Source organism: Sarcophilus harrisii, chromosome 6 (genome assembly GCF_902635505.1).
Source record: "Sarcophilus harrisii chromosome 6, mSarHar1.11, whole genome shotgun sequence".
NCBI lineage: Eukaryota > Metazoa > Chordata > Mammalia > Dasyuromorphia > Dasyuridae > Sarcophilus > Sarcophilus harrisii.
This window is the reverse complement of record NC_045431.1, coordinates 167097665-167386022: the sequence shown is the minus strand read 5'-3', so window position 1 is coordinate 167386022 and position 288358 is coordinate 167097665. Positions and strand designations below refer to the sequence as shown.

At 34.7% G+C, this 288358-nt stretch overlaps 1 protein-coding gene across 2 annotated transcripts; it reads left to right on the top strand.

Moving 5' to 3' along the window:
• The first annotated feature begins 49717 nt into the window (after positions 1-49717).
• On the top strand, positions 49718-272714 carry FAT4 (FAT atypical cadherin 4). Of its 2 annotated transcripts, none has more exons than XM_023505628.2 (17): positions 49718-56258; positions 145168-145299; positions 153818-154079; positions 158428-158778; positions 170439-171361; positions 172967-173141; positions 195411-195591; positions 207217-207467; positions 208033-212382; positions 239073-239177; positions 240753-241060; positions 247807-247892; positions 249882-250061; positions 252986-253110; positions 254976-255193; positions 261429-261690; positions 270522-272714. In XM_023505628.2, the coding sequence occupies exons 1-17, from the start codon at positions 51090-51092 to the stop codon at positions 272384-272386; spliced, it is 14943 nt and encodes a 4980-aa protein (XP_023361396.1). In that variant the 5' UTR covers positions 49718-51089; the 3' UTR covers positions 272387-272714. The 2 variants fall into 2 exon arrangements, with proteins under 2 accessions (XP_023361396.1, XP_012407342.1); XM_012551888.3 differs by having other exon boundaries at positions 270519-272714.
• Positions 272715-288358: the final 15644 nt, after the last annotated feature.

Genomic DNA, 288358 nt, shown 5'->3' with positions numbered 1-288358 from the left:
TACTAGACAATTTAAGGAATTTCCCCTTGGGTGAGATCTAAGAGTATCTTTGTTGGGCTCCCAGTAGGAGAGCTCCTTCACTCTGTATTGTCTGGTATACATTATGCTATTTGCACTTCCTCTGATGCATTCTTTGCTATCAACAAGAATAAATGAGTTTCTTTCTACTTGCTATATGTGTTCACTGTGGAACTGGAAAAGAAGTAAAGTCTTGGCTATAGAACTTGAAGTCTTCTTCCTTTTCTCATTAATGAACATCGATCAGGAATTTAGCTTGAACTTGAAAAAAAATTCCTTAGATTAGCAATATTTGAGTGAGCAAATAAATAAATATAATTCTAGTTAGTCCTCCTCTTTTTCTGAGGAGAGCAGAATTACAATCTTCAACCCCAAACTCCTACTTCCCTTCCTAGCAGGAATTAAAGTTTCTCTTGAAGAAACATGGAGGAATAAGAGGCTAGAGATGTGTATCTCTATGCTATGTGGAGAGGACAGCTTCACTACAGTTCATTAAAAAGATGGTTGATCAATATCTAGAACAGGAAACAGTTATTTCAAAGAGACACTGTGATTTTATTAAGTATATATTTTGACATTAATTTTTAATATAAAAGAATAGGATAAAAGAATACTATATAGTTTACTAGATTTCATGAAATCTTCTGATAGTTACCCATACTACATTTGTGTGTGTGTATGTGTGTGTGTGTAAAGATGAAGATATATGTTCCACATGATAGCATAAATATATTCAGAACAAGTTAGATCCAAAGCATACTCATTAATGATTTCCAAACAATGCAACAAGAAGCATGTAGTAGAGTCCTCCAATGAACTGTGCTTTCAGCAATATACCAGAGAGGGTCTTTATCAAAGAAAATAATCAAAGTCTCTGGAAGAGAACCTCTTCCCTTTCCAAGATTCTCATGATATTACATCTATTCTAAGATGTTACCTCAACTCCCATTCATTTTGAGGAGCTAGGTCCCAATTGTTTGACTACTATACCTTCTTTGGTCACCAAAAATCGTTCTTAGAGCTTAGGGTGCTCACAAAAAGGCAGCTACAAAAGGTAACATAGTAGATAGAGCCCTACTCCTGCTGTCAGGAAGACTGAGTTCAAATCTGGCTTCAGAAACTTAGTGACTGTATGATCCAAGATAAGTCACAACCCTATTTTTCTCAATTTCTTCATTTGTCAAGGAGTTGGAAATGGCAAAACATTCTAATACCTTTACCAAGAAAACAGCAAATAGGGTCATGAAAAGTCAGATATAGCTGAAAATAACTGAATAATAACAGCATTCACAAGCCCTACCAATTTGTCCTAAGGTTATCAGTAGAGAATCAATTTAATCATCTAGTCTTAAGTAGTTTTTAGAAAGGTATATTGACTAAGGTTGTATAGTGGGTATAAAATATTCCTACAAAAGTTTGTGGCAAACTCTGCCATCACTACATACAGAGAAGTGCGAGAGAAAGTGGGCAACTTGACAAAGGGGCAATAGATCCTGACATTTGGGGGGCAAGCTTTCTTAATAGGTCTAATCTATCTTCTTGTACATCACTATCTGGTCTGTTGGCTATCAGCGTATCAAGAAACACCTGTAGGACATTAATGGGAAGATAGAAAGTCAAAAATATCTTTTTGTTTTGAAACTTGCATGATCTTTCTCTGACCATAATGAGGAAGGCCAAGTCTAAAGTTGAGTCCTCTCCTTCTCTCTCAAGCAATACTTCCATAGGGCTTTTTAATGGAATGTAAACTCAATTCAATCTGGAATATCTCAAGTTTTCAACTAGTTTCATATTTTATAAATTTCCCCCCGGGCATGACCCAATTTTCCTCATACTATCCTAATCTTAACATAATTCCTATATGTCACTCCAGTTCTAAGGATTTTATGAACCTAATCTAAATTCTAAAATTGAGACTGGTGTATCTTTTAAGTTAAGTGGGATAGAGTGATGATGAAGTTATTCAATCACCTTGTACTACCGTTATACAAGTGTACATCTCACTACTTATAACTTGCCTGATATTTATTATTATCAGACCTTTGAACAGGATTATTCTTATTGTTACATCTTTCAAAGATCCCAAATAATTGTCATGTACTGAATAGAGTGCTTGGCCCCAAATCAGAAAAACCTAAGTTCAAATGTGCATTTAGACATTTAACTAACTGTATGATCCTTAGCAAGTCATTTAACTTCTGCTTCAGTTTCCTCAAATGCAAAATAAACATGTACCTGTAAAGGGTTGTAGGGAGGATCAGATGAGATGATATTTAAAAAAAAAGAGATTAGCACAGTACCAGGCACATAGTAAGTAGGTGCTTATTAATAATATTAATGTCAATAATGATAAATGCTTATTCCCTTCCTTCTTCATGTATAGGTGTGACCCTTCTTGCCATAAAAGGCTTTGGGGCTATAATTCTTTCTTGAAAATCATTTTTTAAAAAATAAATAAACAAGCACAACAATATTTTACAGTATATTTTTTCTATCCTTCAGTTAATCATGAAATGGCAAACTTGTAACCTATGGTTGAATATCACTTGCAAAAGCTTTCTTATTCTCCATTAATGTCAACATTCAGAATGCCCTTTTTGACGTATACATGATTATAATAATGATTTTGTATCTTGAGAAAATTAAAACATGGATCATTGAATAGAGACAATATCAATATGACCAAGAATGCTTACCACAATTTTGGCATTTTCTTTTCTTCAGATTAATGTTATATTGACCCTTCAATGTCTTTGCAGACTTTGGATCCTCATTTTTTTCTCACAGTTATCAAATCATGCTCATAAAATATCAATAAACATATTTTTCCTTTTCTTAGAAATCCATTCCTTACCCAGTTGCTAAAATAATCTTCCTGAAAGCCTAACAATATTATTTGCCTGGTTAAAAATTCTTAGTTGTTCCTATTGCCTAAAATGATAAAATACTAGTTCTTAAGACTTCCTTTCCATAAAATTTTCCCCCTTATACACTCTGAGGATCTTACTTCTCTATACAAACTCTATATATCAGCCAACTCACTATTCTCTAGCTTTATCATTCCATTTTTCCTCTCCATGTTTTTGAATACTCTATGACTGAACTGTATTTCCTCTTAAACTTTGCTTCTTATAAATCTGTCTCTTTTAAAGCTAAGCTCAGATATTTCATCTTCTAAGAAAACTTTCCCATTTATTTTAGTTGTGAAGACACTGCTCCTTTCTGTTTCTCCTTATTTCTCTGTCTCTGTCTCTCAATCTCTATCTCTCTCTGATTCTTTTTTTTTCATCTCACTGTGTGTGTGTGTCTCTCTCTCTGTCTTCCTCTCTCACTGTCTCTCTGTCTCTCTCTTTCTTTCTGTCTCTGTCTCATTCCCCCTCTCCTGTCTTTTATTTACTTATCTTTTTAAATATTGTATCCTTCTATAGAATTTTAACTCATTGAGAGAAATTAAGTTTTTCAGGATACTTTCTTTGTACTTTGCAGTTAGCCATTATACAATCAATTAGAATTATTAGGCACTACTACAAATATAAGACACAGTGCTACATGTTGATACATAATAGATTTTTGATAATTTCTTAAATTAAGTTTAAGGTTTTTTTCTACTTCTTAAATAAATTTCTCTTGAGATGATATTTTTCTTCCAAAACAATCTGCATAGCATTAATCAAATATAGTGTGCTTGTTTCTTTTTGTTGTTGTTGTTGTTGTTTTTAATTCTTTGTCATTATATTACATTGGCTCACAAGGAAAGGCTCTTGGAGTCTTTCAGAATGAAACCATTTAAAAAGAAAAAACTCAGAATATTCTGCATTTCTCTTACTATCTTAGAATTCTTTAAAGCATCAAAGGCACTATGCTTCTTCTAACTTAGGAACTGCTTCCTAAGGAATTTGTAGAAGAACCAAGACAAAAGCAAAAAAACTAAGCAGTGTGACTTCATATTTAGCTGAATTCTGCCACCGTGTGGCTTTTTTTAAAAACTACATAAAATGAGTTGTCAAATTCTAAGTGAAAAGTATCTAATTTCTAAAGCAGAAAAAAATGCTTCTAATGCTCTTAAAATTGCATTTAAAAATAATATAGATACCAAATAGGAATAGAGATTGGTCACATGAGTTCATTGATATGAGGCTCTCAGGGTAAGGAAATTATCTCTATTATAGTTTATTAACTATAACATTAACTTAAAGCAGGAGTTCTTAACTTTTGCATCTGTCTTGAACCCCTTTGGTAGTCTGGCAAATACTTTTATAGAATAATGTATTTTAATTCATAAAATAAAATGCATCGTTTATATAGGAAACAAAAAAATCAACCTTTTTTTTCTCACCCAGGTTTATGGACCCAATGAAATCTATTAGTGGACACTAAGTTAGGAACCTCTGTCTTAGACATATTTATTTGTAGAACCCTATGAGGCTAAGTGACTTGCTCAGAGTGACACAGTGTTAGAAGCAGGGCTGAACTCAAGTCTTTTTGGCTGTAAGGGTAACTGTCTATACTTTATGTTATACTGCCTCTCCTATAGGGATAACTTCAAAAGTTGTGTGAACACAAGCAGAGAAGTACATTAATTTTTTACCAAGTGAGCAGAAAAATAAATGTCGATACATATATATATATATATATATATATATATATATTTCATACATATCTGTGTATCTATCTATTGCTTTCTAAAGATATAATATGAAGAAGTACTGAGCACAGGGACATGATACCTCATCTGTGTTCTATGGCAAATGCTACATAATGCCGTATTACATACTACATAAAGTTCAACTTTAATCAATGAGCTCTTAAATCACCTATGCTAGAAACTGCGAATATAAAAACAAAAATGAAAGAGCATCTATCTTCAAAAAGCTTTCATTCTATTGCATTAAAATGTCTGTTACTATGTTTTCCTGAGTCTGCATCAACAAGATGAGGCCACGGAGAAAAGGACACATTAATAGTAAATTGATTGTCTCTTATGTGACTGGCAAGTTAATGAAGTAGTTGCCTCCTACAAAGCATGCAGCTAATAATTTAATTAAAACAAAACATGCACCCCACATTAGATGATCATTGCAAAATATACAAGATAATAATCTCCTGCACAAAATGTTGTTGTTCACTCCTGTTCGAGTGGACCATAGCATGCCAGGTCCTTCTATCCAATGCTATCTCTCAAAGTTTGTCCAAGTTCATATTCTTTGTTTCCATGACACTATCATGCTCTGTCATCTTCTTTTTCCTTTTGCTTCAATTTTTCTTTGAAAAAAATTTCCTGCACAAATGAAAAAACTTATTATTGGAGAACTTTAGTACTTAGAGTTCCTATCCAGCACCTCTACCACTATATATCTTGCAGGTATAGTGATCACAAAATAATTTAAAGACTTCATGTCAAGGTATCATAGGATATATCTCCTCTTGTCATGAAGTCAGACCTTGAGAAAGTAGCTTAAACAATCCAATCATCTTCTTCCAACCACCTGTTGCTCAGCCTGAACTCATTGTCCACAATTTCTAATTTTCTTAATTCCATCCACTTTAAAATCCTCTCTGCAAAATCCCAAGTCTATAACTCCCTATCCCTTCCACTATACTCTTAGGAATATGAGGTCCATAATTAATATACTCCTTTCAACTGAAATCTTTTCCTTCCTTAATCCTTCAATCTCACTGGTACTCACTAATACCTGGCTGCTTTCTGACTTCCCATCCCACATCACCAACTACGTTTTATACATATTATATCATTTTAATCATCTTAAACTCAACATATCCAAAGCAAGACTCATTATCTTTCCCAAAAAATTCTTCCCCTTCTATGTTTATCTGAATATTGAATTACTTCTTGTCTGGATTATGTATATATGCATGAATGTATGAAAGCATGTATATACGTCTATATCATAGATTAATGAACAAATGAGTGAAAAATTTACTGCTTACTAAGTTTTAAGCACGGTGCCAATGGCTATGTTGTCAAATGAAAAAAAGGAGGAAATGTCTGATCTGAAAGTACAAACAAAAAAACCCTTTAACTCAAAGAACTGCAATCTAAGGTAAAGAACTTAAACACTAAACAACACAAAATAGAAAGTTTAGCTGAAGGACAGATGGAAAGTCTGATGAGGCTTGTATTGCAGTTAGGAGATTAGCAAGGGACACAAATCCTTAGTTTACAATGGTGGATTAAGTAAGAATGCCAGGTTTCTGTCAAGTATAGAAGCAGATAGATGATATATATATATGATGAAATGTCAATGTAAATAGAAAGGCCTGATGGTACACTATCTCACTGAAATGAATAATGAGTGACTCCATATTATTCAAGCCATGTGAACACTTGATCAATAGAAAAATCTTGTTATAATTGAACTTGCAATCCTATAATTAAATTTGCAAGTCCCTTGTAACTCCTTTCAATGTTCTTATAATACTTTAATTTTCCACTCCTATATGATCCCAGGAAAATATTAGCATATTTATGTAGGGCACTGCTATTATGGAAAACATGAAGAGATAAGCCTTGAACAATTGCAATACTAGATATCTGCATGTGTGTGTGTGTGTGTATGTGTGTGTTGTATATGTGTATGTGTGTGTGCATGAAAGAGAGAGAGACAAAGAGAGAGTGAGAGAATGTGAGACATATACAGAGAGAGATGACAGAGACAAAGAAACAGAAGTAGAGAGACAAAGGCAGAGGAAGGAGGGAGAGAGGAGAGACATAATCAGAGATATAAGGAATTTATTGAAAACTTACAATGTGTCAAGAAGTGGGTTAAGCATTTAGAATATAAGTCAGCAATATAGTCTCTGCCCTCAAGGATTTTATGTTTTAATGACAAAGACAACAATTAAAAGAAATTCATAATCTGAGAAAGAGGAGGGGACATGTGCAATATCATGGCCTATTAGTGATATAGGATCCTACTTCCAGGAAATATAAAACCTATTTTAACTATCAGAATCTGGCATCCTAGGGGCAGGGTTCAAGTTTCAAATGATGAGGAACATAGAAAGAGAGTATGGAAGACTGACCTCCCAAAGTGGAAAATAAAAATAATCAAAAATAAACAAAAAATAAAAATATATAAAAATATTACAAAATAAAGCCTCAAATGACAAAATGTCTCGCAAAAGTGTACAGATATAAGTTTAAATTAAATAAGTATGAGACTAAAGATAGAGAGATTAAACAGAATACAATGAACCACCATCATGGCTAGCACAACACACACAAAGGCATACACATACAAGTTAATCAATATATATTGTAGAACAGAATTGCAGAGTGGGAGGATGAATAAATATGGAGAGGAGGAAGGAGAGAGAGATGAAAATTAGTGTTGAATTCCTATCAACTCCTTGGATGGATAGTGAAGAAAGTAGTGGTTGAGACATGGCACTGTGGATGAGGTGTCAAGGTTAATACTTGACAAACAGATAAAATCTAAAATTAATTAGGAGGAACTATTATACATACCTATGTGCAAATAACAACCAAAAGAAGTTGGAGATTAAAAAAAGATTATTATATATATATGTGTACATATATTAATATATACATCAATCACAACTTTGCACAGTAAAAGAAATAGAAATTTGAATCTAAATATAGAAAAGGAAGTTGAACAAACTGTTAAGGGATTTTTAGGATGGGATGGAAGTGGGGTGAGAACTTTGATATAGATAGAAAAAAAAGTTATCAAATTTCTATAAAAACAATTTTACAAATCTATTTACAAGTTATTTTCAGAAAGTGAGAATGAAAAAAGTTGACCGAAATCTTCTATGCTATATATACAACTCTATTATCTAAACCAGTATAGGATATTATCTAAACCAGAATAGGATAACAAATTTAGTTATAGATAGATATCATTAATAATTATTATTTTTTAAATTGAAATAAAATCCTGCCTCCCCTATGAAAATACAACAGTAATTTGCTAAAAATTCATTATACTAAACATGTAAAATTGGTTCAACATTATTCATATTAAAATTAAAGTACATAAAACTTTGTGACTATATCAATGAATAAAGGGAAGAAATAAATTTTTAGAAAATATATGTGCTTATGCTAAATAATCTAAAAGACATAATCATAGAAACATCTTTTTAAAATATGACAAACTATATCTCTAAATCCAAAATCAAGCATTATATGCAATGGAGAAACATTAGTAGTTTTCCTAACAAACACAGGAATAAAGCAAGTATATTCTTTTTACCCAATACTATTTGACATAGTTCTAGAAATGCTAGCAATAGATAAGAGTTAGGCAAAAAGGAAATAAAGCTCTTAACATTTAGTAATGCCATTATGTTTTAAAACTCAAAGAAAACAACACTGACTTTGTGAAAGTGGTAGGTTACAAAATGAAAACATATAAATCAATACTAGTTTTATATAGCAATAACAAAATCCTGGAGGCAACAATAACAAAAGAGAGGAACCATTCAAAATAATGAAAAAGGTATAAGGTATGTCCGTTAATATAACAAAGGAATACTTACAGAATCACAGAATTCTCTAAAAGAGGCTAATAACAAATAATAAGTTATTCAGTCTATAAACTGAAACCATGTCAATATAATAAAAATGACAATACTTCTGAAATTTATTTACATATTTAGTGCTATGCCACTCACATAATAATATGTTTATTAGGAGGAATAGAAGATCTAGAATATCAAGAGAAAGTATATTTTACAATTGGAATGAAGGGAAAAGGCCTCTCTATCTCTATATCTCTCTGCAGATATTTCTGAGAAAACTGGACTTTGGCAGAAATTAGTTTTAGACCAAATCTTATATCCTGTGATGGGAGTAATATAACCTCTTCACCCTTCCTCCTTTGTCACTCTCTCATTCTGTCTTTGACTCTGTCTGTCTTTCTGTCTCTGTCTCTGTCCCTGTCCCTGACCCTGTCTCTGTCCCTGTCCCTGTCCCTGTGTCTGTCTCTGTCTTTGTGTCCCTTACCCTCTCTCTCTCTCTCACACAATATTCAAACATTCAAATTAGACTTAAAAAAAAAAGATGTCAAATTGCTTCTTTCTTGAGATTTAATTAACTGATGGAATTAAAAGCTTAAACTTTTAACTTTACCTCCTGTTCAATTGAATACAAAATACCCCTCAGGAGCTGTAGCAGTTCTCTGAGGCCTGGCTGTCAGACTACTATGGGCCAGGGAGAGACTTAAAAGGTATTCAATAAATATCCTTGTTGAACATCTTTGCCCTGCTATGACTAAGTAAATCTCTTTTACTAACTGTTGAATGACTTAACAAATGTATCAGTTCATTCCCATATCAGGGTGTAGCATTTTTCTGAGACAGTTCAAACCCAAAACATACCCCAGATAACATTAAACTCAAAATGAATATTTGATCTGAAGAAATAATGTTGCTTACATGGAATTGAAAAGCTTTTTTTTTTAAATGAACAAAAAGAATGCTTCCAAGAAGATAAGTAGTCAACTGGGGAAAAAATTCAATATATCATCTTTTTCTGGCAAGTCTTCAATCCAAGAAATACAGTTAACTAACAGAAAGATATATCATAACATCAAAAATTACATTGCCCCAATAGACAAATAGCCAAGGTATACAAACAGATCTACAAAAGAATTGTATGATATAACCTATCACATAAATGAGTATTCCAAATCATTAAAAATAAGAAAAACAACTCAAAGCAATTTCTACATTTCACTTCACAACACATCCAACAAATTGACAAAGATGACAAAAGAAGAAAAGCTTCAGTATTAGAGGTCCTCTAGAAGGATCAGCACAGAAATTCATTGTTGTGAAGCATTTCCATTCTGGAAATACATTTTGGAATTATGCACAGAAAATTACTAAATGTATATTCTTCGTATCAGAGATATCATTACGAGGCATATACCTTTTAAGACCCCCATATAAATGACATCAAGACCCCATATAAAACAAAAATATTTTTAACATCACCTTTTGTAGTGGTAAGAAACTAAAAATAAAGTAAATGTTTACCTACTATCAACAGGAGAATGGTTCAACAATCAGGGGGATTTGAACATATTAAAATATTTATATTCTTTAATAACTGACATATTATAAATGTAAAAAAGTATGGCAGTAATTAGTTGAACTGATATTGACTGAAATAAGCATGAATAGGAAAAGAAAATTTATGGTGAATTCAAAAATGTGAAAAGAACATTCACAACAATAAAACAATAGAAACAATGCTATTTAATTGTAATGAGACTCTGGCTTCATAGAAGAGATGTAAGATATCACTTCTACTCTATGAGGAAAAGAAGTATGAGTATATAAAAGAATAGGACTAGAGACATGTAGTTTTATTGGTTTAAGAAAAAATTTTCTGAAGAAAAAACTCCCTTCACTAATGCAGGACAGAAAATTCTCTGAAATTTATAGTCTTAGAAATTTGCCTAGAGCCCCAAGTGGTAAAGTGCTATCGCTCAGAGTAATATAATCAATATTTGTGAAAGTTGTAACCTAGACATAAATCTTCATGACCTCAAGATCAAGTTTATCTATTAAGCTGTGCTGAAAATTCATTAGTTTGGAATATTGTTTTTATTTTTAGGTTTTCCTTTTTATCCCCACTCCAAATTTATGAGTTAGCTTTGCAGAAATGCTTTGATTCCTCCCCTTTTTATCATAGTTTTCAAATATTGCTCTGTGGGAAGGAAGAAAAAAACATTGAAAAATAGAGGGTATGCTAAATTTTTTGGTGCAGTTTTATTTTTAAAAGTTCAGCTCTTAAAAGTTTGAAATTGCAGTAAGACTTTTAAGTACAGACTGTATAAAAGATGTAAAATCATGTTACCGATTCACATCTTTTCTAAAATATTACTAAAATATATTTGAAAGAGCTTTCAAAAACAACAAAATAGTTGTCTGTTAAAATAGCAAAGGGGTATTATGCATAATGCAATAAAGTGGGAACTACTCAATTATATAACACTAAGTGAATAATCAAATATGTTCAGCTAGTGAATCAAATAATATGTATTTATTAAGCACCTGCTATGTGCTTATCATTGTACTGAATTCTGGAAATTCAAAAAAAGACAAGGTCATGATCTACTGCTGGGAGACAACATTCAGATAATTATATATAATTATATACAAAATACAGGATAACTTTTTTTTTAAGTAAACAGAGGGAAGGCACTAGAATTAAGAGGGACTGGAAAAGACTTTTTGTAGAAGGTAGGCTTTTGGCTGGAAATTAAAGGAAGCCACAGAAGTCAGTAAGTGAAAAAGAGTAGGGAGAGTACTCCATACATTAAAGACAACTAGCTAAAATTCAGCTAGGTGGTGTAGTGGATAGAACTCTTAGTCTGGAATGAGGAACTTTTGAGCTCAAGTTTAGACTCAGGCAATTACTACTTGTGTGACCCTGGACAAGTCACTCAACTCTTCAACTTATTTTACAGATGAAAAAATTGAGGCACACAGGGATAAGTGACTTATTTAGGATCCTACAACTATTTCTGAAACTATATTTGAAGTTGTCTTTTGACTCCAAAATCAGTGTTCTATTCATTTTGCCACCTAGCTGAAAATAGATTGCCTAGTAGTATTAAGGTCTCAGTTGAGATTGTGCAACATAAATATGTAGTAGACTTAGCACACTTTTGTGATTTTTCTCCCCTTTTACTCTTCATCACAAGTATAGGAATAAAAGCAGCAGATGGTGGGAGTGATACGAGTCAGGACAACATTAGTGATATAAGAGAGTCAAAAGAAAAGGAAAATTATTTAATTATATTATTATTAATTAAATCATCTACAATTATTTAAGTTTTAGGAATACTTACATCACAGATTAGACATCACAGATATAAATGCAAAAGTGACACACTTTCTCAAGAAGTTTATATTTTTTAATTTTATTTGGAAAAAAAAACAAACAATAAGAAAAAAAGAAAAACAGAAAAGGAATATAAAACAAACAAAAGAAAGAGTGCATTATCATGTGCCAGCAGAATATCAGGGGAGGATTCAAAATATATAACAACAAATTATCAGATCAAGACAGAATATATATGTATATATATATATACATATATATATTAGTAGAACAAATTATATTCATCAATATCCATTTTTTTCTTTACTTCCTTGTGAATTGTTCTCTGTGTACTCTGCTGTGTACTTTATTTACTTTATTCCTTTTTTCTCCCTTTCATCATCCCAGCACTCCCAAGCAGGCTATAGTTAAGAAAAGATATATTTAGGTATACATATGTAAATACACAAACAAACACATAGACAAACTCCTCCCCCCACACACATATTTTTCCTTTCCCTGCTGACTTTGCTTTAGTTGTTCCCCTTAATTTTGCCTTGCTATAACTTAACCTCCTCCCATCCATGAATACTCCTTTGTCTTTTTCCTGCACCCTTTGCTTCCCTATCTACCCATCTTTCCCCACTTGTTTCTTTATAGATTTTGGAGGGTGTTATACTTTTCATGATATATATGTAGTGTTGCCTATCAAACCCATTCCTGATGTGAATATGTTTTAAGAATTTCAAGCACTCCTTTCCCCTCTAATGCTTCTGTGTCTACTCTCCCTCTGCACCTCTTTCATATAATATAATTACTATTTTTACCTTAACTCTGCCAATCTTTCTTTTGATCTACCTTATTGTTGATGTGAATCTTAAGCATACAGTATACATTTCCCATTAAAAGAAACATAACTCATTTGCCCATGTTGAGTTCCTTGAAATTGATTTCTGAAATTGGCTCTTGTATGTTAAATTTTCTATTAAGTTCAGGTATGATTGATAAAAACTATAGAAAATCTGCAAGTTCATTAAATGTCCATTTTTTCTCATTCAGCATTATGGATAATTTTTTAATATGATATTTTTGATTGCAGGCCTAGTTCTTTTGATAGTCAGTATATATGACTTCAGGACCTGTGATCTTTTATTGTGGCTGCTGATAAGTCCTGTACAATTTGATTGTAGCTCCAGCGTGTTTGAATTATTTTTTTCTTGTTGCAAAATTTTCTCTTTGATCTGGGGTTTCAAAATATGGCAATAAGATTCATGTGTATTTTCCACAAAGTATTTCATTGAGGTGGTGATCGATGGATTTTTTTCTATTCCTACTTCATATTCTATCACTCCAGGACAATTTTCTTGGATTATTTCCTGCATAACTGTGTCAAGGTTCTCTTTTTGGTCGCAACTTTCAGTCCAATTATTCTTATATTTTCTCTTCTTGATCTGTCCTCCAGATCTGTCATTTTTCTTATGTTTCACATTCTATTCTATTTTCTCATTCTTTATAATCTGTATTGTTATTTGGTCTCTCATCCTTCACTGATTTCCCCTTGCTCAGTTCTAATTTTCAAATAAGTTTTTTTCATTCTTGAGATCCCTTTTCTAGTTGATTAACTTTTTTTTTTAAAAAAAAAAATTCTTGTTTTTCTTGATTGGTTTTTATTTTGTTTTTAAAATTTTTTCTTCAATGTCTCTCATTTAATTTTAAAATTCCTTTTTGTCTTCTGCAAATTCTCTCTGGGCAGGGAGCCATTTCATGTTACATGCTCCATCCTCATGTTAGAGGATATTTTTACTTCAGTATCCTCTTTTGAAGATGAACCCCAGTTTCCCCTGTTCCCGTATTAAGTTCCTATGATGGGTTCTTTGCTGTTTTTTTTTTTAATAAGAGGCATTAGTATAAGCATCTCTAATCCTGGGGTATGGGGAGATGGTGGCCTCTGGCTTCTCTTCAACTCTACATTGTGACAAGGAATCCCAAACCAAGAGCTCCAGCCTCCTGAAAGTGCCAGCAGCCAGCAGCTTCCCTGCCCCACCTCCAGTCTCTGCATTCACTGGGTACTGGTTCTTTCCTTCCCAAGGCCTTGGCTCTGCAGCACAGATGAATCTGGTGTTCCTAAACAGTAGAGGTTCCTTCACGTCTTCTCAGACTCAGACCCCTAGACTCCACAAACAATCTGAGAAGTGAAAGTCTCTGTGGTTCCTGCTGAGTCTCCAGTCACACCCAACTCATCCTAGGGCTCCCTACTTTGTGTTTCTGCTGTAGTTAGCAGGGAAGTGTTTTTACTTCTCATGGGTTAATCCTGGCCTGGGGTCTTTCTTCAGATCTTGTTGGGTTGCACCAGAAGGATCCCTGTTCTGCCCCCAAACTTCTTGATTTTTCAATAGTATTATGTTTGCTCTGAGGTGCAAATTTGTTCTATTTGTGGGGGAAATCTGGAGAGCTTGAAATTTAACAATCTACTCTGCCATCTTCCCAAAATCCTTCCCCCTGTTTATATTTTTAATGAATTTTATTAATAATTATCATTTTAATCTCATTACATTCCTCAATATATCCTTCCTTCTATTCCTCCCAGGGAGTCATGTGTTATAACAAAAATAAATAAATAAATAGGAAAAAGAGCATATCCCAAGCTTTTCCATTTTTGTCACCATTTTGCAAAAGTCTAGCATTATCTACAGTGTTCTACTCATATAGACCTTCATCTCTGCCAAAAAGAGAAGGAAGTGATTTTTTTCATTTGAGGTCAGAATTGTTCACTATAATCTTGCAACATTCCATTTCAGTTATTCTGTTCTTTTTATTTCCATTCACATTGTGTTAATCTTTGGAATTGATTGAATAACATGGGAGATGCTGGCCCAGGACTGCCCAGTATGGCATGCCCTCATCAAACAAGGTGCTGGGCTAAATGCTTCAAAGCAGAATTGAAGTAGCTCAAAAAATGACATGCATATATTCAGAGAATCCATGGCACAGCATTCTGAATTCCTACTGGTCTGACCAGCTACAATTGGGTGAACTGTAACTTGACTCTAACATAGTGATGTCATTTTGGTCCTCATAGAGAATATTGGACAACAACTAATAAAATCATTGTATATATAGTTTTCCTGGGTCTACTTACTTCATTTATGTATTCATCAATTTTTATGGCACAATAACATTCCATAGTTTTCATGGACCAAAACTTCTTTTGTGAATCCCTAGTTGATGGATATCTCCTTGATTTCCAGAAGAGTTTACATTTTTCTGGTATGTTTTAATGGAATTGTACTATATTTGTACAGTGAAATACTGAAATGCAATTAAAACCAAAAAGCATGATTAACATAAAGACAACTGCAAAGACATTTAAGATGCAAAAACAAAAAAAAGAAAGAAAATAAAGAAACCAGAACAAAAAAAACCCACCAACTCTAGCCATATAAATTGGAAAACAATTGAAAATGGACAGAAGATCTTGATGAACAGTTAAAGCAAGAGACAAAAATATTTCTAACATTTTGTGGGATGAAATTTTAACATTGAAATGAATTTCAACTTAAATGCTTCATTTAAAACTGTTAATTCTTTCTTCCTCCTGTCTGGGATTTTATGACATTGTTCTCTCCTGGATTTCATCTTACCTGAGTGATTAATCATTCCTTCTCATTCTCCTTTCCTTATTTCCATTCATACCAAGTCTTCTATTGAATCGCTTTTCCCTGTACTCTGTCTTGGGCTCTTTTCTCTCTCTAAACTCCCTCTCTTGGTAATCTCATCAATTCTTATTACATTATTTAATCATTTTATGAAGATGATTCAGATATTTAAATGTCAGGTTGTGGAGGGAGGATTTAGTTCAGTTTTATACAATACTTGAAGCAATGGACACACAAAAAGGAGTATACACATCATAATAAAGTAGACAACAGTGCTACACAGTCATTGCTTTATTTTTATTTTTTTAATTTATTCATTTTAAACTTAAACAGAAAGTGAGAAAAAACGTTGTCATGTACATAGCAGAACATAAAGGGAATTTAATATAAAACAAATTTTCATTTCAAGAAAACTTATATAATAAGTACTATACTTTGTTTTCCTAGGTACCCAGATTTTCTTTGCTTCCTTTTGAGTTTTCTTTTATTCTCTGCTATTTCCTCTCTGTTTATTTCCTCCCCACCCTAACCTACAATTAAACAAGTATACATAAACACATACAATACATATATATACACACACATATGTATATATACATATATATACATATTTATCTCCAAACACACACATACATATGTGTGTATACATATATATCTATCTATATATGCATAGCATCTTCTTCCATAGTCTATCTTTTCACATTTTTCAGAACCAACCAACTCATCATTTTCTATGCCATAGCAATATTCCAACACAATTATATTATTCCTGAAAGATTGTCTATAAATGTTTTTCCTCCACTTTTTTTTACATTTCTTCCATTTTTGATATATTGATTTTATTTATACAAGCAAATTTTAATTAAAAATAATTGAAACTATCCTTTTTATATTTTAATAATGCTCTCACCTTTTAATGTAGTTTAAGGTCTAATACTGCTGAATCTCCTTCCTTTACATTTTCCTCCTCCCCCAGTTTCTTTGAAACTCCTGACCTTTTGTTCCAAATGATCTTTTTTATTCTTTTTCTAACTCAGTAAGATTTTTTTAAAGCAACTTAATTGGGATGGCATTTAATAAATAGATCAGTTAGGTAAAAATGCCATTTAAAAATTATAATTTCTTTAGTTACCCATGAATCATAAATAGTACTCCAGTTATCTAGATATGATCCTATGTATTAAAAAAAAGTGTTATATTTATGTTCATATAGTTCCTATCTGTTTTGACAGGTATACTCTCAAATATACTTCCTACTCATTTTAAATGGTTTGAAAGAATATTAAATAATATTGCTGCCATTGTAGTTTCCCTATTTTTCTCTTTTGGTTAAGTCTATTTTAACTTTAATTTTGTCTGAGATCATGATTACTATCTACTTTTTTTTTTTTTTTACGTAATACTCTACTACTTTCCTTTATTTTATTTTTGTGTGTATCTCTCATTTTTATTATGTTTCCTCAAAGCAAGATTTTATTGAATTCAACTTTTTAAATTGACCATTTCTTTTTTATGGGTAAATTCATCACATTCACATTCTAAACTATCATTATTTGTTATATATTTTCCTTCTTCCTGTTTTTTCTTATCCTTCTCACCCTATTAACCCTATGTTACCTAGTACTTTGAACTGCTATCGCTTACTGTACTTTTTTGTTATCCTCTCCCCTCCCCTTGTCCACTTTTTTTTGAATGTAGAAGATTCTTATAACTAATATATACATACACACACATATATACATTTATATATATATATATATACATATGTTGTTTTCTTTTTAATCCACTCCTGATGAAAAACCTCTTCCCTTACTAGCTTCTTCTATATCAATTCTTTCTGTTGTGTCATTTCTATGAGACAAATACTCCTTTTTTATCTCTTTCTATACAGTTTATTTTCTTAGAAGTACTCTATCATATACAATGTAGCCCAAGCCTCTCTTGCAAACTATCCAAATAATGATAACAGGCATAAAAGTACTGATAACATTTTCACATACAAAGAAGTAAACAATTTGGCTTTATTGAGTTCCTTATAATTTGCTTTAATATTTATTTCATATTTCTCCTGGACCTAATGAGTCAAAATTTTCCACTAAATTCTGCTATTTTTTTAGAAATATCTGAACATTGTAGTTTAAAATCTGTTACTGCTAGACTACCTTCTTTCACTGTTTTTCCTTTTGATTTCTCTTGGTATATTTCTTATTTTTTTGTCCTTTTGTTCCTCTAGATTAATTTTTCTATTTTTTTCTAGCTCTATAAAAATGTTTTTTTTTTTTTCTGAAAAGTTTTGGTACGTCGATTGGTATGACATTATATAAGTTAATTAATTTAAATAGAATTGTCATTTTTATTATATTAGCTTGGTCTACCCATACACAATGAGTATTTCCCAATTGTTTAGATTTGTTTTTATTTGTGTGAAGTGTATTGTAATTGTATTCATATACTTCCTGGCTTTGTCTTGTCAAGTAGACTTTCAGGTATTTTTATATTATCTACATGTACTTTATTTTATTTTATTTATTAAAGCTTTTTATTTTTAAAACATATGCATAGATAATTTTCAAAATTGACCCTTGCAAAACAATGTGTCCCAAATTTTTCACTCTCTTTCCCCATTCCCTCCCTAGACAGCAAATAATCCACTATAGTTTAAACATGTGAAATTCCTCTATACATATTTCAACAAATATCATGCTGTGCAAGAAAAATCAGATGAGAAAGGAAAAAAATGAGAAAGAATATAAAATACAAGCAAACATCAACCAAAAAAAAGTGAAAATATTATGTTGGGTCCACATTCAGTTCCTACTGTCCTTTCTCTGGTTGCGCATGTCTTTCTTCATCACAAGACCATTGGAACTGGCCTTAATCACCTCACAGTTGAAAAGAATCATGTCCGTCAGAATTGATCATTGTATAATATTGCTGTTGCCATGTACAAGATGTCCTGATTCTGCTCACTTTACTTAGCATCAGTTCATGTAAGTTTCTCCAAGCCTTTCTGAAATTATTTGCTGATTGTTTCTTATATAATAAAAATATTCCATAAGATTCATATACCATAACTTATTCAGACATTTTCCAACTGAAGGGTATACACTCAGTTTCCAGTTTCTTGTCACTACAAAAAAGGGCTGCTACAAACAGTTTTGCATACCACATGTATTTTAAATGAAATTTTTCTTGGTATTCCTCCTTGCTAGTCTTTATCGGTAATTTATAGAAATGCTGATTTAAATGTGTTTTTTAAAATATTCTTCAATGTTGCTAAAATTGTTAATTCTTTCGACTAGATTTTTAGCTAATTCTCTAAGAATTTTCTAAGTATATCATCCTATCATATGGAAAGAGTGATAGTTTTGTTTCCTAATTGCCTATTTAGTTCCTTCAATTTATTTCCCTTGTCTTATTGCTATAGGTAGGATCTGTAGTACAATATTGAATAATAATGGTGATAATGGACATCCTCGCTTCAGCCTAATCATATTAGGAATATTATAGATTTTTGTTGTTTTTTGATGCAAAAAATGGAAAGAAAATACTTGCAAGAAGACAATAACAATGTATCAGAAAGATCATCCAAAATGACTAAGTCAAATTTATATCAGGAATTCAAGTCTGGTTCAATATTAGGAACATCATAAGTCCAATTTACCATATTGAAAACAGAAACAAGAAAAATCATAGGATTTTGTTAATAAATTCAAAAAAGGTTTTGCAACATACAATATCTATTCTTATTAAAATCACTGGAAAATATCAGAATAAGCATAGTTTTTCTTAAAAATAATAAATAGTATCCTTTTAACACCAAGAGCATGCATTATGTCTAGTAGAGATAAATTAAAATCCTTCCCAATAAAGTGAAGAGTAAAGCAAGGAATTTCTTTATCATCATTCTTTTTTAGCACTGGGCTAGATATACCAGTGGATAGAATGTCAAGGCTGGAGATAGGAAAACTCACCATGTTTGCAGTTTCCTCATTTGTAAAATGAGCTAGAGAAGAAATTGGTAAAACATTCCAGTATCTTTGACAAGGAAACCCAAATAGGGATCACAAAGAATTGGACACATGAAACAACTGAACATCATTAGGTATATTTGTTCTAGATATGACAGGAAAATGAAATTGAATGAATAAGAATAATCAATGAATACACAAAACTGATATTCTTGTAAATGACAAGATTTAGAGCATCTTAGAGATATTGGGTTTTTTTTTTTTTTGTAGACTGTGATTTGACAAAAATTGCTTGGAAAATTGGAAAGCAATATGACAGAAACTCTGCATAGACCAACATCTCACCTACATGGGCAAAAAATATATTGATAATTCTTTTTTGTTTGTTTGTTTGTTTGTTTTATTTTTGTGGCAGAAATGAATTGGAAACTGAAGGAATCAATTCAGGAAAGGCCAAAACCATTTAAATTAAGATTATAATGAAATACTATTATAATATAAGAATTGATGGGCACAATGGTTTCAGAAAAAAAATCAGGCAAGATTTATATCAGCTGATGCAAAGTCCACTGAGTAGAACCAAGAAAACAATATACACAAAAAAACCAATATTGTAATGATGTTCAATTTTGAAAGACAAAGGTAATCTGATCAATACCACAATACAGTCTTTGTACTGAAGACAATCCCCAAAGATCTCTATGATGAAAATTTTACCCAATTCATGATAAAAAACTGGCAAATTATAAATTCAATTTGAATTGTATATATACATATATATATTTACTTTCTTTACTTTTTCTTGTTTATTTTTTACAAAAAATGATAAAATGGAAAAATATGCTTTCTTTGCATGATTTGACATATGTAATGGAAATCATTGACATATATAATGAAAACCATCTTCCTTGTCTTCTCAATATGTGGAAGAAAGATTAGGAAGATGGAGAGAATTTAAAATTCAAATTGAAAAAAAATAATAAATATTTAAAAATAGATAAAAAGAAAGCACATTCCATCAAGTATACAAACTATAATTTCAATATTGCATAAAGTGATTTCAAAAATTTAAAAAAAATCTACTAATCTCTTAGATCTCCTAATATATGAGCACATACGAAGAAACTTTCATCTAAAAATAATCTGATCACTATTTTTATTTTTAAAAAATTGCACTAGTATTTGCAATATGGTTGGTAATATCAATCTTGTGTCCTGGGTTGGCGATAATAAAAACAGCAAAATTAATCTAAAGGCACAAAATTTTAAGAATCTCAAGAAAAATGATATTTTTAAAAGTGGAAAGCAAAGGGGTTTAGATTTGTAGTATCTTAAATTTTATTAAAAAGTAGTAGTACTCATCAAAACTATTAATTAGATAATTACTAAAAGTAAGATAGGTGGTACAAATTAAGGTTTCAACATACATAAATGAACAAAAGCAGCATAGTTTTTGATAAAACTAAAATTACTAAGTCCTAGAATAAGTACTTGATATTTGACAAAATCTTTGGAAAAAATAACATCTTGACAAAGATTTCACACTGTATAATACAATGAGCTTCAAATGGGTATATGATTCAGTGGAGTGAGGTGGTGCAAGTGATAGAGTGCTAAGTGCTAACCTTACCTTACATTTTACAGAATGAAAAAATAATGAGGCCATTCATTGAGAATTCCATATTCTCCTCTCCTCTTCATCTCACATCACCCAGATTTCTTCTACCACTATCTTCTCCTTTACCTCTGTTGCACTAGAAAAGGTAGCTCTTTTCCTTATGAAAGGAACCTCTTCTACTCACACAAAAGATCTCATTCTATCTTATTTCCTCCAGTAGATTACCTCATCTATGAACCCCATTCTTTCATTTATCATCCATTTCTATCTATCTAATAAATCCTTCCAGGACAAAATGAGATACTTTTAAAGGTCTTAGCATAATGCCTACCCCATAGTAGACATTTAATAAATATGCATTCCCTTCCCTTTTTTTCCCTATTGCATCTAAACATTCCCATTTCTCTCTTGACCTCAAAAAACAAAATATAATAAAACAGATACACACACACACTCCAAAAAATAAAATCCACAAACAAGCAAACAAAAAAAAAAAACTCACTTGATCCTTCCATCTTCACTAACTGGTCTCATATCTCTTCTGCCCTTTGTGGCTAAATTCCTTGGGAAAACTGTCTATAATAGGTGCCTCTTCTCATCAGCTTCTCAGATTATTTATTTCACTCTTTATCACTTTCAGGATTAAATATAAAAGGTTCTCTTTTACATTCACTACTCGTTAAATTTAAAGTTCCCTCCACTTTCAGTCTTCTTACACCATATACTTCAATTCAGTAGCACTGATCTTGCTTCTCAATAAATGAGACATTTCATCTTTCAGCTCTCAGCATTTTCTCTGACTGTCCTCCCTGCCTGGAATGTTCACCTTTTCTGCTTACAATTACAAGCTTCTGTGATTTCTTTCAACTCACAACTAAAATCTCTTTTACAGGAAGCCTTTCACAAAACCTATAAATTTTAATAACTTTCCTCTATAAATTATTTCCCAGTTATCTAGTACATAGCTTGTTTGTGCATATTAGTTTTTATATGAACTCCCTATGAGCTTGTAAGCTTTTTTAGGAAAAGGATTGTCTTTTGGCTTTCTTTGTATCCCAAGCACTTAACAAGGTACCTGGTACATAGTAGGTACTTAATAAATGTCTATTGATTGACTGACTTTTCCTATTAAGCTAGAAAAAAAAATCAGTGGCATGATTTGTATGTATGACCATACAAAAGGCAAGTGGATTGATCGCTATCAAAACCAGAAATCATGGACTTATTTTCAGTGAATAATGGTACCAAAATTTTGGTTCATCCTTGGAGAAGTATATCCCTTTCTTACTAGATATGCTTACAAGGATTTAATTTCACATACAACAACTTATCTGGGTAAAGAAGGCCTGTTCTCAATCAAATACAAAACATGAAATAAACTGGAGGTTGAACATCCTATGAGGTTATCTCTTTTAAAACCTATACTGACAATAAAATTTTTGGTTGATAGGAAACAGGTTTAGACAGCTTTATTTGACCATTTAATGATTTTGTAATACTAATAAATATTATCATGTTTTAAATAAAGCATTTTTGGTAAAAACTAATTAATTTCTATTTTATGTCTAATGAGTAGATGTATGATAAACTCTAGAATTTCTTTCATATTGAATTATTTATAAGAGAAGAAAGGCAAGTGATCTAGGAACACAGAAAAGATTGGGAACCATTGTGCTAGCAACAGGAAATATGTCAGTATTTAAAAATCTCTGAGGGAATAAATGAGGGGAGATTATTCTATTGGTCCAAGGGGCAAAGATTTTTCTGTCTTTACTATTTAATAAGACTTAGTTTTTTTACTGGCTGAAATACAACACCAAAGTTCACATGCATTGTTGCTAACAGATGGGCATGATAAAGATGAATGGGGGCTAGGTGGGTTGAAAAACATTGAACTTGACTCCTTGGTCTACATTTTTTTCCTGGCTCAATATTTTTTTACAGCTAAGCTAGAGAGGAGTTTAGGAATGTGTGAGATTGTCACAACCCCTAAATGAGATAGTTATCTGTAAGAGAAAACTTTGGTTATTTGGATTAAACATAGAAGTCAAAAAATGAAAAAGCTGAATGTTAGCCTGAGGCAGTCTGCCCAGGTTTTGCTAGCTGGATGAAACTATAACTAAAGAGCTATTTAGGAAGGTTTGGCTGGTGCCAAAGAGATGAGACCAGAAGATAGTAGCTGGGGTTGGGAACTCACTGCAGAGACAGGCTAAGTCAAGAGGAGCAAAATGGCCAGTAGAGATACTCTGTCTAAAAAGAGGAGTAGTGAAATCCCAGCTTCAGAAGACATCTGGGTTTATGTATCCTCACAGTGGAATATGGGCCTCCATATGGATCCTTAATGCACGATCTCTATACATACTTTCCTTTCCAATGGCATAATTATTGGAGGATTTGATTGATGGGATATCAGAAATGAACTTCTTTTCTAAAAGAAGGATATCTTCCTTTGCTAAAATCTCTCCATAACCAAAACCTTTTGGTTGCTTGCTGTGTGCTCTTGCAAATAAATGGAAGTGATGGCAAAGCACAGCTCCATGCCATAGTGGATAGAGCTATGAATTTCTTTTAGGAAGGTCTAGGTTAAAAGCCTCTCTTTTAGATACTTACCAGTTATTTGATTCTGAGTATGTCTCTTACCCTTTCTTAATTTCAGTGTTCTAAAAAGTAATTAAGAAAATACATATTTCTTAGATTTGTTGTGAGGATCAAATGAGATAACATGAACCATAACTTAATGCATTGTGAAAATTCTAACTATTAGTGCTGTTATTGGTTCTGTTGTTGAGGATATAACTTTGAACCAAGAAGAGCAAGTCCCTCAATTTGCTTTAAAAAGAATAATTTTGATTTCTTTCTCTGAGGTGGTAGATAAAGTTTGAGCCCCAGAAACTCAGAAAGCCTGAGTTTAAATCTGACCTCAGACACTTAATAGCTGTGTGACCCTAGGCAAGCCACAAATGTCTTGTCTGCCTCAGTTTCCTCAGCTATGAAATGGGGATAATAATAATACTTACATCCTGTTTTGAGGATCAAATGAGAAAATATTTATAAAAAGTTGAGCATAGTGCCTGACTCAGAGTAATGATAAGGCTTAATAAGTTCTTGTTCCCTCTCTTTGAAACATGTAGCTGGGGACTCGGGCTGTCTTTCCTTTAGACTTCTTACAAGGAATGGGGGGTGGGAGGGAGAGGGCTTTATTTCCTCTTCCCTTACCAGGCATTAATGGTGAATTCTTACAAGAATGGGGATATGCTCACATTTCTCCTCCAACACTGCTACCATCCCTACTCCATCCTTCATTATCTACTCTTTGGACTATTGCAATAGTGGCTCATGGGTCTGTTTACCTCAAGTCTCTCCCCACTCCAAATCATCCTTCAATTGACTATCAAATTAATTTTCCTAAAGCACAAATAGGACTATTTCAGCACTCTATTAATTAAACTAGAGTAGCTGCCTATCACCTCCAGGATCAAATACAAAAGTCTCTGTTCTTCAAAGAATTTAATAACCTAGTCCTTTCCTCCCTGTCTAGTCTTCTTATGCCTAACTCCTCATCATATACTATGGTTATAAACATGATAAATAGTAAATAAGAAATGAAGGCCCCAGATTTAGGTTTCATAAAAGATTCCTATAAAAGGTGAGATTTTACCTGGAGTCTAAGGAAGTCAAGGAAGGCAGGAAGTAGAGATGAGAAGGGAGCTCATTCCAGACTTGGGGAACAGCCAGAGAAAATGTCAGGAACCAAGAGATAAAGTCTTGTTCCTGGAACAGAAAAAAATCAGTATCACTAGATTGAATCTTTTATGAAACCTAAATCTAGGGTTTCATGTTCTTATTTCCTATTTATCCTCTTTATAACTTGTTTGTACATATCAGCTTATTTGTTATTTCCATCATACTGTGAGCTCTTAAGTATAGAGACTGGATATCTCTTTGTCTATTATTTATCTATCTACTTATCCATCTATCTATCTTTCTAATCTACTTATCTATTTTCTTAGCTCAATGCTTGCCATATTTATTAAACATGTTTATTAATTGACTGACCTTATGCATTCCCACAAGAACATATGATTCTTGCCTGGATGATTCGAGAACTAAGTCTCAAGACCAAAATAAACCCTTAAGATATATAATTTAAGGCCTTAGAGGGCTATTTAATTTTTTCCCTCAATTTTATTATCACATTCCTCAAGTAGAATTATGATTCTTAAAACATCCTGTCTTCAAGGTCAGTTACTTTAGTAACCACTTGCTCTTTTAGCAGTTTTATCTTTTGATTTTCTAAATCAACATTTCCCTTATTAGATCTTTTGGGGTCCTCATTCTGTGTTGTGCCTCATACATCTTTTCTTATAGCACAATAGTATTCCATCATAACCACATAACACAGTTATTTCAGCCATTCCCACTTGACGGACATCCCCTGAAATTCTAATTCTTTACCTCCAGAAAAAGCTGTTGTAAATACTTTTGTGTGTGTGTGTGTATATATATATATATATATATATATATATATATATATATATATATATACTCTTTCCCTTTTTGTCTCTTTTGGGATACAGACTGACCTAGTCATGGCAATGCTAGATTAAAGGATATCATGGTTCTCCAAATTGCTCTATAGAGTATTTGAATCAATTCATAACCCTTTTCATCCCCCAGAATTTGTCATTTTTTCATTCTTGACTTTGATTATTTCTTAATTTTTCATAAAGTCATTAGCTTACATTTGCTCAACTCTAATTTTTAAATAACAATTATCTTCATTGAACTTTATGCCTCTTTTTCCATTTGGCCAATTCTATTTTTTAAGGAATTTTTTTTTGTCTTCAGTGAATTTTTGTACCTGTCTTTTATTTAGCCAATTCTTCTCATTTTGAAGGAGATAATAAAATATTTTGGACTTTAAAACTTGGCAATTCTTGTGGTGATTACCCTACTGAAATGAAGGCTGCTTCAGAGACCTCCAGAAAACCAACGAGAACATTACATTTTGGCGTCCAAATGTGTGACTAAGGACCTACATCTGTGACCAAGAAATTAGGGTAAGTACAAAAACAGACAAGAAGGAAACTTTGTTAAGGGTTAAAGTAGTGTTTCAGCTGAAATGGGACAAATGTTTAGAAAACAGCCTTCTTTTCCACCTCAAGGAAAATGTGTCAAAAGCATAGTTAAACTCATTAAAAAGCCAAGGTTTGATTGTAATCTGGAAGTAGATCATTGTACTCTTTGAAATATTAAAACACATGTCTCCTTGGTTTTCTAAGGAAAAAGAATTAGATCCAGAGTGGAAATTAGTAGGAGAGTAACTCTGTGAATATCAAATGATAATGGTCCTGATTCAATTCCTAAAGAAACATTCTATACATATAACTTAATACAAATGGCTTTAAGCAATTATATAAGTGTTAGAATAAGAAAAAAAAAAGAACGAACAGGAGAGAGAGGATACTGAAAAACTAGATGAAAAGGAAAGGAGTTAAGCACAATTCTGATGAAATTAAGGAGTATGATGCTTCACAGCAGGAGCCATTAGGGTATTTCCCATCTCATGACCCTTCCCCCTCAATTAACTCTTCATGGGTGGAGGGAGAAGGAGGAGGGGGAGGGGCAGTAACACAATCAGCATCATTTATGAAGCACCTTATGACAATATTACAAAAGACACTAGTTAAAGCTAAAAAAGAAAATCAGGATATATCTGACTTAATAGAAGCATACCTTGTTATTGAAGAGTTTGACTCTTCAGGTCAACAAAGGAAAAAATACACTCCTTTTGATCTGGAAATTACCAAAGATTTAAAAAAGGGTTGCACTCTTTGTGGGGCTACATTGTCTTATGTTAAGATGGTATTAGAGAATTTGGCTTATGAAATTTTAACTCCTAGTCATTGGACAAAAATTCGAGTGGTTTTCGGAGTATAGTGAACTATGTAGAATACAAACTAAATCTGCTAATTGCCCAACAATCAGGAGAGAAGCAATCAGATGGGAGAAAGGGATTACAAACTGGGGAGAGAATACAGGGTTTTTAACCCAACAGAAGGGCAGTGTGCAATGCAAGCAGCTCCAATATAATCTCCAGGTGATGTGGAGAGATCCAGAATGTGGCAATGGAAGGGACCAGATAGGTTAACTGCTTGAGGGAAAGGGTTTGTTTGTATCTCTACAGATGGAGAAGGAATCAGATGGGGTGCCAATGAGCACCTTGAGAAAAATAGAAAAAGAGAACAACCTAGAAACAAAGGAGAAGACCTAAGAAACATCTGACATTGAAAGAGCAGACAACTCTGAGATACCACTACACACCTGTCAGATTGGCTAGAATGACAGAGAAAGCTAATGGTGAATGTTGGAGGGGATGTGGAAAAACAGGGACACTAATACACTGTTGGTAAAATTGTGACTACATCCAGCCATTCTGGAGAGCAATTTGGAACAATGCTCAAAAAGTTATCAAACTGTGCATACCCTTTGATCCAGCAGTGCTACTACTGGGGTTATACCCCAAAGAGATACTAAAGAAGGAAAAAGGGACCTGTATTGCCAAAATGTTTGTGGCAGCCCTTTTTGTAGTGGCTAGAAACTGAAAATGAATGGATGCCCATCAATTGGAGAATGGTTGGGTAAATTGTGGTATATGAATGTTATGGAATATTATTGTTCTGTAAGAAATGACCAGCAGGATGAATACAGAGAGGCTTGGAGAGACTTACATGAACTGATGCTAAGTGAAATGAGAAGAACCAGGAGATCATTATACCCTTCAACAATGATACTGTATGAGGATGTATTCTGATGGAAGTGGATTTCTTAGATAAAGAGAAAATCTAACTCAGTTTCAATTGATCAAGGATGGACAGAAGCAGCTACACCCAAAGAAAGAACACTGGGAAATGAATGTAAACTGTTTGCATTTTTGGTTTTTCTTCCCGGGTTATTTTTACTTTCTGAATCCAATTCTTCCTGTACAACAAGAGAACTATTCGGTTCTGCACACATATATTGTATCTAGGATATATTGTGACATATTTAACATGTATAGAACTGCTTGCCATCTGGGGGAGGGGGTGGAGGGAGAGAGGGGAAAAGTCGGAACAGAAGTGAGTGCAAGGGATAATGTTGTAAAAAATTACCCAGGCATGAGTTCTTTCAATAAAAAGTTATAATTGTGAAAAAAATAAAAAAAAAATCTGATAATTCAAAAAAAAAAAATTGTTACAGAACTTCAAAACCCACAGGAATCATCAGATTGCCTGAGATCAAAAATTGTTGATAAGACTTTTGCAGAACTTCAGAATTAGCAGGAATCACTGGATTCTCTGAGACATAAGACTGATACAGGACTTCAAAACATGCAGGAATCATTGGATTCCCTGAGATGAAAAATTGTTGCTAATACTGTTGCAGAGCTTCAAAATCTGCAGAAATCATTGGATTCCTTGGGACATGATGAGACTATTGCAGGACTTCAAAACTTGTAGGAATTATTGGATTCTCTGACACATGAAATAATGGATAATAGATTGGTTTTGGACTATTTCTAGGACTTATGGACATGTATAATTCCTCATGTTGATTCATGTTGTATTTTTGTAATATCTTCCATGTTGATAGATTTATGTATACCTATTTCAAGTGAGACCCTTCAGAAACCTGCTAATCTGGCTTGATTCCCCATTTCCTTTGGTGTTTTCATCTCCCTTCCTGAGCTGTCTGGGAGGACATGATCACCTCCTTTTTTAGTGTTCTCACCCTCTTTCCTGAGAAGTCAGGAAAGGCTTGATCACTTCCTTTTTGGGGAATTAGGGATGGTATGACCACCTATGTTCTAAACAAAAGAAAGCAGGAGATGTCATGGTCCAGAACTCTGTACTTGAAACAAGGATTCTTACAAGATGTTGAGTTGGTAGAATTGATAATACAATGGTTATCTAGTTTAGCATGGTGATTAATAATTCTCTAGTACATGTACTTAGTACTTAATACTTAATATAGTTCTATAAGATTCACACCTATGATAATGTAACTATAATAGAGCACATAAGCTAGAACTCAGAGACAAATTCATTCATCCCATCTCATACCACCCTGGTGGCAGGCTTCCTCCTTCGCTTCTCCATTAAAACCAAGACTTCTGAAGGACCTACAGAAAGCTAGCTGAAGCCCCAGGCAAGGAGACAAGATTTTGAAGGAGATAATAAAGGATTTGAACTTTAACACCTAGCTGCACTTGTGGTGATTATCCTACTGAAATGAAAGCTGGTCCAGAGACACCCAGAAAACCACTAAGAACATTAATTACAGAACTTCATTCTGTTCTCTTTCTGTACATAAGATAGTCTGGGCAAGACAGTCTATGAGGGTTAGTCTACACTCCTGACAATTCTCCTTGTGATATATGCAATCCAGTTCAAGAAATAGCCTAATCATTTTGCTTAGACAGAGCCCTGTAGGCTCTATCTCACCACTAGGGGTCAGGACAATACAACTGCAGACTCACATTCTTGACAAGAGAGGCTTTTGTTCTCCCTTTTCCAATCTCAGGCTATAAATTTCTTTGTCTTGCCCTAGTCTGTAGGCAGGATGTATATTTGTGACTTCATCCTCCCAGGGTTTTGTTTTCTGCCTAGACTTTTGTTTCAGAAGTTTCTTCTTTGTTCCTTTGCATGACCCTGGGATCACAAAAAGCATTTATTTTCATTTCATCTAGAATTTACTGCTTATTTTTCACTTCAGTGCTTCTTAATAAATAAATAAGTAAACAAATTAATGCATAAATGAATCATACTTTTTAGAGTAGCTGAAGAAAGCTAGACTTTTTGGCTTCTTTTTGCTCAGACATCTTGAATACTGTCTAATGTAATACCTGATTAATGAACTCTAACTTCACTTTGAGATTTTACTTATTCTTTTCTCTTACTATCTTTCTCCTTTTCTCTCTCTCCCCCCCCCCCCTCCCCTTTCATCTCTCTCTCTCTCTCTCTCTCTCTCTCTCTCTCTCTCTCTCTCTTCTTCCCCCTCTTTTATCTCTCTCTCCCTCTCTCTCTGAACCCAACTCTGGAGCCACATTTTTTCAAACTTTCTACCCTAAAGTTTTGATCCTTCACTTTTAAATGCCCTATTACCTGCTTCTGTCTTCTCTTCTCATTTTTTGGTCAACCCCTTTCCCACTCAAGTATATCTCTTCAATATTGGGCTTTGAAGTGTCTTCACCCTACTAGATCCTCCCCCTATTGCCTCCAGCCACAGGCACAGAGATTTCATCCTCCACCATCTTTCTAATTCCTTCATATGATTATATAGAATCAGGATTTACCATCTTTTAAAAAAGAAATAGATTAGTCTGAGTCTTTGTATTACAGGATTCCTGACCTCCGGATCCTAAATCAAAAAGAAACTTGTGTTTTGTTTTGTTTTGTTTTGTTTTTTTGTTTTGTTTTGCTTTTTCAGCTCATTCCTACAGGGTGTGAAGATTCCTCCTAAGGGGGAGGCATTGATATGGGTAAGTGACCTCCTAAGATTTTTGACTGTGTATTCTGATCAGTAAAACATTTTTCATCATGAATTCCCAATATATTTTCATTATCACCAATATTTTAGATTTATCTTCCTAAATTCAAATCTGGTGTTAGACATTGATTAGCTATGTGATCCTGGGCAATTGACTTACACTGTTACCTTAGTTTTCTTATCTGTAAAAAGAAATGGCAAAGCAATCCAGTATCTTTGCCAAGAAAACCCAAAATATGTTCACAAAGAGTTGGATATAATTGAAACAAGAATGACAACAAAAAGAACCTCTGAATTAGAAAAAAACACTACAAGGTTGTCTAGTTCTATACTTGTTTGACCAAGAATTCCCTTTTTAATGATGTACAAATTTTACCCTATCTGACACTAGCTCTGATTACTTTGGGAAAGCACTAACATGATAGAATTTAGAGCTGGAAGAGAATACAGTAATCAAAATAATGTCTTTTTTATTAATCTCATTGATTATTTCATATTAGTAGTATTGACATATTATTTTATTGATGAAGTTTAAAGAAATGATTTGACTTATACCCTATGCAAGCAGTAAAGACAGTAACACAAATACAAAACAATTTCCTTATCTGTGAAATGGAGATAATATCTGAACTACCTTTCCAGAAGGGTTATTGTAAATAAAAAGGAATTTGTAAATTTAAATGAGTATAAAGAGTATCTTGAAAGTCTTGGGGTAACTTGAAGTATTAATATATTAAGGCTTAAAACAATCAAAACTAATAAAATTTCACTAGGATTTTGAGACACCTTTTATTGAAATGCAGCATATAATTGTGAAGAGTTTTACAGTTGCTTTGAAGTCATAGGGCCTGGGTCCAAGTGCTAGAAAATTATTTATAATTTTTAAAGAAGACATCTAGCTTTGTATTGCTACTTCCCAATATATCTTCTATTCCAGAGTGGTTACACTAAAAATAGAATTCTTAGAGTCTAATAGTTTTTCCTAAGCTATTTTTAATGATGAAACCTGCTTTTCTATTTATTGAAATCTGATAACAGAGACTTACCTTGATGGTCATCAATCACTACTGAAATGAAGTAATTGGAGTACATTTCAAATTAGCAAGAATAACAGAACATACAAGTGTAGGGGAGATTTTTCTTTGCATAAATGATGTTTCTGGTATTGATCTTGAAGGAGAGCCAGAATTTAATGAGAAAATACACTGGGCCTATGCAATGATACAAGGAACCAAAACAGAATTTTGTTTTAATGGGTCCATACTGGATACTGTCCAAGAGAGTTTGGTTACTAAAAGTACCAGAAGAAACTCACTTTAGCAATCTTAACTATAACATCATCCAGCATCACATAATGTGACATTATAATGAGACTCTTAGAGTCCTTCCTTCTAATTTTTTTTCCCTTGCTGTTCCTTCCATGCGTCTCCCCCTAAAAGAAAACAGGAGACCACCAACATTTCCTGTCTGTGTAAACATTTTTTTGCTTTAATAATTTATAGATGCCTTTTGCATTTTAACTGCCTTAAGCCACCAATTACCTTCATCATAGGAAATCTCCCTTTTAAAAAGAAAAATAGTTAAGCAAAAAAAAAAAAAAATGTATGCAACATTTAACATACATGCTCCAGCACCTCTTTAATGAAAAAAGTGAAATGAAAGCAGCTAGTGGTAAAGTATATAGAGCACTGGCTCTGCAGTAAGGAGGAGTTGAGCTCAAATAGGATCTCAGACACTTATTGTGTCACCATTAGTATAAATGTCCCAGTAAGACATTTAACCTGGACTTCCACTCCTCCCTCAAAAAAAAGGGATGTGGAAGAAACTCATGATTGGTCCTCTGAACTGATCATAGCAATTCATCCAAATATTGGTGTTATTTTTTAATATATTATTTTATGTGGTACTATGTATCACATTTTTGTTTTTCTGCTTTTTAATTTTTTTCATTATGAATCAATTTTATAATTTCATCATGTTTTTTCTGCTTTTTAAAAATCATTCATTATGTCTTACAATTCAATTTCCACTGTATTCATTTCTAAGAAATTGTTCAATCATTCTCTAACAAAAATATAAGCTATTAAAGCTTAAAACTTCACTAAGACTTTTGGGACATTCTGCATAAAATGAAACCTATTGTAATTGTGATGAGGCTTAGATTTGATTTGGAGTTTACAGGGCTGAGGTCCATATTCCAGTTCTGCCATATAATAGCAGTATGACTCTGAGCAAGTCACTTACCTTTATGGGCCTCATTTTCCTAATTTGTAAAATGAGACATATGGAATCCCATTGATGAGCCTCCATTTTGTTTCCAGGTTTTGGTTACTTCCTTGAAAAAAAGAAAAAGTTCTTTTTATAATTTAATATTCAAGGACTCTTAACTTTTTGACATTGATCTCCTCAGGGCATTTGTCTAGTTTTAGGATTACTGGATCTAAAGTTATGAACAATTTAACATTTCTTTTTCTCATAAACCCTCTTTTGTTTTCTAGAAAACCAAAATCTCCACCAACATTAATTATTTTTGTCTTTTATCACTTTTGCCATTTTCAAAGGCATGAGGTGGAATCTCAGAAATATCTTCATTTGAATTTTGCATTCCATTAAACATATGTTATATAATTATATATAAGTATGTGCATGTGCATGTGTGTGTATGTATGTGGGTTGTATTACATGGGCTTTTGGTTTTTTTCCTTTAAAAAAAAACGTTTTTCATGTTTTTTGCCAAATTGTCTATTGAAAAATGGCTCTTAATATTATTCATGTAACTATATATCATTAAGTGAATAGTAATTAAATTTAGTTTAGAAATGTGCCTCATCTCCAATTTATGGATTAATTTGCTACATTATAGCAAATTTTAGTATTTTTTTCTCTTTTGATAAGTTCATTAAAAGGAAAGGTAGGAGGATTTGCAAGATATATATTTTCACTGTATTTATATGTCACATAAATAAATGTCATGTATAATTCATAACCCCCAAAATAATAATTATTTAAAGCTTCCTGTACTTTCAAACAATACAGAAATTATAAAGAGTATTATATATATATTGAAAGTGTTAAACATAAAGTTCCCCATCTTCAGCCACAACCAGATTATACAAAATTGGGAAATATTTATAAAAACAAATAAAACCATAATAGAACATAAATAATGTTAGTATGTAGTTTTTCTAAGCCAATATAGCACAAGCAGAGATTCTTATGGTTTGACACCACTGATCAGGTACATCCATCATTATTCTCTCTGACTAAGCCTAATGTAAAAGCAATACATCTGATTGATCAGAACATTGAAAATATAAAATTTTGACTTGTCAAAAATAAAATATAAAAATTTTATTTATGTGTCAGGCACATAGTAAATATTTGATATATGTTTATTGAGTTGAACTGAATTAAGCACAATGCTTCGATATGTAAAAACAATGGAAACTTTTTCAATAAAATCAATACTTTTTTATCTCTAAAATTGACTAGTTTATATTTCCAATGACAGTTGATTTTTTTTTCTTCTTGTCTGCCTTAAACTGGCAAGTCTCCCTCCATTGTTAGAAGTGAACTGCCAGTCTGATTAATTGATTTTCTGGGAGCCAAGCCAAGAATATTTAAAGCCTCACAGCTTTGTGTTGTTGGTCAACTTCATACCAACACTTGAAATTTTAAGGACTTGTATTCAAACCCAGGCCCAGTCTGCATTGTGGAAATTGACTTTAAAATATTACCACAATATTCCAAAGGGCTTCCCTGGTCAAGTGGTTTCCAACCTTTTAAAGAACTTCAGGGTACTCATTTATTTTTAAAGGGAAAGTGTGTGAGATCACAGACTTGCTAATCTGCTACCAATGACTATAGGATGTTTAGCATTTCCAACTTAGTGTAATTTTTTGCTCAAATTTCCTCCTCCTAGGTTCACAAGCCTCCTCTACAACACAGCCTCTTTAGTCCTTCTCTCAAAACTAAAACACTCTTATTTGTCCAATATGGTAAATACTAGATTAGGAAAAGTTGTGAGCCATATGGTATAGTGCCATTGTGGGTCACCCTAAAACTGCTATCCATGCCTCTCTGGTACTGCCAGCAGCTGGCACAGAGCATATGTGACCCCTAGGGTTTTAGGCCATCTGTTCTTCCATTCTTTTCAGTCAAATTGGAACATAACACCAAAAACTATTCAAATTCTGACAGAGAGAGCACAAGATTCAAACCCAGGACTTCTGATTCTAAATAAAAAAGATATAAATATATATGTTTATATATACATATATACACACACATAGATGTATATAGATATACACACATAGATATGTAGATATAGATATGTATATATATGTAGATAGATTGATATATGTGTATACATATACATATACATACACATCGATAGCTATAGATACAGATATAGATTATATATATTCAAATTGTGACCTTCTTGGAATAATAATCAAATACTTTGTTTTTTAGCTTGTTTTGGTTAAAAAAAAAAAAAAAAACTCCCTTTAATGCAGGGGAATAGCTAACTTGAAATGAAGGTTTGAGGGGTTGTTTTTGTTGGCAGGAGTAAATTAGGTGTGCTAATTTCATCTGTCATGTAGAAATAATTGCCCTTAGACAAATACAAACTTAATCTCTTTCTAAAACATCCAGTTGCTGTCTTAGTCAAAAATTTGATGATAATGAAAGGAATGAAAAGAGATCTGCCCTGGAAATGACTAAAATAGAGTTGAGATAGTGTGATATATTCATGTGACATTGTTTCCCGGATTCCTTCCCAGCTCACACTAGCAAGTCAGTTTCCTGGAGACTAGCTGAATACTTCTGTCAAAGTCTAACAGTAACCCTAAGGTGTTCAGATGGTTTCTAATATTATTACTTACGCGCTCCCACAATTGTGTTTCACACTGATTTGCTGATTAATTTTAATTACCCAACAAGCCAGAGTAAATTATCTTTTAGAAATGGATATTTACTAAAGTGAAGTTATAAGAAATCTCACTAAACATCTTCCAAACCTAAGCCATAGTCTCTGACAAGTACATAAAAATTCCAATGGAAAGTTAACACAGAGAGACTTCATGTTAAAAAAGATGGAAATTCACACTTCCTCATTATTAGAAGTCCCTGTTTCCCTTTAGGTAATCCTTACAAAGCTTCCTTGGTGTGTCTATACCTCCCTAATGGGCACTAAGAATCAAGGGCTTTGTAAAGTTTGAAGCTTCATTTTTCTTCACATGTCTAATTTGTCCTCTATCAACTCCCATTTAAGTATATTATTTATTACTGTTCCCCCTCTCCAATGATATTCAATGTGGAGAGAGAAGAGGAATATAACACTTCCTTTGAGCTCACTCTTCCCATCCCCCCAACCACCTTAATGCCCTCTGTTACAAGCTCAAGGGATCTACCTCCTGAAAACTGGTCCTGAAACTTGAATCCCTAAGCATTTGCTGGAATACTTCTATAGAATCATATGCATAGATTGAAATGTGTGTCCAATTCTGTCAACCAATTTTAGTACATTTTGTAATTTAATTTTATCCAAACACTTAAAGAACTACATTTTCCCAGCTTGATGAACTATACTATTAATTCCTTTGATTCAACATCTAGAAACTGTTTTCAAATATTTTATGTGTTTGACTGACTGATCTTTAACTCCAAGAAGCACACTTAATTGATTAAGGTATCAATGTATTGGTTTTGGGCTGTGAATTAACAATTCTTTTATAAAACATCTCTATGATTGAACAAAATGGATGGATCAGATTTTCTTCACTCCTCTCCAATCTTATGTTTTCACCAATTCACTGGACATGGTAATTTCTTAAGAAGACTCATAGGTATCAACTATCCAGATAAAAATGCAACACTGTGGAAATAAATCACTACTAAAACTGAAAGCTTTTATTCTCCCCTTTATTTAAAGTACAGACCTTAGTTTTTGCTTCTTTCATTCTTGTCTTTGTTTCCTTAGTGCCTGGCATATAATAACTAACTTTAATAAATACTTGTTAATTGATTGATTAATGAAATATACATATATTGGAAATAGAAGAGGGAGTGTGTGGTGTATTGGCCAGGTTGTTAAACTTGGAGTCAGTAAGAAAACAATAAGAAAGTTAAGTGCACTTAGAGACAGATAGTTTTGGAAGTGACACAATTATAAGGTCATTGAGGAATTTATTTACAATTCAAAAAGGTGAAAAAAATCAAATCTTGGGGAAAATCACATTTATTGTTTATACATATATATGCAGATAGTGACAAAAAATACATTGATAATTAGATTCTTTTGCCTCTTTTGACTTCTCTACAAAAATTCTAGAGATAGCTCTATATGCATAAAATTAATCTTTTATAAGAGTATGAAAAGGGAAGAAGCAGGCTTTCAGAAATGTTATTCTATAGAAAACCAAATTTTTCTAATCAAAAGATGTAGGAAATATAAGCTGTATTGTGCCTGTTGACTTTATGATCAAAATAATTGATTCAGTAAAGGAAAACATTGTTTAAGAACTCTTCTCTAAGATACAACATTGACGATCACTTTATTCAATGATAATCTGAATACAAATGTAAAACAATATATAAAACAGAGAGAAAATAGTTGTGCTCTTGAGATCACAAGGTTCTTTAAAATTTTAAGTTAAATTTAAAATTAAAAAATAAAATTTAAGTATTTATGAGTATGCATACATATGCACATATATACACAAATTTGTGAAAGTATATGTGTATATATGTATATAAATCAATTTTACCTAAAAATATTTGATTTTCCTTCTTTTTGGATTTTGACATTTTTAAAAGGAAAAAAACATATTTTATAGGTATATTTTAAAAATTTATGAATTTCTATTTATTTGTCACAAAATATATACTATTTGGCCAACGCTGTTCCTGACTTTCATCAATATCACATAGCAAATTTCTTGTGTTATATTATTCTTTGAAAAGAGGAAAGACTTCAATGTATTTATATTGGAAAATGTATCACATCAGGGAAATATAAAAATTCTCAAAATCCTTTGAATGATATAGCTTAATATCAAAAATAATCCAACAAATTTATATTTTAAGAACTGGTTTTGCTGATCTTTCAGCAGATGATCCATCATGATGTTATTCTTCACTACTGAAAGCAATTCATCTTTCTCTAAATGTCATATAATTCTGCATATTATTCCCCAAGCATGATATCTATTATATACATATGAACTACTTCATCAATGGAGCTCTGCATTAATTGACTAAAATTTTCCTTTCATTAGTTCAAATTATAATCTATGTTTTTTTCATGTTATGCCACTTTTGTCACTGTCCTTGCATAGTTTCTCTGCCAAGAATTGACCCAATATTCTAGAAGTCTTCTTTGTGGCCCAATTTCAAAGGGACCAATAGCACACTCTGACTGTGCTCCACCATTATACTTCATTCATTACCACATAGCTTGACTACTTCCTTTCTTGATATACATTATGATAAATTTTATGTCATTTCTTCAGCTATTGGAAATATGTTACAGTTTTAGTTATGCTTACCATGTACCTCTCCACTGTCCTTTGGATCACTTATAATTTAAAAATCTTGTATAACAGAGTATTAACATTCTCAGCCATATACCTTTGCTTGGGAAAACTGTTGAAAATAAGGGGCTTTGGACAAGAGTCTTTTATAAGGTTTCTTCAGAGATCAACATCATATTCTGTCTAGGAAAAAATGAAGAAATAAAAGCATCCTTTGGTCAGACTATGATATTACGATCAAAAGTTACTGCCGGGTACAAAGTCTCACTTGTTCAACACAAATTTTTCCAAGTTACATATCATCTCTAAGATACATTATAAATAAATAAGAAAATCTGGAGTATAAAGGAATTTAAATGGTCATAAAGAAATATCAAGTGGTTAGAAATGTATTACCTACTTAAGAAATGTACTACATTTTTGGATGGCTTGATTGTGGGTTTCTGTTTTATTGATTTGAAATCTACTTTCCTAGTGTATATCTGCATTGAGACAGAGATCTAAAAATGGTGATCATATTAGAGGGTGGGTGAGATTTTCATATCAAAGAATCAATTTCTTTGAAAAAAGGTTGTACCTCCCTGGGCAATGTCCCATTTGAGAAGAGATTTATTAGTTTCAAAGATCAGCAAGTATACAAAGTGGTAGACTATTTTATTATTGTTGGCCATTCATTTTCCAGAGGTGTCCAACTCTTCATGATCCCATTTAAAGTTTCTTTGACAAAGATACAAAAGTAGTTTATAATTTCCTTTTCCTGCTCTTTTTACAGAGGAGGTAACTGAAGCAATCAGTTAAGTGACTTATCCATGACTACACAGTAAGTATCTGAGATAAGATTTGAATGTAGGAGGATTCAGATTGTCCCCATAAATAAACTTAAGAATGAAAACTTATCATGACAATGGATGGAGGACCTGACTAGGCTCTATGATTTGGAACCCAGAGCAATCCCTCTTATACATCAATCCATCTAACATTGCTACCTTCCTGAAATGATATTTCTAAGAATGAATATGATTAGATATCATGGAGGTTGGGATGAAATCAGCAAAGATAGTAACATAGAGAAGGGAGAAGAGGAGAGCTCAAATCTGACTCAGAAACTTAATTGTTCATAAAGGATTTAGAGAAAATAAATAAAGAATAATTAAGTGCACAATCTATGAATGAAAAAATAAAAATCAGAATAGACTTGAAAAGAAGACTAATAATGAAGGGGAAAAAGCTGTGGAAGCATGACTTAAGGCTTATTTTAATTGAACATCTGGAGGAATGACCTAACTGCAAATACCTAGGAGTAGACTAGTTATTGCTATCATGAAGAAACTATTGGGAAACATGTTGCTATGGTAGAAAATGCCAACTTTTGGCAAGGTAATGGAAAAGTTACTGAATTTTCCATACTTATTCCTAAAATATTACAATTTTGTCATTGTACAATATCTTCATCAATTTCCTAACTGCATTTTCCCCATTTCACTATTGTACTTCAACACTTTCCTCCCAACTAAACCCCATTTCTCTTTCAACTTTATACCACTCTCAATTTATCCTTGCCTTTTTAATCCAGTTGTAGAAGTATAAAATTGATATTCCACACATTCTTTAAATTGGCCATTTGTCTGTCTATGATCTAATTTTCCTTATGTGTCCACCAATAATAAAAGTATATTGGTCAAGTCAGAAAAAATGAAGAGTATAATTTAATTTTTTACTCAAAGGAAAACTATTTATAAAAGGGCACAAAGAAAGAAACTTTTAAAAAGAGACAAAGGGATAGAGGCAGGAAAGGTTTTAAAATATTTGATTTATTGGGCCAGAAAAGAGAAAGGTGAAGGACAAGGAGAAAAAGAGGGGAAAGGGAGAGGCGGGGGAGTGAGAGTGAGAATGACAGAGGGAGGGAGAAGGAGAAAAGAGGGAAAGAGCAAAAGGGAAAGGGAAAGAGAGAGGAAGGAGAGAAAAGAGGGAGAGGGAAAGGGAGAGAGAAGAATAGAGAAAGGAGGAGGGAGAGGAAGGAAGATTCAAAGGGAGAAGGGGAGAGGAGGGAGAATGGGAAAGAAAGAGTGGAGAGGGAGAAATAAAGGGAGAGGGAGAAGAAAGGAGAGGGAGAAGGAGGGAAAGGAAAAGGAAGAACATAGGTAGGTAAATGTGAAAAAAAGGAAAAATCTAAGTAAATTTAAAGAATTTGCAGTGGGTCAAATTAAGAATTAAGGAGAAAAACTTTAAAATAAACTAAAGTAAGAAAAACTAATAGAAACAATTTATTGACATAAAAGAAAGATGAAGATCACAAAAATAGAAATACATAGAGTAATGCAATCTTAATCATAAATTAAAATGTCAATGGATTTAACAATAGAATAAAACAAAAGAGATTAGAAGAGTGGAATAAAACAAAAACATTCTACTATATTTTAAAAACACACATTACAAAAGCAAACATAAACAGTGAGACAGTGAAACAAAATTTATTATGGCTTGGGTAGTTTCATCAATTGGGAGTTAACATATTACTATTAGACAAAGCAAAAATAAATATTCACAATATCAAGAGAAAAGATAGTCTGCTTAAAATCATAGATGATTAGTCAATATGAATACTAAACATATATGTAGAAAACAGCATAACATATTCATAAAGTCTTTACAGAATTGGCACCTCCAAAAATTGTAAAAAAAATAAAAAATAAAAATGAAGAACAACTTTTTCATAACTTTCACTTTTGGTAAACAGAATAAATGTATATGCTTCAACAAAAATACTATATGAGGATCAATTCTGATGGAAGTGGCTACCTTCAGCAATAAGAGGATACAAATCAGTTCCAATTATCACTAATGAACAAAACCACCTACACCCAGAGAAAGAACACTGGGAAATGAGTGTGGATCACAACTTAGCATTTCTACTCTTTCTGTTATTGTTTGCTTGCAATTTTGTTTTTCTTCTCAAGTTATTTTTACTTTCCACATCTAATTTTTCCTGTGCAGCAAGATAACTGTATAAATATGTGTGTATATATATATATATATATATATATATATATATATAATGTATTTAACATATACATTAACATTTTTAACATGTATGGGGCTACATGCCATATAGGGGACGGGATGGAGGGAAGGAGGAGAAAAGTTGGAATAGAAGTTTTTGTGGGGTCAATGTTGAAAAATTACTCATGTATATGTTTTGTCAAAAAAACTATAATGAAAAAAATAACTAAATTCTAAGAGCTAGTTCTTTAATTGTATTATTGATGCTTTAGTTTTGTTTTATTTTAATGGATATCAGAATACAGATTTTTTAAAGTAAATTATTAAATTCTGACATTTCAAAAAACCCCAGAATAAATGTAACCTTTGCTCAATATGCTAATCCTTCAAATGTTTGAAGACAATAATCATGCCCTCCTCAAGTTTTCTCTTTTATGTCTTTTCCTACTTCAAGAGATCAATAATTAAAAATTTTAATTTATGAAGGGACCCTAAAGACCATCCAATCTCAGTTATACTGGAAAATAAATTCTTTCTCCAACATACCCAACAAGTGCTAATTAGTCTTCACTTGAAAACTCCTAATAATGAACTTGGTTGGTATCTTCTAAGGAAATGTACTACAATCCATAATATTCCATTTTTATATTTATTATTCATTTATTCATAGCTTTTGTTTTGTCACTGGACTTTGATTACTCTGGAAGAGAGAGAAAGAGAGAGAGAGAGAGAGAGAGAGAGAGAGAGAGAGAGAGAGGGGCAAATGACTTTATACAACTCTGCCTCATTTAAATCCAATTCATTTGTAAGTCAAGACATCACCTGATGATGTCATTCATTAGTCCTCTTGGAAAATCAAGGGCAAACAACAATTCATTAATTCATTCATTTCTTTGTGTCTTTATTCATTCCTTCCATCCTTTCTTTATTTGTTTGAGATTAGGACATTCTGACTGAGCTAATTTGGAAGTACAGTGGCCAGTCATGGGCCTGAGCTCAATGTTATTTGATATGTAAGATTTAACTGACTCTGTTTTTCTGACCTGGGGCTGTTTGCCTATTCTTAGACATCCTGGTGACTGTCAGCTCCCACTGGCTCACTACATTGATGTTGGACTTGGTGTGGATGTTTGAAAGGTTTTAGCCCACTGTACCTCAGACCTTTCAAACTCAAGTAATCAACTAACATGACTGGCTAATGTATTCCATAATCCTCAGATGATATGGGATAGTTTCCTCCTCCGCCTTCTCCGCCTTTAACTGGTCAGTCTATTGAATCTAATTTTATCAAGTTGTAGAAACACATTGTGTACATTTTAATATTTTGACTGAAGACACAGAAATGTTGTCCTTACACCAATCTACTTGCCTTTGAGTTCTTTCAATTGTAGGTAATTAGGTACCTCTAAATGTCGAATGATTAATACACTTCAGAAATAATGACAGATTCTAGTTTGGCATGTCATGATTACACAAGTGAGTTTTGAGGAAGACCACATATGTCAACAAAATGGCCGGCTGTCACGAACACTGCCTGTCTCTGCCAGTTCCTCTAAATCACACTTTACTCCTGCTCATTTGTGGCACATGCCCCATTATGCCAGAGCCTAGTCTTCCATTTGGCAATAGCAATTTCCATTCCAGTGGGTTTGATCCCATTCCCCCAAGGACTGGATAATGAAGCATTTTCGAGTAAACTACTCATTTTATTCCTAGCGTTAAGTGCAATGTTAAAAAAGAAGATGCTGGTTTCCATCATGTAGTTCAACGTTTATTTACACACACTGGTGGTTTTCTTAAATCTTTGGAAACTGAATGCTTGCAGGAGAAAAATGGATGATGAACATAACCTAACACAGTCATGAATACAAGAAAATTATCTGAATATACTCATCTTTCAGTACCCTAAAGTAACCAAAGCAGACCATTGAATACTCCCATAAAATCCTTGGGGACCTTCTTTTGCCCATGGGGTACTTTTAGTTCAACTGACAGTTCATTAGATGCATTGTGTTAATTTACACAAATGTTGAAAAGGACAAGAGAATGTAACTGAAGCCACAGAATGATTATATTAGAATACATTTCTCAGATTTCCTCTCCAAAACTTATCTCAGACACTGGCTGGGTGATCATGAACAAGTCACTCATTACCCTTATGCCTCAGTTTTCTCATTTGTAAACTGATGTTAATAATAGAATCCATCTCCCAGCATTGTTATAGGGATCAATTAGATAATAGCTATCATCTATCTATCTATCTATCTATCTCTGTCTATATCTATAGCTATGTAAAACTATTGTCAAACATTAAAATGCTATATAAATGATAGCTGTTACTATTGTTGTTGATATTATTTTTCTTTCCTTTATTAAATAGCTAATATTGGGACTGAGATAGGGAATATGGTCTGAACCTGTAATTTCCAGATAAAGACATTTCTTCATGAATGCAATTAAACATCTGAGAGCTGACCAAAATACACAAGAGATTAAATGATTTGCTTAGGGTTACCTAGCTTGTAGGTGATAGATCAAAATTTTAATACAGATCTTCTTGGCTCCATATCCAACTCTTTATTCATTATATCATATCGGGACTGAGAGAAACAATCAATGGCAATAGAACAAAGTGAGTGAAAGGCAGCAGCAAGAGCACAGATAAAGTAATGATAGATACTTAGGACATGATCTTTATTTCAATACTTCTGGTGGAGTTTAGTAGTTTGTTAAAAGACTCAGAAAAGATGGATAGTGAGAGGTAATCCAGGTTAATGACAAATTGCAGAGGAGCTTTGTAAGGCCCATCCTGTTTAGAGAAAGGCATGAGTTGGTACATAAAGGTAAATAGCGTGAAGTCCCATGAAGGTGGCTCAAAATAGCAAGGTCAAAGGTACAGGACTAGGTCCTTGATTTGGGCTTTTTCTAATAGTATATGGAAGCTGGGCTAGCTCGCTGAAAAACTGGAAAAGTGGGAGTTTTATTATTGGCATGCTTTCACTTCCCTTTTCAATGCCATTCTTATTCTTCAGTATTTCTTGCCTTTTTGGCAAGAAACTGATCTTCATCTATCACTGTGTAGATTAATATATATGGTCATAAATGATTTTAGTAGGCTCCAGGATTGCTGAGAAAGTTATATTCCCGCCTTTAATACCTGTCCCATCTGTTCATTGTCTGAAATTCCAACCAGGGGCCTCAGCTCTTCAGTTTATCAATGTTTATCATGCTACAAATACTGTAAATCAAAGTTTATTATTCTGTAAATGCTCCTGAAAGTGATGATATGATCTTTTGTTATTCATACTAAGGTCTAAATGATTTTGTGAATGCTTGTTTGGATTTTTTTGCTAAGCAATCTGGGTTAAGTTACTTGCTAGGGCTCACACTAGACTGAAGCTGAATTTCAATTAGGTCCTTCCTGATCCCAGGGCTGGTGCTCTGCCCACTGTCCTGCCTAGCTGCTTTGGTGGTAACATTTCTCAGGAGAAGATACTGACCAACTGAAGTTGGTGTGAAGGAAGATAGCAAATTTTCTTGGACTAGAAAGACAGTATGGTACAGTGGGTAGAGAGTTTGGACTTTGATTCAGAAAGACAATTTCAGATTTTGCCTCTGACATATTGCCTTTGTAATCCTAGGCTAATCATTTAACTTCTCAGTGTTCTAGGCCAATAGTTCTCAAAGTATTATCTGGAGACCTTTAGGGTCTTCACATGGTCCCTGATGCCCTTTAAGGAAATCTGTAAAGTCAAAACAATTTTCTTAATGATATTTTAAAAAATAATTTGTAATACAGTAAATGTCACTAGATATAACCAGAATTGTACCAGTAGACATTGTAAGCAAAATCATTTAACCAGTAGACAATTGTACCAGTAGACATAGGGACTGACTGCCTTGGGGGGAAAATGTATGTGTGATATATTATTAAGTTAATTATAATTATTAACATTTTTTCAATCACTTTCTTGTCTAGACAATTAACAAAACAAATCAATCCCTGATTTTTCATGCTTGCCAATTTCTGAATTGTAAATGTTCATACTGACAATTTAACAATTAGATCTCATGCTAGATTCAGCACACACTTTGATACAACCCTCAAAAAGAAAAGTGTTTTGTGGAGCTCTCAAAACATTTTAGGCATGTAAAGGGCTTCTGAGACCAAAAAGTTTCCTCTAGGCAACTCTCCAAGAAAATAAGTTGCAGAGAAGTTGCTGACCTGAATTGTTAGAGGGTGTTCTATCTCTTGGGAGTTCCTCATTTAAATGAAATCACAGGTGCAGTCTTTATTCCAGTTCCTTGAGCTATGTAAATGAAATATTTTCCTCTGAGTCCTGCTCCAATGCTCCAACGAACTTATCATTGTGGAATTGATTTGAGTAGTCCTAACTTCTGATGTCCAATTAGTCAAATTAATAAGCATTTATTGAATGACTAATATATATATATATATATATATATATATATATACCAGCAATTTTTAGGTGCTGCTGATCGAATGTTGATCAACATATCAACAATCTGATCAAATATGTTGATCAAATGAAATAATACTTGCCCTGAAGGTGCTTATGTTCTATCACAGAAGATGACACATATGTAAATATGTATATATCAGGAAATTTTTGGAAGGGAAGGAGATACTAGAAACTGGAGAAATCACCAAGTAGATGGTATTGCTTAGGCATATTATTGAATTATATTCATTATAATTATATATATATATATGTATATATATATACATATATATATATAAGATTATAAGGGTTAGAGTTCAAAAACAATCAAAACAAAAACAAAGATAGGAACTGGAATGACATGGAAAGTTAATATCAATGGATCACAAAACCCCAAGAATAATTACTATATACAAAGGTGTGTCAAGCATATTGTCCATGGGTCATATGTATAACACAATATTCCCAAATGCGGTCTGAACCAGATTAAAATGTAATTGGGTATTGAACAAATGGTGTCATTTTTTTGTTGATAATTTGATTCATAATTTTTTAAAAAAAGTGTAACTGGGAAATATTTAACAAAATAAATAAATATGCAATGACATGCATTTATTTGAGGAAATCAATATGGTTGAAAATAATATGTTTTAAAACTAAACCAATAGGTGGCCCTCAGGAATAATTACATATGAATTAATGGACCTATTTCTATTTGCCTTCCACATCACTGGTGTCCGGTATAATAAAGTTGGAAAATTTGAAGATAATCTTGGTTTTGTAATACTTAAGTTTGATGAGTCTATAGGATATATTGGAATATCGTAATATTCAAGAGGTAATTAGAAATATGCAACTACGGCTCAGGGAATAGATTAGGGCTAAATATATAGATTTGGGGATCATCTAGCAAACCTGTGGCATTGAAAAGCAAGGTAGACTAAGATATCAATCATTTCCTGAGCCAGAGGACCTGAATGGAAATGTGTTCCCCACTTTCTTCCTGTGAATGGGAGTTCCTGGGCAGCTTAACTCAATTTTAGTTGTGTTGATTTTACCTTTAAAAATAACTTATCCCCCTCCCTTATGAGGCATATGGTATGTCTTTTTGTCTCCAGGAAAAGGAAAGTCCTTTTTTTCACTCCCAGCTTGTGGTTATTTTCAATTCCTGCTTTTAAATTAAAGCTACCTGAAAGAGGGGAGGGGGTTCTCTCTTCTTTCTCCTGCAATTAATCATGGCTCATCCAGCAGGTGGAAATTTGAAGCATGGTTGAGAGAGAAGCACACTCTCAACACAAGCATAGATACACAAACACTCACAGGAGGTTAGTTAGGGATAAATTTCAAGAGTGGAACCTCTGGCAGTAAGGGTGCTTATAGACTCAAAAAAGATCTTCAAGTGTCAATCAGAGATGCAAAAATACTTGGAGTTAGTTAAGTGAACTTCCCAGGGAAAACTGAGTGAGAACTATATTAAAAGCAGAAGGAAACTGAAGACTTGAAAGATTCAAGTTGTGATTTGGCTTGGCCATGTGTCCCTCACCACCTGTGTATTCTATGTGCACCCTTTCTTCACGAACACTGTATTTGTGGGAAGGTCTTTGCTGTCCTGATTTACAGAGAAATGTTTCCTGGCTGCTTTTCTTACTATGTCATCTTATTAAGTGCCTTTGTTAAAGAATTAATTGTATCTGTTGACAGACCATTAGTGGGAACCATACCTTTGATGACATTTGACTACAGTTTTAGGAGGGGGTATCAATAGTGTACCCCTTTGAGCAGACACTATTGTGAACCCAAACTGAGACTGGACTCAAGTTCAAATTGTGAGAAATAATTTGGAGCTAGACTATTTACAATAATAATAATAATACAACTATAAAACATACTTTTTCATAATGGTCTTCTGAGAAAGGCTCTTTTATTAATCTCCATTTTATGGATGAGGAAACTAAGCTACAGAGAAATTAAACAACATGCTTAGGGTCATATTAGACATCAAACTAGATGACCCAATGGAAAGAGCACCAGCCCTGGAGTCGGGAGGACCTGAGTTCAAATCTGGATTACTAATATTTGATCATGAACAAATCACTTAAGCCCAACTCCCTCTCCCCTCTTCCTGATCCTGAAATAATCCCTTTAACTCAGGACCTCTCTGATTTTCAATACAGTGTTTTCTTTCTCTCATTACATTTACTCATCTTATTTCTGCTGCTAGGGTTAAAAGAATATAGATTTAGGTCTAGAAGGAGATTATTTATTCTAAACACTCATGTTCTATAAATAAAAATGAGGCTCTACATTGTAACAGATCACAAAGATAGAAAATTGATAGCTAGGTGGTACAGTGTACTGAACATTGAATGAATTTCATTAAAAATTAATTGAATGAAGAATGAATGAGGCTTTTCCCTACCCTTTGATTTGTAGTTATCTCCCTTACTTCACATTATCTTTTTATTCTTATCTGTTTATGTGTCTTTTTCCTCCAGGAAAATACAAATGGCTGTGTGTGTGGTTTTTGTCTTTGTATCTATAAATTCTAACCCTATGCCTTGAAAGTAATAGTTGGTGCTTAATAAATTCTTGTCCAATTAGATTGCACTGAAGTAGTACTTAGCCCTTTCTGTGACTAAAAAAGAGGCTCTAATCAAAGAGAAGTCCCTGGAGGTGAACTCCTTGTGATCTCTTTTCCCCCCTGTGCCAAGGCAGTAAAAAGAGATGATCTCTGCAACTACAGTCTTCCTGCTTCAATCTTTTAAGGCGGATTAGACGATTGTGACTGCAGCTGCAAGACTAAGAAAGGACACCAGAGGGCAGTATTTATCCATGACTGGGACGAAGATGTCCACAGGAGTTTAATGTGGCAGAAATGGTTGGCCTAATCCGTATTTTAAAATATTTTTTTTTTTCTTAAAGGAAAAGAAAAACTAATCCGATTCAAAACCACGTGATTCTGACACATGTCTTAGTTATTCTTAATGGGACAATAGAGTAGTATGTTACCTCTAAGACTTGAATAATGTCCATTTAATCTTCATAGAGCAATAAGATATATTTATGGTTTTAATATTATCTATTCTCTTTCTGTTTCTCTGTCTCCTGTCTTTGTATGCTTTTCTCTTTCCCTCTTTAGTCTCTCCTTTTCTCTGCCTCAGTACTCTATTTCTCTCTCTCTCTCTCTCTCTCTCTCTTCACCCACTCCTCCCCATCCCCCTCTCCGCCACCAACAAACCAATCTAGTACACTGAGATTGTTTCCATTGTGAGAGGTCAGGACGGAAGCCAAATCATTACACCAAGCTGGTCAGTAACAGGAAAATCTCCCTCCAAAGGATTTTCATTGTTATGCTTGTTTGAAATACCAAGCTTTGCCTCCCCACCCCTGGGGTTCCTCCCATTGGGCAAAGAACACGATCTTTCCGAGTCCAGACTGTGGGAGTTCATTTATACAAATCTGACAGCTAGCAAACCGGAGACACAGTTGGGACTTCGTGCCCTTCCTGCAGAGTAAGCCTGCTTTTGAAGGCGCAGGTAAGCAGCACTCTGGACAGCGCTGGGCGGCCCCAGGTGACCTGGTAGGTGACAGATACCTGGAGTTTCACGGTATCAGGGATGTTGGACAGCAACTTCCCTGTCCTGATCAGGAAACGGATAGGAAACAGTTAACGCATATTTGCAGGGAGTATTCCCAGATGAGCTTTGCTTAATTCCCCCTCCCACCCCCACCATAACCCCCTTGCCTTTTTTTTTCTTTCTCCCCTTGAATAATGATCATTTGAGCATCTTAATGCCCCCTCCCCTTATCCCAAGCACTAAACTTATTTCTCAGCAAAACTGACCCACCCCCCTCTTCTCGCCGGCAAGCCCTTTTTGTTGCTCCAACGCCTGCCAAGAGTTGACAAAAAAAAAAAAAAAAAAAAATCAGGCAGAAAGAAAAGAAATCACCCCCTGTCTTCTCTCCGCCTCCTGTGACTCCCACCCCTCCCTACAGATTCTCTGATGAACGTGCAAGCTCTCCAATCGGCAACCCCAGGCAGGAATGTGAGGCGGGACTAAAGTTAGGGTCGGTCCAATGGGACTGGATCAGGGTGGGCAGGGGAGCTGGCCCGAAGCAAGAGCAGCAGAGAGAAGTGAAGAGCGCTGATCAATGAGGGGCGAGCGAGCAAAGTTTGTGTAGCTCTCTCTCTCCTCTCTTTCTTGGTGCCCGTGCCCGTGTCTGTCACTCTTTTTCCCTCCTCGGCGTTGGTGTGCATGCACCGTGAGTGTGCCTGTGTACGTGTGTAAGTGTGTAAGTGTAACAGAGGGAGAGAGGGGGGCAACCCCGGGGTACCAAAGAGAGCCCTGCAGAAAGAGGTGGGAGCGACCGCCGCCGAGCTGACAGCCGCCCTGTGCGCCTAGCCAGAGTTGCCGGAGCGGGATCTGGGCAGAGGCAGGCAAAACCAGACCCTAGAGCCACCGGATTACAAAACGCAACTAACTGACCCCTGGAGGATCAGTCCACCTCTCCCAGCCAGGGAGCCCGAGGCCAAGGCGGCGGTGGAGCTACCCCGGCCCTCCCTGGGCATGGTGAAGGAAGGGCTCGAGGGGAGCCAGCCCCAGTTTCGGCCCTACTCCGCCCAGATTGTGAGGAAAGAGGGACGTGCGCTCTCCCTGGAGGAACAAGTGATGGGCGCACAGACGCCCCAGCCCAGGTGAAACACTGAAACAAAAAAATGCCGCTGGCTCCGGGCCATAGAGCCCCAAGAGAGTCGGCGGCGCCGTGGGTGACTGAGCCGAGCCGGGAGCCCGGAGCTAGGACCCGGGCCAAGGAAGCCTAGAACGCCGCGTTGGAGCTGTTGCTGCCAGAAAGCTCGGCTCCCTCCTCCTCCTCCTCCTCCTCCCAGCTTTCGGGGGCAGCATCCCGGGACCTGCTTTGGGGAAGTTGGACTAGAGGAGAGGCGATTAACGTCTGTCTAATGCTCATTCGTTTTTCCTCCACCTCCTTCTCCTCTCCTTTGGAAGCGTGAAACTTGAAGCTTTAGAGAGGGCGGACTACATTCAGAGTCTCCTCCAATACTGTGAGTACAGACATCTTCCCCCGATTCCCCGCTCATCCAGGGACCGCAGACTCTTTGGATTAAAAACAAAAGGGAAAGGGGAAAAGCAAGGCAGCCAACTAGAGGGCTTAAGGAACTTTCTTGGGGCTTACCAGGACCCAGTCGTGCCCCGCGGTATGCCCCAGTTTCCCTCACGTCTCCTCTTCAACTACAATATGTACGGGACTGTCTCTCCCGATCCCTTGAGCTTTTTGCAGATGGGGTTTGCTTTTCCCGGATTTACAGAGCCTTAAGAGCGATTGCCTGACTCCTCAGAACTAGTGGTTGGATTTACTATTGTTTATTGTCATTGTTTTTAGGGGAGGAGGTAGTGATTTCCATTCCTGTGGGTCTGTTTTCTTTGGCCCTCGGTGGACAGCCACCATCGTGGTCATCAACATGCCCCTGTGCGCCCCCGGGACTCGGGGCCGCTGGGGGTTCTTGCTCCCTACCTTACCTCCGCTTGCCCCCCTCGTTCTAGGGCTGTTGTGGGCGCTGCCAGGCCAGGCTGCGGGGAGCGCCGGCACGGAGCAGCGTCAGGTTTTCCAGGTGCTGGAGGAACAACCTCCTGGCACTTTGGTGGGCACCATTCAGACGCGGCCAGGTTTTACCTACCGGCTGAGTGAAAGCCACGCCTTGTTCACCATCAACTCCAGCACCGGGGCTCTGCATACCACGGCCACCATTGACCGCGAAAGCCTACCCAGCGACGTGATAAACCTAGTGGTTCTGTCCAGCGCTCCCACCTACCCCACGGAGGTGCGAGTGTTGGTGCGGGACCTTAATGACAACGCGCCAGTCTTCCCCGAGCCTTCCATCGTGGTCACCTTTAAGGAGGATAGCAGCAGCGGACGCCAGGTCATCTTGGACACTGCCACCGATGCAGACATCGGTTCCAATGGTGTAGACCACCGTTCCTATCGAATCGTGGGCGGCAACGAAGCCGGACGCTTCCGCCTCGATATCACCCTCAACCCGAGCGGCGAGGGGGCCTTCCTGCATCTAGTGTCCAGGGGCGGCCTGGACCGCGAGGCCACCGCCTACTACCAGCTGCTGGTGGAGGTGGAAGACAAGGGAGAACCCAAGCGGCGGGGCTATCTTCAAGTGAACGTGACGGTACAAGACATCAACGACAACCCCCCAGTGTTCGGGAGCTCCCACTACCAGGCTGGAGTACCTGAGGATGCGGCCGTGGGCTCCAGTGTGCTGCAAGTCTCTGCGGCTGATGCCGACGAAGGCACCAACGCAGATATCCGCTACCAGCTGCAGGAGGACGGAGGTCCCTTCCACATGGATCCCGAGACAGGGCTCATCACCGTGCGGGAGCCCCTGGATTACGAGGCCAGGCGCCAGTACTCGCTCACTCTGCAGGCACACGACCGGGGCGTGCCGTCGCTTACTGGTCGAGCGGAGGCGCTCATCCAGCTACTGGACGTGAACGACAACGATCCAGTGGTCAAGTTCCGCTATTTCCCCGCCACGTCGCGCTTTGCCTCAGTGGACGAGAATGCGCAGGTAGGCACAGTCGTGGCCCTGCTGACGGTCACGGACGCTGATTCCCCTGCGGCCAATGGCAACATTTCGGTGCAGATCCTGGGCGGCAACGAGCAACGCCACTTTGAGGTGCAGCGAAGCAAGGTGCCCAATCTGAGCCTCATCAAGGTGGCCAGTGCCTTGGACCGGGAACGCATCCCTTCCTACAACCTGACGGTCTCCGTGTCAGACAATCATGGGGCGCCCCCCGGGGCAGTGGCTCGTTCCTCCGTCGCCAGCCTTGTGATCTTTGTTAATGATATCAATGACCATCCTCCTGTCTTCTCCCAGTTGGTCTATCGGGTGAACCTAAGTGAAGAAGCTCCCCCTGGCAGTTATGTGAGCGGGGTTTCTGCCACAGATGGTGACTCAGGGCTCAATGCAAACCTTCGCTATAGCATCATCTCTGGCAATGAGCTGGACTGGTTTCACATCAGTGACCACAGTGGTCTGGTGACAACTGCGGCTGCTGGTGGCCTGGACAGAGAACGAGCCTCCCAGGTGGTCTTGAACATTAGTGCCAGGGATCAGGGTGTCCACCCCAAAGTATCCTATGCACAGCTGATAGTTACTGTCCTGGATGTGAATGATGAAAAGCCAGTATTCAGCCAGGAAGCAGGCTATGAAGTGTCTGTGGCTGAGAATGCCCCTGCAGGGACAGATTTGTTGGTCATAGAGGCATCAGATGGGGACCTAGGCGACAATGGAACTGTTCGATTCTCCTTCCAGGAGGCTGACACTGAACAGAGGTCCTTCCGCCTGGATCCCGTGTCTGGAAGGCTGAGCACCATCTCCTCTTTGGACAGAGAAGAGCAGGCTTTCTATTCCCTTTTGGTCCTGGCTGTAGATCTCGGCTCTCCTCCCCAGACTTCTCTGACCCGGGTCAATGTGAGTCTCTTGGATGTGAATGATAACAGTCCTGTGTTTTATCCAGTTCAGTACTTTGCTCATATCCAGGAGAATGAGCCAGCTGGCAGCTATATCACCACTGTGTCTGCCAGTGACCCAGACTCAGGCCCCAATGGGACTGTTAAGTACAGCATATCAGCTGGAGATACATCTCGTTTCCAAATCCATAGCCACACTGGGGTGATTTCCACAAAGATGGTCTTGGACAGAGAGGAAAAGACAGCTTATCAGCTGCAAGTTGTGGCTACAGATGGGGGGCACCTGCAGTCCCCCAATCAGGCTATTGTGACCATCACTGTGTTGGACACTCAAGACAACCCCCCTGTCTTCAGTCAGGCAGTCTATAGCTTTGTGGTCTTTGAGAATGTGGCCTTGGGATATCATGTGGGAAGTGTTTCTGCATCTACTATGGATCTTAACACAAACATCACTTATGTGATTACCACTGGAGATCAGAAAGGGGTTTTTGCTATCAACCAGGTCACAGGTCAATTGACCACAGCCAGCATCATTGACCGGGAAGAGCAATCTTTTTATCAGCTGAAAGTGGTAGCCAGTGGGGGCATGGTGACAGGAGAAACCATAGTGAACATCACAGTCAAGGACTTGAATGACAATGCCCCCCATTTTCTTCAAGCAGTTGAATGGGTGAATGTGGTTGAGAACTGGCAGGCAGGGCATAGTATATTTCAGGCCAAAGCCTTGGACCCTGATGAAGGGATCAACGGCATGGTGCTCTACAGCCTGAAACAAAATCCTAAGAATCTGTTTACCATCGATGAAAAAAATGGCAACATCAGTTTGCTCCGACCATTGGATGTGCATGCTGGCTCCTACCAGGTTGAGATCCTGGCATCAGATAGGGGGGTCCCACAGCTCTCTTCCAGTTTCATTTTAACTGTCTCTGTCCATGATGTCAATGACAATCCTCCAGTGTTTGACCAACTGTCCTATGAGGTTACCCTTTCTGAAGCACAGCCTGTGAACTCCCTATTCTTCAAGGTACAAGCTTCTGACCAGGATTCAGGAGCCAATGGTGAAATTGCTTATAGCATAGCAGAAGGAAACACAGGGAATGCATTTGGCATTTTCCCTGATGGTCAGTTGTATGTAAAAAGTGAACTGGACCGAGAGCTTCAAGATCGATATGTCTTACTGGTGGTTGCTTCTGATCGAGCAGTGGAACCTTTAAGTGCTACTGTGAATGTGACTGTAATTTTGGAAGATGTAAATGATAACAGGCCACTGTTTAACAGCACTAATTATGTATTTTACTTTGAAGAAGAGCAAAGGGGTGGGTCATTTGTGGGGATGATAAATGCTATTGATAAAGACTTTGGGCCAAATGGTGAGGTAAGGTATTCATTTGAGACCATGCAGCCTGATTTTGAATTGAATGCCATCAGTGGGGAAATCACTAGCACTCACCAATTTGACAGGGAGTCCCTCATGAGGCAGAGAGGAGCTGCTGTATTTAGCTTCACAGTGACAGCATCCGATCAGGGCCTCCCCAAACCTCTAAAGGACCAGGCAACAGTTCAGGTGTACATGAAGGATATCAATGATAATGCTCCAAAATTTTTAAAAGACTTTTACCAAGCCACCATATCAGAATTGGCTGCCAACTTGACCCAAGTTCTGCGTGTATCTGCCTCTGATGTAGATGAAGGCAGTAATGGACTGATTCACTATTCTGTAGTCAAAGGAAATGAAGAGAAGATGTTTGCAATAGATAGTGCCACAGGTCAGGTGATACTAGCTGGTCAATTGGACCATGAAGCCACAGCTTCTTATTCCCTTCTAATTCAAGCAGTGGATTCTGGGACAGTCTCTCTCAATTCAACTTGTACCTTAAGCATTGATATTTTAGATGAAAATGACAACACACCTTCTTTCCCCAAGTCTACCCTGTTTGTGGATGTTTTAGAAAACATGAGAATTGGTGAGCTTGTAACCTCTGTCACAGCCACAGATTCAGATTCAGGGGACAATGCAGACATCCATTATAGCATCACTGGGACTAACAACCATGGCACCTTCAGCATCAGTCCAAATACAGGGGGTATTTTTCTTGCCAAAAAATTGGACTTTGAAACGCAGCCTTTGTACAAATTGAACATCACAGCAAAAGATCAAGGGAGACCCCCTCGATCATCCACAATGTCAGTGGTTATCCACGTACGTGATTTCAATGACAATCCTCCTACCTTCCCTCCTGGAGACATTTTTAAATCAATTACTGAGAACCTTCCTATTGGCAGCTCTGTTATTTCTGTGACTGCTCGTGACCCTGATGCTGATATTAATGGGCAACTAACCTATGCCATCATTCAGCAGATGCCAAGAGGTAACCATTTTGGTATAGATGAAGTCAAAGGGACCATATATACCAATGCTGAAATTGACCGGGAATTTGCAAACCTCTTTGAATTAACTGTAAAAGCCAGTGATCAGGCTGTACCCATAGAAACTCGGCGATTTGCTTTGAAAAATGTGACTATTTTGGTCACAGATCTCAATGACAATGTCCCTATGTTTATATCCCAAAATGCCCTGGCTGCAGATCCTTCAGTGATGATTGGCTCCATCCTTACAACAATTGTTGCTGCTGACCCAGATGAAGGGGCTAATGGAGAAGTGGAGTATGAAATAATCAATGGTGACACAGAGACCTTTATGGTAGATCGATATAGTGGAGACCTAAGGGTGTCCTCAGCCCTAGTACCCTCTCAGCTGATCTACAGCCTCATCATTTCAGCCACCGACCTTGGTCCTGAAAGAAGGAAGTCAACCACTGAAATGACAATCATTCTTCAGGGCCTTGATGGGCCTGTTTTTACTCAACCCAAATATATAACTATTTTGAAGGAAGGAGAGCCCATCGGTACCAATGTCATCTCCATTGAAGCAGCCAGCCCTAGAGGATCTGAAGCCCCAGTGGAGTATTATATAGTTGCAGTGCGGTGTCAGGAAAAAGCTGCTGGACGCCTTTTTACAATTGGACGTCACACAGGCATCATCCAGACTGCTGCCATTCTTGACCGAGAGCAGGGAGCACATCTCTACTTAGTGGATGTTTATGCCATTGAAAAGTCAACTGTCTTCCCTAGAACCCAGAGAGCTGAGGTAATATTTTTGTTCATATTATTTGTTCATTGTTCTTGTGTTGGTTTTCTACACACATCACTTGCTTTGTCTTTTTTCTTCTTCTATAACTATATGCCTTTATTAGACTTTCTTGGAATTTGTAGAGAATACAGCAGACATGTAACAAAGCAGGAATGCTTGTTACAATTATGTTTTTTATTGGTTATTACTATTTTCTAAGTACTTGCTTGAGAAAAAATTTTAATCTTGGTCAAAACCAGGTCTTCAGGTAGGAAGGGATGACTACTTGCTAGAGAATCGGAAAGGGCATGGCATAACTATTCAAGTAAGGGTTGGATTACATAGCCTTGAAGCTAAGTGATTTAGAGGTTCTGTGATGATAAAAATTCCAATCAAAGAAGACTTTACTTCACTTCTTTTTTATATCTTAAAGATTATAATATATTTAATTTATTAGTCAAACGCCAAATCCAGTTCCTTAGCAGTCTCAGAAGAATTAAGACATGGAAGTGAAGGGTCAATGAAAAATATATAACATCTATATTCTTAAATGTTTCTGTGTTCTAAATATACTAAGATGTAATATAGGGCTCTTTTGAATGTGACAATGTTATACTGAAAGAAACTGAAAAGTTCCAGAGGAGTTAATATTATTGCTATTAGGTCATCATTTGGAACATCAGATCATGATACTTTCCACCAAAGTGGTCTGGTGAAACTCCTTGATCCAGATGAATAATTTCCACATTTTTATCAGGTGGGCCCACTAAGTCACACACATATTCATTGTTAGTCAGAAGACTTCCCTTTTGAAACAGGCAAAATTTCTACAGACTAGCATCAGACTTAAAATGGTTTTGGAAAATGTAATTGTGCAACATTACAATTTGAAGAGGCAAGACTAGTCTCAATAGTTGTTTTACCAACATAATTATAGTTGGCTGTGATAAGTTTCCTTGGATACCTCCATGTGTTTTACATTGTCATGGGACTATCGGACATCAGTTTAGTCCACTATCTCCCAAAGATCTCTCCCTATTGGTATTTTTATAATTAGAATTTGTATTCTTTGAATTGATAGCAAAGGCCATCTAGAAAATACTCTTAAATACTCTTAAAAATTGAGGATATGTATGTGTGTTGTGATGGTTGAGGAGTAGATATTTTGGCCAAGAGTTCACTTGTTATTGTATTTTGTAAAAACAATTATACATGTACAATTATATAACAAAATGGAGAGAAGTCTGAAATAGACTCAAGCTGAACCTTTTTTTTTTTTTCGCATTTGCTATTTTGGAAGTATTCCTTTCCTCCAGTCCTTTAGTGGAAGGCTCTGTCAACCAGCCAAAAACTTCTACTATCAGTGTGGTTTGTGATTCTTGGCAGAGGACCAGAGACCCCTGAGCTAATGATACTGGGGCCTATGCTTGTATTGTTTTGTGGGTAGCCTTTTCATTTTTAAGTCTTCATTTTTTAAACTTTCTTCCTCTCAAGGACTTAGCCCTGCCTGTACTTTGGTTAAGGGAAAACAAAAGAGAACCTTGTCATGTGCCCAGCAGAACATCAGTGAGGATTCAAAATATATAACAAATTACCATTTCAAAAAAAGTATATATATTAATAGAAGAAATTATATTCATGAGTATCCATTTTCCCTTTACTTCCTTGTAAATTATTCTTTTATTCTTTGCTTTTATTTTCTTCTGCTTTATTGTTTTTTCCCCTTTCAACCCCCCCCCCCCCCCCCCCCCCCCCCCCCCCAGTCTCCTGGTTTAAGTCTGGAAGTTAGTCTCCAAGCCAAGTTTCCTTCTCAGATTATGTCTTCTCTTGTTTGGTTTCTAAGTCACCAGTTCTTGTCTTTTGTTTCTTAAGGATAGAAGTCTAAGATATAGAATTCTGTTTATGTGTTATTGGCTGGAATGATGATTTTTTTTAACTTTGGCCTTTTTGTCCCACTTGAATGGTTTCTAAGCATGGAAAACTCTTGACTAGTTTGTAAACTGAATTATTTACTCTGTGCAAGAAATTAAACCATCCCAAGCTGAGAATGGATTTGCTAAAATGTGTAAAACCACTTAAAGGTGCTTTTTACCACTGGCTAAGCCAAGCATTAAAGAGCATGAGAACATTGAAGGGCAATTGGAACAGAACTGCTATCATTAAAAGATGAGCTTTATCATGTACATTATATATTCATTTTGAAAAATGTCTAACTACTACCTTAATAGAAAACTGGGCAAATATTTTAAAAGACAATGTCAGGTAAGTTTTCTTAAGGGTTGAAGTTAGAATCTTTTTCAGCTGTAGGTTAAAAGTAGCACATATAGTTTGGGTGGAATTGTTACTACTGTTCACTTGCATATTGAAAATTGATTGGAATAAATAAAGTGATCTTATTCAGTTCTCTCAATATTGTAAGGGTTAAAATAACTTCTGTGAACTAAAGTGCTGAAATTGTAAACCAAGTTTAAGTTACTGAGCAGAAACCACTCCTAAAATCAAAAGCAAATGTGTTTCTGCCCCCAGAATATTGAAAGCAGTTGCTGGAAGCTAGAATTTCATGTTATTATTGGTCGCATCTTCTGAGTATATACAGTAAAATCCCCTCTTTTTTTGTCAGCACAAACATAATTAATTTACTGTGATTCTTAAGGAATAAGTTATAAATTATCACCAGTTGTCAAGAGCTGGCTTTAAAAAAAATTCTTTCCCTTTTGCAATCTTTGCTCCTTTGCTTTTGATAATGCACACTGCAAGGGACTCTGGCTTCTGCTTCAGAGTGCTAAGCAAGAACCCAGGCATATTACATTCCATGGCAAGCCAGCGAGGTCATTTCAGCTGCATTCTTTATTTTACTTTGTCACTGGAAGCAGAAGACTGTAAAATCATGGGCCCATCCATTCTAGCCTTTTGCCCTGCCCTTACCTCTTTCTCTTTCCCTTCCTGTCCTTCATTTTTCCTCCTTCCTTTGCCCTCCATCCTTTTACCTCACCTTCCTCCTCCTGTTCACTTTCTTCTCCCTCTCCCTTCCCTTTTTCTCCTCTTTACATTCCTTTTCTTTTCCCCCTTCTTTTTCCTATTCATCTTCCCTCCCATCTTGCTCTTCTTCCTTAATCCCATTGTCTCCTTTTCTTCTTTATTCTCTTCTTTCCTTTTCTCTCTCTCTTCCCTCTCCTCCCTCCCCTCCCTTGTTCTCTTTTTCTCTTCTTTACTCATTCATCTTACTTTTCCTCCATTGTTCTCTTCGTTTCTTTCTAATTTTCCTCCTCTTCTCCATTTTTCTTCTTCCTTTGTTACCTCCTCTCCTTTTCCCTTCCTGTTGTCTCCTCCCCTTCTTGCCTTTGTTCTTTTCTTCTTTTCATTCTCTCTCCCCCTCCCTTCATTCCCTCTATCTTTCCTTTACTACCTTCCTTCTCTCCTTGGTTATCTTTCCAAAAATGTTTCTTCTTTACAGATTCAGAGCTACAGTGTTTCATGCCTAATTCTTTTAAGTCCAAGGGGAGTGACTTTAGGCTACTTCTCCAAAGAGGAACTATTCACACCTTCATTTCTTTTTCCAGCTATTCTCTTTTTACTTTCAAGTCAGGAGCAGAGGACAATTTTATTAGGATTAAAGAGCCCTCAATGTGAGCAACTTTGCTCCTGTTCATATACTCCTGCCTGTCTTTTGGGTTCAGAGTTTGGTAGACACTTCATCATCCCAATCCAGCCAATAAATTTGCTTCCTTTTCTTTATTAGCATACATCAGTGGTTTAGGAGAGAAGGCAGCTACAGTGCTGCTCTGCAGAACACAGCCGTCTAGAATCTGACCCAATTTGCCCCAAATAGCCCAACTCACATTAAGCTTTACAATCAGAGGTAGACACAGAGACTGCTTTTGGCTTTGGCAAAAGTTCATGGATTGGATATGGGTCCCCAGAACTATAGACATTTCAGATCTAGATCACATAACCATCAGAGAACCAGTCGTTATAGCACAGCTAAAGAAGTCAAACCTCACTGAAGGACCTGCTGAAGTAGGTAGGATATATGCTTTAATGTAATTGAACTAGACTATTAAAAATGGGTTAAGGTAAGGATAGAATGTAGTAGAACCAAACCTATAAAGATCTCCCAAAGCATTAAAGGAAAGTGTCTGAAGCCCAATGGCAGATTTTCTGGGAGTAAAGCAAGGGGGTATTTTTTTTTTTACAAAGAGGGTCAAGTATTAGGAAATGTCTGCCAAGATCAGGGCAGTTGCAGACAAACATTCAACCTAGAGCCGGTTGAGAAAAGACAAGGAGATAGGATCTAATAAGGAATAAGCATCTTAAAACATCTGACTATAGTCTCTCAGTAGTGTTTCTACATAACAGAAATAAGAAGAGCTTCCATTGACATAATAATCACTATGTACAAGGCACTATGCCAACTACTTTAAATTATTATCTCATTTTATTCTTACAACAACTCTGCAAGGTAGGTGCTAGTATTATATCCATTTTACAAATGAGGAAACTGAGGTAAACGGAGGTTAAGTGCTTGCTTGTGGTCCCATAGCTATTAAGTGTCTGAATTTAGATTTGAATTAAAATCTTCATGACTTCAGTCCTGGGGCTCTATCTACTGAAAACAAAATAAATGGGGTCATAAAAAGTGGGACATGACTGAAACAACTGAGCAAAAAAAAAAGTAAAAAAGAAAGCATTATTTCAATGTAATGAGCTACCCTTTTAGGGTACTATACAAATTTAGATCATTAGTTGGATCATAAATTGAGATTTGGAAGTGATCTTAGAGGATATCCTCTTCAATCCCCCACATGTAACAGTCAACAAAACTAATATAAAGAGAAAAAGAAGTAATTTATTAAAGAATACATAGATAAGAACTATCCTAGCAAAGACTTTATCCTCTGATATAAAATCCAATCTGTGTTTAACATCTCCAGTGTTGTTTTGGCCAGTGGTGTCTTTAACTTTAGACCCAATCAGTTGTGTTTGCATTCAGCTTGGTGTACTAGTTCTTTGACTCAGTAAATTTCACCACTTTAGTTAAGTACTCAAATCCCAAGGATCCTTCATATTTTGGTGCTGAGAGCCTGGATCAGCTCCATATGCCAAAGCTGAGCAGTTTTCTTCCTTCTGGGTCCCATGACAAACACACTTGATTTCCTCCGAATTTAGTGAAATGAACTAATTAGTCAAGGGAGAACTTTTCTGGAATAATATGACAGTAGCTGCCTGTTTTGATTGGCCAGGAGCCTTCCCTTGTAACAGTATCTTTTGTAACCTTATAGCTAGTGATAGACCGGGATGATTTCCCTCCAGGATCATTATATGCTTCTCAATGTTTATTTTATATATATTTATGCAAAACTGAAACTTATGGGATGGTTATCTCACTCTGGCATGTGATCTCAGGGAGCACAGTGTGTGATAAGTTGTTGAAAATTCTTTGCCTTATTTCTTTTCATTTTCCCTAGCTTTTTTTTTGAGATGAGGGAGAAGAAGAAAGAGGGTCAGGAGAGAAATTCTGAGGGGAGTTATCCAATGGATTAGGATCTATTTTCCAATAAGGATCAGAACATAACCGCCATTCTTTATGGTTGTTTTAAATGTTGCTTTGTTTTAAAAAAAAATGCTGGATTTTCTTTCTAGTCAAAAACAGTGTTCTTGTTTAATATGCATTTACTCCCAACAAAGAAACCGGAAAGAGTAAATGTGGTATGTGAATAAAGAGCTGGCCCTCAAGCCAGGAAGCACTCAAATCAAGTCTTGCCTTTGAAACTTACTGTGTGACCTTGGATGAGTCATCTAACTTTTCAGTGCCTATTGGAACTCTCTAAGATTATAATTTATAGACTATGCAATTGTGTGTCCTCAGAGAGCTTAATTAAAGAAAAAAAAGATGCATTTATTAAGTGCCTATTATGTGCCAGCTTTGAGGTATAAATGTAATCAATGATACAATCTTTATTTGAGAATCTTTTAACATTCTAATAAGTTGAAGTTCATTTAATATAGATTCTTGCGTGTTTGAATTGACAATACTATGAACAAAATGTTGAAAAATTATTAGCTAATTACTTTATTTCTTAAATCATATCTGAACAATTACCCCATGATATGATGTGATGTGAACTCTCTAAGAAAAAAACACTATTTAGCAATAACCTATGGATGTCAGTGGTCTCCAGAAAAGGAAGTAGTTAAGGAAATATAACAGAAGTTATGGGCTTTCATTAGTGGAGCACTCATATAGGGCACCTGGAATGTGGCTCTAATAATGAGCTCATGAAAATGCTGACTCTGAAACCTGTGCTACAAGCCAGATGCCGGTCAGTCTCAGAAGAATTGAGAGCCTGTCATAGACATAACTAAAGAAATTTCAGAGACCTTTGAGTCCTAATACTTCCTTGAGGAAACTGAGACTTAGGTAGGGGAAATGAACTTGCCAAAAGTCAGAGAATGTGTCTGTTGTGTTTAAAAATAATAATATTAATAACACAATTATAAAAGCATTTATATAGCACATTATTTATTTATCTCATTAGATTCTCATAACAACTCTGTGAGGCAAGTCCTATGAGAAAAAGATGAAAAACCTGTGTCTTAGAAGAATTAAGTGATTTCCTCTAAGTCATGCAGCTAGTGAGTACCTGAGGTAGGATTTGAACCCAAAGCCTCTGAATTGCAAGAATATCATGTGATGTATTACTGATGTATTACAGTTTTCAAGTTTGAAAGGATTCTAAAGCAATGAGAAGGCATCAGAACTCACTTTTATGTAATAAAGATTATAAACCCCAATGTATGCAAAAACCCCAATTTGTGAATTTAGTTTGATCTACTTAAGAGCTCATGGGTTTCTCAAGGAGCTAGAAGGGACTTCTTTGATGAGACAAAAGGTGACAGAGAAAATAGCAGACCCTAGCTTTGATTAGTATCTGATATGTCTGAGTCCTGTTTAAAATACTCACAAGGTAGAGGATCATGGACAAATCACAATCTCTCTGAGCTTCAATTTCTTCATCTAAAATCAGGTTAAAACCTGTAATACTGGCCTTATAGCATTGTTGTCTATATCAAATATGACAAAGTATATAAAACACTTTGTGAGCCAGTCAAATTTCAGTTATTATTAAGATATATTATTTTATTTAATCTAACCAGTAGCTTTTCCCTTGTCAATAGTGCACATATGTTTCTATATCTTTGTATCTCTATGTATATCATTTATTTATATAATTTATAATCCAAAATATGAACATTAATTAATAAAATCTCAACTTTATTTACATTATTGTCTGTCTTCTACATATATATAGTACATAGAAGAAGCATAATTCAGTAATAAGTATTTAGATTTGAGATAGGAAGCAACCCTGTATTCAAATCCCATACCTGTTACTTAGCTTACTTAGTTACTTAGACTAAACAAGTCACTTGATGTTTCTGAACCTCATTGGTAAAAGTGAGAATAATACTACCTATAACAAAGGCCTCACAAGGTTGTTGTAAGGCTCAAATAATTTGATTGATGTCAAATGTTTGGCATCTTCTAAAGTGATAGAGAAATCTTTTATTTTATTATGTGCACATTCTTTTATGGTTCAAAATGATATATCTATTTTGTTAAGAAAAATGATTTATCAATTTTAGGATATCTCTCATTAGAATAATTGATTTGAAGTAGTGGAAGTTTATGCCTGAAAAGGATCGTAAAGGTCTTCCCTCTCTTTTGATAAAAGAGGAAATTGAGGGTTGATCTGAAGTAGCAGAAGTCTATATCTGGAAAGGACCTCAGAGGTCTCCTCTCTTTTTTAATAGAAAAGAAAATTAAGAATCAGAGAGATACAAAAACTTGCCCAAGTTCACATAGGTTGTTAGACACAAAGCTTGGATATAAATTTTGGTCTTCTGGTTGCCCAAGATATTAACTGAATAGTATTTTAACTGTTATTTACTGATTTCAAAACATATTATTAAATTATTGTTTTTTCTATGCTGTCACTGTCTTCCCTTCCCCCAAAACACACATGTATACTGCCAGAGATTGCCTTATTATAATCTGGCATTCCCTATATGTAGGCAAAACTGGAGTTTGGTATAATTCATGCATTATTTCCTGGGAATCTAATACCTAAAAGTTCCTACACATGAAAGTCATTGTAAATAAGGTTAAAGTCACTTTAAAAAGTTTTATTAAAAATAGTGTTATTGCATTGTATTCTATTACCTCTTCTCTACTGCTCAACCCTACCACTGAACCTTTGTAATAAAACAACAGAATTTAAGCAAAACCAATATGGCATCTGCATCTGATGGCAAGTCAAGTACCAAATTCTACATCTATAACTCCTTCCCCTTGACTGTGTAGAGGAAGGGTTCCCTATTCCAAATGACCTGTGTTCAATATGCGCTCTAGACATCTTTCAAGGCAATGCTTGGCATTTTAATTCTGAACTCCTCCTGCTTTCTGTATCTTCCTACAACATTTCAGAAAGATTTCTTAATTGGAAAATGAGCAAATCTCCTGCAAAGGGAGCCTAGAAAGCTTCAGAAGCTATGGAGTATTGTGCCACAAAAGGTATCATCCTCTTTCTCATTGAGTTTATTTAGGGCTGCATGGGTATTATTTAGTTTGCATCCTCATTTATAGAGTTAACATCACACTACATTTTGCTATTATGTAAAAGTATCTTATTTTAAAAAAGACATTCTTCACTCACTGGTAAAGAGCTTTTTTGTGTGTGGGTATTATTTTTAGTATGAATATATTATCAAAAGGACTATAATATTATGCAGGACAAACATTACTACAGGGGTTTTCATTATGAATATATTAATGTATTATCAACAGAATGACAGAACCACACAGGATAAACATGACCGTGGGGGCTTTTGTGAGTATTTTATCTTACACGCATAAAGAAAAAGTTCCCAGATGTGGGGAAAGTATGTTGTATGTTAATTCTCTTATTTTTAATAAGAATTTTAAGGGATCAGTATTTTGTAGGGAAAGTTGAAACAATAGTCCTGTGGTGCAGTGAGATTTGAAAAGAAAAGAAATGAAATTAAAAGGTTTTAGATCTGTTTTTGTCATTGTTATTCATTCATTTTTCAATCATATCTGACATCCCCATTTTGGGTTTTTTTTTTTTAACAGATATACTAGAGTGGTTTGCCATTTCCTGCTCCTGGTCATTTTGCAAATAAGGAAACTGGGTCAAACACCATTAAGTGATTTGTCCAGGGTCATTAGAAAGTGTCTAAGGCTAGATTTGAACTCAAGAAGATGAAACTTCCTGACTCCAGGACTGGCTCTCTATTTACTGTGCCACTTAGATGCCCTTGTTATTGATCCTATGTTATACATCATAGGATCATATAACATAGGATCATATTGTTAAAAAATGAGAAATGGCTTGTTTTCATTTGCCCTTCAGGAGATGATTTTCAAGATATGTGTTTGGTCCTTAGGATATATATGATCCTATGATGTAAAATTTAAACATTTAAAAAAGATATACTGCAGGATCAGAGAGCCAATATAGCGTAGTAGAGAGAGAACTTGTCAGAAGTCAGTGAATTTTTGTCCTGCCTCTATAAGATACCAATTAAATATCCTGGGCTAGTTGCTTCACTAGGATGTTAAGGTACTTTATTAGGAGTATAATTTTTGGATGAGTTTCTGATCCTTATTAATGCAGGGAGTTAGGAAATTTCCATACTGGAAGTTCCTTAGCCCATTAAAATAACAGACTGACAAATTTTAAAAAATATCATGGAACCTCAGACTAGGAGGGTACCTCAGAGACTTAAAAAACAACAGCAAAAACAAACTGAAACAAGTCTCTATTTCACATAGCTTTTATTTTTAAAAAAAAATGTACATAGTAAATTCAACAGTTTCAAAGTGGTCTTTTGTTTTCAAAACTGTAGTAGTTTATATCTTTTGGAGAACCTCATTCTTTTCTCTTTTATGTGTTTTTTCCCCATCAATGACAGTTTGTCTTTATTTCTTTTCTTCTTTCTTTAAAGCATCAAGTACTACTCCTCTTCTAAAATCTTCCCACTCCTATAAAAATGTTACTAATCAGTAATAAAGTTACAAATAAGACAAATAAAACAAATACACATTGATCATGTCTGCAAGAATAGATATCATATATTCTCCCCTGCCACATTAGACAATGATTTAATATTCAATCATTATCTTTTTAGAATCAAGATGAGCCATTGCTTTTTTCTTTTTCTTTTTTTTTTGACAGTGATAAAGTCAAAGTATGAATTATTTTCTTGGTACTGCTCATTTCACTCTTTATCAGTTCATATATGCTTTTATTTTGGGGGGGGGTGAGGCAATTGGAGTTCAGTGACTTGCATAGGGTCACATATCTTGTAAGTGTTACATGTCTGAGAACAGATCTGAATTCACATTCTCATGACTTCAGAGTTGGGGCTCTATCCACTGCACCAGCTAGCTGCCCCTATATATGTCTTTCCAAGTTTCTCTGAATCCATATCTTTCATAATTTCTTATGGTACAATAATATCCCATTACATTCATTTCATATACTTTAGCCATTCCTCGATTGATGAAAGGTTCCCCATAAGTCTTAGAAACTACCTAAACATTACTAAAAATAATCCCTGCTGACTGATTAGGTAGCTTTTGCTTGAAGACTTTCAGTGATTGATAAGAATTCACCACCAGTCTATCCCATTTTTGGTAAACACTTACTGTTAGAATTTTCTTTATATCCATATAAGAATAGTTATTAGCTTACTCTTCAGGTTGGGAAAACCTGAATTCAAATCCAATCCTATACATGTACTGTGACTCTGGGCAATTCCCTTAATCCTGTGTGCCTCAATTTTCCCATCTCTATAATGAGCTGGAGAAGAAAGTGGCAAACCACTCCAGCATCTCTAGCAGGAAAACCCAGAAGATCCCAAAGAGTTGGATATTACTGAAAATGACAAATCCATAATTACCTGATTCTTCAGCTAACTTAGCACTGAAAGATGAATCAGTATTCAATGATTAATGAAATAGAGTGCTTTAAAACATAGTGAAAATATAGTCATCTGGATTACCCACAATTTCAAACAGAATTAGATCCCATATTCAGCACTTATTAAGCAGCACCCATTCTCAAAATACCATACTAGTCACTGGGGGAGATACAGAGTTTTAACCTTAGCATGGTCTCTATTCTCATTAAGGGTGGTCTCATTCCAGTCAAATAGAAAGCAAAAACACAAGCACAATTAATTGTAGTACTCTGTATACTAAGCATGTTGGCTATAAAATAATGTGCTATGTGAAATTAGAGAAGGAAGATTGTTAGCAACCAAGTGGTTCAGGAACATTTTGTGGAGAACATGGTTCTTATGCTTCAGATTTAGGTTTTAAAAGCTTATGTTTAATGGATGAGAAGGAATGTTTAATAGGTGAAGAGAAGTCAGAAAGACAGCCTTAGAACCATGCAAAATGAGGAAGGAGGGAGGAAGGCACAATGCACATTAGGGTGAAAGTGGATATTAGATGAAGTTAAGTTTTTGAATCATTTTACCCTCTTAAAGATCTAAAGCATTCAGATTTAATCATCATACTTGCAATCATATTAACTTATAATTCATGTCAATTATATAGGCTAAAAATCCCTATGAATAATTTTCTGAATGTTATTAGATAGAGATTGAATCTATGATATAATCCACTTCTCTAGGGTCACATAGCTAGTGTAGGTTAGAGATGTGATTTGAAAATTCAATTATTCAAAGCCTTAAATGTAAGGCTTAAATATATATTATATCTGTATCTCTTTATATCTACATATAGCTGAGATGTATGTTATTTCATAGGTGAGATATGTATTTTATAAATACATATATTTATTTGTAATTTAATTTATTATTAGTTGTTCACTTTTTAGCTTTGGATTTTAAATCAGATTCCCTTAGGAAAAATAAAAGGGAGTGCAGCTGTCTCTGACTAAGGGCAGATCCATGAAATGACAAGTTACTAGGAAATTCATTTATCACTTTAAAAGGCCATTTTGTAGACACTTACCCTGGGTTCAGCTATCCATTTCTCCCCTGACTTTCCCCCTGGTAGCTATTTGGTAGTGTTTTAATTGCCACAAATCAGTTACCCAAAGATTATATTTTAAAGACACTCCATTAATTTGTCTTTTAAAAAGACTAAAATATCCATTCATTCGGATGTCCAAATGAGAAGAAACAGTTTTTGATTTTACTATCCCATCACATTTTATTGCCTGGAAATACAGCACGAGAGAAAAAAGATGAATTCATCCCACCAAGGTCATAATTAATTAAACATAAGCAATGATTCCTTATTATTTCAGGTCTAAGCAGTGACAGATTTAGAATACCCCTTGACCTCTGAATTGCTGGAAAACTAAGGAAGTGGGAGTGCAAATTTTCTTTGCTGGTTAAGCTTGTATTGGGGAGGAGAGGACATGGTTAGCTTGCCAAAAAACTTGGGTCAAAGTCAACCCAGATGGCTGGGCCTGATAAAGGTGTCTATTATTGTTTATTATTCTCAGCACTTTTATTCAGTCATTGTGTTTATATTTGTATGAAGAATATCTGCTGCCCAGAAAAGAGGAGAGCTGGCTCTCTGAGAAGGTTATCATTTTTGTTTTTATTTAAATAAAATACATTTAACTTACTTTTAAAGAATGCAAGAACAGAATAAACACTCAGTTCAATTGTATCATAGATTTATAAGATGAAGAGACCTCTGAGGTCATTTAGTCCAAGACACCCATTTCACATATGAGGAACCTGGAGCCAGAGCAATACTAAGACATTTTTAGCACCTGGGATCAACTCAAAACCGTTCTACAGGTTGTTAAAGAGTGGAATTTGATTCTAGCTCTCCATAAGGAGATCAGAAGACTCCTGAGCATAGAAAAAGCTCATGCTTGAGTCTGGCACCTGAGAGTCCTTGGCCATCTTCACAGTCCCTCTCTCACTTAAATCCAGTTCACTTGCATCTCATGGCATCACCTCCCTTATGCCATGGTTCTTTTTGAGAGCAAAGAACAACAATAACAACCACAAGATACATAGTGACAGGCACCTCATCAACAGACACTGGGATACTGAGCAGCCACAAGGAGGAAGCCCTCCCTCTGATAACTTCTGATTTTAGCTAATTATGCCTACTAAGCAGATGCTAAGCTCCACTACTAAAGGAATGCAGGTGTTCTTAGGGCTTCTTAAAAGTAGGCTTCCTCTGGGGACAAAACCTTGGCTCTGATCACATACAGATACAAGCAGACTACAGATGGGAGGTGTCTGACAGCTTTCATTGTCCCTTCTATAGACACAAGGCATAATCCTGTTCTGGGTTCCAGCCAACTTGGTATTCATGCTGTTCCTTACATATAATTTTCTATTTCTGTGCTTTTATGCTAGATATTAAAATTTGGAATAATAATTATTATAGTTATTAATATAATATGATATGATATAATATGAAAAGATATAATTTCATATAACATAATATAATATAGCACTTTGAGGTTTGCAAAGTGCCATGCAAATATTTTATTTGATCTTCACAATAACCCTGAGAGGTGTTTGCTATCATTACCTCAAGAATCTAAGGCAGACAAAGATTAAATGTCTTGCCCAAAGGTAGATTATAGAAATATTATTATCCCCATTTAGTGGAAATAAAGACTGAGGGTCAAACATTAAGGAGCTTGCCCAATTCATGTGTCTAGTGAGATGCAAAACCAAGCCTGAGGAATCCAAGTACATTATCTCCCCCACCCCTACTGCCTGCCTGTCAAACCTTATTGATCATGTTGTAAATTTATCCCCAGATCTAATTTTCTGACTTCTTAATTATAGTTAACTTTAAAAATGTACATAATTTTTTTATTCAAAGAAACAGAGTAAGAAAAAAAGGAAAATAGAAAAAACATACAACACAAAATAAAACAAAACAAAAGAGAACATTGTCATGTGCCTAGCGAAACATCAGGAAGAATTTAAAACATATAACAACAAATCACCAGATCAAGAAAGTATATCTATTAGTAGAAGAAATTATATTCATGAATGACCAGTTTTCTTTACTTTTTTGTAAATTATTCTTTGGTTTTCTGCTGTTTAACTTGTTATTTTATTCTTTATTTCCCTCTTTCATCCCCTCTCCCACTCCTAAGCAAGCTACATTTAAGAAAAGATATATTTATGTATACATATATAGGTATGTGCATATGTATATGTATATACATACACACACTCACACCCATACCCACGTCCCTACACACATGTCTTCCCTATCCTTTCTGCCTCTTTAATTAAATTCTGCTCTATAACTTGCCTTGCTATTATTTAACCTGCCATCATCCAAGGATCCCTCCTTTATCTTCTTCCTCACCCTTTGCTTTCCCCATCCACCCATCCCTTCTTCCTTATTTCCTTATAGATATTTGGATACCCTTCATGGTATATATGTAGTGTTACCTATTGAACTCATTCCCAATGTGAATAGATTTTCAAAACTACAAGCCCTCCTTCTCCAAATGTACATAATTTTAAAATCATTTTTTAACAATTATATTTTATTCTTAACCTGTTAATGTGTTTTTAATAGTTGGATTTAAAAAAACTTAGAAAGCATCATATGAATTCAATATATTTGTTGAACAGATTTTTAACTATTTCTTTTGTGTGAAAAAAAGAATGGCAATATGAAGATGTTGTAAGAGATTTCTCCTAGGGAAAAAAAATACTAGACATATAATAATAATTTATTCAGAGAAATATCTTATCCTCATTGTTTCTTCTTTTGAGCAAATGAGGTAGTTATTTTATTTCTAAAAGCCTTAGAAGCTTGGGTAAAGGAATTGAGGATCCCAGAAAGGAGAGCTTTCCTTAACACACATGCATTCCATCCCTATTCACCCTATTAATCAGCAGCAGCAGCATCAAACATCTATTAAAATGTTTGGATTTTAAGCAATGCTGTCCACCAGACCTCCTTGCTGAAGAATGAGTCAGCTTTCTTTGGGTTGCCCACTTCTTGGGTGGTCCAGAAGGCTATGATCATAGAAAAATAAACAACAGCCCCTGGGCACATCAACAGCTACTGTTTTTGGAATGGTTGCAGGAGTTTTTCCATTGATTCAGAACACTACTGAGCTTTGAAATGTTGTTTTCTAGGGCGGAAGGGCATTATTGAGGATGGATAGAAACCATTGCCCCCTACCCCCTATTTGTAATCCAGGCCTTCCCTTCTTATTGTCATCTAAGCTCTGCATTTAGACATGTTCAATCAGTTGATGAAGGACAAAATTAGCCAGAAAAGGGAAAAAAAAAAAAAACTGTTCAGGAAGACAGAGAAATTGATGTGGTTTGTAAAATACTGGAATTTAATCTAATTAAAGCAACTGACAGGACTATTGTTTTTTTAAATACAACTCAATGCTAGATAAACATTACCCAAGTTGAAGACCCCATATAGCTGAGTATCAAATTTTGAAGACATTCTGTTGCCTGCAGTTAAATAGCTTATGTGAACTACAGTTTTAAAAGGCAATTGATGACAGAGTTATTAGCAATTTTACTATGAAAGGGACTTCATTTTACATTTAATAGTTTTCAGGAAGGCCATTAAACTCTAGAAATATCATGTGTTTCCATTAAATGTTTTCATTAAAAAAAATCCATTTGATTTGATTTTATTTTCCTTCAAAGTATGTCATTTTATATAGTGATATATCAATATCTATAGCTATGTATATAAATGGATGTCTATATTTGTGTATATATAGAGAGATGTATATTAGGAGACTTATTAGGATATAATTGGGAGAACTTGGGGGCTACTCCATGTAGTTAATTTATGGGGAGACAAGAACTAGAGTTGGGAAAGATCACATCATCTGAGCAGTTTTATGCCTTTTAACCAAATATCTCTGGTTTAATAGAAGCAGATCCTTGTGTGTAGCACTCAACTATTTAATCATTTCAGTGAATTGCTCAAGATTTCCTAGCTAGTGAGTATCTGAAGCAGATATGAACCTGGACTCTTCTGACAATACACTAACCTGTATGTCAGTGCTCCTATGTAGTTTCATAAGGAAAATTAAATAAGACCTTATTCTCTTAGAAAGGGTAGGGGATCGTGGTGGTGGAGTAGGGTAGACTGGCAGTTTTCTCTTGTCAGATAATCTCTCCAATGTGTTAAACATCTGAAGTTAGATCAGTTCAGCTGTTAGAAGTTTTCTATCTGCTCATGCTTATGAAAGAAATGAAGAGATGAAAGGGAAAACAGAAATACATTACCCAAAAAGGACAGCTTTTGCTAAGATGTCAAATTGCAGATTTTAATTATTTGTTTGGGGAATGATGAACATGCATGTATTCTCCAAACCACTGGAAAATCTAATTAATGCATTACTCCTTGGAAAGGGTTAGCTGTCCTATCTCACTCCTCTATGTCAAATATGAGTGAAGCAAATCTGCACATTAAAGAAAAAGAGATGTCAGCAGGACAGAGAAAAATTTTATTGTCCTGGGGCTAAAGTTGTAAATAATTGAGTAAAAGAAGATAAAATTAATAAGCTTTTAATCAACATTGCCTTTGTTCCCTTACATCCCTTCTCTTGAACAAACTAAAGTTCTAGTACTTAACTGGGCGACCTTAATCAAGTCATTTTTCCTTTGGGCTTTCTCATTTTAAAAGTGAAGGGGATCAGCAATGCACTAAAATTCAATAATTTTTCCCACAAGCTAACAATCTAGCTTCTAATTTTTCCCCTTGTTAATTAGTTAAGTGATTATACTTTTGCATGAATTAAGTTTCAGTGTGTTTCTTTTAAGCCAACATTTGCATGTTAAGCCTCTTGCCCCTAAATGTGGAACAAAAGCCTCTGTTCCTGCATCCATAACACATGAAGGGAATTACAGGGGTCAGAAGGAGACAAAAGGTCTTGGAGCTGGAGAGGGAGTTACTGCAAGCATGAGATCTGGGATCTTTCCCACTCCTCTGCCTCCTATTCCCATAGGGAGACTCATTTAACACTCAATAAACTGTTAGTAAAGACTTTTGAGTTGCTCAAATGGTACAGATTCAAAATGAATGTGAGCCATCTATTGAGCAATCCTACCAAAGAATACTGACCTCCCAGGAGAATATAATAGGAATGACCATTTACTGTTATATTTTTTAGATATTTGTGAATGCATGGTTCTAAATCTGAAAAGGCAGCTAGTGATAGAGTGTTAGTTCTCTGGTCAGGAAGAATTAAAGTTTAACTTTAGATACTTATCAGCTGTATCTGTTGGCAATTCACTTAAGCACTATCTGCCTCAGTTTCTCAATTTGCAAAATGGGAATAATAATAGCATTTACCTCACAAAGTTATTGGGAGGATCAAATGAAATTAAATTTGTAAAGTGTTTTGCAAACCCTAAACACTATAGGTATTTAGGGAGTTGTGTGGATAGATAGAACAAAGTTTCCAATTTCTAGAAATTTAAAATCCAGTAGAGATCAAAAAGACATCCACAGAGATAAATATAATACAAATTAACTGAACTAGAAACTTACCCATTTATGCTGTAGTGTGCTTTCTATGTATACAGCCTTCTATTAAGATCTATTGTCTACCATAGCACAGTGTATTTGTGATAGCCTCTATGTTACTGATGACGTCATGATTTACTCTTTCTTCTTTCTCTTCCTAATCCTAAATACTCCCTGCTACCCTCACTTAATTAGATTCAGTAAGCATATATTAAGCACCTACTATGTATCAGGCATTGTACTGGCCACTAGTAATACAAAGGAAATGAAAATCTTGGACTTTAAGAAGTTCTGTATTACTGTTGGGGCAGTTACGTGATGCAGTGCATAGAGCACCAGGTCTAGAGTTAAGAAGACCTGAGTTCAAATGTGGCCCCAGATACAAGCTGTGTGACTCTGGTAAGTCACTTGTCCCTGTCTGCCTCAGTTTATCTGTAAAATGAGCTGGAGAAGAAAATGGTAAACCATGCTGGTATCTTTGCCAAGAGAGCTACAAATGGAATCACAAAGTGTCAGACCCTACTGAACAACAGTATGTTATTGTTGACTCCAGTGTATACACAGATAAATATGTACAAAATATACATGTTGCCTACAGCCCAGGAGTGGACCCTCCTTCCAGGGAGACATATTAGTCTCAGTATAGGGAAAACTTCGTTGTTCCCTATGTAAGGATAATTGAACTATTCTCCAACTCTGGCTTGCCCTATTGTAGAGGTGAAGGGAAACGCTAAAAAACAAAGTTATAGTTTATGTTTAGATAATGAAGGGAATGAAGGTAAATCCCTCCAAGGGATTAATTGACTATCCTCTAGAAAAGGCTATTCAATATAGAAATCAGATATCAGGTATAGGACTACTATTTATTTCCTCTGCTAGAAAAGAATTGCTTAAAACACAACTAAACGAACAAATAAAAATGAAGAAGTAACCTGTCACTTCCTGTTATCATCTCCTGGAAGGTAAACACACATTGGTAGGAGTACTCAATAGATAATCTAAAATCTATCTTGATTCTATTCCATCAAAGCAATGTACAATACAGATTTCTGACCAATAGGGCACCGTTCTTTTGTCCTTTTCGCTGCATTTCTTGGAGATGATACCTTTGAGAAGTTGCTGTGGAACTCAGTTTCTGTGCAACCAGTTCATGACCTTTTGAAAGAAATCTCAAGTATTTCTTGAAATACTGTTTTGTGACTTGGGAACAGAAAAAACTAAAGTTCATGCTTATGTTCACTTGAGCATGTACACTCACTGCCATTTGGGTGCAGTTACTATTGTTGCCAAGAAATCAATGAATGACTAAAATATGTAGTAAATATTCATGGTTTGTACTTTTTGTTCCTTAAAGCGTATCCATTAAGCTTATTAATTTAAAGATAATAAACACTGTTTAAAGCATCTACAATATGCTAGGCACTGTGCTTATTTATAGGGATGAAAAGAAAGGCAAAACATTCTCTTTCCTCAAGGAACTTTCAATCTAACGCAAAAGGATTATGATGATTGTGAATATTTAATATATTTTAACCATCACCCAACTTTCTCCCTCACAAGAAGAAACATATACTTTTCATAAATACTTACTGGCTTCTATAATAACTGAAACTTTTACTAGCACATTGCACAGTATTTCCAGAAGCATTCAGCTCATTTTCCTCAGAGATAAGTTTCAAGAGAAGAACCTATCACAGATCTTAGTTTTAGGAGAAAATTTTCACTGAGGCATATAGGTGTTAATATGTTTGTGTCCTATGTCTAACTAATGTTATTGACAAATAAAGAAGAAAAAACCAGCAAGGGAGAAAAACATTAAGATGAATGCCTAGAGTATTCCAAATGTATGCCTTCATAAAGGCTTTAAGAGGACCAAAACAAACAAACAAATAAACAAAAACCAAAAAAATCTGTAGTGGTGAGTGGTTAATTAAAAAGGTGAAAATGAGCAATGACTGATGCTATCCTTCCCCTATCAGTGAAACAGGGAAAAAAAAAAAAAAAAAAGACAAGCAAATTATCAATATTTTGATAATGCTTTAGAGATTGTTGACTAATTTTACCTAAAATGACTAGTTTTCAGCTACCTGAAATTAAAAGGAATTACTATGTGAAAATAAGAAGTTGTACTCTAGATTGGGATCTATAAAGATCATGCTTAAATTCAATTTAGATTTGGTACAGAGGGCTGTAGACATAAAGATTTTAAGTTTTATGAACAGTATGCCTCCAAAATAAACCCATGGGACATGACTCATGTGAGAATTTGCTTTGACTATATGTTTTTGTAATGTGTTTTGTTTTTCTTTTCTCTCAACAGAAAGAGAGCAGTTAGATAAGGTGAACTTTCTCCTTTTCAGAAAGTAAGACTCTAGGACAGGGTAAGAATTAGTAGTGGAGAGTTAGGTTATATCAGAGAGGAAATTAGAGTGATGGCAGGAGAGCCAATGAAACAAGTTTAGTGTGTTTTCAATTAACATTTCATAATTTAAAAATATTTTCATTGGTTCAAAATCCATTTTGAGATGAAATCTACTCCTGTAGCTATGTAATTGTAATCTAAAGTGTGTATGTGTGTGAATATGTATATGTACATATACATATACACACATATATTTATAAATATAGCTTAATTATACATGTATGCACATGAATATTTACATATACATTTGTTGATTCAATAGAAAAATCTATATAGAAGTTATGATGGAATATTTTAACAATATGCATGTATTCGCACATGTATATGTACATAAAATTTGTGTTGCCTTACCTCAGAGGGAATCAATCTCAGTAAGCATCATTTCCCCCTCTCTGTTGTTCTCTTGATGCTCCTGGACAAGAGCAAAGCAGAAACTGGGGATGTGAGATTTACTATAATTGTCCCAAATGCCTAGCCATCTGGAGCACTTCTGCATAATATTAAGGTGTCTGACATTTTAAATAAAGGATTTTGAATTAAAGACATACTGAATTAGATTTCTTTTGTATCTTGCAAAGACATTGATTTATGGAGATACTTTACATCTTTCTCATCATATAAGAAAGGTTAAGGATGGACCAGATTTCCATGCGCTCCTTCCACTTGCACATACAAAGGTGCAGGGACATCTTTGGAGTTGAGCATACAAAGGAGGCAGACAAATATCTCAGAATACATTTTGGTTCAGTAATTGCTTACATGCCCAGAGATATTGATCCATTTTGTCATCTGGATATCAGATGTCTCCTTGAGATTTATTCATTTTCCATTTAAGGTAATGTTGGGCTTTTATTTCAAATTTAGATTACTATTTTTTTAATCTTAAAAAGTCCAATTTTGGAGGTTGGTAGTGAAGAGTAGGTAGTGTGTGCCAAAAAAAAAAAAAAAAAGTTTTCCCAAATGGCAGCTAGGTAATAAAGTGGAAAGATAGTTTTCTGGACCAGAAATCAGGAAGATTTGAGTTCAGATCGAACCTCAGACACTCAATAGCTGTATGACCCTAAGAAAAATCACTTAACAACACTCTCTGCCTCAGTTTCTTCATATGTAAAATGGTATAATATTAATACCTACCTTACAAATTGTGAGGCTCAAATGAGATATTTGTAATATGTTTAGCACAGTGCCTTACATTCAATAGGCTTAAATATATAATTATTCCCTTCCCCCAAAAAATTGTCTAAGCCTTCATTAAATCTAGAAACTGACATGGGAAAATGAAAGGCTCTAGAAAGAATATCAGAATTTGCTTCTGTCCTCTACTACATGCAAGTTTATGAGGCTGGGAAATCCCATTTCCCTGTTCTTTGCCCTAATTTCCCCATCTATTAAAATGAAGTTGATACATTAGATAGATGTCTTTGCATGTTCCTAAATCTTACTGTCTTCGCAGTCAAATCTAGTCTTGATGATGGTGTAACTGAATGTAAATTAATGAGGGCAACTAAGTGGTATAGAGTGCCAGTCTTTAAAAAGACCTGACTTTAAATGTGGTGCCAGACACTTTCTAGCAGTGTGACTCTGGTCAGGTCACTTAATCCTGTTGGCCTCAGTTTCCTTATCTGTTAAAAGAACTGGACAAGGGAATGGTAAACCACTCTATTACTTTTGCCAAGAAAATCCTCAAATAGGTCACGAAGAGTCAGGCACGATTGAATAATAACAACACTATTCTCCTTGCAGTCAAATCTACTCTTGATGATGATTTAATTTAATGTAGTTTTTTTTTTTTTGGAGGGGGCGGGGAAGGGAGAGAAAGGAAATTTATCCTGAAATCATAAGTGCTTTAAATCAACCATTTAAAATTATGTGGATGTAACTTTAAGATAATTAAAATTAAAATAAGAATCATTTACTTCTGTCTTTGATCTTTTAAAACCTTTTCACTTTTGGCCCAATATAGTGATAGGCTTTTAGCACCTGCTCCTAGAAAGCCTAAGGCTAAGACTGAAGCTAGTGGATTACTTGGGCCTACTAGCTATTGAAATGTTGAGCTATAGAAGGGATAAAACCAATCAGACGTCTACATTAAGTCTGGTTCCACAATGGCAAACCACTGAGAGAAAGTCACCACCGGGCTGCCTGAGAAGGAAAAAAAGGGTCCAGGACAGAAATTGTGCAAGTCAAAAATTTCATGGGGGCCTGTGAAGCTGGCACTCTTCCCGTCTGGGCAAGATAGATTTCAAATCTTCTTTGAAAGAAATTTCAAAAACAAAATTATGGAAAAGAAAAACAAAAGCAACATCAGACAACAGAAGCTTAGGAATAATTTCTTGAAGTGATCAAAATTTAAGTAAAATTATAAGCGTAATATTATTGTGATCATAAAGTAATTGATCTCAAATTTATAGATGTTTCCGTGTTCATAAATTATTGAGAGGCTTGATGGTTAGAGTATCATTCTGCTTAATATTTGCAACCAAGGAGACCTGAGGTTAAATTATGCCTTTGATATTAACAAGTATCACCAATATCCAAGGTAGCCAAAAGCCATTATTCTAATCCCTGTAGCTTTTTCTAAGTCTAAGGCAATTCTTTAAAACCTACTTAAACCTAAAGAATATTACATGCAACAACAAGATTGTGGGATGATCTATTTCGATAGACATGACTTTTTAACAATGAGGTGATTCAGGTCAATTCCAATAGACTTGTGATCCAGAGAGAGGATTGTCCCGACTGAATGTGGATCACTACATAGTATTTTCACCTTTTTGGGTGTTTTGCTAGTTTTTTTGTTTTCTTTCTCATTTTTTTTTTTTCCCTTTTTGATATGACTTTTCTTGTGCAGCATGTTAAATGTGGAAATATGTATAGAAGAATTGTTCATCTGTAATATATATTGAATTATTTGCTATCTAAAGGAGGGGGGTGAGGAAGGGAGGGAGAAAAATTTGGAATGCAAGGTTTTTCAAGAATGAATGTTGAAAAATATCTTTGCATATATTTTGAAAATAAAGAGCTGTTATTTTTTTTAAAAAATAACTTACTTAAGAAACTAATTGGTGCAGCAGATAGTGTTGGCCCCAAATTAGGGTGAGAAAAGTTGGACACACACACAAAAACACATCAACGTCATCATAATTGTACATACTAGTCTGTTTATTTTTGTTGATTCATTATTGTGAAAATTATAGAAACAGGCATGTATTCATTTGCAATAAATAATGATCTTTTTGAATAGCAACTTTTTTTTTCAGCAATACTTTAGAAAAACACTGGTGTTGGTGTGTTATCACTTAGTCATTATTTCAAGGTATTTCTCATACCATATTTGATTGGTATGGAAATCTTTTCCACCAAGGTAGATAACACTTGGTCTGTAAACCTTAAGAGAGAATAATAATTGATCTAAAGAGCTAATAATAATAATAGCTAACATTATATAGCACCTAATATGTACCAGGCACTATATCAAGGACTTTATAAATCTTACCTCAATTAATCCTCACAGCAACCCTGGGAAGTAGGTGTTATTATGATCCCCATTTTATAAGTGACAGAACTGAAGTAACAAGAGGTTAAATGACTTGTCCAGTATTACACAGTTAATATCTGAAGCTGGGTTTGAACTTACATCTTTCTGACTCGAGGCTATCCATTGTGCCTCCACAAAGCATATTTATTATTGGTCAAATAAATTAGTCAAATTAGTTTATGTTTTTTAAATAAAAAGGATTAGTTTTAGAGTAAAAAATATTAGATTTAAACCCCTTCTCTGATATACTTGACTGTAGGCAAATCTCTTAACCTCTCTGTGACTCATCTGCCATATCCATAACATGAGAGGATAAAACTAGTTAGTATTTGAGGTCCATCTAGTTCTAGACCTGTGAGTTTATAAATGAGATTGTATAAATGTGCATAAACTTGTGTTTCATTAAATTAGAGTGGAGATCCATTGGAACTGAGATTTTGTGAATTTGATTATAAGGTAATTCAGTAGTTTTGCTTACACATTGAAAGAGGAAAAGGAAGAGGGAAAGGAGGTTATTATTTTTTTTTTAAGAGTGGTTATTTAAAGCAACAGTAACAACACATAAGCTCCCTTCTCCCATCTGCAAATGGTCAAATCCAGTGAAGTCAATCATTCTTGGTTCAATTAAAATGTTTTTCTTAGTTTTTCAAATAACTAGCTACTCGGCTGAATTTAATTGTCCTGCACTACTTACCACCACCTCTCCCCACCCTACACAAATCCACTCAGACACTCACAATACAAATACTTTGTATGTAGACAGAGCAGTTACAGAAATCTTTCTAGCCAAAGATTACTAGTTACTCTAAATGCAGTTAGATTTCTCATTGACACAGTTTCTCAAGAAGTTGGGAAAAAATGTGCTACAGATTCTATTTTTATGCTTTTTTTTTTTTTTTTTTTTTTTTTGGTGGTTTTAACTTTTTTGCAGTGATTCAGAATGTGCAAAAATCAAGATAAAGAAAAATACAGGAATAAACCTTTAGAGATTATTTTTAAAGCATGGACACAGTGGAGCTTATATGTAGAAGAAGGAATCCTATTTTTTCTTCCCCTCTTTTATCTGATATTGTGCGTTCCTTGAGACTTTCAAAGGCCAATGAAGGATTCTGGGCTCTGCCTTTTTGTTTTCTGAGTCCTATTTGTGTTACAGGCTGCTAGGTTTTGTCTGGCTCCATTTGATTTTTAGAATGTCCTCAGAATTACTGAGTGATGGTCAAATTGTCTCTTTTCTCCATCATTTGATTTCTTGCTTCAGGCAATAAATTTTAATCGGCATTATAAATCTTTTCTTCATATGCTTCATGAATATTTCCTCCCCTCTTCCCTCCTGCCCCCCAAAACTTGCCCTCATCCCAGAAGCCCCCATTTATTTAAGCTGTCATTATAGGGTGAAAGAGCAGAATTTAAAGCTCTTTTTTTTCATCCAAAGCATTCATTTGTAAACCAAAATTTTCTTACCTGAGGAAATCACTATTAATAGGTCTAGAACAGCATCAAAGCAGAGGCATCTAATTGAGGGGAAAAAAAAATACTTGGTGGGAAATATAATTGATTGTGTAGCTAAAGAAAATATGGTGGAAAAATGTGTGTTTTTTTTGTTTTGTTTTGTTTTGTTTTTCAAAAAAAAAAAATTGTTGTTTTCCATTTCTTCTTTTTAGAAGGCAGTGTTGTATAACTTGAATACATAGAGAAATACCCTTGAAGCTAGGAAGAGATAGATTCAAATCAGAAGTAAATCCTTTTAAGTACTGATAAATTTTTTGGGGGGAGGAAGAGAATAGAAATGTATATCAGAGAAACTTTAAAATTAAATTTCCATTATTAACATTTCTCATCACTTTTTAAAGTCTGAACAAAAGAAAAAAAAAACATAGGGAAGGGGGGGGAAGGCAGTAAAAATAAGTGAACATAGCACATGTTGATTTACATTCAGTTTTCATAGTTCTCTTTTCTAGATGTAGATGGTGTTTTCTATACAAAGTTTATTGGGATTGTTTTGGAATGATGGACTTTCAAGAGCCTGTGAGAGCTGCTTCCAACATACCATAGGTTCCAGTTCTGCTTTCAACAAATACTAGTTACTTGATACTAGGTATTACTATAAATTTATATGTTACAAAGAGAAGGTGCTAAAGTGTAAGAGTTCTTTCTTTTCTGGGAGGTTCTTATATCAAGGCAATCATAGGTTCTCTCCATATCATTTAGGAAAAGCAAGGCTTCTGGACTTCCTGACCAGAAATGATTTTGATTCATTATTTGGAGTGCTTGAAAAGTCTTGGCAAAGTTTTAATAATTTAAATAATTTAAAACTGCAATAAAACTTTTGAAGTATTCTGAATAATCACTCGTTTGACTATTAATTAAGAAAAGCTTTAGATATTTAGAAAAAGGTTTCAGGGAAGGGATAGACTATTGAGTATTGAAATCAGGAAGACCTGTTTATGACACTAGCTATATGAACCTGAAAAATCACACTACATGTTTGTACCTGGGGCAACTTTCTAGGACATAACTAATAAGTCAGAGACCATAGACAAATTGTGGCTTATTTTGTTGAGAGAATGCTTTATTGAAGAAATCAGTTATTTTTCACATATTTTAAATGTATGTAGTGACAATGATGATGGTGATGATGCTGATGGGGGTAATGATGATGATGATAAGGTAGTGGGGAAGATAAGGTTTGCTGGGATTAGGACAGCCTGTGACATCCACCAGCTGTGTGATCATTGGCAGGTCATCTATCATTTCAATGGCCAAGATTTCAATGGCCAATTCCTTTCATCTAATTATAAGCTGCAGAAAAGGTGCTGATCAATACTAAATGACAGGCACTTTTCAAATATGATCTCACTTGATCTTCATAACAGCCCTGGGAGGTAGGTGCTATTATGATCCCCATTTTATAGTTTAGGAAACTGAGTAAGAGTCACTTGTTCATGACATTTGATAGGGCACATCTGATATATGTCTGAAAAATGATCTGAACTCAGGTTTTTCTGACTCCAGTATTCTATCCATTCCTCCATTAATTTACTCATCATTTGTACTGAAAGTTTCTTTAGCTGAGAGTTTTCTTACACTGAATCATAGATAATAACATAAAACATACAGAGGGTGTCCCCAAAGTCCTAGCTATTAAAGTTTAAAGCTACACTAAAATTTGTGACACACACATATACATATAATACGTATAGACACATATGTAATATGCATCTTCATGTGTATATGCATATATATATATGCACTCTCACATACATGCATGCTTTTAATATAAACACTTGAAAAACTAGAAACAAATGAATACCCCCCCCCAAAAAAAAAGCTCACAGTCATATAGCATTCATTGCAAGGTTCTTTGAAAGTATTTTACATATATTATCATTTGTGATCAAAATCTGGTCAGCAATGACTTGGGTTATTTATTTCTCATTTCTCCCATGTATTAACTCTTTCCCTTAATACATATATAAAATAACACGAAGTTTTCCTGAACTCTAAAAACCACAGGCTACTGCCATTTTGGGATTATAATTCTGTATAATTAAGTATGTAGTTTTTCAAAATATAATACAGACTCAGCTTTCCACATGGTCTGACTTCCATTTCTATAATTCCCTGTTTCTCTTTTATCTCTTCTTTTTAGAAATTCTAGGTTCCTTTTAAGCTTAATTCATATGGTGCTTCCTATTGAACATTTTTCCTTTTGGTTCTAGTCACACCCTTTCCTTTCTCTAATCACCCTGTCTTTATTTCTCTGATTGCACGGGGTGACCCTGCTGTAGAGTACAAATTCTTTGACAGAAGGTCCTGTTAATTCCCTCTCCTCTGTTTTTGTACCTGCCCAGCTCTTTATATTCAGCACTATTGTCTCTGCCAAATGCCCCAAATACCACAAATTAAACTACCTCTTGGATATCTCCAAGTAAATGCCTTACAGGTCTCTCAAGATCAAGATAACTCAGAGTTCATCACCACTTCCACCCTCTTAAGCCCTCCCTTCCTCCCAGTTTCCTTATTTCTGTTGAAGGAGCCATACCATCCTTCTAGTTAGTCAGATTTATGATCTTTGGGTCATTCTTAATTTCTCACTTTCAGAAGTTCCTCCTCTGACGTTTACACACCATGTGTTATTGTTATTGATCAGCCATTTCAGTCAAATGCAACTTTTGGAATTTTCTTGTAAAGATAGTAGGATGGTTTGTGATATCTTTCTTTAGCACATTTTATTTATGAAGAAATTGAGTCAAATGGGGTTAATTAAATGACTTTTACAGGGTCACACAGCCAAATTTGAACTCAGGTTCTCTTGACTCTAGGCCCAGCCCCTTATTTAAGAATGTATTCATCTTTTTTAGGAAAAGCTGACATTCCCCTTTACCTACCGAAATCATAATAGAAGGCATTTTAAAAGTAACTTAGCTTAATTCCCCACTCTTGTGTAATAATAATGTAGACATCTTTAGAGTAGAGCCTACATGCCTGATAATGGCAGCTTCCACCTCAGTGGAATATGTACACTAATATAGCATATTGTCATTTATAATATTACTTTGTCATGCAATAACTGGCTTCAATTTTTAGCCTTCTAAGAGCACATGAAGAGAAATGTTTAAAAAGTGTTCAGATAAGGAATCCCAGAAGGAAAGCAATGCTGAGGCCACTTGTTTCTACTCTTTGTTCATTCATCTTCTGTGATTCCCAGTTACAAATTTTTTTTTTCAGATATCCCCTAACCCCTAAGAAAAACATCTGATGGAAGTTCACCCTTCTGCCTGAACTAGACTCTGTTTTTTTTCTGTCTCAGACCCAAGACCTAAGGCTCAGTTAGCTTGCAAGGCCACAGATAATTTCTGTTGGATTAAAAATGAAAAGCTTTCATTTAAAATCTCATCTGGTTTTGTTCATATTTCGGCCTCATTCTTTGATATTCTTATATCATACCCTTCAGAAAGAAATAGTCAAATCAGAGTTCAGCATTTTCCTTTTCTAATATTACATTTGACGTTTTTTCAAAAAAAAAAAAAAAAAATCTTCCCTTGCTTCCCAGGGTAAAAATTAGAAAATAACTCAACAGAAAAACTCATTTTGGCATATCTTCCATGAAAGTAGAATGACAACATGATATAGTCCAGGAGTTCTCAAAGTGTGGTCCAGGGGATCTTGGTGCATTCTGAATCCTTTTCAGAGGGTCTAAACATTCAAAATCAGTTTTAATTTCTAATATGTATAACCCATTATAATAGAAAAATTCACATAAATTAAAACTCTTTAGACAGATCTTCAATATTTTTAATAATATAAAGATTCTGAGAACATTTAAGAAGTCCTGATATAATCTTTGAATTGAAGGCCTTCTCAGCTTTTAAGGATATTTAAATTTTGTGTTCAAACCTAAAACTGCTAATTAACTTTATTAGTGAAGGATTCACATTCAAAAACCTTCTTCCTTTCCTTCCTTCATTCCTTCCTTCCTTCCTTCATTCTTTTTTTTTGTAAGTAGAATACTGTTAAACCTATGTGTTGATTAAAACTATTTAAACTTTTAGTTTTAATAAATTCAAATACCATCCCATTGGATTATAGCATCATAGATCTAGAGTTTTAAGGGACCAGGAAATTTTCCCTCATACTTTATTTGTGGAAACTGAAACAATGGGAGGTTAAGTGATTTAGGATCATAGGATTATAAATTTAGAGTTGAGAGGGAATGCAGAAGCCACCTAGTTCAATCCCACCACCCCTCATTTTACAGATAGAAACAAAAACTGAGGGAGATTAAGCTATTTTCCCCAAGTGAATCAAGTAAATCTCAGAGGCAATACTTGAATCAATATCTTCTGAATCTAGAGTCAACATTTCTGTTTATGTTGGTTGACAGGAAGGAATAGGCTAGTATGAATAGCAAGTAAAGGCAGAAATAAGTACAATATGGGCTTTTGGGAATAGAATTTTGGATTAAATCCTGGGGTTGGTAATGGGTGATGGTCTTTGCTGGCAAAAAATGAAGCTTCAAACTGATTATGGATTTTTAAATTTTAGTAAGGGAAATTTGGGTTTATCTATCCACCCTAGCAGCTACCTAATGCAGATTAGCAGAAGTCTGAGGTTTAATCTCTATTACCCAGCTGCCTGAGTGTATCCATTGTTTTTCTTCAGCCTTCAGCCCTATTGCCAGCATATTTTCATTTTGATCACTAGTTTTGAAGAGTGCACTTTAAACAAGCTTAGCATCAACCGTTCCCCACCACCCCCCTCCACCAGATCATTAAAGTGTATTTGCCCAGTTATACATAGTAATTTTTCAGGGATTCAGGAAGAACTTATTGTTAGGCGGATTTTTTTTTTTCTTCTGCCAACATGAGCTCAGGATTGCCAGAGTTGCTAGTGGCTGATGCAAAAGGGGGCTTTCCATCTTTTGTGAATTTCCCGCTGGAGAGGTAGAATCTTTTAAGAACTAAAGGGCTTTTCTCCAAGAGAGATTTCATTGGTTCTCTTTGTTACAAGCATTGTGATATTTCTTGTAGACAAGCAGTGTGGGGCACGCTTGGGATTTGTGAGCGGCAGCAAAGAAGGATTTCTTTTTTTTTTCTTTTTTGCCTATTTTGCTACTTGTGGATGGCTTTGTGTCTTCTTTGTGTAGTGTGCTCACAACCATTCTCTAAATTTTGGAAGAAGGACAAAATAGGACAAAACATAAGAGCGCAACAGACAAATAAATGCCAAGATCAAAATAGGCCCAAACAAGTGGGAAAGGAAACGAATGCTTTTGGCTATTGGTCAAACAAGGAATTAAAAATGCACTCCTTTCCTCTTCTGTCATATGGATTTGCACACCATTTCTATCTCTCCCCTCTGACCTCCCTGGTCTCAGAAAGAAAAAAAAAAAAGCAATAGAAATGAGGACAGATGGAGTACCATTATCACAGTCCCTGAATTTGCAAAGAGTCATTTTGGAATAGTCTCCTCATTTTGAGGCAACACACACTGTGTGTTAGCACATTGTCCTCAAGGTCTCCTTAACCTAATCCATTTCTACCTTGCCAGTCTTCTGACACCTTACTCTCCAATATGTATTCCAGTTCACTAGACTCCCAACAGTTTCATGGACAAGTCCCTCAAGAACAAGTTTCTTTACTTCCAACATTTTCTCTGGTCATTCTGCCGTGACTGGACGCTCTCCCTCCTTTGCTCTGACAAATGATCTCCTTGGCTTCCCTTTAAATCTCAAATAAAACCCTACCTTCTAAAGGAAGCTTTTTCTAACCAAAGGCTTCCCTTTGTTAATTATTTTCTATACATCTTTCTCTCCTCTTCTCTTCTCTTTTATCTCTCTCTCTCTCTCTCTCTCTCTCTCTTTCCCTCCCTCCTTCTCCTTCTCTCTATCCTTTCTACCCTTCTCCCTCCCTCTTTCTCTCTTTCTGTCCCCCCAATCTCTCTGTCCCCTTCTCCCCTCCTCTCTCTCATCTATCTTTTTATCTTCCTGCCTATCTTGTTTATCTGTCTATGTATCTATATGTCTATATTTATATTTATTATTTGTACATTGTAAACTCCTTGAAGAATATTTGTCTCTTTTTGTATCTTCAGGGTTTAGCACAATGCTTGGCACATAATAGGTACTTAATAAATGTTTACTTATTAATTAAATTTCCTTAATGTCAGGGAAACTTGGGTTTGAATTCTCCTTCTGATTCTTACTAGCTTTTTGACCCTGGGCAATTCACTTAATTTCAGAGTTTCAGTTTTCTTATCTGTAAAATGAGGAGGACAATGCATGAAGTATAGATAAAGATAGGGAATGAAGTTGTGAATTAACTGACATAAAGAGGGAACTGTCAGGTGAGGTATTTCTACCACCAGTACTTTCTCTGAAACTTGTAGTCCTATAATATTGCTTGGAATACTGAGAATTTCATTGAATTATGCAGAAAGTAAGTGATGGATTGTATTATAAATGTGGAAATGTATAGTAGAATTGTATATGTTTAATATATATTGAATTACTTGCCATTTAGGAGAGGAGATGTGGGGAAGGGAAAAAATTTGGAGATTTTGCAGGGATAAATGTTGAAAACTATCTTTACATGTATTTCGGAAATAAAAAGCTATTATTAATAATTAAAAGAGAAAGAAAATAAAAAACTATTAAAAAAGAGAAAGTAAATAACATAGTCAATATGGATTAGACAGCTCTTCCTGGTTCCAAGACCTGTAGTACTTTTTTTTTAAAGCAAAGTTATTGTATGGTTCAAATGAGACACTTAGGGATAAATACTTTGAAGTCTTTAAAGTTTTACATATATTTCATTGATTATGATTTCATAGTTGCAGAGAGACTTGGAGGGAGAAGTAATTTCTAGAGTGTCCAGTCTGTTTGGATGGTATTTCTTGTTTCTGACTCAGGCAGGTGACCAGATGGGAATATAGTAGGGAATCATTTGATACTTTCCCCCTTCTGTTGCTACAGGTGGGCATGTCTTGGTTCTTATTCCAGAAATTCATAGCTTAAGCCCACAGCTGATGGCATCTTTAGGGTCTTCTGTGAAATGGTGTTTATCTAAAATCATGAATTTAGGGTTAGAATATGAAATGGTTCCTCCCTACTCAAGTTACTCAGAAAATTAATCTTTGACTTAGAATTTGAACCCAGATCCCTGAATTATAAACCTATTATTTGTTTTTTTCTAGAAATTCATATTGCACTTTAAATAGGCATTTACCATAACAAATGACTATTTTAAGCTCCTTTTATTTATCTCAGAGACAATATGGTATGGTGTACAAAGGCCTTAGAGTCATTTACTGGGCATTTGGGTTTGAGAAAAAAAAATTAGCCTTAGTTGTCCCACCTAGAAAATAGGGAGGATAGATAATATTCATAGTATTTACCTGTCAAGAGTTTTGCAAATTGGAAATAAGACAGTGCATATAAGATACTTTCCAAACCTGAAACTGCTATATAAACATAAGTTCTTAGTGGCTGGGTATATGCTGGATTGATCAGTGAAGCAGGGATGGCTCTTCTCCAGTGAATCAACCACACTGTATTGTATTTCAAGTCATAGTTCAGCTGGGCCCTTGTTATCCGTATAAGATTAATCTTTTAAAGAGGGCAGTAGAGGTTCTCTTATTTCACTTGCCTTGGACAAGAGTGTTTTTTTTTTTCCTACTTTTTTTTTCCTTTTTTATACTCATGTTCCTTTGAGACCATTGGACATTGGAAGGTTATTCAGTGGTGCTCTGAGCACTGAGACCCTATGTCTTTGGGCACTGATTAGTGACACTTTAATCAAGTCATTTGCAGTCCGGTGGACTGAATTTTCTAAGGTTTCTAACAGTTTGGGATGTTTCTATGGTCACCGGGAAGCCAGGGCATTGAGGCCTAGAAGCAATCTTTTAAATGCAAATCTTGGAAGAGTCAGTGCATGATTCTGGGGACTTGACTCCTTTGAGATTTTGGAGAAAACTAAAGAAGCTACTGCCAGATTTTCTTCTTTCAGGGACTCTGGGCAGGCAGCAGGGGGAGCTGAGAAATGGAAAGGCTACCCAAAGGCCTGGACATATCAACAAAGATGGAGAAAGCCTTTAACTTTCCTGTAGCCTTCTAGAGGAGTCAGGGAAGAGAACAAACAGGCTCTCTCCCCTTCCACCTGATTAACTACTAAGACAGATCACATAGTTTTGAATGACAAACTTTTTGGGATTCTCTGAATTATTTATTTTATCCAAGGTCTTAGTGAGAAAGTATGTCTAATCGGTGATAATTAAATCATTCATGGTAAACTCACATTGGAGGAATTAACGTGTTTTGTATTGGATTCTGCTCTGAGTGAACATTGACAACACGTGAGAATGGAGGGGATGAAAAATTACAGCCCTTCTTTAGTTCACAAGGAGCTGCAGAGGCTGGCCATTGACGTGATTTCATGGGAAGACTGACTTTGGCCTGCTCGCATATTCAGTGACTGAACACCCCAGTATTGACAGCTGTGGTTTGGGGAGGGGAGCCGGCAGCAGCATCGTGCCATGGTTTGTTGAGAAAAAACAAGGGGAAATTTAAAACAAAGCTCTGAATGGAATGGAAACAGTGAGCCTTGTGTCCCAGAGCTGACTGGCTAGTCCTCTTTGGGGCTTCATGAAAGTGTTCCCCTTTGCACTGAATGAGGGCAAAGACTGTGGTAGGAGAAATATTTAAGTTATAATTAAGTGACTCGTGTGTGAAAGCATTTACCCTCATTGAAAGAAAATAAAGTGAGGACAAAAACACTTTACCAATGGCACAAGAGAGGCAGAGCCAGGAGAGAGGCTGCTCCATTGGTCTCCAAGGGCCTTACCGAAACACTTGAAATTCATGTTTGGTTTTCACAAATGAAATGGTTTTATTCTTAAAGTGTGGGATTCTTGTGGGCTCTGTTTCTGAAGTCATAGTTTCAGCAATTTGTGGATATACTCATGTCCTTAGTTATTTTGATTCACATGGGGGAAAAAAACTAATAAATATTTCAAGTTTAGGTGCTGTGAACTTAAAAGCATTTTGTTTAGAAAATCTCCAATGCTTTCACCATGTGATAAAAGGTGGTGTTAAAAAATTATCTTTTTTTGTTAGCTCTATTGGACTCTGAGCTCTAGAAGGGGAGTCTCTTATTTCATCCTTATATCTCCTCCTATGCCTAACATAGTGCTCTGCATGTAGTAGGTAATGTATATTTGTTCAATAAATGAAAAGATATATATTTTTTCTTTATATTCAGCCTTTTATTCTATCTCCACTTATGTATCTCCATGTATTTATGTACCTAGCTATGTGTCTATCTTTGCTTAAATGTATGTATGTATATATCTGCCTATCTATTTGTTTATCAATCTATCAATGTACATCTGTATGGTATATCTGTTCATATAGCTAGATATGTATGCATCTCCACTGTTTTGTCTCTTTCTATCTGTAGCTCTTCTGTCTCTGATTTAATTCTGGTAAATATATGAGAGCTAAATGTTTCAAAAATAGTATAGTTGTGAAAAGAGAAAGATTGGAATGACAGATTCATGGTCATTCTTCCCATTGAAATAACTGAAAAAAGTACCAAAGCTCTGGATGATGAGAAAGCTCTTCATCTGGATTTGCTTCAGGATTTCAGATAGAAGAAGCTCATACAAGCAGATGGAATAATTTAAAAAAAAAATGCCTGACAAATATCCAGGCTGATTTTTCCTTTGAATTCTGAATTTCTGAATTCTACCAAAATGAAGCATATTTTCACATCCAGTGAATTATAATCTGGTAGCCTGGAATTTCTCTGCAAATGTATCTATTTTGGTGAAAGTGTTTTCTTCCAGTTGGGAGAAGTGAGATGGCTTTTATTGAAAACATAAAAGAATAATTTTTCCAATCCTCCTTTTGTGGTTGTTTCTATTTGAGGCAGAATCAGTTGGTAGGTGTTTAATTTCCCTGTTTTGTCCCTTTTCCCACATGGTTGATTTGACATGCTATGGGACCCTTTGGCACAGAGCTCCCTAAGCCTGTGCCTGTGTCCCTCAGGTAAGACAAGACTGACATTCTGTTGATTGTTTAGAAAGGCAATGCTATACAATGGGATTTAAATCCCACATCAAATATTTACTAGCTGCATAACCAACAGAAAATAACAGCCTGTCTAAATCTCAAATCCTCATTCACAAAATGGGGAGTGTAAAATGTGTAGGACTGACTTTAGTAGGTTATCATGCTGTACAAATGAGACAATGAATTTCATATAATTTGCAGACTAAAAAGCATTATGTAAGTTTGTCTTATTATTAGTGAGTACATTCTATATGAATATGTATATTTTGAACATTTTATTTGTCATTGAAAAATATAGGCGGGCCTATAGGGCACCAGCTTTGTAGACAGAAAAAAAAAAACAGGTTTGAATACAGCTTAGTTATTTATCAGCTATGTGACTAAGTCACTTAAATCCTCAGGCTCTCAGTTTTCTTATCTATGAAATGAGGGAGTTGTTATTGATGAGTTCTAAGGTTCCTTATATATCTAAATTTATGATTCTATTATCCTCTACAAGTGGATTAGTGTGCTAATATTTGCAAAATCCATGATGTGCATAAGCATTTTTGGGTCTTCCAATAATCTAGGCAGCAGAGTGATCATCTCTCATTAGAGATGGGAAAACAGATGCAATAAAGTTGAATGACTGACTAATAGTCATGCTAGATGACACAGCAAATAGAATTCCATATCTGTAGCAAAGAAGACTTGCTTTTCTTGATTTCAAATTTGTTTTTGGATACTTACTGGCTTTGTGACCCTAGGCAAGTCACTTAACCCTGATTGTTTTTTTTTTTTTTCATATGTGAAATAAACTGGAGAAAGAAATGACAAGAAAACCCTAAATGTAGTCATGAAGAGCTGAACATGGCTGAAAAATGACTGAACAACAAAAATAGTCACAGTGCTAATATATTTTAAAGGGTAGGTTTGAAACCAGGTTTTCCAGGATCAGCATTTTGCCCCCTATATAACATTTACCTTTTTACCTTCATTCTATGACCTCTGATAGATAAGTACACAAAGAGCTTTACCATTTTGAATTCATTTGTCAGTGTGTGATATGATCGGTGTTTGGCCAGCTCAGTCAGAATGGCAGAATGGTCAGGTAGCTTATATCAATAGACCTGAATGAGAGAGAGAGAGAGGGAGAGAGAGAGAGAGAGAGGAAAAGAGAGAAGGAGGGAGGGAGAGAGAGAAAGGGAGGAAGGAAGGGAGAGAGAAGGAGGGAGAAAGAAAGAGGGAAGAAAGAGGGAGAGAAGGAGCAGAGAGACACAAAGAGACAAAAAGGGATATAGAAACAGAGACAGAGACAGACAGACAGATAGACAAGCTTCTAAATCAGACTGCTACAGATATCTTCTACCTGCTAGTAACTTCTTTTTATTAAGAAAATTGAAAAATCTATGAATATTGATAAAGTTGGAATGCCGTAAAAAATACTAGAAGGCTGAATTCAGCCATGTCACAAGATGTTGTGTGCTGCTTTCTAGAGCCCCCAAGTTGGGGTGATTAAAATATTGAGTCCTGCTTTCTAGAGTCCTCAAGCTGGGGTGACAAAACATATCATTGCTTTCTAGAGCTCCCACACTAGGGTGATTAAAATATTCCTTCCTAGTAGAGAAGTGATCAGGCAGGACTCCTGAGGATGGTGGGAAAAATGGAGTCTTGCCTCATCACTTCTCCACTAGGAAGGTATATTTTAATTACCCCAGTGTAGGGGCTCTAGAAAGCAATGGTACGTTTTGTCACCCCAGTTTGGGGGCTCTAGAAAGCAGAATATTTTAATCACCCTGATGTGGGGGCTCTAGAAAACATGGTACATTTTTCACCTCAACTTAGGGGCTCTAGAAAGCAGGACACAACAACAAGATAATAGAAGAAAGAGGATTATGAGGAGGTAGCATTGAGAGAATAAAGAAAATCTTGTTAGAACAGAAAAACAAAATTTGAGTATATTTGATTAATATTTATTTGAACTGGCCTCATAACATTATAGGCTTGATCATCATGCCTCTTTATACTCCTGTTGTAAAGAAGACACTTTAGCAGAAAAACATGTAATTAATATAGGATGTTGATATTGTCTTGGCAATGTCATGTAGTATATAGAAAGATGGATTTGGAATTAGGAAGATTTCATATACTTACTAGCTCAATCAATGAGCATTTTTATAAGTTCCTACTATATGCCAATATCACTGTCTATATCTTGAGAAAGTACATGTAAAACATTTTACAAACCCACATTCTTCCCATTGTGGTCTTTGCACTGTATTTTGTATAATTAATGTTCAGCCCATTATAACTAGAAATGCCAAAGGGTAAAATAAAAATAAAATCACAAAATTCTTAAATATGTTTATTAATTAAGTTTTAATGCATATCCAAAATACTTTAGAAGCCAAGGATAGAGACAAAATATGGTGTCACATGGATAGTGAATATAAATGTTTCCAGATTCTCTCTCCTAATGCAGACTTTACAGATGGTAGTCCTGGTGGCAATTTTGAGAAGATGAATAAAAGTAATATTGAACATATGGCATATATCATATTCCACAAATAACAACTACTCTATTTTATAGAATAGTAGGAATTTAATTGTACTAAATATACATGAGAATTCACATAGAAAGCTACTAATTAATTCATCTTTTACTATGTATCTATCACAGGAAAGTTATTCAAAAAAGTATCGAAAAAGGAATATATTAAACATAATAAAAATACTCTAATATTTCTGATTAAGAAAATTCTAGTCAATAAGGACTTTGGGGGAAAAGTGAAGTGATTACTATAAAAAACCCTTTAACATGAAAATTTAAGATGCTTTAAAAACTCAGATCCTGACAAATGGAATTGGTGTTCCACAATGATGAATTTGTATTTATGAATTACAAATAACAGCCAGTGTTCCACCTAAAAATCTGTTGATTCAAACCATTTCTTTCCTCACTAACTTTTCAATTGACAGATAGCATAATACTTCTGAAATAATGTGAATTTCATAAAACGATGAATAATTCTCAACTCTATCTTTTTGTTTTCTGTTTTTTGCTTTTTTTCCCCTTTCCACCCAACCCTTTCCTCTTAGTAAGGCAAAGGAGATTAGCATATCTTAATGCCTGAAATTTACATTAAAAAAAAATAAGGTATTTGGAAACAGATCATTTCCTTCTATAAGGAAGTGGTTATGACTCTTTTGTTCCTTTTCTTCATCTTGGTTCCTAAGGTTTTGAGTTTCTCCCTAACCATCCCCACCTCACCTCCCAACCTGTTCAATGAAACATCAGTTGAAAGATGGTAAGAAAACAGGAAAGGAACTGATTGTGATCTTTTCTGTTGGAACCTCACTTTTCCAAGTGCAGAGCAGTGGCCTCATTTACTTAGATGACCTTTCAAAAATCCTGTTACTTATGTTGAATATATATTTCTTTCCCCTCCTCTAGCTCAATGACTGAGTTTCTTCTATGAACAGAATGAATCCAGTTTGGTCTTTGTGCAGCATGAAAAGCGAGGAAGGAAGTGTGTGTTGTATAGGCAATGTTTCTAGCTGGTAATTTTTGCCTTTGTTTACTGTGTTTCTCATTCAGCTCGAATGTTCCTATCTATAACAGGCTTTAGAGAAGCACCTTTGTCCACAGTGCTGGCCTCCAGGAAGGCTTGGATACTTACAAGTTTGCAGAAATGGGTACTGGCTGTCATCCATTGGAAAACCCAGTGAGCTTACAGAACTCCTGCTGATTTCCTTGAAAGTTCTCTGTCCTCAAACTCCCCAGTGTGCCATTTAATCTTACTGGGGACAGAGACCAAGAACAAAGATGACTATGGTGTCTATTCTTCTATCTTGGTTATGTAGACCATGATTTTGGAAGAGGAATGTCTGACCTTTGATCCATGGTGGTTCATCATACATCCCACTCTGACCATTGGAATGATGGGCTGCTGGAATTCTGACCATTATTGGATGTGAGGGCCTGGGATGGGAGTGAGGTTTTGGGAGGAGGATTCTTGTTGTTAGAGCTAACACCATTTGGCAGGTCATCTCAGCTTGTTTCCAGTGTACTGGAATGAGATCGCAGAATTACATCAGATTTTCTGGGCCCAAATCATCCTTGGGTTTCAGCTTGTACATTATCCTGTGATTGTATTTAATTAGCCTTCACTTGGGATCCAGGGTTATATTGACTTTTAAAAAAAACATATTTTTTTGAGTTGAGGGGACCTTGGGAACAACATTAAGATTAAATTATATTTAAGTACTGATTTGTACACTAATTAGGAGAGAGAATATTAATTTGGAATGTTTGAAGTAACAAAGATATAGACATTGGCTATTATACTTTTTTCTATTTGTACTAAAAAAAAATACTTCATCATTCAGTAAATCAAGCTTTTATTAAATGCTTATTATGTACCAAGTATTGTGCTAAGTACTGAAATTTGAAAGTTTCTCTGTGTCAAAGTCTCTCTGAATTGGTTTCTCTCTCCTCCCATTCATTTCTGAATTCATCTTTAATTTTTCCTCTCTTAGGCTCAATTTCCTCATCTATAAAATGTAAGAAGTTGGACTAAATGAAGATTGTCTGTGTAGTGAAAAAACAATGATCCTGGAATCAAAAAGCCTTAGGTTCAAATTTTGCTTTATACACTTACTAGCTACGTGATTGATAAAGTCATTTAACCTCTCACATTTTCATTTCTGAAATGACGAGACTAAATTCAATGATCTTATGGGTTGCTTTCAAGTCTAAATCTAGTCTGATAAGTATGGTTTTCTTTTCATTTTAAATCTATGATCTTTTCAACTCCAAAATTCATCACTTTATCCTCTATCCTAAGTGCTTGTGAATGTTTTTCACAGACCAAATTCATACTTTTGCTTGTCAATAAGTTGTTTTCATCATTTTGCTTTTCACAGATCCAGTTGGAAGATAATCTTATTTTATTATTTAGTTAATAGAAATTCAGAAGAGCAGTGACTAGAGGGGTAGCTGAAATCAGGAAGATTTGTATTCATATCTTATCTTTGATATATTCTATGTGACTATGAACAGGACATCTCAGTGCCCCAGGGGTCTTAGAATTACAAATTACAATTCAGTTGCTGATCTTCTTCAATGGAATGGGTTTCTATACCGACAGTTTCCCAGACTGATGGAGTCAGAGATCCAGGTCAAATTAAAAGAAAAAAAGCAAACAGCAACATTAGCAATCAAATATGTTCTGATTCAAAACACTGACATTATCCAAAGCACTTTGAGTCTGTGATATTATTCAAGAATATATAAGTATTTGTCCCCACAAAAGTTAAACTACATATTGAGTTAAATGAAAAGGAGAAGTTGATGAGGTCTGTTTCTCATGCATATCCCAAAGTAAATATCTAGCTGAGTTAGGTTTATGTTTAAGATAGGTAAAATATTAAGATATGTTAAGAGTTAGTCTTTGTTGAGTGTCCTAATTTATTTTGTTGTTGGTGTACTTGGGATATGATACAGTTCCTTTAAAAGCCCTACTATTGGGGCAGCTAGGTGGCACAGTGGATAGAGCACCAGCCCTGAAGTCAGGAGGACCTGAGTTCAAATCAAATCTCATACACTTAGCACTTTCTAGTTGTGTGACTATGGGTAAGTCACTTAATCCCAATTACCTCAGATTTTTAAAAAAAAGTCCTATTATTAGCAAACATCCCCTATTTCATTTCATCATTTCAGAGATTTTACATATGATTATTCATATTGGTAACATAACTTCCTGATGGAATCTGCAGTCACGTGGAGGTTTGGCCCCAGCACTGGTCTGGAATTTTGGTCAAGTTTCTTACATGTCTGATCTCATGAGTCATTTTAGTATGACTCTCTTCCTTTTCCTCAGCATAAAACCCATGACCTTTTCTGGGCAAGGGATCTTATTCTTTATTTACAGGTCATTGCCAAGACCTAGTTTATCCCAGCTTGGTAAGACTATGGAGAAATAGTAATAGCTAGCCTTGAATCTTGAAGTTTGCAAAGCTCTTTAGAAATATTGTGTCATTTGATCCTCATATACAATTGTGGGAGGAAAGTCCTATTTTTATCTCCATTTTATAAATGAAAAAAGAAAAGCAAATTCTGTCCCATTCAGTTAGCAAGTATTTGAAGTAGAATTTGAACTCAGATTTTATTACTTACTTTAGGTCCAGTGCTCTATCTGCCACATCACCTAGCTGCCTAAATGGCGAATTCCAGCCGATAATCCAGCTTGAAGGAGGTACTACACTTGAGAAAACTGAGATAAACAGTGTCTTGCCCAGATAAGGAAAAAAATCAAGCATTTTTCTCTTTCTCTAGTTTTCATTTCCATATAGGGCATATGTGTATGTATAATAATTCTTGGAGCAATATTTCAAAGTCCATTGATTTTATCTATGTTCAGACTCCTACTGCCAACCCAGAGCACTATCCCTCTAGACTTTAGTAAACACTCTTCATGATTTGCTAAGCCCAGAAACATTCTTTACTTTCTCATTAACTTCTTGACTGTGAGCATCCTAGAACACAGCAAGGTTGGTTCTTGAGTCTGTTTATGAGTCACTAACTGAAATCCATTCATCTTGTAAGTTATGTATGACTGGGCTTGTCCTTCACTGGCATGGTTTTTAAAAGCACAGGGTAATCTCCACATTCCATAAAATACTGAGCCATATTTAGGGGAGATTCAGTAATAAAGAACAAAGTCTATTTGGTGTTCAATCTTTTACAAAGAGATGATTCTCAGTTTGGGTTAGCCACATGGAATTTGGAATACCTAGAACTTTTTAATCTAAATATTATGGTGAGACTCTTGACCTAGCCCAAATTCGCTGGATAATTGCAATGTTTCCCCTTATATGGTATAGATATAAGCCTCTGAGTCTTTCATGAAGTTGGAGTTAAAGTAAAAGTAATGTCATGTCAACCTAACAATAATTTTGCAGATAAAAATCAGAATATATTCTTTTATCTCTTCTCACTGTTTTGCTTCATCTGCCTGTAGGGGAAAGTTAGTTCAAGGATGTGAAATTTATAAATTATTTGTCACTAGAGTTACTCGAGATTGGGAGTAGGGTGGTGAGATTTCCAGCCACAACGGATCTTGTAGACCATCTGCTAGGTTGTGCAGAGGTCATGAGCTGTGGCAGTAGAGGGGGGAAGGGGTATACCAAAGAAATCACAGATGCTAGATGTGGGGAAATTAGTTTGAATATTTGGTTTTGCTCCAATTGTTTCCAACACTCTCTTCTCCCTCACCTCCTAAACTTGGGTCAATTGCTTGCATCCTTTACATAATTAGTGGCTTTTAGTCTACACACTGGTGTATATTTACTGAAATTTCACTGGATTATAATAGTTTTATTGGACAAGACAGGTAGAATTCTTCCCAGGGGGAAAATTATCTTCACTAAAACAGAATTAATCTTCTGAAATTTTGATGAGATTGTAAGCAATTTCAACTTTTACATACATATTTTATATAATATATGTATATATAGGGAAACGTGTGTGTATGTGTGTAATATATTATTTTAATTTCTAAATATATCCTTTTTTTTTCTCCACAGAGGGCTATCTCTTATAACAAAGAATAAGAGAAAAACTCACTTAAACACAAAGAGATAGAGATACAGACAGAGACAGAGAGAAAAAAAGACAGAAGAGAGAGAGAGCAATCCAGTAAAATGAGCAAAATGTTAAACCATTCTGACATTACATACAGATACAAACCCATAGACCCCCATCTCTTCAAAGAGAGGGAACAGTTTTTCCTAGGCTCCTTGACCCCATTTGGAGCTTTCTTGACAAAGATTTTGAAGTGGTTTGCCATTTCCTTCTCCAAATCATTTTAGAGATGATAAAACTGAGGCAAACAGGGCTTAAATGACTTCCTCAAGATCACACGGATCGTAAATATCTGAGATTGGCTTTGAACTTAGGTCTTCTTGTAGCTCAGTTCACTATCCACTGACCCACCTAGCTACTCTTACATGACACACAATGCTTAATAAGTATTTGTTAAAGCAAATAATGGTAAAAACAAAACTTCCCAAAGAAACACTTTTTAAAATACATTTTGATTTTTTTAAAATTACATAATTATTTTATGTATTCATATTGTCTATTTATTTCTTTGTTCATTCATTAGTTTGTTTATGTATTTATGTATGCGCTATTAATTATTTATTTTATGATTATTTCATTTATTTATTAAGATGGATTAAGATACGGTGCTGTAGAATTGAGAGATTATTTGGCAACAATATGAGATGGAGCACATGACCTCAGAGGATTTCCCACTCACTATTCATCACATCATAGAATGCATCCTTGAGGCTGATCCCAATGCATGCTAGTTTTTTTTCAGAAAATGGAAGATGATACAGGTTTGGAGTGAACTGAAAAGTAGTTAGAGCTTTTATTTTAGTGGGGCAACTGCATCAGAAAACTCAAAAGGAAAGTGGACCACATACCATATATATCACCACAAAAGAAACCTGCCATTATCATTTATCTGTAATGTAGTGTCACCATTAGCATCGTGTGAGAGTAGTCATTATAGAACCCATACTCATTGTGTGTGTGTGTGTGTGTGTGTGTGTGTATGCATGTTGTGTATGCATGTGTATAACTAGCAAGGATGTGACAGACACCTAGTAAGAGTAAGACATAATAGAGGAGTAGTTCATCTGTTGTGTAGGTTTTCTCCCAAAGCAGAGGGATATCAGCAGATTAAACAAATCCTTCATGAAAGATTTATGGAAAAGCATTCACAAGATAGGTGGAAGGCTGGGATGGTTATAGTGTGTAGCAATACATGCTCATGATGCCAAAATTTTGAAGTTTTCTCTCTTTAAAGGCTTGATATTCTTTTAAAAATCTGACTTGGTTCAATTAAATAAATCAGAGATTTTCATTTGGTGTGACTGATGAATACAGGTTCAAATATATTAATACCACTAGAAATAATCAAAATAATGATTATGGTGATAATAAAAATTCTTTTTTTTCAATTTTTATTTTATTTTATTTTTTCCCTTTTTTTAAAAAATAATTATAACTTTTTATTGACAGAAGCCATGCCTAGGTAATTTTTTACAACATTATCCCCTGCACTCACTTCTGTTCCGACTTTTCCCCTCCCTCCCTCCCTCCCCTCCCTCCCTCTCTCCACCCCCTCCCCCAGATGGCAAGCAGTCCTATACTTGTTAAATATGCCACAGTATATCTTAGATAGAATATGTGTTCAGAACCGAACAGTTTTCTTGTTGCACAGCAAGAATTGGATTCAGAAGGTAAAAATAATCTGGGAAGGAAGAAAAACCAAAATGCAAATAGTTTACATTCATTTGCCAGTGTTCTTTCTTTGGGTATAGCTGCTTCTGTCCCTCATTGATCAATTGAAACGAGTTAGAGCTTCTTTTTGTCAAAGAAATCCACTTCCATCAGAATACATCCTCATACAGTATCGTTGTTGAGGTATATAATGATCTCCTGGTTCTGCTCATTTCACTTAGAATCAGTTCATGTAAGTCTCTCCAATCCTCTCTGTATTCATCCTGCTGGTCATTTCTTACAGAACAATAATATTCCATAACATTCATAGACCACAATTTTCTCAACCATTCTCCAATTGATGGGCATCCATTCATTTTCCAGTTTCTAGCCACTACAAACAGGGCTGCCGCAAACATTTTGGCACATGCAGGTCCCTTTCCCTTCTTTAGTATCTCTTTGGGATATAAGCCCAGTAGGAGCACTGCTGGATCAAAGGGTATGGACAGTTTGATAACTTTTTGGGCATAATTCCAGATTGCTCTCCAGAATGGTTGGATTCATTCACAACTCCACAACAATGCATCAGTGTCCCAGTTTTCCTGCATCTTTTCATATGACTAGAAATAGTTCATCATCTGAAAATTGTCTGTTCATATCCTTTGACCATTTATCAATTGGAGAATGGCTTGATTTCTTATAAATTAGAGTAAATTCTCTATATATTTTGGAAATGAGGCCTAATAATAAAAATTTCATACAGGTTCTTTAATCATTTGTCAGCTACCAAATATTAGAATTTTTTTAAAAATTAGATCTCAACTTGCCCAATTCTATTCAAGAGCCAGTTCTAATCTGATCAGTGTTAGAATTTTGTCCTATTATGTTTTTAGCCCATTTGGTTCACTCCTCAACAACCTGTTGACTATCTATTCCTAGGCTCTACAAATTATTACCTAATTTTGTGCAGAACAATTCAGAACTCCTAAACTCAAGAAATCCTCCATTCTCACCTCTACCAGGTAGAAGGGATCACTGGTGTCTACTACCATGATCTTGCCATCAGCACTTCCTCACCAAAATGGTAGGAGATTGATAGATATTCTTAGAGCCCACTATTAATAAATAAACCTTTAGAAATATTTTTGCAATAATCAGATGTCTCTTCAGTGGGGATGAATAAGGGCTGAAAGGAGCTACATGATATTAAATTTGTTGAATACAATTGAAAATGGTTATCTAATAAAGTGGCCAAATTCCAAAAATGGAATGAAAAGACCCTCCATGGGTGACATCTACATGAGCTCAGCCAAGTATATGTCAACAAATGAGAATCAAACAAATGGCTGAGGCATTTGAATTTGTTGTTGGAAATGATAGATTTTATGGTGGCAATTGAGAAGTGTATCATTGCTGCTCAAAATTTTGTGAAATTTTTCTTCAAGGAGTTTGCATTTGATGATCAGTGTAGACTATGAGGGAAGAATGGGAAAGAGTATAGAAAAGATCCCTGTTGGCTATTTAAAAACAACAACACCTGGGAAATATAGAAATGTATTCCAGAACAAATCTCAGTTCCATCAGAAAAAAATGAAAACATGCTAATAGTAACAACATGATAATGATAAAAATGATAATGATGAGAATGAAGTGTCAAGGAAGTACTCATCTCCCCAAATAAAAAATCGTTTAGTCAGATATTTATTTATAGAAATAGAAGGACTTATAGCAGTGATTAAAATTGGTCTTTACCCTCAGAAATTACAGAAAAGTCATTCTCAAGAAATCCAAATTATTGATTAACATAGATTTTGCAAGCAAGCAGTAAATGCTGCACCATATCATTTTGAGTTGCCAAAATCTATCACTTACTAACATACTTGATAAGACAGGAGTTAGTGGCCAGAATTATCACTAGAAACTCTCTGTTTTATAAGTGAATAAATGACAAATCCTTGTCTTTCAAATTCAAATCCAAGTATGTGCTCTAAATTCTACAAGTAGATGGCATTAAACCCGAAACATTATGGCCAACAAAATGTTGTAAACAACATTGAGCTAGAAAATCTTAAAATTCCTTTTGGTGTGTATAATCATACATACTCTTAACCTCCAAACTACATGGGACAAAAAGATTGTATAATACCAAGATCTAATGGAAGAAATCAGAGCTGATTTCTGATACAATAGATTTGAACTGGATGAAGCATAAATGACCCCTATCATCCTGTCTGCTACTGAAGTTGTCCCAAAGATGCTTTTAGTAAGATTAGGGAAGATTGCTTTATATACCAACAATTTTATTCAATTGCAAAACAAAACAAACAAAACCCCCAACTTATCACCATTCCTGCTTCCTTTTCCTCTCCAATGGGTTTTTTTTTTTTAATCTACATTTGATAGTCACATGGAAATGTGAATAACAATAAAATAAAAATTTGTCCCAGAACTTTTATATTTTAATTCTACCAAATAACATATGAGAAGAGTAAGAACTGATATTTATGTAGGGTATTGAGGTCTACAAGGCTCTTAACACATTATTTCGTATGAGTTTCATGTTAGGTCTCTTAAGAGATTATACTACAGTTATTAGCCCCATTTTACAGAGGAGGAAACTAAGGCAAAAAGAAATACAGGGGGTTGTGTAAAATTACAGAACTCTTAAGAATCAGAGATGGGATTTGCATTCATCTTCCTGGCTCTGTGTGTGACACTCTGTTCAATGTGCCATGCAATTTCTTCACAAACTTTGAAATACCAAAGAATGATTATTAATAATGCTTATTACTTATATAATAATCTTATTATTGTTATTAGTTGCAGTAACAGCAGTAAGCCAGAAAAATTTGTTTTCTTTTTGTATATTACTACTGTGTGCTGAAAATAGACTGGGCTAAGGATGGCTTCCTGGTTCACAACTTTTACCTTGTCTGTCTCACCAAAGACACAGTTGAATTCAAGGTCTTTTCTCTCTCAGCTGAATCCCTTGATTGACATCCTTGGGATGTCTTGGGAGTAGTCGGCCTTTTGTCAGGAGTGCATTTGTTCTTCTGTCTGAAGCATACCACAAACATTCTCTTTAGTGGGTTAAGTCAGACCCTGCAGTGGTCTCTTGCTGAGTTTTTGATTTGCATGATTTCAAAGAGCGGAAAAGCAGCAAGATCCAGATTCACAGAGGTTCCTTATGGTGGTCCTACCTTTGTGGAAATGAATAATAGTAGCAAGCTCCTACTAGTTTTTATTATTTCCAGTTGGACTTCTTCACTTCTAATCTTGAGAAATGAAAAATCTTTCACTCTAGAATGGTGGCCTGGCTAATGAGGATTTTACCCAGTTTGGCAAATTATGACTAATTTTTAACTAAGATAGAGGAAAGAAGAAACATGTTGTAGTTTATAGGTTAATGGATTTATAGCTAGGAAGACATAGGTTAAAATCTTGCCTCAAATATTAGTTGCCTCAAATACTTAACTCATCTGTGTCTCAGGTTCCTAATCTATATAAGAAAGAAAGGCAGAAATAAAGTAGATAAGACAGCTGAGCTCCAAATCAGAAAGTTCTAAGTTCAAGTGTTCCCTTTGGCACAGATTAATGTATGACTGGGCAAATCACTCAACTTTTCAGTGCTGAAGGCAATTCTCTAAGAATATACATTTCAGAGAAGGTGCTACCATTTTTTTTTATTGTTTTCAGGTTGTTTTTTTAGTCCTATCCAACTACTCATGACCTCTTTTTGAATTTTTTTTTTTTGGCAAAAATACTAAAGTGGTTTGCCATTTCCTTCTCCAGCTATTTTACAGATAAGGAGACTAAGGTAAACAGACTTAAGTGACTTGGCCAGGTTCATACAGTTAGTAAATATCTAATGTTGGATTTAAACTCAGGAAGATGAGTCTTTTTGAGTCCAGGTGTGGAGTCACTTAGCTGCCCACCTGAATTGAATTGGCAGAAAGATTTTCTTTTCACATGAGAGTTCACAATATCATCATTATATATGTTGTCATCCCCTTCAGATGCTTTGCTCTGGGAATGAAACTTGGTTTTATAATATAATACAGTGTTATGTTTTCAAGCAATTTAGGCTCTTATATTTTGCCTATGACAAGTGATTCAGCTGAAATCCAAAGCAAACCCCTTTGGCACAGAACTGGTCTACAGCAAAAACCCATTTAAGGAAAGTATAACAGAATTGTATCTTGGAACCATGTGGATATATCATACAATATTTCATGACCTACTTGAAAGAGTTCTGGATTTGGTGTCAGAAAACCTGGGATCCAACCCAGATTCTGTCACTCTTCTTGAGTGATCACAAGAAAACTCATCCTTTATAACCCTCAGTTTCTCCACCTGTTAAATGAAGGACAGTTGAATTGGGTAATCTCTGGCATCCCTTCTCCTCTAGATTTTAGGGGGTGTGTGTGTGTGTTTATGATTCTGGTATTTGGTTTGGGACTAAAAATAGACAATAGTGAAATAAGAAGTCAGAGTCAGAGAATATTTCCTGTGATCCAGATTATTCTTAGTTCCATGAAGTTACAGATTTTGCATTATCCAGGCAGTTTGACAACTCGGTGACAGGACAAGGAACTCCCTGTTAGCTGACCAATTGTCAAAGATTTGGCAAATTCAGCTGCTAGCATGAGGAGGCCATGTGCCCTACTACTGTGTTAGTATTATCTAAAAGAAAGAATGAATGAAGTAAAAAATTACTCTGATTACAGTACGCAGGATCATAGGGAATGAAAAGAGACCTCCAAAGTCATTGAGTCCCAGCTCCTCAAGTCCAGAGAGGTTGAGGATAAACTACTTGCTGAGCATTACAAAAATATATACATATATATATATATATATATGTGTGTGTGTGTGTGTGTGTGTGTGTGTGTGTGAGTGTATATATATATATATATATATATATATATATATATATATGATTTTGTCAGTGAGGGAACATCCTCAATAAGATATAATGGACGGAGGGCTGAACTTGGATTCTTAAATTCCTGTGTTATCAGTTTCTATGTGCATCTTCAACACATTTAGGGTTTCCAACACAGACAGGGAGGATACTTTAAGAGAATTCTACCCTTCAAGGTTTGAATGTTTTCCCTAATGAGTGTCCAGCTCCTTCTTTCTCTGCTTTGCAGTTAGGATTTGAGTCAGACAAAAAAAGTCTGATCTGTTGAACACTGGTTTTTATCACACTGATCTGTTTGCGACTCAGTTTGGCAAAAGGCACCTATTGCCTGCAAGGGGAGCTGCCACTCATTGTGGACACTGTTTTCCATCACCACAAAGACTCTTAGAAAGTCCCTAGACAGTGCTTATTAAATAAACTTGGTGAAAGAATCAGCCAAGCTTAAGGTTTTCCAATATTCATGAAAACATCAGTGATCTGGCTTATATGGTTCTAGCTAAGAGATGATTCTCTTTTATCCCACACTAATTTCTTTTGAAGTCATTTATTCTTTAAATATATTAAGTACCAAAGAAGTTGTCTTTTTCTCCCAAAAGAAATCGGTAGGCAAAGCTACTATTATGAGGGTCTATTTAGGGCAAACAAAAAGGAAATGAGGTTTTAGTGGGAGTTAAGCCTTTCTGGCTTTGATTCCAACACTTAATCGGGATCTGAATTCTCAAAATCCATTGGCCAAGTTGCAATAGTCTTGCTTCCGTGGCAAATAGGATCACCCATTTATGTATTACTTGATCCTTTACAAAGTACTTTGTTCATAACAAACCTGTAGATGATTCCCAGATTTTAATCGCCATTTCCAGATAAGGAAACCAAGGTTTGAAGTCATGAAGTGATGCATTTGACACTGCCTAGTAACTAAACATAGGAGCCAGGAAGCAAATCCAAATTTTTCCTGAGTCCAACCCAGTGTTCTTGTTTGGGATCCTTGCTTATATTAATTATCCTTGTCTTCTTTCAAAGCCCAACTCAAAGTTTGTCTCCTACAAGAGTCCATTCTTAATTCCTCTCCTATTAATTTATGCAGGTAGCTAAATAGCACCATAGTGCATAGAGCACCGGGCTTGGACTCAAGGAGATTCATCTTCCTGAATTCAAATTTGTTTATAGACACTTACTAGCTGTGTGACCCTGGGCAAGTAATCTAACCCTGTTTGCCTTAGTTTTCTTATATGTAAAACGAGCTAAAAAAGGAAAGCAAACTACTCCATCATGTTTGCCAAGAAGATCCCAAAGGAGGTCACAAAGAATTGGATAGGACTGAAAAATGACTCCAGACAATCCTCACAAAATTGTAAAAGTGAAGTTAATGTTTTTACATTTGAAATGTCATGTTGCATGTTTTAAAATCTTATGTTGTTGTCATGGTTGTCAAAAAGAGAATTTGCAGGGAGATTTCCAAGGATGCTGCTACTGTGTCTTTGGATTGTCCCCAAATGACTCTGCTTATCTCGTGATGATCACCCATCAGCACCATTCTTTTCCCTGGAAAATTTCTAATTTTTGTGAAGATACAGGCATTTATCATTAACAAAAATGACATGGTTTCATAAATAGTAGTTGGATGAGGCAATAGAGAATAATAAATTCTACTTACATTACAAATGCTGTCATGATTATGGTGTGTGTGTGTGGGGAAACTTCCCAAATGCTGCATTTCCTACATACTTAGCACATGGTAAGCACTTACTATATACTATTTTCATTCATTCACAATCATAATATTTGTTAGAATTTGTATGTTACTTTAAGGTTGGTCAGTTGCTTTACATATATTGTTCCTTTGGTCCTCACAATAGCCCTGAGAGGTAGGTGCAATATTATTCCCATTTTACAGGTGAGGATATTGAGGTTGAGAGATACTAAGTAATTAGTTTAGTGTCACACTACTACTAAATGTTTGAGGCAACATTCTAATTCATATTTTCCAAGGTTCTATCTACAGTGTCACCTCAGCTCTATCCAATGGCATACTAACAAGTGGTAACTTGAAATACCACTCTATGATTCACAGGCAGATTCATAAAAATAGTGCTGGCTTTGGCTAGTCATCTCTTTAAGCAGAATATTTTTTTCCATGTGGTATTTCCCCCATAGCTTCTCCTTGGAGAGAATGGTAGTCTAGCTGATCCTTTTGCCAGACATGGGATGCTGGTTCCTTCATTTAAGGATGCTGCTGTCCAAAAGCAATGAGTAATTAACCAGGAGGATTGTGGATATTTTTTCAGAGTAGGAGGACAGAGGATAAGGAGTAGGAGTCTGCTGCCCCTGCAAACTCTCTTATTCTGGAAATCTGCTCTATCACTTGATCCCAAAACTTTAGAGACCTCTTTGTGGCTTCCCATTCTTTCCATCCCCCACGTTATTGCAACTATTAAATTCTGTGAATTCCATTTTCCTATTATTCTGCACATCAGTTCTCTTCTCTTCATTTCTTGCTTGAATTGCTACTATATCCTCCTAATTTTCTGCGCCCTTACCTATAAACTAGGCATGAAAATTATACTTGTGTTGGATGTTCACACTACTGCAGCAAGGGTCTCTTTAAATCTATGTTAAAATGGAAGCTGGCATCTTCATCATGCTTGAAGCTACCTTTAGTCTTTGCTTCTAAACTATAATTGATTATCACATTCCCTATACCACTATTGGCACAAAGCCATTGTGCAGACCAAACATTGTCAGGGCACAAGGCCAGAGAAGTCACTGCAATGAATAGACCATAACTCTTTTGGAAAGAAATTAAGGACCACACCTAAGTGTGAAGGAGCAGATGATTCTCTGAAAGCCCCCACAGCTGTGAATCATCACACCCCTGAAGGAATTACAAATCAGCCTTTTCTGACTCAGATATTGCTTGTGGATTGGGAATGAAATAAATTGTAAGCAAGGGAGACAGACCATTCATGATCATTGTAGTGATAGTCTATTGCAATTAAGTGAAATTATCACCTCCATATATGGGTGATTTTTCACGCTAGTCAGTTATATCTTTAATATCTTAAGAGAAAGGAACTATGATGGGCAAGATCTTTTTAGATTTTGCTCTAAAAGTACGATCCAATGAGTCTTTTTGTTTTCAGGATTGGATTCAGTTCAACAAGTATATATTTTAGGGACCTAAAATGTGCCAAAGAGAGGTCATACTTTGGTGTATAGACAGTTCATCTGGAAGCCAGGGACTCCAGGTTTTGTCCTCACTCAGACTTGGTGTGACCCATTCAGGGGCTTGGTGCTTTGAACAACTCTCTGGAACTGGAGGGTCTTGCTCTAAATCAGTACATAGAGTTCATTCACCTAGGAATTTCCATTTCCAATAACTGCATAGTTTATAATCAAGTTCCACATACCAGGCAGTGTGCTAGGTACTAGGGATACAAAGACAAAGCCTGTGCTTTCCCTCAAAGGTCTTATATTTTGATGGTGGGAAGAAAATGTGTAAGTATGTGTTATGCATCTAAGTATATCTACAAATAATGTCAAGGTAATTTGACACAGGTGGGAGGCTTGCACTAAATGATTTGAGAGATAGGGAAAGGCCTCTTGAAAGAGTCACCATTTGAGCTGGATCTTAAAGGGTAGTAGAGGTAACTACAAGAGGCAGATGTAAGAGGAGAATATATTCCCACCATGGTAAGCAGCCTGTGCAGAGACAAGGACACAGAATATGGGATGTTTTAAATGATAAATAATAAATGAATGAGTCTGTTCAGGATGAAGAGTAAGTGGAGGGGAGTGATTACAAAGATAAACCTGGAAAAAGGGACTGGAAGCAGACCGTGAAGGGTTTTAAATGCATCACTCACCCATCCACATCATAATAGATTTGGAGGTTACCAGCACAGCTGGAATTAGGGCAGCTGAATTATAATTAAATGCAGATGAGCTACTGGTTTATGCAAATATTGCTCATATAACTTTTAAAAAATGTCTGATGGAAGGTTTTCTTTGACTCTGAAAGAGAAATGTGATGGTTTCTAATAAGGAGACAAAAATTCTAGTGTAATGGTGGAATGGGAAAAAGAGAAAATGTTGAGAATAAAAAAAAGAAAATTTTGGGAAACCCTTTGAGATTTCAAAAGGAAAAATAATGCAGCATGATCTAATATTTAAAAGTAAAAGCAGGAGACAAAGGGATAGTTGAAAGGAAAGGAGAAAACCAGGGGGTCATTGCTTAAGGAAAGAGTGCTGAGTTTGGATTAGGAAGACCTGAAATCAAACCCCCACTTCTGGTCTTTACCAATGTGTGACTCTGGCCAAATCATTTCAACTCTGATCCTTAACTATAAAAAAGGGATAATAAGGTCCATTATACCCAGCTCATAGAGTTATTACAATGCTCAAATGAGATGCTTTGCAGAAGTTTAAAATGCTATATAAATATTAGCTGATGCTATTGTTCAGAGAGAAAAGAGATTGTAGCCTTGGGAACATGAAATGGAGGTTAAAAAAACTTTTTATACGAGAACCTCTGACCAGAGGCCAAAATTGGGTAGACCAGAGACCAAGATAAAAACAAACAAAACAAAACAATTGAAGGACCAAGTCCTTTAGAATTCAAGGGATCTGGGCATTGAATTATCTTGAAAAGAGAGCACCAACAGGAAGCATCTGGAAGTGACTCATTCCAGATTTTTTTTTTTTACCTGAGCCAATTGTTAGAGTGAGGCAACTTATCAGAGTGTATAGGGCAATGGGTTAGGAGCCATGAAAACCTAGGTTCAAATCCCATCTCACATACTTGGCAGCTTTGTGAATCCAGGCAAGTCACATAACCTCACCTTGACATTATTTTCTCCTCTGTAAAAGGAGTGGCTTGTACTCAGTCCTGGAAGGTACCTTTCAATTCCAAATCTATAATTAAATTAAAACAAAACAAAACAGAACAAATAAACCAAGAAATCAATTAGAATTGTGGTATTTCCCCTCCCCCCATTCATGCTAAAGATGCAGAATTGGAGTCTGAAGATTCCTTGACATATTCTTACTTGAGTGGACTCAGTTGATCTTCCCAAGGGAGATCTCCCAAGAGAGTCCTCCCCAATTGACAGCCACCCCCTTCCCAAGATATTGAGCTAAAAAGGAAGCCTCTGGGAAGCTACAAGGTCTGAGGGTCCAATAACAGTTCTATATGGGATGAGAGATTCCTTGTGAAGGTGGCAGAATCATAGAAGGTTTACTTCAGTATCTGATCGTCTCAAAGAAGTGTCCAGAATATCAGACCTATGGCATTTACCTGCCAGAAAACTGCACTCAGCCTCACTTCAAAATAAATCAGGGAAGGAATGAAGCTTGTCTTATGGGGAGACAGCTAAGGGAGAAGCCTCTTCCTACCTCTATAACTTGTTTTGTTTGTTTGTTTGTTTGTTTTGTTATTGTTTTTGTTCATTCATTTTCAGTTGTGTCCAACTCTCCATAATCCCATTTGGGATTTTCTTAGCAAAGATACTGGGATGATTTGCCATTTCCTTCTTCAGCTCATTTTACTGATAAGGAAAGTGAGGCAAAAGGAATTAAGTGATTTACCCAAGGTGACAGCCAATAAGTATCTGAGGCCAGATTTGAACTCAGGAAGATGTCTTCCTGACCCCAAATGTTCCTTTACTATATCACTAATTGTAATAATGGGAAAGTGGGCTAATCTCTCAGGGTTAAATCTCAGCTCCAAGAAAGACTTTGTTTTAATCATTCAATCAAAATTTATGAAGCACCTACCATGTGCCACATACTATGCTGAGGACTGAGGATACAAAAAAGAAACAAAAGGTAGTCCTTCCTCTCAAGGAACTTATAGTCAAATGGGTTGGACAACTACAAAACAATTTATATACTGGATAAATAGGATATAATTAACAGAGAGGGAAAGCACTAGGTTTTAGAGAAGTTGTGGAAAGCTTTCTGTAAAACTTTTGATTTTAACTGGAACTTCAAGGAAGACAGGGAGGTCTGTAATCAAAGCAGAGGAGAGAGAGCATTCCAGGAATGATGGTGGTGGTGGTGGTGGTAGTGGTAGTGGTGGGATAGCCAGAGAGAATGTCAGGAGCCAGAAAACAGAGCCAGGGAACCAATGTCATTGGATCATATTGGGGAATAAGGAGTAAGGAGTCTGGAGAAATGGGAAGGGACTAGATTATGAAAGGCTTTGAATGCCAAATAAAGCACTTTATATTTGATCCTAAAGGTGACAGGGAGTCATAGAAGTTTATTGAATAGGGGAATGTCATGGTCAGATTAGTGTTTTAGGAAAATCACTTTGGTGGTTGAATATGAGATGGATTGGAGTAGGGATAGAGTTAAGGCAGGCAGATTATCAGGCAACTATTGAAACAGTTCAGACATGGTATGATGAGGGCCTGCACTAGGGAGGGGTGACAATGTCAAAGGAGAAAAGGGGACCATATTCATGTGGTATTGCAAAGTTGAAATCAATAGGTCTTGGCTATAGTTTGGATAATGGAGATATGTGAATAGCGAGGAATCTAGGATGATTTCCTAGCTATGAGTTTGGGGGCCTGGAAGGATGTGTTGACCTCTACAGTAACAAGCAAAGTTGAAGGGGAGAGAGAATTTAGGGGAAAAGATAATGATATCTGTTTTGGACATAGTGAACTTTTTTCCCATTTTTTTTTTTAATTTAATAGCCTTTTATTTACAGGTTATATGTATGGGTAACTTTACAGCATTAACAATTGCAAACCTCTTGTTCCAATTTTTCACCTCTTACCCCCCACCCACTCCCCCAGATGGCAGGATGATCAGTAGATGTTAAATATATTAAAATATAAATTAGATATACAATAAGTATACATGACCAAACCGTTATTTTGCTGTACAAAAAGAATCAGACTCTGAAATATTGTACAATTAGCTTGTGAAGGAAATCAAAAATGCAGGTGGGCATAAATATAGGGATTTGGGAATTCAATGTAATGGTTTTTAGTCATCTCCCAGAGTTCTTTCTCTGGGCATAGCTGGTTCAGTTCATTACTGCTCCATTGGAAATGATTTGGTTGATCTCGTTGCTGAGGATGGCCAGATCCATCAGAACTGGTCATCATCTAGTATTGTTGTTGAAGTATATAATGATCTTCTGGTCCTGCTCATTTCACTCAGCATCAGTTCGTGTAAGTCTCTCCAGGCCTTTCTGAAATCATCCTGTTGGTCATTTCTTACAGAACAGTAATATTCCATAATATTCATATACCACAATTTATTCAGCCATTCTCCAACTGATGGGCATCCACTCAGTTTCCAGTTTCTAGCCACTACAAAGAGGGCTGCCACAAACATTCATGCACATACAGGTCCCTTTCCCTTCTTTATGATCTCTTTGGGATATAAGCCCAGTAGTAACACTGCTGGATCAAAGGGTATGCACAGTTTGATAACTTTTTGAGCATAGTTCCAAACTACTCTCCAGAATGGTTGGATTCGTTCACAACTCCACCAACAATGCATCAAGGACATAGTGAATTTAACATATCTATTGTGCATTCAATTTGATATGACTGAAAGGCAATTGGAGATGCAAGTTGAGAGATCATCAGAGAGGTTTGGGCAGGAAAGGCAGATCTGAAAAGTATCAAGATAGATATGGTAATTTAAGAACTGATGAGATCACAAGTAAAGTAGGAGTGAAAGAGGAGAAGAGGACACAGGAAAGAACCCTGAGGGACACCTATGGTCAGAGGGTGTGATCTGGAGGAGGATCCAGCAAAAGAGACAGAGGAGCAGTCAGAGAGGTAGAAGGAGAAGAAGAACTAGGACAGAATGGATTTCTTGAGAGAAAAGAATATCAAAGAGGAGAAGTGGTAACAGTAGTGTCCAATGTTACAGAACAGTCAAAGAGAATAAAGATTGAGGAAAAACAAAACAAAACAAAGTGTTGCACTTGGTGAGTTTTATAAGTGAATTGTCACTATATATCAGTAGAGGAGATTTTCTCTCTAGGAGTTTCCTAAAAATTTAAATTTGCATGTCTGGACCAATACATGTACATACACACATGTATCCATATATTTATAGGTATCTATAATGTGCACTTGCATACATATATGCATGAATATTTACTGGTTGTTTTATCAGAGTTTGATGTGAGTTTCTTGGTCAGCTCACTTCAGTTGAAGGAAAGGAATATAATAAAGGAATATTCAATTATGTGAATGAAATAAAAAGCTTTTGCCTGCATTGTTTGACCTTCTTAATCTGAGAAAGCTGATACATCAGCAGGGGTTTCCACAGCATGTGCCCACATACTAGTTTATGCTCCATTGGAACTTCTGGCTTTTTCTTCTTTGTGTGTATGTGTATAGGGGGTTCGATACAGGGAGGATGAGTAAGAAGAGCAAACTTGTTTTGAAGTTATAGAATAAATAAAGATTTTGATATAATTTAATGATTTTTCAACTTTTAGACTTGGCAGATTTTTAATTTTATTTTATTTTTTGTATTTTAGCAGGCATGGAAGATTTTCAAGGTTATGAATGATTCAATAATTTGGTGAACTTTTAAAATTATTGTTACTTATTTAACTCACAGGAAGGGCTATTGAATCATATACTACTACTACTAGCTCAGATTAACATGGCACATTTAAATTTACAAAGTACATTAAAATTATTACACCATAGGGCCAGATAGGGATCAGTAGATAGAGCAACCAATCCTATATACAAATAAATGTATGTATGTACATCATTTGATCCTCACAACAGCCGTAGGAAGCAGGTATACTAATGCCATTTAATGCATTTATTTTCATTTCTTATCTCCAGATAAATAAATTAAGACTCAAATTTTTAAGTGGCTTTGGTAGTGTCTGAGGTGAGATTTGAATATAGATCTTTCTGAGTCCAAGTCTAGAATTATACTCACTACATCAAATTAAAAATTTTTTTTTCTTAAGAATTCTTTTTTCCCCCCATTATATTTGCAAGTAAATTATCCCTTCTTCAAAAATGGAGTATTGTTTTAAAACTTTACAATAACTGGATTATTTGTAGATGAGAGAAGACTGGTATAATAAAGAGTGATCTTTAAAGTTGAAATGATGAAGTCAAGTCCTGCCTTTTTACCCATGAAGGCTGTGTTACCATAATCAAGAATCTAAACCTTTCAACTTCCTGGGTGACTTTTTACAAGTCTGAATTAGAATTGAGTTGTTGACCTCAATTTGATAGAGAAACTTTTCTTACCAGAATTTCTCCACATCAGAGAATTCATAGGTCTATCCCTTTCAACCTCTCCCTTACTTTTCTGTTTTTTTTTTGTTTATGTATTTGCATATATGGATATATACATGTATGCATACATACATATATGTAAAAACCACTGAGAAATATAGACCATTTCCCAGACAGTGGGGAAATAAACACATTCTATTTTATTCATTTTTAATGAAGTAACAAGGTTATTATTAATCTGACAACTCTTTAACCCTGGTCAGCCAAAGCATGAAGTAGCAAAATGTAGTATGGTGGACTTTTATAATGGTAGAAAAAATCTATAGTTAGCCATAGAAGGTGTGTTTTTAGTTGAAAAAATAATATAAACTTAGACTATAAATTTACAGCTGTAAAGAGTCTGTGAGGTCCTTGAGTCTAAACCCTCATTTTCTAGATGAGGTGCTGACTTTACCAGGGTCACTTAGCTAGCTGGCAAGTGTCTAAGATGGAGTCTGAAGCCTAGCCTTTCTACCTCCAAGGACAGAATTTTATCAACTATTCCACTCTATCTCCTGAAAGAATATTATGGTAAAATGCTCCTAAAAAGCAGTTTTTGGTTTGTATTTTCCCCTACCTGGCACAGTGCCTGGCATAGAGTAAACCTTTAATAAATGTTTGCTGAATAGAGTTGAATTAAGTCTAAATGTATCAAAAGAGAGACCCACAAGGTCTTTCTATTTCAAATTACTTTTTCTTAAAGTATTAGAAAGACTTGTTAATGAATCAGCAAACCTGTTAAGTGTAGGATAAAGGCTTTACCCCAAAGGATCTTAAATTCTTGCTGGAGAAAGAGCACCTATGTGCATCCAAAGATATGTGGTAGATATATGATAGAGAACAAAATTGTACACAGAAATGGCCAAATTATCTGGTTATCTGGTCAAGTTAAGAAATGCCTTAGCAGTTTAAATAAGAAATGATCCCTTAATAGATGTTAATTAACACATTAATGTAGGCTGCAAGCTACTATTTGCAAGTTCTTTATGAAGAGAGACTTTTGATTTTCATCATGAAATCATTATTAAGGAGTTTCACTACTGGGCTTGTACAAATGTTTGTAATGCATCGTTATGTGTTTGTATATTTAACCAGTTCTTTCTTCCATGTCCTGTCCTTTGGGGAAAAAAAAAAAAGTTCCATCTTGCCTCAGGTAGGTAGGCATCATGGACAAATGAGGAAAAGGAAATTTCCTGTGTGAAGGTGTTGAACTCTCTAAATATGCCAGCATGATTCTGTCATTCTGGTACAGCTTTTTACAGGAGTCTCTAAATGGTCAATTCAGTCTTTCTGCCTACTTTTGAATATTTTCCTTCTTCTTCTTTTTAGAGCCAAGATGAAGTGTTAAGTATTTATAGACAGAATTTGGCACTTTATCTGGGAGCTTGAAACAGCATTTTAAAGAAGCAAAAAGTTTCAGTTGGTGCTAGTGAAAAGTCTGTTATTGGTAGTATAGAATGGGTAAGGGGATGAAGAAATCCCTCTTTTGCATTTATGAATGTGTTATTACAGCAGAGTTGAGTCTTACCTGAATCACTTTAAGGGCCAATCAGAAACCTTTAGTGCCTTTTAGGGTAGAGGTGGTAGGAGAGAGAAAGGAGGGGGAAAAATGTGAAAGTCAGATTGGGAGTTAAGCCAATGAGCCTGGTTGGTAAAGTTTTGGGAGAGAATCCAAGAAGTCTGTGATATTTCTCTGGTTAGTTCTGCAATTTTTTTTTCTATTGTAAGAAAAAAAAAGTTAACTCTTTCTGGTAAAAGATATAACTTGATCCAAAAGTCAACAGCCAAGAGCAAAATAAAATGAAAAAAAAAAAAGTATGCTTGGTTGTATATTAGTTCTCTCTAAAATGTCAAGATAAGAACACTTCCAGCCCTTCTCTAACCCCCAACTCCCCCTTCCCCCCATCCCTGAGGGAACATTGGACTCTTGCCATGTTCCTGCTGAGGCTTTCTTATGAGAGTTTCTGGAAGCGGCACCCTCTGAGGTAATCCTGTTCTCCATGCTTGCTCCAATCACTGACTGCCCCTAGCATTCCTCTCAGGAGCACTCATCCATTTATGCTTTATTGATGAGTGCTTTCCTCCTGGACTTCAATGGGGATGTTTGATTTTGGCATGATGACAAAGGAAAATATTATGCTTGGCATCATGCAATCTCAAAAATTCTTCATGAAGTAAGACGGCAAAGAGAATGTCCTGTTGTGTTCACAGAATCGTATCTGTCAGTGTGTGGTACAACAGGGCCCTATCTGTGGGTGATTCCACATAAACATTCTCTTTCTTTGTTAAAAAGTTTAAATGAACTTTTAGAAAGAAGAGGGCACTTAAATATTCATGTACTGCAGGAGGCTCTCTTAATACAGGTCATATCTGCAGGGGTTCAATTTAGTATAAGTAGAAATTCAATTAGCTTTTACATTAACTTAACTAGTTAAATGACCATTATGCCTGAATTCATTAGGGAATGGTGAAGCTATGGATAAAATGTAAAATGGACAAGAAGAAAACATATTCCTCATAATGTGGTTGATGGTATTTGTGCAACTAGAGATATTTACCTTGGAGTGCTAATGAGACCCATATCCATGGTATATAACCCTATACAGTTCTTGAAAACAGTCACTACAGGCCTACAAGTCTAATTGTCTAGTCCTGAATGGGTATTTCCTCAGACAAATTGAGACCTGGGAAAGACCATAGCTTTAAAAGAGTAAGATCCTTGTAAATTACCTGTACAGTTGAAGTCATAGTTCCTATTGCAATGTCTATCCTTTCAAGAATGAAAGGATATATCATGTTATAGAGAAGGTGATGCAATTTGAATTGCAATTGAAATCAGAGATGGAATTGCATTTTCTATCCTTATATTCTAGTTCACTCAATACAGAATGACATGGATGCAGCAGTTACCACTCTCTTCTTAGAAATTTTCAATGATTATTTTTTGTGTGTGCTGATTTCATACATATATTTATGTGTGTATGTGTATATGTAAGTATAAATAAATTATATATGTATTTATATATGAACATATATATATATATATAGAGAGAGAGAGAGAGAGAGTTGTACACACAGTTGATAATAGCCAAAAGAGTGTGTGTATAGATCTATTAACTTAACTATACACACACACACACATAAATATACAAGTGTATGTGTGTGTGTGTTTTTAAATCTTTATATATCATTAATCTATCTATTTATCTAGCTATCATTTATTTATCTATTTATTCTTGTCAACTTAATTTCCCTATGTTTGTTAAGGACTTCTCCAGCCTTCCAGACTCTTGGGTTTAATGTTGGTGTCATCTTTTACACTTCTTTACAAACCCTGATCTACATTTGATAATTTCCAGGTCTTATTAATTCTGCTTCTGCAAACTCTCTTTCTCATTTGACCCATTGTCTTCCCTTACATGGACATTACTCCAATTCAGTCCCTCATTCATTTTCTTTGAGATATATTGTAATGGTGCCTAATTGGTTTTAACACTTCCTATCTCCTTTTCTGCAATCTGTTTTCCATGCTGCATTAATTTATTTATTTTTGCCTAAGGTGCAATCTGATATCACTCCCATCTCAAAAACTTTGAGGATTTTATATTGATTCTAGAATAAATTACAACCTCCCTATATCAGCAAAATGATTTTTCTTGAAGTAAAATAATAACAGTTAACATTTATATAGCATGTTAAAGTCTACAAAGAGCTTTATATATGCTACCTCAGTCTGATTTTTAGAATAACTTTATGAAGTATGCTCTTCATTTTAAAGATGAGAAATCTGAATGAGATAAAAATTACTTGCCCAGTTGTAGTTACACTTATAAGTAGCAAGTGTCTGAGGCAGCATTTGAACTCAAGTCTTCCTCACTTCAGGTTTGGCCATCTGGCTGATAGATCAAACTGCCAATGTCATGACCCTATTCAGGAACCTTGGAATCAAAGTCTCATGATATGAAAGGAGCCTTAACATTTTTATAACTTTAGAGGAACTCTCTTGTCTAAGCTCTCTGCTATTAGGGCTTTGGAGGTGATGTGGCTAACCTATGGACACCCAGATTTCAGAGGTAAAATCAGTAATAATCAGAACCCTACTCACCTCATACCATTCTCTATCTACCACATGGCATTTCTATCAATGCTCCCTTATTGCCACTATGACTTCTCAACATAGCATTTGAAAACCCTCATAATCTAGCTCTAAATATTCTTTCCAAGCTTTCTTCATATTCTTCTTGACACTCAGTTTTCCAGACACATCAAAAGTACCAATTCCTTGGGGAAGGTTTTCCTGTTTTCCATGGTTTTTAGGTTTTTTTTTCTGCCTCTGTGTCTCTGTTTGTCTGTATATGGAAAATATATATACATTGCACTTAATATGTATGCATATATATATCATATGTACATATATGTATATATATATATAATTCTTCAGCAATATATTTTATTATAACTAAGAAAATTAGGTACAAATTATTTTCAGCCTATGCAAGAGAGCTTCATCTGAACATACAGACCTTAATTGAAGTTTTTCTACAAGTTTTTTATTAGGCTTTTCATTACACAGCTACATTATGACATTCAGTGCTATTACTTTAATAAATGTTATCTTAATTTTAATAATATAGCTACAAAATACATGTGTACACACAGACACATATACATGTGTCCTACCTCTCATAATTCCTTGCCATGAGATCACAAGCTGAACATTTACCCTCTTTGAGATGATATACACACATATGCATAATTCTGCATTTTGTATCTGCCAGTAGAATGTAAACTTCCTGAATTCATGCTAAATCATCCCCTTCTTAGTAGAGAATTGAGGATTTTATGTACATGAATGGTAGTATAAAATGTCAAAAAACTTTTTGATTAAATATTTTTATTTGTTATCAAGGAAGGCTCAGTATGTGTGTGTGTGTGTGTGTGTGTGTGTGTGTGTGTGTGTGTATAAGGATAAAGGGAAACACCTGGTATATAAACAAGTCAATAATAAAACAACAAACATGTTCTTTGAAGATAGGGCCTTTTTTTCCAATCTTTGATAGTGATTGTTTTTTTATCCTCTGTGCATATAAAAAGTGCTTAATAAATGCCTATTGAATTGAATTTGTATGTAATTTCTATGGGTAAGGCACATTTAACAACACACACACACACACACACACAAACACCAACATCTATTCCCCCCCCCCCAATCTCGACCCTGAAAATCTCCCTCATCAATCTCCCTCTTCACTAGCTCCTTCCCTTCTGAAGTGTATATGTTTTGAGAAAATGTTTTCCAATATAACCCCCAGGACACTTCCTTGAAGTACATTACTTGAATTCATTTTAAGTGAGGTAACAGAATCAGTGTTGAATCTGGGGCCACATCCACATGCAGGTGAGCTTTTGGTGAAGAAGCCAAAATTCCTGCCATTGAGCACAAAGAGGCAGGCAAGCTGCTTTCCTCATATATCACTGCCTTCCTTAATCCTGCTGGGAATCTTTGAATTTTAATGTACTTTCCAGGCTCAGGCATCCAAACAGACTTCTACTAAAGGCTATTCTTTGGGTCCCATAACTGATCACCTCTTCGAGAGACATACACATTTCAGTCCAGCTGTGGCATCCAGAGTTGGAACATGGAACAGTACCCCAGAAAGCAGGGCCCACTCCATGCCCCTTTCCTTAAATAAAGATGACTGATCATTTGCATTTTCAATGTTTTAAATATATCAATAAAACTTTCTTAGGATTAATTAAGATTCAAGGCTTAATGAGACCTTGGAATTATTTTATGCAATCCAATCCACTCATTTGACAGATGAACAAACTGAGGTCTAGGGAAGTGAATGGAACCTCTCTGGTTACTCTTGTAGCATGGAAGACTACTGAGATTCAAATGCAGAACCCTTCCCACTAGATCCTGTGGTTCTGTAAGACAATATTGCCTGTAGGGATTTTTTGCAGAAAAAAAAAAAGGAATATATCACTTTTCTACCTTATGTAAATTAACATAATGAAATGAAAGACTTGGTAATAATAATTATGCATTTGTTCTTTAACAGAGTCTTTTCTTTTTTTAACCCAGAGCTGGATAATATGTTATTTTCTCCTAATTATATGTAAAAACAATTTTAGCATTAATTTTTCACAATTTTGATTTTCAAATTCTCCACCTCCCTTCCTTCCTCACCTCTCCAGAGATGGTAAGCAATTTGATATAGGTTATACACATGCAATCATGCAAAACACATCTCCATATTAATCCTGTTGTTAAAGAAAACAGACCAAAACACCACTAGGAGAATATAATAAGTGAAAAATAGTATTCAATCTTCAATCTTCATTTAGACTTCAGCAGTTTTTGGAGGTAGGTAGCATTTTTCATCATGAGTCCTTTGAAATTGTCTCGAATCATTGTGTTCCTAACAATAGCCAAGACATTCAAAATAGATCATCACACAATATTGCTGTTACCATATAAAATGTTCTTTTGGTTTTGTTCACTTCACAAAGAAGTCTTTTCTTCTTTAGAAACAAATTGGAAAGATGCAGAGTTGACCTGCCATAAGACAGTGTGGTGTAGTAGAAATGAACCTTAGTTTGGGGAAGAAAGATGACAATAAGTATAAATTCATATTTGAAGATCATGTTAGGGATTACAGAACATGCAAACAGCTCCCTGATTGATAAGAAAACAGAAGCTTAAGCATTTGAAGTAATTGGTTATTGGTTGTGCAGCTAATGAGCATGTGAGGAAACCTGGATTCAAGTCCTGTCAATGATTGACATTGGGATTATAGACAAGTCACTCAGTTGCTTACTGTCCTTCAGTAACTCTCTAAGATATACTCTTAATAGAAAATGAATGGGGGGAGTTTGCACCCCAGGAGTCACCACTTCCTAACACAATGAATTTATAGGTCTGATTATCTATATCATTTTATATCTCTATATTAATCTATATCTATATTGTATACACATATATACACAGTTACACAATATATACCTGAGGCAAGGAATGTATGTGTATACATATACATACATATATATGCACAGATATGTGACATATCTGAGGAAAGATGTGAATATACACATTCACATACATATACACAATATGCATATTGACCTTAATGGCCTGCAGAGTCTCTTTCAACCCCTGATTCTATCATCCTGTTTTCCTTCAATGAATTCAGCTTTGGCAAGGCCCTCAATCATCTGTAACCTGGTCATGTTTTTCTGTATAATTCCCAACTGGCTAGTGCCCTGCCGGTATGATTAGTCAGTCCTAGCCCCAAAGGCACTAGAGTGTGTGTAATATAATGGAGAGACTGGCCAGTAGCACCAGAGAAAAGTCTGATATGCTGCTGTGCCAAAGCCCTGAGTCAAATCATCAATCATTTTAACTTTTGAAAAGACTTCTTTATATCTGGTTCTTTTAAAATGCCTGAATGTGATCCCAAATGAAATTTGATTAGTTTTTCATGTAGTTCTTCCCCCCAACTCCTGCCCCTTGCCCAAACATTACAGGAACAGTTTAAGTCTGAAAGGAACACTTGTAAATCAAAGGAATCATGAGCATAGGGGCTCTTATGCTGTATCTGTGTAGTTCCTAGAAAAAAAAAACATGACATTATTTCAGTATGATTTTCTCTGCAAACCTTATATATTTTATTTTGTGCATTTTGTCACTAATTCTTTTTTAATTTTTTAAAAAATATTTATTTCTAATACACATTGCTTTATGAATCATGTTGGTAGAGAAAAATCAGAGCAAAAGGGCAAAACCATGGGAGAGAAAAAATGAAAAAAAGAAGTGAACATAGATAGCATGTCTTCATTTACATTCAATCTCCATAGTTCTTTTTCTGGATGCATATGACATTTTCTGATCAAGGTTTTGGAATTGCTTTAGATCACTGAACCACTGAGAAGACCCGAGCCTTTCCTAGTGGATCATCGAACATTATTGCTTTTATTGTGTACAATGTATTTTTAATTCTGCTTGTTTCATTTAGCATCAATTCATGTAAATCTTTCCAGGCCTTTCTAAAATCAGCCTGATCATTTTTTAATAGAATAATAATATTCCATTACCTTCATGTACCACAACTTATTTAGCCATTCCTCAATTGATGGGTATCCACCCATCAATACTTTGCCTCTACAAAAAAGAGCTGCTACAAACAGTTTTGCACATGTGGCTCCTTTCCCCTTCTTTATGATTTCCTTGTGATACAGACAACAGCACTGCAGAGTGCCATTATGCACAATGTGATAGCCTTTTGGGCATAATTCTAGATTGCTCTCCAGAATGGTTAGATCATTTTTTGTGACACAATTCTGAAAAGGGAGTCATGAATTTCTCTATCTCATCAAATTCACAACAACAACAACAACAATCTTAAAAACTAACTCCAGAATTTGTTTAGATGAGGGATTCTTGAGCAGGTTATTGTACTTCAGATTGTATTCTTGTGTATAATATCTCCTCCCTTTGAATCATCTCCCTCTGAGATTTAAAAAAAAAATTAATAATAGCATTTAATTTTTAAAACACATGCAAAAATAGTTTTAAACATTCACCCTTGCAAAATCTTGTCTCCTAAGTTTTTCTTCTTTCCTTTCACTCATACTCTCCTCTAGACAGCAAGCAATCCAATCAATATGTCAGAGTTGTTCAATTCTTCTAAACATATTTCCACATTTATCATGCTGCACAAGAAAAATCAGATCAAAAAGATGAAAAAAGAGAAATAAAAGGAAAAAAAGAAATGAAACAACAATTAAAAAGGTGCAAATACTATATTGTGATCCACATTCAGTCCTGACAGTCTTCTCTCTGGGGGCAGATGGTTCTTTTCACCACAAATCTATTTGAAGTGACCTGAAGCACCTCACTGTTGAAAAGAGTCAAGTCTATCAAAGATGATCATCACATAATCTTGATGTTGTTGTTTACAATGATTTCTTGGTTCTGCTCACTTCACTTGTCATCTGTTCATACAAGTCTCTTCAGACCTTTCTGAAATCATCCTGTTGATTGTTTCTTATAGAACAATAATATTCCACAGCATTCATATACCATACCTTATTCAACCATTCCCCAAATGAAGGACATCTACTCACTTTCCAGTTCCTTGTTACTAGAACTACAAACATTTTTACACATTTGAGTCCTTTTCCCTTTTTTATGATCTCTTTCTCCCTCTGATATTCTAAGTAGAAATAACATCTTAGGTTATTTATAGGACGAGGAGGAAGAGGAGGAGGAAAAGGAGGAGGAGCATTGGATAGAAACCCAAGCCTAGATTCAGGGAGAACTGAGTCCAAATTCATCCCCAGAAACATTCTGACAAAATTACTTAATCTCCCTTAACCTCAGTTTTCTCATTTGTAAAATGGCAATAAAATAGTACATACTTCCCAGAGTTATTTCAAGGATTAAATGGGATAATCTCTACAAAGCACTTTATAAATGTTAAAGTATGATGTAAACACTAGCTATAATGATGATGTCATTTCTTATTCTTTTACCTTAGCTTAATTCACTTAAATTATATTCAATTAACATTTTAAAATATTTCCTATATGATCGAATGGTGCTAGTTATTGGGCATACAAAGAGAGAGAGGAAACAGACTCTGTAGGATACCACTGGAGTCGGGGGGGAATCTCATACAATATTATAGTAATTATACTATATCACATTATGTCATATTATGGGATATATACATATATAATTTATAATATATCATACTGTATTTATGTATCACATTATATTGCATTACATTATTATTATTCTGTTATGCCATGCCATGCCATGTATATATTATCTTAATGTATACATATATTTTGTTGTTGTTCAGTTATTTTCAGTCATTTCCCATTCTTTCTGACCCCATTTGGGGTTTTCTTGGCAAAACTACTGGAGTGGTATGTCATTTCCTTCTCCAGCTCATTTTATAGATTAGGAAACTGTGGTAAATAGGGTTAAGTGATTTGCCCGGGGTAACACAGATAGTAAATGTCTGAGGTCAGATTTAAACTCGGGAAAATGAGTCTTCCTGACTCCAGCTCTGGAATTTTACCTACTGTGTCACCTACACATTTACAATAAGCACAAAATAAACTGAGGGATGTTAGATAAGGGATGTAGTAGAAGTTAATTCAAAATAAAAATCATTTAATATTTTCAATTAACAAATAGTCATAATGACTATTAAGTGGATCATCACCTTCCCTCTTTTTCTAATCTGATACGAAGATCATAGAGTATCAGCTTTAGAAGGAACCTTGGAAAATATTTCATCTTCACAGCTTCCCTAAAAAAAAATCCTGTTGTCTAGCCTTCTAGTTACTTCTAGTATTGGGGAAATCACTGCTTGCCAAAGCACTGCCTTTCACTTTGAAACAGCTCTGATTGCTAGGAAGTGTTTTCTTACTATTAGCTAAAACCTGCCTCTCTGTAACTTCCACCCATTGTTCTAAATCTGCCCTTTGGGGCCAAGCAAAACATGTCCAATCCGTCTTCTACATCACAGTTCTTTACCTATTTGAAGATAGCTGCGTCATGTGTTAGCATAGAATAAGCATTTAATATGTTTGTTGGATTAAATTGAAGCCTCCCCACCTATTCCATGATAAATCTTACTTTAGGCACTCTAACCCTCTCCTCACTTCTTTCAAATGATCCTCACATGTTGTGGTTTTGACTCCCTCCCCATCTCAATTATCCTCCCCTGGACTTGCTACAGTTTGTCCTGAGCCCATATTGGATCATAGCAATCACAATTTCCTTTTCTGAGAATACACATTACTCTCTTAATAATGCATTTTAGATTTCTTCCAGGGGCAGTGAATGAGTCACACTTGCTCAAACAGAGTGTGAAAGTCTACCTTATTTTACTAAATGACAAAGTAATGCAAGAAAATATTGTGTGCTATGATTTGTTGATTCTCTCTTTTGTTAATCTTTTAAATAGGACACACAAATCAGCTCTTCTCTCTAGTATAACTGTGGCTTGGCAGATCCTCGGTGGATGACTTTCTTTCTCCTTTTTGTCTTTTAAAGTCCTCCCTCTGATTCTTAAGGCTCTAGGAAGAAAAACACCGATCTTATCATGTGAATTTCATCCTTGGTCAACAGCCAGCTATGGTCCAGAAATCCAAATTCTCTTTTCAGATGGCATCTTCTTAGCCTGCTGTTCTCTTCCTTTCCTTCCCTTCAATCAGCTTCCACCTCTGGCCCTAGAAGCCCATCCAAGGATTTTCCTGAGGGCTCCATTTTTCACCGATGAATTACTGGGAATGGATAGTGTTCATCAAGTTTGACAAGTCTCAGCAGGCTCTTAGTTATGTAGCAGATGCATGCCCCTGGAAGGCAGAAGACCCATTTATTGTTTGTGTCAGCTGCATCAGTGCCCCTCTGTGGGGAGTGGGCAATCATCACTCCTCATTTCTTCTTCTGGCCATTAATGAATGGCCTCTGACCTAATAGCATCTGTAGAGCCACAGGAGCATACCTTGGAACTTCAGGAGCTGATTCCAATATGAGATGGTCTAACTGTCTCTTCTATAGGCAGAGATGAGTTCCTGTTTCTGAATATTTATTTTTTCCTGTTTTTTCCTGCCTTTTATGTCATATTCATTTACTCTCCAATCTATTGAAAAAGAAGAAAATTTTATTTTTTACATTGTTTATCCTGTGCTCTTCCTTGAATCACCTCTTCCATTATTTTAAGAAATCTTAATTTACTCTGATGATCAGTAATTTACTTTTAGAGGATAGAGATTTAGATCTTTGGCCATCTTACCTTATGCTCTCATTTAGAGATCATTCTTTTTTGTGTGCAGACACATATGCTGCTTGCCACCAATATCCCCACCAAAGCCACCACCCTCAACAATAACCACATGAACACTGATAAACACCTTATTTTCATAGCTTTCTAAGATTTGCAAAATGCTTTATAAAATGATCCTTATAGCAACCTTCTATGATATTCCAATCAAGTAGACTTATTCTACTTTGTAGATGATAGATCTAAGATAAAACAGAAGAATCAGTTTACCTCAAACAATTAATGCAATAGGTGATATTATTACCTCTATTGTGCAGATAGGGAAACTGAGGCTGAGAATGGTGAAATGAGTTATCAAAAGAATTATAGCTAGGAAATATTTGGGGCTGGATTTGAACTGACTTATCCTTGACTTCCAGTTTAACATGCTACCTACTAGATGACCTAACCCAGGCTCTGTAATTCAATGCAAAATTCTTGCTTCTCACATTTATTTTAAGCCAGAAGATAACTGGATCTGGAGGCAGAAAGGTTTCATCATCAAATCAGACACTCATAAACTATATCTCCCAGGAATCCTATTTGCCTGATTTTCTTTATCTGTAAAATGAACTGGAGAAGGAAATGGCAAACTACTTCAGTTTCTGCCAAGAAAACCCCAAAACAGGACTGAAAAAAAATTACTGACTGAAAAAGTCTTTAGTTTCTTTTTTTTTTTCTATGATACATTTCTTAGCAAAATCCTACTACAAAATATGTTGAAGTCTTAGTTGCTGGTGATATGGGGCAGGTAATCTAACTATCCCTCATTTGTCATTAATACCATCTTGTAATGTCTTTTGCCTTTAAAAAAATTCCCATTGCTTTTCATATTGTCTGGAGCATAGTAGGTATTTAATTAATGTGTATTGATTGATTCTATTGATCTCCAGAACCTAGCCCAGTGCCTATCTCATAGACAGAAGCAACCAAACCCACTAAAAAGAAGAAATCCGATTATCTGATTAAATCTACCCATTTATTTGTACATAGTCTCCAGATAATTCCTTCTGATTTTCAGATCCTATAGCTCTCTGTCCATCCAAATGCTTTTTTGCAATGGGACTTCTAACTGAGAACTGATTATTTTGAGAATATTGGTGATAACAAGGTAGAAGAACTTTAAAACAAAATTGCCATCTTATAATTTAATGAAATATCTATAAAGATATCTTTAAGGTTAAGATTTTATATAAATAATAATTATTAATTTTGAATCATTATCTTCATCTTCACAAGTGGTTGTAGTAGTAATAGATGTAGAAGTAGTAGTAGTAGTAGTAGGAGTAGGAGTAGTAGTAGTAGTAGTAGCAGCAGCAGCAGCAGTAGTAGCAGCAGCAGCAGCAGTAGCAGCAGTAGCAGTAGCAGCAGCAGCAGCAGTAATAGGAGCAATAGTGAAAAGTGACTTTTAAGGGACCTGACATAATTAAGGCATAAAAAAGTGACTGGGTAAAGGAGACAACATTTTTGGTTAAAGAAAGATTATTGGGAGGATAAAATTGACCTCTCCAAATATATATAATTTCTTCAGTTTATGATTTAGTGGAAAGAACATTAAAACAAGAGGCAGAACTTTGGATTGGAATTTCAATTCTCCCACTTACTAACTTGGCCCAATATATTGTACATCTGTGTTGTCTGTACTATATATATATATATATATATATATATATATATACATATTAATTGATCAATTCTTTGGACTCCCCATCCAATTCTGTGTCAGAGTCTGGACAATAAACATTCTCTATCCATTTGCTCTTTTCTCAAGTGGACAATTAGATTGAATACCTGAGAATGATTGATGCATCTCATTTAAAAGGTTCAGAAATTGTCTAAGCCTTGATATACTCTTTCCACAATCAACCCAAATTAGGGGCATCTGGTGGCTTTTACCCTCCATAGGGCATTCACTTATCCATATAAACTTGGAGTTGGATATCCTGTGTGACAATGACTCACTTCTTTCCCTCTACTTTATGCCTCAGTGGATATTGATAATCAGTGTTTCAATGGGGAAAGTTGTCTCTGTGGTCTAATTTTTCAGGGAGTACTGCATGAGCTTGAAAATATACACAAGATATACCTTTTTTGGAGGAGAATTTTGAAGGTTGTATTTTGTGTTACTTAATCAACTAAATAGTTGATCTTTACCTCCACAAAATAATAACAACAACACATTAGCATGTTCTATTTTTTTCTTATTTGGAAGCAAATTCCTTTTCATGCTTTGTAAAATTTTTGAATGTACATAAATAGGATAAGGACCTAAAACTGTTAAATCCACAGTACATGCCCAAAAGCAATGTACTATTCCATATGCTGATCAGGAGCCAAACTATATTGGCCAGACTTATGCTTCTATCAATGCATACAATCACTGTTTATTCAGCACAAACAATACAAACACCAGTTCCTTTAGAAATAAATCCCTAATATTTGTCCTTGTGTTCCCAGCAAGTTTATGTTTTAGAATAGTTCTTAAGTTCTCACTGCCCAGCTGGAAACTGTATGTCTCTCCTCTGGGTTAGTGATCTGGAAAGTCTCTGTCAATCAGCACTTCTATCTAGTCAATATAAAATGTTCTAATATCCTTCAGCAACTGCAGGGAAGGCAAATGTCAGCTCTGTTGGCCACCCAGTAGCACTGAGACCTCCTGTGAATTTTTATGGCTCTACCTAAGGGTGTTAAAAGATTACACCTTATTTTTGATGGGTGGCTTACTAAATGGTCTATTTTTAATTGTAGTTTCTTTTTATTATCAATGGGTATTTATCTGAGAATATACATATGTTTATTTTTAAAAAGCAAAACAACTTGTTCATCACTATACTGGGGCTTACAGTCATCTTCAACTCCCTCTTCACCCCCATAAAAAAAAAAAAAAAGCAAGAAAAGAAAAAAGAAAGAAATCAATTTGTTTACTTCACCTAAGATTACTTAATCCTAAAATGAACTCCAATTACAAAGTGGAGTCCCTCGTTTCAAATGAGTCTTATTTTCTTCATTGCAAACTGAAAGTAACCATCAAAGTCTATCTCCCTCAATTTATAGATAGGAACAGCAATCCCAGAAAATTTTAGAGGTCTCCCAAAGAGGAGGTATGGAGAAGAACTGAGATTTGAACCAGGAATTTCTGAGTTTAGATGACTTAGTAATTAGTCATTGGACTAAAAGCCATGGATATCTGAGTTTGAATCCTGCCACAGACCCTTGTTAGCTATATGATACTATATAAGTCACTTAATGTCTCAATGAAAATGGTTTCTAATGTCTCTTCCAAATATAATTCTCTTTGATCTCTTGAGTGCCACATCATGTAGCAGGTAGAGGGTTGAAACTGTACTAAGGAATACTTGGGCTCAAATCTCAATGTACATTTAAGATATGGGTTATGGCCAATGCAGAGGCAGAGAGATAGGCAATGGAATGTCCTGTGTGAAAAAGAGAAGATCTGGAAGTTTGGCAGGTTTGGAAAGTGTGGGAGAAGTTCACTGAGTCTGGAAATATAAGTTGGGGCAAAGTTGAATAGAGCTTTAACAGCTGAAACAGAAAAGTGTATTTTGTCCTAAAGGCAATGTGGAATCACTGAAGTTGATTAAGTAGAAGAACAGCATGATTACATTAATGTTAAAGGAAAATCACTTCAACAGAAGTTCACAGAGACTTGCAGAAAGGAAACTATTAGGAATTAGGAAGCTATTTCAATAATTTAGGTGAAAGAAAATATGGACCTGAAATCAAGGCAATAGTTGAGTAAGTGGAGACAAGTAGTTAGATATGAGAAATTCTGTAAAGAGAGAAAAGGCAGTATTTGAATATAAAGTTGTGAATATGGGAAAGATAATATCACCTCTGACAGAAAGAGGGAAGCTCTTATGAGAGAAGGTGTGGAAAAATGATTAAGATTTAAGTTTGGAACAAATTGAATTTGAGATGTCTCCGGGACATTTTGTTTCAAATGTGCAGTTGGCAATTGGTGATGTGGGATAGAAGCTTGGGTGGGGGGGATGAGACTGGATGTGTAGATCTTGATGGTTAGACCGTTATCTCCAGTGATTTAGAGCACACAATTCAGCCATGTCTGACCATCCTGTTTAAGTGGTTATTTAGAGCCTTCCATATATTCAATACAAAAGATTCAACTAATGAGCTGGAGGCCTTCCTTGTCATCCCTCCATCCTACTAGACTTGTCACAAAGATATATAACATCAAAAAGTTGCAATCTTAAAACAAATACGTTGGGATTTTTAAGTATCCCATCTTTTCCCCCCAATTATGTTTTATTACAAAAACCAAGCAGCACATAAAATACAAGTCAATGGAGAAACTATGATTATACTTGGGTTAAAGCATTTTATTTTATTTTTTTCTTTTACTTGTATGAAGTCTTCTAGGTTTAAAGGTAATACTGTGTATATTTATCCAGCAGGGGGCTCTCTTGTATTTATGGCGTTCCTCCTATCCATTGATAATAGAATGATAATCGTTATTGATTTATCTCCTGAATGACCTCATCCACAGTACAATCACATATTCTTTGCTCCATACTCTTGTGAAAAAAAATCTCAGTGAGAATCTTCTCATATCCCTAGAGAGCCGTTTCTCCATTTATTGTTTTATTTAGACCTTTGCTTTAGAGTTTAGAAAGCAACCTAGATTCAAGCTCTGTCACCGAGACAGATTAATAATGTTCCTCTAATTTACATTCTTATTGAATTATTAAGGTCACTGAGAAATTAAGAACTTTGTCCATATAGTATGTGTCTCATGCAAGATTTGAACTCATCTTCCTAGTGGTAACTAAATGGCATCTGGTTATAACACTAGGTCTTGTTTAAATCTGGAAAATAGGAATTAAAATCCAACTGCAGACATTGCAGAGAGCTGTGGGTTTCTAGACAAGTCATTTAAACTCTTTTTCCCACTGTCAATAATAGTGACCTCCCTCAATTGTTGAGAGGGTAAATGCCTGTGTGACCTCAGAAAAGTCGATTTGCCTCAGTTTCCTCAACTGCAAAATAGGGATAATGATAGCATCTATCAGTTGTTAAAAGTCTCAAATAAAATAATATTTATAAAATATATAGTTTAGTGCCTGGCACATTATAGCTATATGCAAATGCTTCTTTCTTTATCCTTTCCCCTTCTAAGGTTAGCCTTTTATCCATTTTTTCATAGTGCCTCAGTATTTGATTTGTGAATCAATTGATATCACATCACAGTAGATATTAACAATGTGTTGCTTTAATGAAATGAAGAAATTATTTGAAAAGTTTAGGCCTTTCTGAAAATAGTCAAAATTTACAAAAGATAAGATTATACTTTTTAAAAAGATCTGATGTTTTATAAAAGAAAAAAAAAACTTTGTTGCAATTATCTATTTATATTGTGTTTTAAGCTTAATTCTAACATTATATGGTATAGTAGTTTTTCCACCTGTGATCTAGGGACCCTCTAGGACAGCCAGGTGGTGCAGTGGTTAGATGGGTCTAGAGTCAGAAAGACCTGAGTTCAAATATGAATTCAAAAACTTACTAGTGTATGACCCTGGGGGAGTCACTTCACCCTGTTTCCCTCAGTTTCCTCATTTGCAAAATGAGCTGGAGAAAGACATGGCAAACCATTTTTGCCAATAAAACTCTAAAATGGCATCAGGAAGAATCAAACATGACTGAAAATGACTAAACAGCAACAAATAAGATCCCTGGCATCTTCAAGACCTTTACAAGGTTTTTCAAAGTCAAAATTATTTTCATAATAATATAGAAACACTTCAATTTCCAAGACAGTGAATATCAATAATTGTAACCCATATGAATAAAAAAGTTCTTTGGGGGATCCTCAATAATTTGTAAGGATGAAAAGGAGTCCCAACAATAAAAGTTTGAGAACTGCTACCATGGTGGGCTAAGTGTCTCTAGTCCATAGGGTGTTAAAAACAAGAAATTTCTGCTTCTGTCAAAATCTGTGTGACCTCAAATACATTGTCTAACTTCTCTTGCCTCAATTTCCTCATTTGAGAAGTTAAAACACTAATGAGCTACTGAGGTTCATTTTCTTTCAAGAGATATTATCCTATATTATTGGCTTAATTCTGCTATCTTCCAATTGAATTCCAAAGTACTGAAAACAAAATTATCCTGGCAAGATATAGCAGTTGAGATACAGAAGATCTCCATGTATCATATCACATTGTGTCACATCTATTTCATTGTTCTAGCATACCAAAAAAAAATTTTTTTTTTGAAGTGGTAGCTGGTTTTGGAGCCAGAAAGACCTGGATTTAGGATTCCTTAATTCCTTTAAGAATTCCTTTATTCCTTTAAGAATTCCTTAAGACTATAAGGTGTATTCATATATAACCTATGTCAAATTGCTTGCTTTTTCAAAGAGGAAGAGAAGGGAGAAGGGAAGGGAAGAAGGACATTTGGAATTCAAAAGTTTTTTTAAAAAGTTAGAATTCTATGAAAATAATAGTATAGTCATTTTAAAATCAAGGATTATGAAGAGATAGGTCTTCCTGAAATTAGCTGTAAAGCGAGAGATTTTTAGAAATGGAGTACTCCTAGAGGGGATTGAATTTTTTCTTCATTTCCTTGGCAAATTCTATTACATATTTTTCTAGAGATTGGGAAGAAGTCAGGAGAATTATAATCCAACCCAATGAGGAGCTGAGATATTTGAAGGGCACTGAAATGGAATATGGAAAACCCAGTTTGAGTTTTCACTTCAAAGTAATATGTAGGAGTTTGAGTACCTGGGGCAATAAGGGGGTTGAACATAATTGTTACTCTTGTACATGTTTTATCAGAGATGGATATCAATGGATTGGTGAGTTTATCATTTTATTCCCAGTTAAAAAAAATCACCAAGCAACAGCTCTTAACTGTCATGACTTTAATGGATTAAGAAATTGCTTTCTATGTAATTAAAGAAACTTATTTGGAAATATTTCAATAAAACATCTAGATAAAAAGGAGTCAGCTTACTGATTTTATTAAACAAAGTCAGTCAAGGGACAGGAATTATTATGTTTATTTTTTCCTCTTTTCATTAGCTTTCACAGACCTGAGGGATTTGTGGTTTCTAATTCTTCGATTTCCTTAAATGATTATATATATATAATTTTATACATAGAGAAAGTTGGAAATCTCAATAATTAATAAATTATATAAGCTGGTAATTAGTTTATGTGTAATGGTACACATTACACATAAATGGTAATTTATGGTAATTAAATGCTAATGGTAATTAGCAATGTGAGATTATTTGGAAAACCATCCATGAAGTTTTAAAAAATATTTTTGCTTATATTTGTTTTATAAATTTGTTATTATTATTATTTAATTCATGAGTTTATGTATTGTACAGCACAAGAAAACTTGTACTTCTTATTACTTTAATATAGATCAGTAAAACAGACAAATTAAAATTTGTCAATTGTAAAGTAGGAATTTTCTTTCTTTGTTATCATTTAAATACTTCATTATCATATTGTTGGGTTGTTCTTCATTGTGTTCAACTCTTCAAGACCCTATTTGGGATTTCTTGTCAGTGATTCTGAAGTGATTTGCCATTTCCTTCTCTATCTCATTTTATAGGTAAGGAAATTGAGGCAAAAAGGGTTAAGTGATTCTCTCAGGGTCAAATAGTGTTTGTAGACTACCATTTCCAGAGTTATCCTTTTTTAGGGTAGGAAGTGACCTTGGAAGGCATCTAATTGAGTTTGTAAATTCCGGAACTGAGAATCAGAATGATGAAATGACCCACAAACCTAATAAGTAGCAGAGTTGATATTCAAGCTTCTGAATTCTATTCTCAAATTTAGTGATCTTTGTTATATGACACCAGTTTAATTTTGAGGGGAAATAGAGGCTTTGCTTGGAGGATGGGAGCTTGAGTATGTACTGTCAAGGTAAAGTTCTTTTGAGATTAAGAAGATTAAACCAAATCATTTCCAATGGAGCAGTAATGAACTGAACCAGCTACGCCCAGAGAAAGAACTCTGGGTGATGACTAAAAACCATTACATTGAATTCCCAATCCCTATATTTATGCCCACCTGCATTTTTTATTTCCTTCACAAGCTAATTGTACAATATTTCAGAGTCTGATTCTTTTTGTACAGCAAAATAACGGTTTGGTCATGTATACTTATTGTGTATCTAATTTATATTTTAATATATTTAACATCTACTAGTCATCCTGCCATCTGGGGGAGGGGGTGGAGGGTAACAGGTGAAAAATTGGAACAAGAGGTTTGGCAATTGTTAATGCAGTAAAGTTACCCATGAATATAACCTGTAAATAAAAGGCTATTAAATAAAAAAATTAAAATAAAATTAAAAAAAGAGATTAAGAAGATTAGAACAGCCTTAAAAATGGTAGAAGAAGGGAAATTACAGAAGAAGAGAAAGGAAGGAAGGAAGAAAGGAAAGATGGAAGAAAGGAAGGAAGGAAGAAAGAAAGAAAGAAAGAAAGAAAGAAAGAAAGAAAGAAAGAAAGAAAGAAAGAAAGAAAGAAACGAGAGGAGGAAGAGAAGGAAGGAAGGAAGGAAGGAGAGAGGGAGGGAGGGAGGAAAGGAAGGAAGGAAGGAAGGAAGGAAGGAAGATGGAGGAAGGGAATGATAGAGAAGGAAAGAGAAAGGGGGAGAGAAAAATAGAGGGAGACAGAGAAACAGAGACAGAAAGGGGAAAAAGGGAAGGGGAAGAGACAGAGACAGAAAATGGAAGAAGGTAGGTGGATGGGAAGTGGGAATGAGAAAGATAGGAAAGGAGGGAGAGAGAATCACTCCCCCCTCCAAAAAAAAAAAAAAAAAAACTTTTGTGACAACTTTCTGACATTTTAATTCTTATAAGATGTTCTGCATGTGAAAACAAGTCCACTACATTTAAATGAATTCTGGCTTTTATACAAAATCTGGGGTGTGTTGTTTTTTTCAGTACAGTGTCATAACTTCCATGAATTTCCCCATCCTATGCATATTTTAACTTAATTGTTATTCTTAGCTTACAGTTGAAAACTTTGTCTTTTTTTTTAAGCAGAGTCAATTACACAACACATAAACAGTGCTGATTCATGAAAAAAGTTGATGGGGCTGCACATGATTGTCTCTACTTTCAAAAATAAAAATCCTTATTTGGTTCTAACTTTTGAACAATATAGTAAGCACCCAATCTCTTATATCATCACACACTCAGATAGCCATCACAAACATTTGGTTATCAGAAGTGAAGTTGTGTGCTGCTCTCAGTTCTGATCATTATTATAATGATTGGCTTCTCTCCAGGTTTGCTTGTTGCTCATATGTTCTTTCCTGGTATAAATATACTAAAATCCCACAAGCTTATGTTGCTGGCTGCCAGAAAGCTGAAACATTTTGACTTTACTTGAGAATGCTGTTCAGTTTGTCATTGCTATTACATATATAAAAGTTAGATGAATGATCTGTTCTAAAATATATCTTTTGTCATTTGTTTCAACATAAACTACTTGAGGAAGGACTGATTTATTTTAATTTGTATCCCCGTAATAGTACAGCTAATCAGTATAGTTTCTTAATTAATGTTTGTGGAGATAACTATGTGGCATTTTGGATAAAATGCTGGCTTTGGAGTCAAGAGTTCAAATTTTATTTTCGATACTTCTAAGCTGTGTGACTCTGACCAAGTCACTTGATATCAGTTTATTCATCTGTAAAATGGAGGTCTTATTTGAGGTAACCTGACTTGGAGTTTTAGGATCTCAGCTTTAGAGGTAGAAGGATCTTATAGTTTATTTATTTCAACCTCTTGAAACTTAGAGATGTTAATTAACTAGCTTAAAGCTATATAATAAAGAAAGAAGCAGAATTAGAACCAGATCCTCTGAATTTATTTATTTCTTTTTTTGGTTGCAAAGAAATTAGAGTTAAGTGGCTTGCTCACGGTCACACAGCTGGTACATGTCAAGTATCTGAGAGATTTGAACTCACATCTTCATGATTTCAGAACCAGTATTCTATCCATTTTGTCACCTATCTGGTCCAGATCTTCTGATTTTAAGTCCAGTCATACCATTTTTTTTCTTTCCTACACTAAATGTTTAATTTATCTGTTTTACTTTATATATAACCCTGGTGAAGACACCCTTTCAATGGTCAGGAAATTGTCTAAAGCTTCTCTGTTGATTGATAAAGGCATTACAATCTACCAATATTTACAAAATCATATATCAAGATCCTAAAAATGAGGATGTTGCCTTTAATAATTTAAAGTTTAAACATGATTTAAAGTTTGGTTACCGTCTTAGAAAATATAAAAACTGTTGGTGGCAATCATTAAGCAATGACATGTTTCTAAATGGTTTAAACTGTGAGCTCCCCGAGAGTAGGCAGTGTCCATTGCTTCTCTGTGTATTCCTAGAATTTAAGGCAGTGCCTGGCACTTAAATAAAACTATCTGGAGTTTTGTAGAGAAAATAAGATTTTATGTTAGATAAAATATAAATAGAACATAAACTCCTCGAGGATAGTTACTGTTTTGTCTGTGAATTTGTTTCTGCATTTCCTATTATAGTGCCTGACATATAATAGGCATTTAATATATGTTTATTGAATTGGATAGAATACATTTCCTATCACATATTGAAATCTTAGTTCTCTTTTTAACATACATACATGCATGTTCCAAAAAATTCCTTCCCTCAGAGAGAAGTTGCATTATTTATTTTTCTTGGTAAAGAATTACAGTTCTTGTCCAAACTACCCAAGCTTTTGTACAGAGGCTCCGTGCAAACAATCTCCCCTCCCCCAAATGTTTTATTTTTTTCCAGCTTGAGGTAGCCCTCCTTTTAGATCAATGGGAAGATAATAAATGTGTAGGAGTATGCTGGATTCAAAATCCTTTACATATCTATTGGAATCCAAGATCAGATTACCTGTACTGACCATTGAGGCATTTTTAAAAAATGTAAATGTTCTTTATTCTGGCTTTCTCATAGCAGAAGTATGAGTCACTTGAAAACCATAATAGATTCTGGCTATGGTACATGAAGATTGTATTGGATATGCTGAAAAAGTGAATTGAAGCCCATAAAAAAATAATGTCCAGTGGTTTTTTAAAAGGAAAAAGAGGTTGAGGGGAGTACAAAAATAAGGAAAGATACAACTTATGACACTTTTTATAGCAAATAAAGTAATTTTGGATAAGAAAATGGGATGATTTAAATCTTAAATGATAAAATGATGAAATTCCCTTTGAGATTTGGATTTCAGTGGTTTATATTTGACATATATAAATGTGATCTGCATCCTACTGAATCTAAATGCATGCTACTGATTCTTACTAAAAATGAGCTAATATAATAGGATATTAGTCTTTGTTGCTTGAGAACAGAGCTAGTTTCAGGATGATAGATAGGCTGGTTGAAGGGAAAGAAATTTGTAAATGTTTCTGGGATAGAGAAATGTAACCTGTTGTTATGATCATACAGTAAGATGACAAAATTTTTAGATAGTCAGAATGTATTTTTTACTTTAAAGAATGCTTGAGTTGACTCCTTAGCTCCATACAAGGTCAGCTAACTAGCCAACCATGACTGCTGTAAAGCAAAGATATGTGCCATAACTTCACCCCTCTGCCTTGTCAAACTCAACAGTAAGAAATATCAACTAGTGCCAAAGTATTCGTAGCTTAAAAGTGGCAGCAAGCTCCAGTTACCTCAGATCCCATAAGTAGAAGTAGCTTTCATCTTTACTCTGCTCCTTCCAGTCCTACCCGACTCGATCCCAAAAATTCATTTTTATTTGTTTGTTTTCTCATAACCACTTAAAATGAAATGTCTAGTGTCTGGATTGTCTTTACTGTATGGCTATAAATTTCATAAACTCTATCCCTAATTAGATCACTCAATCTCTGATTTACTGAGAAAAAAAGAATTCAAGTCACCTTCCATTGGATTCTAGCTTTTCTTTTCTTAATCCCATCACATACATACATAAAGAGAATCAAGTTTGATTGCTATCTAGTTTCATTAAAACAAATCAAATAGCACAGAAATGAAACTGAAGAAGCATTAGAAATGGAGCTTCCAAATGCCAGCTGTTTTGCTACTTACTGTGAAAGGACAAAAATATTTTTTGTTTGTTTCTTTATATCTCCTTCATTACCTCACTATTAGAAGGGAAGATGGGAGAGGCAGGTAACAAAAGCAGTTTCCTGCTTTGAAATAGAGAAGGTGGAAAAGGGATCTCACTGACCACCATCTGCAGTGTTGACTTCACAGCTCTCTGCGGCTGACCAGGTTAACCACTTTCTTCATCTGTCATTCTACAGCAATCCATCTTTGTACATCTGCTTATGACTCCCATCATGTGCTTACAGAGAATGCTTCAGGTTGACCACCACCAATCTGGCACAGCCTTTCAATTATAATTTTTTTATCTGGACTTTAGACTGATGACTCCTTGGAAGATACCTGTTAGTGGATTATTGACATTCTGTTCTCTACTTTGCCTGGATCCCAAATAGTGTCATATGATGAGAAACATGTTTTCCAAGATTAAATTTATTTAGGACAGGTATTTAAATATATATATGCACATAATAGCACATATATATATACATATAAATATAAATATTATATATATTTATATATTATGTAAATATAAATATATATTTATATATATTATATGTACATATGCAAATATAGTTTAACCACGATTAATGCAAGTATATTTAATTAGCTTAATAGAAGATTTTTTAAAATTGTATTTTTAAATCAAAACATACAACTTTGAATTTATTCTAGAAATATGCCATTTAAAAATTGGGGGGAGAGTGGATAACCAAAGTTTTAAAAATAAATGACAATAGAAGAAAATGTTTTCTAGTACAGAAATAGCAATACAAAAATAGTATATGAGCATAGACCCATTTTGCAAATAGTGCAAACTAAAGTATATATTTTTGAGTGTCTTTGATCCAAAATAGTATTGCTACTCAGAAAGAAAGAGAGAGAAAGAGACAGACAGAGGGAAAGGAGGGAGAAAAAAGGAAGAAAGAAAAAAAGCATAGCTTGATATTCCTTCATTTAACCATGGTTCATTTAACCAATTCTATCTAAGTTTAAATATGCATATGTATATATACATATATACAGAAAGAGAGAGAGTGAGAGAGAGAGAGCCAGCCACATAATAGAATGCAATTTGTTCACTTTCCAAAATAGAATTTGCAGATAATGATGGTAAGAAAAAGTGAAGAAAATCATGGAGAAATGAAGATTTAAGTACCATCTATGGAAGAGAAGGGTAGCTAAGTTACATAGAAAAGATAATTTTGTACAAGAAATTTAACATATTCAGTAAGATGTCTTTACTTTGCTATCATCATTTGCTCAAATACACTATAGTGGTCATTTCTCTTCTGTTATCAACTTTTTTATCTATTAACTCTTTAAAGTTTTTCATTACTTGGCAAAGTTCTGCTGCATGAATTATAGCAATTGCCATTCTTATAAGACATGTGATTGCTTCTTCAATTTTTTTCTTTGCTTTCTGGTTGTGTCATTTACCATCATTGTCAAAAATTCTTGAAAGTCAATTTTCCCTTTACGATGAGCACCTTCTTCATTAATCAAAGCCTTTATTTCAGTCAATGTAGAGTTCTACTTAAGTGACCTCATTAAAGTCTCCAATTCCATTGTTCTTTTAGGATCATCTCCATCCTTGTAAAAGAGTGAAAAGAAACCTTTGAATTTTACAATCTGTTCCCTTGCCAGTTGGTCAATCATGCTATTAGTGCCCAAATTCCTTCCAGAAAACCTGCGTGCTTGGTCCCCACATGCAAACATATACAGAGGATTAATAGTCATGAGGACTGATCTACTTTTTCATCCCTTTTGCCTTTGCAAAATGTCATGCGTGTGACACATGGTCTGAAGTTTAAATTTTCTTATAAGGCTTTAAGCATTGCTTTAGCATTCCAGAGATTAAAAGTGAACCTCAGTGATTCATTTTGTATATATTCTTAAAGAAAACAAGTCTCGAGCTAAAGAAGTCCTCTAAGATGGTGCTGTCTCATTAAGAAGCAGTCACAGCACTGCAGCCTTTGAGCCATGAACACTTGAGTTTGAGGTTTCCCTCTGACACATATTGTTATGTGATTGTAGGCAAGTCACTATTCTCTGTGATCTCAGCAACTCTCCTAGACTAAACATTGGAGAGAAGGCCTGATCTGTGCTGGTAGAGGTAGTATTCTTATCCATGTATCCACCAGATGAATGAAATTATAGATCTAGTCTTTTTTGCATTATAATTCCTTTGTCTAAATCTTATTTAAATTTCATTCATGTGTATTTGTGTACGTGTGTGGCAAATGGTACAAAGATCAAAAGACAAAATACCCAAGTCTGGCTGTAGTTGTGACAAAGATGCACTCAGGAAACAAGAAAAATTAGGTAGGTTGCAAAACTAATGCAAAGGGCTTGGAGATCACGAAGAAAGTGCTGAAGATCTGGGAATTGGAGAATATAGAGTGAGTAGTTAGATAGCATAAGCAGTTTGTCAAAGATTTTAGATCCTAGTAACTTTGGCAGAAGGAACCAGATCTTCAACAGGTCAGCACCAGAATCCAGTAAGTTCAAATAACTCAAAATACAATAGCAACAGAGACATGAGTCTGATACTAGGTCAGAGATTGCTCTTTGACCATCTACTTCTTGTGGACTTGGGGAACTAAGAAATGATCGATGAAGAAAGAGATAGTATCTAATGGACACAGAGTATCTCCAGCTGTGCTCTGATTCTTATATATAAGGCACGGAAGAACTTGGGCTCTAGGGTTACTAGTCAGTAAGCCAAGAGGAATTTATTTGAACTTGCTATGTGCTGAGTACTAGGAAAAAGGCAAAAACATGATCCCTGTCATGAAGAAGCTCACATCCTAATGGGAGGAGACAACATTGAAATAATTATGTTCATACAAAAATGATATATACAGAGTATAGAGAGGTAATCCTAGAGTAGAGGCTTTAGTGAAAGTGGGTGGAGTTGGGGGTGGGAGGACAAAATAAAATTTTCAGAAGGTGGAATTTGGTCCTTAAGGGAAACCACAAGGCAGAAAACCTCATTCCAAGTAGAGAAGAACAGATCCTAAGTTAATGAAGGCTTTCTTTAATCATGCTTCCATTGCCACACCTATCAAATATTAACCATTTTTGGAGAAGTCTGTGTTATGCCACAAACATTTTGGATACTGAGAATTTGTTTTCATCTGATAGATTGGTGTCTCCTTTTATTTATTTGCTTTTGCTGAGGCAATTGGGGTTAAGTGACTTGCCTAAGGTCACACAGCCATGAAGTGTCAAGTGTCTGAGGTCAGATTTGAACTCGGGTCTTCTGAACTTCAGGGCTGATGCTCTATTCACTGCACCACGTAGCAAACCCCTGTCTTTTATTTTTTCTTCAAGACATAACTATGAAAATTTAGCATAAGCTTGAATATAGAAATTATTTCAGTCTTTGTATTTCCAAATATATGTTTGGCACATATAAAGTATTTAATAACTTCTTATGGATTGATGGATCAGTAAACTTGGGTTCTAGAAATCCATTTTAGGGAGCTCAGTTTCTAGTAAGCCATAGGAATATGAAAGATCCAGACCTGACTGTTTCTGATTTCTTCAGAATAAGGGGAGTTCTGAGAAGCTCAGTATCAGAGGGTTAACTCAAATTCAAGAATTTATTGTCTCCCCCACAAAAGGGAAAAAACTCACAGAAACTGTCTACTAAAGAATAAATAGTTTTTATCAATGGAGGGAGCACTGATATATGTATTAGAATAAAGTCTTATTTATTCAACACAGAAAATTCAGGTAGGAAACTAGACAATAGGGAATGAAGACCTAGAAAAGGGTGAGAAGTGAGAAGTGAAAAGATGACAGATACAAGAGATGTTTAGGACATGAAATATACCAATTATATATTGGTGACCAATTATATATGAGAGACTAGGATAACTATGAGATTATAGTTATTATTCCTATTGTGTTTTGAATTATTTGGATTCTGTTGCTGACCTATTGAAGACTTGGTTATTTCTGCTAAAGTTACTGACACTAGGATCTTTAATTTTTAACAAACTACTACTATACAACTGCTCACTGTTCACTGACTCACAGATTTTCAGCACTTTCATTCTGATCTCCAAGCTCTTTGAATTAGTTCTGATACCTACCTTCTTTTCTTTTGCTCTTTGCTGTATCTTGATTACCCTTATGTCACAACCAGAGTACTAGGAAAAAGGCAAAAATATTATCCCTGTCATGAAGAAGCTCACATCCTAATGGGAGGACACAACATTGAAATAATTATGTACATACAAAAATGATATATACAGATTATAGAGAGATAATCTCAGAGGAGAGACTCTAGCAAAAATGGGTAGAGTTGGATTTTGGATTATGATTTGTGATTATAGTGCATACACATATACCATTTGCTCCACACATATATATACATACGTGAATGAAGTTTAAATAAGATTTAGACAAAGGACTAGATCTATGATTTCATTCATCTAGAGAATACATAGATAAGAAAACTAGTCAACTATGGTGATTCCTCAGATTAAAACATTAGGAGGAATAATAAGATTAGGGAGAAAGATGAGGATTTCTGTTTTGAACATGCTGTATTTGTGATGTCTAAGGGAAATTCAAGTGCAGATTTCAAGCAAGCATTTAGAGATGTTCATGAGAGAGATAAAGGCTAGAAATATAGATTTAGATGTACTCATAATAATACCATGGGAGTTGAAGACATCACCAGGAGAGTCTAGAAACATGATGAGAGAACCCAGAGTGGGGACCACCCAGGGAAACTGAGGCCCCATGGAGGAGAGCTAATTTGATCAAGATTACAAATGTATTTAATAGCACAGCTGGAGTTTGTATCTAGGTCTCCAAACTTTGAATCCATTTTTGCTTGTGTTACATATGATGATTCTCAGTTCAGTTCATGGGAACTCAGCAAAGCAATTCCTTGAGCCATCATATTTTTTTTTTTATTTTTCTTGGGCAACTTTTGCTTTTTTATCTGTAATTCAGCTTGGTGTCCCCCCGTTATGGTTTGAATTTTTAGGGACCAGTTCCAAGAGGAAGCACATGGCTCCTAGTATTTACTCAGACTTCTGCAATCTTTTGAATTAAACAATTTTGCTTAGGTAGGGCACCAAGCAAATAACCCTGGCTTGTATCACTCAAACAAAGCTGCTAATATTTGTAAAAATCTATAAACACTACATGTTAAAGGAATGTTTGTTTAGCTTGAGTTGAAAATCAGTACTGGAGATGGAAGTGAAAAAGGAGAGAGGAAAGGAAAATGTTTTGTTTTGTTTTGTTTTCCAAAGTTGAGGTATGCTGTTTAAGAGGGAAAGAATGTAGATTTTTTTTCAACCATTAAAAATGTGAATTTTTTCCTTTGCCCAGAACTTTGTTGCCAAAGGGTGGCCATCTTGGAGAAGATTTTACATTATGTGCCTTTAAAGTATGCATGCTTTTCAGTCTCAGTGGTTCTTCACTGAGGTCAAAACAAGGGATGACAATGACAGTCTATAAGTAGAACTTCTTTGGGAAGATCATTTAAATCAGTTCCAAGCAACATGTCAGAGTACACTTATTAGTATATCACAGTGTCAGATCAGAAGCTCTCAGAAGCCATTTAACCTAATCTTCTTAGCCTCTTCCATATTTCATCCCTTTTATATAGTTATCTTAACCAAAGACCTATAATAAATGAGTGGTATACAATTAAAAACAAAGAGACAAATCTTTAGAACTATTTGGAGGTCTGTTACTTTCTTTTGTTTACATTTACATTCCAATACTATGCACATTTCCTGACATGTAAACGTAATAAATGCTTTTTTCTATTGATCCATACCTGTAAACATTTTTAAAATGTACTCATCTGTCCTTTCTTCAAGTCCTCTAATGTTATGAAATCCATTTCCTCCTGAGAAAGTCCATTCCATTTTCAGATAGCTTTCATCATTAGGAAGTATTTCTTACTTCAAGAATAAATTTACTTCTGTGATTTTCATGTCATTCTTATTTCTGGTCCTGAGGCTAAGTGGAACAAGTCCAGTGCTTCCTCCACATCACAGAACCTCATCTGAAAATAGTCATTATTTACTCTCAGATTTTCCTTTCTCCAGACCAAATATTCCAGGTCTTTCAAGAAATTTATATAGTATAAATTTTAGGCTCTTTGGGATTTTTCTTTGGAGATTTTAACACTATACCCAGGGATGTTTCTGCTGACTGTGATTTAGAAGGTTTTTATTCCTTTGGAAGGTTAAATTATGAGTGAGTACTTCTTGTCAAATTAGGATCATTCATTGGGTGTGCATGTTTAATCTGATATTTAATGTGGTATTAATGTTTTAAATATATTGTAATTATTTCATAAAATAAGTAGTACACTTGCCATATAAATATTAATTATTACATTATTTATTCTCTTACAGGTAGAAATAACACTCCAGGATATCAACGACAATCCACCAGTATTTCCAACAGATACACTTGATCTGACAGTAGAAGAGAATATTGGAGATGGCTCCAGGATAATGCAACTGACTGCCATGGATGCTGATGAGGTAGCATTACGTTTGATTCCTAAGGTTCCCATGTAATTAATGGTCTGAACCACTTATGGGCATGTTCATTAAGGTTAAGGATTGGGCATATTTTCCCAAAGACCATTAATTCCTGAATCCAGATGGAAGAAGCCTATGATTGGAAATAAAGATAAAGCCATTTCTAGTCTCTTTGATCACTGGCCATGACAAAGTTCACTGTGAGCCTGGATCCATTTCTTTTCATATTACTATTATTTTCAAAAAACAAGGACAATTGTGCCTGCTAACTTTATGTTATGGGAATCTGCTTTGCTTGCGTGCACACAAGAGCTATGAATTAGAACCTTCATTATGTTTCTCTGTACCTTAGGGGTTTATAGCTTTATAAAATGTTTATTTTTCCTATGCAAGTCAAATCAACAAGCATTTATTAAGGGACTATTCTGTGCCAGACACTTTGCTAAACACTGGGGATATAAAGAAAGGAAAAAAAAAAACCTCTGCTCTGAAAGAACTCATAATCTCATGGTGTACTAGGTTCCATTTCATTAATAAAAGTTAATAACTAAGGCATAATCTGACAAATGCTAATGGATGACAAAATAATCTAGTAAAAAGAACAAGGAATCTGGAGTCAGAAGACATGGGTTGGAGCCCCAGATCTGCTATTTATTCCATGTGTAAGCTTTTAGCACAGCTCCTGGCACATAGTAGTTGCTTAATTAATGTTTGTTCTCTTCCCATTCCAACATAGGTGGCCTTGCAAAGCCACTTCCCTTCACTGAATTTTAATTTTTTATTTCCAAATTGTGAGGGTTGGACTAATAGCTAATAATAATATCTAGCATTTATATAGCAGTTTAAGGCTTTCCAAACACCTTACAATTTGATTTGCACAAATCTGTGAGAAGAGTGCGATTATGATGCACGTTTGACAGCCGCAGAATATGAAGCAGAAAGGGGTAAAGTGACTTTCTCAGGATTGCACAGTGGGTACATTTTGAGACTGGACTTGAACTCAAGTTGTCCTGACTCCAGGTATTCTCTGCATCTCTAATTCTCCTTCCATCTCAATGTTGGTGTTATAGGCCTGACTGAACACAATGCACACAGAATACATAGGCCTTCTGGGACTAGAATGTTTCTCCATTCTGGTTTCTCTCCTTAAAAGTGAGTGAGGGCTACTTGGGGCAATGGCAGCAGCAGCTTCAGTGTGGGCTAGGAGGATTCCAGCAGGTTTCTCACCAGCAAAGAGAAGATGACTAAAGAAATGTAATGTTCTGGTCAGTTTTCTGGAGATGTTCCTGCCCTTTACAAAGAAATGTTTAGTGAATGCCTGGTTTTCTTTCTGGATAAGGTGTGCTCTGGAGAAGGCTGAGGGGAGCATGGACTTGAAGATAATGGGCTTATCCAGGACCATAGCCATTGCTTTGGCTATTGAGGACTTCTAGGATCAGGTGTTTGCTTGCTGCTGTCATTGAGCACTCCAAATTTGTTCTACAGATTATTCTGAATCAGTTTGAGTCTAAGCAGTCTATGAACCTAAGAGTGGAGGCTGACATCAGCACATTGGGGTACTGGATGAGCTGAACCTGGTCTGGTAGGTTAAAGTTTTGAAGGAGGAACTAAATCTTCCTCAGAAACAACCATGAGGAGGAAATGAGTGCACTGAATAGAAAAATGGATAACCAGATTGTCACAAAGGGGCATCAAATTGTCCAAATAACTTACTGACATGAGAAATCAATATAAGGTTATAACTGATAGAACAAGGAAAGATGCTGTGGGTTGGTTCACTAGCAAGACAGAAGAGCTGAACTGAGAAGGAAACCTTCTGCATGGGATAGCTCCAAAGAAGCAAAATGGAGGCTGCGCATTTTAGATAGACACTTCGGGGACTAGAGTTGAAGCCATAGTCAAAGCTCAGCATGAAAACTATCTTTGAAGACATACTGGAAGAAAGGGAAACCTATGAAGGAGCTCAGCCTGCCCAAATACAAGCCATGTTTGGCCACTTTGACACCCAGTTGAGTGATGTCAAACATAGTGCTCTAGAATTAGAAGTATAAACCACAAATTTATCATAGTCTGTTCTGGGGGCACAATGCTCATTATGGCAATGTGCCTGCTAAAAACATCACTAAGCTATAAAAAGTTCTTAGCTAGGAAAAGTCCTCATTACAAATTCATTTGAGGTGGGACAGAAAAAAGTGAAAAGTTTTTCTGACTTCTTGCATTAAAGAGTGTTTGGATGGGAGTAGATGGACCTCTAGCTTTATTTCCCTATCCTGTCTATTCAAATTAATAGCCTCAAAGGGGGAAAAAAATCCACCTTTTCTTCAATTTCTTTTTTCAATCCATCCCTTTGAAGACCTAAGAAAGAGATGAACTGAGAAGTAGTCCTCTGTATGGGACAGTTCCAAGAAAGCAAAATGGAAGCTGCTCATTTTAAATGGCTCCTTCAGGAGCTGGAGATGGACCTGCAGTCACAGCTCAGCATCAAAGCTGTCTTTGAAGATATATTGGAAAAAAGAAAAAGCCTTTCATGTAGCAACTCAAAGGGAAATATTTATGTTTTCAAGAAGACTTGAGTTTGAATTCTGTCTTGGACACTTACTAGATGTGTGAACCCATGGAGAGAATGTTCAAATATTCATGCTTTATATATTTCCTCATTTTAAAAATGGAGTTCAAAATGACACCTCTTTCCCAGGCTTGTTGTGAAAATTTAAAAAGATAATTGTAAACTCTTTGCAATGCTCAGAGCTACCTATAAATGATGCACCATTTTCTTTTTTATTCTATACAAATATTCATGTGTGTTCTTTTTGGCGTACTTATATACACTGAAACATTAGGACCTTAGAGTGGAAGCTAGAAGGGACCTTATAATAGAGTCAATATTTGTCTCAATACTGAGATTTTGGTAATTATTAATCAATTTAATTCATCAGACACTGTGCTAAGCTATTCTAGCTATGAATAGACAAAAATGAAACAAAATTTGCCCTAAGGGCAAATATTTATATTTAAATAAGGAAACTCTATAATGTGATTTCATCAGAATGTTCAACTTGGAATCAAAAAATAAGTTATTTCATGTCCTGCTTTAGACACTTGCTAACTCTTTAATCCTAGATAAGACACTTAACTCATCTCAACCTCAGTTTCTTCACCTACAAAATGGAGATTGTAATAGCATAATAATATATCCATGGCTACCCAGATCTTCCATCTACAAATCGTTTTTGAACTATGTGACTCAGTGCATAGAGTACTATATCTGGAGTCAGGATTACTTATCTTCCTGAGTTTAAATCTAGCCTAAGACATTTATTAGTTGTTTGATCCTGATCAAATCACTTAACCCCATATGACTCAGTTTCCTTGTCTGTAAAATGAACTAGAATTGGCAAGACTTTGCCAAAAAAATTCCAAAAAGGATCTCAAAAGTCAGATAAGATGCACAATTACTGTTACATAATGTGATGCTCATTTATCACAGTTCCAGAGATCAATGCTGACAAGTTTTTACTTTTGTTTGTTTGTTTTTTTCATTTCATTATAGATATAGATTTTCTTAGTCTTTGAAGCTAATATATCTAAGTCACTCTAGGAGGATCCCAGAGGAAAAGAATTATGGCTTTAGATTAGCAAAGTGTAAATGTGGAGCTTCATTTAAATATCATTTGAAACATGTGTTGGGTACTGATTCCCTCCCCACCTCACTCTACCTCCCACCCCCTCTTTAAGGAAGCATGTAACTTTTTGGGTATCTCTGTATAAACAGAATGATTCAGACCCTAATGGATTGGACTGGGCTGATTGCTCTGTGTTTCCTAGGGCTGGACTTGTTATTTAAAATGTTACTTAAAGCTGTAAAATGCATTTGCAATTTATAGCTATTTACTTTGAGAATTCCTTCCCCTATGCCTTTGTCTCTGGGTTTCCTCTGGAGAGCAGAATGTTTTCAAGCAACATTATTTCCATGGCTTGGCCAGAGAAACGTGATATTTGTTTCTTGCGGTATTGCTGATGTTGTGTATTGGGGGATATTAAATAAATAAGGAGACCTTTCATAAGAGCTAATTAAATCATTGCTCCTGCCCAGAAGTTTGTCAACCATCCACCAAACATTTTTTAGTTTGCCACATTAGTTACCCTTTGGTATGGAAAAATGAATAAAAAGAGGAAAAAAGAAAGAGATTGAAAAGAGAGAGATAGAGACAGCGAGACAGAGACACAGAAAGACAGATACAGACAGAAAGATGAAAAGACAGAGAGACAGACAAGACAGAGTTAGACAAGTCAGGCACAGAGACAGACAGAGACAGAAAGAAGGAGGAAGGATGGAAGGAAGGAAAAAAGAAAGAAAAATGAAAAAGAAAGAGAGGGGGAGAAGGAAAGTAAGGAAGGAAAAAAGAAAGGAAGAGAGGAAAGGAGAAAAAAAGGAAGAAAGCAAGAAGTTTTCACCTTCATATTCCCCAGCATCCTTCTGCCATATGCATTAATCATTGGACATCTTGAAGTTTCCTTATTCTTTGAGTCAGGTTGCAGGCAAGACTGAAGGGGAAAAAAATGCATTCAGCTAGTATTTTTTGGTTTTTGTGTTTTCTTTGCTTTTTACCTAATTTTCACAGGCTCACCAGTTTTATCAATCAGTCCTGAATGCTGGTGCTTTGATAGCTAGGATTCATTAAAGTAAAAGTGAAATATCTTGTTAAATGGAATAAATTTTTTTTTTAAAAATGCAATCAGCTCAGAAAAACAAAATTCTCATTGAATGTTTTAGCTTAGCCATAAAATTAGAGAAAAGTGTTTTGCGTGCCCCAGATACACCTGAGTACACAAGTACTGCATGGGGTAAAAGGTTAAACACAGCTGGTGAAGGACAGAGTAAGATAATTCTCTTCTTCCTATTTTCAGATGTGCTTTGAGATGCTCATTTTTCTGGATAGGTCATCCTGTGGAATATTGAAAAGGGATTGTCACAAAATTAAAATACATACACACATATATATTATAATTTAATTCAATCAAATTCTTAAGCACTTACTATTTAACCAACAAGTAACTAGGTATTAGGAATGCAAAGATAAAAATGAAAGTTTCTACTCTCATAATGTTTACATGCTATTAGGGCTAATAATATAAACAAGAACATCTAAATATAAAATATAAGGATAGAGATTGGATCTGTGAATTCTGGATAAGAAAATTTTCTCTACCAATGAAGGTGAGCATCTCTTTGAGAAATTTTAGCTAAGGGGGAGTAGTCTAGAAGAAAGAGTTTAATTGTTTACTCAAGATCACACATTAGGTGTTAAGAGATGAGACTTGAATTCCATTTCTGGATTCTGATCTCAGGATTCTGATCTGAGGGTTAATGCCAGATTAATTCCTAATATAGAGAGCATAAAATGTAAGTACTAGGGGGAGAGATCATGGGTTGAATATTAATAATTATTAATAACAAAAATCAGGTTTCAGAGGACATAATTTGAAAATAGGAAGGAGAGAGAAAAACAGAAGATTCTCCTACTCTCTCCTTTACCCGCTGCTTAACCTCCTGCCCCAGGAGAAGAAGGGACATGAGGAAGATGGGACTAACATAGAAGATTATGATCTATAGACATCTATGGACATCTAGACTCCTAGATCTAGGAACTTTGACCTAAGTAGCTCACAATTCAAAATTTCAAGAATCTTAGAATAGTAAATTGTCACAGAAGTAAAGGTAATGTTGATGTAATTATCGCTTCCTAAGCAAGAGCCAGCAGGAGAATACATGAGAAATCCCTGGTCTTGGATAATGATCAAGTCAGGAGGACCAGTGAAGACTTGAGGACTATTCAAAGTAATCAACCTTTAATACCCAACCAAGTCATCTCTAAAGCAAAATTTGCTGGATTTGATCTTATCCCCCAGGAAGCTCTTTCTATATTATTAACACTTTCTCTGTGTGTGTGTGTGTGTGTGTGTGTATACACAATACACACAAATATGTACATTTATATATAAAAATACATATTAATAATTACATATAATATATTATATAATATAATAATATATATAACATACTATATACATTATTATATTATACTATATATGTATGTTATAGATTATAATAACATATAAAATATAATATATATTATTATACATATATGTATATGTATATTTTTGTATATATTGTATAAGTATATTATATATATATTTGCATGTATATAGATGGGGACAAAGATACAGAGACAAAGAGACAGAGAATCTAGAAAGTCTTAATGCAGCTTTAATCTGAAGTACATATGAAATGATTTCTAAGGTACAAATATCAAAATGGATGTGATTAGGAGGCAGCGTTAATGTGTAGAGTCCTAAAGAAACTAAGAGGTTCCAAGAAGTGGAGGTGAGGAGAGAGAGCATTCCAGGCCTGAGCTCTAGCTTATAAAGAACCACAATGACAAGAGCTAGAATGTAGAGTAAATGCCTAAGAGAATGAAATGAAATGTTCCAAGCAATACCATTTAAAATAATGAATAATTGTTTTTTAAGTTTTCAAACTATCTGGTTTTTGTGAATATTTAGCATGGTGAATGGATCAGGTATTTATGAGATATTAAATTATTTATTATGAGTTTAGCCTTTAATTTATATTTAGATTTCCATAAATGTCCATGTTTTGTTTAATAAGCTTTTGAGAATTCCTAAGCCTTGTTTTCCTACGTGTTTCTAGTTAAAAGCATTCTGGACATCAGGGTAAATGAATTAATCAATGAAGCATTGATTAAGCATTTATGATGTGTAAAGCACTAGGAAAATAAATAGAAAAGTAAGGCAGCCAGCCCATAATGTCCAGGAGATCAAATTTGATAGGGGAGATAATATACATGGACAGTTTCAGCTACAGGTCAAATGGAAAGGTCCCATGGTCCTTAGGGGTAAGCAGCAAAGCAGATGGTCCTAGCCCTTCTGTCATGTAATTCCCACTGATGAAATAACAGTTTCTGATGTTGAACAATTTGACAGAGCCAAGAACTTTGGTGGCAAGAATTTTCTCCTCTCAAGCTTTTGTTGCTATGGCTGTGACAATATCAAGATTTTGGAAGCATCACTAACTCCAGATAAATTAGCGAAACCAGAATAAATCCAGATCATTTTCAGTTAGTTACAGAGGAATCTTGAGACAGATGTCTTACAAACCTGTTTTAATCTTCTGATTTCAATTTTTCACTTGTGGAGTTCAGTCCTTTTATTTTCTCACCTCCTATTTCCTTCTCAATCCTTGTGATCCAACTCATGTCCACTTTATTCCATTCAACTACTTCCTCCAAGGCCATTGATGAAGTCATTATTGCTAATTATTGTCATTGCTCATTTCTCTTGATCTCTTAATGGTCTATATTCTGCTGTATATCCTGAATTTTCATGGTACTACCTTGATGGGATTTTCTTCCTTCCTACCAGGCAGATCCTTTTCAGTTTTCTCAGTACTCTATACTTTCTCTCAATATTTCATACCTAAATTTGGGTCTACTGATGGTATTCCCAGGCTTTGTCATAGGTCCTCTCTTCTTTCTAGTTTCTAATGATGAACTCAACTTTCCCCCCATCCTAACAAAACAAAACCTTTTACTTTTTATATATTCCATAATTACCTATCTGTGAATATGGTATCTCATTAAATGTAAAGTCCTGGTTGTTAAGAGATGACTCAGTTTTACATTAATGTCTTCAAGGTCTATCACATTTCCTGACACATAGTAGATGTTTAATACTTCTGACTCCAGGTTCAATATACTAGCCTTCAAGTCACATTGTGTGACATAGATAGCTAACTAAATATCTTTGTTGAATGTCTAGAAGTGTTAACACAGGATTTAGAAGCTTATTTTTTTATTAATTAAATGAAACAGTAATCATCCATTGTTTCCATAGTGTGACATTTTAAGGGGTGTACAGGGTGTCCAAGAGGACTAGCACTTCTGGTGTGAGAGCTGCTGAGCCCATTTCAGCGATGTTTACTCACCTTTGGTATTCCTCTTCACCCAACTCAACTGTGGCTCCAACTAATTATATCATTCACAGCAACCACATCTTGGTTGGTAAAACTGTCTCAGCAGACAGGCTGAGGGTAACGAATAACCATCAGTCCCATTTGAGTTAGAGAGATGTCTGCCCTAAGCATGTGAAGACTTTCCTCAGCAGGATGGATAGATAAGAACAAATTGTTCCAACAGCCATGAAAGCAGCTTAAATAGGTACTATGGAGAGCTCAGAGTTTGGTTAGGCATTGAAGGTGTCCAGGTTACCAACTGCATGCAGGTCATTTCCTTGATTTTTGTCTTGCTACGGGACTTTGATAACCCTGCAAGAGAGCTTGGGACTGGGGACTTTGTGCAGCTCTATCTCACTTAAATCCAAGTCAAGCACAAGTCAAGATATCAATACACTAGCCAAAGTCTTGAGAGTGATGACTTGATCACAAGAAGTTTTTTTTTTTCTCTCATGGGTAATTTAGAGGCTTCTCTTTCTTTTCTAGGGTGCCAATGCTCTTGTCACCTATGCAATCATTAGTGGTGCAGATGACAGCTTCCATATTGACCCTGAGTCAGGAGAATTGATTGCCACCAAGCGCTTAGACAGAGAACGCCGTTCTAAATACTCCCTGCTGGTCCGAGCAGACGATGGCTTACAGTCTTCAGACATGAGGATAAACATCACCATTAGTGATGTGAATGACCATATACCCAAGTTCTCCAGACCCGTGTATTCTTTTGACATACCAGAAGATACTACACCTGGTAAGTGATAGACTCTCAATTTTCTGTAGCTATCTTTTTTGACCCTTGTCATTACTTCTTCAGTTGCTATTGCTAATACTTTTTAATTAAGATTTGCTACAAGCTACTTGCTATAAAATTATTGAGACACTTAATAATCTGTCATGAATATTATAACCTATGCCGAAATTCTGTTTGGCTTTTCAGTATATTATTGCATAAATTATGATGATAGTGATCACTTTTTTGAATATTCAGTTCCTGTCTTTAGGATAATTAGGAATGTCTTTAAAATTTTAAAGGTCATTTTAGCAATAATGTGTTAGGTTTCTATGATATATAAGGCCTATTCTAGACAACAGCAATTAAAAGAAAAATATAAATTATCCCTTCCCTAGAGGAGTTTATATGAAAGCTAGAATATCATTCAGTTACTTACTATATAAAATATCTGTTACATTTTCTAACAGACAAAACAAATTTTGCTTGAGGTTATACATGATGACATTTTGTCCAAAAGTAGAGTGATCAATAAGACTACACACAGCTTGGGAAATTACTTAATTGCTGGGATTATTCTCCTTTTTATTTGTTTATTATGCCTCCATCAGAATCCCTTCACAAAAGTGTTTGAGATTTTAAATCACTTATTAGTTTACTATGGATATAGTTTAGAATCCTATGATTTGATACAAAATGATTTGCTGCCACAGCTTCAACTTTCCTCATAATATTCCACATTTATATATTCTATATGTCTTTCTATATCCTAAGACTAACTTTTCATTTGGCCATAACTAAGAGTACTTATCCTTCTATAGACAACTTGTGGTGAGCATCTCCATTCTAATCAAGGTTAGCACTTAGACAGTTGAGAAATAAATACAAAACTAATTATTCAGTCATGCTACTATTTTTATCATGGTAGAAGTTTCCAAAGCTTGTATTCTGCTGACAAAGCTTATAGGACTTTTGGGTTAGCCCGCTACTATGATGATACTATGCACAAGAATGTTAGTGTGTAGCTTTAGTTTGGATTGGTGACTGTGTTGAGTCGTAGTTCCAATGCAGTACTACCAATACAAAATTGATTACAAATTATTAAGTATAATATTTTTAAAATTTTTTTCCCAGAAAACAATGTTTGAAAAACACAAAGAGCAATGCAAATGTTTGTTGTTAGTATGAGTCACTTGATATTTTACTCCATCTGAAATAGATGAACACTGATTAAGTCAAATTTATCTAATCTTTTAGAAGAGAGGTTGAAATGAATTTGATGTTTGGAATTATTCTCATACACACACACACACACACACACACACACACACACTAATTTATCAGACTCTACTTGAAGATAGTGGCTAATGTTACTTTTTTTTTGGAAATTGAGTTATTTGCCTAAATAGAACTTTTGTGTCTTACCTATTAGAAATCCTGAAATTTCACTTTAACAACATAGCATGAGATTATTGCAACAATATGAAGTCAAAGTGATGAGATCGGACTAAATCATAAAAGAAAATTCTTGACAGAATTGTAGGTTCTGGCAACACAGGAAGTTGAGGTTTCTAGATTTACAAAGTAAAAAGTTCTTCATATCAACTCTTAAAGTGTTTTAATTCTTTATATAGCAATATTTATGACTGGGTATGTGTTTTGTAGGGAACATTCATTCTCTAGTGTTAGAGAATTAAATGAATTAATTTACATAAGATCTTTTGCAGACTTTAACCTATTCAGTCTGGGTCATTTGCTGTTATTTTTGTTTCATCTTTCTTAATAAGATCCAGGCAAAAATTATCCTGGAATAAGTTCCTCTCCTGTTGTCATTGCAGTCTAACGATATAAGCAGTTGTATAGTTATATAAAACAACTGCTCTTTGCTGTTGACTAAAAGTATTATGGTTCACCTTAGTGGTGCAGTGCATAGAGTGCTGTGCTTGGAGTCAGAAAAACTCATCTTTCTGAGTTTAAATCTGGTGTTGGACATTTACTAGCTATGTGACCTTTGACATGTCATTTTACTCAATTTACTCATTTGTAAAATGAGCTGGAGAAGGAAATGTCCAATAACTGCAGTATCTTTGTCAAGAGGTAATAGTCAGACAGGATTTAAACTAGAGCTTCTGAAACTTGTTCAACTCATGACCAAAACATTTTTACAGGTATATTGATATATAAAATAAGAATATCAATCACATATTTAATTATGATAAATAATAATTTCATGACCCCCACATTCAATTACATGATCCCATATGGGATTGTCACCCACAATTTAAAAAGCTTTGACAACAAAAATTATTCTGCTAACTCATCCCCTGTATATTTACTTACTGCATTCTTGATACCACTTCAGCAGTACATAGGATTTATCCTTTTTCCCCATGAAATGTTGGTACATGTACACAAATCATCGATCCAAGGGATCATGTCATGATATGAGTTCAAGTGTAAATAAAGGAAAAGTTCTAAGAGATATTTATAGAGAGAAGTCATTTTCTTCTAGACAGGGAGTTGGAGGGGAGTGGGAGTATTTAGAAAAGCGTCATGTGGGAAGACTTATCTCTAAGAGGAGGGAAGGACCTTAACAAATCTATCCAGTCTATCCAGTCAGAGAAGGTCAACAAGAGTAGGGAAGTGATTAAAACAGAAGAGGAGCTGACAGAATACAGTTTAGTTGTTATATGGAATACAGGAAAATGTGTAATTTGAGATAAGTATAGGCAAAAGGGAGGTTGAAGCCAATATGTGAAGAGTTTCCTAATAATTACAAAAGGTTAGTCAGAAAGGTTCTATTAATTTCATCATCATTTTTCAGATGTGGAAACTGAAGCTGAGATCAATTGAATAGTTCATTTGAAGTCATAGGGTTAGGAAATGGTAGAGTTTGTCTTGGAACACAAGGATTCGGACTCCTAGTCAAGTTTTCTTTCCATTTTATATTGTTATAATAAGATATGAGAAATGACACCATATATGACTCATGTTGTTTATTTGCCAAAGAGAATGTTTTCCATAATTTACTAAGATTAAATTTGCTATGTTTTGTACACAATTTAGGAATATTGAGACATTATTAATGTGAAGGAAATAAGTACTTATTAAATACCTACTGTGCACCAAGCATTGTGTTAAATGCTTTGCTAATTAATGAAATATTTGTAAAATACTTACATAATGTATACATCCATAGTGCCTGACACATAGTAGGTGCTATTTTATTTTATCCTCACAAATATCCTGAAAAGTAGGTTCTCCCTGTTTTACAGCTGAGGAAACTGAGACAAATAGATTTTAATGACTTGTCCAGTTATAAGTGTCAGGGGTCAGATTTGAACTCAGGCTTTCCTGACTCCAGTTCAAGAATTCTATCCCCTGTATCACCTACTTCTACTAATATGCTAGGTGCCTACAGAATGAGTGTTGGTCAGCTTGAGTGTTGGCCAGCTAACATATTTATACTAAATATAGATACATATTCCTTCCTAGGATGGAGTGAGGACTTTAATATTAGTTAAAACTTCATTTAAAAACTTTCATTATTTGGATAATTTCATTTTGCCAACAGTCAGTGTAGTAAAGTAGTAAAAAGACCAGCTGGTTTTGTACTCCAGAAACCCGTTTCAAATATAACCTTTAACACATATTAATACAATATAAGCTCTTAGAGAACAGATGCTTTTTCATTTGTGTCTTTTTTACTCAGTACTTAGCACATCACCTGAAATATAATAGGTGCCTAATGATTTTTTTTAAATGGCATTTGTTGAATTGAATGCCAACTAAGTATCTTCAAGTCAATCAGTCAGTCATCAATCAATCAATCAATCAATAAACATTTATTAAGCAAAGACTATGAACCAGGCACTCTTCTAAGTGATGGGGATACAAAAAGAGGCAATTTCCTGGGGGTGACAACAAATAAATATACATGAACAAACTGTAGTCAGGAAAAATAGAGCATAATTAATAGAGGGAGAGTATTAGAATTAACTGGGGTTGGTTCAGGCTTCTTGGAGAAGATGGAATTTGCTACCTGAAGGAAGTCAGGGAAGGCAGTGAACAGAGAAAAGAAAAATAATATTCCACAGGGATAGACAGGAAAAATCTCTGAGCTGAGAAATAAGGTGTCTTCTTTGTATGACATCAAGAAGCCAGTGTTGCAGGTAAATCATTTAACTTAATAGTACCCCATGAAATTTCCTACAATGATACATTTTGGCAGATGACTTATCTGAGTTGATGGAATTTCCACACTTATGGAGTTCTTCACACTGATGAAATCACAGATTTATATTTCACTTCTGCAAAAATAATAATCCTTATACAATTAATTTTGGGGGATTTTAAAATTCTTTTCTAGGTTCTCTAGTGGCTGCCATTTTAGCTACAGATGATGATTCTGGTGTGAATGGAGAAATTACATACACTGTGAATGAAGATGATGAAGATGGGATATTTTTCCTGAATCCAGTTACTGGAGTCTTTAATTTGACTCGAAGCTTAGACTATGAAACACGGCAATACTATATCCTCACTGCTCGTGCAGAAGATGGTGGAGGACAATTCATGACCATCCGCATTTATTTTAATATTCTTGATGTGAATGACAATCCACCAGTCTTCAGCTCGACTTCATATAGCACATCCTTAATGGAGAATCTACCTCTTGGATCCACAATTCTTATATTCAATGTCACTGATGCTGATGATGGTGAGTAATTGGTATATCATTATGCTTTGCTTGTGGTATGTTATTAGTTGTTATAAAATAGTTTCTTCTTGTTCACGCTCATTAAAATGTATTTCTCCTTTCTTTTGTGGACTTAGTATAACACATACTTACAAGAGTTCCATTTATCAAGGTAGGAGTTATAATTATGAACTTTTGTTTAGATTTCTGACAGCTATAAATGCTACAAATTGGAGTTGTTTAATAAAATATCAAAGGGGCAGCTAGTTGGTGTAGTGGATAGAGCACCAGCCCTGAAGTCAGGAGGACCTGAGTTCAAATCTGGCCTTAGACACAATACTTCCAGACTGTGTGACCCTGGGCAAGTCACTTAACCTTAATTGCCTCAGCAAATTAAATAAATAAATAAAATAAAATGCCAAGAATAAATAAAGTTCTTAAAAAATAAAGGCTAAAGAGAAAGCCTTAAAATAAATATTTGCAAATCCATACCTAATTTTTTACCACTGGCAGTTAAAAATCCTTAGGTACATAACAGAACTTTTGAACACAGTTCACTTTCATGATCATTTCTCAAACATGAGTCCTTTGGTTCTGAGCATGTTCTTTGTCCTATTAGAGTCCAAATGCTAACAGTCCAATTTAAGCTAATCTAGCAAGATTTTATTTAAGAGGTGCTTTTTGCCAGGCACTATATAAGATACTTGGGATATAGGACAAAACCAAAGTGACCCTGCCCTCAAGGAATTTATATTCTGGAATTTTGTGTACCTTTGAATTATTCAGCACACTAGCATAATGGTGAGAATTTAGAATTAGGAAATAATAGTATCTTAGATTTAAAACTGGAAGAGAGACCACCAAGTCTAATTCTCTCATTTTTTTAAGTAAGATCTGGGTTTAAATCTTATTTCTGCTTTTAACTGGTTATGTTACTTTATGTAACACATAGGATAACAAATTTAAGCTATAAGGTATCTCTCAAAATTTATCCAGTTTAACCTTTTCATTTTGACAAATGAGGAAGCTGAGGTCCAAACAGGTTTTTAAACTTTGAAAGTGGAATTTAAACCATGGTTCTCTGATACTAGAAGTTATTTGCCCCCTTTCTACTATACCATAAAAATTAGCTGTGCTTTGTTTCTTCATTTGTGACATGAAAAGGATTGGAAAAGATGATTTTGACAGATCCTTCCCAGCCCTAAAATTTATGACATGTAACAATCTCATCTTTTTTGAGGTCTTTGAAAATGAATTTTCAAAATTTAATTTTGACACTTAACTTCACTGGCCATTCTCCAGTAAAGTAAACACAATGCTAAAGAGTAAGATAGTTTAGATATCTCAGGCAAACATTTTGACTTTCTCTAAGTCAAGGAGAAGAGAGATGCTTATTTTCTCTCTCATACATATTATAAGAGTCAATCCTGCACCAGTAAAAATTAATGGAGGCTCAGTCTCCAGAAAGAACTTAACAGGTTTTATGGAGCCCCAGGATAGTCTAAATATTGCAGGATCGGCTACAACTTACACTGCTTTGCCTCATGTGGATTGGGATGACCTTTAGGCAATCTCACTATTGTACTTTATCTTTGTTATTTTGTGCTTTGCTATTTCCTCTCAGGGTCAGTTATAAGTATTATTTATAAAGCAGTATAATTAATGAAGGCAAGGAAGGACAGAGGTGTAGAATAATATGAAATCAAAGAATCTGTACATTGTTTAAAATGTTTTAATATTCCCAAGAGGAAGGTAGAGAGGCAAAGTAAAATTATTCTTTAATTGACTCAGTTTCCATTTTTGACATGACAATTTAGGCAAAAAAAGTATGTTCCTTAGATCTTAGTTTTCTCATTTGCAAAATGAGAGTTTCGATTAAATGGAATTTAATCCTTCTCTCATAGATTTGAAGATTAGAGGCTTATCAAGTGTATCCCCCTATTTTATAGATAAAGAAAGTGATCTAAGAGAGGTTATATGACTGTTCAGGATCATGTAGCTGATAAATACCTGAAATAGGATTTTATCTCAGATCTTCCTCCATCAATATAACCTGTTGTGTACTGAAAACTTTTAATTCAATATAAGTACACAGCTCTTAAATGCAGACACTATGCTAGACCCCACAATATAAAGGCAAAAGTAATGGCCTATACTTGAGGAATATATATGTTCCTAAAAAGATATATTTTATTGCTTACACTCTAATAAGTGTAATAAAGGATAGAGAATTATGAGAATATATGAGAGATCAGACAAAGAAATTTAGATTGGAAGATATTACTGAAAACTGGGCTTATTAGCATCCTTAAGAGAAGATAAATTCTGAAAGTAAAAAATGAAGTGTTTTACGGGTGTATGATAGTAAACAATGGAATACCAAGTTCTGGAAAGACCAAATATTCCAATTTTTCTGAAATACAGAATGTGTAAGAGTATTATTCAAGTGGTAATTTGTACCCAGCTTATGCAGGATTTAAATATGAGATTGAGAAATTTCAGTTTTTTCGAGAAGACAATAGGGAACCACAAAAAAGTTTTGAGCAGAAAAGTGTTATGGTCAGACCTAGCTTTAGCATTTCATTGAAGTGTAGATTAAAGGGAGAGGGAGAAAGTAATGATTTGAGGTAATCCAAATATTCTATTTATTCTGTTTCCTATTTCGATTACCTATTTCTCAGATCCATTTTTTTCATATTTAATATCACTGAAGCTAGTGATGGTAATTTCTGTAACATTGTTTTCTTATAAGATAAGATCAGATTTCTTTGATCTTATTGATGGTTATAAAAAAATCACTACATTATGTAACATAGTGAATAAGAATGATTTGGAGTCAGGAAAACTTGGGCTCACAGTCCACCTATGACACAATGTCATTATAAGTTTAAGGTTTACAATGTGACATGTTTTGTGACATTGGTCAAATCTATTAACTAGCTACTCTGAGAGGTGACAAATGACATATGAGTGTAGAGAAGGTCGTGGGTGTGAATGATGTCATCTAAAATTATAAACCTATATGTCCAGATACAGAAAAATTCAGTCAACAGAGAGAAAAGTTTGTGAGCAGAGGGTGACAATAATAAGTTTATTGGGACATGGAAGATTGAGGAACTATCAGGATATCTACACAAACATATTTAACAGGCATTTGGAGATGCAACAAGAATTTAGGATACATATAGATATAGATATGGAGTATGTGAATAGGGATTTGGGAATCACCTATGTAGAGATAATTATAACCTTGGGAGAAAGTGAGATCATCAGATGAAAGAAAGTAAAGAAAGAAAACAAAAAGTCCCAGAATAGTTCCTGGAGGAATACATTTATTTGTTGGATAAATGGGTCATTGTTTCAGTACTGAATACTTTATCAGAATAGTTTCCTGTCAAATGACCTGAATTATAAGACAGAGTTCCTGTTCTTTATGCTATCCAAAAATAATGATAAAAAATGTATTTTGATAAACTTGTTTATTAAAAACTGGCCACTCAGTTATATTAGTCAGCATGGTTTCTCTTTGAGAACTTGTACTATATTAGTCCACATTCTCATTTTATCAACAAGGAAACTGAGATCCAGCAAGATACACTGATTTGCCCAAGATCACACAGAAAGTGTCATTGGTGGAATTTGAATTCAGGGATGTGGGCTGGTTTGAGTCAAGAGGGTCTTTAAACATTGTAGTGACTTTCTAGACTTTATATATTCGACTTTAGAGGTCAACACGAATACATTTCAGGATATGGAAGAGCCAAGTTGTTGAGGTAGGATACTTTGCATATATGGCCTTCATTAGCATGTTTAAGCATATGAATCCTATACATTTTGCAGTCAACAGAAATGTAATGGAGGTAAATTGGTTTTATTTCATGGATTTTTTAAATGATGGCAATAACCAGATAATATAGGTAAACTCTTATTTTTCCCCAGTTACAAATCATATAATTGACTGGATATGATGAGTTCATTGTAAACCTTAAAATATAATGGAGCTCAGAAAGGCTGAATAACTTTCCCTAATGTCATATCTGTTGGTGTGTTGGAGATGAAATGTGAATTCTTGATTTATGACCCTTATACAGCATTCAATGGATTGTATGACACAGTTCTAAACAGTGGAATAGCTAGAAAACCACTTGCAGAGAATTCTTGTTCAACTACTTCTTTGGCTAGAGTGCTTCTAAAGTTCTTGGCTCTCAATTAAAGAACACTGGATCTGGAGTCAGAAAGAATAAGTTCAAATATTACATCAGGCATTTATTAGTTATTTGACAATAGTTAAATCACTTACCATTTGTCTGCTTCAGTTTCTGGATCTATGAAACTAGAATAATAATGACCCCTTTCTTCTAAATTGTTAAAAATTAATGTGCTTAGCATGTTGACTGGTACACAATGAGTACAAAGTGCTTATCCAACTCTCTTTACTTTCCTTTACCTGTATAAGTGGAGATGATAAAGATACTTATACCATTTGCATCAAAGCAAACTACTCTATAAGTCTTAAGTCTTAAAAGCTACTATGTGTGAATTATAATAAAATGTGCCATAGCTGCTTACTTATAATTTTATATACAACCCTTCCCAAAATATGACAGATTCAATCAATGGATAATGCTAAAGGTATTGGAATGACCATTCAGTAGGAACATTTTCAGCACACTGACCAACAAGTATAGAAAACTGGATTGTTCCCAGTGGGGCACTGTAGAATATAAAACCCCACTAAATGTATATTCCAACATAGATGGACAAAGTATAGAATTTCAAAATAATACATTTACTCTGCAGTTTGAACATTCTATACAAAGAAAATTGGTTCAAAGCATCACTTCTTAAAAGATAACACAAATTTTCATAAGTAATTCTGCTTTTTAAAATGTCAACATATATTTTCTAGGTGTACAGCATATGTATAGAGTTGCTAATTGACCTTGTTAGGAAAGAAAATTATTTTTTCCTTTAAGAAAGAATGACGAGAGAGAGAGAGAGAGAAAGAGAGAGAGAGAGAGAGAGAGAGAGAGAGAGAGAGAGAAGGAGAAGAAGAAGAAGAAGAAAAGGAGAAAGTAGGAAAAGAAAGGAAGAAAGAAGAAAGAAAAGAAGAACAAGGAGATGGCTTTATGCCCTATAATTGCAAAGGTTCAATTACAGTCATGGGATAAGTACTGTTCATTTGATGCCTTTGTTGAATCTTCCTTATATGGAAATGTAGAATTTTATGAAGCTTTCTCCACTGGTTAACTTTCTCTCTGACTCTCTTTCTTTAATTAGTACAGCTTCTAAAGCTGTTTGCTTGAACAAATGTGATTCAAACACAGGGAATTCCTTTCCCCTTGCCATTTATTTTGGTGTTTGTATTCTTAACCTAATGTAACCCCAAGTTAAGCAAAATAGCAATTTCTAACTCCATGCATGACTGCTTTGCCTTGTTCTAAAATGTCTCTATCCTTTGATCTGCTGAATGCTATCATATTCATCCAATTTAGCAAAATGTGAGTATTAATTAAAAATAGTAAATGCCCCATATAGACAAGGCTCCAAGCCAGCCCCTGAGGATTAAAAAACAAAACAGTTTGAGCCCCCCAGGGAGCTTATATTCTATTGGCAGAATAAAACTTATATGCCATTTAAAAAAAATATATCTGAAATATTTTCCAGATAGAGATAAGTAGAGATCAGGAAAGATGTATTAGAGCAGGTAACACCTGAGCTTTGAAAGAAGCTAGAGAATCTTTTAAGTAGAGATTACATTCCTGACATATGATATGTGAAGGGACCTTTCTAAACCCTATAATCTCATTTTACAATTAAGAAATTTAAGGCCTATAATGGAAAGATGATTTGCCCAGTACAACATAGGTCATGTGTTGATTCCATAACCAAAGTTGCTAAGTGATGACATGTTCTTAACTCCTAAAAATTTAAATAGATTGACAGTTTGTCACTACTTAAAAATGGCTACCATCTTGGATTCATGGGATCATAAAATTAGAACCAGAAAGAATCATAAAGACTGACTCTAATCCTTTCATTTTACAGTTGAGGCACAAAGAGATTAAGTAACTTGGGTCTAGAAGAGCATAACAGCAGAGATGGAAAGAGGTTCAAAGGTCAAGTCAGTGGTATTCTACTATAAGTAGATCTGCTGCTGAGCCTAGAAATACTAGTTAAGTCATTTTCGGCATAGTCTAGTTAGTTAAAAAGAGCCCCATTTGGACTCAGAAGATGGTTCTAAATCTGTCGTCATTACCTATTTTGTTGTGACCATGAGCAGGTCCCAATCTTATTGGATGCTAATTTGATTCTCGGTGTAGTGATGAAGTTGGGCTAGATTCATTCTAATTTTTTTAATAGTTTTAAATCTCGGTGTAGGTAGATGGTACAGTGGATAGAGAGCTAGCCCTGGAGTCAAGGTGGACCTGAGTTTAAATGATCTACATCTACTTACTGGTTGTGTGAACTTGGGGAAGTCATATCATCCTAACTGTCTCTAAAAAATAAAATAAAAAAAAAACATAGGAACTTCCCTCTGTCAATTATCTCCAATTTATACTGTTTATAGTTGGTTTTCCATTGTTGTTTGCATATTGTCTCTCCAATTTGACTGTAGGTTGTTAAGGAAAGGGATTGTTTCGTTGTTGTTAGGTTTTTGTTGTCATCATTATTATAATTTCTTTGTATCTTAGTATTTAGTACTGTTTTCCAGGATCCAACCCCAGTTGGATTAACATTAACAATTTCTTTTTTTCCCCCCTCATTCGTTATTTATTGTCACAGCAGAAACTTAGTATACAATTGAAGCAAAATGATGAAATAGAAATATTATCAGTCTATCAGAGGGTTCCAAATGAATTCATTTATGTATGTGTCAGGGTGGGCCATTCTTTCATAGTCAATGGTTGTATATCAATTCTGAGGACAAGTTGTAACCACTCATCTATACACAGACAACTTAAAATATTTCTTTTAAATGGGCTTCTTTGTGTGTTGCTATTTCTCTTGGGGATTCCTGTCCAAGGCTTCTCCTGCCTCAATAATACAAATGGCTGACATTTTTATAGCTTTTTAAGTTTTGCAAAATGCCTTACATGCCTTATTTTTCTCATTTGACCCTTAGCAGCCCTTTACAATCAGTACAACATGCATAAATAAGGAAAAGATCTTAGAGTTTTGGCTTTAGTCATAGAGTTCATGGGTACAACAGAGAAATTTAAACTACATACTTAACTACATATCTAACCTTCTTTACCCTACATCATAGTCCTTCACCTAATCTTTGATTCTCATAATATATATTTTAAATTACTCATATACCCACATGACCAAAACAACAACTAATCTTATGTGTGTTCCCTTGCTAGAAATCTCTCCCTTTTACCTCCACATGATTTTCACTTACCATGAGTCTCTATTGCCCCTTGGATGAATCATGGTTTTGATTCTTCCAAAATAATGTTATTCAACAAGTAGCAATCATGTAACATGGGCAGGAGAATAAAGATGCCACCAATGTGTTCCTTTGTGATCTAGAGTTGTTTGGAATCATTAGGAATGTTGAAAATTTTTCCTAAGTAATCCACTCCAAGATTCTTCTCTTATTAGCTATATACCAGATTACTATTTAAAAAAAAAGGAAGCATTTCCCTTTTGAACATTTAAAATACATACTGTGAGGATCAAAGATTAATGGTGAAGGACTATGGTGTAGGGTAAAGAAGGCTAGATATGTAGTTAACTGGACCTGGATTTGAATTGTGACTCCCGAAGCTTATTATATATCACATTCTGGGCAAACAACATCTCTCTGGATCTCATAGATTAAAAAAAAATATGATAAAATTTAGTTCATTGTTAAGGTCCTTAATTCAAAACTCTGGCCTCCCATAATTTTGTGCCATTCATAATTCAAACAAAAGATGAATTGTCTTTAATAGTAAAATTCTCCCAAATCCTCCTCCACAGATATACAACAGTGGGAAAGAATTTGGTCAAACCATCCACAATGAAAAAACAGAGAGTATGAAAATATATATTGCCAAGATTTTGACATGAAATTGGATGTTCAGATCATTTTATACAATAATCAGTTGTAAGACAGGTTGTAGATTTTGACTCATTAGAGACTCATAGAACTATATATTTAGAGCAAAAAAGAGCCCATAGAGCTGTCCAATCTAACTTCCCAATATTATGGATAAAACTGAAGCTTGGAAAGTTTGTTATTTGTTCAAGGTCACACAGGTAAAGTTTACATCAGGTAGGATTTCAAGTTGTCTTCTTGATGTCAGGACCAGGGCTCTGTTACTTCAAGTACAAAACTGTAGTAAAATGAAATGCCTAAAGATCATCTAGTGATTAGAAGAGGATCTATTAAGAGGAAATGGATTTCTAGTAAGAATGCAGTAATGGTTAATGCTAAGCTGAACTTTCCTACATTTATGTTTGCCATGATGGTCAGCCTGAGACACGAGGCTCCATCATTTCATAGGCAAAAAAAAAAAAAAAAAAATTACATCAAAACCAATATTTTAGTACCTTAGATCAATCTTAAGGGCACATTAATTAACTTTTTAAGGAAAAAAATACCTGCATTAATTTATATGGGCAGAGATCTTAGTACATGTTACTTCTTTCATGCTATATATATATATATATATATATGCATATATATCTATATATACACACATGTGTGCATGTTTATACGTACAGGAGCAGGCAAAATTTTGTTAAGAAAATGGGCATATTGAGTCAGGGCAAAACAATTAATTTATGTATTAGGGAAATAAAGGATGCCAGAGAAGTAGGCTTGGGAGTTGGGAAAAATTAAAAACAACTCCAAACTAGAAGAAAATGAAGTGTAAATGGCATGACCTGCTAGAAAGGGAAGTGTGGAAGAGGGAGTGTAAGAACCCATAAGGATGGACAAAAATAGAGTCAGAGAAGAGAATGACGTTTTAAAAGTTCTAATCCTTCAAGTTGTTAGCTATTTCTTTATCCTTAAATTTTCTTGTGTTTGTGTTTATATGTGTATATCACTCATTTTCCATGTCTATATCACTTTCTAATTAGAATGTAAGTAGTGGTAAGGGCAGGGACAATTTAATCTATCTCATCTCTGTCTGTGCAGATTCCATTGTATGTAGATACTTAATAAATGCTACTTGGAATGGATTGTTGGATTAAGGTGGTATTTAAAAGATAATTGGGTGTTAGAACACTAATAACATCTGCCCTTCAGGAAGGTATAAATTATTGGATTTTATTTCCTAGGATTTAGAGCTATTTTTCTTGGTATGATCACCATAGTTCAAGACCCAATGCCAAACTCTATTTTATCCTTAGGATCAAGCACCTCTGGCTTCAGAAACTCAAAAGAAAAATTCGGTCCTGCATGTGAAATGGCCAGGCTTCTGTTTTTGCTTTCAGGACATACTAGTAATGTACATTGAAAAATTAACTGCTCACACCAAGAGAATATTGTACACAGTAAAATGATTTTGTGATAATCAGCTATGATGGACTTGGCTTTTTTCAACAATCAAATGATTCAGGACAATTCCAATAGGCTTGGTCTGGAAAATGCCATTTGCATCCAGAGAGAGAATCATAGAGATCAACTATGGATCAAAGCATAGTATTTTCACCTTTTCTTCTTGTTTCTTTGCTTGCTTTTTTCCCCTTTCTTATGTTTTTTCCCCTTTGAGCTGGTATTTTTGTTATAGCCTGACAGATATGAAAATAGGTTTAGAAGAATTGCGCTTGTTTAACCTATATTGTATTGCTTGCTGTCTTGGGCAGAGATGGAGGAAAAGGAGAAAAGAGAGAAAAATTTCGAACACATTAACTTGTTCCTATTTAGATCATATCACAATGTATCTTTATTTGAAAGCATTTCAGAATGCTTTTGCAAAGGTGAATATTGAAAGCTATCTTTACATGTCTTTGGAAAAATAAAATACTATTAAAAAAAAAAGAAAGAAAGATTAACCTGCTCATCCTTTCAGTGTTTCCATTGGTTCCTGTGTTTAAGCCTTTAAAAAGCTTAGAAGTTTCCTAATTAAATCCCTTTTAAAGAGAGGAATAATGAGGCACAGAAAAGCTAGGTGATTAACCAAAGATGACATAGGCTATAAAAGGCATACTGAGGATTTGAACTCAGATTATCTATTCTCAAGTCTAGTACATTTCCTTCTGCATAGTATCTCCTTCCTCAACTATTCCCTCACTTGACCAAATACTTCCATTTTTAGCAGAAGAATTAAGATGAATTATGTTCTCATTGGTGTTTCTATCAATATTAATTAGGTCTCATTTATAAAAGAGAAGCCACTAAGGCATAGTGGATAGATAGCTCCCTTCTGCATCAGGAAGACCTGAGTTCAAATCTTGCATGTAATACACATTAGCTCTGTGACCCTGGATAAGTCACTCAAATTCAATGCTGTAGGCATTGACTCAGTTGTAGAAAAGATATCAAGATTCAGTAAAAGATGGATTTTTCCTATCTGGGCAAATTATGTAAATAGAAGCATGGGTCAGGTCCTTATAACTATCATTTGTAAAATTATTTGAAATAAAATAAGTTATTCTGAAATGCTTTCACATAAAGACACATTGAAATGTGATCTAAATAGGAACAAGTTAACAAGCAATCATATTAAACATAGAAGCTTCTTTAAGTAAAAGTATAATTTTACTATCATTTCATTCAAAGACCTTTAAAATGCTTTGATTCTATAAAATTTAGCTTGAAAAAAAATTTCTCAAAAACCTTTTCTTAGCCAAGTGTTTAAAAAACTTAAAAGCATCCAGAACTAATGCCTCATCAGAAAATTGTGTTATCCATCTCTGAAAATGTGTTAGGCTGACATTACTGAAGTTACTACATGCTATATTTATATCATTTGCTTAACAACTAGGATCTGAAGAGGTTGTAGGATAGCTTATAACTATATTATCTCCTTTTGAATCTCATGATAAACCTATGGAATTAGTACTGCAGGTATTTTATTCTCATTTTATAGATGAGGAAACTAAAGCTAAGTTGCTTTTCTATGGTCATTGAGTTAAAGAAGATTGGAGTTAGTATATTTTTATTCTGGGACACTTTTGTTCCCCTCTCCTGTATTTATTGGAAATTATTAATAGTGTTTTAATACTACAATATGGAGAGTTATATAGAGAGCTGTCATACATATCTTTTTATTTTTAATTTTTATTAAAGCTTTTTATTTTTAAAACATATACATAGATAATTTTTCAACATTGATCCTTTCATAGCCTTGTGTTCCAAATTTTCCCTTCCTTTTCCCAACCCCATCCCCTAGATGGTAAGTAATTCAATATATGTTATAAATGTTAAAATATGTTAGTTCCAATAAATTTAAACATATTTATATAACTGTCTTGCTGCACAATAAAGATCAGATCAAAAAGGAAAGAAAATGAATAATGAAAGAAAAATGCATAACTTTTAAGAGCACTATATAACATGTAATTACTTTTATTTATGAATATATTTAGTAGAAATATTCAGATTCAAATCTGTTATTTTTCTTAGTTCAGAATTTAACAAGAATGCAAAAGTAACTGCCAACATATTTATTAGGACCTTAGTTAATATATTTGAAGGGAAGTTATTTTATTTTCCTCTTTTTTTTTTTTTCTTTCAGGGCTTAACTCCCAGTTGTCATACAGCATCACTTCAGGAGACAGTCTCGGTCAGTTTACTGTTGACAAAAATGGTATTTTAAAAATCAGGCAGACCCTGGACAGGGAAAGTCAATCTTTTTACAACCTGGTTATCCAGGTCCACGATATGCCACTTTCTTCAACTTCTAGCTATACCAGTACTGCTCAAGTGTCTATCATTCTACTGGATGTCAATGATAATGCTCCAACTTTCATTTCCCCCAAATTGACCTATGTTCCAGAAAACACCCCCACTGATACTGTTGTTTTCAAAGCTCAAGCAACAGACCGAGACAGTGGCCCCAACAGCTATATTGAATACACTCTACTGAACCCTTTGGGAAATAAATTCAGTATTGGGACCATTGATGGAGAAGTGAGACTTACTGGTGAGCTAGACAGGGAAGAGGTGTCCAACTATACTCTCACTGTAGTAGCAACTGACAAAGGTCAACCACCTCTCTCTTCGTCTACGGAAGTGGCCGTCATCATCCTTGATATCAATGACAATAACCCTGTTTTTGCAAAGGCCCTTTATAAAGTGGAAATTAATGAAAACACACTAACTGGGACGGACATAGTACAAGTTTATGCTGCTGATGGAGATGAAGGGACCAATGGACAGGTTCGCTATTCCCTCCTCAGTGGAAATGAAAACCAGGAGTTTAGAATTGACTCTGTGACAGGGATCCTCTCTGTAGCTAAGCCTTTGGATCGAGAGAAGAAGGCAATGTACTCATTAACTGTTCAGTCAGCAGATCGAGGCAGCAGCCCCAGGATGGACACCACCAAAGTGGACATTATTCTCTTAGATATCAATGATTTTGTTCCTGTATTTGAGCTGTCACCATATTCCATTAATATCCCTGAGAATCTAGAAGCCCTGCCAAAAACAATTCTTCAGGTCAGTATTCTGAAATAAGGCAATTATTGTTATTTTTATCTTAAGGCAATTTTTTTCTCCCTCCCCCCCAAAAAAAATCTATCTGTGTTGTGCATGATTACAAAGGTTTTAAAACCCAATTATTAGGGAGGCTGCAGCCTCTTGAGTTCAGGTATTTTGAATTAAAGAGAGTTAAGCCAATCAGGTGTCTGGATTAAGTTTGGCATTAATATTGTGACTCCCTGAGAGTGGAGTGGTACCAGGTTGCCTAAGGTTGGGTGAACTGTCTTGGTTATGAAATGGATCAAGTGACAGCTTCCATGTCAGTTAATTAGGGAAACTGAAGCTGCACTTTCATCCTATGTGAGACAGGAGGAATTAGTTTTTTATAAAGTCTATTTACAAATCTTTCATTCTTTTTCTCACTCTTTATATATATATATATGATGTATGTATATATATATATATATATATATATATATATATATATATATACCTATATATATATACACACACATAATCCATACCCACATAATTGTCTAACTTCATGTTGTTGAAAATGACAGGTTAGAATTTCAAATCAAACAATGGGTTTAATTGAAACAAAACAAATTCAATTTAACAGATATAAAAATATAATAAGCACCTACTCTTCAGAATAAACTGTGCTAGGTACTTTGTATGCAGAGCTAAAAATGAAATAATCCCCACCTTCAAGGAATGTATATTCTGTTAGAAAATACTTAGCACTTTTGTTTGTAGGTTTAAATAAGGGCATGTGCTTAAATAAGGTTTAAATAAGAGAATTATCTCTAACCAGTGATTATTAAACTTTTAGCATGAGCATTACAATTCAGAAATTAGTAATTGGTACAAATCAGGACTTGAATTATTATATTGTTGATTGTATAGATTTTAAAAATCAATTATTTAGATTAAATTTAAAAGAGTATGTATGTACTTTGTCCCCAGAAAGTTCCACAGGGGTTATCTAAAAGTGAGTTAGGCAGTGCACTTTCTTTTATGGGGTTTCAACTAGACAGAGAAGCAAAGGAAAAAAAACAAAAGTAGTAATCCTTTTTCTGCTCTCAATAAAGAAGGGTACTGGATGGAGTTTGATACTCTGTTCTCCAGCCATTCAGAGGCTGAAGGAGGTGATGTCAATCAACACTTGAGTTAGCAGCACATTGGTGAGTTATAGAGATGAAATGTTCTGAAAGGGACTGCTTGATCTGTGGAGTTAAAACCACCAGCAGATTCAAAGTGGGATATTGTTCCATGAATATAGTTTGGGCTCAGAGTTCAAAGGGCAGTAGAAGACTCAGAGAATGATATTAACATTATTAACTAATAATGTTAATTTAAAATTAGAATTAATTAATAATATAATAATAATCATTATTATCTGGTATTAAGATAGCAGTTTAAAATTTTCCAAGTGCTTTATTTACATTCATTCTCTCATTTGAGTCTCACAACTCCTCTGGTTACAATGTTTGTTTTCTTTTTTCATTCAGGATAGACTCCTGTATTATCTATTATAACATTCTTTTCCTCTCTACTTCCTTCCCTCCACTCCCTCTTCCCCTCAGAATTAGCTGTCTTATATGTGGTTCCTTCTGGTAGGTTGTAGCAAGAGATGATGACCAAGGTTCCAACAGCAAACTGACATACACTCTCATTGGTGGAAATGAAGATAATGCCTTCATTCTCTCAGCCAGTGGGGAACTTAAAGTGAGACAGAAACTTGACAGAGAAACAAAGGAGAAATGCATCTTATTGATTACTGCGACTGATTCAGGTAAGTGGATGACACTAGAATGCATTTCCAGATTTATCTGCCTTATTCCACAAACTCATTGATATGTAAGAGATATTGAAGATCTATTCCTTTTATAATTTTCACTAAATTCATAATAATAAAAATGAATTAATTTTAATTATAATAAATATAACTAATAGATTTTTTCATCTTATCAAAATCCATTTTCAGAAAATAATGTACATACATACATATTTTCTCTCTATTTCTCTCTGTCCCTCCTTCTCTCCATCTCTTTTCCTCTCTCTCTCAAAGTGGTATAATACTTAACAGCAGAAGTTTTATAGAATCTTTCTTTGTTTTATACACTTTGATGTGACATAGAAATTCAAATTATTAGTATAATCAGATAAAGTTTTACACTTATGGCATTAATATAGATATTCTTAGGTTTGGGGGAAGAGTGAGAAGAGCAATGATATAACATGGTAGGCCCTGATTTCAGCTTTATAAGATTATTTGCCATGATGACATTATGTCAACAGAGGATAAGAATTTGGGGAAGAGATCTCTTGAGGTTGTACTCCTAGTAGTAGGCTATAACCATTCTTTGATATGTGTTTATTCTTAAGTGATGATAATAATCAAAGTTCATAATGTGATTCATCTTGATTATATTTGGATATTTCAGATGAGTTCCTCTGTTTCCAAAATGGAGTAAAAGAGTAGTTATCTAAGAACAACTAGATGGTGCAGTAAATAAGAGTACTGGCCTTGGAGTCAGGAAGACCTGAGTTCAAATACAACCTCAGACACTTATTAGGTGTATAACCCTGAGTGTGACTCACTTATCCCCAAGTGCCTTTCCCTCCCCCACAAAAAAGAATAACTAAAAAATATTGTAGCTTTTTTTATAGCCAGTATTATAGATTCTAAATTTTTCCTAATCCCTGAAATAATCCTGTTTCAAATTCTCTAAAATGATTTTCTTATTCTTTAATTTAAAAAGGAGAATAGTGGAAAGGATGCTGAATTTGAAGTCAGGAATGCATTCAAATCCTGCAGTACATATTTATTGGCTCTATAACCTTGGCTAAATCTCTTAACCTATCTGAACCTCAGTTTCCTTTTATGCAAAATGAGAGGGTTTCTGAGGGTCTTTCTGATCCAAATCTATATTATATAGATAATAATCAATAAAAGATTGTTTTAAGATACATGCATTACCTAGGCCAGCATTCTTAATCTGGCATCCATGAACTTTTTTTCATATTTTAATACTGTATTTCAATGTACTTGGTTTGCTTTGTAATATTTCATGTTTTATTTTATACATTTAAAACACATTAATCTGAAATAAGATTCACCAGATGAACAAAAGGGTCTATGCCACAAAAAAAGGTTAAGAATCATTCACCTATGGAAATCATTTCACAGCTCAGAATGTAATATTTTTTAAAAATTTAATAGTTTATTGTTTTTAGTTACAGATATAAACAAATTTTTAACTTTGTTTTTTACAAGTCTAAATTCCAAATTTTCTCTTATTCTCCATCACTTCCCAATTTATAGAGAAGGCAAGCAATTTGGTAAAGGTTCTATAGGTTCAGCCATGTAAAACATATTTCTATATTAGAAAAAATTAAGAAAGTTAAAAAATAACATGCTTTGATCTGCATTTAGATTCTATCACTTCTTTCTCTGGAGGTAGATAACATTTTTTATCCTAAAACTTTTCAGAATTATATTGTCTTTGTATTGCTGGGAACATCTAAGTGATTCACAGGTAATCATTGTACAGCAATGTGGTTACTGTGTACAATGTTTTCCTGGTTTTGCTCATTTCACTCAGTATCAGTTCATGTAAGTCTTCCCAGGTTTTTCTGAAATCTTCCAGGTCATCATTTCTTATAGCACAATAGTATTTCATTCCATTCATAAACCACAACTTGTTCAGTCATTCACCAGTTGATGGGCATCCCCTTAATTTCTAATTCTTGGCCACCACAAGAAGGGCTGCTATAATTAGAGTATAATTCTTTAAATACCAATAAAGGATTATATTATTATGGATTTAAAAGTAATTGGAAAGCCAAAGCAATTACTGTGGAACCTCAAAAGCATTTCAGTTCTAAGCCAAACTTTAATAGAATGTTTAACTGAAGTGTTGCTATTTTGCATGTAGATGGTTTCTGATAACTACATTTTGTCTGTCCAAAGGGATCAGTTAGGCCTCAACCGGGCCATTGTTTTTAATGTTGTTTTAAAACACTAATTTTATCTGATCTATAACAAAGTCAATTAAGGTGTTTTGTTTTGCTTTGATGTGAATATTATGTGATTTGAATGACACATTCTTAATAAAACAGAAAGTACATGTTTGTGTATGTTATATGTATATGTGTATTTTTTTGCACTTCAAAAATCGTCAAAGCTACAAATCAGCAAAATGAATCTATTATTTTAATTATTGTGTAGTCTCAAGAATTAGATGAAGAAAATGTAATTTTTTTTGTTGTTGTTGAGTCATTCCAGACTTCATAATCTGATTTGGGGTTTTCTTGACAAAGATATTGCAGTGGTTTGCCATTTCCTTCTCCAGCTCATTATATAAATGGGGAAACTGAGGCAAACAGGCTTATGTGATTTGTTCAAAGTCACAAAGATAATAAGTGTCTGAGGCTGAATTTTATTCAGGAAGATGAGTCTTCCTGATTATAAGACAGTATTATATCTATAATTTTATCTAGCTACTGTAAAATGTAAATAATACAGATTAAATTTAAGATTATGTCCTGACAAGGCATCTAGTTAGTGGATAAAGTACTGATTCTGGAATCAAGAGGATCTGAGTTCAAATCTACCTTAAACACTTACTAGCTGTGTGACCCAGGGCAAGTTACTTAACCCCAATTACCTCCCCAATTATATTATAGGATGTATTTATTTTTCTTCTGAGAACTAATTGTTAAACATTTACCAGTATATTATTACCTCTGATCCAACTCTCAAATACCCCCTCCCTTCTCTGGTCCCTTTAGAATGTATACATTTTCAAGGATCTCAAGTTATTATGAAGAATTTTCATTGCAGGCCTAGATTTGCAGGTAATTGCGTAAATTGCTTAATCTGTTATTTGAGAAAAATGAAGCTTCAATTTATCTTTAAGATAATAACCAATGTCCTTTTTTTTGGCAAGTTGTTAGCCTAGATTCACACAGACAAACAAATCACAGCTTATCAGAGCTGGAAAGATTCCACCCTTTCTCCTTTGGAAGGGGAGGAAACTGAGTGTCAGAGAGGTAAAAATGACTTTTAGGAAGTAAGAAGCAGATTTCAAGTTCTTTTAATGTTAAATCCATTGTTCATCACAGTGAGTTAATGTAAATTAAAATGCATAAATTAAAAATATTCAGTACCATTTAATGATATTTTCCCTATTTGATATAACTTTAGAATTAGAACTTGAAAGGATGCCTGTCAATTAGGGAATGGCTGAATAAGCTGTGGTATATAAATGTAACAGAATACTATTTTTCTATAAGAAATGATGATCAGACAGATTTTTAAAAAGCTTATATAATCTGATGCTGAATGAGTACAACCAAGAGAATGTTGTAAACAGTTACAACAAGATTATGTGAGGATCATCTGTGATAGACTTGGCTCTTCTCAGCAATATAGTAATCCAAGATAATTCCAATAAATTTGGAATGGAAAATGCCATTCACATCCAGAGAAAGAACTACAGAGACTGAATGCAAGTCAAAGAATACTATTTTCACTTTTTTTTCTCATAATTTTTCCCTTTTGTCCTTATTTTTCTTTCACAACTAGACTAATATGGAAATATATTTAAAATGATCATACATGTATAACCTATATCAGATGGCTTTCTGTCTTGAGAAGAGTGGAAGGAGAAAAAAATCTGGAACTCAAAATCTTACAAAAATGAATGTTGAAAACTATTTTTTCATTTAACTGGGAAAAATAAAATACTATTAAGTGAAACAAAAAGATATACACCTTTAAAAACCTTTCCTTGCATTTGTATAGGGCATTACAGTGCTCTTTCCATGCTAACTCTGGAGAGAGAAGTTGGACTAGTGGATTCTAAGGTCTCTTTCAGCTCTGTGATTCTCTCAGATAGTGGCCATCAGCGTTCCTTCATGCTCTATTATCCTTTGGTTCAACAGCATTCTGCTAGATTGGAGGAGATTTTTTGATGAACATATTTAACATTAAGTTGTATATGCATTTTAATTCTTGGGAAGACTTTGTATTTTAAAATATGCATTAATGAGCCCAATTGAATCCCTAATGAGGGTAGGAGGAAATGTGTGAGCCAAATCCTGACCTGTAAGCGGGTTAACTATAAAATTATTTTTAAGATTGCCAGTCATACAACTCTCTCACCCACAGTATCCTCCTCTGTCTTAATCTTTGTTCCTAATATTAGGGAAAGGGTCATTGAGTTGAAAAGCCTTTGAGCCCTTGCCTAATGGTGAATAATTTTATCTGATTATGGACCTAAGTGATTAAAAGGAGTGAAAGAAGTAGCTAAGGCAGCTGGCGTTGGACAATGCATAAATGAACCTAGAGGTCCAACAGTGCTGTTTAAAATCAGAAGGGGAGACATGTCTTCTTTATGGGTGAAGGGATGGATTGGACTGCTTAGATCCCTCAGATAATAGATCTGATGCTGGAAAAGAATTTGAAGTCAATAGTTCAAGGCCCCTATTTTATAAATGAGGAAACTGAAGCTTGCAGGTATACTTTTGTGTGATTTAATGGCTCCCATTTCTTTTTGTGTTTAACAGCTTAGTCTGTTTGTCCATCACTTTTTTCACCTGGAAAATAGGAATACTAATAGTGTCTATCTTTGAAGGGTTGTGATCAAATATCAAATGAGATAGCACATGTAAAATGCTTAGTAAACATTAAATTCTAGCTTTTAAACTCAGAACAGTCTATAAGCTTCACCGGACTGCTACAGACATCCATCAAACACACACACAAACACACACACACACACACACACACACACACACATGAGTTTAGCATCTCAGGGTTAGAGAAATATCAGCTCTTATCATTACATGGACAGTTATCCTATAGCTTTTTTCCGGTGAATCATTCTGAGAATTCCTCATTTAATGCTGAATTAAAATTTTTCTATCTTTTTTTTTTTCTTTCCATAGAGGAACACAAACTAATTTCCCCTTCAATCTGGTTAAATTTGAAATGTTAATATTAGGAAACCTAAAAATGATATTCCAGAAGCTTATAAATTTTTACAAGTCTTAAGGAGATGTTTCAGTTGATCCTTGGCCCTGTAAACATTCCTTGGCACAAGAAGCTTGGGCCTAACTAAAAAAACTGGGCTGTCTTTTCATAGGCCTAGTGTGTTGCTTTCCCTGAAGGCAGTCAAACTTGAGGGAATGTGGATTTTCTTTAACAGCCCTTGGTGTGATTCAGCATTTCCATTTTTTTAAGTCCTTTTAGAGACCACAAGAATTGACAATGAATGTTCCATTAGCAAGAAGCCAAGACTGCTCTTTTCTCAAGAAGGAGCCTGTGTCAAGTCTAGGAAAACTAGCATATGGACTTCTCTATGAATGTCACTCAGGCTCCATTTTGTTTCCCTCCTCCTCATACATTCCCCTGGAGGAGAAGATTTGGTAGCTTGATCCTTCTAGGCCAAGGTGTTATGATTTAATCATTGTCACCATAGATCAAAAGTTAGAGCTTGGAGAGATCTTAAAGATCATCTTTTCCAGTCCCTTCATGTTCTAAATGAACTGAAGATCTAGTGTCTCAGGTCACACAACCCACAGCCAGTAAACATTAAAGGCAAGGTCTAATCCCAGGTTCTCTGACTCCATAAAATGTCCTTCCTTTCTTCCTTCTTTCCTTCTTCCTTCTCTCTCTCTTTTTCCCTCCCTCCCTCCCTCCTTCCTTCCTTCCTTTCTTCCCTCCCTCCTTCCCTTTGTTTCTTCCTCCCTCCCTTTGTCTTTTCCTTCCTCCTTTCTTTCCTCCCTTTCTCTCTATCTTCTTCCCTTCCTTCCTCCTTTCCTTTCTGCCCTCTTTTCTCCCTCTCTTCCTTCTTTTCTTCTTTACTTACCAAAAATAAATTCAAATGAACATTTCCACATGATCCATAATTGACCAGAAACTCCCCTACACATAACAAAATAGTAAAAAAGTACATTAAACTAAATAATGTAATCAATTATATAAGTTATATAGCTATTCTTGTTTGTGACTTTACAGAAAGAGAACATTCTATTCTCTTCTTTGCATTAAAAAATGACTTTTCTTTTGATTTTTTTCCCTTCTTCTGAATGTGATTCTATCCCTAGTGTTTCCTTAAAAAGAAAAATTGGGAAGAGGGGAAGGAAAAAAAAATCCTGAAAACAAAATATACTTAGTCAAATAAAACAAAGCATTTTAGCATATGTGAGGAAAAGAAAAAAAAAGAAAAAAAAAAGAAAATCTAGTGTTCATGCAAGGATAAGATAGTGAGCTAGACTCTGTCACTGAAAGAAATAGGATATGGCAGAGTACTTCTGAAGCTATGGTTTACTATCTGTTAGTAATTTAATTCAACTCGTTACAATCAATCAAAGATTTACTAAGAACAGATATTTCTATAACACTTTAAATTATGTAAAGCATTGTACATGTATTGATTAACCTAGCTGAGCGTCACAATACCCTAGGAGTTACAGATGAATGAGTACCACTAATATTGTCCCCATTTCAGAAATGAGCAAAGTGAGTCTCATAAAATGATTTGCTAGCAATTTACATGGAAAAGGAAAAGGGTAAAATTTGAATTTAGATTGTTCTAACACCAAGTCCAGCTACTTGCACACTTTCTTATTCTTATTATTAAAACAGCTCCTGTGGGAAAGGCAGTAATTAGGACAGAACTTTCTTGGCTGTTGTATGGGATATTCTTTATCTTCTAATAAATTACTATTTTGAAATTCTATTGAATAGTCTTTCCCTGATGTAACAACACTTAATTTACAAAGCACTCCAGGTCCCTATCCTGGGAAGTATGCTGAAAAATCTGGGGATTGCTTAGAGAGTCCGAGTTTCAGAAATTTGGAACTCACCTTCACACCTTATAATGATCCCCTTGTTTCCATCCTAGAGCAGCCCCTAATTCCCCTTTGTTGAAGATAGCTATTACTATCTTCCCGATTGGTCAACCTGCTTCCTCTCTACTCTTTACAAATATTTGCTTCACTTGGTTATCAAATTGATTTTCTTAAAACTTAGATCTGACCATCTTAGTTCCCCTATTCAATAAACTTCAATTGTTCTTTATTACCTACAGGAACAAATATAAAATATTTTGGTTGACATTGAAAATTCATCATAATCTGTCTCCTTTCTGCCTTTCCATTCTTTATACATTTTTCTTTCCTCCATATATTCTTTGATCTATTCATACTGATCTAGTTGCTATTTTTGAAACAGTTCTATTTCCCATCTTTACAGTTTTGCAAAAATGGCTATGGGCTTCCATATTCAGTTTGATATAGTGTAGCCCCCAATCTTTTGGGGTCCCTTCCCAACCTCAATAAGTTTAAAGCCCATCGTCTACAGAAGGCCTTGAATAGTAGAGCTTCCCCCTTTCAATCTATTTATCTGTTAATTGTCTTCTCCATTAAAATGGAAGCTCTTTGAGAGAAATGATTATCTTTACTTTCCTTTGCATCCCCAGCATTTAAGCAAGGCTCCTATCAGATAAGTATTAAATAAATATTGATTGATTGATTGATTGGGTGATTGGAAAGCAGGATTGTCCAAGGTGGATAAATTCTTGTATAAGCTTAAATTGCAGATGCCACAGGTGATTATGCGTGGGTAGAACTGGAGAATAGGGACAGACACAAAAGGTAGTTTGGGAACAGAATGAATAGACCTTGGAAGCTGCTGGGAGCTGGGAAATGAGGAAAAGGAAAGAGTCTAGTATGACAAGGAAATGAGGTGAATGATATTGTCCTGATAATAATAATGAAATCAGGCATGAAAGTAATTGGTCATATTGTGAGTTGTCTATAAACATGTTCAAATCATCATGTCCAAAACAAAACTCATCATTTCTTACCCAGCTTCCTTTTAGCGTGGAGGTCATTATCATCCTACTAGTCACCTCCTCAATACTTTACTCTATCTCATTATATGCAATCTGTTGCCAATTGATATTATCTTAATGACATCTCTCCTATACACCTCTTCTCTCCTCTGATATCATAATCACACTGCTGCATGGTCTTCCTGCCTCAAGTCTATCCTCAATCTAATCCCTCTCTGACAGCTATCACAATGAATTTCTTAGAGTAAAGGTCTATCTATCCATACTATTCCCCCACTCAAAAAGCTCCAGTAACTTTGAATAAATATAAATATTTATAAATGAAAAGTCCTGGACCTGAAGTAAAAAAGACAATTTAATATTTAATAGCTGTGTGATAGTAATCAAATTACTTAATTTCTCTCTGTCTCAATTTCCTCATCTGTAAAATGGGGATTATAACAGCACTTACATCCCAGGGTTGTTGTGAGAATCAAATGGTATAATATATAGAGAGCAGTCTGGAAATCTTCATATGTACTAGTTTTTATTACTTTTTAAAAAAGAAAGAATCTTTGTCTTCTACTAAGTATAACTTTTCTTTAAAGATTTAATAAATTTTGATTGCAATGCTCTCAAGACAAAGAGCCAGAATTTTTTTTCCTCATGGTGGCTATGAAACTAAGTATGCGAAGCAACAGAAATTCCAATAACCTACTAATTAGGACATGGAATGTATTATGTTCAATTATTTGGTCTTTTGTGATTATGTTAAAGAAGGCAAGACCTTTTTCTTTGGTGATAAAAGCATGAATGTAAGAGACAGAAAAAAATGTCAGTTATAGCAAGATCACACATGAAATCAACCATATTCAATTTATTATTATAACCTTTTACCAATTAGTGTTCTTTTATATAGTTGACATCCATGGAGAGAAACAGAAGTTCAGTTGTGGTTCTACTTGTGAGCCCTGGAGCACTTGGTTTCACTTACTTAACATAGAGTAGTTAGCCATGGCTCATGGAAGTATGAAAAGACAAAAATAAAATCTTCCCATAGATGCATGCAAAGTAGAAATATAATTGTTAGGATAGTTGAAAGCTAACATTTTCTCCAGAAAAATGTTCAAAGCATTAAAAGGTTTCAGGATAATAAAGAAAAAAAAAACAAAAAAATTCTGCCATATTCCCTAGCATTTCCATCCCTAGCATTCTAGGAAATGAATTTTTTTTTTAAAAAGATGTCTTTCTGATGTACTTGATTTTAAAAAGCCACAGCTTTACAAAAATAAGAATGATCTGTGAATGCAAGGAAGAGACTGTGAAAGGTTATTTTTTCTGCTATAGATTGGTTTTCTTGCATTTCAGCAACTAAAGATCTTGCCAGAGGTTATACAGGTCATGTGGTTCTGCTAATTTGGGTATTTGGCTCCCCTTCCCAATGAATATAAATAGAGGTGAAATAGATCTTTTATTAATTAATTTTATTAATTCAAGGACCTACATGATTAATGGTAAATATTCCCTCTACTGATAAATGTCAACTCTCTACATCTTAGAAAGTGGTCATCAACAATTGTGAAAACTGAAAAATATCTACTTCTGCATCCTACTTAGGAAGGTTGATGCTCAGGTGATAGGCAAAAGGCCAATCATTTTGGCTTTCAAGGACTTAAGAATATGCTCTGCTGGCAAACTCTTGTAGAGTTCAAAAATCACACCTCTACCAGAAAGAAAGAGACTTCTTTCTATCAGAGAGAACAGAGAGAAACAAAAGCTAGACTACTTGAGGATGAAAATGTATTGGCTATGTATAGGTTTATTAGTCTGAGCTTGTGGCTTTTTTACTATAGGGAATCCTCCATGTAAAAACATTCTCAAGCATCGCAAAGCAGTAATTTTTCTTTATTATACCATCAGCCTGGTTGACTGATAATTTGGATGACACTTGGTACACAAACTACTCCTCCAAACACATTATATATATGTGTGTGTGTGTGTGTGTGTGTGTGTGTGTGTATCTATCTATCTATATCGATGTTTATATCTACATCTTTTCATATATATATATATATATATGTATGTATGTATATATGTACAGAGAGAGGGGGGGAAGGATAGAGGGAGAATTATTTATAAAGAAATCAAATTTTTAAGGACAGAAACACATATTGTGGTATTAATTCCTTCAGGAATGAGGAAACAGCTGACCTATAAGAGTTGAAACACAGAGAGGACTAAAAATAATTAAATAAGAAGGAAAATATCAAACGATTGTTGGAAGCTTTAGGTTTGACTGACATGTCCATATTTACAAATGGAAATATTAAAGATTACCCATATATCCAAAATCTGTGTTACATACATGCAAAAAAGATAATGTGCTAGTCCCATAATCAAACATATAGAATTAGAAATTATAATTATGTCATATGAAGACAATTAAATATAATCAATGCAATAAATTATGGTAATATATTTATATAATTTGTTATATGTTATATTTGTTATAATATTGTTAATTAATAATCACTAATATATAATTTTCTATTTTTAGTCATGTGAATATAGAATATAACTAAAAGAGTAAAGGAAAAAGGAAATATGAGTAAAAGATGCAAACCAAAATGGAAACAAAATTAGGATCATGTCAAGGAGCAAATCATAGAAATAATAATCATATTAAAGATAATGATAATATTTAAATTTATGATGAAATTCATACAATGCAACTAAAGCATTCTCAGAGGAAAATGTGTATTTCTGAATGTTTATTATCAGAATAGAAAAAAGATGATTTATGAAGTTAGCTTTCAATTAAAAGGTGGAAGCTACAAGCCTAAAACTCTTTCCACTATTTATTATTATTTACAGAAAAATTCCATCAAGCCCCCCATTCAATCTTGCACATCACCTTTGAGGAACCAATGTTTAGCCAGCTTCTAATGGACATAGCTCCTAGGCCCTTAGATTGAGAGCTAAGAGTTCTTTCTAGACCAGGATTTTTTCTCTGTGTGTGTGTCCGTCTGTCTGTCTGTCTGTGTGTCTGTGTGTGTATTTGTATGTAAGACCCCCTTTGGCAGTTTGCTAAAGTCCAGAGTGTCTAATAGGAGATGGGATATGTTCAGCAGGATAGTTAGGAAGCAGTGACCCTTTGAAGCATTTTATAAACTTGATTTAATTTTGAGTGATTAAGGGAAAAAAATAAAAGGTTTTAGCAACATTCCTTTGTCTTCCCTTGGATTTCCTCTGCTTTCTTTCTACTGATGATACTTTTAAGTGTGGCCTCTTGATCTCATTTTTATCCTCTTTTATTGCTCACTTCAATCTAATTGAATTCATAATTGCCACATTCAGCAGGGAAACAAAAAGAGAGTTAATGCTCTTGGGGAATGCTAACTCTTTGACCAGTCATCCCAAAGAAAATATCTTTCAACTGGCTTAGGGACAGGATTCTTTTTGTCTAGGGCTTTTATATCAAATGGTCTCTGTCCAGCATCACCATTCTCAAAATTTTAGTTTGTTAATATTTTTGAATGGTGAATTTAATCTGAAATGAAATAGTGTAATAGGCTTGCATTCAGTTTTGGTTACCAAATTTTAGGAAATGGAAAAAGTATCTGATTTAATATATTCAAAATATAATAGCTTTATTCAGGAAAACTCCATGAGATATCATTGTTTGTTTTTAACTTTTATTCCACCCTCCAGCATGTGGCAGCATTGAATGTGAATGTGGACTTTGAACTTGGAGTCAGAAAAGCCTATCTCACCTCAGATGCTAGGACTGCTAGGGAATCATTTCATTACCTTAAGTTTTCTCCTCTATAGAATGAGCAGCTAGGTGACAGAGCAGATAAAACGCCAGTATTGGAGTCAAAAAGGCCCGAGTTCAAATTCAGTCTCAAATGTTTACTAGCTCTTGCAAAATCACTTAACCCCTTTGCCTTAGTTTCCTCATCTGTAAAATGGGTTAGAGAAGGAAATGTCAAACCACTCCAGTATCTCTGCCAAGAAAACCGTATATGGGTCACAAAGAGTTGGACATGACTGAAATGACTGAACAAAATGAGCAAGTTGGACTCAGTGGCCCCCAAGGTCCTTTTCAGTTCCAAATCTATGAACCTATGAAATGAGACATAATGTTAAATAGGTATATTTTCCTAGTTGTTTTTTTTTTCCTAAGTATTAATAAAAATTTCCAGTCATGAGGTAAACTCTTACTTAAACAGCATATAACACCTTATAAAGTCATTGTTTGCAAGCTAATTTTGCAGTTCAACCTCTATAATTTTAGGAAGTTTAACTATAAGAGTAAGACCCATAAAACAAGGCCATATGGCAAACACTAGTTATTGGTAGTGGTGTGTAAGGGGGTTGTACTGTATGTGTGTGTGTGTGTGTATGTGTGTGTGTTAGTAATTGGAAAGGTGAATATATTTTAAAAATAATTCAATAAAAAGAATTTTTAATGAGAATTTCAGCCTAACCCAAACTCAGAAAGAGGCAGATGGTCTGGAATCATATAATTTAGTAGCTGGAAGAGATTTGTGAAGCCATCCAGGCAATACCTTTCAGGTATTAGTGTCTTGGCCAAAGCTCCCACAGCTAGCTGAATGGCAGAGCCAAGATGAAAATCCAAGTCTTTGAATTCCCATCCCAGGGCTGTTTCCATCATGTCTTTCATGGATGCCATTTCCCCAGGTTGTAGGGTACCTCCTTTCTCTATATGGCATGAATTTTAACAGAACAAAACTTTTAAAAAGTCATTTCCCACATTTTACACACGCCAGTGGGCAAATGAGAGGCAGTATGGCATAGTGCCTTAGAAGACTGGCCTTGGAATATTGAAGCACCATATTTTTTTTTTTTGACACATCCTAGCCATATGAGCATGTGCAAGTCATTTAACCTTTTACTGGGCCTCAGACAACTTTTTTGATATGTTATTGATAAATTGCTAATCTACAGTAGTGAAGATAGTTTTATGTTGGGAGATGCCTGTATTAGTGAAATCCCTGGTTCAAAACCACATCTCACCCTCCCCATGACTCCAATGAAAAAGAAAAGAACAAATGTTACATTTTTATTTTACGTAATAACTAAATGTTTTAGCAGTGATTTTTAGGAATGAGGCTAAAATTAGAAGTTTCAGTTTTATAGTCAGATTTCTTTTAAAATACATGGAAAATAAACAAAACTTTAGATACTCTAAACGTTAAGTAATTGGGAATATAACAGTTATATTAGATTAATGCTGGTAGGCATGAGAGCTTGGGTGATTGTGTATCCTTCAATAAGATCCTTACTATATTCATAATATGAAAATGCCTGCAATAGATCTGCCCATGAAAATAGCTTTTTTCAATCCTTCTTTTTAACCTCCTCCTTATTTTACATTGCCCAACCCATTTTTCCACAATTTTCTTCACCTCTTTCTCTCATGACTCATTTCCTTGCCAGCTTCATGCAAACTTGCTCCTATCCTATCTTATTTAGCCGATTTCCCTTACTATTAGCTCTATTCCCTCTCATCTTCACTCTGATTATATTACTCCTCTACTTGAGAAACTCCAACAGTTCCCTATGACACTTGGAATCAAAAATAAATTCCTCCTTTTAGGTTTTTAAAAATCTTCACAAAGCAGTCCAAATGTATGTTTCCAGTCTTATTGTACTACCCTTAACCATATTTTGTGAACCACCTTAAAGGGGCTTAATATTCTTCACATTTTATATTCTATCTTTGTTCCTTGGCAATAGCTATCCCCCAAACCTCTGCCTTTCAGAAACCTTTAAAAATCCTTTAAATCCCCCCACTGCTGGTGTCCCCTACAAAATTATTGTATTTTATGAGTGTGGATATACATGTATATTTTGCATAGACACTCTGGATTCACTCTCCCAACTCTTATTTATATTAGCAAAGCAGGTCCATGGTGAGAAGCTGGTTACATCTCTCTTCAGTATTCTTGGAATAGTGTTGAGGAATTTTGCTTCTTTTAAAAGACTGTCAATCATAAACTTCCACCAGTATATTTTTCAATAACTTAATCAGTTAACATATCTCTAACATTTTCTCTAATTATCAGTTAACAATTCTCTAATTTCACTAACACCAAATGAAATTCATGAAAAATGCTACAGGTACTATTTTCTTCTTTAATGCTATGCTTAAAGAATATATGATTTTGGGGGCAAATAGGTGGTACAGTGGATAGAAATCTCCTGAAGTCAGGAGGACCTGAGTTCAAATCTGACCTCAGTTAACACTTCCAGCTTTGTGACCCTGAGCAAGTCACTTAAGCACAATTGCCTAAGGGGGAAAAAAGGAATATATGATTTCATTCGTGGGTACTCCCTCCAACAATACAGATGATTGTACAATCATCTGTATTGTTTAAATTAGTAGTCAATGTAAGTTTTTTAACTGAAAAAAATCTGTTATCTTAGTAAACTAATTTCTTGGAATGAATCAATCTGCATTCAATTTGATTACCCTTTGGACAACAGTCATAGAATCTATTCCTAATCCCCTATGCATGAAGTCTTTTCAACTTGACAGAACATTTAAGAACCCCTGGTATAACTGTTAAGATCATAGGGTCACCTTTATACCACAATGAGACATCCACTTTAGTAAAATAATAATAAAAACAATAACACCAGTGCTCTCTGCAAAAATAGACTAATTACATTTTATGTACTTTATTTGTACAAAGCATTCATAGATTATATTATTTTTAAAAATCTATTAAACATTTACAAGAAAACAATATATTTCCCAAGGATCAAAAGAGGTGTGCCAGAAAATCTCAGGGGTATAAAGAATAACTGACTATCAATTTGGCAAGTATTAACAAGCTACTCAAAAGCTCTGTGGCATTTGACTATTGACTTTATTAATTGCTGTAAAATGTTTGGCTCTGTTCCACAGCCATGGCCCATTCGTGTTGTACAAATATATAAAATAGACTCAAATATAGTGAAAAACTTATAATATTTAATTTCCCAGTTGGGAAAAAATGTTCTCTGTTTAAACTATGTCACCATACAACACTATCAAAATCAGGAGATATGAAACACATTTTTTTTTCTCTTTTTAAAATTTTTCTTCTTTTTTAAGTTTTTAAAAATTTGTTTCCAATTACATATAATGACAATTTTCAGCATTCATTTTTGAGTTCCAAGTTTTTCTCTTCCTACTCCACCTACTTCCTGAAATGGCAAACAATCTGATGTAGGCTATACATGTTCAATCATGTAAATACATGATACTTTTCAATAAAATCATTTAAGCCCATTGTACTTCTGCCTAGCGTTTGTCATCTTTTCAGTAAAACTAAATATGACTTCCAAATGAAAGCAATTGAACCAACACATCTTATAAATAATTTGATATGTGAATAGATATTGTCCTTATGTCATTCAACCAAAACATACTGAACAGACTATTTCTCCATTGCTATCAAAATATCATTTGGATTCAATGATTTTAAAAATACATAATGTGACACCAAAGAAAAATAGACATTGAAGATTTTGAGTGTGCATCCATACTATATAGAATTAGTGGATGTAATAGTTCATAGTACTCTATTGATCCTTAAAATAGATGATAACTGATTTGGATAGCATTCCCCCCCCCCAAAAAAAAATCAGGTATTCAGGAAACCTATGTTCCATTAGAATAGTTAATTTCCACAGGAAAAGAGGAAAAAGGGCATTGATCAGTATTTTTAAAAGTATATATTAAATAGGTCAAACAAATCTGTAAGAACTATAATCATCATTTGATGATATTCTGTCTGCTCCCAATTATCTTCCCAGGTGTTTAGCTTGTTGACATTGAAGCATCTAGCAAAAAGCTACATTCCTGGGATCTTCTTTTTTTTTTTTCATGGAAATGGAGGAAACCCACCCTTCAAGGAGGAAATCACCCTCCACGTTGGTAACTTAGGAAAAAATCTTTACCAGCAGAAACAGTACTTATTCTTAAGGACCTGAAACTTAATGATCAATGTGGATCATACAAGGAAACGGTGAAGATAATGTGCCATGGATACAGGCTATAAAAATTTGGTCCCCACTGAGGATATAAAAAGACATGACCTAGAGGCTAGATTTATTTGTCAGAAGCTTGCTATCTCTTAGGTTCTGATGGATGACAAATTTCTGGATTATAAACATAGAATTCAACCAATAAATTTTATGAAAAGTGGACCAATAACACAGTCATAATTATTGCCCACAATTGCCCTCACATGACACTTACCCACAAACAATTAAGAACAATATTTTAACAGATGTTGCCATACCAACTACTTATAATTTCCAAATTATAGAATGAAAAGGTTTAAAAATGTAGATACCTAGAAAAATAAACCAAAATCATATGAAACCAAGATGAAATCTAATTTATCCTGCTGCTTTGTCTGCTATGATAGTTATATCAAGGATTCTTTCTGTGAACCCATACAAAATGTGTTTTTATTCTAACACATTTTTTTTCATTTGCAAAAAGTAGCTATTTTATCTATCTGTGCAAATGTCTGCAGAATTTTAAGTATATTATACACACACACACACACACACACACACACACATCAGAAAAGCAATTTCCTCCAATATCCTTTAATCTATATTCCATGGAAAAAGATAAGAATAAAATTAATGACAGCAATAATAATGATAATAGAAATTCACATTTAGAACTTTATTGTAAACAAAGTACTTCTTTTTCCCCACAAGATCCTGGGATCAATTTAGTAAAAAGTATTTCAATCAGTATTTTGTAGAGGAAATTGAGTTACATAGTGGGATTTGCCCTGGGTCTTTGGATCAGAGATTTAAAGCAGAATTTGGCAAGCTACTTATTAACTGAAGGCCAAATCAGCTGACATTTTTATAAGTATTTTACATTTTAAAATACAATAAAACTCTATTTTAAAGTGCAAAAAAATCTACTCTAATGGGCCATACAAAAACATGTGGTGGACCATATTTGACTCTTGGGCCATAGTTTGCTGACCACAGAAACTGAGGTACACTGCTCAACTAAACTTGAATCAAACTTCTTTCTAAATTGAATGCACTTTCTAGCTGAATCTTTAAAAGTCATATACTTGGAGAAGTGTCAATGCTGGGACTTTCTTATAACTAGGTCTTTTCATTCCAAGTTCAATGATCTTCTATAGTAAAGACATATAAAATTATATATGTGTGTGTATGTGTGTGTGTGTATCCTCATATATGTGTAGATATATATGTGTTTGTATATATACATATATAGATATATAAATATACATGTACACACATATATTATATAAACATACAAATACACACACAGATATTCATATACAAATATATACGAACATAGATATGTATATACATATACAAATACACATAAATACACACACACACATGTATATTTTGTGTTTGTTCATTTACTCAGTCTTCCTTGATTCTTTTGTGTATTTAATGCTTGGCAGAAGAGTTGCTGAACTATTCTGTTGGAAATTTGGGGTCAACTTGATATACTAAAGGTCATTTCTATGACAGCATGATCAGTAGATGAAGGAGAAATTTCCCTCATTAGCATTTATAATGACAGACTTTGGACATCTGCCAGCAGGACCAGGGTCAACCTTGGCCTTGAGCAGCTAAAGGAAATTGCAGTTTAATGGGGGAGGGAGGTGCTGATACTTCTGCAAAGGTCCTCACTAAAAGCTTTTCCAGCTAGTCATCATGCCTTGATTTATTGAGTAGTGATGTGAAGGCACATTTTTGTAATTGCTGCTTCACATTGTCTTGTGTGGCATGGAACTTTGGAGGACTAAAACCTAAGGAAGGACAACATATCATAGAGTCCTTATGTTGGACGTGAGTATTGCTAGAAGAGAATTATTCACAGCATGGAGAAGAAAAATGGTGCCAAGGGTAACCTATTTTTTCTAGCCTGTTTCTTCGTTTATAAAATGAAGTGATTAAACTCAGTGACTTTAAGGATCCTTCATTATCTAAACTGATGATCCTATCTTTGCCTTTGGAAGATTCACTTTTCAAAATATTATTTGCATAGGCTTGAAGGATGCTTGCATTAAATTCAATGATCCACCATTAGAAAAATAAAGTATTTTGTAGACTTGCATAAAGTCTAGTGACTACAGAAAACAAATCACTCCAAAGTTATGCCCAAGTCCCAGAAAGCAATGCCAATCCCTTTGCCTCTAGCAGTTCAATCCAGGCAGCTGACAGATGTGCATTCCTGGGTTATTCTCATTGCAATATTTATCTTGGATGGACATTTAATTCTCCATATTGCTCTTTTTTTTTCTTTTTTAGTTCCTGTTTGTGATTTGAATTTGTGTTGCAAAAGAGACTTCACCTCATACCAATCACAGGCCTGAATCAATGTTAATTTAATTATATTTCTTTGGATTTTATTAACAGCTTATTTCATACCTCAAAACATATTTTAAATTGAATTGCATTTATATATTCAGCATATAAAAGCATGAAATTTAGCCTTTATTGGAAGCAATGGCTGAATATCCCCATAATTATACACTATTACCTATATAAAATTTAGAAGTGTATATTGGTACAATGGAAATAACTCAAGGGTTATAGTATGAATACTATGGGGAAAATATAAGTAGCAGATAGAATCCTGGATTGGAAGTCAGGAGCACCTGGGTTTGAATTTTTTATCAGACATCCACCAGCTATATGATCGTGGGTAGGTAAGTCCCTTAGTCTCTCAGACTCATTATAGTCACACTTGTAGGAATCTAGTGCACAATAGACAGAAGATTAAATTTGTAGCCAGGAAGAGCTGAGTCTGAATATTGACTCAGATACTAGCTGTGTGATTTTGGGTAGTTCCCTGACTGGAGAAGAAGGATAATAATAGCCTCTGCCTCCATGGGTTTTCATGAAATCCAAATGAAATAATATTAGAAAGTGTTTTACAAACCTTAAAACTCTATGTGAATACTTGCTATTAGTTGTTATATGCAGAATAGGCATAATAATAGCGGCTATCTCAAAAAGTTGTCTTGAAGATCTTCTGACCTAATGTAGTGTGTCCCAAAAGTCTTAATGAATTTTCTATTTTATTATAAAATGGCTTTAAACTGCACTAAGACTTTTGGGACACCCTGTATATGTAAAGTGCTTTAATTTGTATTAGATATTGTTCTTTTTTTTTTTTTTTGAGGTCTCAGGAGAAAGGTCATTTTTTTATTATAGCTTTTTATTTACAAGTTATATGCATGGGTAATTTTACAGCATTGACAATTGCCAAACCTTTTGTTCCAATTTTTCCCCTCCTTCCTCCCACCCCCTCCCCGAGATGGCAGGCTGACCAATACATATTAAATATGTTAAAGTATAAAATAAATACAATATAAGTATGCATGTCCAAACAGTTATTTTAATTAGCTATTGTTCTTAACTATGATGAAGTGAAGTTACACAGGTAAAGACCTTTGAAAATATCACAGGTCCATTTAGATGTGATCTATTGTTATCATACAAGTATACAAATTTATCCCTAATCCCCTTTCTCCTAACAAGTTATATACACTGTAAAATTTTTGCTATCAATTATAGCAAATTGTCACAATGATTTTCTTACATGCTTAGTTGAGGCATATCAACAAAATTCATCATCCATCCACATGTTGTAGTTAAATTTTGAATCCCATTTCTCTCCTGTCCTCCCTTTCTCTTGCATTAACACAGTCACTCACATTTCAACAGCTGTCAGGCAAGTTTTGCTGCTCTTTTGACATTCTATACTCCTTGTGAGTTCACTTTCCATCTACACCGCAGCTACGCCACTGCCTTTTGTCCCTTCTTTCTGATTGCATCTGGTTCTTGTAAATCAATCCCAGATGAAACTACATAATCCTTCCCTAACAGGCATCCACCCATGTCATCCATCATGATCAGATTCACCCAAGCTGAACATTGCCCTCAATTATGTTGGGATTCACCAGAAGTGACTTGGGATTAATTAGAGCCTCATGTTTACAATGACCAACTGTCTCTACACCTTTGACCTCTGTTGTCTGAATCACTAACCTATGTTTTAGGTTTACTCTTCCTCCATTGCCTTATTTCTGGATGAAATTTTCAGCCCTACAGAAATTAGTACTTCAGTATGGGAGCCATCTCAAAGAACAAAACCTATCGTGGGCTTTAGCGTTCCTCAATACCCAGTGCCTAACAGTACTGCTGCTTAAGAAGGATTAGAATTTTAAAATGTTTTTAAGGGCCAGGCTGCATCAGTTGGCACAATCCTGCTTGCAAATAAAATTCCCAAAGCAAAGAAAATAGAGATTGTAGGATGAAATATTTTATTTTTAATAAAATTATAGTTTTTGCTGTTAATTTAGGGGCTTGATTCTTTAAGTATCATACAGCCTTCTAATTGTATTTAATCCCTAAAAATGAGAAAGACAAACAGAAGCAGACACAGACAAAGAAGGATATGAGAGAAATGAGATAGACAGACAGATAGACTCAGAGAACAGAAAGATAGAAACAGAAAAAGAGAGAGAGGAAAGAAGGAGAAGGAGGAGAAGAAGGACAAGAAGAAGAAGAAGAAGGTGGGGGGAGGGAAGGAAAGAGAAACAGAAAGGAACAAAGAAATACAGAGATACAAAAAGAGACAGACAGAAACAGGCATAGACAAAGAAAGATGAGTAGAGAAATGAGAGACAGAGACAGGGAGAGAGAAAGACTCAGAGAACAGAAAGATAGAGATAGAAAGAGAGAAAGACACACCAAGAGACATAAAGAAGGAAGGAGGGAGGGAGGGAAAGAGAGAGAGAGAAAGGGGGGAAGAAAGAGAGAGAGAGAAGAGAATATAAACTTACATATGGTATCATTTCTTTCAATCCTTGGCTCAAAGCACACTGGAAATTTTTGTTTCATGTTTATTTATTCCCATTTTTTGACCCACTCTCAGGGGCTAGCCAAATTGTGACTTTATTGGTATAGGAAATTCTCCATGAGGAAATACATAATTGTTTGCACACCCATACACATGCTATCAACATATACACATGTATTACATAATAATTATACATGCATACATACATATGTGCAGCTTGGTAACTCAGAATTCTGGGTCTGGAGTCAGGAAGACTCATCAATGCAAATTCAAATCGGGCACTTGCCAGCTATGCGACCTTGATCTCTTAACCCTATTTGCCTCAATTCATCATTAGTAAAATGAGCTATCTCTGCCAAGAAAACCCCAATGGAGTCATAAAGAGACAGACACAGCTTAAACAATTGAGTAACAACAAATACATACATATGCACATACACCATATACAAACATATTCACAGAAGTTGTGGGATTTAAATCCTTACATTCCTGATGATGAAGCCAGCTCTATCTCTATTATACCATGCATCCTGTCATATTAATTCTAATACCTATATATATAAAATATACACACATATATAAATTTATATATCTACATACACACACACACATATATGAGGAGACCACATTTTGGTTAAAGGGAATACTGGTTTACAAATATTTGAATGGTGATTCTATTCTTATTGTTATAGATCATTAATAAGTGCTTATTGACTTGATTTTGATTTGATTTAATTTTCCTAAGTTCCAGCTCATCACTCTTTTTTCATATAATCTCTTATAAATAGGCTGGTTCACTTGTGTTTTAATGTACAGATTAAATATTCACAGAATTCAGTTCAATAATTTGTGTCTGCCATGTGTCAAATATTATATTAGAAGCTAATGATAAGAAGAAAAAAAATAAATGAAAGTACCTCAGCCCTCAAGAAATTTAGTTTTTTGGGGAGAAATAATGTGTAAACTCAGAAAAATATAAACAATATGGAAAATAAATTCAAGTAATTTATTTGGAAGGGTTGGGAATGAAATCCTAACAACTGAAGGAATGAGGAAAGTCATTATTTGGGAAATGGCATTTTATCTGGGCCTTTTATAGTGATAGGGGTTCCAAAATGAAGAAATAAAGAAGTGAATTCTAGACATGGTGGATAATGTATGGCAGAAATTGGAGAGAAAATGTCCTCTATAGGAAAGAGCTAATAGCCCATGTGACTGTAAACTACCTGTCATCTCATTTAAGACAGCTTTTTAGCATTATCAATATACTATCTTAGCCTTAATAATTGCCTTTGTTGGGTTTTTCCTTCAGGATCTCCTGCCCTCACTGGCACTGGCACTGTGAATGTCATAGTCAGTGATGTCAATGACAACGTTCCTACTTTTGCCCATAAGACATACTCTGCCACTATTTCAGAAGATGCTCCAACTGGGTCAGATGTGCTGCTTGTTAGTGCCTCAGATGCAGATGCCTCAACTAATGCAGTCATCAGGTAAGACACCTTTCCATTGGTCATTTGATGTTCCCTCTAATCCCTTGTTACCAGAGGGATTCTGGTATGTGTATAATAACTAGATCTCTGGGCAGGGAAAGAGGAGAAATGTGCACAAAACATCCTTCAAGTTATACCAAAGTAGTAATGGTATTGCTAGGTCAAAGAATTTGCACGGTTTTATGACCTTTTTGGGTATAGTTTCAATTTATTTTACAAAATGGTTGAAGAAGTTCACAATTCCACCAATAACACACTAATGTCTCATTTTTTCCACATTTGTCAATTTCCTTTTCTATCTTTTTAGCCAGTCTTATAAGTACGAGTGAGAATTGTTTTTACTCAATATTGATCGGAGAAATGCAAATTAAAACAATTTAGTTTGGGGAAGTTGTTTTCAGAGATAGGAACTGTAAGTTTTCAGTTTTTCTAAATTGCTATGGTCTACTCTTCTGGTCTGTTCTCTGCCCTGTGAATGATGACAAGCACTCTTTTTTTTGCTCTGGAACATGAGGAGGATCCTTTTCCATTGTGATTGCAACCTCTGGTGTGCCCATATTCCTCCTTACCCTCGCACTGCCATCTAGAACTGTGATCTGGATGCAAGGATGGGCAAAACAACAGAGGCCTGCCTCAGTGCAAAGAGACCCCTGTAATCTCTGTTGTTTGACCCTCTTATCCATGTGTGGGTTGGAGCATCAGAAGCAATCTCTGCTGCTGCTATTTTAGTGGCTTCCAAGCCCTGGTTCTGGTTTGCTGGGATCCAGGATGTGCTGGAGGGTCTGTGTTGGACTGTGTTTCATTGTCAACTAAGTGCAATGGACCTTTGTTGCTAACTTTCTAAGTTGTCATGAGCTGGAAAATTTTTCACTTCATCTTTTTTTTAGGGTTCTGTTGCTCTAGAATTTGTTTAGAATCATTATTTAAAGGTTTTTGGAGGGGTTTAGGAAGATAAGTTCCTGCCTTTTTATTCCACTATCTTATCTCTGCCTTTAAATAAATGTTTTTTGAATGATTGACCTTGTCTCAATCTGATTCTCATCTAGCTAGAAACACATTTCAGCCATTTCATTTATTCCTGCTTTTTGGAATAAGGAAGGAAAATCCTTCCACTTACAACTTCTTGACAATATTAGAAGATTTTTAACATGCTTTTGTCTACCCTAACCCACTTCCTAGTAATATAAAATCTTTTATTCTCCAGGTGAACCATTCATTATTCATTCAATTAATCCTCTTGTGGTATGATCTTAAGGCCCCTTGGGTTTCCCTTCTCTGAATGTTTTTTGCTTGATAAAATTTTATTTTTATTCTTTCCATAAATAGAAATTAAATGGCCTTGAATTAGCTGGAGGTGAGCAAAGCAAATTCTTTTCCAGAGAAAAACCAAATGCCAACTTCTTCTTTTGATTGCTACTAGGACAAACACAAAGACTAGACCTTCTATCTACTACTTAGATAGTGCTTACATTTAGATTTATATTTGATAAACTAGATTCCTGTTCAGTGTAATATTAAAATCATTATAAAACACAAATTTAGGTAAATATTTAATAAATCCAATTCAATTAAGAAAATATTAATTAATCATCCCAATGAATGGGAAGATCCAATGCTACGCATAGGGGATTCAAAGGCATAATGGAAATGGTTTTATCCTCAAGGAATTTATAACCTTATGTGTGCTATTTGGTTAATAACCATTTGTTAAGGTCCTACTATATATCAGACCCTGTGTTAAGTACTAGGGATACAGTGAAAGGCTACCTTCAAGAAGTTCATAATCTAATGAGATAGACAACATGCAAATCCATATGTGCAAACAAGTTAAACTGGATAAATCAGAAATAAACAATAGAGAGAAAAAATTATCATTAAGAAGTAGATATGACATTGTCATTTCAGTCTCAGTTGTGTCTGACTCTCCATGATCCCATTTGGAGTTTTCTTGGTAAAGATAATAAAGTGGTTTGCCATTTCCTTTTTCAGTTCATTTTATAGATGAGAAACTGAGATAAAGAGAATAATGTGACTTGTCTAGGATTACCCAGTTAGTGAATTTCTAAGGCTAGATTTGAATTCTGAATATTCTGACACCATGCCCAGTATTCTATCCACTGTACCACCTAGATTACCTTCTATGCAGATAAGTAAATATAAGGATTAATAAGTAGGTATCAGGAAAGACTTCCCATAAGAGGTTGTGTCTGAATTGAGTCTTGAAATAAGCAAGGAAGTATAAGGCATAAAGATGAGGAAGGAGAACATTCAATTTACCCTGCATAAAGGCTCAGAGGCAGAAGAAATAATATAGAGAATAACCTTTCAAAGCTCATTAATAAGAGTTTTAAATGTCAACTAAGGTTGTATGACAATAATCAACACATTTAATAAGGTTACAATACCTCTGAAGCAGATTGGCCTCTTAATACAAGAAATTCTGGACCAAGGGATATTTCTGTATCTCTAGCTACAAATCATAATTAACATCATCATAACAAAAAGGTCATTCTTAGGGAGTCCAGATAGAATAAGCAGTTCAGATCATTCAAGGTAATGATGGAAATTATGCAACATATCTTTACAGGCTATAAACTTTTAGCACTTACTGAACAAAACACAAAATAGTGTCTAGAATCATACATTACTGTCTCATAAATTGCTAAGAAATCCTTACACTACACACACAGGCTTAAAATATGTGCCTAAAAATAAACTACTAATAGCATTCATGCCCACAGTGGCCAAGACATCAGAATAATCCATTAAAAAACATAGAAGAATATTTTAATAGCTATCACTATGCCAAATACTCAATGTGGAATGCAAATCTCACAAAACAGAAAGACCTAAGAGAAGTTAAAATCATGTCTGAAAAAGATATAGCACATGTCATCCTATCATCCTGTCCAATACTAGAAGAGTCCTAAAAATGTTTTCAATGAAATGGTAGAAGAAACACTTATATTAATATTTTATTCAAATACAAAAACATAGTCTATTTATCCTCCTGCACAAATATTCAAAGAACATTCAGCACAAAGCAATAATAGCAATCCTGGATAATTTCTATTTGTTCTCCATCAAAGCAAATTAGAAGAATGATTTGACTTCAATAGCAATAACAACAACAACAATAATAGCTGATATTTACATAATGCCTTAATGTTTTAATAGTTTTTTATTTTTCCAACTATATGCAAAGATAGATTGAAAACAACATTCACTTTTGCAAAATGTTGTTATCCAAGTTTTTCTTTCTCCCTTTCTCCCCAATTCCACCTCCCCAAGACAGTAAGCAATTCAACATAGGTTAAACATGTTCAGTTCTTCTAAATGTATTTTCATATTCATCATGCTATACAAGAAAAGTCAGATCAAAAGGAGGAAAAAACCATGAGAAAGAAAAACAAAAAACAAGCAAACAAACAACAACCAATTGCTCCTCTTTCACTCTGTATAATTTTATCTCTGGATATGGATGGAACTTTACATCCCAACTCTATTGGGATTATAATGTCTTAATGTTTGCAAAAGTTTTATACCCACTATCTCATTTGTATGACATAATTTTTATGTGTATTGACTAATATAATTTGATTAAATTGTTTTTCCCTTATAACTATCCACAAAATTTCAGTATTTAAATAATACTTTAAAGGCTCATTTTAATCTCACAACAATCATATGAGATGGTATTACAGATATAATCTTTATTTTAAAGATTTTAAAATTGAAATTTAGAGTGTGACTTACCTACACATGCCCATGCACACAGAGTCAATCATTTATGAAAAATCTACTATGTATCAGAAATTGTGTTTGATATAATGGATATAAAGACAAAAATAGAATAGACCTTGTCCTCAAGAACTTTACATTCTCTCTAAGAAAAACAGTGTTGGAGGGTAGAGGTAGAATTTGAACCTTGGTATTCCTAACCCCAGATTCAAGACACAACCACAATTTATTTAGGTTACCAGCTATCCTCTAATACCAATGTCTGCCATGTTTAATGTATATATGTTAAATAATTTAAAGACATATGATCAATGCAGCTAGGTAGTGCAGTGGATAGAGTATCGGCCTTGAAGTCAGGAGGACCTGAATTCAAGTCTGATCTCAGACATTTAATACATCCTAGCTGTGTGACCCTGGACAAGTCACTTAACTCCAATTACCTCAGGGAAAAACAAAAACAAAATAAAACATATGATCTACTCTGGGTTGCTATAATTAGCAAGTAGTCAGTTAGCATTTGTTAATCCAAAATAGGTCAATAAGTTAGTAATACTGGGATCACCCAAGTTAGGCATGGAAAGTAATATCCCTGAGCATGGAGATACCAGGCTTTAATGAAGTTCTCAGACACCTTTCTGTGTTGTTAGGTCTGACATGGTTCAATTTTTGTGGTCTCACAGATTCCTGGATTATTTAAGATTTAAATTTTACATTTGAATTTATCGAGACATATTGTAGCCAGGCAGGAGGTTGGCAGGGGTGATGTCTGCAAAAGAGTTATCTTAACAAATACACCAGTCTCCACCTCTTTATGCTCCTGGCTCATTTTCTTGTTAAATCATTCTTTAGTTTCATAAATTGTCTGGGAATATGAACAGAGATATGAATTAGAGTCCATTTAATTGCAGTAATTCCCAACTTAAACTTCATGTCCACCTCATTGTGAGCTGGGGAAAATCATTTCTTACTTCTGGGTTAGGTGTCTATCTTGTAATTTCAAATTGCAAGGCTTTTAGGCTTGACTAAAATAACTCTAATGGTCACATCCAATGTACTCATATGGCAATTTTAAACATAATAAAAACATGAATAATCATTGCAAACAAGACAGAATTGAATTTTATATGAAGCCAAGAGGGGTTTAATTTCTTCCTTTCCCTTCTCCCTTCCTCCTTTCCACCTATTGAGAAGGAGAGCAGGGAAGAAAGTAAACAGACAGGTAAAGGGTAGTGTGTATATGGGAATTCCAAGATTTCCAAGAGTGTAAAGGAAAGACAGGTACTGTAAGCTAGATCTCATTATTACCTCCTTTCTCTTCAAATGCTCTGTTCACCTCTCTAGTCCACTCTTGCTGGCCCTCCACTACCTCCCTTCATGCGTTACCAAGCCACGAATTCTTGGTTCCACTTGATTTCCTTGTTTTTTCTTTTGCAAAGTCAGCTTTTATCCCCTCTCATATTCTACTGAGCCAGAAAGAAAAGCTTGAAGGCCCAGTAGACTTATAGCCTTCCTTCTCTTCTCTGCCTCTAAGCTTGACTTCTTTGCATGACTCCCACATAGTTTCTCAGCAGAAGTTCCCCCTAGGTTAAAAGCCCTGACAATCTGAGAAACTCAGGATAATGTCAAAAGCCGTCCTGCTCCATCAAGTCTCCATGGTAATATACAGAGTTAGGAGTTGTGATACAAAACTGAAAAAGCCAAAATAAGATTATAGGTTTCCTCTGAAATCAATCAAAAGACATCAGTTTAATTTTATTTACCAAAATATGATTCTTTTCTGTACTAAGTTTAGTTTTGGTTTTTTAGATTAGTTTTTATTATTGAAGCAAACCTTTCTCTGAATAGACATAATGAAGACAGTAAATGGTAGTGGCAGCTTCAGCGTTACCCACAGTGAGCTGATGAATTCTTTGGGGAATTCAAAATGACTTTACATTAGTTATTAATGCTGCTTAATTCAGTCCTGCAGAAAACAGCCCAGCATGGTGTAGTCAAAAATGTCGTTCTCATTTTTTCCACTTTCTTTCTTCTAAAGGATATGAACTTTTAGAATTCACAAATATTGGAGAAAAGTACCAAAGATCATGATAGAATAGTATTCTAAGACTAAAGTGGATCTGAAATCTCATTAACTAAGATATTTTTATAGTCCATCCATATCTGTCTATCCCATGTACCTCCTGTCCATGTCCTTCCAAAATTATGACACAGGGGGTGCACCCAACATGATGAGGTTCTTTCTCTCTTTATCTTGCTATCACATTTGTATCAATGGAACCCATAAACAATCTATCAGTTTATTCCTTAATCTCAACTAACCTAACCTTTCTGCACATAAAGTTCCATTTATGATATCATTTACTCAGCTTCTCCTGCAGAATCATTATTTGTAATGTGAAATACCTTGTTAATAGCCACCACCAACTCAATCCTTCCCTTTTTTCCTCTTCTCTCTCCCACTCTCTTTTTCTCTACTTTCTTTTGGGTGTCTCTATTTCCCCTGGGCTGGAAGTACAAAAATCACTCATACACCTGTTTCCACTTTGATGTGGAAACTTTGACTTACTCTGTTTCCAACCAGGGCCAATTAGTTCCTTTTTAGGCAACCTGGTGACCCCATTATTCAGAGGAACACCCTATATAAGATAGAATTTAATGTGAATACCTATTGGCTTAGTCCACTATACTTCAGAACTCCCACCCCCAAGAGATCCTCCAGCCTCAGCCTTACCAGTGGCAGGGATTACAGACATGTGCTACCACACCTGGCACTGAGTCTTGCTTCTAATTATGTTAAAGGTAAAATAAAATGCCTGAGGCTATGGAAAATTATATGCTTTGGAAACCATCTATATTTCACATTTATTTAAATGGATAATAATAAAGTTTCTAAAATCTTACCAACTTACTCCAAGAATCTACCTTTGGAAAGGTTCATTTAAGTTGCAAAGTCTCAAGCTGAAAATAAATAACACTACTGAGTGTTTGAGATGATGGAAGAAGATGAGTACTAATATCTATAAAACATACTTTCCCTTCAGAAACGTAATAGTTAATAAAGAAGGGAAATTACAGAACTCTCCCCTCCCCTAGGAAGGAAAAGGGAGAGGAAGAAAGGGAAGGAAGAAGGAAGGAAGGAAGGAAGGAAGGAAGGAAGGAAGGAAAGAAGGAAGGAAGGAAGGCAGAAAAATAAATAAAAAATTAGAGTGCAAAGAAAATTACAAAGTCTAAATTAAGTGCCATAGATGTCATGAGAGTTCTGGAAAGGAAGTTTCTCTATGATTTGTCCAGGAAAGGTTACATGAAGGAAATGATATTTGTGATTGACTTTAGATAAAAACAGGAGGATGGCATTCTGGAAATAACAGGAATCAGCAAAGACGGAGAGATCAGAAAGCACATAGAGTGTGCAATTTTTTATCTTCTTTTCAAGGTTATAATTTTCCCCAAATTACTTTACGGCTCTACTTTATTCTATCTGCATATTACTCTCCAAACTATGTTATATTGCTGTTACTGCTTTCTCATATCTCATTATCTCTTCCTACATAGTTTTTTTTTTTTCTTTCACTGCTAGCTCTATTAAAATCTTATCCATCCTTCAAATGCTTCTTCTTCCATGAGGCCTTCCTTAAGAATCTTAAAAGGATGTTTTTCCCCCTCTCCTTTGAACCAGGAGATTCTAGAATGTTTTATCACCTTCATGGCACAACTGTAATAAAATAGATACATTGATTTGTGAAAGTATAGGATTTGTTTTAAAATATACTTATTATAATGCATATTAAGTATTTGTGTGTTCCACTCATTCATTCATTCAAAAATATTTATTGAAACTGCCCTCAGTGAGTTTGCTATTAAATAAGGGAGAATGAAAGGTATAATCTATGTTTATATATTATTTTTATACTTATATAATATATTTATATTTTATATTCATGCAATATGTAAATATATGATATTTATATATTATAAAACATGTATAATATAATGATCGAATGAATAAAACTCATAAATGACATACAAGTCAGGGTCCTACTATCAAAGAGCTTATAATCTTATTATGGACCAAGAATTTTGTAAAGAATAATATAGAATGATATATAAGTATGTGCCTTTTGTAAGGAAAAGCCAGTCTATCTCTCAGATAGCATTTCAAGTATGGCACAAGTTAAAAAGGCTTTCTGAAGGAAAAGTGCCCTGAATTAGAATTTGAAATTCAAAGGCAGCTTTTGGAGGCAGATAGGAAGAATGGGACACCATGATAAGCAAAGAGAACAAAAGTTTCTGAAGATGGGAATGAAAATGACCTCAGCAGGGCTCATTTAGGAAATGGGTATGATTAAAGAAAAAGTTTCAAATTCAGAAGCAACAAAGATTTAAAGACTATATGATTTTTAATGTTTTGACCATTTATCCATTTATCCAGCTCATAAACTTTTAAATATTTATTTTAAAAGATCCTTGAAAAGTAAATAGACATGAAGTGGTTATTTTGAAAATATGCCTTCAATCATATGTTAAAATATATTTTGGTAATACCTTAGAAATCTAAGCAAAGGGATAGGAAGATGGCACAATGGTTATGGCACCAGACTTGGAGATAGGAGGACCTAAATTCATTTTATTAAGTGTAACTGAGGATAAGACAAAACTCAAATTGCCTACAAACAAATAAAGGAAAGAAATTTAATTTTAAAAAAGATTGCTACAAAATCCATCTGGGATCTTTGCCAAAATGGGAAATTTTTAAGAGGTGAAGATTTTGGAAAGAATAAAATTGATTAAGTTTTTGGACATGTTAAGTTTGAGATGTCCTTGATACTGCCAAGTTGAAGTGTTGATTGGACAAATGATGATATGAGATTGAGAGATGGGCTGGTTATATAGAATTAAAAGTTGTAATGTGATAGCTGAACCCACAGGAGCTGTTGTTTACCAGTTCCTGAAGTACAGAGGAAGATGGGAAGAAGTCTTGGAAAAAAACTTTAAGGAGTCACTACAATTAGGGAGTATCCTTTGGACCATGAGCCAACACAGGAGACTCAGAAGGGAAATAGGAGGAAAACCAAGACAGAATAGAGTGATGAAAATCCAGAAAGGAGAATGTATTTAAGAGCAAAGAGTGAATCAACAGTGTCAAATGTAGTTGAGAGTAAGTTTGAAATTTGGAGAAGACTATCAGATTTATCAATTGAGAGACCATTGGTAATTCTAGAGACAGAAGTTTTTATTTAAGTCAGGGTGTTTGAAGGCCTGAATAAGATCATGTCTGAAAAGTATTTTGTAAACTTCAAATACTGTGAGTGATGAAGAGCTTTAAACACTAAACAGAGGAGTTTGCTTTACAAATGAGGAAAGCAAGTGCCTAAAATCATGCAGCTAGTAGAAATAGAGTTAAGGCTGAGAACTTTCCTTCAGAATGCCCTCTAATATACCACAACAGTTTCATGTAAAAATGTGAATGCAAGGCTAATGCACTAGAAAATAATAAGCTGATAATGTTTTTTTGATAATAGGGTTTTTATGAGAGATTAATGGACCTTGAAGAACTGTATCTTCATTTATCCAAGGAGTCATTAAACCTCTAAAACAGCTCTGGGCTGTGTCATGCTTATCACTATTTTAATTTTAAAATAGCTCAAAAATGACCCTGGCTAGCATTCACTTGGCTCAATTTTTCTTTCCCTCACATTCATTTATAAACAGAAAAAGTTGCTATACTATTTACAGCACATGAGTTCTGATTAGGCTTTGATCTTATCATTAAAGGTTGTGATGAAAGTTATAATGCAAGAAATCATTGTTTTTCTCTCTTTTTAAAGTTATTGGACAGTTTCCAAATCTGTATCATATTATATTGTAATAGTGTTCACAGAGCTGAAATACCACTGGGACGATAACTGCTTTCCTAGAGCCTTGATCACCAAGAGTGGAGAGAGAGATCAAGGGACTAACATATCACTGGCAAGAATCCAAGTTTTAATAAGCAGTTAATACTCTTCTGAATTTGTTATCTCATCAACATGGGCATTCTCCTTTTCAATGCAGAGTGAATGGAACAGTTTATAATCTTCTTGGTTTGTGATTGTAGCAAAAGTAATATATTATCCATCCTATAGGCAAATTTCTAACAACAAAAACAACAATGTGATAAGGACTGGAATTTTCATAGCTCTTTGAAGTTGCAAATAGAAAATGCATAATTCTTTTTATATATGTGCCCAGCAGGTAGCACAATAGCTGGTGCATAGTAGATCTTTTTATAAATCCTCAATGATTGATTAGTATTACCATCTCTCTATGAATTCAGACTAAAATGCATCTGAATAACAACCATGACAATTTATAACTTCTGAAATAGGAAGAAATATTTACTTGTATAAATAGAAAGAAAAAAATCAAGAAAATGATACCTTGCCACCTGTATATTTTAAGATATCATTATAGCCATTTCTTAAATTTTACAGACTGGTGATTTTTTTTCCTTTACTCTTTCTCAAGTTTTTTTTTATTTTTATTTTTTTTTTGGCCACTCTATGAACTACCTATCTGTTTAGAACAGTGATTTTTTTTTTCTTAAACAATAAACAAGAAAAATCACCCTTAATCTAAAGTCTTCTACTTTAGAACTTAATTCAGTAATCTACTTAATATGAAAATGCATAACAAGATGTTTGACCTTTCTTGATAATAAAAAGTCAATAGAAGGATGATAAATGAAGAAGTTAGTAACCATTAATACCTTTGTGTTAGTGAATAAAACTTTACATTTCTTAAGTTGTCAATCTTGCACTTAGAGTGCTTTGTTATTTACGGATAAAACTCTAATGCATCTTCTCTGGAAATGTATAACTATCTGTTGTGGGATAAAGATAGGAACTGACAAGATTTCACTGATAGGGGGATCTCCATGAAGAAATTCACTTCACCAGTATAAGCTAGAGCCTTTTCTATAAATTACATTCTTACAATATGGAAGTGTGTTTAAAAGAACTGCACATGTTTAACCTACATTGGATTGCTTGCTGTCTTGGGGAGCATAAAGGGAGAGTAGAAGAAGAAAAATTTGGAAAATAAAGTTTTGCCAAAACAATTGCTGAAAACTATCTTTGCATATATTTGGAAAAATAAAATGCTATTAAAATAAAAAATAGATAAATTATAGTCTTAGAGAAGAAAGTTAAGTGACTTGCACAAGATCACACAATCAATATGTGTGTTCCCAGATCTCAGAAATGGCAATTAAAGCCAGGTCAGCTCTTTTTTTCATTGCTATCAATAATAATTTATTTTCATTCAAGAAATATAAATTTGAAATCAGAATTGAAAACTATAATTTAGTCATGAATTCATAGATACATGCTTACATTTAATCTTAATTTTATTAAACATGTTTAATAAACTCACTTTTAAGCACTACGCAATTTAGAACACTTTATAACTTGGTTAAAATCCATCTCAGGACATTAGACTTTTCTGAATAAAGATTTTCAATTATCATTTCTTTTTAAGAATTATTTTTCTTATACTCATAGTCTTTACTTGTATGCAATTTCTTATGTTTTGAACCATTTATAATCTATTAATTTGCATTTCTTATACTCATTTAAGAATCATGCTAAAATTCTAAGTTTTTTTAATCTTTATCTATGATTTCTTCAGCAGAGATGGGAGGTAGGGAAATTCATTATGGAAATCCCTTCCATTGATTGGATCAGCAATTGATTTGTTGTCAGAGTTCACTGTGATATTGAGCAGAAAGTCACTTGGCAAGGATCAAATAGTTAATATTTGTTGGAGGCTGGAGACAGGATTTCATAGAGCTTTTATTGTTGAAAAATTGTGACAAATGTGCTTCTTTTTTTTCCTCTTGTTCTTTAGTTATAGACTCATTGGTGGAAATTCCCAATTCACAATCAATCCATCTACAGGACAGATCATCACCAGTGCCTTATTGGACAGAGAAACAAAAGAGAACTATACATTGATAGTAGTCTCCAGTGATGGTGGATTCCCAGAACCCCTTTCCAGTTCCACCAGTGTCTCTGTCACTGTAACAGATGTCAATGATAACCCACCGAGATTCCAGCATCATCCTTATGTCACTCATATCCCATCACCTACTCCTTCAGGTAATCCAATGATGTGACTCAGTTGAATCAGAAAATGAATGATACTACATCATTGTTGTAGTTTATTTTAATTCAGCAAGATTGTACATATGCAAACATGTGACTTTCAGAATTATTTGAATCCCTGGGCAGAACAATTTTTCATTTAGGTTCTATTTGTGGACAGCTAAGTATTCCAAGATAGTCTTCCAGAAGTTTTGATTGCCAAGGATCTCCTCTTGTTCTCCTCTGAATCTTACAAAGAGGCACCAAATCTAGTCACCTAATGGACCATGTAGGCTCAGGCTTTATATATAGTAAAAGCAAAAGTGACTTTTCGGAAAATAGAGTTTTTACTTTCATAAAATCTAAGGCAGAGAACATGGACCATCAAATACATTCTCCCCACATTAGGATGTATTGTAGTTTTTGGAGCTCAGAATAATCAAGCAGAGAAAAGATCATCTATCCTTGGAAAAATTAAATTCAAGTAATCCATCCAGTATTTTACTCTCCCAATAATATTTTACTCCTAAAATGTTCAATATGTGTAACAATGACAGTAACTTTAGTCTCTCTTTTGTAGGTTCATTTGTCTTTTCAGTTACTGTAACTGATCCTGACACTGGACCCAATTCTGAACTTCATTATTCCCTTACTGGCAGAAATTCTGAAAAATTCCACATTGACCCCTTGCGTGGTGCAATTATGGCAGCTGAACTCCTAAATACAGCCTCAGAAATGACATTTTTTGTACATGTGAAAGATGGTGGCTTATCTCCAAAGATGGATTCAACAACAGTGACTGTTCGATTTGGGAATAAAGGCGATTTCCCCAAAATCCGAGCTAAACAACACACGTTTCTGTTCCCCGAAAGCCAACCCATTGGCACTCTCATTACCACCATTACTGGGTCTTCTTCTAGAGGGGAACCTTTATCCTATTTTATTGCAAGTGGCAATCTTGGAGGTGCATTCCACATTGACCAACTGACTGGACAAGTCTCCATCAGTCAACAGCTGGACTTTGAAACAGTACAGAAATATGTGGTATGGATAGAAGCCAGGGATGCTGGCTTCCCTCCTTTCTCATCATATGAGAAACTGGCTATAGCAGTGCTAGATGTCAATGACAACTCACCAGTTTTCAAGGATGACCCGTTTGTGGCAGAAATATTAGAAAATCTTTCCCCTCGCACAATACTTACTGTTTCTGCAATAGATAAGGACAGTGGACCCAATGGGCAGTTAGAGTATAACATAGTCAACGGTAATACTGAAAATAGCTTTAGTATACATCACAGCACTGGAGAAATTAGAAGTATCAGGTCTTTGGATAGGGAAAAAGTATCCCAGTATGTACTCACAGTGAGATGTTCAGACAAAGGCACTCCTCCCCAGAGTACCACAGTGACAGTTATCATCAATGTCTTAGATGAAAATGATAATGCCCCAAGATTCTCCCAAATCTTTACTGCCCCTGTGCCTGAAAATGCCCCCCTGGGTTATACGGTGACTCGAGTCACGACTTCAGATGAAGATATTGGTGTGAATGCTGTTAGCAGATACTCTATAACGGATACAAGTCTTCCTTTTACCATCAACCCTAGCACAGGAGACATCATCATCAGTCGGCCTCTCAACCGGGAAGATACCGATCGTTACAGGATCAGAGTTTCTGCCCATGACTCTGGATGGACGGTCAGCACAGATGTTGCTATCTTTGTGACAGATGTCAATGATAATGCCCCACGATTTAAGAAGCCATCCTACTACTTGGACTGTCCTGAGCTCACTGAAATTGGTGCCAAAGTGGCTCAGGTCTCTGCAACAGATCCAGATGAAGGGTCCAATGGCCAAGTTTTCTATTTCATTAAATCTCAATCTGAATTTTTCAGGATTAATGCCACCACCGGAGAAATTTTTAATAAGCAGGCCTTAAGATACCGAAATGTCACTGGTTCGAGTAATGTAAATATAAATAGACATAGTTTTATTGTGACTTCTTCAGACAGAGGAAGTCCTTCTTTGCTAAGTGAGACAACTGTTACCATCAATATTGTGGACAGTAATGATAATGCCCCTCAATTTCTTAATAGTAAATATTTCACTCCTGTTACCAAAAATGTAAGAGTTGGGACAAAGCTTCTCAAAGTCACTGCCATAGATGATAAAGATTTTGGGTTAAATTCTGAAATTGAATACTTCATTTCAAATGAAACCCCTGTGGAGAAATTCAAGTTGGATAGCACTACAGGATGGGTTTCTGTTGCTTCTTCTCTCATATCTGATCTAAACCAAAACTTTTTGATGACGGTCATTGCCAGGGACAAAGGAAACCCTCCACTTTCATCTCAAGCCACAGTTCAAATCGTTGTTACAGAGGAAAACTATCACAGCCCAGAATTCTCTCAAAGCCACATTAGTGCAACAGTCCCTGAGAGCCAGAGTGTTGGTTCCATAGTCAGAACTGTATCTGCTCGTGATCGAGATGCAGCAATGAATGGCCTAATCACTTACCATATTTCTTCAGGAAATGAAAATGGCCTTTTTGCAATTAATGCTTCAACAGGTACATTAACTCTAGCAAAACCCCTAGACTATGAGCTACACCAGAAACATGAAATGACAATTAGTGCTACAGATGGAGGATGGAGGGCACGGACCAGCTACTGCAGCATCATTATTAATGTCCTTGATGTGAATGACAACTCTCCAATATTCATTCCAGAAGAGTACTCTCCCACAGTATTGGAAAATGCCCCCAGTGGAACCACAGTCATGCGCCTCAATGCAACAGATGCTGATTCGGGTAGTAATGCTGTGATTGCTTACTCTTTGCAGTCTTCAGATAGTGACCTCTTTGTCATTGACCCCAACTCTGGCGTCATCACTACTCAAGGATTCTTAGATTATGAAACAAAGCAGAGTTACCATCTTACAGTCAAAGCCTTCAATGTCCCCGATGAAGAGAGATGCAGTTTTGCGACAGTGAACATCCAGCTGAAAGGAACCAATGAGTATGTACCACGTTTTGTTTCAAAACTCTATTATTTTGAAGTCTCTGAGGCAGCATCCAAAGGGACTGTTGTTGGAGAAGTGTTTGCTAGTGATCGTGACATGGGAGTTGATGGGGAGGTCCACTACTTGATTTTTGGTACTAGCAGAAAGAAAGGTTTTCAGATTAATTCAAGGACAGGGCAGATTTATGTATCTGGATTTCTTGACCGAGAAAAAGAAGAGAGGATTTCTTTGAAAGTCCTGGCCAAAAATTCTGGGAGTATCCGTGGTGCAGACGTAGATGAAGTAACTGTGAATATTACCATCCTGGATGCCAATGACCCACCTGTTTTCAGCCTGGAGATCTATAACGTACAAATCAGTGAAGGTGTGCCCATAGGAACACATGTGACCTTTGTAAGTGCCTTTGACTCAGACTCTGTACCCAGCTGGAGCAGGTTTTCCTATTTTATTGGTTCAGGGAATGAAAATGGTGTCTTTTCCATTAATCCCCAGACAGGACAGATTACTGTGACTGCTGAGCTTGATAGAGAAACCCTTCCTGTCTATAATTTAACTGTCTTAGCTGTGGATCTGGGGACCCCCCCAGCTACAGGGAGTGCTTCCTTATTGGTAACCCTGGAAGATATCAATGACAATGGACCCACATTATCTACTAAGGAAGGTGAGGTCATGGAAAACAAGCGTGCAGGAACTCTGGTGATGACCCTCCAGTCCATAGACCCTGATCTCCCTCCAAATCAAGGTCCCTTTACATATTATTTGCTTAGTACAGGACCAGCCACCAGCTATTTTAGTCTCAGCACTGCGGGAGTTCTGACTACGACCAGAGAGATTGACAGAGAACAAATTGGTGATTTCTATCTATCGGTGATTACCAGAGACTCTGGCATTCCTCAGATGTCTTCCACAGGGACTGTCCATATCCGAGTCATAGACCAGAATGACAATCCATCCGAACCAAGAACTGTTGAAATCTTTGTGCATTATTTCAGTAACTTGTTTCCTGGTGGGATTTTAGGCAGTGTGAAGCCTCAGGATCCAGATGTGTTAGACAGTTTTCACTGTTCCCTGACTTCTGGAGTAACAAGTCTCTTTAGCATCCCTAGTGGCACTTGTGACCTGAATTCCCAAGCCAGGTCCACAGATGGCACCTTTGACCTGACGGTCCTTAGTAATGATGGCTTGCACAGTGCAGTCAGCAATAACATCCGGGTCTTCTTTGCTGGTTTTACCAATGCTACTGTGGATAACAGCATCCTCCTCCGCCTCAGTGTGCCAACCGTGAGAGATTTTCTGACCAATCACTACCTCCATTTTCTACGCATTGCCAGCTCCCAGTTGACGGGTCTCGGGACTGCTGTGCAGCTGTATGGAGCCTATGAGGAGAACAATAGGACCTTCTTATTGGCCGCTGTGAAAAGAAATACCAACCAGTATGTGAATCCAAGTGGTGTGGCCACCTTTTTTGAAAGCATTAAGGAAATCCTTCTCCGGCAAAGTGGAGTGAGGGTAGAGTCTGTTGATCATGATCCATGTGTCCATGGCCCTTGTCAGAATGGAGGGAGCTGTCTCAGGAGGCTGGCAGTGAGTCCCACCATGAAGAGCCACGAAAGTCTCCCAGTCATCATTGTGACCAACGAGCCTCTCCAGCCTTTCTTTTGCAAGTGTCTGCCAGGGTATGCTGGGAGCTGGTGCGAGACAGACATCGATGAATGTCTGCCATCTCCCTGTCACAATGGTGGCACCTGCCACAATCTGGTGGGAGGCTTCTCTTGTAGCTGCCCAGAAGGATTCACCGGACGGGCCTGTGAGCGAGACATCAATGAATGCCTGCCCAAGCCATGCAAAAATGGGGCTATCTGCCAGAATTTCCCTGGGAGCTTCAATTGTGTCTGCAAAGCTGGATTTACAGGTAGGGTCATCATTTTTTTTTTCTGAGCTGACTTCAGAATTCAACAGCCTTTGGTGTTTGCTAATTACTGATTTAGCTTCTAAATCATAGTTGGATTTCCATTTTCTCTGGAGGATGGGATTCTTACATGGGGATCATATAGAACTAAGTATGAATTTCCCACAGGAAAGACAATGCTTGTTCTTCATGTTCTGACATTATATTTAAACTTGGGGCTAACAAACTCTGGCCCACTCCAGCCTTCCATGTCTTTTTGTACAATCAAAGAGTTAAAAAATGCATTTTTAACATTTTAAAATAGTTTTGTTTTATTTGAAAATGTTAAAAAAAATACATTCTTAGGTCTCTGGATACACAAAAACTGGGAGCAGCCAGATTTGGCCCTTGGGCCATAGTTTGCTTATCCTTCATCGTTTGGGATAATGCCACATTTCAAAAAAAATGTATCTATTAGGCAATCTGAAAATGAAGGTAAGATCCTTGCTCCAATAAGAGGACACACTTAAATTATATTGAAAACCTCAAGAGCTACATAATTTTGAGTTGTTTTGTTATTTTGTAGAAAAGTTTGAAATGTTTGTAAAAATTTGACCTGCCTGATAAGTGAATTGAAAGGTGGAACTAAAGCTTTCCACATAGTCCTTAAAAAGCACAAGATCAATATTGAAGTCTGATGAAGGCCCCAAATGAGCTTTGTAAGTAGCTGAAGGAAAATCACCATCTAAGAGTTATTAAGATATTTCAGGAGTGCTAAAATGTCTTTTCCCAGTTCTCCCTTCCCCCATGGTTTCTATATTGGTTCACTAGTTTTAAAAATTTTACAGTTAAAGGTCTGTTATTGATCTTAGTAAAATGTTAGTACCCCTAGGAAAACACATATAAAGCTTTATCGATTTACTACCTGGTGAGAATTGAATTTGTTTGTTTTTTATAGCCTTTCCTGAGAGCAGATATTGGGGGGGAGAGGAGTGCAAAAGAGACAGAGAGCAGAGATATCATTTAGTAGTGAGAGGAAGTAGCAATGTGCCACCAAGAAGGTGAGATACAAAATGAAAGAATGAATAAATGATGAAAAAAAACATTTCATAAATGCTTACTATCTAGTAAAACAGTACTATCTAGCAAAGCAGTAGGATTGAAACTAGGAAAGCAAGGTAGTCCCTGCTCTCAAGGGACTCCCATTTTAATAAACAATGTCAGCTTCAAGTCCCATAGAAAGTCTCAGGGCCCATGTGTCCTAGAGATATAATGGCAAGCAGATGCTAATGAATCTTCCTTAATGTAATTGCTTCTAATAAAACCATATTATTTTCTGTTGTTGATCCCTTTAGCAGCTCCAAAGATGTTGGTGCCATTAAGTTATTTTTAAGATAGCAGCCCCTTCAGGAGCAGAGACCAAAAGAAAAGAAAAAAAAAAAAAAGATTGAGGGTGCCTGCTTTAATTAGATTAAACAGTAATTTAATAAGTACATAGTATGTACTATTAGGCCATCAATCAAAATGCTGATGATAGCTAACATTTTTATTACACTTTAAAATTTGTGAAGCATTTTATACATTTTATATTATTTCTTTAAAAAAAGTAATTATCTGCTATTAGATTCTGTGGAAACAGACAAAAATCAGACAGTTCCTTCCTTTAAGGAGCTGATATGTAATGTGTGGATATTTGTCTATACAAAAAAAAAAACATACAAAGGAAATGTAAGGTAAAGTCAGAAGGAGGAGCATCAATAACTGGGAAATTGAGAAAAGCATCACATAGAAGGTAGTGCTTGAAATGAACAGAAAGAAACTAGATATTCTAAGAGATAGAGATGAGAAGGGAAAACTTTCTAGTTGTGTGTAAGGAGGTGGTTGTGGGGAGGGGAGGAAATACAGATGAATAATCTTGTATGCTGATTATGAAAAGCCTATTTCTTAGTAGGAGAGGCAGGGATATAAGCAAATACTAAAATAGAAAATATTCTATAGGAAAAACAATAGGACAGCTATCAAAAAGATCTAGGAAAGAACCAGAGGGAACAATTTACTTGTAACCAGGAGAAATATGGGACATTTTCCTGGAGATAGTGACATTACAAATAGGCCTTTAGGACAATCAGGATTTCAAAAGACAGGAATAGAGGATATGGAGAGGTACATTCTAAGCAAAAGCAGTGTCAGGATATGACTTTACAAAAAGTTTGCGAACAAAAACATCTCTAATTTCATAATTTTTTTCAGTTAGCTTTGTTCACACTCTTTATATCTTGTTTGAATAGGTTTTTATTCAAAGATAAATAAAATGTATGTATATATACATATACACACATAATATATAATTTGTTCCTATATGTATATGTGTATATATATATATATATATATGTGTGTGTGTGTGTGTGTGTGTGTGTGTGTGTATATATATATATACACACACACACACACACACACACACACACATATATATATATATATATATATATATATATGTCTATATCATATGGATAATGTATAGGTCACATAGTGGACAGTACCAGTCTGGAGTCAAGAAGATCTGGTGTTAGTTACTTATTAGTTCTATGACGATAGGCAAGTCTTCTAATCCTGTTTAGCTCTGTATCTTCATCTATAAAATGAGAGGGAGCAGAAAATGGCAAAGCACTCCAGGATCATTGCCAAGAAAATACCAAATGGGAGGGAGAAACTAGGTGACATAGGGGATAGAACAATCAATAGGCCTGGAATCAGGAGGACCTAAGTTGAAATTCCAACTTCAGACTTAGAAGTTGTGTGACCTTCGGGAAGTCCTTTAAAGCCAATTGCCTTCCAAAAAAATAGACAAAAAGAGACAAAAAAAAAAAAAAAAAAAAAGAAACCCGCAAATAGGGTTGCAAAGACAGGACTTGACTAAATAATAACATTATGTTTACATGCTCAGTACCAAGAACATGCAACAATAATATCTTGAATTTAATAATATTGAATGTAATGATATTGGAATGGATATCATTTTAGTGCAATCATCTTAGCCTTTTTAAAAAAAATAGACATTTTCTAATTAAATTAAATATATTCTAGTCAGCAATGACTTCAAGAATCATGAGACTAAAAGAATCACGAGGAAGGGAGGTATATGTGGAAAGAATATCCACCCTAAAGTCAAAGGACTTGATTTTGAATCCCACAGCTAATAATTACTATGTTGGGCAATTGTTTAATCTTCCTGGACCACAGTTTTCTTATCTGAAAAATGAGAGGAATGGACTACTTTGCTTCTTAGATTCTTTCCAGTTCTAGAGATATGATACTATCAATATTCAGAGACACGGAACATACAGGGTGCAGAGTTGTTAATTCATAGACTAAAGAATGTATTGTTATGAATTTCTTTATATGTGTATGTGCTGTTTTTAGTGGAATTCCTGAAGGGACATTTAAGTTATTCTTTCAAGTCATTCTCAGCTAGAGAAGCCTAATGCAGGAAGGCTGAGTGAATAAGATGCAACATCTTGAAATAATTTCCTGAACCCCACAGATAATTCATACTTACACATGTGTGTATGCCTCATACCATAGAGCTGAAAAACCACTAATGCTACATAGGTTTGATTTCAGGGAGAATGGGCTAGATTATTGGATTCTAGTGAATCTTGGATCCTAAACAGCATGAATGTAGATAAATTATTTCTGTTTACCTTGCATCAAGCACAAATTTTAACTGTAATATATTAGTGTCTTGGAGTCACCCACAATGTTCTTTTAATTTTGTCAAAGATCTATTTTTGTTTGTATTTGTCTAGATCTGTGAATTTCTTGATTGAGAGAACTCCCATTGTATAAATCTGCAGCATTTCATCTATGAATTTCAAATAATAGAATTAGAGCTAATAAGTACATCATCTTTAAGTTGCAGGGAGGGAGTTAAGGTGACTAGAGCTTAAGTTAAGTTGCCCAAAGTCAATAGGTATCTCAAACTACAAGTTGTCTGTTTTTTTCCATGACTTCCCTCACCCTCCATTTTACAATCTGGACCTATGAGAGACAAATATTTCCTTTGTTTGAAATAATTCTATGTACCACTCTTAAACTTTAATATCTATAATAGAACTACAAGAAGGACTAAAGATTCCCTAGAGTTAGAAAACAGTGAAAGGCTTTGAGATAAATAGCAGCTGACACAAAAAAGGGTCTAAATTGGGACTTACAGGAGCTGAGTTCTGAATCCACCTCTACTCTATGTCCACTTTCTCTCTGGTCTCCTTTTTTCTTTTGTTAAAATAAGAAGCCTATGTCTTTAGCATCTATTGCAGTTCTAGAGAAGATGAATCTTCCTCATTGATAACTAATTAGTAACTAATGGTCTGTGAATCTTGTTAGGAAGTACTCAACTGATATTCAAGAAGGATTTTAGCTAGAAACATATTTTACCTACTTAGAAACATAAAGTGGAATGCTATAATCACAACTAAAAGCTAAGTGACACAGTGGATAGAGTTCTAGGCATGGAGAGAGAAAGATTCACATTCTTGCATTAAAAACTAGCCTGAGACACTTACTGGCTATTTGATCTTGGGCAGGTCACTTAATCTTATTGCCTTAGTTTCCTCATCTGTAAAATGAGCTGGAGAAGGAAATGGCAAATCATTTCTAATATCTTTACCAACTAAACTTCAAATGGTGTCATAAAGAGTAGGACATGACTGGAAAATTACCAACAAAAACAAAAACAACAACCAAAAGAAACTAAAAACCTATAAAGAGGCTAAACTTGATTTGACTATCAGAATACTTCTAGTGTTTAATCCTAAATATGTTTTTCCCCCACCATGCTGTTCATTTTACATTGGGCTTTGCACATGTTAGGCTCTCAATAAACATTTACTGAATGAATGAATGAATGAATGGTTGGGAGGAAGTAACTCCTATGAAACTAATGTTTACTATCCTAGATCGCATCTTCTAAGGACAATGTCAGAATAAGAAACTATAATATATGGATTTTCTTAGGGGATGGAAAATGTCCAAAGCTAAATATGATAAATAGGCTTGATTCATATTTCAAAGATTGTTTTCATATGGTTGATGAGTAACTTAGACATTTCAAATTTGAGTTTTGGTCTGCTGTGATGCAGACAGTTTTGAAAGGGAAACCTGATTTTATTTAGGCAACTTGAGACAGGTAAAAAAATAATAATTTCCAACTTTTCAGAATTTCACAAAAATTCAGGTAATCCCATGGTCCTGAAGAAGGACCCATTAACTGAAAGAAAAGATGACCCTTATGTAACTCATGACACAAATATATGGAGAATAACAAAATACCAGCCAAAATAGACCTCTCCAGATCTTGAATAGAATCTAAAATATGAAAGTATGTGACATAACATTTAATGAGAGAGGCAATGTAGCACAGGACAATCTTGGATAAGCAATAGATCAAATCCTATTTCTCTCTTTTACTGGCTTTATAATCTTCAATAATTCTCTTAATCTCTCCAAGTCTCAATTTCCTTATCTGTAAAATAGAGATACTAATAGTACTTACCTCACAGGGTTGTTGTGAAATCCAAATGAAAAAAGATATATCATTTTTTCACACATTGTGTGTGTCAATCATTAACAATAATGATAAAGTAGGTAATAGTAATAATGATAAGGATATTCTTTGTAGCCCTAGGCTTCATGGCACCATATATCTTAACTTACATATATCACTTCATTCATAAGGTTAAGTTTTCCAAAGACACGGTTTGTCTTATAAAAGGTACAGTGTATAAAAGTTCTATTTCTATAGTGGATTTCTCCTAACAGAGTTTTTCCACAGTCTTGCTTAACCTCTCCCATTCACTTTTGCACATCTGGATATGTTTTAGGTGTGGTATCAGGAGTAAGGCCAGAGGATTATTACCATATAAAGAATTTTTCCTCTGTACTAAAGTAAGCCCTGAAATTTCAGAGAAGGAGGCTGTTTGGCTGTTCATCACTTTTGCATTATTTGACGGTGAATGTGGATTTCTTTTTTTTCAGACATAAAAAGATATCTACATTCTTTACATAGTAATCTGACTAAGTAATTCATTTTACTTTGTTGGGAATGTTTAGAGGGGATGGAGGTAAGGCTGGGGGGATTTTGCTGAATGTTAATTTTTTTTCCCTATAAGTATTTCCCCACTGTGTTCTATGCATAGGTCACTATACTAGAAATTGCATAAGATATACAAAATCTTAGAAAGATATAGTTCTTCCCTCAAAGAATTTATGATCTAGGTGGGATATAAAGTAAATATATAATTTAATTTAAAAAACATCATGCTTCACCATTGATAGTCGTTGTGCAAAGTCAAAATGGGCCAGAAATACATACAATCAATTCCTGTCTTCATAAAACTTACATGCTGAAAAGGAGATATAATATTTAAACATATAAATAAATACAGTACAAATAAGAAGACAGAGCACACATTTTGCATTAGGAGTCAGGAATACTTCCTACAGGTCTATGATTTAAACCATGATAGAAGCTATGGACTATAAAAAATAGAAACACATGGAAACATAATCAAAAAAGTGCCAAAGTGATAAGTTTTACTTTTCATCAAGGCTCACTTTTTTATTCTGCCTCCATGTAATAATAAAAATAATATTTAAAATGATAATTTGAGGGACACATAGGTGGTGCAGTGGATAAAGCACCAGCCCTAAAGTCAGGACAACCTGAGTTCAAATCTGATCTCAGACACTTAATACCTCCCTATAAAGTGTGACCCTGGACAAGTCACTTAACCCTCAATTGCCTCAGCAAAAAAAAAAAAAAAAATGAAATAATAATTTGTATTAATGAATTGGTTTAAGATTTTTAAAGAACTTCATGAACATTATCTACCTTAATTCTCACACAGCAACCCTGGGAGGTAGGTGCTATTATTATCCCCATTTTACAGGAAAAGAAACTGAGGGAGAAAGAATGCCCAAGGTCACATAGATAGTAAATGTCTGAAGCCAGAATTGAATTTTTTATTGCAGGAACCAAAGATGCTAAGAAAATAGTTGACATTTAGTCAGTAAAGGACCTTAACTGGTATAAATAGTAATTTGAAGATATTAAAAAGAAATCTTCAAGTGTACCCCTGGAATTCCTGGAATTTTCATGTGCCTGTAATATAATTTAATTGTTATTTTCTTTAATAGTCTTTTATACTCTTTCCTATAATGCCAGATTGCAACCAGTGTAACTTTTCAACCAGTGTAACTCTTGTCCATCTTGTCATCACAAAATTTTCCCATAGGGAATTCACTTGACATTCATAGTTATAGAAAATAGATGAACTGGGACTGGTAGACTAATTACCATATAATTAGAAATCATTAATCCCAATCCCTTCTTATTTTACAGACAAAGAAACTGAGAGACAAAGAAGGGTAATAGATTTATGCAAGAACAAACAGTTAAATGTTTGAGATCAGAGTTGAATCCATGTTTGTCTACATGTTTAACATCCTTTCTACTAGCAAGAAGAAGCAACAGGTCAGCTAGATAGCATCACTCCATTAATATTTTCAGAGGTCCAGTGAAGGAGCCAATTAAAAGTGTTCTTATAGCTTATAGGAAGTCATCAGAGAATGTTTGCGACTGCTTTAAGGCAGAGAGGTGAAAATGGGAAGTAACTTCCATAAATGTAATTAGAGCACTTCTTAATCCTCAAATCACAACTTCGCTGATCTCCCCCAAGCCAATTTCTATATTTCTCATGCAATTGAATCTTGAGTTGTTCAGATTTCTTTAGCATCCCCACTGTGCTAAGATCTCAAATTCCCTTAGCTCCCCTGCTCCCTGTCACAGATGGAACATATGTCAATGAGACAAATTGATGGATGTGAAAGCAATGAGATCCCCTTGTTGTTTTTCTCTACTTTCAAATAGCTCCCTGAGTTAACATATGTTCCCTGCAAAGAGCTTCTTGAGTTCAAAAGGCAGAGCCAATACTATCCACATAATTTAAAGCCTCAGGTCACTGACAGTTATTGTTAATTGACTGGCAGATCTAATTAAGTGAATGATCTGAGGATTTTATTTCACAAGGCAGCAACACATTACATTTTGTGGCCAAGAGTATGTCAGGCTAATTCCAGCTTCTACAGCCTCTGAAACTCTTTAAGTCATTAGCCCACAAAGCCAAATAATGTTAAATATAGTCTGCCTTCCTGTGGAGTCATTCAAAGCAATCTTACGACATATAATAGTTTGGTTACTGAATATTATGGCAATGTGAAGAGAGAGTGTATAACTCTTTTTATTAAGTCTGAGCAACCTAATAAAAGGATACAAGAACCAATTTTTTTAAGCCAAATCACCTATTGGATTTTTTAAATAGGGAAAATATTTCCAATTTGGAAAATTAACAAAAAAAATCTCATTAAATGTTCCCAAAGAATTATTTTCAGCATAAATTTTCTTTGAATATCTATAGAGGTCACCCCATTTAATTACCAAAAAAATTAAAATAGATTCTATGAAGGCTAGGTGGCAAAGTGGGTACAGTCCTGGACTTGAAATCAGAAAGTCCTGAGTTTAAATCCAGCCTAAGACTTAAGTACTGTATGACCCTGGATAAGTCATCTAAATTCTCTCTGCCTCAGTTTTCTCATTTATAAAATAGAGATAATAGTAGTACCAATCTCTCAGGGTTGTTCCAAGGATCAGATTTAGATAGTTGTCACCATTAGAAGAAACCAATTGCTTGTGTGAAATACAGCACTATCACTATAAGCACTATTCTGGTATTGCTCTACAAAGTATTTTTAGAATTAAGACAATTACCTAAATAAATTTTTTTTAAAATAATGTGAGTAAAAATAAGAACTAAATTTAAAATTAACCAATTAACTAATAATTGATAGTGGCTATTTTAAATTAAATTATAATTGAAAATTAAATGAATATTAATGATTAAATAATTAATAATTAATTAGATAATAAAAATGAAATAATAATGGCAATAATGGTAACTATAATACTACTTGTTTATATATTACCTTATGATTTAAGAAGCACTTAACTAACTTAATTCATTGATCACCCAAAACACATTGTGATCCATTTTCAAATGGAGAAATTGAGACTCAGGTCAAGTTACATTTCTAGTCACACAATTAGAAAATATGTGAGTTTAAATTCTACTACTGGGTTTTCTGACTTCAAGTTCAGCATTCTACCCTGTATGCCTTGCGATTTGTATCATCATTATCATCATCCCTACTATTTATATTGTGCTTTAAGATTTACGATGCACTTTACATATATTTTCTCATTTCATGACAACCCTGGGAGATGCATGCTATTATAACCTCTATTTTATAGATGAGGAAACTGAGGCTGAGTAGTTAGGTAATGTGCCCAGGGTTATACAGACTTGTGAGTAGTTGAGACAGGATTTAAATTCAGGGCTTCCTGATTCCATTCCCTCTATCCATTTTTTGTTTTTTCAGTTTTGTCTGACTCTTCATTACCCTATTTAGGATTTTCTTAGCAAAGATGCTAGTTTACCATTTTCTTCTCCAGGTTATTTTACAGAAGAGGAAACTGAAGTAAATAGGGTTAAGTGACTTGCCACGGGTAACACAGTAATAAGCAGATTTGAATTCGGGAAGAAGAGTCTTCCTGATTCTAAATCCATCACTCTATTTGTGCTGTTCCACCTGGATGTAACACTGAAACAGTAAATAAAACAAGTGTATTTTTAATCAAAGAGTGAATTAAAAAGATGTGCAAATTATATCTCATTGATTGATTATCACTCATTGACTCAGAAATTTGGGGGTGGAAAAGACCATATCATTCAGATTGATAAAACTAGCCCCAGAAGAGTGAGCTAACAGCCAATTAGCAATAAGTAACAAATTATTTTCTTCTATCAGTATCTGATATTAAATGCTACTTAAAGTAAAGAGGCCACGATTCAACTCCTATGAATAACCCCAAAACAATTTTGTGCTGAGATTGATTCTTCAGGAAAACTGAGCCTTAGTTCCCCTCCTTCTCCCCCCTTTCCCCCTTCCACCAACGGAGTGATTATGATCCGATTTTTGTTTGCTTACTTTCAAATCATTTTCCCCACTTTTGTGTGTTTGTCTCAGTTGGTGTATATTGTAACTAGGGTGTTAGCTGATGAGATGAAATATTAGCAGTGATAACAAAGGCATACTGGAGATGCATGATGGGAAAATGAAGTGATGGGTTTGTGTAGCCAGAGCAAGAAAGAACAGACATACAGCTGCAATCTTGCATTTATAGCCATGGAATGTTAAGAGACCTAGGGAAAGGCTTCCACACAGAGAAGCTCAGAATGAAAAGGCGCAGACAGGCTTTGATTGACACCCGTGAAAAAAAGACCTACATTGATGAGATCACTAATCCACTGAATGATTGTAGCTCTTGGAGTCTCCCTGGTACTAGAGACAACAGGTCATGGGATTTAGGGCTCCTTTAAATGACCTCCTGTCATTTCATCTGTTTCTATGCTGCTCTCTTCTGAAGTCTATTCTTTGTTTTCACCTTGACCTCCAATCTATCCACCCCTCAGTAATCTCCCAGGTCATTGTCCCTGCTTTATTTCATTTTCTTCCCTTCCAATTTCCACCCAGTAATTAGTCAGTTCAATGGTACAGTCTTCTCTATTTTGCTAATGATATAAAGGCTATTCTCATAAATGAATGCGTGAATGAACATTTATTAAGTACTTACTATATGCTTAATATGTACTATGAGCAAAGCACTATGTGAAGGAAACACTGGGGACACAACTAGATAAACACGATAATTCCTTCTCTCAAGGAGCTCACATGCCCTACGAAAAGAACAGCACATATAAGAGGTTTTTGCTGTAAGTCAGAAGGTGCTTGGGATGCAATGGCAAACCAAATAGTTATGCATTTTTTTTATTGGCACTTCCATTGATTAAAACATACACATAGATATTTCTGAATTTGAACCATTGAACACTGACAAGGAATTTGGTGGACAGAACTATCTTTTCTGGATCTTCAGTCACTATGGCTGCTGAGGCAGTGGGGACAGCAGCACCTGTGGAGAAAAGCTACTAGGTCGTATCTTTATAAGGTTTCATTCCCTGGATGATGACTGCAAGTACTGGAATGAAAGTAATACTAATGATCTGGATGGTGCTGCTATTCTCAGGGATCAGCGTAAGACCCTGGACTGTCTTCTTCTAGGTCAGAGAAAGAAGATGGATAATTGTTGAATTTGTTTGTTGCTTCAGCCAAGTTAGTTCACCTTCTCATTAGGTTTGAAGTAGCTTGGGATGTGTGGGTCTTTTCTTTATACACGTTGCTCCCATGCTTCCAGGGCTTCCTCATAATTTGCTGCAGAGAGGTGATCTGGGGGACATTGCTCTTCCTGTATTTTTGACTACAATGGTGTCTAATTTTCCAACAAGAATTTTTCCCATCAATGATAACTTTTGGAAACATTTTAGGGAAGTCACTATTCTCAAAGCTTTTTGAAAAAGCCTTTAAGAGGGGTTTAATGTGTTTTAATATCTTCATCTCTTTATCATTTCTATTCCTTTGGGAATGTTAGTCACCTTCACTGATTGTTTGTGATTGTTTGCCATTTAAACTTGTTAATATTTGCCCTCTGTCCCTTTTACCATCATGTTGGAAAACTAAATGGAAAACAATGGCTCTTGTTTACAGGAAGTTTTTTTCTTCTACAGACCTTTATATACCAAATTTTGTATGATTTTAAATGACATCTTGAGCCTATTCATTCTTGTAAGTTGCAAAAAGATTTTCAGTAATCACAATGGTTTTATTAATGTCACAGAACTTGTGTGTCTTAGTATATCCACATAAAACCAAGAGATATAAAGGTACCCCAAATTTTGTATACACCCTCTATAGTAGGTTTGCAGACCAACAGGGCTGAGGATCTCACAAGACAGACAGAAATCCATGGAAGAACTGAAATTCATAATATTAGAATGAATAACTATATCACAATTAAAATGTAATCATTCTGAGAATAGAGATTGTTTCATTCTTGGTCTCTGAAGCTCCAATCCTTGGCAAGGCACATGGTAGAGAGTAGGTATAGAAGTAATGCTTGTTAATCAATCAATTGATTTATTAGTGCAATGTAATTCACAGAAATACCTAAATATGTGGTTTCCATGCTATAACAGAGACAATAAAGAGAAAGAGTTTAAAACAGAAAGGAGGTATGCACATGCATTCCAGTTGTCCATTAACTAATACCATATTATCAATCATTGGGTATAATTTTTGTCAATTCTCTAGTATAATCCAATTAAGATTAATTCGATCATAGACCTGGGAGGAACCTCAGAGTTTACCTAATCCAATCTTCTTCAGTTTCTGTTATTGTTCAGTCATGTCCAATTTTTCATAGCCTTGATGTCTTAAGAAAATACCCAGATAAATGCTTTCCATTGTTATCACCGACCACAATACAGTCATACTGCTTCTGAATAAAGTCATCCTAGTAGCCATAAATAAATGTGATCACTTACCATTTGTTAATCATTAGAAAGTCCAGAAGACAATTTTTAATTATACTTTGTTTTAAATCTTGTGAATATTGAGATTTATTGGCTATTCATTGGCATTAAAATTTGTTACAATTACTGCAAAAGATAGAGGTTTTTTATTAATTTCATAAATGATCTGTGTTCATCAATAGGAAATTCTAGATTTATACTACTTTAATGAATATGTCCATACATTAAAAATACTTTTCAGTTATTGTTCACTACCGTGACTTACATCAGAACAGAAATCATGGAGAAGTTGTTTTATTTTAATAAAATTTTTTAGTTGACATCACATAGTAGGACATCAAACCTTTTAACATACAGATTCAAAAACATAATTTAGCCTCAGAGTAATCTCACTAACATTTTGAAAATGATCTCTTTCTCTCTCTCTCTCTCCATATATATATGTATACATACATACATATATGTTATATAGATAAATATGCATATATTTTAATATAGATGTAGAATTAATAGATAGATAGATAGATGATAAATAGATATAGATATAGATATGCATATATACATGTGTGAATATATGTTATATGTGTGTATGTGTATGTATATATAATATCCTGAGTTCAAATCTACCATCTAATACTTATTGGCTATGTAACTGCACAAGTGAGGAACTTGCTTAAATGCTTTCTGCCTCAATAACCTCTATTGGAAATTATAATTATACCTACCTATGAGGCTTTTTGTGAAGATAAAGTGACATATTATTTGTAAAGTTCTTGGCACAGTACTTGTCACATAGTGCTCAACATATGCATACTTCAATATTATATATACATACACATACACACATATAACATATATTCACACATGTATATATGCATATGTCTATGTATATATACATAAATGCATATATATATATCTCATATATACATATTTATAGAATGTATGTATAAATGTTGGTCAGTTGTTTAATTAGTAGAAAAAAATAACTTTATATGAGGAATCCTTGATGGCTTACAGTATTTTTTTCGCCCTCCTCTAAAATCTTCCATCCTAGTTGCCATTTTTTTGTATGATAAAACAATTGAAGTATTTGAAATTCAGATTTCCCCAACTTTTTTTCTCAAGAGTATCAAAAACTTCAAAGTATATCTCTTATTTGATTGCTCACTTTCATTTTTTACTTCAGAGATTTCTATTGTCACAACTTGTAATCATTATCTTTTTACTCATGAATACTCCACATTCGTTGAGAATAAAATCCTTTTCAAATTTGTATTTGTCTAGTGGTAAGCAACATATAGAGTCAAAATTTCATGAACAAACTCATAATATTCATCATTTTGGTCAGTAGAACATAAGAATGTAGACTTGATCTAGAAAGCACATTAGAAGCCATCTAATTCATTTTACAAATGAGGAAACTGAGACCCAAATTTCAGTAACATGTTCATGGTCATACAGTTAATAAGCATTAAAGGCAGAATTTGATCATAAATCTTCTTGACTATAGTCTGGGACTCTATCCATTATGTCACATTCTCTGTGAGGTTTTACAAACTATAAGGAGTAACTCCCTCTCAATGAACATAGCTAAATTAACTGAAGTAATAATAAGACTATAAATTCTAAAAAAGTGATCTTTTCAAGTGCAACGTTTTATGATATGATCTAGTTGAGCCATTTTGATTTAAAGAAATACTTTGTGGTCTCTATATCTTATTGAAGCTTAAGTATTTATAGTGTAGATAGCATACTTTTTTTTTTTTAAAAAAATCTTTGATTCCCTTTTTATAGATTTTTTAAAAATATAAGATTTTTTTGAGAATAAGTGACCGTTATTAAGATAAAACTGACTATAACTTGAAAACTGGTTTTCAAAGCCTTCTGCTTCCCCTTTAAAAAACCAAAATACAACAAAACTACATTTCTACATTAGTGGAGAAAAAAAGAACAACTACATTAGGTGTACATTATGTTTGGTATCTTGGGGCTCCCAAGCATGTAAAGTTGACATTAACCTCTCTTTATATTGTGTATTCAAATGAAAAATAATCCACCCCCTGGCTAGGAGAGGTAATTCAAACAAGGTGAATTACTCTGAAGGGGGAGAAAGTTTATAAAATGAGTCACTTGGCACCATGTTTAATTTCAGGTCCAAATGTAAACAAACATGGATTCCTCGGGCCAATCAGCATCCTTGCTCATCTAACTCTGCAGCAGGATACATGTGTTCTTAATCTACAAGCTGTGAGATCGTGTAGAGGGAAAAAGGAAAAAAAAAGACTGCCTGAGGAGTGTTGTTTTTTCAAACTTCTCCAAACTTACCAGTGCAATTAAATAGAGACATTTCTAAGAAAGCAGTTGAACTGAGTTTTTAATGATTTTTGTCTATGGGCAAAGAGCAAATGGACATAGCTTTCCTCAAGTCAGATAATAATCACTGGACCTCAAAAATCAGCATTTAGGGCTATTTTTCATGCCAAGTATAATGGAAAAATACCAATAAATTTGCATTGTTTAAAAAAATGAACTATCCCAATTGAGCTGTGTCAGACTTTTAAGTTTTTTTGCAAACACCTTATCCCGGTAAAAATTCATGTTCCAATAATGTGGAACTCCAAGGTATTTATACTTTGGTTCATAAGATCAAGATTGGACACCATCTAATCCAACTACCTCCTAATAGAAGCCCCTTCACATCACATTTAACACACAGTTATGCAGCCTTTGCTTGATCTACTAGCTCCATTTTTAGACACAACTAAATGATAAAAATAATTTCTTGATGCTCCTTTTGTTTTTTCTCTCATTAATTTGCTTATTTATAACATAGCTCTCAGTTCAGTCATATATGTATATATATATATATATATATATATATATACATATATATATATATATATACACACACACATACAAAAAAACAAGGATGAAGGGAGTTCCTCTTGAGGGGCGGGGTGTAAGTATGTATAAGGTATATGATTGTAGAAATCTTCCTACATCAAGCAGATCTAGGACCCAAAACAGGTAGTCAGACAGAAAAACAGCTTGGCCAATCCATAGACAAATAGATGAATAGGCAACTGGACAGAAGGAGAGGTGGATGGCTCGAAACAAAGATACATAGACAGATTGATCAATGATTAATTGACATGTAGACATTCATTAGATTCTTACTACATTCCAGGTTCTGTGTTAATACAGAGCAATGTGTCCAGGATATGTCAGGACACATCCTTTCAGTACCCTCTCCAATGTGTGTATAGACTCTTTTCCTTGTTAAGTCACTTCCAGGTTCATAGGGAGCACTCAGTCTAAGATATGGATATGTTGAAATTTATTCAAAACGTGGTAAATTTCTCTTATTGGCTCTCCCCCAACCAAGTCTGTATTGGGTAAAAAAACTCATTTCCCTTTGAGTTTATTCCTCTCCTATATCGATTCACACACAGATAGATAGGACTCATTGTAAAAGTTCAAATACTTTAAATAGCATATGCACATAAATAAGCCCTAAAAAGGAACACAAATTTTAGTTGCAAATAGTGGAGATCCTGCCCTCCCACTCCTCATTCACCCTCTGAATAATGGGAAGTAAAATAATCAGACAAAAAAAAGGGGAGCATGGTGTCCCTTGAGCAGTGCTCCAAGAAAAGGGAATGGAAAATAAAGTGGCTATGGACAGGATTCCTGGCAACCATTTGTGTGTATTTTGGCCTAGTCTACTGTCTAGTTTTCTGATGGGTCCAGGTTCCACCCACTTCTTGCTGGTATTGGATCAGAACTTCATCTCCAGTCCTGCCTCAAACATTTATTAATGGGTGACCCTGGGCAAATCACATTCTCCAAATTCAGTTTTGCTTTCTTCTGTAAAAGGAGATAGTGGTTGGACTTGATGTCCTCTAAAGTCTCTTTCAGATTTTCAGCTATGATTTTAGAATCCTCTTGTTTCTGTTAGCCTTTGCTCATAATCTTCAGATTGAACAGAGGCCATAGACCATTACTATGCTTCCCACTTGCTCATCTTATCAAGCAAAGGTAATCCCAAAACACCTGGAGTTAGTCAGCAGAACCTCCAGGAGTATTAGAATCTGTTGAAAAAATAGGATGTTAAGATTAAGCAAGGGGAACAAAACTCTTGGGGCTAGGATAACTGTCTGTAGGGCATAACTCCTTGCCTAGAGTTATCATTTTTAAACTTGGGAAGTACCACTGGATAGTTAGTATTTGTTTTATGCATGAAAAAGTCTCAAATGATCCTGATTCTTCCAGCTTTCATGTGGAAGTTCCTTTTAAAGTCACCAAAAATAAGGATTATTTGAAACTTTTTCATGCATAACACATCCAATGGTTCTCCCCAGATTCAAAAATGATATCTCAAGGCAAGGAGTTATGCCCTATAGTTATCCTGACCCCAAGATTTTTATTCCATTTCCTTAATCTAAACATCCTAATTTTTCAATATATTCTAATGACATGATTTTTAGCCCTTTCACCATGTTGAATACACTCCCTTACATGCCTTCTAGTTTATCAATGCCCTTCTTAAAATGTGATGATACTGTGTATTGAACATATTACTACCAATGTATTCTGACCAGAGCAGAGACAAGAAGAGAATCAACCCTTTACTCCTGGAGGCCATCCCTCTCTGAGCAGAACACAGTATCACCTTGATTGTAAGCTTTCAGCCACTTTCTAGTACAGTAGTCATCAGCTGAATTTGGCCCAGCTCTCATACTCAGGTGTAAATGTTAGGCATAAAGATAGGTCTCAACCTGTAATTTCACAACCTCTACAATATAGGCTGGTATTTTGGGGCAATTTATAGCCTTACATAAGTAATTAACTTTTTTGTGAAGTCAGTCTAGCAATGCCTATGGAATTTTTCTTAGAATAATGTTTTTAAATAATTGAAAAGAATGCTAAATCTCAGAAGTTAGTGTATTTAAGGATGTATTTTTCCCATTTATGTTCATAAATACCCCTGAAACCTGTCCACAGTACCTGGACTCCTGCTTAAGAATCCCTGTCTTAGAGAGTTGACTAATCTTCTGAGAAGGTTGAGTGACCTGTTTAGTATCATATAGCTATTAGAGGTCAAATTTTCTTGGCTATATGTTCAATTCTCTATCCACTATACCACCTGGTACCTCAAAAATAGTCGGATTGGAGAAAATCCAAAATGCAAACAATAAAAAGCAAAACAAAGCAAAGACTTTTGCAAAAGATAAGATGCTAAAAGATGGATTTTTGTATTTTACATTCTTTCAGGCTTTCAATGAAGTTCAAATCAGATTAGAAAAGTCTTTGAAAATCAGAAAGTTCTATGTAAAATATACATGGTTAGAATTCTGATGTTTATTAATTTATACATTATATATGGGAGAAAGGACACACCATTGGATAAAATAATTTTATCTTTTACCTGTTTATTGGAAAATTGGAGATATAATGGGAGTGGGGAGTTTCAATTAAAGAGGAAAATCAGGGATTCCAGATTGTAGAGCCCTGAATAGCCCTGGCCTGTGGGAGAAACAATATCAAGTAGATAAATGTTGTCTTTAGTGCTTTCCCATGCCTTTTTGGCATTCTCCTTACCCAAATGAGCCTCCTGACCTCCTGCAAAGACTTTCTCTTCTCTCAGTGATCATTTCTCAGGTCTGTTTCTCATTACTACTCCAATATTTTGATCTTTGCTAGTTAACATGGGTAGTTGTCATGGATTAATCATCTTTACAAATCTCTGCCAAGTTATCCCTCCCAGGTGGTATGTCTTAATCCAGTTAAAGAACATCCTAAAAGAGATACATACACTTGGGAATTTATTTTGGTTAGAGGGTATTTTGGACATCCTCTAAAATAACTAGTGGATATAGGCCCTGAATAAAAGAGTGAATGAAATCAATGAAAAAAATAAATTATCAAGTGTTTACTATGTATCAGGGTCTGTAGTGAATACTGGGGGATACAAACAAATAAACAAAAAAAAATTCAGTCAGTGCCCTCAAGGAACTTAGATTCTGATAGGAAAAATCATCACATATAGAGAAAAATTTCTTCCACTATTTCATTTTTGATAATTGGATAGTTGAGTATTAACAAAGTACATGTTTGGTCCCCAGTATGTGGTCCTCCTTCTAATGCATCATTTAGCAGCTGCAAACTTTAAAAAATAACATTGTACAGGACTTAGCAGCAGCCACAATAAAAGGACATAAATCCTAGAATCATTTATACTGGAATTAAAAGAATTAGGCCTGTGGCTAAAAATATCATATTCAGAAAAAAAATTTCCAAATTATTGAATGAAAAAAATAGACATTAAATGAACTTGCATATTTTCAAGACTTTCTCTCAACCAAACCCAAACTTAATAGAAAATGTAACATATAAGGGTCAATATCAAAGGTTAATTTCAAGAAACCTAACATGAGCAAAAAAAGTAAGACTAGTAATCATTAATATTAGACAAAGTCAAACTTAAAAGTTCAATCCAGAGAGATTTTATGTCAACTATTGTTTTAGATTCATGTTTACATATGGGTAAATGCATATGGGTATATATGTGTCTGAAAATCTGTGGGTATATATGTATGTAGATTTATGTATATATTTATATAGAAATATGTATATGTGTGTGGGTCTGTGGATGGGTGTGAATGTGTGAATATATATATGTATATATAAATGTATCTGTACTTAACTGTGAGGTGGAGGGATGAAAGAGGGAAAAAAGAATAAAGTAAAAAGTGAATAGCAGAGAACAAAAGAATAATCTACAAGGAAGCAAAGAAAGGGTAAACACTCAAATGAAATCATTAATATATATGTTTTCTTGAAATGGTAATTTATTTTTATATATTATGAATTCTCCCTGATGTTCTTCTGGGCACATGACAATATTTTATTTTATGTTGTTTTTATTTTTTATTTTTCTTTATATTCTTTTTTCCACTATTTTTTTCTTATTTTGTATTTAGTTCAATAAATTGAAAAAGAAAAAGAAAAAATAGCATCATATTCATTTAAAAATAAGTTTTATTCTTTGGTCTATTGTATATATTAAAAGTATATGAAATTAAAAGTGACACAGTCTTTTAGACAGAGAAGTTAAATAGATAGTAACTGAGGTCAAATGACAGTATGAGTATGGGGCCAGTTCACCACCAAGTAAAAACATTATGTTCATGCAATAAGAAGATTCACATTAATCTTAGATTCCTAATGTATGATTCATTTTAGTTTCATTTCTATATTTGTTGTATCTCTCCCATTAGCCTTTGAGTGATTTGAGGGAAGGGGATATCTTTTGCCTCTTGTTCTATTTTCAGTGCTTAACATAGGTTATTTTATGCCTAACATAGCAAATGCTTAATGAATGTTTATTAGCTTATCCAAGATTTCATTAAATGGGGAATTCCTCATATGAAAACTCCTTTCAGTAATTTGTAATAGCAACTCATCTGCAACAGAAAGTTTTAGAAAGTTACCTGGTATTGCTGATGGGGTAAGTGAGTTTTTGATGGTCATGGTCATGTCAGAGGCAAAACTTCAACCCAAGTCTTCTTTACCCCAAGACCTGCCATAGAACTTCTATGTTCTAGACTAGGGGTTTAAGAATGTTTCCTGTAATGGGCAACCCAAAATCTTATGCTTTGTGGAAAGAGACAAAATATAGGACATATGTAAATACTTATAAAACAAAAAAGGAAAAAAAGTTTTCCACAATTTTTTGATGAAATTCATACAATAGCAATAATAATTATGTATCTAATAATGAAAAGAATGGAATATTTTTGGGGGAAATCATTTCACCTAATTGGGGCTTAAATTTAGTATTCTTTCATTAAAATCTATCAGCATTTTTCTATTAATGTTGATATGTCATGAAATTTTATGTTTCTTCTTTTAAAATGACTTTTCATCAAGATAGGTACGCAAATACTCATGTCAAACCATGAGCATATGATTTTTAATTATATTTTTATTTTATTAAATATTTCTAAATTTCATTTAAAATGTTTTCATTCTTTTTTTAAATTTGAGTTTGAAATCTTCTCCTACTCTCCCACCTCTCTCCTAGCCCTTGGAAGTTAAGCAGTATGCTATAAATTATTCATGTTAAATCATATAAAACATATTTCTTTATTATAAATGTTGCAAAAGAACAAACAATCAAACACAAGAAAAAAAGTGTGAAAAAGTATGCTTCACTGGGTACTCAGAGTTCATCTGTTCCAATTGGTCATCAACATAATATTGTTGTTATTGTGTAGTTCTGCTCACTTCAATGTGCATCAGTTCATATAAGTCTTCCCAGGTATTTCTGAAACCATTCTTTTAATGTTTTTCTTATAGCACAATAGTATATTATTATAATCACATAACATAACTTGTTCAGTCATTCCCCAGTTGATGGGGAATTTTAGATTTGTGTATGTGTTTATATAGATATATGTTTATGTGTGTGGGTCTGTCGATAGGTGTGAATGTGTGAATTTATATCTATCTATATAAATGTATTGTGCTTAACTGTGAGGTGGAGGAATGAAAGAGGGGAAAAAGAATAAAGAATAAATGCCCAGTTGATGGGTGTTTTCTCCATTTCCAAATCATTACCAGTACAAAAAAAAAAAACAAAAAAAAAAAAAAAAAAAAAAAAAAAAAAAAAAAAAGAGCTGAAATAAATGCTTTTGTAAAAATAGGATCTTTTTCTTTTTTTTCTTTTTGAACCTTTTAGGATAGAAACCTATTAGAGCCGTATTGCTGGGTCAAAGAGTACATATGCTTTTATAGCCCTTTGAGCATAATACCAAATTTCAAACTAAAATAGCTAACCAGCTTACAACTAGATCAACATTGCATTGCCATCCCTAGTTTTCTACACCTATTTTTTTTCAGCATTTGTTATTTTCTTTTTCTATAATGTTAGTCAGTCTGATAGGTGTGAGATGGTACTTCAGAGTTGTTTTAATTCACATTTTTCTAATTAATGATGATTTAGAGCATTTTTTTTAATGTGACTATTGATAGCTTTGATTTCTCTTTCTGGAAACTGCTTGTCATATGCTGTGGTTATTTATCAACTAGGGAATGATTTATTTTTTAAAATACATTTAGCTCAATTATCTAAATATTTGAGAAATGAGACCTTTATTAGACAAACTTATTGTAAATTTCCCACCCCACCCTCAGTTTCCTGCTTTCTTTTAATTTTGGTCGCATTTTTTGTTTGTGCAAAACCTTTTTAATTTTATGTAATCAGAACTATACTTTTTACTTTCTATGATCCTCTCTATTTCATTTAGTCATAAACTCTTCTGTTATTCATAAATATGACAGGGGGATTTTTCCATACTCCTCAGTTTACTTATTTATCACCTGTCATGTCTAAATTTTTTATCCATTTTGGATAAATGACCTTATTTTGGTATATGGTATGAAATGTTGGTTTGTGCCTAGTTTCTGTCAAACTGCTTTCTAGTTTTCCCAGCAACTTTTGTCAAATTATGAGTTTTTGCTCCCAAAGCTTGGATATTTGTGTTTATTAAACACTAAATTACTATGGCCATTCACTACTCTATACTGTATACCTAATCAATTCCACTGATCCATCATTCTGTTTTGTTGTGTTTTGATGATTACTGTTTTGTTTTATTTTGATGATTACTGCTTTTACTATAGTCTGAAATCTGTATTGCTTGGCCTCCTTCCTAAATTCTTTTTTTCAATGATTCTCTTATTTGTTCTTCCAGATAAATTTTGTTATTTTTTCTATCGCTATAAAATAATTTCTTTTGATCACTTAATTATCATCACACTGAACAAGTACATTAACTTAGATAGAATTGTCATTTTTACTCAATTAGCTTAGCTTGCTTATGAAGAATTAATACTTTTCAATTATTTAGATCTATTTTTATTTACATGAAAAGTATTTTGTTATTATTGTCATATAGTCTCTGAGTTTTTCTTGGCATGCAGACTCTTAAGTATTTTATATTATCTGCAGTTATTTTAAAACTATTTTTTTCTTTCTATCTTTTCCTGTTGATTTTTCTTGGAAACATATACAGTGGTGATGATTTGTTTAGATTTATTTTATATCCTGCAATTTTGCTAAAGTGATTGCTTCAACTTGTTTTTAGTTCATTTTCTAGTGCTCTCCTAGTATACTATCCTATCATATGCAAAGTGTGATCATTGTGTTTCCTTATTTGTATTTTAATTCCTTCGATTTCTTTTCCTTGTCTCATTGCTATAAAAAGCTCTTCTAATAGAATATTGAATAATAGTGGGGGTAATGCACATACTCACTTCACCCTTTATTGTACTGGGGAGACTTCTAGTTTATCCTCATTACGTATAATACTTGCTCTTGGTTTTAGATAAATTATATTTCATTTTAAGAAAGGCTTTATTTATCCCTGTGCTTTCTAATGTTTTAAAAGCAGTGAGTATTACATTTTGTAAAACCATTTTTTTTTCTGCATTTCTTGATATAACTATATGATTTTACTTGTGTTGTTCTTGCTATGGCCAATTATGTTTAAATTTTCCTAATACTGAACTAACCCTGCATTCCTGATGTGACTCCTACCTGGTCTTCATATATTGTATTTGTGATATGTTGCTATAATTTATGAGCATATAATTTCAATTGACCATATTCGTTGCTTACATGACATTTATAGAACTCTGATTCATTTCTTTTAAAAATATTTACCTTTTAGCATGTTATTACACTGAAGATTAATCACTTCCAATTGAAGTTAGGTGAAAGCTACTAAATTACACTGTTAAAATGATACTGAAATATGGGTTTTTTTTGCATGCACTGTGTTCCAAAAAAAAAAAAAATTGGTGCTTGCATTGTGGTGCGAGGTTGAAAAATATATCCTCTGAACATTTGTTCTGGAATAGTGATCTTGCTTTTTGTTTTAACTTCTGACAACATGACAACATGGAAAGTATATAAAGCAGTTTGATATTGCTTATGGTTCAAATAATATTAAATTGTCATTGAATTAATTTTATAACAGTATAAGTTTCACATATAAGTGCTGTTTTGCCTTGTAATTTTAAGTTGAATTCATTCAGAAATATGAACAAATAACATTAAAAGCTAATTTCCAAATCCATTCAGTCAGCACTCAATAATAGCTATTGAGAGTGGTTCCTTTTCTTCACAAAAATGTCATTTTTGGCTCTGAAATCAAAAAAGTCATATAAAACCTTTGCTTTATCTTTTCTTTTTTATATAGACATGTTGGGAATGCACTGACAAATTTTTTTAAGTTGAGATAGAGTATGGCAATATATCTGGCGCTTTAAACACTGTTGAGTACAATGTTGCAATTTGTAGTTGTTGGGCATTAAATGGAAAGAGATGAGAGCTCCACATTCAATCTCTGGTACAACTACTCAACTATGCCATGGCAGATTAAAAGAAACCATGGAAAATACATAAAAAATGAGAGGGCTGCATTCCCATAAAACTTGACTTATGGAAACTGAAATTTGAATTTTATATCTTTTTTCATGTGTCATGAAAAATTATACTTCTTTTGGGTTTTTTGGAGGATTTTAAAATGTAAAACAAAAAAAAATATGGAGAACATTTTAAGCTTATAATCTATAAGAAAAGGCCCTAGTTTGCTGACCCCATTCAACATCATGCAATCTCTCTTGATAAATATCATTATATACAAATTCTTATATGTTTTATTTAAATACAAATACATTGTGATTTTGATTAAATTTTAAAAAAATACAAGTAAGCATTGTTACTGGAAACCACTCTCCCACCTACTTCCATACCCTGTTCTATAAGATATCTGATAGGGTCAGCTCAGTATTTCAACTTGGGAAATTGATTTGAAGGGAGAGACGGAAAGAAGGAAGGAGAGAAGAAAGGAAGGAAGGGAGGGAGGGAGGGACAGAAGGAGGACAAGAAAGAGGAGGAGAGGAAGAGAAGAGGGCAAAATTGATTTATGTTTAGTGAAGTGTTTTGAGTTGTGACACAACAATAAAAACAGAGTGAGAGATCCACAGAGATTGACCTTTTATCTTGACACAGAAAGATTAAAAAAATGAAAGTCATTTGTGGAGTAGAGTGTAATCTTTTAGCTTTTCTTAAAAAACACATTGATATGATTCAATAAATATGATCTTATATGGACATATATGTTGTAAGTCTTTGAGATAAAGAAGACCTATTATTAAGCAAAGTTTGTAAGGACTCATTAATAAGTTGCTTAATTAACCTAACGAGCATTTTTAAAATTAGTACATTGCACAATGGTTTTTACTTTCTATAAAGGCACAATTGTGGCCTTCAAGGGCTAGTCTGGCTTAAAGGAGTCTTCTGAAATGCTATGAATCTACCTTTCTAAAATGTCATGGATCCACTGTTAAAATTAGAAAACTAGAAAGCAGTTTATGTCAAGACACAGAGCAACCATCCTAAATGAGTGAAACAAATGTGTTAATCATGTGTCATGTGAGAGAAAAAAAAAACGCATCTGATGAAACCAGCCCAATAGTTCCACTGTAGACCCAGTTCCAAGAAAATGCAAGAAAAGTCATTTTAAAAGAATCCCCTATGGTTATTTTTTCCCCTATGATTTCTTTGTCTTTAGAGTGGTCCAATATATGTTTTTGCTGATTGTTCTAGGGATGAGTCAAGCTAAATTAACAAAAATTTGACAAAAGTCAATTTAAGACATTTTCTGGTGTTTGCAGTTGAATCAGCCTCCCCTTTTGATTAAATGACAAATTGAAATTGAGGGAAGAAGTGACAGAAAGTATATTTGATAGCAGAAGATGCATGCTAATTGCTTGGAGTTTTGCACTGAGTTTATGTGATTCTGGAAATGTTGGAATCTAAGGAGAGAAATGTTTGGCAGATAGAGTGAATCTGGTCTATGAATGTGTTGTGGATAATGTAAAAAAATCTCAATGTCTGGAAAAAAAAATTCAGGACAAAGAACACAGCACATTCCCCAGACTAGAGGTAAAATGTGGCAGGAGATGAGATCATAGCAAAATTCTGATATATTTGACATTCAAATTTCCATGATTTTCAAAAGTTTTATTTTTATTGAGGATCTATGATTTTTATTATGGATTAGAAGGGACACCCTCCTAATTATAACTTAGTAGATATCTAAGAACAAAAGTTCTAATGTTGGGTCTTTAAACTTGGATGGAGAGAAAAAAAAAGTTGTAAGTATTTTCATTAACTTTTAACTGAAATCTTTCTTGCCTGCCTTCTTTTCCTTCTTTCTTCCCTTCCTTTCTTCCTTCCTTCCTTCCTTCCTTCCTTCCTTCCTTCCTTCCTTCCTTCCTTCCTTCCTTCTTTTCTTCCTTCCTTCCCTCCTTCCTTCCTTCCTTCCTTCCTTTCTTTCTTTCTTTCCTTCTTTCTTTCTTTCTTTCTTTCTTTCTTTCTTTCTTTCTTTCTTTCTTTCTTTCTTTCTTGAGTTGCCCAGTGTCACACAGTTAGTAAATCTCATACTGGATTTAAATTCATATCTTCCTAACTCCAGGACTGATTGCTCTATCCACTGCACAATCTATTAGCCTTCCTTTTAGTTTTCCTTTCAATTTATTAAAGAATACATAAGATCTGTAGTCTTAACCAACTGCCAAAGGGGGGCCATAATTAACAAACAGTTTTGAACCCCTGTCTTAGAGACCTCATAAAGTTAAGACAGGTTCAGAGACTTATCCAGAGTTAAATTACTCATGATAGAAGAAAGGTTGAACTCAGATCTAAAAAAACATTGCACCTTTACTTTATAGTTGGTCTTAAAATGTAATGAGGTTTAGTCAAAATTTTTTCCCAAAAATACAATAGAAAATTCTTATTCAAATAAACAAATAAATGCATAGAGAAATTAATAAATAGATCTCATTTTAAAATATCAAATAAAACATATCTCACAAAATAATTCCCCTCCTATTTTTTAAACTAATAATTAGTGTCTTCAAAGTTTTAGAGCAATTTAAAATATATCTTATGACTGCATTAAGAATTTTAAGACATTCAGTATACAATACTTTTTTTTAGCTTAAAGGGGGGGGCAAAGTTTTCTAATTGATTATAGCATAATAATTTAAGGACAATTTCCATATTTTCAAAATCTTTATTTCTTTGACACTTTTCAGGGAAAACGTGTGAGTCTTCTGTCAATTACTGTGAGTGTAATCCTTGCTTTAATGGAGGGTCCTGTCAGAGTGGAATTGAGTCCTACTATTGTCATTGTCCATTTGGTAAGTATAGCTCGTCTTTTTTTGTTGTTGTTTTCAAGACTGGTCCTGGCTGCTCCACAAAATAATATTCATGTTAGAGATGTATTTCAAGATATTGGGAGAATGTAAAACACATACACTGATAGCAGCTTGAATAAAATGAAATCACTAGTGAATTGAAGATTATGAAGTTCATCTGGCACATCCACTAATTATCATTAAATCACCATTGAATAATACCTCATCATTGAATAATACTTCATCATGTCTTTGAGAAGCCTTTGGGTTACGGAAAATTATATTATAAGAGCCCCCTTTTGTTCAAATACTAGCAAGTTGCAAAGATTTCCCATCCCAACAGAATATTCTGTTAATCTGCTAAACCCAAGGTTGTCTAAATTAAAGATGCTAAAGGCCACACTGGCCTCATGGGAACAAAGACTTCAAATATAGCAGCTCATGCATCTAATCTCTAAAGCAATAGAGGGATTACAATCAAGGGCCTAGGACAAGGAAACCACACCAAAGAAAACATAAAAGGTGAAATAACAAAAACAATAAATATTGATAACAAGCAACATTATATAATGTTTATAAGTGTAATATTAATTATATAATTAGAATGCATGGCTTATATGTGTAATCTTTATATTCTGTATTATGTGTATATTATATAAAATGTAATATTAATTATATATTATTTCACTTATTTAATTAATATTATATATAATATAAATATTACATATATACACATAAAATATGGATATATCTATAAAAGAGCTTTTTGCAAAATGCCTTACAAATATATCTCATTTTATCCTTGTAATTCTAGGAGGTAGGTGCTATTATTATTATTCCTACTTTACAAATGAGGAAACTGAGTCCTACAAAAATTAAGTGACTTGCCCAGGATCACTGGATTCAAATTTAGCTCTTTTTGATTCCATGCCCAGAAGTCTGTACAGTGTGCCATCTAGTGACCTAAGTAAGGAAGTGTAGAAATGAGTATTCAGGGAATGTTTTCTGTGATCTAATCCATCAGATAAAAATTCTTCAGTACTTTATCATGCTACCAAAATATTTATTAAAGTCCACATTATCTTCATCGTTAGAATAAAATCTCATTGACAATAGAGATTTTTCAAAGTAACTATTTCCCTGACCCATAGTAGCAGATTTTAGCAAACATGTTTGACTGATTTCTTCAATCACAAGTCTTCATTTAGCCATGTGAATCTGGGGAGATACTGGTAAATTTTTAAGAACTAAGACCCTAGGGGAAAAATGTTTTAAAAATAAAGGTAGTCATGACACACTTTTAAATGTAATCTTAATATTCCATTCCTTTAAATCTATATGATCAATACAATAATAAATTAAGTCCTGATTTTTAAAATTTGCTGACTTTTGAAGTGTAAATGTTCACACTAAAATTTTAACAATCAGCTGTCATGCAACCTCAGGAGTTGGCTCCATCACAGTTCTGCAAAAAAGTATCCTTGAATATAACCTCATTAAAAAAAAAAAAAAACTTAATTCAGACTCAAGTTAGTGTGTTCAAACTGTCTCATTGATTATATGTTTTCTCAACTATAGGAGTCTTTGGAAAACACTGTGAATTGAATAGCTATGGATTCGAGGAATTGTCATACATGGAATTTCCAAGCTTGGACCCCAACAACAATTATATATATGTGAAGTTTGCAACCATAAAAAGCCATGCCTTGCTCCTGTATAACTATGACAACCAGACGGGAGAACGGGCTGAGTTCTTGGCCCTGGAAATAGCAGAAGAGAGACTGAGGTTCTCCTATAACATCGGCAGTGGTACATATAAACTCACTACTATGAAAAAGGTGTCTGATGGACATTTTCACACTGTGATTGCTCGAAGAGCTGGAATGGTAAGACATTGGTGTGTTAGTCAGTTGTTCAATTATATCCAACTCTTTGTGATCCCATGGATCACAATGTGCCAGATCCTTCTATATATACTCCACTGTTTTCATGATAGAAAAACACTATACATCTCATTCCCCTGCCATCTCCTTTTTGTTTTGTTTTCAGTCTTTCCCAAGAGCAGTTTTTTTTTTCCTTCTGATGAAAGCATTGGTGTATAAAGCAGTAAAAGCATTCCCAGATCTGTGTGGCCTGCAAGATTCACATGAATTTAGTAAAATTGGGTATATTCACTATGGTGCCAATTTGTGGAAATTATAGCATGTGACTGAAAGAAATATTTCCCCAAAGGTACCAAGAATAACAGAATCTGAGATGTAAAAGGAATCTCAAAGGCCATATACTTCAAGTCATACCTGAACAGGTATCTCTATAATAGTATCTCTGGCAAATAATCATTTAATAATTTCACATCTCCAAAAGTAGTCCATTCCACATTGAGACAGTTTGCTAGGATATTTTTTTCAAAAATTTTCCCCAAATCTGTCCCTCTGAATCTTTCACTCTCTGTTTTTAGTTCTGTCCTCTGGGCTCAAACAGAAAGGTCAAATCCCATTTCCAAAGATTCATCATTCAGATTTTTGAAGAAATATATGTGTCCTAAAAAGAGACATCTTCCTTATTTCAAACTGAATATCACTAGCTGCTTTCAGCAATTCCAGCATGACATGGTATCCAGGATCTTTGGCAACATTCTGCCCACAGACCTCTGGACATACCCCAATTTTGCAACATTCTTCTTAAACTACATTACAATGTGTTGTCTGACTAGAGAAAAAATGCAGAATGACCATTTCCCCATTTTCTGACACTGTGCTTTTCTTAATTCATTCTAAGATTATGTTTGCTTTTTTTTTTAAAGACATTCTGAGGTCATTATTAACTCATATTAAGCTTATCATCCCCTAATTTCCCTGTATTTTTTTCACATGAACTTTCTTTTTTTGTTTCTTTGTCAAAAAGTAGTTTTATTTTGGAGAAGAGGTTACAGACAAAATAAGAGGTTAAGTAGGCACCAGGAGTGACAAATATAAAATAAAGTTGGGAGAGTAATAGAGGTTATTATCAAAAACAAAAGGAATTTTAAAGAATCAACTAAACGAATATGTCATGAGACCTGGATATGCCATTGACATGGAGGTTCAATCCATAGAAGGATTTAGCAAGGGTTTCACTGGAGGTAGCTATATAGTAAGGAGAAAGATGCCATTAAAGGGAAGGCACTATGGAGTGGAGACAGACAGACAGACAGACAGAGACAGAGACAGAAAGACAAAGAGAGACAGACAGAGAGACAGAGACAGAGGCAGAGAGAGATGGGCAGAGAAGTCAGGGAAGGAGAGGGGGAGAGAGAAGGAGAAAGACAGACAGAGAGACGGGGGAGGGAGACAGGGAAAGAGAGAGAACCTCATAGTGGGCTTAGATCTGCAAAAGAATTAGCAAAGATTTTCATTATGGCCACATCTTTTTATAGGGAAAATTCAACCTTGGGTGTTTCTCAAGGGAGCAGAGAAAGTGTCAGGATGTTCAGAGGGAGAGATTAAAGAGGAGTCAGAGAGAATATTTTCACATGAATTTTTATCAAGCTATGTCTTTTCTATCCTTAAGGCACTGGGCCTGGGATCAAGAAGACCTGAGTTCAAATTCTGACTATTCTTGAGCAGAGACCATACTAACTTCAGGTCCTAGTAGAAACCCTGAGCCCTCTCTTGTGGCCCCAGTATTTTGAAAGTAGTGATGGTTTCAGGCATTTTTTGAAGAACACCTCCCTCCCCATTAGGTTAGCTGCCAAGCTGTTTCTGCCCCGTTTTTGTCTGTACAGGCAGTCTTCTATTGGGAACTGGCTTTATTTCCTATTATTACTTGGCCAGAATATCAAAGATTGTATTGGATTCAAGATGGCCCCAGGGATACACTGTTCACCACGAACATCTTTCCCATCTCTGTCCTCTTGTCCAGTGACCAAGAGCAGGCTTTATTCCCTGCTGTAGCTTCAAGAGAGCAGATTCATTATCTTGCAAGATTTAGGGCCTCTTATGCCAAATAGTGCTATCTTCAGGTTCATCTGGGATCCCTTCACTAGGGAGGCCACAGACATCTGGATGTCTTCTTGTATAGTGTGCTCTATTCCTGATTTCTTTTGTACTTTAAAACCTTGCTCCCTGCGCTGTTGGCTCCTCTTGGAAACTCCTTTAATGCCTGTGACCTTTTCACTCTGAAACACTCTACCACCCTCCCAGGTCCATTCACTGTGGACTATTCCTCTGAAAAGACAATCCTCTCTCTATTTTGTGAGTTGCTTCTGGAGCCTCTACTTAATAGTACCTGGCACATAGTAGGCGCTTAATAAATCTTTCTTGCTTCGTTCATTTATGAACTGGAGGAACAAAAGCTGGCCTGCTTTCATTCTTTTGTTCCTGACTCAGGACTTTAACGCCAGGCATCTGAACAAGATACCTTCATTCAGTAAATGTTTAAGAAATACTTCTTGCTCTACCTTGCCTTTGGAACTAGGCAAGTTCCAAACTAGATCAAGAAGATTACTGGCATTTCTTTTGCCTTTTATTGATCATTGATTTGTTTGCAATCCTTTTAAATCTTTTCTGTGGAATTTCTTAAGGAAGGTAAACTCAGATGTAACTTTGCTCGTTCACTTCTTTGCCAAATATATCTCACAGACTCGTGTGGAAAGAACTTTGAAAATTTCTTTAAACAAGAGTAGGGCTAATGCAGTGATAAGGACAGACAGAGAAACAGAAAGAAAGAGAGAGAGAGAGAAGAGAGAAAGAGAGAGAGAGAGAGAGAGAGAGAGAGAGAGAGAGAGAGAGAGAGAGAGGTTTTATTTGTCTTTAAGGTAGTTGGAATGAATAAGACTTGCCATGTCAATTAGTTCCAAAGTCAACATGAGCCAGCAATTGGGTGCAGCTACTATAAAATCATATGCTGGTTGAAAAAGCAGAAGTAGAATCTAAGAGCCTAGATCAATAAGATCAAGAATCCTTCTGAAGGTTCATCTAGTCAAACTGCATTCAGAATACTGGCTTTAGTTCAGAAGACCATATTTTAAATAGGACATAAATACAGTAAAGCATACACAGAAGAGGATAACCAGCTATGCCATATAAGAAATGACTGAAAAAAATGGAGAATGTTTGGCATGAAGATTAAACTGAGATGGATGCAATATCTATCATTAAATATTGTAGAAATTCCCTTCTAGTAGAGGGAAGCATTTTTTTCAAAATTGCTTCACAAATCAGTATTAAGGACATTGAATTGATAGTACAGCCTAGCTGGTTGTAGGTTCATCTGAAATAATAGCCCAAGAGAAATATGGCATATTTGATAAGACACTAGATCTAGAAGCAGGAAGACCTGAGTTCAAATCACACTTTAGTTACTTAAATGTGACTTTAGGAAAGTCATCTAACTTCCCCATGACTCAGTTTCCTCATCAATACAATGTGATAATTGTATCCAATGATTTTTAAGGACTTTCAAGCTCTAAATGTGTGATTCTTTGATCCCTTTTGTTTCTAAAAACTAGACCTGTTTAAAAATGGATTAGATGACTAACTCTAGAGCTCTTTACCAATGGAAATGTTCAAGAGGCGACTGTCTGTCAGAGGTATTGTACAAAGAGTCAATTCATTAGGTGAAAAAAAATTGACTAAATGACTCCATGACTTCTTTTATCTCTCAGCTTCCAAGACTCTACAAAATGTGTGTGTGTGTGTGTGTGTGTGTGTGTGTGTGTGTGGAGGAGGAGGAGAAGGAAAAATTAAAATACCTCTTCAGGAAGGCCTACCATCCTTTTCTTTATCATCTGCTGCCAAATGCAGTTTGGCAGTGAAAAATATGCAAAGATTCGTCCTACTCTTCCGTACTTCTGGAGTATGGATTCCCCACCCCCCAAAACTTTTTTTTATTTGTCAAAAGGCATAGAAAATAAAAACCCTACTGGATTTCGCATCTGCCATGTCTTACTGTGTAGAGGGATTTGGTTGGAAAATGGTAAAGTCATTAACTTTTCACTTTTGAAATATTGCAGCAACAAAATAGAAATATCTAAACTCAAAGAAGTAATTGTAGAGAAATGTTAACCTAAGAAGAAGGAATATTTGACTGTAAAAAATTAAATTATAGGAACTCTGATCCAAATAGACTGTGATCTCAAATATCTATTTCATTGGATGGAAGTACAGCCATTGTGCTTTTAGAATGTAGAAAATAAAGATTAAATTTTAAGGAAAATAGAATTACTTGAAGACCTAAAATTAAAATGGTAATTTCCATGTTATATATATGTATATATATGTGTGTGTTTCTATGCTTGTGAAAACACTCTTTTTTTAGTTATTCTGAACTTAACAAATACTATTAAATATAAACACTTTAATAGGATAACAGAAAAGATTATATATGAAATTCTGAATCTCCATTAAACATAACTTTTTACAAATATGATAAATTCATCCACTTATTATTCCACTGTTCTGTTTCCTTTTAAATGTATGGCTATCCTATGAATTCTAAAATGTTTTCATTTCTTTCTCTTTTTCTTTCTGTCATTCTTTCTACTTACCTTAAAAAATCATTTTCCTTGAGATTCTTTATCATTTATTTCTCCTGACAAATATGTTTTAATGCATCATTATAAACTAACTACATGAATATGTTCCATAGACTCCAGAGGGTGATGTTCTTAGAAAACATAGTGATCTTTCCCAGAAGAGGTATTACCTTTGTTTCATAAGAAGAGATGTGATTTAAGCTTTACATTTTGAAAATAGATTCAAAAGAAGTGCTTCATCAATCAAGGCATATAGTCAGTTTAAGAATTTTGGGAAATGAATCATTGCATCCTAATCCTGCCATTGAGGACAAAATGCCACTTATATTTGGGAAGCACATTAAGTCTTTCAGAACACTAAGGCAATATTTAAAAAATCTTAAGGGTGCAGTCTATTAAAAAAGACTTGTAGATGAGTTCCTAGTAATTTATCATGGAAATAAAAGTATGAATATTTACCCCAAATGTTACCATATACAATATAGTCCTGAAAAGTAGACATTTAAAAAAAATCTATCTGATGTATTATATGGAAATATAATGATCAACTAGAAATATAAAAACCTATTCAGTTAATAAAATGGAATGTCTACAAAAATTGATTTGATATTTATGAAATCTGGTGAACTGCACATTTCCTATTAGAAAATATTTTTACAATTCTCCCATTTCTAAAAACAATTAATACCTATTGATTTAGCACCTACTATGTGCCTGGCACTGTGCTAAGCACTAAGGATATAAAAATGGTAAAACATATTTCCTGCCCTGAAGGAGTTCACAATCTAAATTAGATGGAAAACACCTAGAACAATGGAAAAAGAAAAGATGGATTACTATCAACAGGTTTATTAATAAACATGGATTATAGTCTTCTGAGTTAGAAGAGGTTTTAGATGTCATTGAATCTACCTTATTTTTCATCTGTAAGACATAAGAATTATGACTTGCCCCAGATCATTCTGGGGTGGGATTTGAAAACAGATACTTTTCCTCCAATATAGGTGCTTTTTTTTTTTTTTAAATACATGAAATGAAAGAGCCAGAAGATCTATATTTTAGTTTCATCACCAACTTATTCTACCATACCTACTATCTTAAGTAGGAAGATTGTTTGAAAAGAAATATATCTATTTTGCAGATTTGAGAGAATAAAAGATGGTTACAGATATAAAAAACAGTTTGAAAAGTCAGAAACACTAATTAACCAAAATGGTGAAATAGTTTCCTTTAGCTTCATGATAGCTCATCTATTTGGAACTTGAGGCTGAAAATTTCCCAAACCCTTAGTTTTCCACCAGTTTAGTTCACTTTAACAAGTATCTATTAACTTAAATTCAACAAGTATTCATTAAAAATAAAAATAAAAAAATCACTATGTTAAGTGAAAAGGATACAAATGTACCACACTCCTAATGGAATGAAAACTTAAAAATCAAGGGCTGTTTTTCACATTGTTTTTTCTGTTCTCAGTAGCTGTTTATTGTACATGCAAAACACTTACTAATCATTTATTAAAATGGATTCAATTGAATTTCAGTGTGGCTTACAAGATAATAGGATAAACTTGGGATGTATCTATATACAGGTCATTTTCCTACATAACTTTATATATAAAATAGCCTTCTTTATCTTAAAGATTCAAAGTATTCAAATAAAGGACTTTTATTTATTCTGTCTAAATACAGTGAAAGTTCCACATATTTTATAAAGCGTTACAGTGATTTTACTTTGTTCCTTCAAATAATGTTTTAAAGAGAGGGAAACTCCACTATCATGGAAGGGCAGATGAAAAATCTTTCATCTTTGACTTTTCATTTTTATACAGATCATTCAAAGAGATGCAGTGTTGGGTGCTTTTAGGTTTGAAGTCATATCATTAAGAATTAAAGCATGTCACCCCTAGTTATATCTACATAGTTATATGTACATCATGTAGAGGTAATTATATATATATATATATATATATATATATATTCTGTTGTATCTAAACCATGTAGAGACAATTATATCGAACGTTAATTATCTTTACATGAAATAAATCCCTGAACTATTTGACTATCCCAATAACAAAAAGAGTCATCAGAAAATTAATTACTTCTTTTCCCTGCTTTATAGGCAGCATCTCTAACTGTAGATTCCTGCTCTGAAGATCAAGAACCAGGCTACTGCACCGTCAGTACTATGGCTGTTTCTGATGACTGGTGAGGTGATTTTTTATTCTATTTGCCTTTTTTCTTTTATATTTTTAAAAGTAAATACAATTTTCATATAAATTATTACAATTACAATCAAAAGTTACTAATTAAATATATATTATATAGTCCTGCCTAGTAGGTGTTGTGAAAAATGGAAGTGGTGGAATGTGTGACTCCTTGACTGAGAACCTTATGGATATATTTAATGTAATCAGTGAAAAAGACACCATGGATACAAAGATTAAAAAAATGTAAAGGAAGTTAGAAAAGAGTGATATTGATGGAACAGTGATTGTGAAATGTTTGTGAAGGATTTAGAACTCGAGCTATCGCAAAGAGTGGTTAAGATTTTCATAATATTTATTTATAAAACAAGTTTGCTTTCAATAGTTAAATTGTAATAGTGGACAGTGTGGTACAATCAAAAACTACATCTTGTTTTTATAGAGTTGTTTGTGCATCGTCTTCCCTATTAGAATTAGAATAAGAGCTCTTTGCAAGATTGTCTTTTTACTTTTGCCTATATCCCCAGAGTCTGATATATTGTCAATAAATAATAAATAAAGCTTAATATATCTTAATAAAATAATAATTATAATAAAACTTAATAAATACTTTTTGACTAACTTTGGTATTAGGGGAATTGGGATCAAATATTGCTTCTGACACTACCCAACGTCCTTGGGCTTTCAGTTCCTTACAACTTCAGAAAAAGTTGTAAAGATGTTTTTTTAAATGAAGGAGTTGTAAGAGATAACCTCTGAGACTCAATTCCAGCTCAAAATCTATGATCCTGTATTTACTTATGGCAGCTACAGTACATTGGCTAGACAGCTGGCATCAGAAGCTGAAAGATCTAGATTTAAATCCTGCTTATGTTCTGTGATTCCAGGCAAGGGCAAATCATCAAATCTCTCTGGCTCTAGGCAACTCTGACTACAAATTGTAGAGAAGTTACCAATTTATAGTGACAAAAGGATTTTTTCATCTGATCCATGAAATCTCGTTTCTTGTCCCTATCTACAAAAAGAGTAGAGTATCTCTTCTATTTAAAGCAGCAATACCATCATCAACTAAAATTGAATCACTATAGAAGTTTTTAATAAGATTAAACTTTCTAGATCATCTGTGAAGTCAAGGGAAAATGCAGGTCCTTACAAGGTAGCAGAATCAATTTTATAAATTAATGTTAATAATTATAATAATGACTAACATATCTAACACTTACTATAAACCAGGTACTGTGCTATGTACTTTATAATTATTATTTCATTTAAGCTACATTTACTGGTAATTTTTTAAAAAGCTTTTTTAAGGAGTTGAAATGTCTTAAATAAAGATCTAATTTAATTTTGTATTTTAACTGGGGATATAGGGTGTAGATAGATGCATTTGGGATTTCATCCGTGAAAGAATTTCCCATAGTGGAATTCCTCCACCTGGACTAATTCTTGTAAACATAGGAGAGTTCCTTGAGGACATTGGGAAATTAAGTGACCTATCCAGTGTTGCACAGCTAGTCCGTGAATAGGCTGTTTGTGTGTATTTGTTTGCTTATTATCTCCCCCATTGGATTGTGAGGTCATTGACTATCTTTGTTCTCTTTTTGTATCCCCACCACTCACCATGTACCTAGCACATCGAAGATGTTCAATAAATATTTATTGACTCACTGACCAACTAGCCAAATGAAATTAATATACATTAAGAGTTTTGTAAACCCTAAAGTGGTATTTAAAATGTAGTTATTATCATCATAGAATTGTGATATTATTTAAACATCAACCACAATTAGAAAGTATTGGCAAACTTTAGCACTCTTTAATGAATCCTTTTTGTCGGTTGGGATATTACATATTTAGACCCAAAGTGACTATAAAATATAGTGAAACAATGCAGAGAAAATACATACATGCTCTTTCATAAGCTGCTTATTCTGTGTACAATGATTGAGTGAATATTTAGAATACATTACCTTTTCTTTTTGTTGTTTAGGACTCTTGATGTGCAGCCAAACAGAGTTACAGTTGGTGGCATCAGGTCTCTGGAGCCAGTGCTTCAAAGGAAAGGACAAGTGGAAAGCTATGATTTTGTTGGTTGCATAATGGAGTTTGCCATTAATGGACGCCCCCTGGAACCAAGTCAAGCACTGGCAGCTCATGGGATCCTTGATCGGTATGCTGGCTGTGTTTCTAATTGTTATGAGAGAGAAATAAATTGTAGAAATTATCATTGTGCTCAATTATGTCCAACAACAACAAAGAAATGCTATATTTGTATATTTGGGGATATGTATTCAGTTATTGTTATAAATGATATCTCTGACCTGTTATAAGTAAACAGCATAATCTTCCCCCCATGGTATTTTTTTCAATTATATATAAAGATAGTTTTCAAAATTCATTTTTACAAGATTTCTTGTTCCAAATTGTTCTCCCTCCCACCTCTTCCAAAAAGCAAGCAATCTGATGTGAGCTATTTATGTACGAGCATGTTAAATATATTTCCACAATAGTCATATTGTTTAAAAAAAAAAATCAGAACAAAAGGGGAAAACCATCAAAAAGAAAAAATAAAAGAGTGAGAATAGTACACTTCAATCTTCATTCAGATTCCATCATTCTTTCTCTGGATGTGGATGCATTTTCCATCATAAGTTTTTTGGAATTGTCTTAGATCATTGTACTTAGATCATTGTCTTAGATCATATGTAGATCATCATAGAAGGGCTAGTTCTATCATAGTTAATCATCACACAATGTTGCTGCTACAGTATACACTATTCTGCTGGTTTTTCTCACTTCATCTAGCATCAGTTCATGTAAGTCTTTCCAGATTGTTTCTGAAATAAGCCTGTTCATAATTTTTATAGCGCAATATTAATATTATATACATATATTATTTATATACTACAGCTTGTTCACCCATTCCCCAATTAATGGGCATCACCTAAATTTCTAGTTCTTTTTTTACCACAAAAAAAGAGGAGCTATAAATATTTTTAAACATGTTAGTCCTTCCCCACCTCATCCATTTTTTAAATCCTTTTTTTGGGATGTAGATACAGTAGTGGTATAACTGGATTAAAGGGTATGCACAATTTATAGTCCTTTGGGCATAGTGACAAATTGCTCTCCAGAATAGTTGGATCAATTCACAATTCCACTAACAATGCTTTAGTGTTACAATTTTCCCATATCTTCTCCACATTTATCATTTCCTTCTGCCAATCTGATAAATGTGAAGTGGAACCTCAGAGCTACCTTAATTTAAATTTCTTTAATCAATAGTAATTTAGAGCATTTCTACATGACTATATATAGTCTTAATTCTTTCATCTGGACACTGCCTGTTCATACACTTCAATCATTTATCAACTAGGGAAATGGCATGCTCTTGAAAACGTGAATATCTCTTGCTTCCAGAGTAGCATTTACTTCATGGGGAGAAAATTAACTAAATGCTTCCTAGAGGATGGGAAAGAAACAGTATCTTCCAGAAAGGAAGTGACTGATTGACTTAATTCTCACCAGGAAGATTAGACTCATTATCTCTGTCATTATTGTTTTATTCATCTCTCATAAATGTTTTCATTTAAAATTTTTGCTTAAGTTATCATTACAGGTTTTGCTTAGAGAAAACATTTCAAATGAATTTGAAATTATATTTGTTTAGCAAGTCTTTGACTAGTTTATTTGTTATATTCAAAGATTCCAAAACTGAGAAAACAATAAATCTAAAACTATGTTAATATTTATGCTAGAAATGTACATTTTATCTTTTCAGTGCATTCCCACCCCTCATGCATTTGGAGCTATTTTGTAATTACTTATCTTAATATGGGAAATTGCATGCTTGATTGTATATACATGTGTATGCACATGTATCTACATATAACTATATATGTATATATAAATATATGTGTCTGTATTTGTATATCTATCTATGCAGCTCTCTGTCTATCTATCTATCCTTCCTTTGATATATATTCTATGTGTATGTACATGGTGCAGTGTCTTTAAACAGTTTTATGGAAACAACATGTAAAATTTTAGAGTGATATGTTTAGAGTAGAAAATCTGCATTTGAATTTAGATTCTTGCATTTGATACTTGCATGAACTTTAAGCAAGTGACATTACTGCATATGTAAAGGAATGGACTAGATAACCTTTAACTTTATCCTGTCTCTTCATTCATCTCTTGGGTAAGGTTTGCCAGAAGTGATTTGATCCAAAAAATTTATGCAATGTGTGGAGAGCTATTTTACTTCAAATCAGAACTTTAACTGATCCCCAGATGGAATTAACAACAATCTTAACTTCACTTATGGTCCAGTTTGCCATTCATGCAATACAATAGAAAATTCTGTCATGGCAGCACAATAGCTATGCACGGGTGAGGAGGATCAAATCTTTGGTTCCCATCTGAATTTTCAGTTGGGTTGATACAGTACAGCTGTAGTGACAGAGCCCAAGACTCCACCTATCAAGTACCCATTGGAAATTATGCAATTTAGTATCACTCTCTTATATAATTACTAAGATTAGTAAGCATGAAACCATAATTCCCATTCATTGGTTCTTGAGTTTTATTGCCTAGAGATATTTCCATGCTCCAAATTCTATAAGGTGCTAAAATATTATTCTAGCAAGTTAAGATTTTAAAGCATTATTTCAGAATGTTCCACTTACTAAAAAATAAGGACTTAAATAATTCCTTGAATATTTACTCTGCTAGACAAGTTGCTGCTGTTACTGCTGTTACTCCTTCTTTTCATCTTCTTCCTCTTCCTTTTCCTCCTCCTCCTATTTTTTATTTTTTTTCTCCTTTTCCTTTTCCTTCTTCTTCTCCTCTTTCTTTTTCTTCTTCTTCTCCTCTTCCTCCTTCTTCTCTCCTTCCTTCTTGTTCTTTCTTCTTCTTTAGGGTTATTACATATTCTTCAAATGTTTGTGCAAAGAGGCAGGGGATCTTTATTCAATAGAGCAAGAAGGTTGCTCCTACTAATTAGAACCAGAAACTTTTGTTAGCAGATTTTATCACATAGGTGAAACAAGGCTGATTTCTTGGACCTGAGAATTTGTTTCTATTTTATTTTAGGTGTCCTAGACTGGAAGGAGCTTGTGCTAACAGTCCATGCCAACATGGAGGCACATGTACAGACCACTGGTCATGGCAACAGTGCCAATGCAAAGAAGGATTGACTGGGAAATACTGTGAGAAATGTATGTATGGCAATATCTTTATACATATTCCTTGGTTGCACCAAACCAGACTTAGCACTAAACCAGATTGTTATTTTGGTTAAGCACTTAATTATGGAGTCACATTTAACAAAGTGCCTTTTCTTCCATAAGATAATAATTAGCTTAAATGTAATATATCTACAAGCAAAATGGCAATGCTTTTTTGACTAATGAATAAACTGATGAGAAGCAGTATAATTGAAACTGAGTACTAGAAATTGGAGCTTGCAAAACCTACCTAATTTTAAATCCTGCCTCTGACATCTTCCATAACTTTAATCCTTAGAAAATCATGTATCCTTCCAGAGCCTCAGGCTTCTATCTCTTCAAGATGAATCTGCTAAATTCTAGGTGTGTTGTCTTATATTTTGGAAGAAGGATTTCTCAAACTCAGAGTTCCAAATGGAAGTTGTGTACTTAGTTTACATTTCAGGTCTGGTGGGAAATTCTACAAATGAGAGTATTGAGCTTTTAACTCATATTGTCACTAGAAGGGTATGAATTACTTAGTTGTAAATACTGTGTTAATGGATTTTTTAATGGCCTTTTCAGTAATTTGGCAATGTACCTATTTTTCAGTTTCAAGATATTAAGATTATTCTTTCAAAGTCGTTTAATTAAATTTAAAATAATTTCTTTGCCTTCTTAAACCCCATTCCTCATTCATCACTATTTTACTGGGATTAGGAGAGAGAGTGGGGCTGATGACTAATATTACCATTTAGTGGCTAATCTCTGGGGATTAAATCAGCACAGTTATTCCACGAGGAATTAGGAGGGGGAGGAATTGGCAACTCATGCAAAACACAAAGAGAAATTCCTTGATAAAATTAGGTCCTATGTCATCAAGTGTCTTGAGTTATGACAGATGTAATTAGGCTTAATTATTTAGGTTACAACATCTCAATAGAAAGTATATGTTGCTCCCTACTTTGTAAAAAGTTAATGAGGACTTATGAACATAGTCTTTTCTATCTTGGAGCTAGGTGGTACAGTTGATAGAAAATTCCAAATGGGGCCAAAAGAATCAGACATGATTGAAAAATGATTAAACAACTACCTTGGAAAGGGAGATGAGCTAGTGAGAAAAATAACAACAAAATGAAAAACATTCATTCATCCATTTCCTAATAACTTTTAAGTGCAGTCATCATGCAATACTTACAATCCCTGATTTTCACCTTCCAGTTTATGTCCTGATTGATGCTAGGAAAATGGCCTATTATTTTCTTGGATCCTTTGTTTCACAACTAAGTAGATATTCTGAGATTACATAATGTTCACACCTGGAGGATTCCTGCTGATAAAGTGGTGGGTAACTGAAAGTATTTGCTCAGATACCTCTCTGTGCATACTTTAAACAGATGGGAATCTATCAAGAGTTCCCAAAGTATATTAAGTATGAAACCACATGTCAAGCTGGGACATTCAAAAATGTTAATAAATCATAGGGCAGGCCAGTTTAATCACTACTGATTCCCAACAGGTGGCTCCCTCTTCAAATGTCAGTGATTTATCTCTGGAATTATTTTAATGACTATCTCACCAATGAATGATGACCCTTTTAAAAGTGCTTTTCATTGCAAGGCACAGAAATTCAAGAATTTAAACAAATAGAAATCCAAAGGTGGAAAAAAGTTGTTTGGGTCTTCTAAAGAAATTTTTGTTCCATTGGCAAAGTTCTGTTAGTCTTTTGTTCTTTTTCTAAATCTGTCACTGAAGCAGATTCCTCAACTGTAAGATAAAGGGTTTGGATTCATTGACCTTTCTTATGATTTTTTATCTGTAAAAAAAAAAATAAATAAAAATAAAAATCAGTTCATTTTTCTCTTTTCTGCCTTCAGCAATGACTCCTGACACAGCATTGTCACTAGAGGGCAAAGGACGACTGGACTACCATATGAGCCAGAGTCGAAAGTGGGAATATTTGTTAAGACAGAACATCCGAGGGGATGTGATAGAGCCTTTTGGTGTCAACAGTCTCGAAGTGAAATTTAGAACGAGAAGTGAAAATGGGATTTTAATTCATATCCAGGAGAGCAGCAATTACACTACTGTGAAGGTAAAAGTAAATAGCTAATACTGACTTTATTTGATGGGACTGTCTACAATGTTATCCTTTAAATCACTTTACCTATAAGTTCTACCCCTTTTCTTTACAAACCATTAAAACTTAGTTGAATGTTGGGCATTTGTCCAATTTTATCTGTCTTTTTCTATTCCCCAGGCATGCATTTCAGTAACAAAGGTCTGAAAGACTGAGTTTTTAAGTATGTTATTTGAAATTAAGAAAAATGACTACTGTTAGCTTAGCATAACTGCTTTTGTTCCCCTTGTCTATTTTACAAAATAAGTTTATGTTCCTTTCATTCTGTGTTACATTCTTTTCTTTTTTTCCCTCCACAGAATGAACACCTATGAATTGTGTGAGAGTACATGTGTGTGATTGCATGTATGTGTGTAAAAATGAAGTAGAGGGACATATCTCCTTACTTCTTTTTTTATACCCAATTATGCGGTTATTACTCAGCAGATGGAAAAAAGAAATTAAAAAAAATCTAACCTCATTTTTTTGTTCCATATAACAAAATTTAATGCTTTCATTGCATTAAGATAGAGATGTCATTCAAGTTTTTAAAATTTGTAATTAAATCAGGTTTTCTGAAAGATTGGCCAAGAGATCTCTAACGAGAATGCTCAATAGAAATTATCTTTCATAAGAGAATCCAATGGTTGAAGTGATTTCTTTTGTCTTCCTCGTATCACTGAAGGTATCAACTAATTGAAACAAAGTATTGCTTTGGAGTTTCCTTAATTTCCACAATTTTTTAAAATGTCATCCAATGAATACTTTTCATCTATAAGATTATTAGCTTCTTTGCCTAGCTACTCCAGTCTGGTTTCCACATATGTAATTTTAGACAGAAAACATATTCTTGTGGTGTTTTATAGGTCATGAATCCTGGTAAATTCAGTGGAAGAGCCCAGATCTTTTGAGTTCTATTTCTCCTTTGAGCAAAATGATTCCTAGGTCATTGATAGATTCATGAGCAAAGTGGGGGTGAGAGGAGGGAAAGGATGTGATATTACAGATGTGATTTGGCCTTTATGACAAGAACAGACCTAAATAAAATTCTAAAAATTCCATCCAAGTTCTGCAAAAGCTTAACTTCCACAATCCCCTAAATTTCTTCCTCCTGAATCACTTCTAGGAAATACTAGAAGTGAAATGAGAGATAATGATTTAGAAAGGTTATATAAAAATGGGGAAAATTATAAATCTATGAGGCAGAATAAACAACAGCCAAGTAAAGTGATTTAAAAGTAAAATAAATTTAAAAAATTGATAATCCCCAAGATGCTAATTACCTGATTCTATGCAAAAGCATATCTACAAATGACAGCTAACAGTCTTGGAAGAAAGGGGTAAACCATGGGTAAGGAGGCCTGACACATTTTAATTTATCTCTCTGAACTTCATTTTCCTTACCTCAAAAATATAGAATTTTGAAAGACAATTTCAGTGCCAGCTTTAAAATTATTCTTTCCAAAAGGCTTCTATCCCATGTGCTCTGTCCCCAGGGCTCAACGATTCTAGAATAAAATGATGAATAACTAATTGAATAGGGAGAGAGCGTGACTTATTACATAGAAGACTGGTCTTCAGGTTAGAAAGTCAAAATTGAAGTCCTGCCCATGACACACATTAACTTTGAGCCCTTGGTAAGTCATTTAGTCTTTTACCACACTGGAAGATTCTCTAAGGCTATAAATTACAGAAGAGTTCTTAATATTCATCAATAGAAGGAGTTCCCCAAAATGATGATATCACATGTCCAAACCAAACAAAATAAAATAACATTTCATAGTGATGTACATGGGATACCATGGCCTAACATTATGCTGATTACTTTGACTAAGCCCCAGAATATTGCAATCTTTTTTTGGGGGGGTGGGGGTGGGGGAGGATGCCTTCAACTCCAAAGAGTCTGACTATCTAAAGAGGAAAAACAAAGTGGATGAAGAATTTCTATTGTTGACAATATAGTAGAGAGAGCATAGGAGAGGCAAAAGATAGGTGATCAAATAAACAACTTCAAAGAACACGAATAAAGGATGTCATTAAATATTCAGTTAAAATGTCATATTTGTGTCATGATAGGGATGATGGTTAGGAGGTGGACCACTGGAGTGAACTACTGATATCCTTGCAATGTATTAAAAAAGCAAAGAAGGCCCTGAGGAAGTTCAATGCATAACCTTATAAAAGAAGCATAGATGTTAATGCCAGCTTACTTACATCATTGGAGAAATCACCTAAATATACTGAGATAAAAATTCTTCTGAGCATTTGTGTCTCTAATATTGAATAGGAAATGATGAAGACCTGAGTTTGAATCTTACCTCAGACACTTACTAATTGTGTGACCCTGGACTATGTATTTGTAAAATAAGCTGGAGGAAAAAAAAATTAGTAAACCACTGTAGTATCTTTGCTAAGAAAATTCCAAATGAGGTCAGGAAGTCAGATATGCTTTTAGCAACCAAACAAGAAAAAACTGTGTTCCAGTAGTTAGGCATACCAATATAAACATGAGACAGGCTCCATCATCAAGGAGCTTACATTATACTAGTAAATCAAATATTGAGTATAGGGAGGGAACTTAGATTTCATCTTGTTCAGGCCTTCCATTTTATAGAAGATCCTGAGGCTCAGGAAGGAGAAGTGCCTTGTTCAAGACCACCCAAGTAGAAGTGTCAGGGCCAGGATTTGAAACCAGGGCCTCTATTTCCAAATCCAAGATTCACACCACTGAATCATGCTGCTACATCTTGGGGAATGGCATCTAGAGAAAGAAAACATAAACAAATGGAGGCATAAAATAGTAGGTTGTCATTGGTCTTTCCAGTATGAATGATGATAGTAATTTTATTATTTCTCTGAACAAGAGACTGAAAAGGGAAGCGAAGAGAAAGAGGAAAGGAGGACTTTTCATGTTCACTAATATCAGGACCCAAGCCAGGTGCCCACTTTGACCAGGCCCTATGTCCCTATGGATGTCTGGATAAGATGAATATGATCTGGAATCAGATTGAAACAGGACTGAAGTGACAAAGGATTCACTCACCCTCCAAAATCCAGAGCAGATCTAACTAAGTCAGTCCCAATAATGAGTGGATTAGCTGAATTTCCTAAAGTCTCTCCTGGAGAGGGGGAATCAAGTTTTTATAGTAGAAGGATAGAGGTGAGAGAATCTGGGTTCAAATTCCATCTTTCATATATTTAACCTATCAGAAACTCAGTTTTCTTATGTGTAAAAATCAGGGAATTGGACTTTATGATCTGAATTCCTTTCTAGATCTTATTGATAAATTTTGAACTGGAAACCATCGTAAAAGCCCTTTGAATCTGATCCCTTCCTTCATGTTACAGATGAAAAAAATGGAGGCACTGAGATATACAGTGATTTGTGCCAAGTCACATAGCTAGAAAGCATATGAGATAGTATTTAAACCCTGAAAATCTACTACTTTACAGTTCCATTTCTGATTCTTATTTTTTCTTTCTACAGATGCCATTCCCTAATATGTAGCAGCATAGTACAGGGGTGTGCCATATTTATTCTACTGAATTCTCATTTAGCAAGGGAGTAGGACAGACCATATAGACTTAGCTATTGTCTCGGATATGAGGCCATGTGCATTGAATACTAGTGACATATAAGAAGATTGTGTAAATCTGTTGTTCTCTGCAGTATAGAAATGAAGGATATTTGTTTTGTTTTGTTTTGTTTTTTCTTTAATGACTCTATAGATTTGCTGGGCAATATTTCCAAGAAAAGATATTAATTGTATTTTAATTCTAACACATGATTCAATTGCATTAAAAAAAATGACAGGTCCGAGTGGCAAAATATATGGCTATGTCTTTCCATTTCTGTCATTTGAGTAGCTGTTCCCTGAGTTCTACCTTCATGCCAAGACATCAACACTGTCTGGCAGTTGTGATGGAATTACATTCTTGGAACTCTGCCCTTCCTCCTGTATCCTGCCCAGAGCCCTGAGCTGGCCCTCGAAACTGGAGCAGGACCATCCTGTAACCCAGGCCTCCAAAAGGCAAAGTGTGACCAGCTCCATAGAATGGTTCAAAAATTTGGAACACTCAGGCCAGCTTAATGCTTTTCCAGACTTGTTATTAAAAATTCACCATTTACATATCAAATTTTCCACATTTCAGCAAAGTATATAAATAAACCGCATGCTTCAGTCTGCTTATAATTCTCAAAAAAAAAAAGAGAAGCAGCATGATATAGTGGAAGAAGCCTAGGATTTGGGGTTAAAATACTGGAGTTTGAGTCTTGGTGCCATCCATTACTGGTTGTACATAAAATTGGATTATAACCTCTTAGAACCTCATTTTTTGAATGGAGGCTGAACAACCACATTTTGAATGATTTATTGCAGGGATCTTTTTTGTGTATGCTCAGGCTATCTTCCATAATGCTAGCAAAACAATTTTCTTTCATTGTAGAGTGACCATATTCCTTCCTTGACTCAATAACTTCCAGAGGCTCCCTATTACCTCTAATCAATGAATCGTTAATCTGTTTAGCTTTTAAAACCTCTCACAACCTGGTACTAACCCAACTTAACAGACTCATTGGATGTTATTCCTCTTACCACATTCTTCAATCTAATTAATCTCGGTTACTTTATTACTCAGTCTCCACAATTGTCATTGGTTGTCCCCTATACCTGGATTGCAATTCATATCATAGCATCATAGAGTTCCTCTTTTTCCTTCAAGGTGGCAACTGAAGTACTTTCTTCTATTTAAAGCCTTTACAGATTCACCAAATTGCTAATGCCCTCTCTTCACATTTAGTCTGTATACACTACATATATACATAATATATTTGTAATACAGATACATATATATATATATATATCTACTTATAGATTATATGTATGTTAGGGTATAATAGATATCAAGGAGATATACATATATATGTATGTATATATATACATATATATATATATATATATATATATATATATATATATGTATTTGGGTGTGTGCTTGCATTTTAATTCTAAAACATGTTTCACGAGGACATGGGACCATCACCAACTCTTAATGCAACCCAAAACTTAATTCACTTTTTTGACTGCTACTTCACATTGCTGACTGGTATTGGACTTGCAGTCCACTAAGAATCCCAGGTCATTTTTCTAACCATATGCGTCTGTATGTATGTGTATGTGCATGCTCATAGAAATAGTTATCTTTGATTTGTGTGTGTATATATAAATTTATACATATATCTCATATATAATATATTTTTATATCTACATAAAATATATACATATATATTTCATCTATTTATATATATTTTAGTAGCTAGAGATAAAGATCAAGATAGAAAGAAAAGGAGATAGAGACAGATATTGATATCAGTATCAGTATGGATATCTAAATCATGGGCATTTAGGTGACACAATGGATAAAGTTACAAGTTTGTAGTCAGAAAAACTCATCTTTCTGTGTTCAAATCCAGTCTCTAACACTTACTACTTGTGTAATCCCAGGTAAATCACCTAATCCTGTTTGCCTCAGTTTCCTTATCTGTATTATGAACTAGAGAAGGAAATGGCCAACCACCACAGTATTTTTGCCAAGAAAATCCTAAATAGGTTCACAAAGAATCAGACATGATTGAAAAATGACTGAATAATAACAACAAATCTATATCAACATAGATATAGATATATACTCCTGGTAATGAGCAACTATAGTAAACAGAGAGCTCACCTCAAAGCCAACAAAATCAGGATTCAGGTCCTACCTTTGACATTGAATGTGTCTCTTAAACCTTCATTGTTCTAGACAAGTTAGTACAGGGAGTCCAGGAGTTCCATAGACTCAGGTCTACAGTTCTAGAAGAGTCCTCAGAGACTATTCTCTTGTTATAGATGAGGAAACTATGGTCTAAAGATGTTAGGTGACTTCCCTAAAATGGCACAGATAGCCAATGTCTCATCTTTCAAACAAGGACCTATTGAGATACACTGATTACTTGGCTATTCACTAAGAAGATGGTCTTACTTGAACATATCAGAGGATGCATGGTCTAATAAGACAAAGTTTGCCAGCTCTTCCATGAGCTATAAACTTCAAAAAACTATTAAATACTTTGATGGTTTATATGATCAATCTCTTTATTTTTTTTGTTTGTTTGTTAAATGTAGTTGTTGTTTTTACATATAGTTCACCCAGTGCTCAATGTGTTTTACAGATAAAGAATGGCAAAATCCATTTTACATCTGATGCTGGAGTTTCTGGGAAAGTTGAGAGGCATATCCCTGAAGTTTATGTTGCTGATGGTCACTGGCATTCTCTCCTGATGGGAAAAAATGGTTCTTCCACCATTTTGTCTATAGACAGAATGTATAGTCGAGATATCTTGCACCCCACTCAGGATTTCGGTGGAATTGATGTGCTTACTATTTCTCTTGGTGGAATCCCACCCAATCAAGCCCCTCGGAATACAGATACAGGTAAAAGCATCTGTTTAACAAAAATGATGATACAAGTGATAGAATAGAAATGGTTCTGGATTCAGATCAAGAAAAATTGTTCCTAGCAGTGAACAGGTCCCTTCATCTCCTTCAGTTTTATGATTTATAAAATAGTGTTGCCTTGATGGAGCCAAATATATGTTTCCTCCACCCTCAAAAAGAAGGAATACTTTAGATAGCAGAAAGTTGATGACTAAATAAATTAGAGTGAAAAAGATATAACTAGATACAGTAGAGTGGTAAAGATATAACAAAATGTGCCTTTTCAAAAAAAAAAAGTGGCAGGACTTCTATACAATCATAACTTCACATTCTCTGAGAACATCAGCCCTGAACCAAATATTTCATTAGAACCTAAAGATGACTTAGGCAAAATAAATATGTATCATTTTTAAAATTAAAAAAACAGAAAAAAAATAGTAAGACACAAACCATCAAAAATTTCCATTGGTTCTTAGAAATTATGTTAGTAGAGCTTATGTATGTTCTACATAGCCAGCGATATAGAACTTGTGTGAACCAGGTGAGAAAACAATGTAGGTCTATCATCTGACTACCTCTCTCATGAAGTTCATATTCTTTTCACCCGGAGGTTGGTCTTTGGGTACAAGAATTCATAAAGCCAATCTGCTAAAGAAAGGAGGGACTATGATCTGCTTCAGTGGAATGAATGTCCACTTGGATAAATTCAGGGATCTTGGCAGTAGTGAACCCCATTTTCACTGAAGTATTAAAAGATTACTCCTTCGGACAGATTAGAGGAATCCATTTGCAATCATTTCTTATAGTTTCTGACCATTTCTTTCAAACCCCTAACAACCTTAGGTTGTTAAGCTCTAACAAGTTTAGAGGTGAAGGAATCAAGACAAAAGGGCTATGGCTAGCCATGGACTAACTTTCTTTTCTTAAATATTTGGCTTCTTTTAAAATATGGAAGGATGTTAAAGGTTTTATTTTTTGTAAATATTATATAACTATATATACACATGTTATATATATATATATATATATATATATATGTACATAATGCATTGTGATTTGCTAAACTGTATGTGTATATGTATATGTGCATTTAAATGCATATATATAGCTGTATATATCTATATACATATGCATATTCTATAATAGAAATGTATTATTTTATTCAAATTATTATACAAATATTAACTCATTTAACTAAGTAATGAATGTATATATGACTATATAATTATGTATAATTATATGACATTTAATTCATAATTATGTATAATTATATGACATTCATTAAATTCAAGGGTAAAGCTTTGATAATGTAAAAATCCACTAACAATCATGGAATACCCTACATATGTATATACTTATGTAGTATCATTACATAAATACAAACAACTTTGTAAATCACTATGCAGAATTTAACTCATTCAATACTCAAAAGAACATTGTGAGATGAAAGTTATTGCTCTCTTTTATTGAGGATCAAATTGGGGTTGAGAAAAGAAATCAAATGACTTGCCCAAGCTCAAATGACTGATAAGTGTCTGAGAAGGGACTTGAATTCAGGTCTTGCTTGAGTTCAAAAGTAGCATTCCATCTACATACCACTCTACCTACCAAGACACAGCGATATAGCCCCAATTTACGAATCTGGGGAGCCAAAGACTTTAAAGACTTTGGCCTCTGAAAGTTACTTCCATATGTGACTTTGGGCAAGCCATGTATTCTCTTCTATAAAGGATATGAGTGGGCAAGCTGCCATTTAACAGGTAGCATGATTTCCTCTTCTTAGCTTGTTCTGTGAAGCTATGATGGATGAAGTCTATTAATCTATTTTTTCAATATTCCAACATTTCATTATGAACCAACTTTAAATGAAAAAAGCCAAAACATATGAAACTGTAATATTATATCCTTGAGGATTTACTATTAATTCAGCATGTGAAGACTTTTGAGAATCCATGATCCTGTGTTATATTTCTTTGAGGATGCCTGTAAATAATTTGTAGCAATATTAGAAATTTTTACATTATTTAGGTAAAACCAAAAGGTATGACAACAGGGTAGTCATATTTTTTTTTTAGTTAAACTGATTCTTTTAATGATAGAAAGAAACATTTATAAAAAGAAAATTAAAAATTTGGCTTCTCAAACTATGAAATATCCCCTTAGAAAAATTGATGTTTACATGCGTTTTTAAGCTAAGTAGACAAATCAATGACTTTCTTCCCCTCAAAATTAAGATTGGCTTCTCTTCTGAGGTAAAATTAGGTAAAAACACTGAGGCTTAATCTGCAGGATCAGAGTTGAGTGGGTGTATGCTGTCAAGACCATAGAGACAAATAAGTTAGCACATAATAATCAAGAAATATTAGCCAAAAAAGGAAGCTTCCTACAACTGACCCATATTGTCTCCCCAACTCACTTCAACACATCCAACCCTTGGCTAATTTGAGATCCCTATATTTCCTGCCTTCTTTGGTTACCAAAATGTCCATTTAGAAACAACACTATATAGTAGCTAATGCTCTAGAATTTAGAAGTCCTGGGTTCAAATTCTGCTTCAGATACTCATTGTATGACTTTAGAATGTAACAACTTCCCTCAGCCTTAATTTTCTCATTTGTAAAATAAAGAAATCAGACTAGATATTTTCCAGCCATAGTATCATGTTCCCATGATGACTCTGAATCCATGTCATCTGATGATATATAGCAATGGTAACTTCTCTTCAAGCCCTCATCTCCCTTTAGGCTCAATTCAAAACCCTCATCACTCAAATTTCTCTAACTTGTGGCTCATTAGGAAGCTGTATGACCTAATCTTATAAAGCAAGGCCTTGTCAGGTCTGTGAGCAGCATAAAGTCTTTGAGAGTCATCTTTTATTACCTGCTGCTTTATGACTGTCCTAGGAAGAGGTCCAAGATCACAAATGATAGCTTTCAGGCTGAAATGCATCTTGGAGACTATCTAGCTCTACCCCTTCATTTTATGAGTGAGGAAACAGGCTCAGAAATATCATGACTCCCAAGTTCATAAGTAACAAGCACAAATGTCAGGAATCAAACTTTAGCTTCTGATTTCAGAGCCAGCATGTTTTCCACTACACCCCACTGTCTCTCACTCTAACAACAATCTTGGGGCAGAGAATCAATGTCTGTTTTATGCCCACACTTAAAATATGTTTTTTATCTTCACCATAATGTCATATTAAAGCATCAAAATACTTATCTTAATACTTAAACACTCAGAAAAGAAATACTTAAACTCAAAAAATGTGTTTCAAAATTATACTACATACTGACTCAATTATGTATGAAAGCAACATGTATTTTTTAAAAGACATATTTAGGATAAACAGGAACAGGCAAAGAGAAAAAAAAAGAAAATTGCTTTCAATAAAATTTACACTCTATTTTCTGTTTTAAAAAGGGATATTAGTATGAATCACAATTAAAATTCATAATCCTCAATTATTCTTACAAAATTTTTATAGTTGTCTTACATTATTGAGTCTAGCATTTACAGTAAAGGGTATCTGAAATTAATTACACAACATTTTAAATGTCCAGATTGGAGGAATCACAAGGGGAAAAAAAAGTGTTTCAAATCCTAGGGGAGAATGGCAAAATTAAAAGAGTCTGAATTGGAAGTGAGAGCTAGATTCTACTCCAGATTTCTGTGGTCTTAATTTCTTATCCATAAAATAAAGAAATTGGGCTAAATCAATGGTTCCCAACAATTATGTCTGAAATCAGTCAATAAGCATTCATTAAGTGTGTGGTATGGGCCAGACACTATACTAAGCACTAAGCACAAAGAGAGGCAAAAGACAGATCTTGTTCTCAAGAAGCTCACAAGCTAATGAGGGAAACAATTTGCATAATTATTGTAATTGATTTGGGAATTGTCAAATAAGATCACAGACCTTTTAAAGACTAAATAAGTAAATCAGTTCAATAATAAGAGCTAAATTTTTTATAGCTTTATGGTTTGCCAAGAACTTTCCAAATATTATCTCATGTGATCCTCACACCAATCCTGGAAGGAAGAATTTTCTTTAATTTTGTATTAGAGGAGACTGAAGCAGACAGAGATTAAATAACTTGCCCAGAGTCTTCTAGCTAGCAAATATCTGAGGCTAGATTTAAACTCAATTGCTCTTGACTCCAGACCTAGCACTCTGTCAATCTCTCTTTGTCTCTTTCTCTGTTTCTCTCTGTCTCTATATATCTTTCTGCCTCTTTCTCTATCTGTCTCTCTGCCTCTCTTCCTCCCTCATGGAATAAATACAGATAAACAAAAGTTAGTTAAATATGGCTTATAACTTGAGAGAAAGAGTAGAAGCATTTAGGGTAGGGATAGGAGTTCCACAAAGCCTCCATATATAAGATGGTGTTGAATAATGTGGAGGAAGAGTGGGACTCTATGAAGGAGGAATGAGGCGTGAGTGCATTGTAGACATATGGTTTAGCCAGTATAAAATAACGGAGATAGGAGAGAAAATGGGAAGTAGAGAAAAACCCAGTTTGCCTAGGGAAGTTGTGTCCATTAAAGCTGGAAAAACAAATTAGGAGCATGTGAGCGCCATGGGCACACACAAACACACACACACACACACACACACACACGCACATGCACAAAAAGGCAGTCAGTATTTTAATTCAGATTTAACTTTATCTTTTTAAAAAAATTCAATTGTATTTTGTTTTTCCAATTACACATAAAAATAGTTTTCAAAATTCATTTTTGTATGATTTGGAGTTTCAAATTTTTTCTTCTTCCCTCCCTTATTTCCCGCTGCCCCAAGACAGCAAGCAATCTGATATAGGTTATATGTGTACAATCATTTTAAACATATTTCCATATTAGTCATGTTGTGGGGAAAAAAATCAGAACAAAAGGAAAAACCACAAGAAAGAAAAAGAAAATAAACAATAGCAATAAAAAGGCAAAAATAATATGCTTCAACAGCACTCACTCTCCATAACTCTCTCTCTGGATGCAGATAGTATTTTCCATCTTAAATCTATTTGAATTGACTTGAATCAATTTATTGCTGAGAAAAGCCAAATCTATCAGATGTAACATTAAATCTAGTGTCTTCCCCCTATAGGATGCTATTGAAGTACTCAAGAGAGGTTATAAGAACAGGAGGTAGATTGGTGTCTTCATGAGTGAAGAGAAAATAATGATAAACATGAGAAATATATAGGGAGTAAAGTTAATAGGATTGGCTATAGTGCCAGGGGGAATGAAGCATTAAGATGATTGTGTTTATATGGGAGTAGGTTCATATGAAGATAGTGGCACTGTCAACAGAAATAGGAAAGTTTGGATGAGTGCATTTAGAGTGAAAGACAATATTGTAACAACCACATATATGTATAACTAGAGTATTCTGGTGAATACATAGCTATCCATGAACCTAGGAAGACTTAAAGACTGGAGTTCAAGTTTTGTCTCTGATAGACTATAATATCCTGACCAGGCCACTTAACCTTTTAGTCCTTTAGAAATCTCTCTAAGAAAGGAATTCTTTACTTTATTGTGTATCAAAGACTCCTTTGGTAATCTAATGAAGTCTGTAGACCCTTCCAATCTCAGAACATTTGTTATACACATAAAATAAAATACATTGAATTACAAAAGAAAGCAAAGGTCAGAAAAGTGAAGCAGTATTTTTTTTTTTCTCATCCAAACTCATAGACCTCTAAAAATCTCCCTATGGATTCCCAAGTAGCTCTTCTTCATTACCTTTCCTCCCCAATGAACTTATGAATTATAAATTGTACATAAGGTATTGAAATGGATTAATAAAAGGGGTTTTCTCATTTAGAAGTTCTCTTTAGCAATTAAATCGCAGGTCCATTGCCTATATTTATTTATTATTTACATATTTATTATTCTTACTTACATTTATAATTATTTTTCTTATATTTCTTATTATTTTTCAAATATATGCAGGTATTATTATGATTAGTGAGGAACCTAGATAAAGAAGTAGAGAGGGCTGAATCTAGATTCAAGAAAATATTAGTTCAAATCCAACCTCAGATACTTAAGCAATTGTGTTACTTAAGCTGCAGAAACTTATTCTCTATTTGCCCCAGTTTCTTCAACTATAATCGGCACTTACTTTCACAGGTTGTTGTGAGGATCAAAGGAGATTAATGAGATATCAATTGGGATAATATGTGTACAACATTTAACACAATGTATAGCAATGCTAGTTGATGGTTGTTGTAGTAGCAGTTATATTAGGAAAAGATCATTGAAAATCTTATTAAATGCTTAGGAGCTTTTTATAATTATGTATTTTCTCAGTCAGCCAATACAGCACAAGAAATATCACATGACTGGTTCCAAGAAACTTTTTGACATCAAAAAAGGGCCTCCATTCTCAGAAAGTCTGGGAACCACTGGGCTAAATGATCTCAAAAGACCTTCCAACTCCAAGATTCTGTAACATTCTAAAAATATTACACATATAAATTTTCCTGAAGTGATGTTTTAATATTTACCATATAACAAAGAAAGATGTTTTTCATTTATCAATGGCAACCCAGTTTAAATATTTAGACATCTTTGGAGGCCCTTACACTCAGCTGTGGCCTCTTTCCTAGAGAAAATTCTAATGGCAGGATACCCATACCCCTAAAACTTTGCCAGAAAAAATTTAAACCAGTCACTGATTCATGAAATGAATCCTGTTTGTGGAAAGCCAAATTGTGGCTGGTAACTGGATGGTAAACTGTCTTTCCTCAATCTTCTCTGTATTAGAGGAGGCTTTTTGATAGATGTGGAAGATCAATCAATGTTCACTCAGAAAAGGTTTCTGGTGGGCCATCACACCTTTTAAAGAGATATGAGTTGTGATTAAGACATCCAATCAGCTTAACTATAAGCAATTAAGGTACTTTTATAAAATAATTCAGGTAATTTTATCATATGTGACAACGTGTACTTACCTGAAGTTTTCATTATTAATATAAAAGTCAAGAGGAGACAGAAGGTCTAAGGTTTTAACTTTTTCTTTTCCCCTATCATGTATTCATCTTGGCATCAGTCGATTGAAACTCATGGACCCTTTTCCAGAATTATATTTTTAAAGGCATTAAAAGGAACAATGAACTTCAAAGGAAACCTATTTTATTAAAATATAGTTACCAAAGTCTTTTTTTTTAAGTTCATAGACTGCGAGTCAAGATGTTCTGACCTATAGTGAATTCTGAAGTTCAATGCGGTGGGGGTTAGGAGGAGGGAATGTACTTTACTCTTTTAGTATTATTATTATTATTTCTTAATATAAAGAACTTCTAAGAATACAGATTGGTAGGACACTGGTGTTTTTATCCCCATTAACTAATATTTCTTTGCATAATTTGGAAAAAAATTTCCCCTTGACTAAATTCAGACAGACTTATGTTGGATAGGTTACAATTCACCCACATGGTTGAAATTGTATTTATTTGCTTCAGTTCAAATTATTTAATTTTTTTAAATGTTTTGTTGTGTGTTACAATGTGTAGAACTGTCTAACTAGAAGTTCCATTCCATTGTCTTTTTGTTACTTAGCTATCTTATCATTTCCTCAACCTGAAAAATGTAAGATTTTTATGAACTTTGAAATTTTTAATTCAAAGATGTTGTATATAGAATTATAGAAAGGAAGAGCTATAAAAATTTATTCCTAGAACGCAAATAGACTTAAGATAAAATAATTAAATGCTGAACCATGTCCTTCCTTCCCCATTTATCTCTTGTATGTGACCCATAAATGAATTTCTTTCTTCACTTAGTTATTTGCTTGGAAAACTGGAGGAAATTGGGAAAGGAATGAGAAAGGAAACAGTGCAGGACCAGGCATAAAAATTATCAATGAACAAAAGAGAAAAGAATAACCCAAAAGAGAAATATCACATAATGTATTTAAAAGCTACTATTTAAGAAGGGCTTATTCAGTTGCTACAAAAGTACTTATCAGTATAGGACATTTTTAAGAAGTAGTTCAGTATACTTTGACATTCTGAAGAGTCTTTCTACAATGTCTTCCTCCCTTTGCAATTCCATCCCTTTCCAGGAATAGCCTTTCTTATAAGAACCATCAGTCTTTATCTATAGTCTTCTATTTGTTAGAGATGTCACAAGTTTATCTTCTTGTTATTAATGTTGTATCCTTTGTTTAGGAATCTTTATCAATGTTGTATTAGCCCTGCTTTTTTTATTTCATTTATTTATTTATTTATTATCAATTTTTTTTTTTTTTTTTTTTTGGTGTGTGTGAAAGCACATAACTTGCAACTTTTTTCATTTATTTTACTCCTCCAAGAAGTGAAGTAACCACTTATCATTTGGTTTCTGCCTTGCTGATTTGGCACATCTAGGAATCATGATTTCATGCTCAAATGTTCTAATCAGCTTTTGTGGGTTTTTAGCACATCCAGTATTGCCATAATCAAAGGAGCCTGGGTTCTATACCTCCCCCTGAATTTGTAACTTTTCTGGGACTGCAGAAGCTCCCCATTTTCTTTTTTTCCATGGCAGTAAAATAAAAGGTGTTTCTAGCCTCTGGGGTCCTCAAACTTTTTAAATAAGGGGCCAGTTCACTGTCCCTCAGACTGTTGGAGGGACGGACTATAGTAAAAACAAAAACTTTGTTTTGTGGGCCTTTAAATAAAGAAACTTCATAGCCCTGGGTGAGGGGGATAAAAGTCCTCACCTGCCACATCTAGCCCGTGGGCCATAGTTTGAGGACCCCTGCTAGACTCTCAGTCCCCTGGTACTTCTAGCCTGACTTTCATTAGCTGACAAACTTTTTTTTGTCTTCTTAGCAGGTTTTGATGGCTGCATAGCCTCTGTGATTTATGGAAGTGAGAGCCTTCCGTTTGGTGGGAAGCACAGCTTGGCAACAATATCCAAGACAGATCCTTCTGTGAAGCTGGGCTGCCGAGGCCCCAACATCTGTGCCAGCAATCCCTGTTGGGGTGATCTACTATGCATCAACCAGTGGTTTGCCTATAAGTGTGTTCCTCCTGGAGACTGTGCCTCCCAGCCTTGCCAAAACGGTGGCAGTTGTGAACCAGTCTCGTACTCTGGATTCACCTGTAGCTGCCCAGAGTCACACACTGGCAGGACTTGTGAGACAGTGGTGGCCTGCCTTGGTGTCCAGTGTCCCCAGGGAAGCATCTGCAAAGCTGGCAGTGCTGGGGGCCATGTTTGTATTTTGACCAAGGTCCCAGAGGAGATCTCCCTGCCACTGTGGGCCGTCCCTGCAATTGTGGGCAGCTGTGCCACACTTCTTGTTCTGCTTGTGTTAAGCCTGATTCTGTGCAATCAGTGCAGAAGCAAAAAGGCTAAAGCACCCAAGGAAGAGAAGAAAATCAAGGAGAAGAAGAAAAAAGGAAGTGAGAATGTGGCTTTTGATGACCCTGATAACATCCCTCCTTATGGTGATGATATGACAGTCAGGAAACAACCAGAGGGAAATCCCAAGCCTGACATCATTGAAAGGGAAAATCCCTACCTGATTTATGACGAGACAGACCTTCCTCCCAACACTGAAACCATCCCCAGTGCTCCCTTAGCTTCCCCTGAACAGGAGATCGAACATTATGATATTGACAACGCCAGCAGCATTGCCCCTTCAGATGCTGACATCATTCAGCATTACAAGCAGTTCCGCAGCCATACCCCCAAGTTCTCCATCCAGAGACACAGCCCACTGGGCTTTGCAAGGCAATCCCCCATGCCCTTGGGCGCAAGCAGTTTGACTTACCAGCCTTCCTATAGCCAGGGCCTAAGAACCAGTTCCTTGAGCCATTCTGCCTGCCCCACTCCCAATCCCCTTTCTCGTCACAGTCCAGCTCCCTTTTCTAAGTCTTCAACGTTCTACAGAAATAGTCCTGCCAGGGAACTGCACCTTTCCATAAGGGAAGGGGGCCCTTTGGAGATGCACGGTGATGTATGCCAGCCTGGCATTTTCAACTATGCCACCAGGCTAGGGAGGAGAAGCAAGAGTCCACAGACCATGGCAACTGGCTCCAGGCCAGGAAGCCGCCTAAAGCAGCCAATTGGACAGATGCCTCTGGAATCCACTCCTCCAGTGGGACTCTCAATTGAGGAGGTTGAAAGACTAAACACTCCTCGCCCTAGAAATCCAAGCATCTGTAGTGCAGACCATGGCAGGTCTTCTTCAGAGGAGGATTGTAGGAGACCCCTGTCCAGAACAAGGAACCCAGCTGATGGCATTCCCGCTCCAGAATCCTCATCTGATAGTGACTCTCATGAGTCCTTCACTTGCTCTGAGATGGAATATGACAGGGAAAAACCCATGGTCTACACCTCCCGGATGCCCAAATTATCTCAAGTCAATGAATCTGATGCAGATGATGAAGATAATTATGGGGCTAGATTGAAGACTCGAAGGTACCCTGGACGCCGGGCTGAGGGAGGGTCCATGGGCCCACAGACAGCAGCAGCAATGAATGTTGCTGAAAACACATTGCCCCTAAAACTTGGGCAGCAAGCAGGAAATTTCAATTGGGACAACCTTTTAAACTGGGGCCCTGGTTTTGGGCATTATGTAGATGTTTTTAAAGACTTGGCATCTCTCCCAGAAAAAACAACAGCCAATGAAGAAGGCAGTGGTCGGACCAGTAAGCCTGCCTCCAAAGATGGGGAAGCAGAGCAATATGTATAGACTTTATATACTGGCAGGACAAAAATGCAACACCAGATGCAATCAAACCATTCTGCGCTTACAGTTACAAGATGGCCCATGTTTCTACAACAGGCCATAATCAACATTTGGTTAAGGGAGACCTTAAAAATAAATAAATAACCATTATGCTGCTGAAACAGATTTAAATTTTTTTAACTGAATGATGAATTGGTTTCTCTTGCATGCATTGCATTTTAGAACTAGATATTCAGCATGCAGAATTTGAAGAGGGTTTCTTTCTTGTTGACTGCTATTTGGTTGGTGATTTAAAAATTAATCCTGTTCTGGTAATGAATTTGTGTTTCAACAGTGGAGTGTTTGTGTTGTTTCCATTTCCATAATTTCATTTTTTAGAATCGCCAGAATATTGAGGATTTCATTTCCTCTTTGAAATCTAGAAAAGTTTTTCAATGCCTGAATGAAGGAATGATCAGTGTTAACCACCCTTTAAAAGTCCAGTTTCTGTAACTCATGTTTGCATAGTCCAAGAGCAATACATTGGATGGTTTGCATGCAGTAGGGTCATGGATCTTCTCCATGGAAGTGGTGCTAGAAGCAATTTGTTCTTTATGGTCAGCACTTTAGGATTTGTGTCAAGACTTCCAAGTTCTGTTGCTAACTGTTGTGGGTACTTATTCCATCCCTCCTTTCCCTGAGATGTCTTCTACCCAGAAGAGCTTGGGTAGAAGTCACCCCTGAGTACTGCCATCTATCTCCATGACTGGGGAGCACTGTTCTCAACAGTACAGCATTTTCAAATGATCATTTTTTCAAAGATTATTTATTGTAAAAAAAAAAAAAAAAAGTGCTGCATTCTTGACTTTTTTTTTAAAAAAGAATTGCTATAAAGGGAGCTTTCTAGTGGACTCACATTTTCAAATAGCCCATGTTTGTAGAATTTATTAAAATAGAAATCTGACAAAAAAAAGTTGTTTCCCCCCCTCTCCCCCCCGCCCCGTCCATTTGGAAATCCTTTGTACTGTGTAAAAAACTTTTTTTTTTACACTTAAGCTGTGTTTTTGATATTGATATTTTCCTATGCTGAATAGTTTTCTTACTTTCAGGAAAGTAAGAAAAGTACTTTTTCACATTTGTTACTTATGTAACATTCATATTTTTCACATTTGATAATTGTAACATACTGTATGCTTTCTACTTGTAAATGCCAATAATAGAATTAAATATTTATTTAAAATACTTTCTTAAAGATATTTTTATTTTATTGTTATATTGAGTACATTATATATTTGTATGCATGGAATTCATAGACATACATGTATTGCAATCTTTGTAGTTGGAAGGAATAGCCATGCTGGCAAGATGGTAGGTCTATTGGGATATTAAAATATAAATTTCTTGCCCTTCAGCAGAAGCTCTCTGCATGCCAACAGGTGAGTAAAAGCCTGGAAATGTAATTTAGTCCAACAGAATGAGATTTGAGTTGGAGTACCTGGGTCTGAGTTTACAAGAGCTCGAGAAAATTTCTTCTTCCTCTTCTCCATCTCAATTTTCTTATCCATAAAATTATGGGGTTGCACAATATGATCTCTCTTTCCTTTTCAGTTCTAAATCCTGTGAACCTAAATGAACAACAATAAAATGTTTTTCGAAAATACCAATCAAGACTATTGTGAGAACAGAAATGGCTTTCCTATTGGAAGCCCAGAAACCTACTTGAAGGTACAATGACCATGGAATTCTCCATAAAATGGAAGTATGAACTGACTAGACCTGAGGGATATAATATATGGCAAAACAACTCGGCAATTGTTTGGAGTTTTCCTTCTAGAGTGCTTTTGTGGTATGCTAGAATTGGGACATGCTAGAAATGTAGAAATGATGATTATTCAGGGTCAATGAAAAACTAAGTGAAAAAACAAAGCCTTTTTGGGGTATTTTGCAGGGAATTAGCCTGAAATGCTTTGGGGATGATGGAGGGAAAACATGCATAGAGAACCCAATATTAGTTTAGGAGCCAAATTGTTAGGGTTCAAGTCTTAATCCCATTATTTTTCCCCTGTTCAATTAGATTTCACAAAAGTCTAGAAAAAAAAGTGGTAGAAAGAGGGTTAGGTTTGGGTTCAAATCCTGCCTCTTCTATTTACTAGCTATGTGACCATGGGCAAGTCATGATATTCATATTTTTTTCCTTATCTGTAAAGTGAAGAAGTTAGAGTAGATGGCCTCTGAACTTCTTTCCAGTTATGAATCTTTTATCTGACACTGTGGCCTTCATCAAATTTCTTTAACTCTTTGACCCCTAATTTCCTTATCCATGATCTGAGGCAGCTTGATCTCTACGGTACCTTCTAGTGCTAAATATTCAGAATAGAAGGATCCCCATAGAACATTTTCCCATATACTCCTTCCTTTTAAGTTATTGGCCAAGCTGAAATTATCTAGTTGATTCAATGGATATAACATTGAATCTGGAGTTAGGAAGATCTGAGTTCAAATTTAGACATTTTCTAGCTGAATGTTGCTGGACAATTTATTTAATCTCGTTCTATCTCAGTTTCCTCATTCTTAAAATAGTCCCATCTCCCAGTGTTGTTCTAAGGATCAACTGAGATAATATTTGTAAAATATGTTGAAAATTTAAAATCCTATATAACTTCTAGTTGTTAGCTGTCACTCTCCTCTGACCCATTTCTGATATCCAAAAGAAACTCATATAGTCTATTGCCTAATAAGTTTCTTTTTCAAAGCTGCCATAAAGTAATGGAACCAGTTAGTAGAGATTAATGACCCAGAATACTACCCATCTATATCAAAGGTATTGCCTTTGTAATCCTAGGATATATACAAATTATCTTCAGAACCTGATGTAATTAAACATCTGTCAAGGACCTGCAAGCATGAGTGGAATATTATCTTCAAATGCTGATTTTACCACAGCCAAGAGTAATGTTTCATAATATGCAAAAGCTTTAGTGAACAAAATCTTTTGAAATTAACACAAAACACATTGGAGTTTGTATTTTGTCAATTAAAAATTCTGAGATTATCAGTTTATTTTGTTCCCCCTTCTCCTCTCCCAAATGATATATAGTTTGGGTTTATTCTAAGTCAACATTATTCCTTTCATGTGGTTTTGAGTCTGAACATTTGTAAGGCACTAACTTAATTTTCTTTTTTTTCATCGCCTATAATGAGCCAACATGTTTCAATATTTCCTTATGAATTTGAGCATCATGCACTTATGTTCCAAATATGGGAATAAAGTTGATGGTTAGTATAACTCAAATCAGAAAGAAAGTGGGGGGGAAACATTCTTCTCAAGTAGCTCCACAGCATCCCAGGATTCTACAGGATTTCATATCCATGATTAAGAACAGACCTAAATGCAAAATGATAAACCAGATCATGTCCAAGACTTAGGAGAAAGTACCTGCTGCCAAAATGTGATCTTTATAGCCCTAGAGGCTCCTTCTTGGGGATTGAGAGGCACAATTCCCTTGGTTAATTAGGCAGATTTTAGGAATAAGACCAAGTACTTTCTTTCTAGTCCACCCCCAGATCAGCTTGGCAATTCCTTCCTCCATCTAAGAAAACCATTTGTCATCAGACATGTCAGAGGCACGGAGAACAAATAAAAAACACGTGATATAAAGGTTTGGATGGACACAAGAGAATGGAGCTCCATCTATCAATGAGGGCGACATTGCTCCCAGAAGCTCAGAAAACATGTATGTTTGAGGGCATTTTTAAAATGAATGTAACCATATCAATAAGAGTAGCAGTCTTCACAGATTGTTTAAAAGCTCTGGGAAGAAATGATTGGTTGTACCACCCTCTGTTGCCATATGGTATAATAGAAAACATTATTTGTATGGGAATTGGCTAAGAATCCAGGAATGTCCTGGAGCCAGCTTATACTGGCTTGGGAGAGCCAATTGTTAAATTTTCATTTCAAGTATTTATACCTCAAAAACCATGAAAACCTAAAAATCAGAGCTTGATTTATTATTTTATTGATTTCTGCATTTAAGAAAGTAATGCAAAGAATGTTCGAGCAGATTAAACTAAAATTTAATTAATAAAAAAGAGATAAAAATATCACTCATACATTCCCTTACCCCAACCCCAAAAGCCCATTATTAAAATGTACACCATCCTGCTCTCTAAATAAAATCCAGTCTCAAATATTGATTATCTATGGAATGCTAGTGAAGCCACATGATTATAAATTTAGAGATGGAAGGGACATTCAAGACCATCTAGTCCAACATTCTCATTTTCCAAATGAGAGAAATGAAAAGAGTTTTGTTCTTTATTCTCTGCTCCTTCTTTTTCTCATTGATAAAATGGAGACTATAATCGATGTTTACCTCTCATCCATGGTGCTTGAGAGCAACAAACTTTGTAAACTTTAAAATAGAGCTATAGATAGATGTACTTAGATAGCAATGAGGTCTTGAAAAGTATAGATTTCAAGGCAGAAAGATCTGAGTATTCAAATCCAATTTCCCATACTTACTAGTCTTGTGACCCTGGAAAAGTTACTTAAATTCTCTGCCTTAGTTTCCTTATCTGTAAAATGGGTTTATAGTAATACCCCATCAAAAGGTTGTTTTGAGAATTTTGATTCTCAAATTGTATTGCAAAAGGTATGCAGTCATTTGACTTAAATTGCATTGACCTTAAAAGCTTTAACCAGTACTAAGACTTTTAGAATCCTCTATGTATATAAAGTCCCTTGCAAATTTTAAAGGACTATATAAAGTTGAATTTTCATTAGCATCAAATAGTAATGAAATGACTATCCTTGAGGTCACAAAGACATGGACTCAGGTCTTACCAATTTTTTTATGAACAAATCATTCAATCCTCAGTGTTCTGTAGTAATACTCTCTAAGACTTATGTTGAACTTAAGTCATGGATCTGCTTTGATGGAAAGAGTTTTCATATCAGGTAATTATTGCTATGCAGTGTGATGAAGTGAATAAAGGGCAAAATTTGAAATTTGGAAGAGCTGGATTCAAATCCTACCTGAGATACTTCTTAGCAATCTGATCCTATCAAGTTAAATTAAATCACTTAAATTTCTCTGTGCCTCAGTTTTTTTTTTCCATTTGTATGATAAGTGGCTTGGACTTAATCACTTCTAAAACCTCCTTTGGCTCTAAATCTATGTTCCTATGAATTCTCACAGGCTTTGTCATCCTCCCCCCCAAAAAAAGTGGCATAGAGATGACATTCTTTCTCACATATTGCTTCAGACTTCTAATTGTGTCCCTATACTATTATGTAATGGACTGTCAATCCCCTTGTATTGTTTGTTCATTTCGGAAGTAGATAAAATAAGCACTTATTAAGCACTTACTAAATTATAGGCATCGGGGTAAACTCTTTTCAAACTCTAATTTGAGAAAATACTGCTTCATCTCAATGGATACCCACTAGAGATATTCTGAAAACAATTAGATCAACCAAGCCCTAGGTGAAAATTCATATGAAGGCCTGAAGAGAACAAGAATTGAAATAAAATTTGCTGTAATAGATGAGCTGAGAAAATCTGACTTCATGGTATTTCACTTACATTGGCTATGCAAAAGAGAAATCTGGTCACATGAAGTAATATTGTATGAAGCACATGGGGCACAGAACTAGAAGAGATTTTGAATATCATCCAATCCAAGCTTATTATCTTACAGATAAGGTAATTGCCATGTAAATCCTAAGGCAATCTAGCTACATAATAGTTTTTCACTGTTCAATATTGCTTCCCATTATAATTGATATATCTATAAGTTTTAATCTCATTAATTTGACTACCTATTATAGAAAAGTCTATGAAAAAAAGATTATTGATCATAAAATGCCTATTAAAATAATTATTATAATTAATATTATAAAATATAATTAACAATGACATAAAATTACATATATATATATATATATAAAACATATTTATTTATATATAAACTGTTGATGGGGTTGGTTTCCCAATGCTTGGCTACTTGCATTGACTACACCATTATAGGTACATAAACTTATAGCTGAAAGGATCTTTGAGCATTGAGACCAAGCATTTCATTTAACAGATGTAAAAACTGAGGCACAAATAGATTGATTGACTTTCCAAAATCAGTCAGGAACTAAGGGGCAGAAATAAGATTTAAATCAAGATTTTCTTAATTCAAACAAGAATTTTTTCCATCCTACCATAATGTTATATCAAAAATGATCATAAATTAGAGTTTATTACTTATAACAATTGTATAAGAAGACAGGTGATATGTGGGAAGGGAAAGATCTTCACTTATTAAAAGAAATACTAATACATAATGTTTTGCTCTTGATGATTTTGCTTCTGGTAACATAGTGAATGTCACGTGCAACACTTATCAAAAATATCAAAAATCATTCATTTGCCAAGTGAATATAAAAACAAATATATTTTAATCCCTTCAGGAAGATAGGGATTAAGAAAAATGAAGATAGTCTTTAGTCCAGATTTGCCATTGATTTCAAATTCTAATTAATCCAATAAACTCTCCCTAGCCCTCAGTCACTTTTGAACTTAAATAATGGCAAACCATTACAGTGAAAAATGTTATTCTGTACCCTCAACATGGAGGACATAACTCCAATGTACTGATCAGAGCACATCTGAAATATGTAATCCAATTCCAGATGCCACACTGTGGTTAAGAAATGGGCAGAGGTAGATAAATGGAATGCCTGTGAAGAGTCACAAAATCACATGACATAGAATACTTGAAGGAACTGGGGATGTTTAGCCAGGAGAAGAAAAAAAAAAAATACTTGGAGTTGATGGGACATGACATGGGAGAATAATGTGAAATAATGAAATGATGGCTTTTGACATATTTGAAGAACACTGAAAGATGATGATGATGATGATGATGGCTGAAAATTTCATAGAGACCAGGTTAGGCTTGAGGGTGCTAAAACTCAGAAGGAAATAAAGCTGTAGAGAGAAATGGACATTTCTTTGGGAAATGACTTTCCCAAATGTAGAGAGAATATTACAATATCACAAACAGGATCAGAAGAGTTTTGTTTTGTTTTTAGCAATTTTGGAAAAAAGAGGAGGATCAGAAAAGACATAAATTGTTTATTTGAGGTAGTTAAAATAATGCTAATTGAAAATAGGGAGGAAGAAGGATTATATGGAAGGAAAATGAAACTTTATATATATATATGTATATATGTATTTCAAAACTTTTAACTTTGTCATTAAAATTCTGAGACTCCATAGTCTCCTCTACCTCACAATAAGTCATTAAAAGGGAACTCAAGGAACAATATAAAATTGAAGAAGTAATGATTGGAACAGACAATGAATTCTGAGCCAGGAGAGCTCTCTTCAAACTCAGTTCTTCTATATGTAACCTGTGTGTGATTATGGGGAAAAAAAACACAAATTAAAGTAGAAATCTTCTATTTCATTAAAATTCTGTTTTTGACCCTTTACGATTATATTCATTTTTTCCCTATATCTCATTTACTTAGAGTATCAGGAAGGGGCAGGAGAAGAAGGGATAGAATTTGGAACTCAAACCTTTAAAAAAAAAGTTTTTAAATTGTTTTAACACAAAATTGGAGAAAATATATTTAAAAGATTATATCGACTTTTGATGGGTAAATTATTCTTAGCTATATCTTTTACCTTCCAATATTGTATTTGAAGCTCTCCACTCCTTCAGAAGGAGAGCTAATAAATGGCATGTGATACTTTCTCCTCAGTACTTGAATTCTTTCTTTCTGACTACTTGAATTATTTTTGTTTGTTTGTTTTTGGATGTGAAAGCGTTAGATTTTAGGCTAATGTTCCTGGGAGTTTTTATTTTACATTTTCTTTTCAGGAAGTAGCTAGCAGGTTTTTTCTATTTGCATTTAACTCTTATTCTAAGAGACTCGGGAAATTTTCTTTCAAATTTTTCTCTAAATATGATACTATATATTTTTTTTTGTCTCAAAGACCAAATATTTTTATACGTGAAATAATGGAGTTAGACTTAATGATTTCCAAGGTTCATTCCAATCCAAACCTATAATTGTTGTTTGGTGTTGATGAGTTATTTTCAGTCATGTCTGTTTCTTTGGCGTTTTCTTGGCAAAGATATTGGAATAGTTTTCCATTCCCTTCTTTAGCTCATTTAAAAGACAAGGAAATCAAGGCAAACAGGGTTAAATGACTTTCCCAAAGTCACACAGCCTACTATGTGTCTGAGACTGAATTTGAATTCGTTTTTTCTGATTCTAGACCTGATATATTATCCATCGCACCATCTAGCTGCTTTATAATCCTATGATGCAAATTCAAACAGAAATATTATCAACAATCCCACCTATAATCAAAATTCAAATATGGTATTCCTCAAGTCAATTTTTCAGGCATGTTGTGGTGGTTTAAATGTATAGAATACAAATTAAGTCTAATATTTTAAAACTTTTATGTTATATTTCCAAACTATTGCAGGCTACTTCACATTACATTTTCACATACACAAAGTCCCAGTCAAACTAGATTATATACTGTTCTTTGAATATATCAATATTTCATCTCCTCTTCTACCTGGCAATATTCTGAGCTCTCTAGAAAACAAAGCTTTTTTTTTTTTTTTTTTTTTTTTTAACACAAACAGATTTTTAATTATCACTTTTTTTTTTTTTTAAGCAAGACTGGATTGTATGAAAGATTGTATGGAAGTATGAAAGACTGGATATTAAACACTTTTGCACTAGCCCCCTCCCTCAATTTGAATTTTTCTCCCTTTTTTGGCTTCCTTTTTTCTGTTTATACATGTATGATAATTTTTAAATACATATTTCTTTATGAACCATATTATGAGAGAAAAATCAGAACAAAAGGGAAAAACCATGAGAGGAAAAGAAAACATAAGAAAAAAGGGGGAAAAAGTGAACATAACGTGTTGATTTACATTCACTCTCCATAGTTCTCTCTCTGGATGCAGATGGCATTTTCTATCCAAAGTTTATTGAGACTGCTTTGGATCATTGAACCACTGAGAAGAACCAATTCTTTCATAGTTGATCATTGTGAAAATAAAGCTTAAGCTCATTCCCCTTCATAGGAAATCTTTCCTGATTCTCTGATATTAATATTCTTTTCTGTACCCAAATTACAATTGCAATTCAGTTACATTTACTCGATATATTTTGCATGAGAAACGTCCCTGAAACCAGGAAAAAACTAAATTCTATTTGTCTCTGAGACATCCTGCTTATGTGACTAAGAGCAATACATTTAACATCTCAATATTCTAGATAAATTTCTAAAGTTACTTGGCACAGGGCAATGCTTGACTGCACTGGTAGAGGAAATTTCTTCCTTCAAAAAGTTCCATTTATCAATGTAAATGTATCAATGTAACAGGTTCAGTTAATATTCCTACATTTTATATTGACAAATGTGGTCTCACCTAGCCATCTACCCAGTAAATTATAAATTCTTTCAGGTCAAAGATTTATTTTTCATTTTAAGGAAGATAGAACATATAAAAATACTAGTTAACTCATACTGTTTTGTTTAAAATGTCCTGTTCTACTCAGGACTCTCTAGCATTTACTTCTCCCCACTAAAGACAACGCTTCATCTTTTTCCTCTTCTTCTATCTTTTCTACTGCAGATTGTTCCTATGATAATCCTCATTCTCTCATATTCAATCTCTTCCTATCTAGTGACTCTTTCCTTGCTCCCAACACACGTTTATATCTCTTCCCTCTTTATAAAAATAAAATTGAATACCCCATCCAACTATCTCATTCCTCCCTTTTCTTAGCTATGCACCTTGAAAAAGCTGTCTACATGTGGTGTATCCAGTTCTTCTCCTCTCACTCTCTTCTAAATCCTTGGAAATCTGACTTCCAGACTCAAAGTTACTTGGGATCTATTAACTGAAAAATCATTTTTTTTCCAATTTTCAACATTTTTGATCTCCTTGCAGTCTTTGTTACTGTAATGATTTTCTCCTGAGTATTTTCTCCTCTTTGAATTTTCATGATGTTGTTTTCTTTTCATTCTCCTCCTACTTCTGTGACTCTGATTGCAGACTACTTCACATTACCTTTTCACATATACAAAGTCCCACTCAAACTGTATTATATACCATTCCTTGTATATATCAACATTTCATCTCCTCCTCTTCTTGGGAATATTCAAGAAAGTTCTCTAGAAAACCAAGCTTTCTTCTCGGTCTCCTTTAAAGGATCTTCATTAATGACATGTATAGTAACTGTGGATATACTCCAACTCTGTGACCTAAGTCTTCTACTCTTTTCTCACTACACTATAATTATTTAGTAATGTCAACAGTCTCCATGGATTCAATTTCTATCTTTCTGCTAATAATTCCCATATCAATATCCAGCCCTAATATTTCTCCTAAGCTCCTATATCATCAACTTCCTCCTGGACATTGCAAATCTCCATCTCAGATACATCATTTGCAAAACTGAACTCATTATTCCCTATCCCTCTTCCAAATGCCTTACATAATAAATACTTGATGAATGTATGTTTATTAATTGATTTCCTCCCCTCTTCCCCACCCATCTGCCTTGACTCATGCTATTCTATCTTTCTGGAAATCCTCCCCCTGCCATCTCTACTTGTGTAAATCCTATTCATTTTCTAAGACTCAGCTACTGGGCATTTGAACTAGAAGAACAATTTGAAAACAAAAGAAAAGAAGCAAATGAACAACAAACACCAAAAAATAAGTAGGCTGGAATTTAAGGTTATCATTTTTTAACTATCCAATTTGGAGCAATTCAATTTCTCTTTTCTGGACTTTAGGATACCTATCAGTAAAATGGAGAATTTGAACTAGATTACTTCTAAGGTCTTCCCGAATCTAAGACATTTGAATGTTCCTATCGCAAGCTTTCAGATCCAAAACTGATTTGTCCCTTGCACACTCCATACATGTTCTTATATTACTATTTTTCAAGGTTTATTATGTCACTGATCACATACTTTTTTTTATAGTAGTTATCCATAGATGTTATATCTCCCCTAAGACTGTCATTTTGAGAGCAGATATCATTTTTAATCTTTACATCTCAAATGGTATCTTGCATATGGTGCATATTAAACACATAATTGGTTTGTAGCATTCCTCAAGAATCATGCCTTCATGTTAAAAACACTAGAGACTCACTGGACAGGCTACTAAAAGCACTGGAAGAGTCTCCATGTCTGAAGATCTTTGGGAAAGCCAGCCATGCTTCCTGGATGATTTACACATTGCTTAAAGGCAGAGTACAAGACCAGATGATCTCTAGAGGTCCCTTTCCCAGCCCTATTATTCTAAAATTTAATTTGTCCAAATTCCCAATCCCATAACGAAAAATAAAGGACAGAGTGCAGACATAGCTCCATTCTGGCAGATGATTGGGATCTTAATCTGTGTACAATTCTAAGCCCAAATAAAATATCTGACAATGTATTAAGTTCTTTGGCAGTGTCACTGAGTTCCTGGTTTCAAATTGAAGCCATACGGCCATGTGGTACAGATACTGATTAGAGCAATGTTCCCGTCTTCCAGAGAAGACTTATCATCCACCTCATCCTTCATGTGCCCATTGTCCAAGACATCATTGGCCAGAACCTTGTGGTTGTTGTTGCTGTTGTTTGTTGTTGTTTTACTCTGTGGCCAAGAACCAGTCTGGGGAAATTACCAGTCAGACAAAGAGTGTGGTTACTACAGTGCAGACCTCAGCAGACTCAGCTACAGTATATGTATGTACAAATCTCCTTTCTTCCATGTTGGGGAGAGGAGCTCATATAGATATTACAAAATGCAAAGGCATGGGAGGGAATAGCAATGAGTAATGTGATGGGGAGATATGCTCATTATGGAAAGCTGATGAACTCTTGAGAAAAGTCTTGAAATAAATGGAAAATGAAAAAAAAAAAAGACTGAAGGCAACTTTGGCAGAATTGTCATAAAGAAATTGAAATGGACCATGATCCACCATTTAACAGGAAATCATTCATGTCTGAAAAATGCTTCTTCTCTTCCAGGCAAAAGGCTTCCAGTAGCACACACTACACAAATTAATAAAGGATTCTAGAGGGAGTCATCTAAATCAATTTCTTTGGCTTCTAGACTTTACAGATAGTGAATTTCGGAGACTGCTTCATACTTTGTGTATTAAATCTACTCTGTTTTATTAAGTTATATTTCTTTGTGTATTCATCTTTCTTCTATTACTTTTGATGCTGTTACCTCATCTAGGGCACTAAACGGAAACCTTCTTTGATCAATATGCATATGGGATCTGTGAAACACTAGATCTATGTTCCATGGATTCATCTCACAAGGAGCTTTATCCATTTGCCTTTATTCATATTCAGGCTTTTCAAAAGCCTGGATAGTTCTATCCTAAGCACCATAAGGCCAAATGTCTGGATAACTCACTGAAATTGGAGGGGTTCCCTGGGATATAAGTGTTTTCCATCTAGCAGCCTCAAGTTCATTTCTCTTCCTAAGAGAATTCGAACTACTGGGTGGCACTGAATTTAGAAGATCTTAAGATTGTATGGAAAAGTGGGATGTAATGGAGGAAAAAGAAAAATATATTTTGAAGCTAAAAATATGTCAGTAAGAAAGTGTGAAAGTTTTTCTCAGCGAGAAAGCACACAATTCTCTTGTGTGCATGTTTCACATTTAGAAGCAACTTACATTGCTGGATGAAGTGGGACAGACCAGGTTCAATCCTGCCTCAGACACAAATTAACTTTGTGATCTTGGGCAAGACTGTTTTTTGTCTTCTAGAATTTGCTATTAGTTATCTAGTAAGACAAAGACAAACTTGGTAGAAGGTATTCTTGGGATCAAACAGCTTTTTGTATATTCTTTAACTGAAGGGTTATTTACTTCATGTTATGAACCCACTAAGCAATGATGCTAATGAACTTTTTCTCAGAGTAGTAGTGTTTAGTATGTGAAATAAAATGCATAAGATTATAACAAAAAGAGGTGAAGACACAAGTTTATGGAAGCTCCAGGGTAAGAATGCCTATTTATCATTATAGTTATCCATTTCAGCTAATTGATCAATCAACCAAACACTTATTAAGCATCTAATATTTGCCAGCCTGAATCAATATCTTGGAAATAATTTAGTCAACATTTGAGACTTAAACAATTGAATTTATAGCTCAAAGGGTATGGAATTTTAAATTTGGAGCAAAGAATGACCACTTACATAATTTCTAGATGAGGAAACAGATCCAGATAAGTGAAGTGACCTGCTCTAAAATCACATATAGGAAATAGAGATGAAATTTGAATCTGGGTCATTCAAGTCCAAATACATGACTCTCTCCACCTTATTGCTCTTTAAAGCACTTGAAAGAGTTGGTAATCTTGGGATATTTCCTCATCTGAACAAAATAATTTGCTCAGTGACTATTGAAAATGAGGTTGTGGAGTTAGAGTTGTTCAGAAATAGAAGCCATGGCTCTACCCATAGCAGCTCATTGCAGAAACTATCATCAGATTTCTCTGCATTGGCAAAATCTATGCTTTAGTTAACAGAATTAGATCATTTTCTTCCTATCCTGGTGAGCATTATTCTAATATGACTATAAAACCTCTCCATGGAGAGTTTCACATATTATATCACAGGTATTGCAAAAGTCAATGGAAATAGAGGAAGAAAGAACATTAGAAATCAGGTGCAACATTTCAGAAAAAGGTAACTGAGGCTGAGAGTTGGAGATCTTATGTGATCCCAGGTGTTCTAAGAACCTATCAACTATGTCACATGCTGATCAAGGGACAGTAGTTCAAGTCCCAGTCTGATCAGCAAAACTTGGGATATTTCAATGATTTAGTAACTGCCTTTGACAAATTGTCTTATCTGCTCTGTTTAGCTTTTAAAACACTTTACAACCTAGGCCCCCCAAATATCATTAGATATTACTCCACCCATACTCCCCCCCCACTCTCTGATCCAACCCAAAATTCCTCACATGCAATATTCTATCTTTATCTTCTTACTTTTGTAATAACTATAACCCAACCCTCTGTTCGCACTCTCAACTCATAGAATCATTCTTTTCTATCAAGACAGATCAAACACTAATAACAATAATAGCTAACATTTATATAACACCTACTACATGCCAAAAATGGTGCCAAACATTTTACAAAAATGGCTAGTTTTCTCCTCATAACAATTTTGGGAAACAGGTGTTATTATTATCCCTATTTAACAGTTGAAGAAACAGAAAAATAAAATATCAAGTGATTTAGGGTCACATAGCTAATAAATATGTGAGTCAGAATTTGAAATGAGGTCTTTTTGAGCCAAATCCCAGTACTCTGTGCGTTCTGTCACCATTTAGCTGCTGACTATGCCATCTGCTATAAGAAGCCTTTCTTAAAAAGTATGTACAAGCTGATTTCAGAAAGGCCTAGAAAAATTTACATGAACTGATGCTGAGCAAAACAGGCACAACCAGGATTACATTGTACACAGCAATAACAAGATTGTGTGATTATCAGCTATGAAAGACTTGGTTCCTCTCAGATGTTCAGTAAGCCATGGCAATCCCAATAAACTTTGGATAGAAAACATTGTCTGCATCAAGAGAAAAAATTGTAGAAAATAAATGTAAATCAACACATGCCATGTTCATTTTTTTCCTTTTTCCTTCTGTTTTTTTTCCTCTCATGGTTTTATTTTCCCTTTTGTTCTTATTTTTCTCTCTCAACATGATTCATAAAGAAATATGTATTTAAAATTAATGTACATGTGTAATCAGAAAAAAAAAGGAATCATTCAGTGGGTAGGTGGATAATGAGAGAATGAAATAAATGCCTATAAAAACAAACAAACAAACAAATAAATGGAAAGAAACCTTTCCTGATGTTCCCAACAGCTAGAGCTCTCCTATTTAGTTGGTTTGTATCTCTTCTTTTTTGTATTTTTTCAGTAAATTTTTGCATATGTGCTTCCTGTTGTCTTCTCTTTCCTTTAGAATAAGTAAGATGATGGTATCTAACATTCATATAAAGCTTTCTCTGTGCCAAACATTGTGTTTAGAATATATCCTTGAGAGTAGAGATTATTTCATATAGTGCTTGGTATATAGTGGGTACCTAATAAATGCTTAATAACTAATTGATTGATTGATTGATCTTTGCCTTCTGGTTTTAGTGTTTTCAATTTTCTGTTTTACTTCACTATGTCCCAAGTTATTTGTCTTAGGAGACTTCTCTGGTTATTTTTTATAGAAAGAAATATTCAAAACTGAAGGGAAAAAATGGATAGCCAAGTGACTCATGCTTTTCTTGACATTTTTATTTTTCCAACTTAAATGTATCTGATTACTCTAGCAGAATTGCATCAAATCCCTTGGAGTTTTGTTCTCACCAACCACAATTTTCTTCCAGCGAACTTGGCATTGTCTGTTATTATTTCTTTGTTTTGATGGTTCTTTTTCTTCCATTATTTCTTCAGCATGGGTTCAGGTCACAGGCCCTCCATGGGTCTATCAATGCAGAATAGTATCCATTCTGCAGCTCATGGTCCTAGAGGGATAACCTCAGCAAGTCGCCAGTGGGGTGGTAAACAGTATGGGACTGGAAATTAGACAGACCTGAATTCAAATTCTGCTTTAGATACCAATTTGATGGAGTGGGGGAAATGAGAAGTCACTTCACTTTTTTTTTGTTTGTTTGTTTATTTCCTCTTCTATAAAATGGGGATAATAATCACACCTCCTTCACAGGGTTGTTAAAAGAATAAAATGAAATAAAATATGTATAAAGGATATTGTAAACTTTAAGGAGCTGTATAAACACCAGCCTTTACTATTTCCCAAAACCCTGAAAAGTAGTGATTTGCCCAGTCACACAGAAAATATGTGTCAAAGGACTATTTCATAGGAGGTTTTCCTGACTCCAAGGTCAACCTTGTATTCCACAATACATTTTCTC

Coding starts and splice junctions, on each gene's coding strand:
- FAT4 (XM_012551888.3), top strand. CDS start 51,090: ATGCCCCTGTGCGCCCCCGGGACTCGGGGCCGCTGGGGGTTCTTGCTC. Junction 158,779..170,438: donor TGTCACTGATGCTGATGATG/GTGAGTAATTGG, acceptor TTTTTCTTTCAG/GGCTTAACTCCCAGTTGTCA. Junction 239,178..240,752: donor CTATTGTCATTGTCCATTTG/GTAAGTATAGCT, acceptor TCTCAACTATAG/GAGTCTTTGGAAAACACTGT.